Consider the following 288,358-nt stretch of genomic DNA (forward strand, 5'->3'; position numbering starts at 1 on the left):
TCACCTTCACAGTGGAAAGTGTTTTCTGATTTTCATAGAGAACCTCTTCTGCCTCAATTTGTGCTTCAGGTCCTGTCACTGTGCACCTCTGAAAAGAGCCTGGTTCCATCATCTTTGCACCTTCCCCTCAGGTTTGCACACATTTATGGGATCTTTCCTGAGCTTTCTCTTCTCCAGACATAACAGTCACAGCTCTCTCTGCCTTTCTTCATAGAAATTTCAGGCCCTTATCATCTTTGTGGCACTTCACAGGGCTCTTTCCAGTGGCTCCATGTCTCTCCTCTACTGGGGATTGCAGAATTAGACACGGGACTCCAGATGTGGCCTCAGTGGTCCTGAAGGAAAGGTTAACCTTTCTCAACCTGTTAGAAACATTTTTCCTTACGCAGCTCAGGATACCCTTAACCTTTGCTGTAAAGCTCAATGTGTTGTCCACCAGGTCCCTCAAGTTCTTTTTTGCCAAGGTGATTTATAGCAAACTGTCCCTCAAAGATACAGTTGCTAAAAATTATTTTTCCCTCCCACTTGAAAAATTCAGAAATGTAAAAAGTTTGTCATTGTCACATAAAAAATAGATAGCCTTTCCTTTTAGAAAATCTAAAAGGAATAAGTGTATGAGACTCCAGCTTTACGCCACAATCATTTAGAACTAATGGACAAATGAGAGTCATTGGAAGAATATGCCTAATTAGCTATTGCTGAATACACATTTGAATGATATCTCAAGGAATTACTTTAGCAATTTACCTTAAAACTCTCAGGGCAGCTTAATAATGGTGGCCAGAAGTCATTAATGTTTGTTATTTGGCTGGAATCAAAACAAATATTTTCATAAATCCACAAAGATTTTGCAGGGCAGCCAGATAGAGATGATTTAGTCCTTAGGTAGTGAAAACAGCAAAGGCAAGCCATCCAGGCAGACTGCAAGGCAATAGCTGGGAACTAAAAAATACAGAAAACCTTGCTCCTCACAAGAGCTCCTTTGTGCAGCTCAGCTTGGTCCACTTTGGGAAAGAGCCTGTTTAGGTTTGTCCTCATGGAGACTTCACATTGTTTTGTAACAGCTTCCCTTGGCAACAGTTCAGATTGATTCAGCCAGCCTTTATTGATATGACAGACAATGCAAGCACTGTCAAAAGGAAGAGAGGAAGAGATCCTGATTGGGACCTGTCTGAAATAGCAACAGTCCATTGCCTTTTAAAGAGTTTTCTTTTACCCACTTCAGTGGCCATAAGCTTACCACAAAAGAAATCCTTTTTGTCTCAGAAAGGTCAAAACAGATGTGCAGCAAATGAAGACAAAGTAAGGACAGACCTGACTCTAGTATCCTCACACAGCTGAACTGAAAAAGACTTGTGTAGCTTTTCAATCTATCTCCTCCCTTCTTTTCTCTTTGGGATTAGAAACTGAAGAGCCAGAGAAACAAAGACTCACTGTTTCAATCAAGAGTCTCAGGAGAATACCTGCAGTTGCAATATTACCATTGTGATTTCTCAAAATGAAGCACGCCAAGCAAGCTTCCATCAAACATGTAAGAATTTGGTACTTTATCTAAAATATTTTCCCTAACAATTTAAAGTCCCCCCTATCTCAAATGCATGATGGAATCTTAAATTCATACTGGAAATAGAGCAGAAGTACTGACTGAAGAATATATTACTGCTTTTCCCAGTGTTGGTCTATCTAGGGATCACGGCTAGCTAATTACAAATTGCCTGTGCTCATATGAATACTGTTCCATTTCTATTAAAATGCCCATAGTTTAGCAGTTAATTTCCCTTTAAAAACCTTGATTTTAATATTGAAATTGACTCAGCACAGTTGTGTTAACTTGAAAATTAGAAGGTGAAGAAAAAGTAAAAATATATTAACAAATAAAGACAAAACAAAAATATATAAACTGTCATAGACAAATGAGAATAGATCCTTCTTTCTGGTCCTGTATAAAGAACTTCACTGTTACTCTGCTTTCTATGGTGCAGAACTACAAGGAAATGTTCAACCTGAAAGAGTTTTTTTCAAGCTATGGAGAAAGAACTTCATTAGTATTAGATGTGATGTTGTACTTTGTGGAAGAGAGTCAGTTCTGGGAGCTAAGGTTTAGCTTCATATTTTTAGCATTTCCCCCCCTCTTTCTGGTCACTGATAGGTATGAAAACATTTTCCTAATGCAAATATTCTTTAATTGAGCCCTTGCTGCATGAGTGAGTGTGGTTTTCCTTAGGGAACTCATTACACAGCCTTGTTCCCTTTCCCAAATATTCTGTAGCTTTCATACAGTCCCTCACACTTTACAGTTGAATTATACAAGGAGACTACACATGTGAATTGCATATGAATTTTCAAACCCTGTTTTAAAAAGGGTCTTAGCTTTGAAAAAGTAAAGCCACTAAAAACTCATTGCAGTGTTGGGTGTGGAGTCAGTGAGAGATTCTGCAGGGAAGAGACACCATCTCTTGCATACTCGTGTCCATGCTGCATCTACACTCCCCACCTGAGTGCGGTGATTTATGCGACCTTGTTTTCTTCCACATTCCCAGTCATAGGAGGAGCTTTCAGCTGCAAAGCTCAGTTTCCTCTGACAATGCAGTATTATTCCTCTGACAGCAATTAATTTCTCCTACAAATTGAAATGCAAAGATGCATTAACTTTTAGCATACGCAAAATTTACTAAGGTCGGCTACCAGCTACACAATAGTAAACAGACTGAATGTTTCAAAGCATGAAGAATTAGTTTTATCACAGAATAGAAAACTTAGCTGTGGGTCAAAATCAAAATTATCTTTTATTAGTATCTTTCGAACATCCCCAAGCACAAATACCTATATGTTCAGAATTTTATCATAAATCTAAATTAACCTCACTAAACAAATGTGCATTCTCAAGGAAAAGGAATTGTAAAAAAAAAAAAAGAAAAAATCTTACTCTGAAATGAAAAATCTCTTTTTAAAATTATTAATTAAAATGCAACATCGTAACACTGAATTCAAGATAAGAAATTTTATACAAAAACACTGAGATTTCTGCCAAATGTAATAGACCAGCTTGCAGTTCTCAGTATTTCAAGTCTTTCTATATAAGCAGTAAACACTTGTTTTCAGCAGAACATTACATCTCCTTTAAAATTCCATCCAGAAAAATAAATACTAAAAAGATTCGCTATATCATGCAGAAGATTCTAAAAGGACAAGATTAACATAGAATATTTCCTCAGCTTCACTCAACTAGACTTACCTTTAGGATGTTTGGGCCATAACAGCCTAAAGAATTATGAATGAAGAAAAATATTTATAAAATATTTACAGTTAATGAATTCAACAAACATGAGGTCAGAAGATTACTGGAGGATCTTTAAGGTTCCTTCCAACCCAAATCATTCTATGATCACACACTCAAACAGGTTTTTTTACAACTTTTAAATGATTTCTGTGTTAGACAAAGTTGCATATCTTCTCAAGAAAACTGAACGTGCTCTAGGCTTGCCCTTAATGTAGAACCATGAAAATTAATCCTTTAAAGAGTTTTGGATAAATTTATCACATAATATAATTTTCATTACTCCAAGTAAAGTTGAAAACCAAATATTAAAGAATACAAATGAATAAATGAACTCAAAAAGACCATACCTATTTTAAGTACCAGCTGAAAGAAAAATTTATTTTCATGGAAGTAACACAAATCCATAGGCAAACAGTTAAATTTTTCTACTTAAACTTTTAAATAAAATAGAAATTAACAAGACCCCAAACACTTTCCAGCATTAAAGAGAGTGCTGTCTGCAGAAATGTACAGGTTCTTGAGATTTTAAAAATAGAATTTCATTGTTTTCAGTATGTTCTTACATATAACATAGTGTCAATGGGACTTTTTATTACATAGTATCGTTGTAAATTATAAAATAAAAAGAGAAGGTGTTAAAAAGTGTCTGTTCACCCTGCTACTTGGAAAAACTCACAAATGCCATTCTCAGAAGGTGTTTGCATGAACTGATCCTGCAAACGTCCAATACAATATTCCACAGTATTTCATTTGAAACTTCCTTTACTATAATCAAATTTCAGTTTATCTAGTCCCTGTGATTAAGAAGAATAAATTGATCGCAGTTCTTTTTGCAACCTTTTGTCTACTGGAAGTTGCTTATGTCCCTTCCATAAATGTTTAGTTTCCCATATTAAAGAAACTGAACTCTTTTGACCTTTTTTATCAGTTAATTATTTCAAAACCTCTTTTAATTCTTGTTTCTTCCCTCTCAATTCCTTCATGTTGATCTATATATTTCTAGCAGTATGGCAGGCAGCTGGGCACAGCCATCCAGCTGAACCCTTATATTTCCTGAGAAAAAAAACAACTCGCTAGTTAATTCCTGGATAAAGACACAGCCCTCATCCTGGAATGAGATTTATTCAGTTCTCTTTGTTGCCTTCTAATCTTATGTTCTGCTTAGTTTTTCATCAATAGGCCAATTTCTGCCATAAGAAATAACTTGTATGTATTGTGCTTTTACTTTACAAACACTTAACACATGTTTTAGTGTGTTTTACTTTGTTGATTTCAAACTGTCTCTTTAACTCTTAAGAACCATTTTGAATGGCCTTCAGGAATTACATTATGTTTAGGTCTCGTCAGTAGTTTGACTTTAGTGTTATCCTTCCATAAAGAAGATTAATTGGCCAATGAAAAGCCATTAGTGTCTCCTACAATAAATAATGCCTTTTATTTCTGCCCATGGGAGTTTAAAACAGCTACGTTCTCTTTGTTCTTCAAAGTAATAACTGACGACATGGTTGGGGTAATAAAGACAACAAATCCCAGCTACCTTACCTACACTGTTCAAATTACTTCAAAAAAGTTAATGGCCAGAGCAATTCAAATGGAATTTGGCCCCGATGAAATACTGGTCATGCTTATAACCATTAGGTAGAAATATGGTTTTGTGTGAATATTAAATGTTGTCAGTTCACTTACAATCAAATTATAGCAGAATCTCAAGAAACTCTGTTGTGTATACTACCATTATCTGGTGTATTCTAGGATACAGGCTCTATTCCTGTGGTAACAGGATTAATATTGAAACAACTTCTTACTTGTGAACACTAAGTGATGCCTTTTAGGTTTTTTCAAAATAATATTTCATGGCTATAGGTGGTTTTTTTCAGTTTTCTTTTTTTCTTTCTAATTCTGGAGCAAACACTGCCTTCCCCCAAAAAATTCTAGAAGAGATTTTTTTCCTTGACCAAGAAGGGTTAGGAGCTTCTCAACACTGCATTTCTAGGATAGCTATCCTGGGATCTCATCTCATTTAGCTGCCTTCTTTAAGGGGAGATAATCTCACAGGGCTTGGAGGGAGGAGGGCATTATCAAGTTATTACCACTGAACATTTTGTTTGTCTGGCCTCTTGATCAAATTCCCATAATTGCATTACACAATCCCATTGTGCCTTAAAGGCTACACATCTGGAAGAGAGCATAAATGGTTTATTGGATTGATGTCCCTTATTTCTTTAAAATAAAGTACTCTAGGAAATCTCATTTTTCATTTGAACTGGTCTGAAAAGAACTTAGAGCAGGCAGGGGTGAGGGAATTTGCTGTTACAAAAATGTTATGTGTAGTAATTAAAATGCTCCATTTGTTTCACTAAGTGACTGACAAGAATATAGCATCTCTTTGATTATTTACAGACCCACCATTTCATGATCATTTACTTAAGTGAAAAGTTTTGGCAGCCTTGTATCCCCTGGAAACCTACATGAGGAGATTTGGATCACAGTTTTATTAACAGTGAGAAATAGTTTAGAGGTATTCTCTTCTTGCCCTCCCAATGGGATCTGCAGATATGGCTAAGGGACCTAGGGAAATTCCTTATCTGATCATAGTATTCATAATACATAAAGTTCAGGTCTGCTTTTAACATGCAATAACATGAGACAAAGTCAATATTGTTATTCAGATATGCTCTGTTCTCTAAGTAGAATGAAAGAAATTCACTGTGCTTGTTTGTATTTTGACAATCAAGATCAATTATTTTTCTAGGTGTTGTATGAAGACATCCCATTGTATCTGCCATCTCATTTAGGGCAAGATACAATTGATGTATAAAATACAAAATAAGTGGTAAAATTCTAAATATTGTACAGAATAATCAAATTGAACTATTGTGTCAATTTTTTCTACTTTCTTTTTTCTATCAGCTGCATGCTGATCATTAATCTTAATGATGCATCTAACAGATGGATTTGTATTCAGGAAGATTTGATTCATCATCAGTGTCAAAGCAAGGCCTGATCTTTTTTTGCCATCTGTACCAATAATTATGTGCTGGTATCAATGACCTACAAGATAAGCATTTCAAAATTATAACAGATATATTTCTAATGATGACTATGTCCAATACTTCACATTAATATTAAAAGGAAACATATGAACAAACAGAAGTGAGTCTAGAAGTAGAAACTACCATAGCCACTGAAGCACAGTGCTTATTACTTACTCTGAAGATAATTTTCAAATCCAATCAATCTTTCCAATTCAAATATCCTGTTTTCTTTTCTCATCTTTTCCTTTCATTTCCTTTCCCTGTGAAGATGTTAAGGGCATCCTATGTCAAAAAAGCTGTGTAATGCACTATGTAGAAAAGGTTATTACCTTTCATGAATTTTAGATTCCTTAGACTTCGGTTTCTTTACATATTTCACATTTTTAAGAGCTAGGAGAACAGAAGCTGTGAAAACTAAGTTCTATTTAATTCCTTATATTATTTTATCTAGTGCCATAACGGGCTGTATTCTAGGATAAGCAAAAAAGTCTTTGAATTTCCCTTGATATAACTGCTTTATAGCCTTATGTTTGATAATTTCATCATGCAATTCTAGTTCTCTTTTTATTCAGCATTATTCTTTTCTCTTTTTAAGATGAGATGGCAAATTTCACATAAATTATCCCAGAAAAAACTATAAATTAATTATATAATGGCAATAATAAACATAGCAATGAATTATGTAATGGTAATAACATTTTTTATAAAGTTTCCCAGTTGTTACTGTCTCTAATGACTTAGGTTATCCTTCATCTGATTCCTGTCTAATGTCTTGAACAAAGGTCCTCACTCACATATTTGCAGTGACATCAGATTCTCTAAACATTCCTAGTGCTGTTCACTTTAGACTCTTCTAAAGTGCTTCAGTTTTTCCCTATAGTATTGCTATATATTTATCAGCATTGAAATCCAACTGCAATAGCATAGTGAAGCACTGACTTCATTTACTCCAGTACTTTATCAGTCTGCATTTTTTTACCCTCTTCCTCCTGACATACCAAAATCCTTCTCATCTACAGTTTTATTTCTTTCTACCAAATATTTTCTACTTTATCTCAGTGTCACTTCACCTTCCTCATAAAACCAATGACAGTAATACAGAAATTAGTGAACTTCTTTAATACTTCCTTTTTCAGAAGGAAAAGGCCTCATGAAATAAGATTTCCTTTGGGAATTGGTAGAAAAGAGAAAGCCATTGTAAGAAGCTTGGGGAAAAAAAATATTTTGTGAGGTTATAAATATTGGAGAATGCGTCTAGAAAAGGAAAGCTGTTGGCCAGAAAAGACAGACTTGACACCCACTTCAAGTCTTCAGAGCCTCACTTTGGCATTGTCTTATGTGGTAAACTCTTGTTCCCAGCCTTAACTTATTATTTTTCTATGTGGTTATAGAATTTTCCAACTCAAATCCTGTTCTGTTTGAATTATCAATTGTCAGCATGGCAGTCTTCAAGATCTTTGAACTCAGAAAGAAGACCTTAAACTCAAAGAAGAAGTCATTTACCATGATAGACTTCTGTAAAAAGATCTTTTTTTTTTTTCAGTGACCAGAACTTTTTCTTCAGTAAACCAGAAGAGAAGTAGAAAAGCAGATTTCATGTCCACTGGAACGTGCTTATGACAGTCACATTGAGTTTCTAACTACACAGTTAAAGCAGTCTTTAAGGGAACCAAGAAGAACTGCAGACTACCTCAGTAAAATTCTCATTAGAGAGAAAGGAATTAATTTTTCCAGCCAGCTGGAGAAGCAAAAAAAGACATTTTTGGAAACTGATGTTAACTGCTCATCCAGTGTCAATGAGGAGTCAGAGCTCAGAGTCTTTGCATTGTTTTTATGAATGGTAGCTGTATTTCTTTAGTAAAAGGTGGAAACAAATTTTTTTGACCAGATATTCAAGGATTTTTCCTTTTCTGGTCAGTATTATTTCACTATTTCCTAGGATCAGCTCACCAGTGGGAAATGACTTTTGGCATTCTGACAGTCCAAAAGCAAGGAAGCCAGAGTCCATCAGCTGACATAACCTGGTAATTTCCTTTCCTCTACTGATTACTAGTACAGGCAGCCAGCAATGTCAGTCATTATGTACTTTTCAGTTAGGTGCATTAATATAAATTGCCAGCTGGTGCCCAGTCTTCTTCACAAGGTTTTGACACGTCCCACTAACAGCAGACATGGCTTAGATGTTGCAAGTGGGGGACATGGAGATTTGAACCTATTACCTGTTAAAACAGGAAGATGAGATGGCTAGAATTGAAATCCACTCTCTGATCTAGTGCTGTCAGTTCAGGGTTGGACCTTTCCTTTAGGCAAGAAGAAACATCTTTTACGTGAAACACAGAAAGAAAAAGAAAGGAGATGTTCACAACAATATTTTTACAACTCCAACCTTCAAAGAAGGTAGCCATGGTAAATAACAAATCAATATAATGAAAATTGTACCTGACACAATTCTCTTATTGGAAGCCTCTCTATTTTTAGGAAAATATGACAAAATATCTCCAAATATAAAAAATAATTCCTTTCCAGTCTTTGGAAGATGTCAACTCTATTAGACATCTCTTGATTGGTTCATCACTATGAATTTGTTTTCAGATTTGAGGCTAAGTAACACTGACCTCCCACACTCACATCTCCTAGCAATTTGCCCTATGTCTGTTCTTAATCCTATGCTGTTTCCAAGTTATGCTTTATGTGTTGGGGTTTTTTTTATTCAAAATGCAGTGTTGAAGCCTACTACAATGGGTTTTTTTTCACAGCACAATAGTGGAAGTGTGTGTTACATGGCAAGGGGTAAGCTGGGAAGGTATATGAATGCATTTGAGATCAAAAAGCTTTGGAATAAACAAGGAAATATGGATAAAAGTTCAATATCTGCTGCAGACATGAAAATGCTGCCTGTTGGGGATGGTCTCGAGCTCATGCTTTATCCACAAATCATGCCAAGACTATGTCTCAGAGAAAATTAGTCACCATTAGTGACTAGACAGTATGTAGAAGCATGACAACAAGGAATACAGATAGCTGACAGTTTATTTTTCTGTCTCACTGTTTTCTATTTAGCAGCATAAATACAGGTTTTCTGAGGAATTTAGGACTTGGGAGGAATGCAGACACTCTGTCTGGGCATGTAGGAATGAGATGAACCAAAGCCCAAATGGAATTGAATTTGACTAGGATTGTCAAAGAGATCCAAAAGGGCTTCTAAAAGTATGTAGGTGACAAAAGGAAGACTAGAAAAAATATGAGTATTGCTGAAGAAAAAGCCAAGGTACTGAATGCTTGCTTCATTTCAGTCTTTACTAGTAAGACTAGTCTTTAGGAATCCCAGGTCCAAGAAACACAGGGGAAAGCCTGGAACAAGGAATATGTACCCATGGTAGGAGAGGATTGGGATAGGGAATACTTAAGCAAATGGACTCTGATGGAACACTCACAGGTCATGAAGCATATGTCATTGCAAGGCCACTCTCAATAATCTTCAAATAATCATGATTAGAAGTGCCTGAGGACTGGCAGAAAAGAAGCAGCACTCATATCATCAAGCAGTGCAAGAAAGGATCTGGGGAATTACAGGCTCATGAAGAACAATGGACAGGATGGGGAGAGGGTGAGGTGGACTGAAAACCAGCCAAGCTGAGATGATGAGGATCAGTAGCACAAAGTCCAGTTTACACTAGTAATTGGTGTAGCCCAGGGGTGAACACTGGGTCCAGTCCTGTTTAACACCTTCATTAATGGTCAGCATTCTGGGGCAGAGGGTATCCTCAGCAAGTTTGCTGATGACATAAAATTAGCAAGATTTGCTGGTATGCCAGAGGGGCCTGCTGCTGTCCAGAATGAGCTCAGCTGGAGGGATACATAGGCTGACAAGAATCTCATGAAGTTCAAAAAGGGCCACAAAGGTGATTAAGAGCCAGAAGCATCTCTTCTGTGAGAGCAGGCTGAGAGAGCCAGGACTGTTCAGCACAGACTCAAGGGGGATCTCATCCACATGTCTGAAAGGAGGGTACAGAGGACAGAATCAGGCTCTTTCCATCGCTGCCCATGGCAGGACCAGAGGCCGTGGACACACACTGAAGCACAAAAGGTTTCCCTTGAACACAGGAAACACTATTTTACTGTGACGGTGACTAGGCACTGGCACATGTCAGTCAGAGACCTGTGGAGTCTCGCTCCTTGGGATATTTAAAAGCTGTCTGGATTTAATCCTGGGCAACTGTGTCCTGTGCCTGAGCAGGTGTGTTGGACCAGATGACTTCCAGAGTTCTCTTCCTCAGTCTCAACCATTCTGTGAGTCTTTGACTCTACACCAGATCCCCCATTTATAGTACAAGACAGCTATCTCAATGTCAGCCTTGAAAGCAAGATAAATTTAAAAAGATCAAATAGTAAAGTTCACATATAGAAAAAAAAAACTCAATAATTTACGTTTGTTTAGTTTTTTTTAGCACACTGTTGAGTACTAAATGTAAGTAGAGCATAGGGTAGTAGTTCAACATTGGCATGAAAATTGTCAATTATAGCAATAAGTTTTGCCTCTGAAATAAACCAGCAGTGCCTGTTAGCCCTCTCTGACTGAAAAGAGTTAGATCTTCAAACACAGAAGGTTTAGACAACTATTTAGATAGGTCACAGGATGTCACAATGTTTTGATCCACTGCCCAGTACAAGGTAGTCCCTGATCAAGCTGAGGTCAGCTTCACAGTACTAGTGTAACACATTATAAGTAGTATGTGCATAGGTTTTGTCTATTCCTACGTATTACATATGACATTTTAAAGAGCATCTTTATTTATGGGGACCTAAACCTGACTCATTCACTAGGTTTCAATGAAGTCATATTACTATCCTCTAGTCACAGCTGATTTCTGTTGCATTATGTACAACTGCCTGGAGAATTGGCTGACTGCTGGGAAGAAAGTATGTTATACATTTCCCTGAAGTGTCACAATAATGAAGACTAGATATTCTTTTATGATTTCATTGCTCTTTCAACCTCTCATTAAATGTAATTTAGGAGTGAAACTTCTTTTTATAGGCAGTCATTCTCTCTAATTAAGTCACTCTCTCCTCCTCCAGATTTTCAGAGGCTGCCATTTATTTTCTCCTAAAAATGTCATGTTTTTGGAGACTGTCATCCTAGTCTAATCTTAAAGAACTTTCTTGTTTTGAAGAATCAGGGCACCAAGAAATCCGCAATATGAGGCTTTTGGTCAATTTATTTATTAGTTTTGTTTGCCATGCTGATAATTGGTAGTTTGTTATTTGCAAATGTAGTGATAAAGCCAGCAGTGCCTTTTGCCTACAAAGACTAGGCTTTTGGCTACATAGTAATACTGTCTTTTAAAAACATACTGATTTTTATAAGAGCTAGAAGCCACAATAGTTACCTTTAGAAATGGCTAATATTAACTCTTAAGAGTAACTGAAATGAAGCTAAGGATTTTGTTAATATTTATGTGATGATGGATTTTTCAGTTGACACCAAGAACCAAACATGATCTCCAGATTTATAATAGTGTATTCCTGACCTAAAGAACTGAACACTGAAAGTCAGAGCTGTAATTGATCTGCATCTGGAAGGAAACAGTTGAACTCACTGGAGTATAAGAGCAAGGTATGGTCTTTATATCAGAATTTTTTTCTTAGTGAGCACCACAGAGCTATTATGATTTCTGCAAGCCAAAAATTTAGACTAGGCCCCACAGCAAATATTCTAATTTTTTTACAGAAGAATGACAGTACGGTTTTACTCTAAGGAAAATAATTTGGAAACTTGTTTTAAAAAGGAATGCTTTTTTAAAAAAGTTTTAGAATCAGTCCTGCTGCGTGTGGGATAGCCAGTGGTGTGGACCTCAGTCTTAGTGATGGTCCACACTAATGAGCTGTAAACAGAGAGGCACATTAAATCATAGCATGAGCATGTAGAAGTTACAGGTGACCTTTAGACTACAGTGAATAGAGAAACAAGTTTGCTGTGTGCTACAGAGAGATTAGACAGCTACGTCCCTGTGAGACCTGGTTAGGAACACAATGTTTTCCCATGAAAAAATGCTGAATTGTTAGAAGAATGACATATGCTGTAGGAATGCATCCATGTCATTATCTTCCCCTTGGAAAGGAGAGAAACCCTGTTTTGTGACAGCTTATAGACCTCCTCTGCAATTGCCCCAGCTCCTGAAGCAGCTGGGTTGATTGACATTCAGGAATCATAAGCCACCTCCTTGGAAATCTGGGTGCCACAGAAATCCCAGCTCCCCAACACGGCTGGGCTTTCACGGTTCATAGCCCTTAATATACTTCACCCTGCTCCAGGAACAAGTTCCTCTGGGTCTCAATAGTTTCTAAATCACAGCCCTCATATATTTTATTTTTTTACATTTTAAAATGTATCTTGAAAAGTCTGAATCAAAGCTCTGGACAACATTTTAAATGCTCCATTTTAATTTCTACTTTGAAGTATCTCATCTGTTTTAATAAATTTTGACATCTTGAATCAATGTGCAAAACTGCTCTGTTTTAATATCAAATAAGAGAAGAAATGCTTGGAGCAAGAAAGTAAGGTGGTCATTCACTACAGGTACAGTAACAGCTGTTTCATTACTGCAGAAAATGCAACCAAGCCACCATAATAAAAACAGATGTCTCTGTAAAGTGTGATGAGGACTCATCTAATTTTCTAGTTCAAAGTTTTAAAGCTTTCTATGAAACCTCTAAAGAAAAGGCACTCTGAAGAGAGATAACATAAACTTTATGTTAGAGCTATTTTTCTGCAATAGGATTCAAAAACGTTTAAAAAATGAGAGTAATTAAGTAAATTAATTTAAAATAAAGTATAATATAAAATCAAAAAATGAATATAGAAGATTAATAAAATAAGAATAAAACCAGCTTTTAGGTATTAAATTATTTCTTAAATAAAAAAATTTGCATTTTCACAGGGATTCCAAATACAATTTACAATTTTTTGAAATAAATATTTTAGCTAGTCTGAAATTTAATTCATAATGAAATCATTTTGCCACAGAGACTTTTGTAATTTTTTTATTTCTTTTCAAATTCAAATAGAGGAAAATGTCAAATCCCCTAGCAATGGATTTTTCTGCCTTAGCCCATTTCTGTTTGCAAGCACCAAAATACTTTTTTTAACTGCACTGTGAGAATGTATTTTTTTTGGCAGTCTCAAGACCAAGGAGATAGTCTTTGCAGATATCAATTAAGATGGCTTCTATTTCAGTCTACAGTGTATTTCCAACATGTGTCTGCCACCAAGATGCCTGTCCAGTATGTCTCATTCCTTTGGGATTTAGTGTTACTATTTGTAAAGTACTTTTAGAAAGAAGCACATAGGAAGCAGATTGAATAAGAGTGGAATGAACTAGCTCAGAAAAACTAGATAGATCAGTGAATCATCAACAACTAACTGTAAAATAACAGTAACGTTTTATAAACTGAAGGTTTTTGCAGGAACATTATGCATGTTAATTTAAAACTTACCATGTATTTAATTAAGAAGATTTTTTTCCATATAAGCATTAAGCATCTGTCATGAAATTTCTGTACAGATGTACAGGTACAACTGTAGCCAGAAAATGTAAACTGCAAAGGTCTGACACCCCATCTGTCCTCAGCAATGTTCCCTACCTACCCTGATAGGGAAAGCATAAGTCCCATTCTTCAGCATATGAGAAAATTTAATTTTATATCTTTAAAACTCAGATAGCTGGAGATGCAGTTATGAATTTTAAGCACATAATGGTGTTTTTGTCCAGACTGGTATCCTGGGTTACTCAATTTGTTTGTTCAAAAAATGAAAATAAAATAGAGAGAAAATTCAGATTAGTGTGTGTTTTATTTTAAGAATAAAAAAATCTATATTTCATTTTAAACTGTACATTTTTAAAATAAAATCCTTGCATTACTGGGAAATCACATTTATATAAATTTTGGGGTTGTTAGCATTTTGATAACTATTCCAATATTTTTATAAAATACATAATAATAATGTGAAACCTTCAATGGAAATAATTATGGAAGTGACTTCTAAAGAAAAAGTAAAATAGTCTTTCATTTGAAACACTTTAAGAAGATTTGATTTTTACACATACTTGGAAAAATACTGTATCCCTTTTTCACCTGCAGACCTCTTGAGCCAAAGCTAAAATACAGTAAAGGTTCTGAGTTATCTGCTCTATTATTTTTTTTTTTTTAGCTATAAATTAAATGCTGGGATGTATAATTTTCCTTAGGGTGTGGGAATTTTTGGGAAAGGTATTTTCAGAGACTACTGCATGCTCAGCTGTAGCAGAAACACTGAACTCTGCTAGTTTTAAACCTGTGGCCACTAGAGTAATGATCATGACTTTGAAAGTCAGACTGTTCAGGTGCACCACCTCCCAACACCTATTTTGCCTTTAGGCCAATAAAGCTGGAGTGCTGTTAGGTCCCTCTTTTATTTCTTGTGCTCATAAAGATGCACATTTGTCATTTATTTACCACATCAAAGTTCCGAGAAGAATAATTTAAACCTGGTGTCCTGGTTTAAATGAAGTCTTCCATTCCTCCCTGGTGCCGTAAACCCGGCTGCAAATTGTGCCAATCCTGAATGCAGCACTTTCAATACAATATCCTGTTTTCCAGAGACCCTTACAAAGTCTGGGAAAGAATGATGACTCCTTTACAGGCTAGTGACACTCTCTTTCCCCTGAAGCCTTTATTCTCTCCTCAGAAGAAATTTTTTTCATGCTCTAAAGCATGCCTTGCCATAATTTCCTGGAAGCCAGCCACATCCAACAGGTTAAAACTTTTCAAAATTGTCCAGTCTGCAGGATTTGTTAAAGAATAGGAATAACTCAAGTATGATGTGGGTCTGAACGCAGAGTTTAAAACACTAAAAATATCTAAAAATAGTGCTTAAGAGCAGTGGAGAAATGTTTCCATGCCTCAATCTCCAGATTCACCATGGTATAGAGGCTGATACTATATCCTGTTGATTTGTATGTGCAACAATTGAAAAGATATTTGAGGTCTTCATGGAAGAAAATGCAGATTTGAGGAATACATTGAAAAACACAGTAAAACTTCAGCTATCAGACTGCAGCAAACCCTGATCCACAGGGAGAGAGATCAGTATACCCCACCTCACAAATCGGGGAGTGCAGAATTATTAAAATATCCTTGTGGCTTCTTTTAATGTGTTTGTAGAAGCTTTTCATGCCAGGACTCACTTATTATTTACAGCAACACAGAGGGTCCACTGCCATGACAGAACTGGGAAGTTTGGAGGTGCCATCATGTACTCTGTCATCTTCTATGCCTGCACCTTATTTGCTCACTAGGCAAAAAGCATCCCTTGTTGTTCGCAGTTGTCATCAAAGCTCCCCTTTTGTCCTCCTGCACGTACTGCCCTGCAGGCCTCCTCCCTTTATTGCAGCTCAGCAATTTGTTTCTGTAAAGCAGTCTACTTGGAAGGTTTTCGGTCTGCCATAACTTCTAAATCACAATAACATGGTCATAAAAATCTTTCTGTCACCAGTGTGGGTTAAAGAGGTTCTACTGCTCCAGTAAAAGAGGGAGAGAAGCAAGCTCCCAACTTTGGTGCATGAGTTATGTAGCCTCTGCTCATCCCCATCAAAATATTTGGCCACCTCAGTATTAATTTTATCTAAACATCAATCTGATTAGAAAATCATACCTCTCAAGACTTAATTTTCATTGGCTGTTGCTCATGACTTGATTTGATGGAGAGAAATGAGCCAGATTTTCACTATACCATCTCTTAGATAATAATGATGCGATGCCATGACATATAGCCATTTGACGAATATATTTCCAAAAGACAAGAAGGAAACCCTTGACATAAAAAAAGTTTTCTTTTAAAGAGGTCCTGGGAAACACTCTGGACACAGACAGATTCACAGATGGAGTGTCATGATCTATCATATATTTATTTCAGTAAGACAGTTAACTTTTGGAAATTAAATGCAACAACCATTTGAAATAACACTTGCTAAATTCCACTAATATTATTATTCTCCATCTAAAAACAGGTTAATCATGTCCATGCATTTCACCCAACCATTACCTATCTCTATTACAGGAGAGAAGCAGTAGATGGAAAAAATAAACACTGCTAATTGCAGGTTTAACTTTTGCCATATATTTTCTTCACTTCATGCCAGGTTCCAAGTCCCATTCATTCATACCTCCAAGTGTACACGCAGAAACACAAGCTTCAAGTAATATGTATCTCACAAAAAGAAAATGAATCCATATTTTTGTTCTTGTTCAAATATTACAAACACAGTAACATTAAAACTCATAGATCATTACGGTTTATTAGGTAAGAAGCACCTCAGCATTTAGCACTTAAATCTTCAGCTCTAAACATTTCTAAAGAAAAAATTTCTTTATGCATGTCATGTGCTTGTCAGATAACTAAAAATCTGTAAAGAGCACTATTGAATCCTTCAAAAGCTGTGCAATAATGTATAATTCATCTATGTTTGTAAAGCAAAAAACAATCAATCAGCCTCGCATTTCAGAGGATACTTCCCATATATTTTCATAGGGTCTTTAATAGCAACCAAAACTTATTTCTTACCCTACTGAGTACTGCTGAGGCAGCTGCAGAGAGACAGTGAAACGCTGTTTGTAGAAACAGCAGATTATTTTTCTTTCTCTGGGTAAGCTAACATTTTAATTCTTTTACTCCTCCAAGTTATTTTTGGCTGAGCCAACAGAATCAGCCATTGTGACGAAGTCTGATCCCACAGCCCTCTATTGTTGTAAATGATAGCCCCAGTTTTCATTTTCTGTGCAAGAAAGACTAACAAAAAATTCCCCTAGAAAGCCTCATCCCACTCAGCTAAGCCCATTGTTATCCAGATGTTGAATTTTCTACGCACCTCAAAGCCATTCTTTGCATCTTTAATAAGTAGGAAATTTTGATCACCATAAAATAATGAATGCAGGGCTCTGATTTCTCATCATTCACTGATTAATCACATGCATACATCTCTCCAGCTCATATCTGTACTTCTAGTGTGTAGGGGGAAGCATACCTCTAAGCTCATTGAAAATGAGAAAAAAGCCATTGGAGGGGACATACCATAATCACAGTAAATCAAAATAGATTATGTGCAGTTTGCTACCAGAACATTAGTCATCAGAAGTAAATTGCTGTATTTTGGGTGACAGACGGAGTCTGTAATTTTTTGGACTAATAATTGTGAAGTGCACAGCAACATTCCTGGTGTCTGACAAAACCTGCTCAGGCCAGCCCTCCAGAGATGCTCAGGGAGAGGCACACAGCCATGTCCACCTCCACCAGCTTCAGCACTAGCGAGATTACAAACTGCTTCTCTGGGAGAACATTTGTGACTTCATGTATGGAGACTCATGTGTGGTGATGAACTGGAAATGTTTAAACCAGGGCTTCTAAAACAGGCAGATGTGTGTGCTGCTTCCAGACAAGCACAGTTAGTAGTGATGGATCTCTTTAACACTGCCAAGATCCAGCTGGGACAGGTTCTCAAAAGTACAGAGGGAAGATAGATTATGTTTTCTTCTACTGAAATTGAGCCTCTCACTTACAATGCCACAAACCTCAGATCTCTGGCATTTCAAACTGTAATAAGACTTGATTTTAAGGTGGAATATATTTTGAAAGGTTTAAGAGAAGTGAAGAGCACCATACAGTCCCTCTTCTTAACTTAGTACACCTCTAGTGCTGAGAACCAGAGCCACAAACAAAATATTACAGAGCTTACACAAAATATTGAAGGTGTAAATTTAGTTTTACTAAATCTCTCTGAAAGATATTTTATATCAATATGTTTTTATTTGAGAAATATCTTTCTGTTTATTTAATATATTGCTTGCTAAATTTGATTGCAAGATAAAAGAAGTTTTCTCTGAACAAGTGGAGCTTGTAGTTGACAAGAGTACTATTGCCATAAAGAATCACTAATCACGCATTTAAAAACAGCAGTATAATCTCTGAGGTATGTTTTAACCTCTTCTCTTACTAATGTTAAGATATTGGTTTACATTTTACCTTAATAAATTATCGAGTCTCTTTTATTTTTCTTCTTTTTTTCTTCTTTTCCCCTTTAGGAATATGTCAGTTCTGTGCTGCATGCAACAGGAATGGGGTGTATGACCAGCCCTGATGTGACAAGAGTGTTAAACCACAGCATGCTAATGCAATACCAACAAGAGTAAAAGCAGGAGTGGAAAACAAAAATATAAAAAAAAACACAGTAAGAGAATATGCATTTCTGGGTGTCTGTAATATTACAAGAACTCTCCTGGAACATAGAGATAGGTATCCGAGTATTTATCACGTGTGAAATGTAGGCAAAACATAGACTTTTTTCGGCACTCAACCCAATGCCTTTGTTCAAGTGATTTCCATAACCTTAGCTTCAGCAGTATAATTATTCAGCTAAAATATTAGCAGGAGTAAAAAAGACAAAAATGATAAAATTTTCTTTTAACCAGTAGAATATCTGCATAAACCAGTGAAATATCTAATTTTTTAAGGAGAGTAATTTGGGAAGTATTTCACTTGTATCAAAGAAGATCCCAAAGGCTTGAAATCTTAGCACCAGGCAAAGTGCAGAGACCTAAGTGAGGGAAGCAAAGATGCTTTACCATTAAACACTCATTGTGTAATGAGCCATACAAAACTCTTACTCTCTCTAGAAAAATATTTGCACTTCAATGACTATTTGAAGTAAGCAAAATAATTTCATAGTAGTGTCAATACAAAGTGTAGACTTATTGGATGTACCTTCTGTGTTACAGTTCTGCAAAGTGTTCAGGCCAAAATACCATGAATACTGTAGTAGTAGTAGTAGTAGTTTGGCCAGTAGTGTGGCCAAACAGCTGCCAACACAGACAACAATTACATTGGCCTTTGCCACCACTGTGTGAAAATCTTAGGTTTTGGGATACAGAAATCAGCCATATCTTTTCCATAATCTGCTTTTGACAAAAAGCAGGATCCAATAATTTCAGTGAACTAGATGGGAACCACAGTAAAATGCAAGCTCTGCCTGTCACACTCTATCTACTAGCCCAGCTAAAAAAAATGCATTGCTGCTCTCTGAGGCTGTTATTGATGTAAATAAATTGGTATTATTACTTAAATACAATAATGATCTTTTGATTTTACATTTGTAATGCTCATTCTCCCCCTTAAGAGTCGCAAAGTACTTCATAAACACAATAAGAAAAAATGAAACCTCAGTCTAAATTGCTAATGAAAGGTGCAGGAAAAACACAGGGAGGTTTAGTATCTGGCCAAACACTCCATATCAACACTCTCACAGTGCCAAGAAAAGAACACCAAGCTCCCAGTTTTAAATTTTCAGTTTTAACATTTAACTACTTTCTGAGAAGTCCTCCTTCACCTACCTGTAGCTATATCACAACTCTGTTGGGTATAAAGTCAATATGATTCATTCTGCTTTAAGCAGTTTGTGGTCTTGCTAATGTGATTATATTCAGGTCATTGAGCGATACCTTCACGGAAAGTGAAACTACCATAACATACTGAATCAACATTTGTTGAATTGCTGTCAGATATATCTTGGAGGATAAGTTTTCAACTCTTACTCATATGAGACCACATGTTTAGGTGGGTCATACTGGTGGTTTGGATCAAATAGCAGTCTGTTACACACACACACACACACACACACACACACACGGTTTCTTCCAATGCAAATAAATTATCAAGTGTGCTTTGCTCCACAGAATTCAGAAAATTCTCCAGTTAAGAAACCAGGAAAGTCACATTAGGGATTCCCTTTGCAGAATCAGACATCAGCAAGTTATCAGCCTGACAGTGCATAAGTTTTTATAAAGCCATAGTAGCAGATAATTACACAAATTTTTTTTATTTCTGAAGAGTTTAAAGACTTTAGTAGTGACATTCCTGAAATGATGTTTCCATAAAGACTCAAGTGCTTTACTGCACTCAGACCCAAAAATAAAAATTTGTCCAAATGTTGAAAAAACCAGTAATTTTCATTTAAACTTTTTTCATTAAATGCAGGTATTTTTTAATCAAAACATTATTTTTTTGTACTTTTACAAAGACTGCCATCAGCTAGGGAGACAGTATAATCTTTGTGGAACTTTGTATTCTCTCAACAGCAATCTCTTGTAAATGGTCAAAACCCATCTGTTTACATATGTATCAGAAGGTGGTTTCTTTAAGGGTTTTTCTGCATTCTACAAAAAACAGAAACACACACACCCTGTGACACAGAGTGTAAAACATCAAATGACACTATTACATATCAGTCTAGAATATTTAATAACATTATTCTGTCTCAGAAGTGCCTATTTTGCTGCTGGTAAATAGAACAAGAAAAAAAATTAACTTCTTTTTACCTCTACTACTGTTTTCACAGTTTCTCTAGGTTAGGGGATCAGCCATTAGTCTGACCAGCTATCACAAGCAGCAGAAAGCAATTTTTTCTTTGGCTGGTCCAAATGATTATTATCAAACTAGTTTATTTCTGCAACAGTTCAACTGCCTCTTAGCCAAATACTAAAGGACCAAGAGAAAATTTTTCTGCACATGATTACCATACCACAGCTAGTTTGTTTTCATGAGGAACATAGGTTTTTAATTGTTAGACCTATCTGACCATATTTTAACTGTTTTTTAACATGTAATGTGAGAATTTTTATTCTATTTGCACAAAATTATTGTCGGGTTGGGATTAATTTTTGCAAATTAATAGCAAAACTTTACTTTTTGCATTAGATTTCTGGGGTGTGCATCTGCCTTAGTGACTAAACCTAATGTTTTGAAGTGAGGGGTGTTTAGTTGTTAATATTGTCTCCTATTGTTTCCAGATTATTTTTTATTTTGCTGCCAGTCAGGATTGAAGAAGAAGCAGCAAAGTTTTCAGTGCAGCTTGAGGTAGGCTCCTAAGAATAATTACTGGTTTTTTTGCCATAATTTTTTTTTTTTTAATTAAAAGAAGTTTAAAAAGCCCCACAACATCAAAGCTAGTACAAACCTTAACCCATTATTATAAGTCAAAACTTTTCTTATGTGTGTAAGCAGAGTGTTTGGTCCTGACATTAATTGTTACAAGGATAAACTATTCCCAGTTCTAACATTCAGGGGAACTGCACATCACAGTCAGCAAATCCATCCTAAGAGCTCTCAGTGACAAGGCTTTGGGAATGATGAGTTTGAGGAGCAGGAATGGCTTCTGGCCTGGGAAAACAAGGTGTTAGGGAGGCTGTTCTGCAACTATTTCAACCTATCGCAGTTTATTTCAACTGAAACAGGTACAAATTACAAATGTATGTGATTTGTCACCTCAATTCCCTTCTTTCTTCTTTCCATAAAATCTATTCACAAATTCAGAGAAACAGTTCACATTTAAGCCCTCTAAGAAACCTTGCAAAATAGGCTTCACAACAAAGCTATGTTTAGACTTGAAAGGACTCCAAACAAGAGCTCAGCAGCAGTGCACTGTTCATCCTAATGCTATTTATCTTAGTATTATTGAACCTGTCTTATACTTCTGTAAAGAAAAATTGAACTTTTCAGATATGGCACATTTTAGAGCACAAATTAAATTTTTGAGCATAAGTGAAAAAAACCCAAGAAAACACAAAACAAGCTGGAGCTGAATTAATTCTGTTTCTGGGAAAGAATGTCTACCCAGAAGCATTACTTTACATATAATAATTTGATAGGTAATGGCAAATGACCTAATGATTAGAAAGTTGTCATCGCCATCCATTTGCCAGAGATAGGAAACATCTGTATCCCTACATGGAAATAAGTACCACAAAACCAGATTTAAAAATCAAACGTGCAAACCATGTTTACCTCATTGCATAAATTCTTGTTGCACTTCTGGAACAATCACACATTTATGTTTTAGAAGATAGGGAAGTAATACAACTCAAGAGTTACCATCCTAAAAAATGACTGTACAACAGAGTGTTAGAACTTTAACAAGCAATGATAAGTCACTTATAGAAAGTTCTCTAAATAATATCACTCACAAGTGTATTGAAAAAAGTGGCAATAATACATGAAAGACAGGAATGTACTTTGTAATTTCAGAACAACTTTATATGTCAGACTGCCAGATAAATATTTACAACACACTCCAACTTAGCTGAACTTATATGACTTCAATCAAGGGAAACTGCTTCCAGACACGAAGGTCGTGAAACATGTTATCAACTTTCCAGAGCCTGCCTTCAAAATCACATTGAAAGTGGAGAGCCACACGGCTGTCTAGTGTTATACAGACTTAGAAACACTGATAGGAAGTTTATTAAATCCTCCCCTGAGGAAAAAAAAAAAAAAAAAAAGAAGCAGGATTGTGCTGCTATCATATTCTTTAATAAAAACTAGGGAAGGTTGTTCTTTGTGTATGATTCTTATAACCATGCCTGGGAACACCGACCTGTGACATGGGAGGCCGTGTAGATTGCAGAAGCTTTGAATGTGGATGGTAAAAATCACCCTGACAAGTGAGAACAAATGCAGAGAGGGTCTGTGCAGCAGGCCTCTAGCCAGATCTGCAGTGGCAAATTGTCTTCTTTTAAAAGAAATGTTACTACTGCTACACAAGAGTGGAAAGGGAAAGCACACCAGTTAGAAAAGGCTGAATGAAAGCAAAGACCAGCCAAAGTTGTCACATACAGCCACAGTCAGAACCAGCTACAAAAATATTATAATTATTTGAAATTAAAATCCTTCAAATGTTAATGAGGAAAAAAGTGAAGAATGAACAGTTTTTTAAGATATGTGACATTTGTTTTTGATATAATTATTCTACTCTTATTAATAGATTAAGTTAACATATTGTATGAAATTATCATGCAAGGGATCTTTTACCCTACTAAACCGAAGACAGAATAAGTAAACTATTCCAGGTATCACAGAACCTTGCAATTAAGTCATTAGGTCATGTACAATAAATTCTTCAAATTGCAGTTAAAAGTAGTGTTTTGGTGTTAATTACTATTTTGGAGAAGCCCTGGAAATGTTGAGAATTCAAAAAATTTCGGATTGGAAATCCATCCTCTAATTAAAATGTCTGGGTTATTTTTATTTGCTTTCAGTTCTCTGAACCTTAGGCATAACAGAAATACTAGTGATAGAAACTAGGAATTACATCTGCTTCATTGTTTTGAAATTTGGTTTCGTTAAAGAAAAGCTAAAAAATACTGAATTTCTAACCCTTCATCATCATGGGTTTATGCTCACCTGGAAAAATCAGAAAGGATTTTCCTTTCCTTTCCACACTGGTGGATTTATTACTTCTTTCATACCCAGTGTTAGCTATTACTACTCCTACTTTACACTACAGGTTACTGTTGGTTACTTCTGTTACTACTGGATAACAATGTTTCTACTGTAATAAAGACTATAAAACATCGTAAAAAAGTAGCAATTTGCACAGTAAATAAAAAATATCATTGTCCCCACTGTATGTATAAATGCATACACAAAGCAGTGAGTTTAGGATTACTGCCAAATGATCTGAAATTTGCTCATCGTGTCCCACAATGACAATGTGGTCTATTATTACCAGCACAGTGAATATGTCAATTCTCAGCACCTAAGTTGATGTACACAGTAAAAGTGATGGAAAAAAGCCAGAAAAGGCAGACCCATACAGTATTCCTCACTTAGTACTTTCTGTCATGAAATGCTTTTAAGTAAACCTGACGGGTAGTGTATGTTGTTCACAGCAGCCTTAAGAAACCATTGCCAATGTCAGCCTATTGTTCTGGGAAACACAATGTGACTGTAATTTAAATCCCCAGCCCAGACTCACTTGGAGCTCTGGAATACTGATTGTGATGCACAGCAAGAGACATAGGTAGAATCACATCCTTGACCTAATGAAAGGATGGGCAAGTTGTATTAGTTCTCCCAACCCCTAAGTTCTTTTTTGACATTCCTGCTTGGCTCTTAAGTAAATTAAAAAGTACAAAGGACTGAAAGAAGTACTTCTAACCCACAGCAAAAGAGTAGAGGTATTTTCCTTTTTCCAAAACTAGTCATGGGAATATAAAACAAACTCATGTGTAGCCCAAATCTCCCCCAAAACAATTCAGTGGCTTTCCTTACTATTCAAGTAGAAGCTCATCAACAAAGTTCATGCATTTGCCACGTCATTAACCAGTCATAAAAACAGTTCCTGTTTGAGTTTGCTATGGCCACATGTACGCCTCTGGTTTTATGTACAACAGCCACACAGATTTGACTATTTTTTTTTTACATTTGAACTTCTTTGTCTCTCAATCTGTTTTATTTTAACAGGAACTGTCAGAAGAACAAGATACTCTGAAACCCCACTGCTGTCTCTTGTGGGTGAGATAATCAATGTTACAGGTCTGTTGCTCTTATCTTTGGGGAGTGCTTAACAGCATGATGGGAGTTCCATTTTGATTTGTGACTGTTTCATCTGGGTGGCCCAAGCAGCCCATGAAAGGTGTGAACAGACAGCTGCTGCATTTATAAAGCAAAGAGTTTGCTCTGAATCTTAGGTTTTAATTTTTGAGGCAAGTATAATCTTGGGATTGCAGTAAATCAGATCTTGGGATCAAGCTTTTGTGTGTGCCTGCACATCACATATCTGATACTATTTGTTTAAAGGGGAATTCAGTCATCTGAAAACAATTCTGCCTGGAATAGCTCATCCAAGGAGTAGTATCGAAAAGGATGCACTAGAAGATGGACTTCCTCTTGTAGCATAAACAACAGAGCTTTGATAGAATCATGGGGATATTCTGATGGTAACTCACAATTAAACAACAAAAAAGACATTTTCAGTTGTTTGGTCTCTCTCACATCTCTTTTTTTTAAAAAGGTTTTCCTTTCAAGCATGGTATGTGCCACTGCTGCTTGTAAAGTGATGGGAAAAATGAAATAAAAATAGCATTTAACACAAGAGGCCTTAGGTTTCTGAAATATTTCAGGCACTGTGTTATATTTAAATCTGTTCAGACATATTGAAGAAATGGGCAAGAAAACTACTGTTAAAAAGTTCCTCTGGACCTCAGGAAGTATAATCTCTACTGGTCATTTCAAACAATATGTTCAACCCTGACATCATTTATTGTTTTCTACTGAAAAGAGAAACACATTAACAGATTGTGCCTGGTTTTGGTTGTTAGGGCCATTGTTCAATTAAGTGGATTTCAGCTGAAGGTTTAAGTTGCAAGATAGTTAGGAAAGTTGGTGACCTACAGGAATATGTAGAGTATGCATGGTGCTGAAAGGCAAGAGAGTGAAGTTTGACTCTATTAAGATGGATGTGGAGTGATTGATAACATGTGTGAGAATGTAGATAGGACTGTTGAACACGGAAGCAGAGGAGACAGGGAGTGTATTTTTACTCATTTCTAAATTCTAAAGGCAGGAGGGGCACTGTACAGGTTATTTGTACTCTCCTCTAGTTTGTTGTAGAAATATGATTTTTTAAAAATCTGTGTTATCACAACTAAACCCAGAACGCCCGAAAGACTAGAACAGGAAGAAATGCTGACTGAATCCACCACAAGGTATTATTTTTTAAGTGAATCCTGTTCCTATTGCACAGAACCACAAAAAAAGCTGTCATCATCCATTACAGGCACTTTGAAACAAAAAAACTCATGAATTATCTTTTGCCTTTTTATAGAGCTATCTTTTCAATTTCTCTGTAGAAGATCTACCTTGAGAACTGATAAAATAAGCTGAGAAGACCTTGACATAAGCACACAAAAAAAGACTGTCTGCCTTCTTAACCAGAAATAAGAAATTATTCTGCACCTACTCCTTAAGTGTGAGTTAAGCCATTTTAAAATGTTGTGTCTTTGTCTTCCACCCATAAATGAGGCATGCTATGTACTTTTTTCCTAAAACCATTGGATTTAATTTATTGAAATCAGTAGACTCTAAATCACTAAACAATGACAATCCATTTAACATTTTACAGCCTCAAGTGAACATTAGAAATCTAATAGGAAAAATATAATCTACACAATTCAAATCAGTCAAACGTTTGCAAACTTCTAGTTGTTACAACAACCCATATTTGAACCTAATCTTTCAATGCACTCCTAAAAGCTTTCATGTAAGTTACTTTCTCTGTTCTTAAGAATCACAGAATGGTTTGGGTTGGAAAGCACCTTACAGATCATTTAGGTCCAAATCCCCTGTCATAGGCAGTGACATCTTGCATTAGACCAGGTTGCACCAAGCTCCATCCAATCTGTCCTTGATCATTTCCAGGGATGGGGCATCCACAATTCCTCTGAGCAAGTTGTTCCTGTGCCTCACCACCCTCACAGTAAAGAATTTATCCTAATATCCAAACTTAATCTACCCCCTTTCAGTTTACAGTCAGTGCCCCTTTTCCCAGTTACTATTCTTCATTATCAGTATTTTGTCAGTAAAGTATCTTCCCCTTTGAGCTTTTCCAAAATTCTGCATTGTATCCTGAAGTAGCAGCCTGCTATCCAGGATAGCCTTAAGCAGTGGTGGCTCTACCATATTTCAGCACACAGCTGGGGTGCCTGTCTTTTCTTTTCCATCTGCACTGTGACAGCAGGCCCATGAGCTGGCTGCACTTAATACAAGGGGTAAAAAAGATGGAGAAAAATCCCTCTGTATCTTGTGGAGAGCTCAAGAGTGGATCTTGATATTCAAAAGGGAAGAGAAGGCACTGATTTAAAGACAGTCTTTCCTCCTTAAATACCATAATCTTCCACTCACTCTTGTCTCTGAACAAACTTACTGTTTTTTACTACTGTTAACATTTCCCTCCAAGTCATAAACTCTTCAATAAAACAAATAGTTTAATAAATAGATTTCAGCAATGTTTTGCATTTCACACCATAAGAAATAATTTCTGGAAGATGTTCTAGAACTATTTGCTCCTGCCTTTTTCAGATTATTTGTCATGAAATTTTCAGTGTTCCACACAGTGTTTTTCAGTCTTTTATGTCTACTGCTTCACTGAAAATGTATTTTAATCTGCTTTCCACTTATTAGAAACTTTTCTCTCAAAGTTGATGAAATTATCTGTTTAAAGCTGAACAAATGCAAAGAAGGAAAGAATAAGTTATGAACTTAACTATGAGCTATCTTTGCATGTCCAAATTCAAACATAGTATGCAAGTAATTTGACATTGAATAACCTGAGTTTTACATTCACTTTGAATGTAAGCATCCAGATGTTTTCTGTATTATCTTTGAGGAGTGTAAATGTAAGTTGAGCAGTAAAGACCTCCAGGTTCTTCCACTTGATTTATTGTCAGACTTGAGGAAATCAGTTCTTTAGACTTCTATTTTTTTATTTTTTTTTTCATTGAAGGTTTAAAGTACTTATTTATCATGGCCCCTGCTTTGAGGTGAATGTTTTTGGTAATGTAGGAAAGGGTGGCTTGTTATGCTCACACTTGTCACCCCCATGCTGCTGCTCTTCATCTGCCTCTGCTCACTGCAGACCCTTTACAAACCTTCCTTTTCCAGCTTCCTCCAGCCGACAGAAGCAAGCACTACACACCTCATGACAGAGTCCAGCAGACTGTGCATTACTTCATGCTTGTTTCTAGCCCACTGTGATTGCATTCACCATCCCTGAGTTGTTAATTATTTGCACTGTTTACTTCTTCCCCTTAATATCATAATTTAATGATGAAGCTATGCCATGTTTACATGTGCAAAATATTGTTTTCTTACACTTGAACAGACCTTTAATTTGTTGTCTTCATCTTAACACATGCAAGCAGATTTATGAAAGCACTTCTTGTTTGTTCCTCATGAATTCTCTCCCAGCTGAACATTCTTTTTATGCTTTTTCATGTTTGGCTTAAGTCACATCATATTGTGTTAAAAGCTTTTGGCTCCATTTCATAACAATGAAGCAGAAAAGCTCATAATAAGTTGATTTATGATCTGTACAAAGATCTTACAGAATTTAGGAGCCCTGGTCCTCATTGCAGTGTGCATATATATGAGAATATATGCATGCATATGCATATGTGTGAGTGTACACGTGTGTTGTACATATGTGTACATTTTGTTACTGCAATGTGTCAAGTGTTCAGGATCTGATTGTTTCCAGCTATGGCAGGTCACTAGCCAAAATACACCAACAGCAGTGTATCACTAGCACAATCAGTACAGAGCACGCCACAGTAACTGCCTCTCACTTCTGCTAATACAGAGATGCTTCTTCATAAAGCTTGTGTGCAGGACTACCTTTCTGAAAGAGAGCAGGAGAGGGAAAGTGGGGATGGGAGAAGAAAGTAACAGAACTGCGCAGTATTTAATCCAAGCAAGTTTCTACACACCTCTACTGATTCTAACTTAAAGATTTCACTAATCTTTTTAGAGGATAAAATTGTTGGCACATATTTGTCAGGGTGAAATAAACACTGTTATTTTAAGTAAAGAATATATACATGTTTTTAAAACCTCTTGGCATGTTGAAGAGTGAGACGCCAGGGAAATAGAAGTGTCTGTTTTTTGTAAAATTCCTCTGGTTTCTACAAAGATCCTCTCTGACCACAAAGGTTTACAAGGGAAAGAAAGTATAATGAATTCTCTCATAACTGCTTATGTCTCACAGACCTGAATTTTTTGCCAGTATGTCCTGATTATTAGTAGAAGGTATACTTCTTTCTTTGTGTGTCTAGAAAAAAATACTTACGTCACAAAAAACCCAGAAACCTTATTAAATATAAGTAGGAATCGTTAGTACTCAGATGTTTTACTTTTCCCCTTATGCAGTGACCAAGTTGATTGGTCGAGTACCTTAATGCTGCTTAATGTTTATATGAAATTTATGCTGCACTTTGGTTTTAAAATGCTGAAAAACTGATAACTTTGGTTTTTACTTTGCTTTTCTGATGTACATTTCTTTGTACCTTTTACTTTAGCTATTTCAGTCTTTATCCTTGCCTTCCCAGACCTTTTTCATCTTCAATTTTACTACTCTCCAAAACCTTTTAGCAGGTGAGTGACTCTATGCTTAGTTCTATATGTGAGAATGCAAAATGTTCAAGATGTTTTGGTACCTGCTCATTTCCTAGAACAAGCAGAGAATGGTCAGCTGGCTGCCCCAAGACACATTTTAAATTATATGAATGAGACAAACCTGATACACTCCCAACAGTTACCACAAATATACCTTAGTGATGGCTTTGGTCTCCAAATCTAAATATTTTTTATACAGTAATGTAGAGAACATAATGTAAAGAATAAAATATAAAAAGATAAAACATTCTTGGGTTTGTCAAAACAGCTTGAAGCTCTAGGATTGTGAGCCCAAATTTCAAAATGAACTGTTCATTTAGAAGTGCCATTGTGATTTAGATTAATTTAGTAGTTTATCATATGTTTTCTGAATTAGGCCTTTCCATATGCTTATTTTTAGCAGACAAAGGTCTATAGCCCTGGAGGTGTAGGTAATTGTAGTGCCAAACCTGTTAACAGATCTTCTGAATTTGATGCAGCTCTAAGGAAGTGTTGGCAATCTGAAATGCAGAACATGACGAAGTGGGGTAGGCAGAGCTTACTTTCATTATCAAAGCCAGGGCTGAACTTACAAGCCTGTCAATCAGCTAATTAGGGGTTCACTGTTCCCCTAAGAAAGTTGTATGTGGCCACTGAAATGGGAAACAGTGAGTGTGCAAATTTAATCTGCCATCTTTCATACAGATACACAAACAGCCTATATATGTGTCTGTCAGAGTGTGACCATCCATGACTAATGGATGAGTGCATGCCCACTTAAAAACATGTAAACCCAGAAAACATATTTTTAAATATTGTTATATTTTAAAATATTGTTTATTATAGTGCTCTGGCTCTTCACATTCATTTCATAGATAATGAGTGTTCTTTTCTCAAAGCTTAGTGTATATTTGTGTCAAGAAACTAAGGCCTGGTCTGATGATGAGGACAACTGTATAAACCGATCTAAAACACCAGTGAAATTGGGTCTGTCAGAGATAGATCTGCTGGGTATTAAATTTGAATAAGACTACACTCTGGCAACATAAATGTTCTAATAACAGCCTTGGCACAGCCACATACTCCCATCTTAATTTAACTTGTCAGGCTCATCATGAAGTGAACCGGGTGCATTTTATGGCAAGACAGTATATATATAGAAAACAAGACCAATTCCATACAAAAAGCTAACAAAAAATGGAGTCTCATCATCACTTGGATTGAACTTCAGCCTACACATTTTGCCATCCACTGCTTGTAACAATAGGCAATAAAAAATCCAACTTACGATGACAGAAAAAAAGCGGGTAGGATTCTCCTTAAGCAATTACATTCATTTAGGGGTAATGCTCAAGCAACTAAAATGAAATACTATTAAAATGTGGATGTTCTACAAAGTTCTTTGTGACTTCTGTGAGCCATATCTTTGGGCTCCACAGAGATTACTTCAGTGGGTATGTTCCACTAGGTTTTATTCACTACTCTTTTTCTGAAAGTAAAGTCATAATACTAACCTGTAGGAGACTTTCAACCATGAAAAGCAGTATTTATGTGCCATAACATTGGCATGTGTTTAATAAACATGGTAGTGTGACATCTACAGTCCATCACTCTAGTCCACGGAGAAAAACAAGCACATCTAGTACATCATTTCATTTTGAGACAGGTGTGCCCAAAACATGTTTCTCTGTCAGCCTACCCTTCAAGGTCTTCATTCCTCCAGTGCCTCAGAGAAGAATAGAAGTGCATTCATCAGTAGAACATAAATATGCTGGAGGCAATGTTCACAAAGGTATTTAGACAACTGCTCTTAATTAGGTACCTAATTTCTTGTGAAATTTGCAGACAGACTGTGTTTGCCTAAGGTTAAGCTGTAAACCCTAATCTCCTTGTAATACCTGGCTTCGGCAGTTTGCATGTGGTCACACAGGAAATCTTTGACAGAGCGGGAAAATGACTTTTTCAAATTTGTATCAACACTAAAGCTACCAGGTCATCTGTCCTCTATGTTATCTTTCAGTTTTGTCTAGCTAATGCTCCTTCCTTAGTATTTATTTGGCTAGTTCCTATGGCTCCATGTCTCAGTGGACCCACTGCTTATGAGAAAATGCCTTATATATTATCTTTAACAAAATCACTCTTACTGCAAACAAGTTATTTGAAAAGCAGCATGGATATCCCCAAAGAGGATTAGCAGAATCTCCTTCCAGCAGGCTGACAGGTTCTCCTTTGTTTCCTAGTCTTTTCTTCCCTGGCACCATAATTCTTCTTGCTGAATTCAGACAGCCTGTAAAAATCAACATTCATCAGCATGTTGGGATGTCAATTCCACAGCTAAAAACCCTGAGACAAGAGCCATAGAGCCATTCAGGTAAATTTCAAAGTGGGAAAAATTCACAAATTAAAAGCAAAAAAAAAAAAAGAAAAGAAAATGAAAATGTTTTAAAAAAGAAAAAATTAAAAAAAAAAATCTTGTTCAGTTTTTACAGAGATGCAATTGATAAATACACTGATTGTTTCCAAACCTCACACTCGTGTACTATTGCCAGCCTGTTATCTGCTCTGAGGAAAGAGCAGGGAGCTGAGGACTGACCATAGCCCTCAGCTCTCACCCTGTTTCAAGACTGATAAAAATGGTCCATCAGATGAGATGGCTCAGTTTAGAAGGTGAACAGGTCTGATAGTTCAACAAACAAATAAGTCCATCTTCTATGAGAGTTTGTTAGGTCCAAGGTAACGATGCGACGTTGGCATAGCTTCACACATCCTGAAACAGCCTGTTTGTGTATCATTTGGCATGACAGATAAAACTTTCCTGCATTTACCCATACCCACCAGTAACACCTTACTCAGTCCATGGGCTAGTCTTCCCTTTGTGGCAGTCCAGTCACCTGATGTCCTGCAGAACTGAAGGGATATGAGGGTTCAGGTCCAGCAGATACCAAAAATTCAGGAGAAGAGAAGGGTCTTTCTTCCTGGTGTTCACATTGCGATTCACAAAGCCAATAGCCCAAAAGAGAGTCAAAGGATCCATTAAACTCTCTCACACTCCTCTATGTGGACGAACAAAGTTTTAGTTTCTCAGGAAGGAACAATTACCAAGATCCAGAGATTCCATGTCAACCACAAAGTGTACAGATTTCAGACATGTCTACACAGCAAAGGTGAGAAAGGCTTAAACCTATTTGAAGGAGAAGCACTTATTTGGAGTCCAGGCACTGGTTTGGTAAGCATTTGTTCATACATTTCCTGTCCTAGACATTCAGAGACAGAGATTATATTTCTAAAATATGCCAAACAGCTGATTAACCTTTAAACCTGGATAGATGCCTTCCCCATTCTACAAGAATAACTCCTTGAAATTAGTTTTAATGACATTATAAAAGCATGGAGTTGTTTATAATTAACTGTTCATAGGTAGCTACATGATTTGGAAAAGTTTAATAGATTTAATCAAATTACTTAAACATTTACATTGCTCTAAACATGTGTTATGAAATTAGCATGATACTTGGTTTTATGATTAATTTAAAAAAAAATTTTATTAATATAAATACCCTTTTGGTTCAAAGTTATGTATACATTAGCAAGTGTAAAAGGTGAATGTGTGCACATCTTTTTCCTTAGGAAATGAATGTGGTTTCCTCAGCAGATGTTTATAATGAATGGATAAGTTCCTGCCTGGAAAGAATTTTACAGAAACTGCCATTGACAGAGTTAAGCCCTCTGATTTTTATCTTTGTTTGACCTGCTGCTTGTGTGTTAAAGATGAAGGGATGAGCCATGGCTGTTTATTTTCCTGCCTTCTGGCAGGTTGCTGCTTTACTATGGGCAAACAAATAATTTTTTAACCACAAGTGACAAATACACTGTTCCAAATACTACAGGTTTGGCTTAAAATTGATTGTTATGAATAAAATTGCTGACTTACATTTGCATTTCATCTGGCCACCATGGGAGGAGCAGCTTGGTGCCACCTGGAACTAGAGCAATGAAAAAATTAAGTGCCCCACTAGAAGAAAACCTCATGGCACAAAGCCCAAGGAATATGAGGGATGGGTGAGTTTGAAGGAATCATTGGATTTTCTTTTGTGAAGAACTGTATGTCTACAAAAGTAAGGCAAGCCCCCAGTGAGACCAGGAGAAAAAGGTATCAGACATCAATGTAATGACATCATGGTCCTAAGAAAGCTTGCAGGGATCTGCATCCTGATCTTGTGAGGTAAGCAAAACACCTTTTCCGTGTTCTTGGAATCCTGCTGTGCCCATAAGAAGTTATAAAAAGCACTCAGTATTTTCTCTTCCAGAGTGGCTGAATCAACACCATGATGCTGTGAGCCAGGAATTCAGGCAGATCTCAAGAAGGGTCTTTAACTAGCCATCAATGTGGCCAACATGACCAACATGGCCAACATGACCTCAAGAAGTGTCCAGCTGCTGGCTGCCTGAACATATTGACCTTATCCTCTAGCCCCTATACCTTAACCCATGTAAGCAACTATTAATAGGCACCTATTAAAAGTAAGAAAACGGGGAAGGTGACCTTCAGAGTTTTTTTCTGGAAGCGCGTCAGTTTTATCCACTTTCTCAGTTTATAAAAAAATACATAAAATAGCATGATAAGAAACTCAGCAGTATATTGGAGGAGGCATAGTTTGAAGTTGTGGTTAATGACTTCATTTCATAACATATTGTGAAGTATTTTTTGAACAATACAAAGGATTAAAATGGCAACAGTGACACACAGATTTTATTTCATGAGAGGAAAGTCATACACAAACTGGAGTTAAGTTGGATTTTGGCCTGTTAAACAATAAATAAGGTCTTCATAATTGTTTCTTTACTTTCATTTTTTTGTTAATTCCTATGAAATATACACACACAAAACTCCTCCTTGTATTTAAATTTCTGCATTGCCAAGTTCTACAGTGAGAGTCTCAAAGCTACATTTAAACTGTGCTATACTGCACTTGTAATTTTTTTTCTTTTTATGTACCACCATAACTCCTAAAAATAGGGTCAAATTATACCAGGTACCTTTATACAGATGAGCAATAAAACAAGATTCCCAGTTCCTAAATCTGAGGATTGCTTGGATACATACCAGGTCTTCAGTGACCAGCTGAAAAATAATTACGTTCAGAGCCTGGTCTGTGACAGAGTAAGACTTATGAAGAATTGATTGAAAAATATGAGGCAAAAATAAAGCTAAAATAATGACTGAATTTTCAGAATTAATCATGTTTCACTGCATTTGTCTTTAGGTAGAACTATGGAGTGTGTGTGGTCTTGGCAAGCTTCGAGGGGTTTACTAAAAGGGTTACTGTTAGAGTGAGCCTATGATGGAGAGAATTTAAAAACCTGCATGTCAAGTGAAGAGAAAGAAGTCTTTTAAATAAGATAATATAATAAAATATCTTAAATGGATGAACTAAGATGTCTATCTGCAAGCTGCTTTGGAACTATATTATTCTATATTAAAAACGCAAATGTATTTTGTACTGCAGTGCTAAATATAAACCAGGCATTACACACGCTGTTATGCAAGCACCTCCATTCAGCTTTGCCAGCAAATGTCAGCACTGACCCCACAACACCCCATTTCTAAGGCCTCTCTTACACAGAGAATGCCAATTGTACTGAACTGTGGGAGCACTTATACTGTAGAGAAGAGGCTAAAATGAGACTCACCAAACTTATTTTCACTTGAGATCAAAGGCAGAATGTGAGTTCCACTCTCCAGACATCAAAGACCAGTGCAGAGCCCACTGTGCCACTTCAACCTGAAATTATGTCCTTATTATGTACAGTGGGAAGTTTACAGCTTTTATCTCTAGGCACAATGCAAGAAATTCAGATAGCTTAAAATAACTAATAATAATAGTAGTAGTACTAGTAGTAATCATTATCACCATCACCTGGAGATGATCAGTAAGAACAATGCCAATTAAAATAAATTATTTTTTTCTTCCAAGGTTTCATGTTACATAGACTACGAAAATGACTGAGTAGAAAGACTATATTACAGACAATGAAATCAATATAAGTGTCTTTTAATATCACACTCAGACTTGTCACGTGGTTTTACTAAGTTTCATACAGAGAGACCTCAGAGCTGACTTCTAGTTAAGCCTATTTTACTAAATTGAAGTCTGTAAGCCACTGCAGTTCTCTTTCCACACCCTTTGAAATTATCAGAAAGGCTCCTCGTGGTCCCAGACAAGTGGGCAAGCGGAAGATCTTTCCACTGATGTGGCTAAGGTTTTTTCTTATTCAACATCCACATTTTCCTGCAAGTGGGTTCATTGATGCCAATGTGAAGACCAGTGTGACCAAGGTAGGCAAGTTAGACCTGCAATGTTTTGTTCTCCAGAGAAGAGATGGTTTAGACAGGTGGATTCATAAATTGGAGGAATGACAATAACATGCATGTAGTCAGACTTGCCCAAACTTGATACAATTTTGACAGCAACATGCTGGTGTTACTTTGTTATGTAGCAGTAAGAAAAGAGTGCAGAACACACATTTTTATCTAGTCCAAGGGTATTTAGCCTTTTTTTCATTTTATATGGGACACCATGTGAAAAATTTTCAGTCGAGATGCGTAGACTTAACTAGAGAATCATCCTACAATGAATTCACAGCAAACTCCTCAAAGTAATGAAACCCTAAAAGCCATATGACCTGAAAAGAAGTTAAGCAATGCATTGACCTAAAAAATTTTTCAGTTCCAAGCACATCCCATTAAATACAACCAAAGATCTGGGATTATCATATCATAGTCACTCATGCATACAGAATAGATATGCTGCATTGGACTGTTTTTTGCTGACGGACTCCTATACCATGAAAATGAGTTCTTGATGAAGGACTGTCTGAAATTTCTGGTGAATACATTGGAGAGGGGAGCACCATTGATGCTTCAGTAGGTAGTAAAAGTAGGCTGTTATCTGTATGTGGACTGTGACTAGTTAAAGTTACAAAAGGTATACCTAGACTAGACTACAGTCACACAAGGGTTGTGGATTTCTAAACATCTGTACCAAGGATCTGGACAGAGAAAAATGCATCTTTTTTCCAATAATCAACCTGAGTTTGCTGCTGCAGAAACAAGGGTGTATGAGGCAGACAAGGAGTACAGCACACACCTGGATACAACAAGGTTTGTAACTGAAAGTATTCCAATACCCTGAGGCTTAGGTTCAGTGATATATGATTGCCTCTCATCTGCAAGAGCTTTTCACTTGTTAACTGTACAAGAAAGTGTTGAGAAAGATCTGGCAAAATAAAACTTTACCAATCCATAGTTCAGAGCCAATACATAAAGTGAAATATTTTACTCTGGAAAAGCTACAAAACACAAGGCATAATAAGCACAAACAAACGTACTTAAAAGCTTTTGATCACTGTAATGTGTGCTACAGCATGCCAACTTCTCTTCTGACATTGTAAGCTGATGGTACAAGGGATTACTTTATGACTCACTTCCACTCTTGTTGCCTTGTGATCACCTGGCTGGTTGGTATGGATTTCCCAACACTGACCACTCACCCCTGTGTCTGCAGCCAGGTTTGACCCAAGGCCATAAATCAGTGCTGTTAGCTCAGCTTTTATTGAAAAAGTGAATGCACAATACACTGGTATAAACAGTTGTAGTTAATAAAAAATATAGGACAAAATAAGCATAAAAGCTGAATTGAGTTGATAGTAGTCCAACCTCCCAAGCTGAGAGCCAGGCACATTTTCAAGTAGCAGGCAATCAGTTAGTGATCACATTATGCCCACCTGGATCTGGGCCTTGAACATATACAAATAGAAAGAAAAAACTATTTGAGCATTTTAGTATATGAATATATTAATATAGAAAGAAACAGTACTTTTAATATATTTTAAAGATATATAAAGAATATTTTTATATAAATATTAATTTAAGAAATTATATTTATAATTAGATTATAAAAATAATATCTTTATATATATTTTATTATAATATATTAATATATTAATATATGTCCTAAACTACTAGAATTTCAGAAAGTAGTTATTCAAGCCCAGTTTTTGGCATTAGTCTGTTCCTATTATTGTATTTTATTAAATTTTTATATTGCAATATTCCTAGAATACTAAATATTTACAAGAAGGTGCCAGTGAATTAGAGACTACACACGGATTTTCATTAAATTCTTTTGGGTTTTTCCAGTCTTATAAAAATAAATAAGCTTTTCTTCAACTGAACAAAATGTGATCATTCTGAATAAGAGTGCAATGCATCAACCATCCAAGTCTGTCTTTAACAGTACCATTTGTCTCTCTGACATAAGGCTACAGTCATTGCTTTTTGAAAATTTCCACTCTTACATGCTTGTACTGAAAATCTACTGAAAATACTTTGTTTCTTTCAAAACACATCTTAAAGAATAATAAAACAATTTCAAAATTGATTTTTAATAACGACAGGGTTATGAATACTAAGGCTGAAACAGAAGTTTTTACAGGTAAGGGCATAACTTCAGCGCAACCACAACTGTGCAGCATGAGAAGCTCCAGGCCCAGCTTGGACCTCAGACTAGCTAAGCACTGTCACCATCAGTCACAGTTCTCAGGGCTACAGCCAGAGTAGCTTCCATGGACACTCAAGGCAAGATAGATGGAGTAAATGGGGAAAAGGATAGCCTGTCAGATCCCTGTTAACACTAGGGCTTGGGTTAAGGAGTAGAAACTGATTGTGCAAAAAGTTATTACATTGCACGGTGCCTTTTTACGTCACAATTCAAGGCAGACACCAGTAAAATATATGGCTTGAGCAAAAGAAGGTTTATATGTGTAGAAACAAGACCTGTATCCACAGCTGACAGCAGGCAAGGCAGGCTGAACTTAAGTTGTGCTAAAGTCAGCTGGACACAGCAGTTAGTAATTTCCCATCAGAAAACTGGTGACAGTAATACACAATAGAGACAAGAGTGCCAGAGCCTCAGCTAGAATAAACAAAGTGGCACAACAAATTAGCTGTGGTCATACCAGCTTAGCCAGTTTACAGCAATTCAAAATCCATGATGCTTTGTAGCTCTATGCCAAAAAGCTCTGGAATAGCTCATTTTAAATACAGTTTTAAAGGGGGTGGAAAAATTCTTGGTGGTCATAATGACTGCACCTTCAACAAATGAAAGCGAAAAGTTATTTTAATCTCTCATGTTAATCCCTCACTAAGTTTTGCTTTCTTTCTAAGTAATATTGTTTTAACACTTGTGCCAGTAGAAGCCTTGCCAATATTTTCACAAAATGTTGATAGGTTTTGCCAATATTATATTAAGAAGGACATCTAAGAAATGTAAACATTTAGTAGACTTTTATGAAAAATTATGTCTGTCCAGTATCTCATACCACTGGATAAAAAAAGAAAATAAACCAAGAACTAGACCTCTGGAGTACATTCAGATTTCATGTGACAAAGAGGCTCACTTTTTGTCCTGTGAAATAATGAATACAAAATATCATTATTTGCTCTCAGTCACCCAAATATGCTTACATAGTCTCTTCATTATGTCCTTATCATGAAGCCCTAGCAATTTACAAGACAGCACTAAAGAGACATGAACATACAGAAAAGTAGAAAAAGAATTAAAAAAAGGGTGATGCTACTGTACTGTAAGAGACTAGCAGGTCAGTAAACCTATCAAGTGAGTTGATCAGTTTTTCCTTCCCTTTACTGTCTTGTTTGTTGCATGACTGTGTACTAATTTAAAACTGGTATGGTCTTAAATGTTTTTCCAGAGAAACAGAGACTGTTACACATAAACAGTCACAATGTTCTCAGAAATATGCTGAGAGGCAATGCAAGTCAGCAAAGAACTAAAATGTAGCACAATTCTGATGCAGAGTGAATACCAGAATTTCAATTTCTCCATGAAGAAAAAAGGGGCTTGGTCTACAAGCCAAGCTGAATTGGCAGAGCTTGGAAGATACAGATCCCTTGGAACTGCAAAGGCTCAGCCTCAAAACCAAGGCAAAGGAATGGAGGAGTTTCATCCAACTCTTGCCCACCTTGCTAAGGACAGGGTACCTGGGTATAATGACTTGATTTTTATGAAGAAGCCAGTTATGATGAAAATTGATCATGCTTAGAAAAAAAATGGGAAAAAAACAAGGTTAAAACATGAAGTCAAAGGTTTAATACCTCCTCCAAGACTTTTATGAGCATCAATGATTCTAAGTGGATTCTAAGTTCACTTTTAATATTTAGAGCAAATGGCATAAAAAATCCTTTGCTTAAAAATATGTAGCAGTTAGTTGATGAGGGAAGACACTGGCAGAAAAGACATCAGCTCAGAAGCTCAGCATTGCTAAAGAGATAGTAAGGATGCAAAATGTTCCTTGCAGTTTGGAAGACAGGCAGTTTGTCTTTTGTTGCCGGGAAAAAAGGAAGTCGTGGAATGTATTAGGGAGCAAGTCCTGCACATCAACATCATCTTAAATGGATATAAATCAAATGTTTCAAAGCTTTGAGAGTTAAAAGTCAAGATTTATTTTCACATGGATGAAAACAGAATATTCTTCACTGAAATGGAACCTGAAGATCTAGAAAGAAGGTTGAGGTTAACACAATCTCCATCTTGCAGGCATCAGGCCGAGGAACAACAGTGATGACATCATGCAAATGTAACAAAGAAAACCAAAAGGGGATGATTAAGAATGGTTTTAGGCGTTCTGAGCTTGCTCTGGTATTGAGTAGCACTGAGAGCACTGGAAAAGAATTTGAATTTAACTTTCAGTAAGGACTAAGCCTGTGAGTCATTGGCTCATCTCCTAGCTGGAGTTTTTTTGCAAAGATCCACAGGAGGGAAAAATAGAAGTAGGATTACAGGATGTGTTGTGTGAGGAGCTTGGGAGAAAGGCATGCAGGGTCCCAAGGGAAACGAGCAGTAAATGTCTCTGCACATATTGTAACGTGTTTGAAAAATCAAAGCTTTCCTTAAGGAAATGCAACGGAACACAGCTGAAATAAGCTATAATATAGAGGTAAGAAGATGATTTCCAAGGTCTAAAGGATTCTCCTTAAATAAATTTACTGCAGTATTTGGATCAGGTTATGAGCAACAAGGCAACCAATGCTGTCAAGCACTCATGATACTTAATATTACATAGGCTATTTTCTCTTGGGCTCTTTTTTCATGTGTTCTGGTATCTCACTGTCTCTAAATTATGTTCTTACTTCTTCTACTTAGTTTAATCTAGCCTAATAACACTTTCAAGTTTAGACAAAAGTTGCACAAGTCCCTTAAACTGACTATGGTATTTCAAAAGATTTAATTAGAAAGAAATAGAGAAATTTAACTCGGGTCTGTTGAACTAAACATATTCATATTTATAAGTCAGTAAATTTTTACTAAAATCTATAATAGGTTTATAAATTAAAAAATATTACTATTATTGGTTTATTATTTTTTAACTTAAGAATACTTCAGTATGATTTTTTTCCTTTCCATGGTGGCATTTCCCCGTCTCTTTTACACAATTCTTCCACCTACCTGAAAAATTTATTCTGCAATTGACAGACTATGCTGAGCATGGTCATGAGTTATTGAGACCATATAGTCAGTTGATGTAGAATTAAATGTCAGTTTGCTTTGAAAAATATAACAAATTTGTCATATTTACAATCAATACTGAATACTGTTGTTATTTGACATGTATTTAACATACGATTTAGTAGTGACAACCTTTAAACCACTGTATTTCCAGCATCTTAAGCTGTAGGAAAAAAACAGTTGGAATAGTTATTCTCAGGTTGCCCTCTGCTGTTTAAGGTTAAAAAGACAAGTCATGTTTTACAAAGCTGTAAAAAGCAGTTTGGTGGAGGGAGGAAGATCTGGGACTAGAGCAGGAAAAAAACTTGCACAGATGATTTTTATCTTTATATAAAGTCCATCCATTTTTAGAAGGAATGGACACTCTGAAGGGTTCTTGAAGGAGAAAATGCAGAAAGTTAAGAAATATAACTTTATTTTTATGACTGCAAAATTTTTACAATCATCAGCTATAGGAACAAATCCTGCAGTTGTAAAACAATTTCCCATTAAAGTCAATGTCACAAATCTAATTCTTAGCAGCTTGAACACTCAGATAAAATTCCTGGCTTCAAGTATTTGAACTGTGTCAAAATGTGTGAGAATGTGTCAAAAACCACTAACTTCTCTTCTTTTACATGTACTTTGTAGGTGTACTATAATTTGGTACAGTATGTACCAATTTGTAAAATCCAAGGGCTACACTACCTAAATAATTGAACTAAAGTAAACCCAGGTGCTTCTTGAGCCTTAGAAAGATTCAGAAATTTATTCTGCAAGGTTTTACATTTGCCCAAAGAATCAGCTGATATTTAACACTACAACCAAGGGGATTTATTTGGTCCAGAATGAAGAAGAGAGGCTGGATGTGCTCTGTTTAACTGGAACAGAAGGAAGGTCCATTGGTTAGTAGTGGCTGCCAGATGTGGGATAGACCTGTTTGCTGGCCCAGCACAGTGACTGTGGACATTCAGAACACGCTACAGTGTCTTCCTTCTGGGCAGAAGGTCCCAAATGAAAGAGGTTTTGTATTCAGTAATGCTATAAGGAGAATGCAATGCTATTTTTTTCTAGTGCTTTGTCTGGACATGCTCATTTTCTGATTATGTTGTTTGTTTCTTTCATCAGTGAAAATATAAATCTGTCAAAGTTTGTTTTTTATTCCGCAAGAAAGTAACAAGAAAAAGCTTAGTGTTCATTGGCAATGGAGTACTAGTGGGAAAAGACTTTGGATGATTTTGGGTGATTCAGGTCTGCTGGATGAAATAACTAAAGGAAATATGTTTCTTTAAAAGAGTTTAATTATATTTGGGCTGCTATGAAAAAATCAAATTATTGCCACATGGCATCCCTACAAAAATAGGGGGGCAGGAGGAGGCTTGAATGTCTCTCTTGTGCATTTTCTTCATCAGACTCATTTAGGTTTCTTACACAACTCCTTTTTCTCTTATTTGCTCTGTGTGCCCTTTGGATATAGCTACATCTTGTGACCTTAACTTGAGCTTAGCATAGTTTTTGTCTAATACTGTGTATGTTTAAGGTCACTACCAATTAACTTCAATATAACATTGAATTCACATCATAAATTCAAGAGAATGTAGTATGTAAAAAGCTCTCATTGCCTCTAAAAAAACATTCTGAACTGACCCAGATGTGCAAGAACAATACTTGCTGACTACATAGAACAGGTTCTGGGGTCCTTTGATCTTAGCCTCCCCCTTCCTTTTCTAAATATCTTCAAAAGGCTGCCTTTCTGAAATGAGAAGTTCACCCATCCTTATTTGCTGACAGACTGAACAGGAAGGGCACATGGAAGCTCTTCTTATTTTATTGTGTGATTTATTTAAAACGCAAAGGCAAAAGGTCCGACGTGTAACACTGGGATCCAGGACTCTCCAACATGCAGCTCAGTTCTGTACCATGGCAAACCTAGAGGAGTAAATAGCTACAGCTATATACAATGATTATTTAAGCGAGTCATCGCGCAAGAGTGAATGTTTTTTTCATTTACACACTGGTAGTCTAACACAATAAAACTCCAGCGTGGTTAAATCTTGTCTGAATTGTCCCTGTCAGTTACAAAAACACTGTCTTGGAATATAGAGAAGTTCTTGATTACTGGAAGTGGCGATGTCTCCAGGTTTTATTCAGGGTATTGGAAAACCTGAAGGAAAAAGTGCAAATACTTGACTTCTTTAGTATTTTTCATAGCCTAGGTGATACAGACCGCTTGAGCAAAACTGCAAATATTCCTTAAGTCTATCAAGAAAATTAGAAAACAATTACTTTAGACAATTTCTGTTGAACTGAAAGAGTAGAAATAAGCAGCAAAACTAAAATATGATGTAGGATCTGACCCTTGACAACCACTCTATGTACTTCTTTATAACAGTTCAAAGTGGGTATGCTCATAGTTTTACACTGTAAGGAAGTTCAGAGACTCCTTCATTAATATTTTAAAGTGTATTTATTTCTGACACACCAGCATCCTTGAACTGTTAGTCATTATTTTAACCAATGTTCTATATTTTCAATCATTTTACAAATGAGAAGATAGACAATTATCCATCTTCCAAGATGAGGACAGAGGCAATCAGGAAGCTTCTAAGCATGCCTTAGAGATATTAAAAAACAAATTTAAGCCATTTAACAGTGTTACTCTTCTGATTTTCAGAGAATAAACCAGATATTGTAATAATGGTAGCTCTCAGATAAGTTTGTGGAAAATTACGTTTCATAGAAGAGAAAATCCATTGATTTATGAAATTTCAAAGTATTGGGACTTCTGAAATGGAACCTTTACACCTACACACAAAGTTCATGTCCTTACCAACTCCAAGAGTTGTAAGACTACATCTAGAGTCCTGTGTCTGGTGGGGGGGCTCATCAGCACACAAAGGATTCTCAGGAGCAAGGCCAGTGAGGGCACTGAGCCAACAAGCCAGGCAACAGGGGCCAGGAGCAGAGGCTGAGAAGCTGCATTGCCCAGCCTTAAAAGAAGGTGAAGGGAAGACCTTACTGCTGCCTACAGTTCCTGAGGAGAGGATAGGATTACTATGAAGACAAACTCTTGCAAATGCACAGTGAAAGTGAGTAAAGAGATACAAGTTAGGAACATAGAAAGATCTGCTTTGATGTTAGAAAACTTGTTTTTCTCTTGAATACTGGGAAAGGTCATCCAGAAAGATTGTAGAACCTCCATCTTGGAGTTGTTCTGAATATAGCCCTAAGAAATCTGGTCTAAATAGAAATGTTTTGAGCAAGGGATTAGACTGGGTGACCTCCAGAGGTCCCTAACACCATAAATTGTGATTCAGTGGGCAATGTTCTTTACCCACTATTGTTGTCATAGTCTGAGAACCTGGGTATATTTCTGCGCATTTGAATCCTAGCAGGTTGGAAAAGTATGTTGATTTTAACCATGCCACATTCCAGCAAGAGCTCCAACTGCTTTAGTATTACATCAGGAAACAACCTCCACTGATTAGTTTCTTCTGATGTACAGTCCCAGGAGACTCCTTTGCCTTATGGCAACTAAATGGGCAAAACACTTGTCCACAGCCTTATAAAAGTCTGTGCAAGTTCTAAAAATCTATGGTTACTCAAATCTCAAGATTTCTTGACTGTCCTTTAGATCTTTTAAATTCTCCAGTGCCTTATATGAAGATATAGGTTGGTTCTGGATTTCATTTACCATTCTTGGGATTGTCCTGAGCAGAGCCTGGATTTGGACTCGCTGGCCCTTTTGTGTCCATTCCAACACAGGACACTCCATGAATGAATTTACCTTCTTTGCTTGAGAGCTGTTATTATGCACCAAATATACAACTCTTCACACTGCTTATTTACTAGAAACTCTCCTGGCAGTTTTTTTCATGCAAAAAAGCTCTCTTAGACAACATCTGACAACGATTTGAGAATAGCAAAGGGCATAGGAAAAGGCACATTTAACTATTTGGATATAAATTGTGGCATGGCGTGTCCCCTAACGTCCTTTTTGAATTGGTTCTTACGCTCTGAGTTCCTTTCGTGGATATAGTTTATCACCATACAAACTATTTGCCCATACAAAAAGGAGGAAAACTTGATGAAGTACCTTTTAAGCTCTACTTATATTTTATCCATGCCTGTCCTTAGGACTTAAAAGAATCTGATCAAACACCCTGAGGATACTACACCAACAGAAAATGCCATGGCAGACCAGTTACACCATATGAATGTTAGAAAGGTGCCAGTGCAGTGCCCACTGCTGCCAACAGAAAGGTTCATACTGACATTGCCAGACACTCTGGATTAATTTTTTAAAAAGTGAAAGGTACAAACAAACTAAACATATAAATGGAAGTCAAGAAATAAAATGCAGGAATACATAAAAGAGAGATAATACTGAAACTGTGCAGCTAGTTAGGGAAGTCGTCAAAAGCACAGGAGTTGAAATTCGTCAACAAAACTTTAGTGCAGAGCCAAAGAATGTGTATTTATTTCACTCATGATGACAAGTTCAAGGCATCTACACCAAAATAAGATGAGTGTCGAAAGATGAACTGACACAAGCTGTACATTTCATCTGAGGAGTGTGGATGCTGCTCTTACAGGAGAGAATCATTCAGAGAACAAAGTTATTACAGATAGAAAAATCACTGCTGTAATGAAATTATGTTCAACCAGTCAGAGGCATACAAAAGCTGCTTCTTTTAGGAGGATAATTAAAGGCTTTTTCTGTTTTAGAGCTGATAATAAAATTGTCTGTACTGAGAAACGGCTGAGAATCCCCAAGCACATTATTGCTCTGGATTTTATCAGTTCCTTCCCTCTGAAAAGAGGGGAATGCTACAAATAGATACAAGTAGTTCCCATTGCACAAGTTTATTTTCAACATGACTTAACACTCAACATCATCTTCTTCACTGTATATAGCTGGTGACAATCTTTCTGTATTTACAAACTGTATTCATTAAGTTCACTAGGGGACTGGAGAGTTTGAATTGGAGGCATAGGAAATTCCAGGAATTCAAGATAAAAGTGAGCACTATTATACACTAAAAGTTCATTTATAAACTGCTGGATGGCCTCAGCATTCCATCTGGCCCTCCAAACCAGGGCCTGCTATGGGACATTTGGACACAGAGACCAGAAAAATCAATGTTTTGCTGGGAATAGGAAAGAGTTCTACTTGTCAACAACAACTTTGGCTTTCATCTTGCAGATAAAAATGTAACTGTATCTGTAAAAGTTCTAAGTATTTAAAACTACATAAGGAGTTATAAGGAATTATAATTATTAAAGAACCCTGTAAACTAAAACTACCAGGGAGTACATGGACTTAATGAAGACCTAGTTCTTACAAGCAAATTGTACTGGTTTACCGAAATGGGATGTTGAAAGACAGCTTTAGTGCTATCATTTTTATTGTGAGAATAATTCCTTTTGTTTTAAATTCAGATCGTTCTTAAACTCTAAATTAAACTCATTTCTCATTGAAGTAAGCTTTAGTGCTACAAACTCTTAAGAAATTTTTAAACTTACACTAGTTCTGTTTCTATGCAGTATTTCCACAAAGAATGACTTATTTTACAATTTCCACTCAGTTCTGTCTCCCAGCAACATCTACTTACAAACATTCACTAAAGCTTTTTATATCAAAACCACAGATACACACGGCAAAAAGGCAATATAAAAAGAAATATTCAACCAGTATCTTTCTTCTGGCATATTTGAATACTGAACTACAAAAAAAAAAGGTATCTTGTCATCTTGAAGAATATTCTAGGCCTTCACTGATGAGACTGGGGATGGATCAAGGGCAAAAGACTTCCAAAATTCTGCTCACCAATTGTATGAAATCTTATACTATGTCAGATCTTTAATGTTACTTTTTCTTTCATTTTTTTCGTCTCATTCACATACTATGGAAGAATATAAGAAAGACTTCAGATAGGTACACAGAAAAAAAAAGACAATATTCCAATGAAATTTATTTATCTATCTATCTTATGAACCATCTGAGAGCTTGTCTAGATTTCATCTCTAATCACTAAATTTAAACCCAAAGAGAGACAGTCACAAACTCAGCCTATGTTGAATACTATTCATAGGAGCCTATGTGTTAAAGGCCTTTTGTACATAGGATGTGAATCCAAGCCTAAGTTTAGAGATTTATTTATGATTTTATTATCTTTTCCCTTCATAATAAAATAAAGCCCATTTAGCTGAAAGAGCCATAACAGCATCGCACTTCAGGGAAGTGTATTCCTGTAATCAGTAGGAGGAAAATCTGGTACTTAGGGAAATTGGCAAGATTAAAGAAGTTCATGTGAAGGGAATCTCTCTCCCTTTGCTACTAACTGGATGGAATTACTCATTCTGTTGAGAGACAACAAAATTATTTTGGAATTTTATAGTAATGTAATAAGAAATACGTGGAAAACAAGCATCAGAAATGTTTTATTTCCTGATCAGGAACAAGTTATAAAACTAAGAAAAAAACACATGCTTTAAATTGACCTAGAAAAATGCCATTTCAAAAGTATTCAGTAAGTGCATTGGTATTGAGACACAAATAATGAAACCAGTAAAAATTATTGACTTAAATCTCATGTGCTCTACTACCTTAACAACAAAAACCCCAAACCTTCTCACTTGTTAACAAATGAAAGCTGGGGCTCTGAAATCATCCCATGCTGAGTAAAAGGAAGCTGAGGTTTTTAAAATATCATGCAACCTTCAAAAAGTTACGAAGACAGAAAGAAAAACTAGACAATATACGCTCATTAGCTACTTAAGCAGCTATTTGCAAAGCATGTTTAAATCTTTGGAGGAACTACTGGAAAAACATGCAAAGAATTAGTATTAGAAGATGTTAAAGCAGATGTTCCCCAACAATTTGTCACAAAAATTTAAAATATTTTATTAAGTTCATTTATTTTTTCAACAGTCTTTGAAGTACAGAGCAACATTTTTTAAGAGCTGTGATTAATAGGCATACTGTTTTATTTGGATTGTTTTGTAAATCATGTGGGGCTTTTTTCTGTTCCTGTAATGTGACAGTTTAACTCCTCTCTGATGTCAGAACAAGCTGGAAAAAAAATCCATAAATAAAGAAAACTCTCTTTGGGCTTGTAAATCACAAAGAATACATTGGCGTGATGCACATCAGGAAAAACTGTAGGTGGTTTCACACTGTTCCAAAGCCTGGTGACTGGAATTATATTACTTAATTGGAAATAAGGGTCTTACACCTAATTTACACAAAACTTATTTAAATATTGCAATGTGATTATGCTGGACATGTCTAACTGAACGTGATACATGTACAATACATTGTACTGTGTTGGCCATGGGCATTTCCTGAGCAATTAACCAACTTTTAGTGGTTTATTGAGTTTGGGGAGCCAGTCCTCCTGGAATGTCTGAGTCCAGAGGCAGTAGGAGAAGTTTTCTGAACCAACCAACCAATCGTGCTGCACCATCCACTCTGGGCATGTTTATAATTCCTGAAGCAGATTCCTTTTGATCATTTCCCCAGAGCATCGATATAGAATAGCCACTAGCACTAGAACTTGATGAGTTTTTATTTCATAGATTTCCTGATGCTGAGAAAAGCTATTTGTCTTATAGAGGAACTGAAGGGAATGTGTGTCAAAAAAGTAATTTATCATTAAGTTTTTTAATTTGGTTTTCTTTTTTTTTTTTACCATCCAAAATGGCTTTAACTATTGAAAACCCCACAATTATTTTCCAAAGTACTGAGTCTTCAAATTAAACTTGTCTGTCAATTTACAGTTGGAACTCAGTGTGTCTCAAAATTGCCATATATTGTCCCCAGACATGATATAAGCATGACATTTATTCACAGAGCTCTAGCTAACAAGGAGTTAAACAGATACAATGAATATATGTACCAATTACACTAATTATCATTATTACTAAAACCTGTGCTAAATCTAGTGACTATTCTATCCCTAGTTCCCTGAATTTGAAAAGGAGAATATATTTATTTTCATCAGTAACATAAAACAGCTTAGCCATATCTTGACAGAATTACTAGAGAGTTTTCTTATCCTTTTGTGAGTCCTCTTTACAATACTTTCCCTAAAGTGCCTGAAGCGTACTGACTCTTCTATTGAACAGGTCCCTGTGAGAGTGGAACAGCAGGCTGAAAAATTACCAAGTATTCTGCATTTGCATTCTTTTTGTCAGCAGAAATCCTGGGCCCTGAAAAGTTATGGTAAACTAAAATCTTTGTCTGCTGTTCTGCAAACAGAAGAAAGGGAACAATGCTTTTAATGATCTACTGGTAAGTCAGTTGAGGTCACAATATTAATTAAGAAAATAGCTAACACCTGTGAGTGGCTAATTCCATGGCCAGAAACACAGAAAAGCCTGAAAATCTTTATTTGAAGAAATATTCATATAGCTGTACAGAGCTAATTTATTTAGCCAGGCACCTATGAAACTGTTAATTATTCAAAAGCTGGAAAGTTGTGAGAGGGAAAAAGCCTCCAAGTGCATTTCACACTCATGCACTGCTAGGAATCCAGAATACACTAATTTGGAAAACATGTCTAAGACCCAAAGGGGTGGCTACCCTCATGTGTTCTGCCTCTCTGTGAAAGTTCATTGACATTATGGAGGAACATAAGAAGACCCAGAATGTGCTTAGATGCTGCATTGTCCAGCATCCAGTGTAAGTTTTAAGGGTGCACCGATACAGGCCCAAAAGGGTTGACTTTACTCTTTCAAGTACCTACTATAAAGTACCTCCACTGGGGATCCCAAGCCAACTGCTGACAGATTATACCCTGGAAACTGAGATGCTTAAACAGTGACATCATTTCAGTGATTTTATGAATAATCATATAATTGTTGCTGTGTTTTGCTTCTTTAATTCTACATTTATTTTTATTATTATTACATAAAGGATATTTAAAGGATATACTTAGATGAAAAGCTCCACTAACAGTGATTTCCCCTGTGTCAATGTAAAATGTATTCTAAGTTGTATTTTTTTCTTTTGGGGACTAGTTACCTTCTAAAATAAACTTTTCTAAAAATTCTGTAAGTGTTTAAATGAGTATTTGCATGTTCCAGTTTATTCTGTACATCTGGGATCTCTTTAATCAGTCATTTTTTTATGAGACCATATGGAGAAATGATAGTCTTGTTCACACAACACTGTATTAAAAAGAATGCATATGTTTTCTTTGTGAATTAAGAGAGCCTAGGGGTGCTGGAATTGACTGCATGGTCTGGTTACTTGAAGTTTAACAATTCCTGCTATTCACAGCTGTCAGTGTTGCATGCAAGTGTTATATTCCCCTTGTTTCCCATCTCTACTTTTTGTAAGATCAATACAGATTAAAGGATTTTGTAGGACATACAGCTGGTAATCAACTACCTGTGATTAAAGAAGTTTCATAAGGTACCAGATATTCTAATTTCTTTAATTCTTCATTTGCATAACAATTTTTTTTTATATTTTCCCTATGAAATTTAAAACTATAATATAAGTAAAGGAGAAAGTTTCATTTACAAAATAAAATTTTCTGTTTTTCACTTCCATAGTAAATTTAAGCCTGGAACAACAAGAATTAGCTATTGCTTAGGGAGCCCAAACAACTCCAGCAACTGTAGCTTCAAAATATGGTCCAATCTGGAAAAATTTTTGCTGCATCCTAACCCTGAAGATCAGCCTCACCACCCTGTTTCCAAAGATCCCAGGAAAGGGAAAAATAGAGAGAGACCTGCATGAGGAGAGACCAGAGCATAACAGAACCTTCAGCATTTCTTCTCTCAGTATCAGTCTGAGAGCAAAAGGAAAACAACAGAAATTTCAGCAGCATTCACCAGCAGCCTTCCTCTATTGTTAAATCTCATCCTGGGATGGATGAAAGGATAGATGAATGAGTGGATGGATGAATAGACAGATTTTTTTTTTTTTTCCCCAACAGAAATCTCTAATAGAAACATCAAAAATCTAGTTAAGTTCTAACTAATGGCAAGTTGAGAAGTGACAACAGCTTTATTTAATTTCCTCTGTTGCCTGGCACAAAATTCTGACAATGAGTTTGAATTGCAGGAAAACAAGTTTGGAACTATGGACTCCTTTCTAGTGTTCCATATTATGCTTAAGAAGAACAATGGTTTTGCTTTTAAAATAATAAGTTTTTGCTCTAGTAATGGGGAAGATCATTGCATTTTCACATCAGATTCATGTTTCAAGTGCTATAACTGCCAATGTTTGTGGAGCCTGAACCATGTGACTTTTCCCATTTGGGTATTAAGTCATTCACGGAACTCAGCAAAGAAACCCTTTGTAGCAAAATAATAGCATATTTTTATATTTTCTCCTAGAAGTAACAAGAAGAAGTAGGGGGGGAAATTGTGTAATTGTTCCTTTAACCAATATGTAGAACGTCAAATGCTTTCCATTTAACATGTAATATTTCCAGCTTTTTCCACTGTTGAACAAATACCTAAGGAAAAAAGGTTTCCTGTGAGTAACATATCATTAAAATGAGATGTCCTTGAAAAGTTCTGCTGGCTTTTACAAATGAGAAGGAAAAAGGAAAAAGGAAAAAGGAAAAAGGAAAAAGGAAAAAGGAAAAAGGAAAAAGGAAAAAGGAAAAAGGAAAAAGGAAAAAGGAAAAAGGAAAAAGGAAAGGAATTTAAAAAAAGAAAATTACCACAGCTGAAGAAAAATGAAAAAAGCCAAACCCAGCAGGCGAGCAAGAGATTTGAGTTCTGAAAGTCATGACACCAACAAGGACTCACAAATATCCTCATGTGGAGCAGTCAGAGTACACTGTTGGAAATGGATCTTATATCACCCATGCAAGGGCTATACTGAATCAACAGCATTTGCACTGAGACTGGAACATTATATATAAGTGTCACTTTATGCTTTTATTCATTTGGTGTCCACTCGACCATCACCAATTCTCCAGTTATATTGGAAGTACAATATTGTTTAGGTAAGAATCGGTTTCTCTAACATATCTTCTGATGTAGATTCACAGAACAGTCTGAGTTGGAAAGGACCCACAAGAATCATCAAATCCAACTCTTAAATTAATGACTCATGCAGGGAACAGCTCCTTGGTTTTACTAACACCATGATCTAAACAACTGAGCTAATCTCAGGATGTGAGTAGCACAAAACATCATGAAAGGCTATTGAAGATCATATTTTGTGGGTTTTCATTTACTCCTATAAACACAAAAATTAGAGCCAGCTGCCAGATTAGTTGAAATTAAAAGGATGCATATCACTTTTATGTTACAAATGAAAACAGGGGTTTTTTTTAAGGAAAGAAAGCAGCAAGTTATTCCTTGAAGACTCTGTAGAAGATTTATTGCAAATGCACAAACCAAATTCATTTAATGCAACCACAGATGAGATGCAGTATATATTGTTTCATTTCTCATACAGCTAATTCTGGCAGATACTAATTACCCACCCCAAACCTACACATGTCCTTAATTTTCTCTTTGTCTGTAAAGCTGATATGATTGCCAGTAATAAATCTCAAACACAAACATTTTAAATATATTTCATTATTATGATTAGGTACAACACAGTTTTTCATACCTTGTGTTTAAAATACAAATCTACTATTCTTCCAAGTTATTCTGAAATTTTCTTTCTTATCTTGATTTTTCTCTTAAGAAAGGCCCAGCTTGGTAATGTTTTGTGAAACCAGATGCACTTCTAACATGAAAACAATAACACACAAAGCTGAAATCACTGATGACAAAATTAAACAAAACGAGTGCAGATTGATTCAGCTGCCTTTGGCTGGGATGCTGTTACCTCTGCATGTAGCTGCCTCATTGGGAAAATATTTGCCAGCATAATCTGGTAACAGATTACACACCAGCACTAGCTGTATTCTAGCAATGAGGTGATTTTTACAAATCACTTATCTTCAAGCTGTCAACGAGGCAATGCCTGCAGCAGTGCCTTCCTTCCCTGGCTTTGTGAGGGATCTCTAGCCATTTGTGCAATGGAATTTTCTCACGTTTCTGCTGCAAAGACCTTAAACAATCCCACTCTGACCCCACCACTTGTCCTTCTCCTGGCACCTGCCTGCAGCGTGCTCTTCTGTCCCAGCAGAAGGTGTTTGTCCAAGCGGCAGCAGGACAGCACCCAGGGCAGTGGGGGAGCTCTGGCAAAGGAATGCAGCAGGAAAAGGCTTCCCTGCAGCAGGAAAAGTTTCCCTGCAGCAGGAAAAGTTTCCCTGCAGCAGGAAAAGCTTCCCTGCAGCAGGAAAATACTTCTCTGCAGCAGGAAAAGGCTTCTCTGCAGCAGGAAAAGGCTTCCCTGTCCTGCGGCACCTGCCCGGCTGCGCGGTGCCCGCTGCGGAGCCCTCGGGCTGTGCTGCTCCCTGGAGGAGCGTCGCGGGAAGATTCAGAGAAGCGTCTGTACAAGGGAGAGGAGCAAAATATGCAGAAAAGAGGCTTTCTGTCTTTCAGAATGCTTAACAAACGTGTTTTTATTTTACATCTTGGTGCTATCCATCCACCAGTTGTTTCTGGAAACAAACTGTATAGCTGAGAGGATTTCCAAGTTTGAACAGTATCTTCTCACTAGGTCATATCTAAGCTTTTCCCTGAAGTAGAAAGAGTATTTTGAATATTTTATTTATCCTGGCTTGAGTCATAACACTTGTCTTCCTTCTCTTGATGCCTGCTAAGGCTTTTCTCTTGCTTAGAACCAGGTTTTCTGTTCCTTCTCTCGTTGCTGCTGGACTGCTGCTTCCCATCTATTTTGTCCTTTCACACCTCTGTAGGAAATTTCTACAGCTCTGGAAACCTTGATTTTCTGTGGCTCTCTTAACAACTTCCTTGGCAAGCTGATCTCCTTGGGCTCTGGCTTTTGATTATTTCTGGCATGGGATGGAAGGAATGACATTCTCTCCTCAGTTTTGAATAGCATTTTTGAAAAGGAAAATACAAAAGAAGCATCCTTAAACAAAGATTTTTTTATTGCTTGATGCTAGATTTTTTTCCCGCTATTGACTTTCATATGTCCGTGACATTGAAAAAAGGACAGGAAAGAAAGGTATTTAACTTTTCTCTGTCTGTTTTCTATTTCCTCAAGTACATTTCTCCATGAAAACTCCATTTTTCCTGTTACCTACTGGCGTATCCTTAATGCACAATTATTATTAACTTAGAGCAGCCAATGTCCCTAGTCTTGTCTAAGCTCAGAAGAAAAGTTTTTGTGGCATATAAAATATGTGTCACCTGTGCACTCACCCTGTGCTACCAGAATGAACAAAGTTTGGGCAAAAGCTAAGAGGACAGAAAGCGAGGGAAAAGCATCAGCTTCAGCTTTCGGTAGACAGCTCTCAGTGCCAAGCTGCCAAAAAGACACTCATCACTTTAAGGAGGAAAGCAATATTTTTTGATTTACATCTGTATTTAGGCTTGAATTTGGAAATGGCATTGAGGTTTAAGAGGGATGTAAAGTTATATAAAAGGCTTTTACTTCACCCATTATTTTTTTTCTTAATTATAGGAGTACAGAAGTCTCATTAGCTAGTACTAAGGTAGTTGGATTGTAGATGAATCAAAGGACTTAAAACAAACAAATCTGACAAAAAAAAATTTAAAAAAGGAAATACTATTATTTTGATACCATGCAGTAAGAAGCACAAGATACATCTACACTCTGTTCCAAGTATTTTTGTTTCCACAGGAGAAAGATCAAGGTCAAGAGAGAGCAGGATTATGTGATGCAATATAGTATGATCACAACCCTTGACTTCAGGAGAGCAGACTTTGGCCTCTTCAGGGATCTGTTTGGAGAAGTATCATGTGATACTGCCCTGGAGAGAAGAGCAGTCCAGGAGAGCTGGCTGATTTTTGAGGATCATCTCTTCCAAGCTCAAGGATGGATCACCCTCATGTGCAGGACATCAAACAAAGGCAGTTTGCAGGAGTTCTGCATGGATCAACAAGAATATCTTGACAAAATGTAAGTATAAAAGGAAATTATAGAGGAGGTGGAAGCAAGAACAGGTGAAATAGAAGGAATATAAGAACAGTCTGAGCATGCAGAGATGGGCAAGACAAACACTCCTAAGAGTTAAATCTGGTGAGCTATGTAAAGAGCAGGGAGAAAGGCTTCCACCAATTTATCGGTAGCAAAATGAAGATACAATTAGGAGAAACATAGACCCACTTCTGAATGCAATAGTGACAAAGGTGGTGACAAAGGGCATGGGATCAAGGTGCCTAATACCTTATTTGCACTGCTAAGTCCAGCTTTCATGAATCCAGGCCCCTGGGGCATATGGGAATGTCTGGAGCAAGGAAAACTTACCCATGGAGAAGGACCAGGTCAACCAATGTTTGATCAAATGGCATATGCCAGTTCATGGGATGTGATGGGATGCACCAATAGATGAAAAACTGAGAAGTCTCCTGAGGACCAAAAGAAAATACATGTCACCCCTGGAAGAAAGTAAATGTCACTCCTCTCTTGAGAAGGTGTGTCTGAGGACTTGCAGCTTATCCAGACTTACCTCAGTTACTGAGAAGGTGGTGGAACAAATAAACCCTATAACTGCTGCAAAACATTTTAAGCACATAAAAGGAAAAAGTTAACATGGGTTTATGAAGTGAAAATCATGCTTGTCCAACCTCAAACCTTTCTACAATGAGTGGTTCTATGGGCAAGAGGATAGCAATGGATGTTGTTTGTCTTGACTCCATTTAGGGTGGTAAGCTTGTTGCACATGAGTGAGTAACGTGCCTTTGCACCGAAGGATGTCAACAGCATCATGTTCTACCTCAGGAAAAGAATCAACAACAGATTGCCAGAGGTGATTGTGCCTCTCTATCCAGCACTCATGGGGCACATCCTGAGCACTGGCCTAGCCTGCAAAGGAGTAAATGAGCACAGAGGTGTGAGTACAGTGAAAGGACATTTATAGGAATATAAATATGTGATTTTGGGGGTTGTACTGTGCAGGCCAGGGATTGGACTTGATATCCTTTTGTGTCCCCTCCAGCTCAGGATATTCTATGATTGTGGTTGTATTAGAGGATGTCCAGAGATTCCTTCCAACCTCAACTATTCCTTGGTTCTGTGATTCTGTTCATAAGTCTATCTCCCTGTTTTTGCAAATGAAAATTTCAAATCTTACAGTCCATTTGAATCTTGGAAATGTAAAAGATTTCTAATACTCTCACAAAAACTAAAAATCCATGGCCAGCTGAGAGTAACTACTGAGAAACAAAGGTAGAACTGTGAAGTAAATGTTCTCACCAGCACTTCTCACTGGGATATTATGTTTCTCTTCTTTAAATACATATCTGGCAAATATGAGATCCTGGATACCCTGGAAGTAGTATAAGTAATATTTCTTTAGGAACACATGATGACAACTTATGTTAATCTCTCATAGCTGAACTAAAAACAGTTAAATAAAGGAAACTGTGCTATATTTAATTTATATTTGATTTTTGCAAACATATTGGTTTTAGCAGTAGGGCTTTTTTCCCCACAATGTAGATCAAGCAATAAAATATTAATTGGTGAAAAAAAAAAAATCCAAGTTAGAATTTATTCAGGATCTCCTTAAATCTAATCTTAACTGAAATTTAAAAATAGCATATTAAGTATCATATCCATAACTTTAAACTAGATTGTCTTGCAAATAATATTCAGCTCAGCTGAGATAGAATAGAATAGAATAGAATAGAATAGAATAGAATAGAATAGAATAGAATAGAATAGAATAGAATAGAATAGAATAGAATAGAATAGAATAGAATAGAATAGAATAGAATAGAATAGAATAGAATAGAATATTTCAGCTGGAAGAGACCTATGACAATCTTCAAGTTTAAATGTCTATATTTTTTGAAAAATAATTAAAACTATGTTCTGATCTGACAATTTTTTCAATTAAAAGGATACACATTTTCCACAAAATAGGTATTATAATGCATATCCTCATATATGCCCCCATTCAGAAATAGAAAACAAAAAATGCTTCAATAGAGAAATACTGCTCAATGAAGATGTCTTAGTTTTTCCTGGAGGCGTACAAAAAATATTAATCACACATTGTATGAAAAATTTCCTCATGTGAAATATAACATCCTTTCAGGATTACATTCTTCCTTTGTAAAGAGCTACATGTAGATGCAACTTTTAGGGACCTGGCTTAGAGTGTAGATGTGGCACTTAGGGACGTGGTTTAATGATGGACTTGGCAGTGTTAGGTATATGGTTGGACTCTGATCTTAAAGGTATTTTACAGCTTCAATAGTTTTATGATTTATATTTTCTTGTAACTGTGTAGTGTCGGCTATTTGTCATCAATTTTGTAGAAATATTTGCACACACATTTTACATTATTCACCTAAGAAAGGAAATATAATTTGGAAACAAGGTTCAAGAGCTAACATATTAAATTTTGTTTAACTTAGGTGAGGTGCAGAGATACACTTGTATATGTGTGTTGTGAGGAACCTGCAGCAGATGTTTTGTCACTTTTCATGTTTCTATTGCACTGCTAAGTTTGGAAATCAAGAGTTTGAAAATCACAGAGACAAGGTTTCTGGAATAGAATTATTTTTCTTCTGATATGAAGTATTTCAGATTTAATAAAAAATTATGTACTTGCATATGTTGCCATAAACTGCTGTAAAGGCCCTTTTTCCCCAGCCTGCAGAAGCACAAGCTTGCAGGACTCTTTTCCTCTGTGCCTGATAAGAAGGAGAGATGTGAAAAGTTTAAAAGCCACAACCTTTTTGCATCACCCACATAAAGCAAACGCGGGGGTCCCAAGGGGCGGAAAGGCCTCCATAAATCTGTTCCACTCTTGGGAGAGAGACCCAGCAGGATAGCCCAGCGTACTGCGGGAATGCTCCTGCCCTGGGCTGGGAGGGCTGGGAACAGCAGCACGAGCAACTGCAGAACCAGGAGCAGCTGGAGCAGAACCAGGAGCAGCTGGAGCAGAACCAGGAACAGCTGCAGGAGCAGCAGCAGAACCAGGAGAAGAACCAGGAGCAGCAGCAGAACCAGCAGCAGGAACAGAACCTGGAGCAGCAGCAGAACCAGCAGCAGGAACAGAACCTGGAGCAGCAACAGAACCAGCAGCAGGAACAGAACCTGGAGCAGCAGCAGAACCAGCAGCAGGAACAGAACCTGGAGCAGCAACAGAACCAGCAGCAGGAACAGAACCTGGAGCAGCAGCAGCAGAACCAGGGGCAGAACCAGGAGCAGGAGCAGCAGCTTTAGAACCAGTAGCAGGAGCATCTTTAGAAGCAGCAGGAGCATCTTTAGAAGCAGCAGGAGCAGTTTTAGAAGCAACAGGAGCAGTTTTAGGAGCAGCAGCAGCAGTTTTAGGAGCAGCAGCAGCAGCAGGCACAGGGCTCTCCCGTGGCCTCGGGGCGGCACTCGCGCTCCGCCGCCGGCGCTCCCGAGATTTGTTTCTCCGTTATTCCCACCCTATAGGGCCATTTCCCATCAGAAACTAATCTCGTTTTCAAATCTGCATGTTTCTTAGAAATATCCCCGGAAAACGAACGGAAAACAAAAGAGCTGCGCAATATCTATGCAGTCACCCTTATGCTTGTTTCTGGCCGAGATGGAAGTGCCAAGAGAACAGCTTCCCATAGTAACTCAGAATTTCTAATTCTGCATAAGAATATTAAAATAAACATGCATGCACACACACGTATTACTGTTATGATTTTGTTCAGAGATAAATCAGAAGGGCCAGTCTCCTTTTTATTAAAAATGCTTACTCTAATCCATATGGGTGGGGATTGGGGTGGGGGGGAGGTGGGAATTAGCACATTATTATGCATTTTAGTTACTTGGAAAAAATTCCTTAAGTAAGGTTTCCCAGATTTTTTTTTTAAATTTTATATTTGTATATGTATGCATGTTTGTATGTATGTATGTGTGTGTATGTATGTATTCTATTCATGCAAAACCCCCAAATCTGGTAAGCTTTCTTTGAGAATTTTTCTGGATTTAACGGATCTGACTCTTTCTTCTGTGTCAGGGTGGTTTTGTAAACAAGATACTGTTTTTTTGCTAAACATTATGACAGCAAAATCACTCATTTCTATTTAAGATGCAGACAATTGTCCTTTAATCAAATAATAATTTATTTGCCAGGTAATGTTTCATATGAGGGAAGTAGAAATTGTGCTTTATTTTGTGCATAAACTGAACCTGAATTTAGGAAAATTCTGAAGTCCAAACCACCTTTAGCATGTGCAACTGCTGTCTTAACCATATTTTTATAATGTGATGAACAGGGGAAAAAAATGTTCTGTCATCATTATTACTTGCACAGAAATGGCTTTTTTAAAAATATGAATTTAGGCAGAGTGAAGTACTTCAAATTCTTTATTGATATATTTTCATTTAAAATGAACAATCTTCCTGCATCCAGAGGATGCCTTTTACCCACAATTTTTCATTTGATTACTCTCAAAGGAAGCAGTGGTCAATTTTGATCAGCTGCTTTATTTTCAAAAAATGTTTATTTTGATCTTGTTCCCTTGAGGAGATCTTTTGAAGATTTGTGCAATGTGGGTTCTCAGTGAAAATTAATCTATTAAACTTCTAATACAAAACTGTTAAGCTGCTAGCAAGAAGTCATACCTGAACATAGTACCTGTAAGATAATAATGTTCTATTATACCCCACTGAAGAGTGACAGGCTGTTTAGAGATTACAGATGGGATGAAGATGAAGACTCCTTTTGACTAAGCATGAAAGACTAGCAGAGACTAGCAGTAATCTTCCTCCAGAGTGCTGAGAGTCCTGATGTCTTCCTGTGGAAAATAACAGCAAATCAGTGTAGTGAAGCTGGAAGGCAGCTGATCCAGGAAAGTGGATGATGATGATGTATTTAGAAAAGCAGGTCTAGCAACTGAAAATTAACTGGACAGGACTGTATCTAATAGTGGGGCATCTCAAGAGCAACTCAGAGCTGACATTAGAGCCCAAAGGCTTCACAAACCACAGACCAGAAGCTTGAGGCAACCTTGATGGTATTCCAGGACAAGAGAGGTTGGTAAGATGTGTCCCTCAGCAAGCTCCCACAAGTGCATGAATCACAGTGTGCAGAAGAGAGTTAATCATTGTGTCTTCATTAGTGTGTAGATGATAACATTATTAAAATTTAATAAATTTCTAATTAAGATCCTTGTATGATAGATGAATGCAGCAGTAATTTTTCATAAGACTTGAGACAAAGGAAGAAGAAATCCCAGGCAACCAAAACTCTTATGATTTTCATTCCTACCTGGACAAAAATGGCTGAAAGTAAAGAACATACAGAATGGGAATCTCAAATGTTCAAACTAAAAAACAATAGTAAAATATTGATCTTTTCACACAACTCTTTGAGAAACAGAATTCTATTGCATTAAAACCTGGCATATTGCTGTTGAAACAAAAGAGTGACAATTAAACAAATGCTAAAAATTAAAATCAGGAGAACAGAGGCATGGTCAGACAAAGGGATATTCAGGAAGTCCTAGGAGGTGATGTGCTCAAAATAGTCCCTATCTCTGTCTCTTGAAGGCAATAAGAGAGAATGAGTTGTGGAAAAGACTGTTACTAAAGAGGAATAATTCCCACACTTCATCGAGGCAATATTTGACATCTGTAACAGAAGGGGCTCCAACACAGCTCTTTACTGCTGCTCTATCTGCATCATACCCCTCTCCAATAACATCTTCCATAGAACTCCCTAAACAGTCCATGGCCTTCTGCAGGGATGGAGATGAAGCCTGTGTTCCCTTCTCAGTTTTCTTTGAGGACTTGCCAAGCCTTCTCTGGGTAAGAGCTCTCTTCTTCATATGGGTTGTAGTTCTCTAGTTTCTCAGGGAAATGATGATAATAAGCTGAAGAACATGCCGGGCATAGTTTTCAAGTTAACAATGATGAAAATGTTTCTGCTCAGAGTTTTGGAATGTTGTTGCCCTCCTTCTCCTCTGGGGTGGCTTTTTTTTTCCACAAGTGTCTTATCCAGAAGGGTCTGAACAGACTAGAAAGAAATGAAGTGCTGCTATTCTCTTGGCAACACTTGTTACAGGCATGGAGGGCAAACAAGAGTCAGTCAAGACCTCTGAGTGCTGTGTTGACTTCCAGTTTACATAACAAAGCAAAACATCTTTTTTTATTTCTATTCAGTTTTATGATAAAGAGAAATCTGCATAAAGTTTAATGCAAATTTTACCATTCACATTGGAGAACTCTGTTCAACAAAACACTCCATACTTCCTCAAAGCTTTTATACAATTTGAGCCATCTCTGGCTTGATTTAAATATTTACCTCTGGAAGCTTCAGCTTTATTTAATACTACATATATTAATGCATCTTTGAGCTAATACATCTTTGCTATTGTTTTAGTTAAAGTCTTGGTATCTTCCACTATTATAAACATTTTTGTTGTGCAATGTCTGGATATTTCCACTTATTTTGTGCAGAGAGACTGAATTAAAGGACAGGGGTAGGAGAATTTATTCCAGATAGCAAGGAAAACACAGGAGAACAAGCACCATGAGCCATGACTGAGGATTTCATGCAGAAACTGAAGATTTTGAAAGTGTTAAATTCTTCAAATTTGACAGCTGCTTGAAATTGTGGCATTGATCTTAAGTAAGATCACAGCTTTTCTAAGTATTGCAGCAGACAGATGATATCCAGAAGAGCACAATTTTGTACAAAAGTGAACAGAGCACTTTCAGGGTGGCCAGACTCCTCCTTCAGAGTGTGCACAGCAGTGATGCTCAAACTGCAGTCTGCTTAAACGGGCCTGGTTGCTTTGGTAGGTCCTGACCTTCCCAGATCTCATGGATGAGAAAGTTAGAGGTTCAGTTATGAAATGTATACTGTCTGTGACACTTCAATGACCATCCCACATCCTCTTCACAGACATGGACAGAAGAGCTCCCATTTATTGCTGTCTGGGCAGATGGCAGTATGACCAGAGCTTTTGGCTTTTTCTCATGAAGGTACTTCTACAATTGACCCTTTCACTTGTTTTTGTCTTGGGGACAAATTCTTTTCTCTTTCTAAGTTCGTGACAAAAAAGTGTTTTGTAGATATGGCATTCTCTGTCAATTCTCCAGCTGGAGCTGAACATATGTCTCTCCCTCAAAGGCTCAGGATCTCCAGAGGGCTCCAAAAGAAGTAGCAAGAAAGCAGCAGAATGGCTGCACCACTAGTTGTGTGATCTTACTATTTCTTAACATCAAGAGAAAATCCTCTCTTATCACTATTTTTTATTAGAATAATCTCATCTAGTCAAAGTGGTTTATACACAGATGTCTAATGAACAAAAAGAGTACTAGAGAACAGTGCTTGGCACACAGATGCGTGAATCTTTAGGGCTTTTTTTTTTTTTTTTTTTTTTGCAAAATCTGACCTGCAGATCTGAGGAAGAAAGCTAAAGATGAAAATCTCCTTGAAGAGAAAACCACTTTCCCTCATACATTTCCCTCTACCAACACACCTCTCTCTGACTGTTTCCAACACAGACTGGTGGGCAGAACTCCTAGCCCTGTGTGCTAACACATTTCCTTGAGGAACACTGTGGACTCAACACTCACCTGAATTCTTGAGAAGAGGATTAACACTGCAATGCCACACAGCTGGGACAAGTTACAGTAATTCCTGCTTGTTGAGCCAGCAAACCTGCAGCATCACCTCATGTCTTCAAGCACTGTCGTGCGGACTGCGGGAGCTGTGGTTTGCACTGGCTCTGTTAGGGCTCAAGGACAGCATGTTCAGCCAAGGCACCCTTAAAAACAGGCTTACAGCTAAATGGATTTGAATGGAATCTTACCAAAGAGACAGAAGGGTATCATCAGAGATCCTGTAACAAGGGAGCATTTAAAAACTCCGGTTTTTGTGAAATGAAGCATCTGTTTCTGTTCTAGGTTGCCATTAAACTCTTTACAAATATTTACTAGCTACCAGTTGACACAAATTTTGAGACAGAGAAAAGGAAACACTAAATAAGTCCCTTATTAAAATTAGTTTCATTATTTTCTTTTTGAATGCTGTTTTTGCATTTCTAATTAAAGATTGGAACTCATTGGTTTCTGCAACATTCTTGACAAATGCATCCTTTTATACAATAAATGACCTGGAAATATTTGCATGCAACTTCAGATAAAATTTCAAGGAAGCAACCAAAATAAATGTTAAGCTGCCAACAAAGCCAGTTAATTTCCTTTTCCGCCTCCTTATAAAGGTATTTTTATGTTTTTCTTCAGATTGGGGGAAAAAAAAAAATTTTGTCTTCTCCAAAGTCCTAATCTGTTCAGGACCATTTTATTACTTCTCTAATCTGAGTGCTGTCAGCAGCTTGGCACTATTTGTCTTGTCAAGCATCTGAGGGTATGGAGATTGTGAAATTAAAACTGCAGCTGTGCTCATTTGATATATGACTAAAACAGTCTGCCACTACTCTCTACAGCATCATATGTTAGCTCAACATGCTTTTTTTACTACTGCTACAAACTTTTTGATATATTTTTGTTTCTTTGATGCTAAGTCACATCAGGACCAATTCTGAAAATTCTCCCAGGCTGGCACAACTCCACAAGTCAGAGGTTTATGAATCACTTTTCATCCGATGGGTGCTAATTTTTCTTTGTAGGCTGCCTTCAGCATTTCCCACAAGAACTCACCAAATTTTAAAAATAGTTTTCAGGAATATTGCAAAACATAAAAAATAATTTTTCTTGCAAAATTAGGATCTCAGGCCTATCAACTCTGTCAGTCAATTTCAACCTGCATGGTTGTGGGCATAGTACAGATTTGGGGACTTTTGCTGGAGTGCCAATGAACACAAATCCCTGCTAACCAAGTCTGGTGTTGAGAAAAAGAACACACACACAAACAAAATCCTTCATAAAAACCCCTACCCCACTCTGTTCCCAGTCTGTATTTTCCTTCCTTCTGCTCTGGATTATATCAAATCCATCAAGATCCATTCAGTGAGATGATGAGCCACAGTCCCTCACAGGTACCTGCACCAGTCTGAGCTGCTCACAGGATCCACAGCACAGAGGATCTCCTGCTCCAAGAGTGCATCTCTGGTCCCCAGGAGCTGCAGTTGTCCTTCTAAAATATTTTTGAATGGCAGAACCTGAGGGCTTCTGGGTTAAACTGAAGTTTTGATCATGGGTGGGTTTTACCACTGTTGACAACACTTCTTTCAGTCAGCTGGAAGAAGCTGTGAACATCACAGTCTAGTTCATTATCTCCTCACACAGGTCTACATCCCTCTGAGACCTAAAACCTGCAACTTATGTCCACTAACATGCAAACAATAAATTCAGATTAAATTAGTATGTGCTGAAAATTAAGATGGTAACGTGACAAAATATTGTGAAAATAGCCCTTAACTGTTACCAGTTTATGTCATACTCTTATGCTTCACACTGCCAAGTATTTCTCATCAAAAGAATCCTTTTAACTTTTTGTTTATATGTAATTTAGACATTTACATTTGGAGGGTTTATTTAAAAAGTACTTTTGCCAATTAACAGATATCAATCTTACCTCAATTCTGGTTAGCAATTTGCAATCATGTCTCTTTGAATTATTAACTGAAATAAAGAACTCAGGGTAGAAATAGTATTTTCTTTCTTTTTTTTTTGAACAAGAAAGTACAAAAATTGAAAACCTGGCATTTTCTTTAAAAAGCTAAGTAACAATTATGAAGCTCTCAGACTTCTAAGAAGCAATTTGCATAATTGGCATTGAAATATTTTTGAAAATGTAAGGCATTGAGTCCAAGCCGATGGCTTCCAGTGCTGTTGAGAAGTTCATGTTTGCACACATGGTTTCTATCTCTCCCATGATCCTGAGATCCAGGATTGGTTAAAATAATACTCTTGGAAAAAAATGTGGGGATTTCCAGAAAGTCAATGGTTTATTAAGCTTATACTAGTTTTTGAGTTGTTGTCACCCACTAATGAAAAACTGCCCCTACAATTATTCTTTGTCATGAAGTCAGAAAAAAAAACTTACTCCACAAGAAGGCAACAGGTTTACCTACACACACCAAATGGGAAGAAGTAAAGGTGAGCTCATCTATAACTCCAGCTTTTAAAAATAAAACACTATCTTTGTGTTATTATTTAAAAAGAAAATACTGCCCAGATTCATCCAGGTGTCTAATCTTCAACTAATTATCTAAATGTGCTTTATGCTTCCCTGTATGGCACATAACTTCAAACAGCACTACAGATACATCTGGGCATGGCCTGTGAGATCTCCTCCTTTCCTCTTAAGATCTGTGTCCTGTGCAACTTCCATTTTTAGTTCAATGCATGCACCATATCATGTCTTACTGCTGCTGTTAAACGGTTGTTAAAGATACGAGTAAAAGACACATTTTAGATGTGCTTTGGTCTGAGGGTCTAAAGTTAAATAGTATCTACCCATGGAGAGAATTCACTGACTAGCAGTGCTTGTGAGCCTGTGCTGCTGATTACATCTGTTAACTTCCAAGAGGGTTAAGGGTAGGATTCTTGCTACCTTAAGATCATACTGTTCTTCAGCTTGGTATGAAAATTTTGGAATGTGTCTGGTTTTATCTTTGCTCACATCTGACTGAATACCGGTATGGTTTTTCTCAAAAAAATGGGATAATATTTTAGAACACCAGATGAATCTGTATTTTTACAGATTTGTGCCTGCTCAGACTCAGGGTAATTCACTCGTTTCTATGTGCCTTCTGGGAGCTCACCAACAAGATGAACACAGTGGTGTCTGATAGCTTCACCTCAGCAAGATCTACAAATTCAGCTGCAAGGTCCAACAAAGCGCCTGCAGACACCGCAGACTGACTTAGACGTCAGTCTCAGTGCCACTCTGAAGATTAATAGCAGTACACTGCATGGTATGCTTTTGTTTCTGAGGTGCTGTCATTTGTGAATTGCTGAACACAGATGCATTTCCATCCATTTCAGCTTCAGTGGCTGCACATGGATCTCACTGAGCATAGCTGGGGACAAGGGCTGGTGACAATTGTTGGGGAGCGCACACAGGGTAGCTCGGTGTGCAGTCAGTGCCAGCTGCAGGCTGAGCTCTGTGTGGTGACAGCCCCAGGCAAGAGGCCATCAAATGCTGACCCTGTACACAGCAAATGTCATGGGGACTATGGCCTGGCCAGGGGACACTCAGAGACTCAGCAGGAGCCCAGGGGCCCCCAGGCTTTTGTGGACTTGGACTGTGAGGGTATAAAAGCCCAGGGGCTCCTTTTTTGTTGGTCCCTTCTGGGAGGCACCAGCTCAAGCTGTTACTTTGTTAATTGTTCCACCATTATTAAATTGTTTGAAGGATTCTCACGTCTTAGGTGACGTCTTAGGTGATGTCTCTGGAGAAGCCAGGGTCCAGCTGGTGAGGAAACCTGCTCTGACTGTGTGAGTGTGGGGTGTGCAGCCATGAAGGGGCCAGCTCAGGTGGTGTGGTGTGACAGTGACTGCCAAAGTGGGCAGTCTGGATGGTCTGAGATAGAAGTTTCCTTAATAATGATGATCCCTGGAATCTGTGGAGTAGATGAGTGGGAACTCCAAAGTATCTGGCTACCACAGTTAAGTCAAAGAAGGCTTGTGACTCAGTCCTCAGCCACACTTTCTCAACTGTAAAGACACATTTATTCAAGAATTAAAAATTACCAGCTGTGAACTGCCCTTTTTTCTGGCCATATGCACACCTAGTCCCTCAGGATGTTACAGAACAAGCTGTGTTTCTTTAAAAATGAAGCAGTGGGGGAAGACACTGGAAAATTTCATTAACCTTAACACAATCATCCCTTGCCATGATTAATGCTTAGTTTTGTACCATACAGTGCACAGTAAATTATATAACTTTCCTAATAACTTTTATAATTAATTGTTTTTAATTTTCTATTAATTGCTTTAAATAATCATAAACAGTGCAATTATCCACTCTGTCACATCCCACTGTAGCCAGCATTTAGTAAGGTTTGTGATAAGCTGCTATTGTGGGACCACAGTTTGGGATAATTAATCAAGCTCTTAAGTTTTACTAAAGCAGTTGTAATCAACCTTAATATGCTTCAATGTTCTCAGACCTAGAAGGAGGTTAACAAAGCCTTGGGAGAGAGCTATATTGCTGAAATTGGGCACAAGAAATGCAGAATTTATGGACCACAAGGACATTTTTCAGAGCCCTAAGATAAAAAAGAAACTAACTAGGACAATTCAGCAATTGTCCTGAAATCCAATCTGGGAGGACTAATTAGCATGAGAAGTGAGAGCTCAATAACCAATATATGACAGAAAATTAATTAATGAAGCAAATTACATAATTTATAGCAAATGAAAATTAATTTGTTTGCTAAAATGTATAAATAATGAAAAATTTTGAAAGTGTGTGTGTATGTTAGGTGGAGCTATCTAGATGATCTTTAAGGTTCCTTCCTACTCAAACCATTTTATGATTCCATGATAATGTACTAAATAAATAAATTAAAATTGTCTTGCTCTACGTTTCAAGTCCTATTCCAGATCTTAAAAAATCGATCCTAGGATTCAAGACTGGTCTAGAATACTGCCTTGGTGGTACAGTAGTCCAGGCTGAAATGCACACATGTTCTTCATTGTTAGCTAAGAGTCCATGTGCCTTAAATGAACTTTATTTGCTCAAGAAGCCTTCATTTATACTTTTATGTTATTTGCCATTTCAATAGAGCAAAGGTAATTTTATTATAAGGTTATTTGTGGCATCTGTTGCAGAGTTGAGTTATCTCCTCTGTCTATTCAGCACAACAACAGTAGCATTATGCTTAAAACCACACCAATATTTTTCAGTTCTAGTATGGTAAAAAATCTTTACTATGGTAAAAAATCTACTAAGTGGATTTGGAGGCTTCCCAGAAAATATATCTGTCCTTTCTTCTTGCATCACACCTAAAAGAATGAAGCTGACTAGGGAATTAATAAGAATTAATATACTTATCTAGATTGCATGTGCTACCTACTTTCTCTCTCATAATAAAATCTGGATTTTCTTCAGAGTGCCTGGCTGTGTAACTTGGAAATACATGCCAAAACATATCCAAGTCAACTGCATATTGCAAAGAATCTGCATCTTAAGGCTTGTGGGAATCCCTTGAATTATGGCAGACAGAGCACCAGGGAGCAGGAGGGGAGGGGAAGAAAGTATAGGCAAAACCCCCAAATCCTTGTGCTGTATTGTTAGCATGAAGTAAAATTAAAATAAAACCAAAATTAGAGTAAAAATTAAGATATATTGACTCATTCAGTTAATCAGCATCGCAGAACTGCAGTCACATTCAGAAGAAACATAATTTTGTTCATGTCATTATGGATCTTTAAAATACTTTCATTCGTCATTCACACGTATTTATCATTACTACATATAAAATTAACACTGAAAAATATTTTTTCCACATCTTTCTTCCTGTTGCCAAGTTTCTACAAGCTAACACCCTGTCATTAGCTGTCATGGGTTTAGTTCAAAATCAAGTATAAATTTAGGGGAGAAAGACCTTTTACCTTCCCTGCTAAGATCACTGACTGCCTTTGTCAACAATCCCAAAAGAACTGGTTGAAGACTTCAATTTTAAATAATCCCATTAAACTGGGATTAAACTGATTTGAATTTATAAATTCATTGTGAACCAAAAAAAAAAAAAAAAAAAAGGCAGAAAACACTTTTCTATACTATCCTAGCACAGCAACAAACACAGCATACTTTTCCACAAAAGCCTAAAAGAGAAGCTTTAACAAGTCAAACCAACAGTTGAATATTCTGTCTCCAACAGTGGCAATGGGCAATACTGTGTAATAACTGAGCCATTATCTACTGTTCTTTCATCTCATACTCCCTCAGCATCTGCAATCACTGGATCAGGCATGGTGATTATATTTACCTATACACTTACCTGTTCCTGGATTAGTTTGTAGGTGTGACAGGTTACATACTTGCCTATTCCTCTCATCATCTGTTTATAGACCTTTAGTCCTTGAATTTCTGTTTAACTCTCTCTAGAGAGAAAATATCTGACCACAAAATAGATTACTAGGATCAGCCTTAGAGTTAGAAATCATGCTCTAGCCAAGAGAATATGCAAACTAGAAGACATTTATGGTAGAAAAACTGTTCACTGCTCCTGCTGAAGCCAGCATAACAAGGAACATGGGGCCAGAAGGAGAGCACCAAACTGTGACAGAGAAATCCTGTGGCTGCACTCCATGTCCCTGAGACTTTTCATATACCTACCACAAGACAATTAAATAAAAGACTGAAACAGTTCCTGAGCAAATATCAAGAGCCCTCTTGCAGTTGTGGCCCTTAGCTTCTGTAGATGGCAAACAGAAAGCAGACATAAAGCGTCACTGCAGTTTCTCACCAAAATAACCTAAACTAAACCCCCAAAACTCTTATCTTTCTCATAAAGGCCCCTGAAAGTCTGAAGGGAAGAAAGAATTGCAAGCCAAGACATATCTTCTAACTGCTACTGTTGGCTTTCTTGAGCTGAACTTCTATTTTGAAAAGTCACAGGGGTAGAACAAAGCAGCCTCATTTTCAGTGTTAATTCATTTGTGGTCTATGAACTGTCAGTTAGCTTCATCGGTGTTGCCCAGTTAAAATCAAGTGTTACATGAGTGTCACTGGAGACACAATTTGAAAACAAGGAGGCTAGGAGCATTTTTGCAGCTGCCACCACCACAGATATATTACTGGCCCTTTAAGTAAGTTTACAGCTTCACTGGGGTTGAAGACTTAAGTTTATTAGACATAAACAGAATTAGTTTGCATTAAAAAAATCAGTTGACGTCTGGAAGAGTTTGGCAATGGACTAAAGGCTGGGCTCACTTTGAATACTCTAGTCACACTTTTCTTAATTTTTTTTCACTTCTGAGAGGAGCTGAACTTCAAATACTGGGCTGCTCTTCTCCCAGATGTCCTGCAGATCAGGCTGCTTCCTGAAGTTAATGTCCTTTCCTCAGTCCTGGACAGAGGCTTTTCATAAAAGAAACTATGCCAGGTTCAGCACAGAGCTTTCAGTAAAGAACCAAACAAAAAGCTGACAGTGGTTTCTGGGTTACACTTTCAGAAGGGTACATTTTGTTCTTCTTGGTTTCAGTCCAAAATAACTTCAGTCTAGAGCTTACTGGAATTCATGCTGGCTTACACCATTGGACGTGAAAGTGAACTGGTGTCAAAAGACAAATACATTTTGTTGGTGAAGAGAGAGAGTTTGAATTCAAAAAACTCTCATACCCTCTGGTAAGTGGTAGCATCAGCCTTCAGTAACATCACCCACTTAAAAAACACGGCACTTGTGCTGGAAATACCTGGTTATTTTTAGTCTATATGCTATTTCATCAGCATAACAAAGCTGAAGCACTGAATTTGATTTTAATCTGTCTGGAAAAGATCCGTCTTCTCATTTTATAAGGTTTCAATCAGGATTTTAGCAATATTTTTGTTTAAAAAAGTTAACATGGCACTTCATTAATTTTTGGTTTGTTTTTAGCTAACATGGATGAAAATCTACTTTTTTTTCTGCTCTGCAATTTTCTGTAACTAGTACTGATAAATGGAGACACGTCATGTGAGCTCTATAACTATTCACAGTTCTTTTGCTGACATCTTTATATCGAGCATACAGGTGTAAGAGAACTTACACTTACTTTCCTTATACTGATATTTGTAATACAGAAGGTTTGCATTACCATAATGTGGAATGCAACATAGGGATTTTTTCCCCAGGAATAAAAAAGGAGACATATAACAATAATTTCTCTCTAACAAGAGCATCTGAGATGCAATAAAGACCAATCAGCCACAAAAGAATTGCTTTAAAGATGCACCTGGGGTTGCTTTCCTTTTTTCTTTTTTTCTGCTTTTTCTGTTTGGTTTGATTTTTTTTGTTCTAATGTAGAGACAGATATTAACAGACCAGGATAAGCTACGACAAACAGGGAATAGAGAGATCCTAAATACACAGTGCAGTATGCAGTTGTCTTTTCTTGGACATGTGAATAAGATATAAAATAGTGTATGCTTTCGAAAAAGCACATTCTACTCATCATAGCAACATAACAGCTTTTTAAATTACTACAGCAATGACTACAGCATATAAAGTGTTTTGTCCTCCTAATCTGAATCTTTTGTAGTTTAAAATAAATTTCCAATAGTGAATCATTAAACTAGGGCATAAAAGCCTTGTGAACACAAAAATTCCACTGCTCTGAAACCTTCGGCTGTTTGAGAGAAACAGATTCAAAAAGCAGTAATAGTTATGAAAAGGGGGAAAAGGTAGTATTTGTACCTAGTCAGCTCTTACTAGAAAAGAACTAAGATCTTTATAAGTCCTCTTCTGACTAAATTTAAAGGAAATAAGAGACACAGTGGGCACATTTTATCAAGAAACGGTATCTGAAGACAGCTTCAAGGTAGGCCTGTTTCAAGCAAATGTTTGGACAGCAGATCTCTCAAGGTCATAGATTCATCAAATCATAAAATATCTCAAGTTGGAAAAGACCCATAAGGATCACTGAGTCCAGTCCCTGCTCCTCAGAGGAGTACCTAAAACTAAACCACATTACTGAGAGCATTGTCCAGACACTGCTTGAGCTCTGACAAATTTGGTGCCATCACCACCTTCCCTGAAAAGCCTGTGACCAAATGCTCTCTCAGTGCAAAGCCTTTTCCTAATGTCCAAGGAACTGTCGATTCCAACCTCCAAAGTATGGTCCTACAAAACCCCAGTGGTGTGAACACACTGACAGGGTCCACCATGCAAAGGCAGGATGTCTAGGACAAAGGAGGAAATACAGAGGGCTACTTTGGGATAACTTTTTTAATTCTACACTCACAACTCTAAATATGAAGGTGACTGGGACAGGAAAAATCAATGTACATGTAATATCTTCCCAATGTGAGAAGTGTCTCATATAATATGTCTTTTCAAATGAAACAGTTCTATGGGAAACCCTCACATTTTTTACACCAGTGGAAGAAAATCTGCATCTCCCCATCCTCTGCAATTTTTCTACATGCATGAAATTCCAAAAGAATATGCTATTTGAATTAAAAAGGACCAAAAATATTTTACTCAGGAGCTTGTGACATCATTTTATTGTATTTTGTAGCATTCTTTCCATGACATGCCTAATACAATATTTGTAACCACTACTGAGAGGTTTCTATGAGGGCATTATCTGCACTTACAGCCAAATTTGATAATCAATAAGCAAACAGACAGCTACAGCTCTTGTCTTTTTTTTGTTGTTTTTTTTGAAGTGAGCATTTTATGTCCAAAATAGCAACCCAGCATTAGAACAATCTTGCTGTCTGTAACATTATTATGTTCTAGGTGAATATGAACATACAGTGAAAACCTCACAGTTGAGTGGAAGTCCACAGGCAGTTTGATGGAACATTTATATGTGTCTAACTACTGCACATTTTGGTAGTAACACTTGTCATAGCTAAACACAGATATATTTGTGCTTATAGAAGCTTTATTTCCCTAGTTTATTTAAAAAGCATGTAACCCATAAAACTGGTATTTGTGGGATTTTTCTAAAGTATATGTCAAAAAGAGGCATGTGGATGTCTGGGATCTGTTTTGCTGTTTCATTTTTTTGTGTAGGTCGTATGCAATTTTCAGCTCTAAAAATGAAATAATTTTTCTTTTCTTAAGTGACAGCTTACACAACAGGCATTTTAGTGTATGCTTTTCCCTGTCAGGTATCCAAAAATCATCTTGAATGCTAGCCAAATAATTCTAGATTACCAAATTACATATCCTGAGTGATTTTAATGTCCTACACAGAAAACTGTCTCCACCTCTTCCCCTGAAAAAATGTCTCAAAGCAAATAACAGTTGCAGAATAAATTTGTTAAGCTTCTACAAATAATTGGCAATAGCGGGACATTGGTGTTTTCTATACTTTTGAATGGCTGACTTCACATGACTTTTATTTTGATTCGTCCTTATTCGGGTATTTTTTTTCTTATCTGACTGCATCAGGACTAACTGAAATAAAACACTGTGCATTACATTGGGAAAAAAAAGCAAAACAACAAAAAAAACCTACACATACAGTCTTAGATACCAAGAACTTTACAATTCATTTCTCTCCTGACACTCAAAACTTCTATCATCATCGTGCCTCATCTTAAAAAACATTAAACTTCTTTTTCTGTGACAAAATATATGGGGCTGAGACAGAAGTACTGAATAGCAGAAAGAATTTGTGGATGACTGCTCTGGCAAATATACTTCAGAGCTGACACTCCATTGTGAGTGCAAGGTAGTTTTGCAAATGAGGGTGCTTTGCAAATCCAGAAAAAAAAATCCAGTTTGTAGCTATTGAGGAACATGAGAAGATACTTAAAACATAGCAAAAAGTAAACATTTACTGGATTATTCAAAAGTATATTACTAGAACCATCAGGACATAACTTTAAACATGTATAAAGTATTATACATAAAAATGCATAGATGTACAGTAAATATGTTCATTTATATGTAGACAGAGTAGTATGTACACACAGAGTCTGTTGTGCTTCGGTGAGTCTGAGCAGTGAATCCTGCAGCACGTTGTCTTAAAGCAGTTTTATTATACAACTGTGTCAACGTAGCCGGTGGGAGGACAATGTACATTAACACTAAGTAGGTAAGTCATATCCATTTACTCTTGAAATGTACAAATATAGGAAACAAAGGCCATAAATGCAATTGTACCTACACCTCCAAGACTTCCTTTTTTTCTTATTTATTTAAATATGCACAAGTCCACCTACTGGTGCTGCGTAGGTTTCTTTCCTTGTCAGCATGTTGACCAGAACATTATCTCTGATGCACTTCAGGACCACTTCCACTGATCCAGCTTAGCGCCCTCCCGACCTTGAAGTCTTCAGGTCAAAAATGAGAGGAAAAAATAAAATAAAAAATATATAAATAAAACAAACAAGCTTGTGGGCTTTATTTTCACAAGTTATTTGCCACCAATACTGTCAAAGCAGCTGAATTGTAGTGCATCCATGGGCAGGAGCATATAGCAGCTTTTGTGCACTTTGCAAAAAATACATTAAAGAAAATCAAGTCTTTACTGGCTTGTTTTATCTGTTGCTAAAAAGATGCTGTGCTGCTTCTGAGCCCTTTCCATCAAATTCTTTTTCTTCTTTTTTTTGTCCTTCGTTTTTGCTGGCCTTCTCCCTAAAAAAAAAAAAAAAAAGGAAGAACAAATAACAGCAATTAGTCAAGTAAAGAATCCAGAAGTGATTAAAAAAACCAACAAAAACAACTCAGTGGTACAGAAATTATCAATAGGGACTGCAATGGTAATGCTGGCTAAAGAGCTTCAATGATCAGTGAAAACAGAATTTTTCAGTGTGTTATAAAAGGAAGAAGGATCCCCAACTGTCATCTCTAGTCCACAGGCACAATTTTTCTAGTATGAGTAACCATGTTGATGCAGGTTTCATTTCTGGCAGGGTGAGTTACACAAGCAACATTATGCAAGTGCCCAAGGCCCAGAGCCAAATGAGTATGCAGACTCCTTACTCACTGGAAGCTGGATATATGCCTTAGACCCCTGTGTAAATTTGCTTGAGTGAGTAATCCTATTTAAGTCATGTCCAATACATGTGTGATTTAAATGAGAAATGAGGCATCACAGCCCAAGAACTTGGTTGGATGCCACCCTACATGCTTTGGCAGAGACAGTACCACCTCTGCGAAGATGTGTTGTTATTGCTTATTAGTACATTGTGCCTAATTCTTACAGTACATAACTGTGCAGAAACAAAAATTTAATTACATGCTTCTACTATTGGAAGTTCACTGAAAAATAAACAAAATTGGGAAATCAGGGTCAATTCAGGAAAAAAAGTTTACAAGCTTTTTGAATGAGAAAGTTTTTCCTGTTTAGCTTTAATAATAAATCAGTGCCCTTTGGTTATCTCAGCAAAGATAGCATGGACAGAAGAAATGTCAGATACAAAGGCCCTCATTGAGCAGTGCATTACCTTTTAAGTATATGTTTAAATCCTATCAAGTCTAGTAGGATTTAAGGAGATGACCAAATGTTGTCAGATGTGAGAATGGTCTGGATTTTCTTGGCAGTATCATATACTAAAATATGTGATCAATGGTAAAAAAATAAGGTTATTAAACTCTAGAAGCACAAATTTTGTAAATTTTCAGGAGCACTTAATGAACTTAAGAAAGCAGTAAAAAGAAATTCAGTTAGCAGATTACATAAAAATGTGAAAATGCATTTTTCATCTACATTATCAGTGCATTATTAATTGGAAAAAATGTTTGCCAGTGTGTCTTTTTCTTTGTTTCTTAATTAAAAAGGCCCAAACCAGTGCAAAGAGTTTTTTCTCTATTTGATAATAATACTGAATAAATCTGATTATAAAATTATCAAAATTTACAATTAATTAAAAATATATACATACTTACATACTTGTAATACACTTTCTGGGCTACTGTTCTCTAGGAATTATTGAAGTATTTGTATATAAAACAGGGCAGGACATTAAGGTAACCAGCATATGAGTTTAGTCCATATTAAAAATCATAAGGGTCCTTGGAGTTTACTTCTGCTTCTCATTAAAGTCTGGCATTAAAGTTACTATGGCATTTTGCCATTTTTAAATCTAGGTAATCCTACACAATAAATCCTCAGTCCAACCAAGCATTAATCAAAGCAGCTTTTAAGTTAAAACTCCTTAGTAACAGTGTATCTAATGACAAGGCACACCTAATGAGGTCAGAGGGAAAGAACACTTGACACAAAGTGGCATTACAATAAGGTGGTTTGAATTATAGAAACTTCAATATATATTTATGGCATTCTACTAGTTGGTATAAATTAAGGCATCAGAACTTGCAGGAATGTATTGTTCAACACTGTACTTCTTCTAACTTGTACTTTCAATATTCTAATTTTTTTTTTTTACCCAAATATTTGAAATGCTTATTAAGGAGGAGTAGATGAGAGGAAATAATATGAGAAAAGTGACCAATTATGCTGGTCAATTGATTCTCACAAGACCAGAAGAATCAATAGGAGCTTTAGTGGAAATTTGCTACCCAGTTTGCTCAGTGATCTTACCTTCTGGGGTTTTTCACTAAATACACCAATCAGTAAAAGAAATATAAACTTCAGACAATGTCTCATCTAGTCTCTCTAAGACCTTCTCCAGACAACTAGATTAATTGCTTATTAAAAATTTAAGGTTATGAAAGATCCTATTATTTTTCCTCTAAAAAACATGAGTTGTGATGATAAAATGACACACAACACAGTTGGTATCTCTGTCTAAACCTTAGAAAGTAAGTCCTTTGACACAAACATCAAATCAAATTGCCAGCACACTCCCCAGATGATATGCTTAAAATAGAAATTAATGGAGCTCAATGATTTGACATCATTGTGTAACAAGCACATTATTGTGCTCTGCAGCAACTGTCTCAGTACCTGCCTTTTTATTCCAAGGGACACCAAAGGGTGAATTACCTTCTTCTGCATGTGCTGTGGACTAGCTCCCCATGCAGAGACAGCATCCCTGAGCCACCAATAGCTTCTGTTAGCAGCTCTTTGGCTGCTTGCTGTAACTCAAATTGCCCTGTTGTACAGATTATGTTTCATTATTTTCAGGACAATATTAAACCACACAGAAAATCCAGATGATTTGGTGATGCTAAGAGTCACAAATTCCACATGCCATTTTAACCAGAAAACTGAATATAAAAGGTATTTCTTGGGTAATCATCAGTTCCCATATTGTTAGTAGAGAGATTAGAAATTAGCAAGAAAAAACTGATTATAAATACTGGAGTTCAAACAATGTATGTTGTTGGAGTCCCCGTTCACGAGAACTTTTATTAAATGCGGACTTCAATTACAGTGTTTATCAGCAGAAGAACAGTGAACAGCAGTATCTTCTGAATATCTTGTTACAGACATCTTTTGAAGAACATTATGATATGCAAAGTAGGTCCTCTGAGAGGATCTGTGAGCCATTTCCCCAACTGGAGGGCAGTGGGATGAGGACAGGAGGGGACTGTCCCTTGGGACAAGGATGCCAGCAGTTACCTCTGCTCTGTGTCATGGGTTAGGTGTGCACAACTCCATGTGCAGGTTGTGTGCACAACCTTCCCCACACCTTGCCACACTCACTTCCTGCTCCTTACAGCAAGAGCCCTGACCCCAAGTTATCTCTCCATAGGAAGCAGCAGGGCTCTGCCGTGCTTGGCTCTTTTGTGCAGTTGAAAAGGAGTGGATTTTTTTAGCAGCACTGTATTACAGTGCAGAATCTGCTGTACAACAAGAAAGGTAATTCCTGACTGAAGCAAATGAGGAGGGTGAGTGAAATGACTCTGTCTCTTTATCACCATCAAAAACAGGCTATAATATTATTGTACAGAACGGAAAGTGATGATACAAGAGAACTGGAGAGGGATTTCTCACAAGGAAGGGCATATTGTGATAGGGCAGGAAGAAATAGCTTTAAACTGAAGGAGGGTTGGTTAACATTAGATACAAGAAGAAATTCTATCCTGTGAGGGTGCTGAGGCACTGGAACAGATTGCCCAGAGAAGTTGTGCCTGCTCCACCCCTGGAAGCATTCAAGGCCAAGGATGGATGAGGCTTTGAGCAACCCAGTCTAATGGAAGGTGTCCCTGCCCATGGCAAGGGGTTTGGAAGTAGATGATCTTTAACATCCTTTCCAACCCAAACCATTCTATGTTTACATGACTATCTGAAATATTAAGTCTGATCCAACTGCCTTATAAACCCCTCCTGATAGGAAGCAGTATCCAAGGAAGCAAACAATCCATTGCCACTGCCTAGTATCCACAGTCAACACTGATCTTTTAAGTGACATTACATCCTTCCTAGTGGAAGGATGCTCATCTGTCATCTGGCAAATAACAATGCCTGCACCTTGTTTCTGCTTTCTGGGTTATGGGTCTCCAGATCAGGCCTCATGTTCAATCTTTGTTTTATGACTGCTGTCTTCATTTTTTTTAAGACTTTGATGCTAGCAGCAAGGGGAGCAAACATAAGTAATTCATGCAAAGAGCAGGATATCTGAGCACTGTTCAGGTTCCTGCATTCTTATATTTACTTTGACTGTGTTTTCCCTTGCATACTAGCTAGCTAACTAGCAGTTCCTTGGAAAGCATTTTTTGTCTCTGACTGTCTAAAAAGAGGCTCCTCAATTTCTGTTATCAAAGTCAACCATGAACCTGATTTACATAACTTGCCTAATTCTCTGTGAAGTCATATGTATACACTGAAATGTATAGGGCCCAAGAAAGATGAGAAATGTAGCTGAGTTCACTGTTCAACTACATACCAAAAAAAGCCTTGAAAGCCCAATCTATCATTCTGTATCTCACATTTCTGCACAGGTTATTTTTGCAGAATCAATATTGCTAAAGCCATTAATTTAAACTCTTAATTCCAATTTTTAAAATTCAGTTTTGCAATTTGCTTTATAAATTACCTATGAGTAAGTCTTTATTTTTTTAGTAACTTATCCTAATGGATGGTGGGTCTTTACAGTGTTATTCATTAAACTTTTGTTAGAACCACTTAGTTCTGCTAGGTAGCTGGGCAACTAATATGCTATGCAATAAAATATTATCATTAGCTAACCATGTACCACGTATTTTAATGGCAAAATATGGGTAATTGTCCAATAAGGACATGCATATATGTTATCATGCAATTATAACATGAATTCCTAAAAAAACCATTTCTTCTACTAATAGACCCAGCAATTGTTTATACACCAAAGAATAACAGCTACAAAAAACAAACCAAAGAACCTTAAGGTGGATCTTGCTGGGCTATTTTTCTTCATTTTATGTTGCTTTTGTACCATTTTATCAGTGTTCCTTCTACAATTCATGCACTTATGCTCAGTTTTCTGGTTTGTTTCATACTCCAAACTGAAAAATGCTTGGAAATACTGCATATTTCTTCTGGATGGACCCACCTGGTCAACTGGGGATACACGTCACCTGGTTCAGAAGGAGCCTTTATCACCTTCTTACAGCTGCAAAGGCAGCTTTCTCAAGACAGAATTTGGGCAACAGTTTCCTAACACCTAGGGTAGTCCTGGCCCTCCAGAGTTAAAAGGCAGCAAATGTATTCACAGGGACTCCCAGCCACATTTCTTGAGATTTTTGACTCAGCCAAACAGCACCAGTTCAGGGTCTGAATTGTCCCTCATCTGGTCTACAGACACTGCTGCATGTACTGCTGCTAACAAATGCTGTCCATTGGGAGTTTCAGCAGAGAAAGTACAGTATACAGCCACAGGAGGGCAGCAACTTGAAAACATTTAATACAAGGCAAAACCAAAACAAAACAGCCATCTGCAGTTTTATTTCACAGTGTAATTTCAGCAGTCTTACATACAAATCATCATATTAGAGCTATCAGAATGCTTAATACTCCCTTCCTTATTTAAAACATTTTTCTCTTCTATTGATAATTACTCAATGATGGGATTTACATGTGTGTGCCTGTTTCGCTTCCGTGGATTTTCATACACAGAATTTTCACTGCTGACAGCAAAGGCACAGGGGCATCCTAAGATAACAGCAGACCCTGCTAAATACACCTTTTTGTCTTTTCTTCCCTTTCATTTGTCCTCTTAGGAGCTGCACATTTGTACATCATGATCCTACAGCCATGGTTCCACCACAGACCTCGTGTGGCAGCATTTCATCCATGTGGGAAGCTAGAAAGTTATTAAGTGAAATCACTGAAGGATGGCAACATCAGGGAACTAATGACAGCAGTGGAAAGATGATGGATACTCACTGATTCACCAGTCAACGAGATCAACTCACGAGAAAGATGGCAGGTCATAGAATCATAGACCAGAATCATTAAGCTTGAAAAGGTCACCTAATATCATCAAGTCCAACAACCAATAAAGGACCCCCACCATGTTTGCCACTAAACCATGTCACAATCATAGCATCACAGAATCATTTAGGCTGGAAAAGACCTCTAAGATTGAATCCAGTCATTCACCAGCTTGTCAACTAGACCACAGCACTAAGTGCTATGTCCAGTCTTTTCTTGAGCACTTCCAGGAGTGGTGACTCTACCACCACAATGAAAGATGTAACCAGAAATATGTATTCTATTACCAGCGGTTAAACCAGGTGTGGCAGTGTTCTTTATTTCTTCCATGACCCATCCCCCTCCAGGGGGATATCTCGTTTTAATGGACCATTGAGTCTCACTGCATGACTGATAAAATTACATCATCCCATTGGGAGATGCTCCACCCAGGGGGAGGAGCCAAGCATTCCTACCTGGATATAACCTGGGACTGGGAACACCACAGGCAGCCTTTCTCCACTGGGTTCCCAGAGGAAAACAGGACCCATCTACATCACCACTGGACCTCCAAAGGAAAACATCTTTCTACAGGATCATTGCTTCAACAGAACCACATCTGTCACTCCAGAAGAACTGCAGCCACCATTTAATCAGACTGACCAATAGGGTGTCAGGTTGTATTCTGACTCTGTCAATGGGTTGGGTTTTTTTTTTTACTACTGCATTTTTATTTTAATTTTCCTAGTAAAGAACTGTTACTCCTATTTCCATATCTTTGCCTGACAGCCCCTTGATTTCAAGATTATAATAATTCTGGGGGGTGGGCTTACATTTTTTCCATTTCAAGGGAGGTTTCTGCCTTCCTTAGCTGACACCTGTCTTTTCAAACCAAAACAGTTTAACAACTTTTTCTGTGAATAAATTCTTTCTGATGTCCAGGCTGAACACAGCCCTGGCACAGCTTGAGGCAATATCTTCTAATCCTGTCACTTGTTGCCTGGGAGAAGAGCCTGACCCCTACCTGGCTACAATCTCCTTTCAGGTAGCTGCAGAGAGCAGTAAGGACTCCTCTGATCCTCCCCTTCTCCAGGGAAACACCCCCAGCTGCCTCAGCCATTCCTCACGTCAGCTTCTGGAGGAGCCCCCTCTGGCAGGACACTGGTCATGCACAGACCCACAAATGCCTCATCACTTACTTTGCATTTGCACCACACATCAAGCTACACATAAACACCAACTGCAAAAATCCCAAAACCAAGCAAATAAAGAATTCAGTACAGAAATTATTCCCCAGAAATAATTTATTTTCCAGGGCTTTCAGTTAAAAATTCTGGATACCAAAACTGCCAGAGAAATGCACAAATTGTTAAGAAATCTTATAAACACACACTCAATGGAAAAAAAATAATAAAAATTCCGCAATATTACAGAGTCATCCTCTTCCTAAAGCATGAATTACAAATTGACACTGACAAGTGGCCCACCAGAAGGGGTCTCACAGAGTTTTAAAAACTTTGCAAACCACAACCCATGAGCTTCTCTACCAATTTTACCTGCTACTGAATTCATGACAATTTTCCTAAACTAGTTTTCAGTTGTGGATTTTTTTAATGCTATAACATTTAGGCAGAAATTGGCTGTGCTCAATAAGTGCTTTAGGAGGAGTATGATTGGGAAGAAATCAGCCAAAGTAAAATACCCTTTTGGACAAGGAGTGAAACACATTTGGTCTTGGATGGCGACACTGGGAAAAAAATAAGGATGAGGAGATGCAACAGAAAGGGTCAGATTTCAGAAGCCACTTCCTGGTTGAAAATGAGAAACCTCATTTTCCTGGGTGAATTTCTGATATCATTTGACAAAGTCTTGTGAACACATATTTGCCTCTGAAGACACCAGAAGGGATAGAATGATCACATAGAGTACATCAGCTGCACACAATACCATTTCAAGCCCCCAAAGACCAGAATGTGTAGAGGTGGGTTAATAAACATTTAGCAAAGCACTGAAAGATGGTAACAATGGATATCACAAAAAGTAAGGAATTCTTAAATCATTCTTTCTTCATTTGCAAGGGTTAAATAATATTCAGCAAATGAGGTCCTAGAACAATTATTGAATAAGAATACAAAAAACCCATGCCATAATTACAGCCATCATCACAACAGATAAAAATAAGAAACAAATGAAAGCACTTCTTCAGCTTTGAAATGCCTGAGTTTGCAAGCTTACTGGTTTTCTTTTATTCTTTTTGGTGTAATACTGGTAGCTAATGATATAAATATATATTCCCAGCCTAATTAAATTAATAATAGACTACAAAGTGGAATTCACTTATGCAAACACAGAGTTTTCTGTTCTCTGTGCATTCTTATCTATTTGATGTCAGCTTTCCTGATGAAAACAGGAATATTTCTGTCTTGAGTAAACCTTGCAATTTCTACACAAACCATTACAAAAGCACTCAGTGCAAAGCTGATCTGAGTGGTATCTTACTCAGTTCCTCACATCCAGAATCCTGATCATTTATTTTCAACTTAATAATGTCATAACTTTAGGTAAATTATTATATCTACCTCAAACACCACTTAGTGTTGCATATACTTGATGTTCGCAGGCACCAGACATCAGCTACTGAGATGAAAGCTAATTTACAAGATTCAAAAACTAATTCCTCAGCTAAAAGAAATATCAAAATGTCTCAAGTCCCTGCATTTAAATCCTGCTAGGTTTTTGTTTAGATATATCCATTAAGAAATTAAAGGTATTACTAGTTAGGACAAGAATAAGCAAAGTGTGAGGTATTCTTTTTTTCTCCCAAACTACCCATCTATTTTTCATCTGGCTTGAAGCAATACTATAACCTGATGTTCTTTCCTTCTGGACAATATAGTATCATCAGACACTGCCATCTGTTTAAGAAATACTGATTCCTACACAAAGAATGGAATTTACATGAATGTTCAGTAGTTTTTTTCCCTCAACTTTAGAGCAAATTAACTGGGAAAAGAGTCATCATACACAGCTGAAATGCAATGCATTTCCCACGGTGCAGTTTTCTAGCATATACAGTAGATGGCAGTGAGATATGAACTGAAAACTGGCTTGTATTCCAACATTTCCAGGAATATTATTTTTCATTTGTAGAAGTACATATTCATGAAAATATGGAAAGTGGAAGACTAGAAGCTCACAAACGTACTCAGAGCAGAAAGCAAGAGTAAGCACTCTTAGGAAAAACTAGTAAACTCAAAGGGACATGGAAACTCTATAAAACTCTCTTAGGAGACCCCATGTTAACTGACTATAAAGATGCTCAAATGTTGGGTCCCACTGTCCTCTCAATCACAGTTGCACAAAAACAGGTGAGTCTCCACTGCAGCCAAAATATTTGTCTAATGTAAATTCTGTAGCTCAGAATTCAAACAATATGAATATCAGTTGCAAGCAGGGTACTCATTATTCTTATCTTAACACCATGTCAGATCAGATACTCTGCAAGCAGAGCCAAGCAAAATATTTACAATGAAAGGTTTGGTCTTGTTTATTTTCCTTTCTTTTACAGAGAAATATAAAGCAAATTTAAAAATAATAAAAAAAAATACTTACATGCTGTTTAGAGTATACATACACATGTAAATATATTCTAACTCAACAGGCAACAGTTACAGCTAAAAACTAATTGGCTTGAACTTCTCTTGGTTTGACTGGATAGTAATCTGACTTTAAATTCCCTCTGTTCAGTATTTCAGAATGGATTCTTTATTTTTCTTTCTGTTTCCAAGTGAATTTAATTAATTTTATTTTTCTCTCATCATATTGGGAATAAAAATTAATTCTATTGAAACATTTATTTGTGGCACCCCCAAGGTTTAATTTCATACTGGAAATTTGATTCAGTGAAGGATTTCTTACAGAGAGGAAGATTATACCGAGAAGCTAATTTGTTTTAAAAGATATTTTCTTCTGTGGAATGCTATTTAGTCAAGAAGACTTAGTCCTTTTTTAATTCCCTTCAAGGATTTAGGTCAAGAACTGAGGAATAAATTTGTTCCAGGATATTTTCCTTCTATTTTATTCTTTTTTTATAACTGAAACAGCTCAGAAATTATTTTTATTATCTCTCATGCCTCTCTTTAAGTATTGCACAGTAAATCCTATAGACATTCAGGAAGAAAAGAGGCTAAATTAAACACCTGGCAACAAACTAAAGTACAGTCCAGCAGGAAGACTCCTGAATAATAACTGAAAGTGAATATGAGTGTGATATTTCTAATATGATGTAAAATTATTGCCTCATTCTTCTCGTGCAATGAAGAGTGTAGCAGGTGGAGTGCTGCACATGCACTGCTCACTGACACTCGCTGGATTTACATTGTCAGGGTGCTCAGGATATTCGCAGTGCCTGCCTGAATTTGGTCAGGTAGTCTCCGTTTATCCGTGGCTCCAGCGCTGAATACAGTGCACACATTTCCCTTCTCCACAGCCATTTGATCACACCAATGATCCAAATTTAGCTTTGAGGACTTCCCTTCCCATGTGCATCCCACACATTACGGCCACAGAGTTCTCTGTCATAGTGCCAGGCCTGCATTACTAAATTCAGCAGTGTTAGAGAACCTCTCCAGACCCTACCTCAGCTGTCGGTCTGGGGCAGCGCTGTCCTTCCCAGAGAGGCAGCACAGGCCAGGGCTGCTCCTGCAGGCATCTCCCTGGCTTGAGGACTCTGAGCCAAAAAATACGGATGTGGACAAGCTGTGCCCCTCGGTGCAGAGCCAGGCAACACCCCAGCAACTTTAGAGAACTACTGTAGAGATAGTGATCTACCAACTGTGGCCAGCTTCTGAGTTATGTGACTTTATCCCTAAATGCGTCACAGTAGCTTTCTTGCTGGCTTAATGAGAAGCACTTTCCCAAGACTATGAGGCCCTAATAATTCCATACTTTCATACCTTTTCAAAGTCTGTAGATTAAATAATAAATACATAAGCAAATTAGGTAATACATGTCTCTTTTCAAATGCCTACACTTTACATTAAAATAGGTGAAAACATGTTTTACTGCTTAAAACTTAAGGCAATGTAGTGATTAAAAATGAGAATTGGGTGAAAAGAACCTTTAGTGAGATCTCTTACATAAACAGAGAAATTAAACACTAGTTTCATATTCTGTTGAGGCTACTAACTTCTTGAAGAAATTTTTCCAATCTAAATACAAAGACAAGAGGAGATGGAGGGCCCAATACTTTGGTAATTGTTCCAGCTGTTAATTGTTCCACCACCAGCATTTCTGTCCAATTCCCAAATTGAATTTTATTATGCAGGTATTATTTCCCATTATTCCTTTCTGTCCTAGATCAGACTGTAGATAAATATTTGCTAATCGTCTGAGAAGTTAAACATATGGCAGATTTTGTTCATCTTTCTTTGAAGTTTATTTTGTAGTCCTCATATAATTCTTTTTTATTTGTACCTGCAGTTTCCAACTAAACTATCCACTTAGTTTTCCAATACCTTCTAAAATACAAGTCTTAGTCTGGATGTCAGAATTCTGAAATTGATTTATTTTGCTTCTTCCTTATTACCAAAGTGATACAGAAAGGAATTGCATTTGAAATGTTTCTCTATATATTGTAGTGGACTCAAATTATTTATTTTGAGAAACGCTGTTTTTTTGGATGCCATTGCTCATCCTGCACGTATGTTTTCCTAGTTCTAAAACTCTGATTCTCCAGAAAAACTTTACATTTAAATACATGGAAAGTAATTGTGATTGCTTTACCAAGTAACCTAAATTTTTCTTTTGGTCTACTCTATAGTATAGTTTACCATTATCCTCAGATTATTTCTTTTTCTAAAAAATGTTTATATAACTGACTAAAACAGTAAGTAATGCTTACAGATACATTTAGAGGCCATCACCACTTCTTCCTAGACATCCAGCCAGCAAATGCTTTAATTTTATTTTGTGGTAAAGATAAAGAAAATTCAATAGGTCTATAAACGTCACAAGTCTGAACACATTCAAATATGGTAGGTAGACTTGGACATGACTCCTGAGATGCTTCTGTTAGCTCCATTTCTATGGCTGCAAATGTTAATCCAAACGGAACAAACTTTGCAGAAGCTTTCATCTATAGGCTCAGTCTCACAAAAAGAAATTCTGCTTTTAAAGCAATTATGTTTGGTTAAACTCTTCTGATGGCATGAAAAAACCAAATAAAAAAAAACCAAAACAACCTGGGTTGGACTTAACCATAAACCCTTCACATCAGAAGCTGCAATAAGCAAAATGTGATCTCTCAAGGTGGTGCCACAGAGTCCAAGTCTTTATTTATCTTCACTATTGAAACGTAAGTCTAGGAAAAGCCATGAGAAACATAACTTGAGCTTTTTTTCAGAATGAAACCAGTATAACTACAATTAGAGGGAACGCCCCTTTTCTGAATCCAGCTGCAGCTGCTGGGTACATTTTTGTCCAAGCTCTTCCTCAGTGCCCACCAACCCAACTCACAGCTTTGCAGGCAGGAGAGGCCATATTAAAACTGTCAGCCCACAGAACCAAAGCGTCATCCCTGCATGAAGGATCAGCTCCACCTGTGCTGCTGGAGGCTGGATGGACAACTGTATATGTGTGAGTCCCTTCTCTGGACAGCTGTGCACTCCCCTGTCCCTTCATCTTGTTGTAATGCATTTAGAAAAAATGGTATAACCCAAGAGAATGTACCCCCGAAATACAGAATGTAAGTTTCTTTTCCTTATCTCTTTCTCCCCAGTTCCTCTTATTGGCTGTGTGAATGTAATCTACCCTCTTCCCCCTGCCTTCAAAAAGAGGCCCTTATCAATATTCTTTTCTTTCCCTCCTGCTCTCCTTCTCCACGGGATCCCAAGAACAATAAAGCTGCACTTCCATCTCAGCAAGGGAAAGGGCCTCAGTTTAGTTTCTCTGTTCTGGGCTATAATTACTCCCCTGCTTCCCTGGCTACTGCAGGGCGGACAGTGGCTATAGAGAGGCAGGGGATATAGAATTATAGCACATCTGGCACAGCTGTGCAATCCTGTGTTCCTTCTCCAGACAGCTGTGCAATCCTGTGTCCCTTCTCCAGACAGCTGTGCACTCCTGTGTCCCTTTTCCATACAGCTGTGCAATCCTGTGTTCCTTCTCCAGACAGCTGTGCAATCCTGTGTCCCTTCTCCAGACAGCTGTGCAATCCTGTGTTCCTTCTCCAGACAGCTGTGCAATCCTGTGTCCCTTCTCCGGACAGCTGTGCACTCCCGTGTCCCTTCTCCAGACAGCTGTGCACTCCCGTGTCCCTTCTCCATACAGCTGTGCAATCCCGTGTCCCTTCTCCAGACAGCTGTGCAATCCCGTGTCCCTTCTCCAGACAGCTGTGCACTCCCGTGTCCCTTCTCCAGACAGCTGTGCACTCCCGTGTCCCTTCTCCAGACAGCTGTGCACTCCCGTGTCCCTTCTCCAGACAGCTGTGCACTCCCGTGTCCCTTCCTCCATAGCTGCAGGAACACCTACAGCAGGGCAGTGCTGGCCTCATGTACAGCAAGCACCCAGAACTGAACAAAGGCTTACCTGAACATTTATTCACTAAACTGAAATAAGACCATGGCAATAAATTTATCCACAGGAGCTATTCACATGCTTAAATATGCTAAATAACGAGTATGTATTTCAACCCTAAGTGCATCAGTGTTGAAACACATTGTACTTCAAAGCATGTATATTTTACATTCAGCCATGACCTGAAGAACACAACTAATAAAATGCCTTTTTTCCCCTTCCAGAGGTAAGAGACTGATTTGCTAGGGGAATCAATGAATGAATGGCCTGTAGCATCTCGGTTATAGCAGCCTAGCACTGTAGATGCTCTCAGCATCACAGCAGACTGCCTTTCCCCTCAGATCCCCCTCATATACACAGCAGCTGGAGACACACTTGGCATCACCTGACATAAGAGGCAATATAACATGGTGTCCAATAATACATGTGGAGTGGAGAAATAGATTCTCTTCTTATTCTGAGACATATCTGCAAGAAAGACAGTGCTATAACCTCGACCATCAGTTTAAACAACATGTCAAAACTAAATTGAAAAACTGAAATTTTTCTTGCATGAAACATTTTAAGTATATATTCACTGAAAATTCAACTGAAAGTTGAAGGAAAATTTGTGGATACTTTCTTAAGAAGAAAAGGAAAAGGAATACATGAAATAAACACAGCATGTAGCTTAAAAGCTACTTGCCATAAAAGGCTTTTCCTGACTGGAAGTTACAGTACAGATGTGCCTAAAAAACAGATGTACATCAAAGACTGTTGATTAGAAGCACAGAAAGAAGTAATTATCAGTTTCAGTTTTTTTAGAAAAGAAATTCTTTATTCTAATACCAATAAAACCCTAGTATGTACAGAATGATTCTATGGGTTTAATTAACCATATGAAAAATATAAATGCATGTGCTATTCCAGCTCCACATCATCAGATTCTTATGGCTACTTTGCGCAAGCTTCTAATGTATGCGAGATCTTGTCTTTATTATTTTGTGACAGTATTATTAAAGATTGAAACTGTTCAAGATCTTTTTTTTTGTTTGTTTGTTTGTTTTTGTTTTTTTGCTTAGAAATGCTTGATGCTAATAATTCCTTGTGTACCAGAGGTACTTCCACAAGTAGATATTGAGGCTAGCAGTCAGAGACTGGAATACAGTACAGCAGCACAAACCACAATCCTTGCTAAACTGGTGGCCAGCTGCAAGCGCTACATCTTATGAATAAAATCAGTAACCTGCTGTGGTGGGTGGCATCCCTGGTCATGGCAGAGGGTTGGAACTAGAGGGTCATTAAGGTCCCTCCCAATCCAAACCATTCTAAGTTTATATGAAAATAAACAGAGCCAGAGCACAGGTTTGAACAGTCCTGAAACACTAACAGGTTCCTGGCATGTGCCAACTGTCTTCCAAGAATGCTACCTTCCTGTTTGTTTGTTCTTTGCAAAAGATTAAGAGATGATAAAACATTTACCTAAGCCCTTGAGACTTCACTAACTTCAACTTTACAGCTATTTTACAAGCTGAACAATTTTTACAGGTTAGATGCATGAGTGATAAATGCCTGGAATACATGGTCCTAAAAACCAGACATGCAAGTTGTGGTTTAACCTGGGCTAAACACTGCACAGCCATTTGCTCACTTCTCTTCAATGGGATGGGGGAGGAGAATTAGAAAAGAGGTAACGCTCATGGGCTGTGATAAAGACAGTTTCATAGGACAGAAAAGGAAGAGAAAATAACAATATATAACAATAACACCTATGATGATGATAGAATATAGAAAACAAGAGATGCACAGTGCAATTGCCCACCCAGTCTCTGAGAAGTAGCTGCTAGCCCCCAGCCAATTCCTCCCTGTTTTTTTCTTTGGCATGATGCTATATGGTCTGGAATATCCCTTTGTTCAGATTGGGTCAGCTGTCCTGGCTATGTTCCCTCCCAGCTTTTTATGCCACTTCCAACTCCTTGCTGTCAGGGCTGCATGAGAAGCTGAGAAGTCCTCGCCTTAATGTAAGCACTGTTCAGCAACAACCAACACCTAAGTGTGTTATCAACGTTATCATCTGAAATCTGAGCTCTGTACCAGCTACTACAAAGAAAATGAACAAACATGTATGACTTTGGCTACATACTTGAACTGGCTGATACCATTTTAAGTGCTGGAAGGGACTATTAATTTGGACCAAGTTCAGCTGAATGATTATCAGCTTCTCACATTGAGGTATGGCTGATCTCTACCAAACGCTAATTATTTCATCATGTTTGCAAATACTCATTTCTTGGCCAGCACATTCATCACAATCTATTCCATATGTTGATTTAAACTGTCTTGTAAGATTGATAGTGGATGACAACTGGATCATTTAGGGTGCGACATACTTATCAAATTAGTTTCAAGCATCCTTTAAATTGTTTATTTTCTCTACTGAGACAATTAAACCACTATTACAGCCTGTTTCCTTCTCTCCAGCTCAGACTGGAAGCATTTTCTTCTCATTTACTGACTTCACAAAAATCCTTTCAAAATTCTGTCTGAATTTATTCTCCTTCCACTTGTGGGTAATATCTTCCAGTTTCCTTCTGTGTAGCTAAATAACTACTTACTGCCCAACACCAACTAGTTATTCTTTAAACTTCCTTCCACATAGACGAGTTTTGACCACGTGATTTCTGTTGTTGCTCATTTCTGTGTAAATAAACTTCAGGTAATAGCTCTTTCCTCAAACCTGATTTCAACAGGAAATGTAAAGCACTAACACACAGTTGAAAAGAAATGTTTGTAGCACAGAATAAGCATTTCTCACTGGTTTGTCTGTCAATTACAGGCAATTTAAATCTGTACAATTATTTGGATTATTAGTTAGAAATTGCCAGTGTTAAAGCTTGTTTCTATCACAACTATGGAAACATCCTAGGTAAGAGCAACAACGCAGATTAACTCTCATATCCCCATGATGAACATTCACAATATGCATTAATTATTATTCATATGTAATTAACTAACCAAAAAATCCTGCCACCAGCAATATGAGCATGATATCTAGAAGAAAGTTTTAAAATACACACTAGGATGTAATATCAACATCATACCACAAGTTACAGTTATTTATATATTTAGATTTTCACTGATACAGAGTCAGCTTTTCAAAGGAAAATATCTCATATATTCAAATATTTCTAGAATACTGAAAAAATTTGACTATTTTAAACTATGGATCTGCCCAACAAAACACACAGGCACGTTTAAGAGTGATTAGTAAGGTAAGAGCAACAAATCAATTACTCATTGTCAGGAAATGTGTCTATTTAGATTAAGTGATCATAATATTATCTGTTTCCAACAAATACAATTCTCTGATCTTTCAACAATACATTATTTTGAAACACCTCTGATTTTATAAATTAGATGACTGATTTAGTTTTGAATATCTGGATAAACATACAAGTGAAATTTTTGTGAATCAAGACTTTCCAAGCCAAGTCTCAACTGTGAGGGATTTTTTATGATTAAGTATGAATTCCTGGAAAACATGGTTTATCATAGAAAAGTTGGCAAAACTTTCATAGTATTTGCCCTAACAGGCGCCACTGTAATGGGCTGTAGAGCTATGAATAGGCCAAGTACAGAAGCTAAAACTAAAGCTGAACAATACAATATGTTACTAAGTGGGAAGATAGGGTTTTCTTTTCTTAAATTATAGTAGATGGGATTGATTTCACCCATAATTTACATAATAAACAACTTAACTAGCCTGATCCCATCATTTCTCAAAACATTGTTTTGATAAATTATTCTCTTCTGAAATTTCCTCTGGCAATGAAATTTTGGTAATCTTTGAAGAATTGATTTATTCTCTTCTTATGCATAAGAATTACTACTTGGAAACATAACTGAGCTTTCAAACAACAGACCAGATATAAGTTACTATTGCTAGCAGAATTTTGCTCATTCCATGCTGGCCATAAGTCTTGAACAATCAGTGAAACTCAAATTTCACAAATCCTTAAAGCCTATGTGCATAATGTTATGGGCTGCAAGAGTCAGCTTGTGGCATCTGAATACAAAAACATGAAAGTGGCTGCTCTGGGTCAACCAAGGATCCACCAAAACCACTACTGCAGCAGTAGCCCAAAACTAACATGTCAGTAATAGCATAAAAGTAGGACAAGGACATGAACTCCCTTTCACAAGAAGCTTCCCTAACACACATAAGGCCTGGCATGTCCATGGTCACATGGAGGCACTTTCTGCAGAGGGGCTTGGAAACAGGTTTCTGCTCGAGAACATTTGTGCTGGTGGAACTCTTGTAAGTGAAAGCCTCAGCCTGACCTTCTGGCACTCAGGAACTTCTTCGCCACTTCATGACGCTAATCCTGCAAAGCTGGTTAGGACCATGCAACTACGACATTCTGACTTCTGATTTTTCAGCTGATAATAGATCAGGACAAACTTTTTTGCACAAAAAGGACAGCTGACTTTGCATGAAACTGAAAATTTATGAAATCAAGACTTTTTAAAAAAACCTTGAGACATGGATTGAACCTGCAAGTCTCCCATGTACTGCCAGAGACATGAGAGATCAGAAACAGTAAGAGAAAATGTGAACTACTGTACGAGATTACACTAATAGAGAGTAAAAGAAAGAGTGGAGATACAGCCCACCAGGACAGTGTTTTCACACAAAAATCAGGATATTCATTATCTTATGCCCTGAAAGCCAGGTCCATTCCTGACATGCTCGGTCGTGAATCTACTTCTCTTGCAATGCCAACCTATATCATCATGTAGCCATCAAGATGCTGCCACTTAAAACTTGTATCTCCATGGTGTCTCATACAAAAAAGTGTGCATGACTGCATCTCTAATTTAAACGCCTCCCAAATCAGGCACATAGTGCCTGCACTTCGTTATCTGAAGTTTACTACTATAAAAAATAATTGCATTTTTTGCATATGGCTTTCAAGTACCATAGTTTGGAAAGACTGTCCCAGGATGGCAGTTACAAAACACAAAAACAAGTAGAGACGTTAACTTCTGATAAAATTAAGGGTTAAGACTTCTGTTATAAGCTGATTACATCAGACAACGCACTGAAGTAAGATTTCTATCACCTTTGGGAAAGAAAAGAGAAAATTATTTTCACTGTGATTAAATGGGGTCAGAAAAGAGAAAGGCATCTGTTAATATTCTGTTGTGAGGCAAGCTTATTCAGCCAACTATTGTGTTAATGCAAATGGTAACAGCTTATTGCAGATGTGCAGTGGAATATAATGCAACCAAATCCTCTGGGCTTTTTGAAGTAGGAAACTATACACAGAAGATGTTGGTGTGTTTAATAGCCATTATAAAAGAGAATTTTAAGCACAGTGCCCCTTGCCTCAACCATCAACACTGCAAATGTTCATTTGTAAATGTTATTTTGAAGAGATTAAGATTTAAGTCAATTAAGAAATCAAAGTCCAAGTGGCTAAGGGATTTCAGGCTTCTGTACTGACATTTCAAGGCAGACAGAATCTTCTTAGGTTCTAGTCACTTACTATATTTATTTTAATTATTATTGTAGCAGAGAGAGATAGAGTGACTATAAAATTAGGGGAATTATTTTAGGACAGTAAGAAAGAGACATAAATGGTGCTAATGTCTCAGCCGTAAGAAAAGAACATCCACAGTATAATAAAGAACTACATTCTACTTTCAGCTACATCAAGTAAATATATTGCACATATTTTGCTGGCATTATATATCTCATGTAAGTTCCCACCATTTTTTTTTCCATAGTGCTCTGCAAGTTTCAGAAATTTTCTCTACAATCACCCTCAGTGTTCCAGTGAGCTTCCCATCAGCTTCACATCAGTCATCTAGTCATATAAATTGTCCTTCCCTGGTAAAGCAACAGACTAAAAATGTCAGGTGGAACAAAATGTCAGGTTCTCTAAATTACATAGCATGACAGAACGTTAAATCACATTTATTTTTTTTTACTAATAATGGAGAACCATGTAATTAATAAAAAAACATTAACTTTTTACCTCTGGCAATATGCTTGCTTTTTAAGATAGCTAGTATAACAATTTTGATTAATTTACCACCGCTTCAAATTTGAAATTGAACTATGCATAGCAGAGAACGGCTGAAGTTGGAAAGGACTTTGAGCTTAAAAAGAGAGGTCATCTACTACAACATCTCCTGCTTGAGCAGGACTTTGCAGAGCCATTTGCCCCAGGCTGTGTTCAAATGGCTTTGGATAGCTTCCACCATTCCACAACTTCTTTGAGCAACCTGTGCCAGCACTTGGTTGCCTGACAGTGAAAAAGTGTTTGCTGACATTCAGAAGGCACCTCCTGTGTTTCAATTGATGCCCATTGCCTTGTTTCCACTCTCTGTTCAGGTATTTAAACACATTAGTAAGATCCCCCTGAGCCTTCTCTCTAGGCTGAACAGCTTTGCTTCTCTCTCTCAGCTCTTCCTCACAGCAGAGAGACTCCAGCCTCTTCAATCTCTTAACCTTTCACTGAACTCTCCATGTCCATGTCTCTCTCATGCTGGGGAGCCCAGAGGTGGACACACTACTCCATCTGTGGCTTCAGCACTGATGAGTAGAGGAAAAGGATCTCCCTCATCCCACTGCAACACTTCTCCTAATACAGCAAAGGACAACATTAACCTTCTAGGCTGTAAAGGCTGTAATGGACATTGCTGGTTCAAATACATAAATATATTGAGATTTCTTGTTTAAAGGTTAGATAAATATATCCCATTCACTTAGATAACCTATTAAATACAAAGTGGTATTATCACCAAACATCAAAATTATTGGGCAGACTGATAAAAATTATCACTCTAGATTAATTACATCAATTAATTTATTTTACACAGCTCGAAAGAGCTTGCAAAATTGAAAGAGTGAATGACAGCATTAATGAGTAAAGAAAAAAAGACAAACAGAGTAGAAAACTCTGCTCATTGAAGAAAAACAAAGTACAAGCATAGGAAGCAAAATTAAACCAGGGAAGTGGGGAGGAATATATTTAAACAGGGAGAAATGTGTCAAAAACTGAAGGAAGAAGAAAGCACACAGGTGCCCAGAAATAACTTTGGAAAGTGCTAGAAGCCTGGTAGTCACTAGACACAACCAATGCCATGACAGAAGAAATGCTGTCATGTTGACATTTTGGTGAATGTATGTTAAGTGATGCCTTTTGTAATCATCCGCCAAATAAAGTAATTAATAATCTAATATAATGTTTTTAAAATTAAATATTTGTGGTGGATAGAAAACTCACGTCATTATGCATGTCTGCTAAGCTCAGAAACTTAAAAAATGGAGGTTTTGGTGAAGCTACAACAATTTCATGAATACTTGAAACTGTGATTTTCAATATGCACTGTGCCAGCAACTGTGTGAGACTGGATCTATCTTTGTACAAGCATCCCAAGTAGAGAGTCTCTCAATCAAACAGGAATATCAAATCTTGTCTCAGTACAGGACTGAAAAAATACACATGATTTGAATGGAATATTATGAAATACTATGAATTTTCTTTTTCTTCAAGCAACTTAAGAAAACATATCAAATTTTTTGTGGTTATGTTAGAGAGCTAAATAAAAAACCAAATACCCAGAAGTAGAAATGTCCCAATATGCACAGTGTGAGAAACAGCCATGTCTCCTCTCCAAACTGCATTATTCCACTGAAAATCACTTCTTTTAGTAACCAAGAATTGGAGTTCTAGGGTTATTTAGTAGACACATCTTGACATTTAGAAAAATATCTGTATATCAAGTATCACAGTTATACACAGTACAATAGCAATATAGTCATACAAAACAAAACACAATCCATTAACCACAATTTGAATATTTTCATACACTTCTTCAATTCCTACTATTAGCCAGTACTGGAAGCTCCAAAAAAAAGTTTGTTCTTATGGCAGGATTTTGAGAGATTTTACATTCCTTTTTAATGGTAAGACAAACTAAATAATGATCAAGACTTTTTGCAATGATATAGAAACCTAAATATTCTTGAGGTCATGATTAGGATTCTAGGGATGTGGGTTAATATCCAGACTGTATTCAAAGATTTACTGTGCTACCATTATTCCAAACTAATATGTAATTCACAGGTAGCTACAACACAAAACTCTCTCTCCTTCTATTCCATCCCTTGATATAAGCCTTGCAAAAATAGGGTATTTAACACTTGAGAATAAGTTGTAAGTATTTTCACTGATATCAAGCAATTCCAAGAATAGTGCAACAACATTTTTACTGCCAAACTGTTTCAAACTCCCATTTCTAAACCAGTCAGGGAGGGCTCCTTGTGGCGTGTTCAGCACATCTGACCACTAAGTTATTTGTCTCATTTGGGCTGATATGTGTAACTGTAACTTAGTCAGAAGCATTTTATAAATTAGGATACTGCTTCTGAGGAAAACAAGAGAATATGATTTTATGGGACTATTTGTAATCTACCATTTTATAATCTTGAAGTTTAGTGTGGAGAAGTATAAGACTACAAAAATCTCCCAGGATGCTCTGCAATACCATTACTCTGGGCAGAAAAGACTAACTTTACGATGAACATTCTCACAAGCCCCTGAGGGATTCAGAACAGCAAGTCCATCTAGAAGTCAGAAAAGCATTTTTTATAAAAGCTGAAGGAAACTTTGAACTCACTCATCCCTCTTAAAGAATTATTCTTCAGGAGCAAATGTTCAAAAGTGCTCAGCACTCCGTAGGGCATGATAATAATAAAACTGTTACGGAACAAAATTTTGAAAGCCTGAACAACAGCAGCTGTGTATTAAAAGAAACACCAATAGTGAAAGACAAAAATTATTCTAGCTGCAAGCATCTTCTGGAGTTAGGAAATACCAGCAAGCCTGGAATCTTGACTATTGTCCCAATCTCTCTAATGTTGGGGTTTTAGCTTTTTGGGATAACACAGTAAGCTTTAGGTATAAATGGAAAATACTATATACACCAAACTTAATCAGAAAAAATCTAAGCATACACAAAATCTAAGTTCCCATATATTAGCTAAATGTGTTGAGTGGTAGAAAAACAAATGCAGAATAATAAATGTTGGCCCTTGATGTACAGTCACTCAGACAAAAATGTTTCCACATTTTAACATTATATACACAATTAGATACTTAATTTCCTGGTATTTTTCCATAAAAATAAAGCTTAACTGTAATAAACACTGTATGAAGCCTAAAGCAAGGAAGACCTAGATCTGATTTTTGTTATCATTATTTTTATATATTTGGCAGAAAAACACTCCAAAACTTCCAAACTAGGCAAAGTACCTTTTGCATTTATCTTCAGAATGGTAAGATCGCCATAAGTACATTTTAGCTCCTTTTTAATGGAAAAATATGTTTGCTAGCAAAGATGAGATTATGGAGCTTGTTTAGTATTAACTTCTGCCAAGCATAAACAATGTTTCTCTGAGTTACTACTGACTCATATGGCTAATGGTAGTAACTATTATCACTTCATTTTCTGTAAAATGGCCTGGGTTTGAGACCTCCCACACTTGACCCTTGTGACAACTCATGACTGTTAAACAATCAGCAAGTGCTTCCTTTCCAAATATCATACCTGAGGTAGCGTGGTAACACCACCACCCTTCAACAGTCCTTTAAAATGGGCTATTTTGATTTTAACTTATTCTCAGCTGAACACCATATTCATGTGAACACTGCTGTAATAGGACAACCTCAATCAACTCAGCTTTGAAGACCACAAGTAGCACATTTTAAAAGGAAGCTATGTTTTACTAGAAGAATGCAAATATAACTGAAGACTGAAGTATTTTTATCTGAAGCAGGAAATTGCTGTGCTTAATACAGGATTTGGAAAGTCTGACTATATCACAACCGGGTTTAGTGCAGTCTCGTTTTGGACACACAATTATACCTATTCAAGACAAATGAAACTGCTGACAGGAACCAAGGAAGTAAATTACCAGCTATTCTTTTGCTCAGTCACAATGCATTGCATTAGCTCATTTTTTAGAGCTTAACAGAGAATATGAATTTCTAATCTTCTCAAATTAGCATACCAGATAGTACACTGAAATGTTCCTTCACTAATAACACTTGATTTTTTGCTGCTGACTAGGTTTTACATAAATAACATGAAAACCAAATGTTTTCACACAGAAATACATCTGAGTTTTCATGAGTATCTAAGTGAGACACAGTGTTTTAGCAAACACTGAAAACTCTAAACCAGCACCTTTATATATGTTCCCTTTGGTGTTGCATGTCAGGTAAACGTTTGACCACCACATTGAGTCAAAAATCACAAGCCAGTTGCAAGTAAAACTTAAAACCATTGGATTTTATTGGAATAATTAATTTCCAGTGCTTTTCATTTAATTTCTGGTGTTGAAACATTCTAAGTGTCCATTTTCTCCAGCTTTTGCCTGCAGCTATAAAGACTGGAAAAACAGCTAAAACACTGAAAATGTTATTATGTAGTTGTTCCAGCAGCTGAGCTTTAAGAAATCAGGAAACTGGTGACAAAAATTACACAAGAAAGTAATACAACTGTGTATTAATTAATGTCCTCATTATTACTTTATTCTCTAAATTGTTTTAGGAAGTAATAAGGTAAAATTTTTTTATAACAATTCCTGCAAGTGATACGTGGTAACTTTCACAGTTCAAAGAGTTCCGCTGAAGGAAGGACCTGAGCTTCCTCAAAGCATCCACAAGGAATAAATACTCTGAGAGTTCAGGGCATTTGGCAGCTGAAGCATTGCCACACTGACAGCATTGGTGCTCCACTCCCTAAAAGACGCGTCTTTCCAAGATCAGTCAATTTTGGTTGAGGGAGAAGAAGAAAGTTTGCACATGACACTGTTCTCAGAAGGCCTCCACTACTCTTTTGTCTGTTATTGTCTTAGAACAAGACAATTAGAAAAATTACTGTAAGTGGTACAAAAGGTAAATGCACCAATTCAACTGCAATTGAGCTGACATGAAGCCTCTACCAATTCTAGAGAATTTAAATAGCTAATTTTCCAACTAGATGAAATTTTGGTTCATATAGAAATATAAAACTCCTATCTATAGATCCACACCCATCTTTTCTAGCCCTGAAAGATAATACAGAGATGCTGACTTGAACAACTGTCTAAAGAATAATAATTTTTAAGTGGTTGTATTGAAATATGTTTCTCCCAGCTTTGAAGTGCACACACTGATGTAGTTATAACTCCAAATCCAGCAATGCTACTTATACTCATTTGAGGAAAGTGTATCACTTTTGAGGTTTTTTTTAATTATTTCTTCTAGGACAACCTTTGCTGAATTAGAGAGAAGTTCTAAAATTGCTCAATAAGCGAGAAGGACTTTAGTTATATTTTAGCTCCTATTTTACATTCACTTTTAGATTCTGAGATCCCATTACTTCATGGAACAAGTAATAATTACAAAATAGATAGATTTGCTTCTCATTTAAATCAACCAAGCAATTAAACTTTGCTGGCTTTGATGGGACTTCTGATTTTTGGCAATAACTATCAAGAAGTTCATAGTCAGCAATGAGAGAATAATATGAGAATAATGAAAGAATATGAAAGAATATGAGAGCTATGAGAGAATAATAGCAACTCATCTATAAAACACCACCAACACCACCAGACAAGCATTTCACACAAAGAACTAGGAGGTGAATGCTTTATAAGCTTGAGTCAGTCTGAGACTCTGTAAACCTATGACACTGTAATAAAAGGGGGAGAAAGTTGAAAGAAGAAATGGAATATATCTCTGAAAAAATAATTCAGATGTTTGGAAGAAAACTAAGAGAAAAGTAAAATATTATTATGTTACCACATACTCCACCAAAAAGGCATTATTCTGGAAAAGATGTATGAATCTTTTTTTTTTTTAGAGTTTGAAATTTGAAGAAAAATTACTTATTTTATTAAAAAACTCCAGTTGAAAGAACTGTTCAGCATGTTATAAAACTTCTCTCAAAACACTATGCCTTTCTTTAGGTCATCTCTCTTTCTGAGATCTGCAGAAATAATAAATCTTCTCTTTTACCTTCCCAGAGCTGCAAGAAAAAAATGAACTGTATCTCCCAGGATTTTTCCATTTATATGTCTAGGGCTCATGATCCACTGGTTTCCCCTGTTCTCAAAAGAGGAATTATTGCAGCCTATGTTCAAGCTGGCACTGGATTGTAGACATGAGTAACAAAGTCTGGTGGCAGAATAATCACATGCTAGGTGCTGGGAACTACAGCTGATAGCATCTATTCATCCTACAGAAAACATATATAGAATCACTTTCAGTGACTGTGAAAAACTCATCCTGACCTTACATCACAATGTCTGCAATTTGGATTATCACACTGACACAATCTGTAATGATCTTGAAACAACTTCCTTTTTCTTCAGACTCACCTCCCTTTATTTTGCCACAGTACTTTCTCTTAGCTAGAAACCTCCCACCAGTTATTCCAGTTGCCTAACCAGAGCAATGACCTGAAACCTGACACAGGACTTGCTCAGTGGATATTTTTCATCTGTTTTTATGGCCCAGAAATTTCTTCAGCCATCAGTTATCAAATACAAAATCCTTTTTCCTGTTGTAAATAACACTCAAGAGTCCTACTCATATATCACTCTCAGTGCTATATGGCAGAGTTGCAAACTGATTTTTAGTACATATCTCCTGCACAATGTTTTGCAATACTTAACATTGTCCTCTATATTTGACCAAATTGTGTTTTTTCTTTGCAAACCCTAATAGATGTTTTTTCTTCTTGTTTAGATGTTATAAGGAACAGATTGTAAAGGAGGAGGTAACAAAATAATCTAGTCCATAAATTCAGAGCAAAAATAAAAAGCTGGAATTTAACCATCTTTTTGTTACTTTATAACTAGCTTTATTTTAGAAACCCTTTAAACATTTGTCATGTCAAGTAGTAGATAAATGTAGCAACTTTGTCATTATTGAAGATACTACAGTATTATAGATGCAATCTAGCTTTAAGGCAGCTATGCTAGATGTGATCGAAGCTGCTAGGCACTTGCCTCCAGTCAACAGATAAGGTTTCATTGTGCAACATTAAGAGCAATGAATTAAAAGAGTTTGAGAGTTTTTAGAGTTTGAGAGTTTTTATAGTACTCTTTCTACTGTGCTGAACTTTTTTTGTACAAGTTCAGTTGGCAACTCATTCAAAATGTTCACATTTGTATCTGACAGAGAAGCAGAAAAATTTAAGAGCTGGCTTCCATTTTCACCAGGAGTTACTCTAACAAGCGCCATGGTGCTAACATGGGATATTGACATCATTGGAAATCCTTGTGATCTTCATGTTCCATGATAGCTCAAGCAGCTATGTTGGAATTGCAAGTCATGCCCCTTGTTTGAACTTCTTAAAGTTTTTAATAAATCTGACATGATGTAAAGCACCTGCTTTGGTGTCCTACTGCTGCTGCTCTTTGCAACCAGATACCTCTGACTTGGTACCAGGGTTGCGAAGGTCATTACACTTGTGTGTATGATGAGAATGCCAAGGAATGCTCACAGGAAACCAATAAAAGGCTTAAAATAGACAAATATATGAACAGCCAAGCTAATGCAGTTGTTTAAGAAGAATAGTCTTAAAACATGATCTAAAAGTTTGCTGTTGTGTCTGAAGTATTTCTACGCAGTAAATAGATGCATAATAAATAAAAACAACATACGACTGAAGAGTCAAACTTGAAGGCGCTGTGTAAGGTTGTGTAAACTCGGCCTCATTTGAACCCCAATAGCCTACCTGATTCACACTTTATAAAGAAACACAAACTGAGAAACTCTCACATTAAATGGCAAAGATGATGTAAGATACGAACTCAGAGGAGGACACTTTAAAACTGACTTTAGGGGTTCCTTCGAAATCTAAACAGCGTTAGTCTAGACACACAAAATAAATATATTTAAGATAGAGAATTTATTGCACAAAGGGGCCCTGCACTGTGTCTATCAGAAGTAATACTGCTTCTGTGTTTGATCATTTGGTGCAGAATGTTATACTGACACAGGGAAAGTACTGAGATATCTCTATGGTATTGCATTGCTCTTTATATTTATATTTATATTTATATTCATTTTAGGCTTATTTATTTTTAAGACTGTGCTCAGAAAATTATTTAAACCTACACATTTTAAAAGGGTACAATACGACATAACATCAATGCAGAGTGGGGATGCCCTGTTCATCATGAGCAATTCTTGCTTTCTCTCACTATTTTCCTATGCTCAGGTTCCCACTCCTTCACCAAACACTATGTGCAGTATTTTTATTGCTCTTCAAAATGAATCAGGAATTCAAAGTGTTCAAGAGAAAGTTCTTTGCATTCACTTCTGAGGTGTAAAGCAAAATGTACTACAGGAATCAGTGGTGCCCAAACTTTCCAATCTCAAATAAAATTATCTCAAACCATCTCAGAAAGCTCTAAAAAAATAAAAAAAAAAAAAAAAGGTAAAAAAAGGCAAAACCAAGCACCATTTAAAAAAAAAAGAATAGCAGTTCTTCCACTCCCCTTCTTCTATTGCCCTTCTTCTGCTGCGCATGAGAGGTAAAGATGCAGACATATATAGAAGCTTTCTGTGAAAGGCTTTCACTGCACAGCCTAAAAAATCAGTGCAGTTGACTCCAGCCTAGTTCTAGCACTGGTGGTCATGCAAGTGAGAGCAGCTGAGGAGATTGTTCCTTCACATATTTCCTCTTGGCACTCCCCTTTCATTCCTCTAGCCGTCTGCTGCAAGTTAATTAAATTAAATCTGGCCTGCAGCAGAGTACTGGAAGCTGCTGCATTTGTGCATTGAGCAGTGTGCCCTTCCAGAGTTATTGTGAGCCTCTCTGTAATCATTAGACAGGAATAAATCCCACAAGAGAATGAGTCCCCCAAGTTAGCATTCTTGATCTATGCACCCACAGAGCAAATCACAGTTCTTCATCCCAAACATAGCACCTCATGACCTGAAAACATTATATCTGCACAGCACCATGCCAGATCTAATAAATCGTATGTCTCAGCAGGGACCATTAACTCCTGCACAGCATTATGCTGACACTTTTAAACTCTCCCTTTCTCGAGCTACTTTATGCAGCATTGGCTTAGGAGTCTCTGAACTACACATCACTGTAGAATTGCACCCTCTTTGTCTGATTTTAAAAGGCATTGGAAACCATTCAGTGAATCAGCATGTGTGAATATGCTTTACCTTCTCCTGCTGGCTAACAAAGCCATTAATCAGAAACCATATGTCTGTATCTTCATGATTTTTTTCTGCCTAAAGAACCAAAGAAGGAAAGAAGCATTCACTCTATTTCTCAGATTCTTTCCTCTCTCCTTCTCTTTCCTGGATTCTTTGCCCTCCACATTTGCACTCTCTGGCTGTAGGATAAGAATAACTTCTGCTGAATTTTGCCTGAAGCTGTGAGGCTCCTGTGTTAGGCTACCTTAGGTTGCCACAAGCTGTCAAGCAAGCAGGCCACAGAGCATTCAAAATGATTCTTCAGAATAACAAAGTTATTATGAAGGGTCTGAGACAAAACATCACAATCATAATTACAGCAGTGTAATGAGCTTTTATCGTAACGGTCAAGCAGCAATTAGCTTGTGTACACTGCTGGCCTACTGCAAGTGGGAGGGTGATCTATACTTAGATAATTTGCCTTGGAATTGGACAGTAAACTGGTAAACTGGTGAGGAAACTGCCCTCAGGGACAAGGCAGTAGAACAGAACTGGTAGAACTTTAAGGATGCTTTCCATAGGGCACATAGAGCTCACGATTCCCACGTGTAAGAAATCAGGAAAGGAAGGCAAGAGAGCACCATGGCTCAGTTGAGATCTACTGATCAAACTAAAGAGCAAGAAGGAAATGCAGAAGCAATGGAAGCAGGACCAGGTATTCTGGGAAGAATATAGGCACTCTGGTTGTGTGGAGATGGAGTCAGGATGACCAAAGTACTTAAACTTGGCAAGGGACACAGAGAATAAGAGGAAGGGCTTCTAGAGGTGCATCAGCCAGAAAAGGAAGGTCAAAGAAAGTATACACCCCTGATGAGAAAAACTGACAAAACTGGTAACAACAGATGAGGAGAACACTGAGGTACTCAGCAACTTTTTTGCCTCAATCTTCACCAGCAATCTCTCTTGCCACACCCCTTGAGTGAATGGACTGGAAGACAAGAGGAGCAAAACCCATCTTACTGCAAGAGATCAGGCTCATGACTGCCCAAAGAACCTGAATGTACATAAGCCTGATGAGATGCAGCCCAGAATCCCGAGGGAATTGACTGATGTAGTCACCAAGTCCCTCTCCATGATATTTGAAAAATCATAGCAATTAAATGAAATACCAAGTGACTGAAAAAAAAGAAATACTATACCCACTTTTAAAAAGTGCAGGAGGCAGAACCCTGGGAAGTACAGACCTGGCACCTATACCTTTGTGCCTGAGGATACCATGGAACAGTCAGGATGTGGCCCTTGTACCAATGCTGTGAATAAAAATACTATCTGTATAGCCTAATAGGTTTATTACTTAAGAAGAGACTTCTGTTCAAAGAAAGCCTTATTGAACCTTTAAATCCTGAGAAAGGCAGATTGCCCTCTAGTCATGCCACACCTGAGGCAGATGGCTCTCCAGACCTGCCATACCCAGGTTTGTGGTTTGGCAGAGGATATGAATAGAACTGTGTCTAACTGATTGATCCTGAGGGAGGAAGATATAATCTCAGGCAGGTGAGTGTTTGCTGGTTTCTCTGCTGTGACTGAAATGGCTGACACAATAATGTACAAAAATAGCCCTTTGGTCAAGAATTAGAAATGAGTATGTATATGGCTTTTCCTCCTACAAGAGGATTGTGGTTTCAGAATGAGCAAGAGACAAAAACCCAACAGGAGTTACTTCACAAGGGTATGCACAATAAAATTCATCAAGTACCTTTTATGGACAAATTCAATCTGTGCACTTGGATCAGCCACAGCTCTTTTCAGTATTTGTATTTCCACGTGGATTAGCAGCTGGCTCTCCTTCAGTATTTTTAAACAACCCTGAATTGTACAATTGCCATGGGACCATTCTAACTCATACTCTGGTCATTTACAAGGATTTACACTGTGGTACACTCAGTTATTCATTAAAAACAGATAACTCCCATAGGAGACACTGCATCACTCAATACTCGTGCTACTTCTGAAATATGGTATACTTAAAAAAACACACATGTTAAAAGTACTTATCTAGTCTAAGATATAATAATGGCAATAAATAAATAAATTGCACATATTACCTTTCAATGATTGGGAAAACTACGTTAATGTCTTCCAAAGAAAATAGTTCCTATTACTTAAATTAAAAAGGAGGATTGAAGGATAATTTATATTCACAAGGAAGGGGAAAATGGACTTGAGCTGGATTTTCTGCACAGCCCATAATTCCCTCGAAAGCCTTTAAAAATAACTTGAAAATGTATCCTGCTAATATGACAAAACAATACATAAATTTACATAGGCTGAATCATTCTGATAAAGTACTTAGAGTTAAAAACTTACACTCAGTATATATAGTCCATTATAAGATTTTCTCTGTGAAGTGGTACTGAGGAGGAAAACTAAAACAGAAATCAAATTACAACAAGGCTTTTCTACAAAAGTGTTTTGTTAATGTCATGAAAGGTACCCTCTACAGGTCACTTTAAACAGATTTAATTTCTAGTTTATGCTTTTTTAAATTCTGCTTCATTCAAAGAGACTAAAGTCCCTTAAAAGCTTTAAAACTTAATCCATCAGTTAAAAAAGCAAGCCAAAACCACACTTCACTACAACAGCACTCCAAGGAAGTTTAGGTTAGTTATGTCTATCTAAGCTAAGTTAGTTTTCAGTGTAAGTAATGCATTATTGCACCACATTCACATAAACTCACAAATTTTAATCATTGTAATTGTAACACATAGTAATATTTATCCAGACAAAAACAGCAAAAAAGTTTTGTAGGAGCACAGTGACATAATAACAAGCTGCCTCAACTCCCATGCAAGAATCACCATCCCATTTTCAAGGAAAATACAAACCCAAACATTGAACAATTACTTAAATTACCTAAATCTGAGCAGGGTTATTTTCAATAAGTTGATATTTTTTCAGAGCACTTCATTGTTTAACTGCTTGCTCTAACTCACCCATTTCCAAACACATAGAAAAAGGAGGAGAATCAGTCAACAGCTATATCTTGTTCACAGAGCTTTAAGAGCCACCTCAACCTTCAAGCAATGTGATGTCATCTAGTAGCAGCAAAGAGGAGGGATTCCTGCAAAATCTGCCTGTTGGTCCTTGATGGACAGTGCTTGCTTTTGGAATTGAACATGACTGCTACTCAAACTGACGTTCAAGTTCATGTGGCTTATAAAAACTATTCCTAACTACTTTTCAAATATGAGTCAAATTGGATTGCACTTTCTCTTTGTAAAATAACTCAGGAATGGATTGTTCCCAACAATATAAAAGAAAAACAACAGCAATTGTTTAAACGTCACAGTAAGTTTTCACTTGAACTCATTTTAATGAACATGAATCAAATGCATGTATAAAAGAGTTATTTGCTCTCTTAGCCCAAAAAAAATTCACAAGAAATATCCATGTAATTTTTTGTTTCTAAGAAGAAAGATTATAGAAAACATGATGCTTTAATGCAGAAATCTTGAGGGTTTCTTGCTTCATTTGAGTTACTTGATAGTATGCTATCACCTGAGAGGTACACTGCCTAACTTTTACCTGCAAATCTAAGAAGCATCAGGTACAGAAGTGCTCCAGTACAGGCACAGAGATGCATGTACATCTAACTGTCAATGAATGCAAATGTCATGAAAATATAACTATAAATTTGCTGTGCATTTCTATATTTTCCACTTTGAAACAAATAAAAACAACAATTTGTAAATCATCATCTCTGAAATAAGCATATGAAGAGGAATGGAACTAAGACCAAAAAAGGGACACTGTCTAGTGTCTTAGGATTGTGAGAGTAGTGGCTAATCCTGGTTTTCTCACAATTGACCTGATTTAAGCAGGAGGCTGGACTAGATGATCTTCTGTGTTCCTTTCCAACATGAACCTACTAATGATTTTTCACTTTTTTTATTGTTACCAAACAGAGATGAAAATATTTATGCTCTTCTTAGAAGATGGTACAAACTTACTTGTCTATTGATGATATAACTATAGCTCCTGCCTATGTGCCTTAATTAAAATACATAGTATAGTTGCAGGCACTCCCACTGAAATGAGCAGTATTATGTGTTTCGTTTTCTTCAGGGTGTAGATTTCCTTTATAATTAGTTTTCACTAGCTGCAGTCCCTTTCGAATGTGATCAGCAAAAGGGTAGAAAAAGACACACATTTTAATACTTGCAGCACAACGTTCTGTGAACAAAGTAGATGCTGATGATCCAGACAAGCAGAATCTGCAGCTGACAAAAGCCTGTTTCCTGAACAAATGTACTAACAAGCATGCCAGGCTTTGAGGGTTAAGCCACACTGTAAAACAGTTCTTGTTTCCTGGAAAGCCTCCAAAGTACACTGGACTACTGTTTTGTCCTTTCTTGCTCCTACTTATGAGGTCCTTCACAAAATGTGCAGAATGGCCATCAACTAAAATACTCACAAAAATATTTCCTCATTACCATTGCTTTCCCACCCTGCACTGTGCAATTAAGTGGTTTTGGTGCAGTTCTTGTAAACTGATGCTGAAGCAGGTTTTCTTTTGCTCCTTCAAAACCTTTGAGCCATGATTTGTAAACTAAACTGATGGGTTATATTTTCAGACAAGCTAAGGACAAGTCTTCTTGGCCAGAGTGGCATGCAAAATACACATCAAGGAGGAAAACCCGCTTGGTGACACCAGGATTCTAGCAGAACCAGTACTCAGTGAAGCTACACTTAATGCAGCTTCTACCTGTCTGGTGACTGCAAACAAGGGCAGGTTTGGTCCAATGCAACTGCAAAATTAACAGAGAGCTGCAGTAGGCAATGAGAGTATAATTGTATATTCTATGTCTACAGTCTTGTTTAAAATACCAATAAGTCTTGTAAATCATAGTTTTAGTCTTACAGTGATATATAATATTCCGATGTCTTAAAGAACCTTGCAATACTAACAAAGTAGTACAATCTGTTTGTAAATCATGTCATCTTTCCCTAAACCCCAAAGGTGTCTGGCTGCTACCATCTCTGATGAGATCATGCCTCAACCTATAAGATAATCTTTTATAAATGGGACAATTTTCTTTTATGCCTAACTTGACACATACATTTATGTCATGGCAATGGAATGAAATCCTCATTTTACTAAAAATGTCAAAAAAATCAGATTTTTCTTTAAGATGTTAAAAGTCACAGCAACTCCAAAATACGGCCTTATAGCTGCATTTCTATAGTTCTGCTGGTCTTTCAATGTTTTCAATGCATAGTGCATTAACTTGAAATAGAGATACATTGTACTATGGATCTTTTATGCATGATTTTAAATTTAGAAGTGTGCAGCATTCAGCCAAAGACAACTAAGTGAACAGGTCAAATAATAAGAAATAAATCAAGAAATCAGCATTTTGAACTAAGCTTTTATTCTGGTTAAGGCTAAACTTGGAAATGCATGAAACAACACTTAGGACTGTATTCAAAACATGACACATACTTTGCATATAATTTCAACTAGAATAAAATAGGCCAAATGAAGATATTTCAGCACTTGGTTTTCTCCTATTCCCTACATCCAGTCATTCCAGTTTTTTTCTAATTCAGAACAGAAGTTATCAGAAATTTTGAAAAATGCAGTGTTTTTTCAGCATATACCCACAGCAGGTTCTGCCATTCAGGCAAAATCATTCAGACTGGTTCCCCAGTCCAAATGTCAGTAGGATTGAGATCCCCTGCCTGTAGTGGGTTTAGAGCTGGCTAAAATTGCCAGTGCACCTACTAGAATTCTTTACTCATTTCCTGCTGCAAGATATGAACTAGGAGGAGAACAAAGCAGGCTCAAAATCTAAAAGGTATAAAAACTTTTATTAACAGAACTAAAATAAAAATAAGAATCAGAATAAAGCCTTCAGAACTTCTCCCCTCCCCACAACCTCCTTTCTTTTCCACTGACAATGTAGAGCCAAAACCTGGGATTTTCAATCAGCTACCACCTCTACAATAATCTTTTATCAGTTCTTGGAGGGAGAGGAGTTTCTCTCACCAAGCCATGGAGACATCTCCACAAGAAACAGTTCTCTTGTGGTTTTCTAATTTCCACAAATAGCCGCTGCCTGAAAAATCTGCAATCGTGAAGCTCCTGCCATTTTTTCACAGCCTTCCCACAGCTGAGTTAATGGGCCATGTCAGCTTATGGAGGTACTGTCTTAAGGATGAGCTACTCAAAAGCAGCACTCCTCTGGGAACGGAGGTCTTCTTCGTTCCCTGGGAACAAAGAGTCTTCACCACTCTCATCTCTCTCTCTGTTCAAGCTTCTCATGGGATTACAGATACTTCAATATTTGCCTTGCTTCATTATTCATTTGCTTCATGAGCAGATGCCTCTGCTCATGTCTGCAGTTTGAAAACTCCATCCCCCCATACTTTCTCATGAATTAAAGGGGATATTCTACTGTATCACAGTCCCTCTCCACAGCCTTACCAGAAGAATTCCAGCCCAATACCAAGGCATCTCCTCATTCTCCTTCCATCTGGAACTTGACTCTTTTTATACTGACCTTGGTGTCCTCATGTTGTCCTCTACATGTCTTCACTCTGTCCTTTTCTCTCACGTCACAGAGGATCAATATTTTTCAAGTTCCATCTGTGCAGTGAGAGTCAGTATCTCACCCAGGCCTGCAGGCAGTCGTGTGATCTCCGCCAGGCTGCAGCCAAAGCTGCTTATGATGAAAGTTCTTTGGGGCTACGCTGGGGGCTGTGCCAAGATCTCAGGGGGTCCAGCCAGAACGGTGGCGGCTGCTGTGGCCACATGGCTGGTCTCTGGCCTTTGCTTCCTTCAATTTCAGCTGCGGGCCGATGGCTTCCCTTCCCTCTGCCCGGCAGTGGCTGGGGCTGCACGGGCCATGGTGGAGGGAGCCTGGCCTGGCACAAAGCTGCTCCCGGGGCCCAGCGGACCCCAGCTCAGCCCAGGCCAGTGGCAGGACAGGGCTTAGCGTCAGCAAGATGTTCACAGCTGCGGCCTGGCCCAGCCTCGGCCAGGGCCCCGCAGCCTCCTGTCCCTGCCCAGACACCGCTGGGGTCTGGCCCAGCCCCGCCAGGCCATGCAGGCTGCGTCAGAGCAGGGCTGGCCTGATCGGCCCCCAGTTACCTCCTCAAAGCAAGAGATTTCCCGGGCTTGCCAGGAAAATGTAATCTCACAGAGGTGGACCTCGCTTCTAAATGGTTTTCAATTAGGTTGTCAATTCTCAAAGCTAGCCAGCTATTGGTTTCTGCCAGGCACAGAGGAAGCTCTTAACAGCTTCTCAGAAAAATCATTTCCAAGGGTGGCTTCTTCCCTCCTCACCAAATATCAGTTAATGCAAAACCAGCACACCAGCCCAACATCCTCAGTAGGACAGTAGAGACCATTCAGATTAGATTGTTCAAGAGTTTGTCAAGTTAGGTCTTAGAAACTTCTAAGGATGGTGCCTACACAGTTTACTGTACCAATCCAGCCAAATGCTTGACAGTCCTCATGCAGGAGACAACAGTTCTTGCTGTTCCTGGGCCAGCATTTGCCACTTAAGCTCTCTGTTTATGTGGCAATATAGCATGACCAACAGAGACAGAAAATATGGTGGTTATGTTTCCTGTGACCCACCTAGAGAATGCCCTAGCCTTGACTCAAAGGGCAGATGGTGCTTTGGTATTTGGCACTGAGACAGACTACAGGTGCAATGTATAGATTAAGGTCTCAAAAGAGTCCCAGCCTACAAAATTTTCAACATTGGGTACTACAATGTAGATGTATCACAAAGCTCAAAAGAATGTGATCAACTTCCTGATCACAAAGATCATTCACTGAGTTCTGCTGTTATATTTATTTTGACTGTTTTTTTATTTCACATTTTTGAGGAAAAGATTCATTGTAGCTGAAAGAAACCTCATGAAATTCAACCAAGTGCAAAGTCCTGCATCTGGGAAGGAAGTACTCTCTGAAGAATATGGGCTGGATATGGACTGTCTGGGAAACAGCTCTCCTGGGAAGGTCCTGATGAAACTTGATTTAAATGCAAACCAACTTTGTGCCATAGCAGCAGCAGTCACTTCCTTCAATCTGCTGACCTGTTAATATAGTGTGACAGCAGGTTAAGGGAAGTGATCTTGACCCTTTATTATTCATCAGACCACATTTAGAATACCGTATGCAGCTTTGGGTCCCCCAGTTCAAGAAAAATATTGATAGAGTTTGTCACAAAACTCTAAAACAAAAACAAAACAAAACAAAAAAAAAATGTATGGTTGGGGACCTGAAGTGTTTACCCTGGGAAGAGAGACTAAAAGAACTGGGTTTGTTGAGCCTGGAAAACATAAAAGTTTTGGTGAGCTAGAAGGACTTGGGGATGCTGGAGGATGAGAGGCTGGACACAGGCCAGCAATGTGCATTTGCAGAAGTATTAGTTTGGCATAGAGTAACATTCAAGTTTCAGACAGCTTGAATGACTGCAGTTTGACAAACACTGAAATAGCAGTGAGCTGCTTTGCTTGCTTATGTAACACGTAATATGAAAAATCAACCTGCAGGTTCCAGGAGTGTACACAGGAGCGTAAAAGAGGAGCAGTTAATAAGGTAAACATGAGGAACTTACAAAGAGATACAAATAAAATATTTATAGTAAATAGATGGGAAAACATGAAAAGAGCAAGATTTATCAGTCTATTGTACATTCCTGTCTGATTTCCCCACTGTTTTTTTTTAAAAAAAAAAAATATATATATATATTTTTGAACTAAGGAGAAGAAAACTCCTTATCAGGAAGAGACCATCATGAAGAAGAAGGTGGCCTGAACAATCCAAGTCTCTTTTGTCTAAATCTAACCTCTCAAAGTAGAATTCACATTACAGTCAAGCCACAGGATAACTTACATAACATTAACAGATACACAAATGTGTATTAATGTCATTTCCATACAGTAATAACAGTTAAATAAATTATTGCTAACACTAAGAAAATATCTCTAAGTAACATATGAAATCAATGTTATTCTTGTGTTGCTGGCTTCAGTAGGAAAGAATTTAAATCATCTTTCACTTGTATTCCAGCTTCTATCTCTACAACTCTGCAGATACTGTGAAAGAGATAAATAATTCATCAAGAACTGGAGTTGTACCACAGCCATATGGACAGCTGGGTAGCACCTTAAATATATGAAACTGAAATAGTTATTAGAAAAACAGAATTAAGTCTCCTTCTCCTGCAAATGCGTAAAAATCTGTTTTGGAAGTTTCCCTGTAGTGTGGACCATAAATAGAAACTTTATACAGAAGTAGAAAGCACATGAAAAAAGCACTTTATTTGACCTATTCTACCAAAAATATCCTTACTTCCTGTGCTCAGCTTAATCCATCATAATCTTCAATCATCTTAGCTTTATAATCCAATACTTATTTTCCACATTTGTGTGAGTTTATGTACTGAGAATATTAGGATGAAAGGATTTATTAACAGCCTCTCAACTGACATTTACAGGGGATTATGGCTCTTAAGTCTCCCAGAAGTGCTAACCTTACAATTTTTTCTCTTATTTCCTCAGTTTAAAAGTTCAGTTACAAAATTCCTAACATTAGGAAAACATTGTATTTTTCAAGACACAGAATCTCCTCCTTAGCAGCCAGAACCTGTAACCCATGTCTGTGCCTCCCACTATGTCACAGTGATCAAATAGGCAATAAAACATTTTGAGTGTCTAATGGGAAAATCTGCTAACTAAAATATTATAAAAGAGCAGGGTCTTAGACCAGCCCTGTATATAGTATAAATTAAAACATACTACAAAGTTGTATACAAGGTAGCCTCTGTGGCTTCCTCACCTGCAGAGATAACCAGGTCTGGGGAAGACTTATCCTAGGCACTTAAAACACCACTAACACTCTCCCATGAGTTTCTTAGGAGAGAGAAAGGAGTTTATACTCTGGGAGGTGTTTTCTATGATGCACAGAAGCAGTATTAAACACTGTATTCAGTGCGGAGTTTAAACCTGCAGTTTTGTATACATTTATTTTTATCTCAGATGCAGGGAATTCCATACCATGGGAGTACTGTAATCTTTAGGATTTTCTGGAGCCCATGAAAGAGTACTACAAGTATTACACTAAATCTGTATTTGCAGCAACAATCTTCCTGATATGTAGTGAGAAAAAAAAAAAAAAAGCAAAGATTTTATCAGAGATGTTAATACAGAGATAATATGGACACTGGGCAATAAATATCCTCACTCTTAGGAAAGCCACTGTACCTTTGAAAAGATAAATTTGAGATGTAAATCTTTAAGCAGTGACCTGAATTTCTAGACAAGAAAATTTGAAACAACCTATATGACATAAAAAGGTATGAATGTTTGATAGCTCCAAATTAACATGAGCATGCTACAGAATTTTTGAATGTTTACTTAAGCACACTTCTCAACCTTTTTACAACAACTTGAATAATTAGTATCCTAACTAAATTATCAAGACTAAACCCCCATTTCTACTTGCTAGGAATTTTTATAGAAGCTGGACACTGCACCCATAATAAACCTCCCTTTACACACACTGAGTACATAAATTACTAAATCTGTACCACATGAAGTCGAATTGAAAAAATTCTGCAATTTTCTCAAATTTTCCACTACAAGCTAAACTGCCTGCATTTGAGCGCAAATGAAAAGAAAGAAAAAAAGAAAACACTGATTGGAGATTTAGTAGAACTTGGGCCCTTTTTATTTCCTTTTATTTCAGCAATAAAACATTTCCTCAGTTGATCAGATTATTAACCACATTTGGGCTTCAGAGTCTGTTAGAAGTAACTGGATCACTCAGCAGGCTGCTGAGTAAGTGTAGCTACCTTGATGAAGAGGCAGCAGACTAACATTCAAAGATACCATGACACACACCATGGCAGCCCAAATCAGCTTTCATTTTTACCTTTTTTTCCTCTTTCCTATAGAGATGTTCATTTTGTAGGGTCCATTCTTCAATGCCTTTGAGGAGTTTATTTAGGTTGCAGATGAACTGTGCTGTACGATATACCCTGTACCACTGTGCCCTACGTGTGCATCTGTGTGTGTATGAATACAGGGAAGCAAATTACATCATAGACTGCCAACCTGGATACCAGAGAATGAACTTTATATATTCTTCCATATATTCTATCCATAAGATAAAACTCTATGTGTAACATACTGCGTATACAGTATACAGTGTATACACTGGTAGGCAGAATGTTCAAACCAAGACAGACATCTTCAACAGTCCCAGAATATAAAGCAACTTATTTAAGTACCTTTTCTAAGACTGTTTCAGGTTTATTTTATTCATCATGTAATAGCTTTCCTCAGGATTCTTCAACCCCTTATTTATTTTTTTTATTTGTCTGATTTCAGAGTTGACCCAGCTAGCAGTAGGAGGTTGGACTAGAGATCTCTTGAAATCCATTCTTTAGTTAACCCTGTGATTCCAAAAGGAATGGCATCTTCATCACCTGCTGATCACCCACCTCTCCTACAAATTTTGAGACCTGTTTAAGTGGTCAGGATACATAACTGAGAAGTTAAACTTTTCAACTTCTACCGGTGATGTTATCTTCAGTTTGGGATCTAAAAAACCAAGCCCAAATTTGAAACTCGATTTCCTTTTTCATATCAGCATTGCCATTTAAGTCTTGCAACATCATGATAAAGAAATTTGATTTTATTTACTTGGGACAATTGCCATAGGAATTTCATGCTGAAAATCTTGATATCTATCACTATTCTACTTGTATCACGTCTAGGACAGTTTGGCCTCTCTCTACAATATTTGAAACAAATAACATGTTCCAGCCAATAGTTCCAGCTAATAATGCCATGTGTAATTAACTTGTTTTAATTTAAATACCCATCACACCAAGACTTTGTGTGCAATCTGCAGAAAGGTTTAGAACCATAATCTTTCCTGCCATGTGCAGAACAAGTTGTTCTTCCACCATCAGCATCATTTCCATGCTGAAGCTCAAACTGCAACCCGTTATGGTTCTTCTGTGAGGCACCTCTTTGAAAACCCCTCAGCATCACACCAGGAGAAACATAATATCACAGTCTGCTGAAGGACTGATTGCTCCCATGCTGAGCATTTCTCTGGAGTCTCGTTATACAGACTAGAAATGATGCAGTATTGCTGCTTTTCAGCCTTGGCTGACAGAACAGAGAATTTGGCTTTCAGCTCATAAAGATTTTTCTGGCATGGGCTACACTTACCTCCTGGACAATGCCTCATGGCCATTTTACACCGTCTGGATTCTGCAATGGTTGGACATGGTATTGTGTCTTTTGCTGGTTTTTTCACAATTTGTCTTGTTCTTGTTTCCAGGCCCCACTTAAATCCACATGTTTTGTTATTTCTGCTGCAAGTTCCCCACTCACTCCATTGACCCACTTCACAGCCTTCTGATAAAGCAAAAGAAAACACAAGTGAGCAATTCTTCTAGTTTTTTTGGGGGGGTTTTTTTCTTTTTTTTTATTATAATACACTGTATAGTGTTAGACAACAACACTTGACAGTTTTACTATTAGAAGGTAAAAGCTAGAAACAAAATTAAAATCTCTTACAGAACCTGAATCTTCTTAGCTAGAATTAACCCAACCAAAGAAAAATTAGAATATCAAACTCTATGTTCAATATACTATGACAGTCCCAGATATTCAAAAATTTTCCTAAAACAATGAGATTCACTTTTTTTCTCTGTCTAATATGTAAATCTTATTTGGTTGTCACCTGGGTTTGAAAACTTCAGAAGATCACATTTCCAAGTCCTCTCCATCATGAAATTCAAGCAATACTCTTGAAAGAGTTTGTTCTAACACAGTTCCTGAAATCTTACAAATTCTGAATTGTAAATTTTCAAACAATTCTGAGTTGTAAATCTTCATACAAAGTGATTTTACAGTTAAGAGGACAGAACTTTCTGATGCACAACAGAGTGGCATTCCCAATGAAGCAGTATTTTAAAGGTTGGAAAAATTTAGTAGTATTATCAGTAAAGAAATAAAAAATTATTAATTATTGAGTATTTCCTGGTAAGAAATACTAAGCATCATCATAACGTAGTGCCATATTTGAATGTGGGCACTAGCTGTGCTAGAGCTGCTGTGCTAGAAGACTCACCCACACATTCCATAAGCTCTTCCAAGGCTGCAAATCCAGCAGGACATCCTCGAAAGCAGCGACCTCTGTGCGAGTAAAAACCAGTTTTGCATTTGGTACAAAAGTCTCTGCTAAAGCAGGAGTCGCAGTTTTCTATTCTGCATCCTAAATCAAAAGGATCAGAAGAAACAATGAGACAGCAAAGTTAGGGTAAGACTAAAAATGAAGGGACTTATAAATCAATAAAACAGAAAAAACAGAAATGCTATAATATTGTCATCCTGAAATCCATCTGGTATATAGATAAAATTAGAGGTAACTGTGTTTACCACATTTTTATCTATGTCCTTCTAATCCTATTTTTTTAAATCAAACTGTAGATAAAACTTCTAGTTTAATTATATTTGAGTTAATGATATCTTTTTGGAGGAAAAATCTTCAGCATAAACTATTTTCATGTGTAAGTAATTTTGATGAAACTGAGATGCAACAAATTATTTTGGAAAATATGCATGTATTATATGAACTGTCTTGAGTTTAGAATTTATCACTGAAAGCGGGGCACTTTTTTTTTCTGTGAGTTTACCGTATAAATAGCTGAGTGGATGCTTTCATGTAGTATATCTGATGTCCATGTCTACACATATGCATGTGCAAAAAGCTTCAATTCTTCTGGATTTAACTTCTCTATTATTGAGACTCTTCATCCACAAAAAACCCCATTCTTAAATAAGGAGATATACACCAACAGATAAAAAAAAAGAAAACAAAACCCCAAACAAACCAAACAAGACGACTATTGCCATTATGAAATACTGTATTTCTCTGAAAATTTAAGAGGGATATGACCTGCAATAGATGACAGACTCAGGTATAGGCTTTTCAGAAATATCCTATTACATTACAACTTGGAAATGAACTAGCTATCAGTGGTTATATGTATACAATACACAACTACAAAAAATATCAAGGAAAAATATACCAAAGATTAAAAAGGATGTCATTATATTTGGAACAGTAATGATCATTTTATAATTAATTTTTAAAAAATTGAATCCTTCAGCTAATAGAATTAAATAAACTATATTAACCGTATCCTCTCTTCAAATATCTGAAGCCACAGCAAAAAGTATTTTTTGTTCATGTCGTGCAACAATATAATAATAATAATTTTGTTAATTCTGTTACTCATTCTTCATTCTTTCATAATGAAAAAAAAAAAAAAAACCAAAAAAACCCCAAACTATAAGGGTACTATTCTGAAATAACAATTAGTAAATATCTCAAATCAACACTTCCAATTCAGCCAATCTTTATGAAACAGATTTTAATATTTATTCCTGAACTTCAGCAGGCCAAAGCAGGGCATCCCACAATACTTAAACAGTGTGTGTGTGTGAATGTGTAAAATTTTTTGCTAGCAATTAGGGAAATATGAGGCTTTTTAGATCAGATTTCTTGTGGCATTGGAAAACAAATTAGTCAGATTGAATGCAAAGAAAAATGTATATTTCAAGCAGTGGTGACCTTTGCTTGATTAAAAGGAATGTGAGCATCAGTTTGAAGCCTTGCCCTGACAAAGATAACCTCTGCTGGCTCTATTTAGACACAACCACACATAACTGGAATGCTACCAACTCCTGTGTCCAGCATTTTTCAAAGGGGCTTTTAAAACTCGAGTTCATATAAGCAGCACAAGTTGGGCTTCTTGTCCACACTTCAGTTTATAGGAAGTTCCTTAGAATAATAATTTCTTTTTCACAAGAGTTGAACCAGTCCCTAAAGAACAGGTCAATGTCTACACAGTGACCCTGCAAAATCACTTTCCAAGATTAATGAATTGTTAGCCAAAACCAACTAGGTGAGCTGCTCTGGAGATGTACCACAATACTTAATTGCTAATCTGGTTTGTTACACTCAAGGTGTACTGCAAGTATTTTATTAAATGCAACACTTGAGTCAAACATCCTGTGTATTTAAATATTCAGAAAAAACATTAGACACTTGAAAAGACACCAAGGTTTTTACAAATCCTGTAGTCCCAATGATACGATGCAGAACAGAACATTAAAAGAAAAATCAGCATCTTGCAACCCTTCCTTACATCTCAGTGACACAACATTCTTAAAACAACATTTTAACTATTGCTTTCAAAAAACATGTTGGGAGTAACATGCTAAAAGCTTTCCTGTCTGTGTGGAAGAGGGGCCAAAGGAAAAACTTTCAACAGAAGTTACTGTTTGATATGATACAGACACACTTGGCGTGTGGAAGCCAGCCTCACTTTACACTGGGGATTCCCTCCATAAAACTATCACTATTTAACATAAGTACCTATGTGAATAACCCATATTTCAACATTAAATGAATGAATAAATCCTCTAAGTTTTGATCATACCTCAAAACTCCCATCTTGTTTGTATTTTCTGCTTTATTTGCAATGCCAGTTTCCTTTTGTGTCACAGCAGAGTCCTTGAGATAACTATCTTTTAAAAGCTGTAGTAGGTGAAGGTTGGGTGGTGTGAAGGTTGGTTGAAGGTTTGGGTGGAGATTTCCACCAAGACAGTTTATTTTCTTTTTTTTCTTATGAAAGTAAACTACTCCAAACATGAAAGACCTCTTATTTAATCTGTATCAGATGCAATTTAGGGGAAAATAGTGAAAGAGTATCAGGAATACCATAAGACTTCTGAAATTAAAATATTAATTCAGCAGAGCAATATTCATCATAATGCTTAGGGTTACTGCGTGCTAATCATAATGATAATTTAAGTGTAGCTGAAGATAAACTAGGAGTGACAACAACCTGACTCTTTTAAAATTTCACCAATCCCCAGACTGTCCCCATGACCATGACACTCCTTCCAACTCCTGCTCCCATCCCTCTGCTGCTCACTAGGACAGCATTGGTGCTACATATCTGACTTCACTGCCATCCCAAAGTGTCCACTGGCATTCTGCACCGATTTGCCATTGACCAGCAACACCTTCTGTGCTAATTTTCTCCAGAATTTTTTGGTAATTGAATACCCTGACTGCTACAATTGCAATTACAGCAGGCTCAAAGACTGCTCTACTATACTACATAAGTATAGTTCAAGCAACAGCATTAATAAATGAAGCTTTGCTATTTTGTAACTGTTAAAAAAATTCATTAGCTTTCTTAATGCATTGAATTAACTACACATGTTTAATAAATGCTCAATTTGTTCAAAAGTTTCTCTTTATCTTGTTTTTACTGAAGGTGAATAGAAGGGGAAATTACAATGTTGGGCCCACCTAGGAGAAAGACAAACAAATAAGTAGTCAACCGAATCTGAAGGGAGCTGTAATTATTAATCTCTGAGTGGTTTCTCCTCCTAAAATTATAAAGGTTACTAAGATCATGGACTAAATTGAAAGGATCAAGATAGGCTTGATCCATTAATCAGTCCAACCATCAAACTGACAGGTTTCATCTTACTCTTTAAATTCAGTTCTATTTTTTTTTTTTCTCATGAGATTATCTGTTGTTGGAGCAGTTCAGTTCAAAGTCATTAATTACTAAAAATTTACTGGAAAATTAACAAATCATAGCTCATCTCTTGGGCATTCTTCTACAGAGAATATTCAATACTTTCCAAGTTCATGTCCAAAAGGAGTGCATTCTCATGCTGCAGTGTTCAAGGTGGAAATCATATCCAACAGCATACTCCACATTGACTTCTAGAGACAAGCAGTCTCAAATTTCACAATGCACTGTTACTAGAAACACAGTCTAGAACCACTTAGAAGATTCTAGGCTTGCATACTGCTTACATGTAGAAAAGAAAATTTGTCTTAATCCAAAATTTCCATAATTTTAGAGCTGCTGCACTTGGCTGTGGTATTTATTGTGTTACATTTGGCACTGATCATGTTTGGCTTTTAAAATCAAGACAACATTTTCCATAAAAATATGTTCTCTAGCTTCTCTAAGAAAAACGGTGAAGTGTTCCAGTAAAAAAAATATTTAAAATATTTTGTGCCTATGAAGACATTATTAGGGCAGAAATTATATTCAGTTTATGCAATTCAAGACCTATAACTCCCATAAGGATTTTAACAGCCAAAATTTTTTATTATTTTTAGCTGAGATAATAAGATCTGAGCAATGGAATTCATAAGCATACCTAAGAAGAGCTAGTAGGAAGAAACCTATTCAATTTTTAAGGATGGTTATTTCAACTCAGCTTCAATCAACAAAATGTCTGTGTGTCCACAATGTTTCATATATGCAAACCAAGACTACCGAAGCAAGACAAAAAAAAAAAAAAAAAAGAGAAGCGATGTATAAATACACCAGTTACCAGTTACACTAACATAAAAATACACAATACAAAAATCATCATAGGTGAACCATGACTGATCCATAAATGCAACTGCATCATTATTTTCACAGAGGGAGAGTGTCAAAGGCATGAGTCTGAGATAAACATCAAGTGCTCAATACACACCAATATGGGTTAGACACAACATGCATTTATGCTTTTCAAAATCAGTCCTGTAATTCAGAAAAAGAGCCTCTTTCCATAAGTGGTAAAACCAGAAAAAAATATTACATTGAATTCACCCTCCACCTTTTGCAATTAACTTTTCTGTTTTTTTCTTTTCAAGAAAGTAAAGAATACTGCCAATACAGACTACTTTGCCTTTCGCACAAGCACAGTACAGGCTAATACTAATAAATTAATCTATTTCCTAACCTACGAATATATTCAAAAATATTTTTACATGGGGAGGTATTTACAGCCCAGTTTTGAAAGGTTTAAAGTACGGAAGTTGTTGGCTTTCACAAATGTGTTACAAAAATTAAGACCAAGATTCTAAATTACTTTACAGAATGGATGCATAAACCATATACTGTCTCATTTAATTTTTTATCAAAACTTAACCACCTGGTACAGATTAGGCAGCACTCTGCAACATTACACAGCAGTTTGGATATACTATATCCATGGAGCCCACGCAGGGAATGGGGAGAAAGAGGTGGGATAGCTTGGGAGAGGTCCAAGCATGGCCATAAGTGCTCGTCATCCAGCCCAGACTGCCACTGAGTGACCTCATGTGAGTTTTGAGATTATGTGTGATGTGAAAACCAGCACAGGCTTTCTCACAACTCAGTGTTCCCAATGACATGGCACAGTGTTAGGGGAAAGGTGCCACACATTTAACAGACACCTGATTATTGCAGGAAACAAAGAAAAGCTATTTCTCACTTCAGGTTCTTATGTCAGGTGACCTGATTCTGGTTAGACTATGACAAAAACATTCTCCCCCTAAACAGGAATTAGAGGTAAGTGCAATGATTAATAATCCATATGGGTAATACTCCACATATGAGCATATGGAAAAATCAATATGAATCGGCACAACTGCCAGACAGAGGTGAAATAATGTGAGATACCAGAGCACTCGTGGATTTTAACAGTTGTGCTTCTAGGCACAAACATGCAAACAGGGAATCTTGTTGCACATTAGCAGGTTGTAAATTTCCAAATAAAACATTTCACTAAAAGTGAAAGGTTGTTTGTTTGTTTTTAATAGTACATCTGTTTTATTAAATTAGCAACACTTACATATTAAAACATGTCTGGTGTGAGGTGTCTGGTCACCTGAAATTTGTGTGGGAACAAAAAATATCACAAGAAGCCCACCCATATATTAGTGTTTATACTGACGAGTACCTACATGTTAAATTCATTTTGAATCCTTTTTATTTTCTTTTAGAGGGAATTTGTTTCTTAAAACTAGGAGTATCTGCATGAATCATATATTTTTTCCCTAAATAACTCATCTTATTATACTAATAATAACAAAAAAATACAAGGTCAAATAATCAACTAGTTAACCTGCTGAATGTTCTATATCTCAGAATGAGCTGAGACCTTCTTTAGCAAAGAAGTTTTAAGATGATCTTGAGACATCTGTGAAAATACAACTCTGTTTCACAGCATATCTTCTTAAAAACTGAGCATGAATGATGGCCTTCCTACAAAAGTAAGTGTAAGGGTTCAAGAACTAACTCACTTGAACATCTGTTCATATCTGGCGTCCGAAGTCCGTAGTACCCCGACGGGCAGGAGTGCAAGCATTCACCGTACTGTCTCATCCCTTCTCTTCGCAGGAAGAAGAATAACTTGTGTTGGCATCTGATGCACCCATTATCCTTTGAACAAGATAAGCAACCTTTGCAAATTGGATTTGGTCCATAGTTAGCTGCAAAATAAGAAGATACATTACACTTTAAAACCATTTGAAAAGTATTTTGGCTGGAGGTCTTGTACACTTTAAAGTGCTACTCATCTTTTGCATGTCTACCAAAAGTTTTGAAAGGAGGGTTCTGAAAGTGCACTCGCTTTCAGACATCTGCACTGGCACTGAATAAAAAGAAACACAATCTCTAAATTTTTATTTGTATGTAGGGCAGTTTAATGATTTTACATACATTTAAAATACAGGCACAGGCAAGCAGAGACCAAGCTACATAAAGCTCAAAGTATAAAGTTAAATAAAGTTACAATGCTGGATTATAATTTGAAGCTGGGGACATAAGCACACAACAGCAACAAAAAACAAGAACTTCAGTAGCCTGATATATGCACATGGAATGATATGCCCATGGAAATTGAGCAACACCACTAATGAAATTTCTGATTTGGGAAACGAGCAATATTAAGAGTAGACAAGTCTCTGCAGAACAGGTACAGCACTAGAAATGGGGGCTGTCTCCTCACTCTCCTAAGAGCTGTCTTCTTGCAGACTCTTCTTGACTGGAGTATAAAAACAATTATTTTTTTTTTTTTTTAAAGAAGCAGTCATAAGTTTAAAGAGCCTTCTACAAATTTTTACTCAAAATGGGCTGAAAACCATATGCACAGACATTACCAAAGGAGCACATTTAGTGCAGGTTACCATTTTAGGTCACCATCTGCTGTGCTCATCATCAAGTCTATGCTCTGATTTTGTTGGATTATTTTCTTTTTTTCTTTTAAATTACTCGGCTGATAACTGCAACACAAACTTCAGCCACATCATTCTTTGTTCTTATGAGCTTTTATTATCCTGCCTTTCTGCAGAGTTGCAGAATACTCCGTTGTCCCCATGGGCTGTCAAGTCCTTCTCAGGTGCTGGGTCAGCACAGTAGGTTAGCAGAGGGAGGATGACTCAAGACATTCCTGAAGCCAGCATAACTTTGCAGGTCTGTTTTAAATATTGAATTGGCTACAGGACTGAAATTTGCCCGTTCAAACCTGGTTTACTGAAAACAAAAGAAAATTATTATGCAACAAAGGAAAGCATCTTTGGGGTCTCAAGGGGTTTATAACAGCAGCCACCCAGGGAGCAGCTCACCAAAAGTGCCTATGTTTAATTCTTATATTTTTAAATATTTAAAATTATTTACACCCGTATGTAATGATCTGATATTTTTACCTTGTATGGCTGTTTAATTGAGGTTGTTCAACTGATGACTTCACCAGCAGAGTCAGAAAAAAAAACAAGGAAAAACCCACCACCCTCTGGAACCAGTAGCTGATAAGCTTTACTCTCACCTTCACACATCTGCACACCACATTCCAATTCCCTCTCTGCTCCCATCCCCCACACGGGACTCACTAAGTTCAGCATGACAGCATTCAACTCCGATCTTGTACAAATAATCCTAGTGGGTGGCAGGCAGGACAAGAAGTGAAGCAATCTGGTATGAAACAGCTCAGTCAGTGGGACATTTTCTGAGTGTTGGAGTCCTCCAGTACAAGTCTCACTAGGTGAGATCCTCTTGACGGGAAAAGAATCCTTACCCTTTATGATATAATTCTTCAGCACTCTGTTAACCCTTTTGTAATGAGACTCCCTAACAGACCACAGCCTTACACTCCTAAAACAGTTCCCATCTCCGGTTGCCTAAAGACTTGAGATAAAACTTTTCCTACACTTCATCTTGTAACTATTTTCATTCCCAACCCACTTCTTCAAAGACACACAAGACAAACAAACAAATGATGAACTAGGCATGGATGTATCCCTCCTCTCACTGTCGGCAGGGATTGCCTTAACCACATCAAATAATATGTGACCATGTATGCCAAAGCAATTGTTGCTTAACACATGGTGGGCAATCCTGTAGACTTCTGACTTCTCTTCTAGTCTCCTTGGATATCACTCTCAGTAAATCTTTATCTCCAGCTTATTCAAGGCTCCTCAGAGTATTGTATTAAGAATTTTGTATATAACAAAAGAGTTAAAAGGAACAAAGCAAAAGCAAGGATGCAAGATGCCTGAATTTATTCACTACTCAGAGTGTTTTTTGGAGTTCAAAACAGCTGAAATCGTATATAATTTTGACTTAGGGCCAGGCCAATTGCTGAACAGCATGAATATAGCTAAAGGCTACTATATATGTGTGTGTCTGTGTCTGTATGTGTACATGGATATATATATATATATATGGATGCAGATAACTGCTATACATATGAATACAGCTAAAGGGAACAAAACAGCAGGCCTGCTGGCAACAGACAAGGTAAAACTGTCTCAAAGGGAGAAAAAGATCTTTCCCCAACACTTAGGAAAGCTCACTGAAGGAGCTTTAAAGAGATTTGAAGGGAGAAAAGGATAAAACAAGGCTCACTGAAGTCTGAGAGTAGTATGCCAACACCAGAGGGACAAGGTACTAGCAAGGTCTATCAGTCTGCTCTCTCATTCGAGGTAGGGTTGTTCTCTAAAGGTTAGTGATGGTAAGGATAGGGTTGAGTGTTTGTGAGTAAGAATTGGGGGAAGGCCAAGAAGGCAGGTATCATGGCAGGAGTCTGCAACAGACCCCCCCCAGCCAGGAGAAAGAAGCAGATAAAATATTCTCGAAGTAGCTGGGAGAACTTTAACAATCATTCACCCTTGTTTTCTTGGGGAGCTTCTATTTACCAGATGTCTGTTCAAATCACAGCACAGCAAAGAGGAAAGAGCCTAGGAGATTCCTGGAACATGGCGGCACATAACTTCCTGACAGGGCTGGTGAGGGAGAAAACTAGGGAAGGTAACTGCTGGACCTGCTGTTTGGGAATGGAGAAAGACTTGTGGGGGATGTGATGGTTGGAGGTCACTATGCCCATCTTGGGCATAGTGATCACCAAATGGCAAGTTTTTGGTTCTTGATGAAGTAAGGAAGGGGGTCACCAAAACCTCTACCTTGGCAACAGAGTCCAAGCAGGCTAGAAAGTCTTCAAGAGGGAAATCCTAAAGACACAGGAGCAGGCTGGTGCCACATGCCAAAAGATGATCCAGGGGGAAAGAAGACTAGCTTAATGGGGGGGGAGGTGGGGGGGGAAGCAGAGTTTATAACTTTTGGAGGAAGGGGGAAACAATTCAGGAGGACTCCAAGGATATCATGGTGTTATGCACAGAAAAAATTACAAGGGCAAAAGCCCAATAAGAACTTCATCTGCTACTTCCATAAACAACAGTAACAATATTTCTATAAATACATCAGCAACAGCAGGAGAGCTAAGGAGAATCTCTATTCCTTATTGAATGTGGGGGGAAACACAGTGACAAGGGATAAGGAAAAGGCTGAGGTACATAATGTCTTCTTTTCTTCACTCTGTAACAGTAATAAAACCATTTTTTTTCTGGTACCCAGCCCCCTGAGCTGAAAGGCAGGCACAGAGACCAGAATGAAGCTTTCCTAATCCACAGGGAGATGGTCAACAACACCACTTAGACCCATCCAATTTTATGTGGATGAAGTCCACACAAGGATACTGGAGGAGCTGGTGGAGGACCAGCCACAGAGATCCCAGCTGACTGGAAGATGGCCAATGTGACACCCACCTAGAAGATTAATCAGAAGGAGTATAAAGGAACTACAAGTCCATCAGTCTGACCTCAGTGCTGGGGAAAGTCATGGAGCAAATCATCTTAAGTACCTTCATGCAGCACACACAGGACAAGCATGTTATCAGGCCCAGCTGGCATGATATGAAAGGGAGGTCCTGCCTGGCTGATCTCATCTTCCTCTATGACAAGATGGTCCACAAAATAGATGAAGAAAAGGCTGTGGATGTTTCTACACAGACTTTCATAAAGCCTTAGACACCATTTCGCACTGGCTGCTCCTGGCTTGGATGGGTGTACCCTTCATTCAGCAAAAAACCAGGCTAGATGATGAGGCTTAGAGAGTGATGATAAACAGAGCTGGCAGCTGGCTGCCAGTGGTGCTCTGCAGGGCTGAGTACTGGGGCCAGCCCTCTTTAATGTCTCTATCAATGATCTGGACAAGGGGATTGAGGGTACCCTCTGTCAGTTTGTAAATGACATAAGTTGGGCAGGAGGGTTGATCTATTGAAAAGCAGGAAGGCTCTGTAGAGGGATCTAGACAGGCTGGATCTATGGACCAAGGCTGTGAGTATAAGTTTCGGTAAGGTCAAGCGCTGGGTCCTGCACTTGGGTCACAGCCCCATGCAATGCTAAAGGCTGGGGAAAGAGTGGCTGGAAAGCTGCCCAGTGGCTGAACATGAGCCAGCATGTGCCCAGGTGGCCAAGAAGGCCAGCAGCATCCTGGCCTGTGTCACAAATAGTGTGGCCAGCAGAACCAGGACAGTGACTGTACCTCTGTACTGGGCACTGGTGAGGCCGCACCTCAAAACCTGTGTTGGGTTTTAGGCTCCTTATAACAAGAAACTGAGGTGCTGGAGCATGTACAGAGAAGGGCTATGCTGCTGGTGAGGGGTCTGGAGAACAAGTCCTGTGAGTGGCTGCTGAGGGAGCTGAGGTTGTTTAGCCTGGAGAAAAGGAGGGTCTGAGAGCATATCATTCTCTACAAATACCTGAAAGAAATTTCTAGCAAGTTGGAGTTCAGTCTTTTCTCTCAAGTTACAAGCAATAGGATGAGAGAAAATGGCCTCAAGTTGTGCCAGGGAGGTTTAGATTGGATATTAGGAAAACTTTTTCCATGGAAAAGGTTGTCAAACCTTGGAAAGGGCTCCCCAGGGAAGCCGCTGAATCACCATCCCTGGAGTTATTAAAAAAATATGTAGATGTGGTGGACATGGTTTAGTGGTGGACTTGGCAGTGCTGGGTTAATCACTGTGTTCAATGATCTTAAAGGTCTTTTCCAACTTAAACGGTTCCATGATCTTGTGGAGCAAGAATTAGGCTCTGGAGCAGATATATATCAGGCCTCCATGTAGGTTTTTTTTGCCACCTTCTCTCATGGATCTCCATGAAAATCCTGGTTTCTTGGCCACAAAATGTGTCTGAGTTTGACTCTACTGTCCAATTTTCCTTTATTACTGCCACATGTTACTCTTCCCAAGCACTTTTTCTGTCTATTTCTGGTAAGATGTCCTTATTGATAACCCTTTCTTTCTGCAGGCAAATTTAATTATGCTGACTCATCTGGGCTTCAGCTCCATAGAAAAGGAACTAACGCCATAAAATGATTTTCCATTATCCTGTGCTATTATTTGTCCATGAAATGGATGGCACACCTTTCACAGCTTAAGATCAACTCAAGATATATTAAAGAGTTCAGTAATATATTAATATAGGTTTCCCAAATCATGACATCTGGACCTTCCTCCTCCTTCATCTCCTGAGCAGCCTTAAAAAATTAATTTTTTTACTTCTATAGCTGTATTTTTTTACCTTCTTATGCTGTGAACCTCAAAACTTATAAACTATTCTGAAATCCTCAGATATACTGTATTTATTGTTACTCAAATGAACAATTATTTAACTCACACATTGAATTTGGACAATGTTCAAAATCATCACTTAATTAATGGTCACATATTGATGAATTTCCCTGTTAGTCTCCTAGCTTTTTTTCTGTCTCTAGCACATTAAGAAATTAAAAATCACTGAAGAATTATAATGGTAAGGGAAGATAATATGATTTGTATGTTGCATTAGAAAGAGCAAACTTTGTGAAAGAATCTGAAAACTTCCCACTGTGCTCCATAGGCATTAAACTGAATAATTTCTGGGTAATTTGCATATAATTAGATTACTGTAAAGTGTGTACCATTTAATTGATCTTCTTTTACATTGTTGTTGCTTGTTTTCTTTTCAGATCTTCATGGGAAGCTCTGAATTCTGCAACCTTTCCATTATTTCAATTTCTCCCAGAGTCAGGGAAAACTGTGATATGATCTACTAACTAATTTCTTGGACAATGAACACATACATTAACAAATCAAATACCATAGTACTGGTTTTGGGGTCACGTAAGAATGCTATCTTGAAGATACCCACTTAACTGTGCCTCTTTTGGCCCTATATACATAAGCCATAATTAAATCTTACAAAATGCTCCCTGCCTCAAGTTCTTCCCTTCCCTTCCCATCTCGATTTCTTAACACAGCAAACTGGATGTATTGCTATCACATAAAGCTTTTCCATTTTGCATATAATTGCTCTTTGAAGAGGAAGCGAATGCCTCCACCTTCAACAGAAACATCTATACACTTCCTTTTTAATTTCTTCATAACTTACTTTGTTTTCCCCTCCATATTTGTTTGCAAGAAAAAATAACAAGCTAATAAAACATGGTCTGTCACATTCCAGATTACTGACTGCATCTCATGCAATGTAAAAACATCATGCTACTCATCCTTATTTCAACCCTGCCTGGAACACCCTCCTCATCTCTGTGCGCCAGGCAGGCAGATCTCCTCCAGCCAAATCCCTCATGGAGACTTGCTCCTTCCACAAGGCCCACAAATGTTAACCAGTGTCAGAGTGCTGCTGTCATCACATGATAAAACTGAAAACGCACACATGCTGTAAGTTAGCACCATCCTCTGGCTCTCAAAGCACATGATTGCTCTCTATTAAGACTGTAAGGTCCTGCAGCAGGAATAATGTTTCGTACATAAGGTGTGAACACTGCGTATAAACACAAGCACACACCTCAATACAGGTAACACATTTTCTATTCCTTCTGTAACAGCTATTGTCCAGAGCACCTCTACAATTAAAGCATTTGCAGACTTAATTCCCCAAGTAGTGCCTTTATTTTAAATCTGGTATTAAATTTGCCAAGTTTCAAAAGGTTACTTGAGAACACAGACTAGTACCCAAACACTGAATGAAACGCTTCTGAACCCTAAGGGTGTTCAAAGTTTCATGGTTTGGATCCATATCAAGTAAAATCAAATGTCAGCTAATTACTTTAACTCTTGTCTAGATCAAATGTATTTAAGCCACATTGCTGAAGCAGTTTTGACTTGTTATGACTATTTAAAATCACAAGAGAATCAAAATGAGTCTAGCCTGTTCCCCACAAGAACACAAGTTGTTCTGGAAGCAAAAGAACTTACAGCATTTGATTTTCTGTGATCTTACTGTCCTGCAGCCCATACTACAACTGCTTCTAATTTGTGTCTTTCTTGTTGTTGGGTGTCACAAAGCTCTTTTGAACCTGATGATCCAGCTCACCACAAGAACCTGATATTTTTATGCTTCTGTAAAAACCAGGCTAAAATAGACAAATGAATCCAAAGCCAGTTGGAGAAAGAGGAGATCCTGGCAAAGAAACAAGCAGTAAAGTCTAAATCCCTAAACATTTCTTTAGATAGCCAGGCTAACATGCTCACTATGTTCCTAGTATCACTTGCTATCTGGTTGCTGTGTATCTCTTGGCAGTTTTTGGTCTTTTAAAGTCTCTGAAGTCAGAAACTGAGCTTGGTGATACAATGGCCAGCTTAATGACACTCTCACCCTAACTGGGACTGCAGCCACAGGAATGCTGGTAACTGGATTTTAGTACAGATCTAGCAGAAATGTCTCCAAGACACTTACCACTGTAAACATGAGATGTGCAGATGGGACTCAAGAGGAGATGAGAACTACAAGCTGTGTTTACTGCAAAGTAGTAGATTTCATAATCCTGAATTCAATTATTGCTTTGAAGATATCCCATACGTATATCAATAAAATACACCTGTGCTTAGCTTATGTCTTCAGGAGCACCAAGGAATTAAACAATAAACCCAGCCTTATAGATAAACCAATACTACATAGTGTACCAAGGCACTAAGACTGTAACCCTGGAAGTTCACTACAGCTGAAAAACATCTGACTAGCTGATCTGGCCAAGACAAATACCTATTTTTCATTAGAACTTTGTAAAAGCAAAAGTAAGTTTTAGGCAGAAAATTTTTATTTTTTAAAAAGAAAAAAGACTAGTTTGTTTCTAGTAATTATCTTTAAGAAAATTTTAAAATTCAAGGTCAAAGGGGATTTTTATGAACAATTAGGCCAATTCCCTGTACAAAGAAGCCACAGAACTTTTGCTTTACTGAAACATATCATTTAAGAAACCATTCAATCTTAATTTTTAAATTGTCAGTGGTAAGGAAACCACCACAACCTTTGTTAAGATATCATAGGGGCTAATCACTCACACTGCTGAAAATGTGCAGTGGAATTTTGAACTTCAAGGACCAACCACTGGACCTTTTATATCTTTGCCTGCCAGTTTGTTAATAGTCTTTCAACGTTTTTTTTTCCCAGTGCAGACCCTCTGATCAGGTCAAGTCCTAGCTTTCACATGGGTAAGATAAACAAAGCAAGATTCCAGAATGTCTCACCACAAGGCAAAGTAACCAGTACTATGATCAATCCCTTACAATTTTATCAACAGGCTTACGGATACTCAAAAGAAGCTCAGCGTTGGAAAAGCAACTGTACTGATACCAAATAAAGAAGTGATATAACTTCTCTACTTTTCCTAGATTTTATTCTCCTGAAATATTCATGTGTTATGTAATTTTTTTGGACCACGAAGATACTATTTCCCAAGTACCGTGTTGCTCTGGGTAGGATGCAGCCATTTTTTTTGTTATACAGGAGATCACCCGGTGTTCTTTCTCAGGGCACCAGGCCTTCACCACTCAGGATCGTTTTCTCTAAAGTTTTCCACAGCTGAGAAAATGCATGTTTCACACTCTTCCTCTGAGGACAGATTAACTGTAGGGTGGCATTTCACTTAAATTAGTTTGGTATAAATGTCATCAAATTTTGCTTGTAAGTGAGCAATTTTGCCTGGTTATTATTCTTTCACTTCCTTTGGAGGTCTTCATTACATTTTCAATATCACAATTTCAAGCTTAAACTACTCTCACTTATCAGCTCATTTCATTATCTTGTTATTGATATAATGTCCTTCTGGTTATTCTAGTGTAGGCTTCCAAGAGACTTGTCTTCATTCCATCTACACTCAAAAGACAGTGGCATTTTATTCCACTTCCAAATCAAAACATTTTACTGCTGCTACACAGCTATCCAGCTGAATACTTTCAGAATTTTCTGTATGGTGTTCCTCACCACCATGACATGGAGAATCACTATGAGGATCAGTTTGATATTACACCCCTTCAGCACCCTGGCAAGTCTCATGAAATCACCTACATGTTGAGATATTTTGCAATATTTAGTGACTCTAGACAGTAGCACCATTGCATGCTGACTACCAAGTTCAGAAGTCTACCAGTAAAATAACATGTTGGTTTCAGGATGCTTGGTTACCTAGATGTTTTAAGAACATTACTGATTTTCTTTCCAGCTGGGATGAACTGCTACTAACAGAGGTATCTCAGCCATCTTTCTTCCTTTGACCATCTGCAGCTTTTAAAGGTATCTCTCATTGCTCACTTTCTGGATACCTACTGTCATCTGGAAACATTTAACTGTTCTTGTCCTCTTCTGCCCACTGTTCAGTCTACCAATCCTCATTTGCCTTAATGCTACTGAATGCTGCTTCCTTCTTCTACTTGGGATGTGAAATTTCTTCCACAATTTCTCTCTGTTTAGTTCCTAGACCTTTCCTCTTCCCCTGAAAATGGAGCAGCCTGGTTGCTCAGACTTCCTGCATTTCCCCAGTGTTCCCCACTAATGGTACTTTCCAGTAAGGAAATCCAGAGCTGTCATCAATTTACATTTTATCCATGGAAAGTCCATGGGTGGAAAAAAAAATATAGAACATCTGTTGCAGGTCACAAACACCACCCCATGACCTGCCTTCCTAAAAAACACAACTACAGAAATAGAGAAAGTGTTATACTCCCTGTTGCAATGTCCTAGGAAATGTTAGTTTTATTGATATTTTCTGTCCACAGAGTCACCAGTTTTATTCTAGGTCTTCCTGTTGTAACTGAGAGGAATTCAGCATACACTCTTGAAACACCAGTGATAAAAGATCCAAGTATCACAACCATAGAGTATACTCAGAGATTAAAAAAAAAAAAAGATAAAATTAAATTGGAAAAGCCCTACTCCATTGTGTTCATGCAAACAGGACAGCTAAATAGCCTGTCCAGAAAGAAATAAAAAACAACCACCAAGCCTTACCAACCAAATGGTTCACAAATACCACTCACAGCTCATTTCATTTGAAGCCTAGTTCCCCACCCATTCCCCACCAAGTACTCATTTTGGTATTTGAAAGTCTTACATGATACACATTCATGTGCATGCTGCCAATCCCATTTCTGAATTTTAATTTATGGGCCAATCCATTTCTGATACAGTAAGAAAATGCATTAATACAACAAATTAACCAGCTGCTTTTTCTAATCAACTTCAGTTGCTGATTTGTAAAGTGTCTGCTTCAGTTTTCATCACACTGAGAAGAGTCCTTCCAAGATGATCTCTGTTTCATCCATATATGGATGCTTTTTTAGAAACCCTATAGGTCTAACAGTACTTAAACATGGACAATACCTGCCAGTTGTGTACTATTTGCACAACTCTGGACAGTTTTGTCTACTCAAAATCTCAAGTCTTTTTTCTTTTCTGGCATCTTCAGTCTCTGTAAAAGTATTCATGATATAAGCTTTGCATAAACTCCCACTGGGTTTTACTTTATAAGTCCCAGATAATGTGATGAAATGTCAGTAGCTTCATGTATAGTAACCTCAAGAAATTCCAGTCATAAAACTCAAGAGAACTCTTAACATTTTGAAGGATAACTTGTTTCTTAAATGCTGTTATTTTGATTTTACATCAATTACATTTTCTCCCTTTTACATGTCTATAGAGTAAAATGTAAAAATCCCCCAAAACCACACATTAAAAAGATGCTGTTCTTCCTCAAACCCCAGCAATTCAGACAGGGAGGAAGAGCACCACAATCACTGACTTTTGGCCACAGCACAGATTATTTATATCTGATGAAGACTGCACAAATCAAGTGATGGGACACTTGAACAGACACAGCCAGTCTGTTCTACCCCTCAGATCTACCGCAATGTTCAGGCCTCTCTGAAATGCCCTTCATGCAATGATGGGTCTCTGTGTGAGGACACGAAGTAGGAAGTGAGGGTTCATATCACAGCAGCTGAGGTTTTATTTTCTCAGAAGGCAAAAGCCTTTATTTTGGGGTTTTCAACCCTTTTTATAAGGTGTTCCGATACAGGTTAACCTGACTGGTACAAGGAACAACACCTCTCTCATGCCATTGGTGGGACAAGAGGAAAAAAAAACCTCTCAGAACATCTGTGTCATTGTTTTGAGAACTAAAATGTTATTTACACAACAGTCCTTGAGAGAGATAAGTTTCCCAAAAGAGTTTCCCTTGAGAAGCAGATCAGCCACTGACAGGCTGAAACTCTCTCAGGTTCAGAAAACCACATCCACAGGGCTCTTCTGTCTCAGTGGAAAGAGGGCTGGGGATAAAATAAGCAGAAACTGAGAAGCTGTATTCACATCCTGACATAAGTTGTAACCCTATGGAAATTACAGGGTAAAATACAGCTGCTGCACCCTGGCTGGAATGCTCCACAATGACTCCCCGTACACATGATCTGCAACCAAGAGGGATGGAACAGAGGGTGGAGCAGAATGGGGACACCACAGCCAGGCTCTGTGAAATCCTTGCAGGGAGGGGAACTTGATGGTACTTTGAAGCTGATAAACTACACAGCACCTGTCAGCCAGGGGAGACAGGAGATGTCCAGCTGCTGAGTCAGCAAGTGTGGTGAAATTGTTCTCCTCTGATGAATTCTGTTCATTGTAACCTAACTATAATATTAATCTTCATCCAAAGTTACCTGACTCCAAGATACGACCACCCCTCACTGAACACGTGCTCTATATATTTTTTACTGTATTTTTAAGAGCAAAGCAATATAATTTTACACCACTCAGTAACAAAGGTATGTATGACTAGAGCCACTCAAGCTCCACCTAAATATAAAGGAATAGTAAATAAGTTGAGAATGGGGAAACGTTAGGGCAGACTCCATCATAACTGCTGTGATCAGTCAATGGACAGAACCTGTTTTCCCCCCACAGGGACACCTGGAGGGTAAGAACCACACTCTATGCATGCTAAATACTTTTACTGGAGACTAGCAATATTACTTGGAATACATTTTTGCAGTCAGATCACTGGCAATCCTCAAACCTTAATCTGTCACAATTTTATATTAATCAAGAGCGTTACTCTGTAAAGTGTTGGTGTTGAATTCTTCACGGGCACAAGCCATCACTGGCAGCAGGTAACACACTCAGAGTGGGAAGAGCCACTGAGGGGTCTCCTTTATGCTGTTGGTGTGTCCCTGCCTGATCAAACCCTCTGATCCAGGACTGCTCAGTGAAGGGTCCCAGTAATGGGACACTGACAGACTGGTTGGGCACGAGGGTCTCGGCTTTCCTGGGACTCTGACAGACAAAAGAAATACTAAGGGTTGAGGAAATCTCCTCACAGGACAGTGGCCCAGCAGGCTGGTTTCAATGAAGGGACAGGTAGGTACAGCTCAGTAACTCACCAGTGCCAGCTCTGCTGCAGACAGTGTGCATCTCACCAGGAGCATATCTACTGAAGAGCCTGGCTCTTCAGTACAGGGAGCCTGCATGGAGCTGACCTTAAGCCATCTACAGGAGAAATTGTGGGTTTTCAAAACCAACCGCTGCGTACTCCCAAACAGATTTTCAAAAGATCACATTCCTCCACTGCGGCTTTATCTCTTTTACACTTACATCTACTGTGTCTTACCCCTATATGAGGCACAGGAGCTCCTTCTGGGCTTTGTATATGGGAAGAGATATGCAGGGCAGACAGTACATGAAAACCACCATGTTCCCCAGCTTATTTCAAGTGTGTGTTTTATTTGCCTTCCACTGAAAATAAATTTCATTGGGAAGCATGAGCAGATGCTCAAACTGAGGCTGGTAGTTACATTTCTAATACAGAAAAAAGTCATGCTTCTTGTGGAAGCTAGAAGAAGTCTAGAAGATAGACTTACTATACCTTGGACCAACTCTTTTTGTCTAGTTCTGGTGTGAAAGATGCAAAGGGAAACAAAATTTAAAACGGCAAACACTCCTTTTACTCTTACCATGCCAGTGGGGAGGCCTGGCCAGTGCAGTCCACAAGGCAGGGTTTTCTCACCTCTCACATGGTTAAAAGGCACTTGGACACCATTCTCAGAGTTTTCCATTTCAGATTCCCATGCTATAGTCATTCAGAAATGCAGAGGCTGTCACAGCCTATTCCTTAACTAAAAAATTGCACAGAAATGCATTTTCCCCATGTATATATTCTGTGCCACTACCTGATAACATATTCAACACAAATTTCATCCAGAATATTGCTGGTGCAAATCAACATCTGGGACACAAATCCTATTGGAACAAAGTCCCAGGCATTTTAAAAAATTCACTTTTTTCCAAGTCTTTTAATATCTAGAATATTTCAGCTAGCTGCTATGAATAAGATTCATCTTAGTATGCAGGTGAATAAACAGAGATTTAATTTTTCCCCTTTGATGGTGGGTTTACTTTTTCTTCCATTGTAAGTTATAACTTTTCCAAGCACTGAAAACTGCAGGGATCCAATGTAGAGGCATTCCAACAAAAACACAGTTCCAAATCCAGATCCACCCAAACCACAGAAGACAAAACATTATTGGCAGCACTGAAGCTATAGACGTGAAGATCCAAAACACTCTGCTTAAGGCACAAAGTACAATGATATACAAGACGACTTTATGCATGATGGCTGATATTTCACTTCACCTTTTCATACTTTTACTGAAAATGTAATGGTAGAAAAGACTGAGGAACAGCAAAAAAAAAAAATGTAGTTAGAGAAGGAGTTTAAGTGAAGTCTTTCTTTTCTTTTCCTTTCCTGGAAGATGAAATGAAATATATTTTAAAAGTCATAGATACCAAATCTGGACTCATACAGAAATTCCAGCAGAAATAAACAGAAGCAAAGACTAGGTAGTTATTTGCATTGTTATATTAGGTACCAGTAAACTAATGACCACACCTTAGCTATTGATACTGTCATATTTTATTGTTCAACAGAACCCGCACATAAGGGAAACGACAAAGGAAACAAATAAATGCCTGACAGCAATTGTAAATCTGTAACAGTGAAGAACATGCCTCAGTTCTCCAGATTATACAGCAGTGAACACACTGCTTAGTGTTTCATAAATACCAAACATGTGAACTAGTGAACAGCATGTAAATGGAGGTTTTGCTTTTGTTTATTTTTAAAAACACTATTAAATGGAAAGGTACAGAAAGTGGTAGCCTCTAGGAATGAAGAAATTCAATGTTTAGACAGCTGTGAATAGTCTGGAAGATTTAATGTCCTTAGATATAGGTATCTAAGTAGGGAAATTTAAAATGCATGTAAAGTTACATTCACAGTATCAGAAGTTTTGCATAAAGAATGTTGCACAGCTCCTTACATTGAGCAAACCTAGCTCTGACCTAAGCTTCAGTGAGAGCCTGTACAGGTAGATTTTCCAGAGGTCCAAGCCTGATGGAGGGAACTGGAGTTTCAAGCTAGACATCATAGGTTGAGAATGATGCTTTGACCACACAGAAGGAAACTGCTCCTCAGAGTATTGTGAAGGACTAAGCCAGTAGTTTCCTGGTAGACAGGATTTGTCTGAAGAGAAACTGAGCTGGGTACTGTATAGATACAGCACTGCATTTCCTGAGTATGGCAGCTGGCAGAAAGTAAATAATGATTATGTTTGCATTAGAAAACTGAGAGCACTTAAGGTTCCATGTTGTCTTCTTGGGCTGAATCCATTACAACTCAAGTCAAATTTTTGTCAAAATTTTCCTGAAACACTAGGCAGAGAGGAAATACTATCTTATCCTTGCCCAAGAAGGAAATTCAAAGCTACATGGATGCTGTGATTACTCCAAGAGTTACTCAGTTTCATTAAGTTTCAAGATTCCAAGTGGTGTCACAACACTCCTAACAGTTGAACAAAGGCACAGACATTTCAAGCACCAAATAGACAACACCAAATTAACCAAGATATGAAGCAGGGTCAGGTCTGGCGTCATACCTGACCCTGCTTCAAGCAGGGGAGTCCTGCTAAGGAAAGTCCAAAATCTTGCCAGAGAGGTCACTTCCACAGGACTCACCCTGTGGTCCTACAACCTGCATGTGAAGTATCAGATTTCACTTCTTGCCTGAAGAAGGAGGCAGCTTGAGCTACTTGATGTGAAACACACTTTGATGGAGGAGGAATAGATAACAGCACATGAGGATATGCAAAGTTTTCTGAATGTCCAAGTGTATTTCTCTACACAGGAGTTCCCCATGGAGGGAGACAACAAGCATCAATGAATGAAATAGAAATAAAGCATTTTAGAAATGTTTTATAACTGCAAAAAAGGTAACAAAAAGGGTATCTTCACAGCTGGAAATACCCTTTCCCACACAAAGGGAGCCATCTTAAAAGACAAAAATTGCTTACCAGAGGAAAAGACCTACAGGCAGCAATGCAGCTCAGCTCAAATGACATGAAATTCAGGAAGTAACAAGACAATATCCACTACTAGCCAACAACCTGCTAACAATTCCCCACAGAAATAGCTCTTGAAAAGAGCAAAGACACATTAGTTTATAAATTACACATAGTCTCATACTTCAGGGCCCAGCCAATAACCTTGAAAGGTTATCAACATTAATATGCAGCCAGCAAATACATCTTCCCAAGAATGAAGGAAAATTCTTTTTCTTCCTCTGAATGATCAGAGACTGACCAAAATGAGGGGGGAAAAAATATGCTAAATCAAAACTCATGTCTAATTCATATATGTCTTCAACATACTCAGAGTTAAGCTAGTTATCAGATTACATACAGAAAGGAACTTTCTTCATTAAATCAGCTCAGACTTGCAGCATGTGGCATGGTTTACTAGCTGGGACTATCTGGGCAATTTTCATTTAGATAATTCTCACTTTTCCAAGGACCAGAAGTTGTGGCTGCTTGGTCACTGCTGTAGTCTGTGACACATAGTTTAGTAACCTTTGGAGTGCTTTGTGCCAGTTTGAATCTTTAGTCTGCATACATCTGAGTAAAAGGTAATAATACTCACCAACGTATTTTAGTAACAGTCCTTCCTGGTCGAAACAAAACAAATAACAATATGCTAAATAAATCACTGTTTTTTATCACCTATTATTACAAAGGCTGTACCTCTGAGAGGAGGAATGAACTAGCTCACTGAGCCCTCAGTTTAGGATAAAACACACCTAAGTTCAAGCAATATTTTGGGCATAGCTGTTTTTATGACTTGGATAGATAAGTTTAGCCTTTCTTACTCTTTCCTCTTTCCAAAAAGTGAGACAATAGAACTTCACTATCTCTAAATGGAAGGAGGGTCAGTGGCTTAAAGAAGTTACATGGGCTCATATTTTATTTTAAAGAGAGAGAAAAGAGTTCAATCTATTAAAAACAGAACAGTTTCATTTCTGGAGCATTTCATAAAAGAGAAATTATTCCTCCACAGTTCTCCTATCATTTCTCAAAACATTTCATTCTAGAGACCACCAGACAACAATTACATAAGCCACTGAAAAAAACACCAATTGAAAAATGCAGAAAAAATTTCCAATGAGGCACTGAAAATCTGGCAACTAAATAGATATTCAAACAGGTTTGTTTTCAAGATTGCTGTACATGAACAGACTCCAGTCATTTCAACTGAAATAGTAGCAGTCAGGAATGCTCCAGTTTTAAGTCTCCTGGTACAGTTTTCTGAATGATAAATGTTTGTTGGTAGTTTTCCAGAAAGAAAGGATGGTGTAGTACAGCCTTGGTGCAGCTATGGTCTTTAACTCAACCTGCTCATGATTACAACTTCCATTACAAGATATTTTGACTCAAAGTAACTAACTGGAAGAAAAATAAATTCCCAGTGAAAGCAGACGATATGTGTTTTCTCTTAAGATAGGCAAAAACTCTTTCTCAAGAAAGCCTGTGGAGAGCCCAAATAACAACACCTAAGAAAATCCTAGCCACACAAGAGAAGCCTAAAAATTAATAGTACTAAACATGCCTCCTATTTGTTTGTCTGAAGTCCCATATTAAGACCTAAAAAAAAAAAAAAATGTTTCTCCATTCACAAAACTGTGTGTAATAAAAAAGCCTTCATGTGGGTATGTCTGGGCTCTAAAACAAGATGTCAAAATGATTGAGAAAAAATTTATTTCATTGCATGTGAAATGAAAGCTCGTGTCCTGGGAAGGAGAGTATACTCCAATGACCCCTAATAAACCTGTTTTCTTCATAATTATTTCATGGGAAGAAAGCAATATATTTAAATTAATTTCTTGCTTTGTAGCTCAGATTTAGTTTTTAGTTTCTAAGATTTTTAGGGGTATTTGTAACACATAAAGCTGCAGCTGAGAATCATAAGGACATTTTCATCTCTACCACTAGAAGTGTATTTTTAGGAAGTCAGAACACATTTTTTGCCTCTGCAAAAACATCATTAAACACATTTATATTCAAATGTCTATTTGAACACTTAATTTAAAATGAAACCTCAATATACATAATCTCTATAGTATTGGGGTTTTGTTTGTTTGCTTTTATTATTTTTCTGACATTGTGAAGCATACAGAAAACAAGCTATCCCTAACATCAAGTATATTTTTTTAAAATGGAACTAATGATGAAGTTAGAATATCCTTCACAGTACAGTTCCTCTCCAAAACATGACTGCTAAACCAATCAAGTGGTGTTCCACAGCTGAATATCAAGGACTTGCCAGGGTAGTTTGCTCAAGTTATAAGCATGTGTGTGCATCTATGTACATGCACACATGTACATATGCATTTATACTGCTTGCCAAAACCAGCCCTACAAAATAACTAATTAAACAATGTCATAAAAAGGGCTTGTATTTCCCTCAAAGGTTTTGTACTCCCTATGCTTTCTTTTAAACTACTTTAAAAACATGGCCTTCATAATTAAAAGATGTAAGCAAAAGCAGAATATAGGTTGCAATTTTATTTCATTTTTCTTGAAATATACAAGAATTTTTTGTCACAATGCTGACTTTGCAAAGCCAACAAGACAAACAACCATCTTTAAAAACCATGGAGTTAAAATGACAGAGAATGAATTCAAGACAGTCCCACAGAAGATCTTATAAAAGATTTGTTTATATTTACAAGGTTATATTATCTATTTTTTTAAATTTTGAAATCATCATTTCTCAAATAGTACTATTCACTGTTACCTAAACACTCATCTTCCACAGATTACAATCATTAAGATACAGCATAACCCTAAATATGAAGCAACTCCTCATTTTCATATTCTCTTATAAGTAACATCACTATCTCCTTATAGTCAGGGTCACAGGACAAGACTTGATGGTCCAGCTCACTGAGATCAAGCATCTGCTCCACAAAGGGACAAGGGTGGAAGCATCAAGCTCTGTACAAACAGCAACTCCCAGTGGCTCCACAGGGAGCTGTGAACTCCCGAGTCTACACCACTGCCTCCACACGGGGCATTGCAGGCAGCAATTTCATGAGAAGTTTGTGATTACAGTCAGCCCTTTACCTGCTTCCAGCCACTACCTCTTTCCACCTGAGCAGGAGCATTGGCCCATGTGATTCTGACCCTGGGTTTGGGGCAAACCAAAATCCAAGTTAACTTTGGGACTGTTTTCCTTTTAAAAAAACTTATCTTACATTTGTCTGGAAAAAAAAAATTAAATAGGTAAGTATCTGATCAAGATAAAAGATAAAGTAGACGATTTAGAGTTTCCATGGCAAATGCAGGAAAGATAATAATGTGTGATTATCAGAGTCAAATATCTCATTGCAGCCAGAGGAGAAAACTGGATCTTGAAAGCAGCTTCCCCTCTCTGCAAGCTTTCTGTAGGGATCATTTGATGATGCAGTGTAGTCAGGTCAGACTAGGATTCTGGCCAAAATATATCAAATCTCCTGAAAAGAGGGAATGAGAGGGGAGAGGGAAGAGGGACATTAATATGTATAAATAATGGCACCTTACTATGCCCGTTCTCTCCTTCTCCGCTCCTCATATATACATATCACCATTCACCACAGAGCAATTAAACTCAGTGTACAGCCCCTTAAAATTACTGTAACCATCTGACTTTTATAACTTCCCACTCCAGGCTTTCATTAACCCCAGACTCACTTGATGCCAAGTCTTCCTTCCTGGAGCACCAAGGCTATGTGTGGAGCCCAGCTGGTGAATCAGGGAAATGTAAATTGGAGGAATGTGCTGCAGCTACTTAAAGCTGTGGTGAACCAAAGGAAAAGGACCAATTGCACAAAAGATTTAGGAAATGGATAGAAGGTGTTAAAATATCTATCAAGAACTTAATTTGTGAAATGACATCCAGAGCACAAGGAAAACCTAACACTAAAGACAAACCAAAATCATCCACCCAGATCAGATGCTGCACAGTGACCCATAAAAGCAGACACTGAACAGCCACCATACACCTATCGTCATACATTTCCTGACTCCTGGAAATTCAGCACCAACAGAAAACTGCAGATTTCCCCATCTTGTTGATGTGCCTCTTATTTCAAAGCTGCCAGACTTTAATTGCTTTTCAGCAACAACCTCATATGGCATGCCTTGGCTGGGAACATATTTTTATAGCCAGTTATAGCTCCCTATCTCCAAATGGAAACACTGACAGGTTTCTAATTCCAAAAATATTATCAGGAACCATAACAACATGAGTCTGCTTTAAAACATAACCTGTGACCTGGAAAGTCATTCTTAACACTTTGTGTTTCAACATCTTGTGTGCTTTTCCAGGGTTGGTTAAATGCAAAAACTGGAAAAGAATCCCAGGTGCCAAAAGAACAATTTTCCCTCACTCTCTACTATGGTCCTCATTGAACAGCTGCCTCCTTCATCTCCAGAGCTGGAGAGAAAAACATAATTGTGGCACATACCTATACAAAAACACGGTGCTATGCTTAGCTCTGCTTTGCCTCAAGCATTGTAAAATGTGCTCATTTTACATTAGCTTTTAAAAATTATTCATATATGAAAAAATCAAACAGAAGAATACATGAACAATTTCACAGAACCACAAACCCATCTGGGTTGGAAGGGACGTTCAAATGTCATGTAATTCCAACCCCCCTCAATAAGCAAGGACGTCTTCATCTAGAGCAGGTTCTTCAGAGCCCTGTTCAATCTGAATGTTTCCAGGGATGGGGCATCCACAACCTCTCTGGGAAACCTGTTCCAGTATTTCACCATCCTCATTGTAAAAAACTTTTCTTATAACTAGTCTGAATCTACCTTCTTTTAGTTTAAAACCATTATCCGTTGTCCTATCACAAACATCATTCTTATGTTGGGAGCCCCAGAGCCACACGCAGCACTCTAGGTGGGACCTCACCAGAGTGGAGTAGAGGGGCAGAAACCCCTTCCTTACTGGCCCCGCTGCTTTTGATGCAGCCCAGGACACATTTGGCTTTCTGGGCTGCAAATGCCCATGGCTGGGTCATGCCCAGCCTCTCATTTCCCAGCACCCCAAGGCCTTCTCATCAGAGCTGCTCTCAATCTCTTCATCCCCTAGCCTGGATTGATACTGGGGGTTGCCACAATCCAGATGCAGCACCAGCACTTGACCTTGCTGAACCTCATGCAGTTCCCATGGGTCCATGTCTCAAGCTTGTCCAGGTCCATCTGGACGGCACCCCTTCCCTCAGACACATCATCCACACTGCTCAGCTTGGTGTCCTCTGCAAACTTGCTGAAAGTGCACTCAATCCCACTGTGTCAATACTGAACTCTACTGGGCCCAGTGTGGGCCCTTGAGGGACACCACTTGCCACCACTGTCCACCAGGACGTTAAGTTGTGGACCACACATCCTCTTCACAGCACTGCAGCAGTTTATCTACAGACAGCTCTAACTAGATTCTGAAGAAGTTGCCTCAAAGCCAAACTATCTCACATGCAAAATTCTCTGTTTACACAAACTCACACAAGACGTTCTGGTTACTCTAACTCACTCACAAAATAAACTTTAATGCTAGAGACATGAACTCTACCCCATTAAAATTCAAATAAAATCACCACAAATGCTTGACTCTGCAACCAACAATTAATCTACCAATCCAACAACAATTGTTAAATACAGAAAAAGTAGAAGAAAATTTTATATGTCACACTATCCTTCTATACCACTAGTGTGATGACTTTCTAAACAAAGTTTTGTAAGGTATTCTGTTCCCTAACTACAAAACTCTTTAGCTGAATCTACCTAATAGTTCAAAATCCCGTGGTACAAAAACAGTCATTCTCATTTGCAGGAATGTTGAGAAAATATTATCACACTTTACAGACCTCCCTGTGTCAAAATCAGTCTTTCCAATGCAGAATAACATAGGAACAATTAATTCAAAGATAAGCCAAGTTCTGGTGCTGCCCATCTGACACGAATATCTCATTGCACCGAGAGCAGGACCACAGGCACTTGGGAACTGGCATCACAGGGCTGCCCAGGCACTCACACCCTTCCAGCATATTTAAGGCTAAGGGGAAGCCCACACATCTCAGCACCAGGACACACCAGTCTGCTCTCTCCACAGTGCCTGGGAAGCCAGGGGAGAAAGCAGCCAAAACCCTGACAGCCCTGGAACGCTGTGGTAAAGTGAGAGCTCCAGCACACAGGAGCTGCCGCAATTACCACTCCAAGCTCCAGCTCCACAGCATCTTTCCCGACTAAAAAATATTGCCCCAGGGAAGCCCATCAGACTAAGAGGGGATTTATATGCCAGTGGTTTCTGCAGTGATTCCAAGATGGTCTAGACTGAGTTGTATGTAATGACCTGCTGACTGACAATACTTAAGTACACCCACATTTATTTGTCGACTAACAATCTTCCAGTTATTGTGTTCAGTAGTAGCAGTGTCTCCCTGACTCTCTGGAAGCAGACAGGCTACAATAGAGTGCAGATACATACACAGTGCATATTTTAGAACCAGCCTATTTCTTAACCATATCCATTAAATTTTACTTTGTTCTACACCTCTTTTTCTCAGTCGACAAAAGATATAGAATTAAGGAATTCTGATTTACAATCAGATTAAATTATAACTATTACTAGATAAATCACCTTAGAGCTGACACAGCACGTTGGGAGACACAAATTAAGAAATTACTTAGGATACACTTCACTGCTGAACTCACTGGAGTAAGAGTAGAGAACATGAATTTATCAATACATAGTCTACATAGAAGTTCACTTAAAACTACCATCTCTTGGTACAAAACTGCCTGAACTCTCTGTTTTCCTTAAGAAAACAGGGCCTTAATTACAGCTTCCTCCAACTGTAACACTCTTAGCTCTTAAATCCTTAGTTTTACTGCCAGTAACTAAAAAGTGTATGGTTGTTGTCCAAACAATGGAATTGCATTAAAATTTAAGAACTTTGTTAAGAAAATTAAGTACTTTGGTATTGCCAAATTATCACTTCACTCTCCCCTTCACCTCTCCCCACTCTACGTCACTGAACTAATTTTGGAACATAACACCTATTGTGCTTGGCTTTGTCCCAAACAAATGAACTTTAAATCATAATTTACCATTTATGATGCCTTTTCAAAAAACTTTTGGCTTTTGAATCCCAGTCAGATTCCTTTTCACAAGAGTTTTCTTGAGCAAACATGGCTTTTGACACCACGAAAACAATTTATACCCAGAATCAGAGTAATATACCAAAATCCTCTGCATAAGTAAATGTACTTCCATTATGCAAGTGATAAAATATATGACTAGGACTTGTGGGCAGTGTTTTGATTGCAGGCTATAAGCATTATATAGATAAGAAACCTTTTTAAGTAGAGGAGTGGGCACGCATATCACAGGAAACACACCTTAGCAATCTTCTGTTTATGTTAGTCAATTAAATGACATATGCTTTGCACCCAAAAATGGTTAAAAAAAACACAAACAGTGCACAGCAAAGCAATACTGGATGTAGACTCTGCAATGTTATATCACTTATAAAACAAAATCCTTGAACTAGAAACTGCATTACAGCCACTGATACCTCAGGAAGCTGCGGTTTGCTGCTTGGAACGCTTCATTCATGTGTTATTTTTAGGAATGCAGACCTCTAAATAAAATTTTGCAGGGACACAAGGTTATCTAAGGGTGAAATTTAGTTTATCATACTCAAAAACACGAAAGTAATACAGAACAATAAGTGATACTGGGACAGACTTTTTGAAGAATCTGGTGATTAGGAGAGAAAAGCTTTTGATAACTCTCTCAGTCCAAGCTCTTCTCTTAGAAACCTGTACCACCACAAGGCTTAGAAGGAGTTTCAGATAAAGAAATGATCTTTTCAATGCCACTTTTCAAGAAGGGATTTCTTCCCCATAAATAGCTGGTTGGGAAGCAAGAAATGCCTTGGCTGTAATGAGAAAGCTGGAGAGTTTTCTGGGTTTATTTAGCTGATTGCTTTTCATTTCTATATAAAAAAGAGTATGACCTTTCTCATAGCTTTGTTCCTACTGATGGCACAGGTACTACTAGAGTCTGCTGCAGAGACAAACACTTCTAAAGCCTTCAACTGGCCCATCAGAAACCTCTCTGATGTACCAGCATGCACTTTTCCTTCCTCATAAAGGAAAGTCCAAACAAATGATGTCTTACCAGGTACTCCTGCAGCCCCTGTACAACCACCTAGCAATGCATGGATCTCTGTGAAACAACCTGCATTTTCTAATTAGGAGCATAGAGAATTAGGAATGTCTGAGTTAGGAAGCAAGACACTCAGGCATTTACATGTCCAAGTACCCGAATAAATGGTTTCTGTAGCAGAGAAGCAGGTCACATCAACTTTTTACCCCACAGGGCCATAAGCCTGCCTGGTCTGAGGGCACATGGGAGCATCAAGGGCATTCAGAAGGAGTTTCAACCAGTTTGTAGGGAGATGGGTCTGCAACAATTTTACAGGAGGAGAACATGGATAGGGAAGTATAGATAAAAAAAATCGAAAATGAAAATTACTCCATCACATTCACATGTTTTCCTGCTATTCCACCTTGAATATATCACAAGCAACCTTACTCCATGCCAGGATGCATTTGACTTGCATCTTTACTTCAGTTCTTTACTGTATGAGATACATATTAACAAGAGAGCAGAAATTCCATAACACAGAAGCCCAGGTTAAAGTTCAACAAAGAACAAAGAAGTTTTGTATGCTGCAGATAGGTTCCCTATCTACTTGACAATAAAATGGCAATTAAGTTTGTGTAGCAAGATACTTGAAACCATTCCTGCTACCTTCTATAATCCACCCCCATGGTCTTTATGCTTGGCCCACAGTCCAACTCTGGTTGATGGAGAGGCTGTGGGTTATGCATTTAAACTCTGCAGTGAACCAGTAGAACATTTACCAGCATTCAGCTGATTTAGTAATTTAAATTATAGGAATTTTATATACTTTAGGGATTGCCTTTCCACTGTTTGCATTTTAGAAACTGTGCCATTCCCACCCCCATCAATCCTGCTGTGTACAGGAAGTCACACTCCTTTTCTATCAGTGGGATTTTATGCCTGTGTGTGTCTGTGTGCCTGTGTCTGTATCCAATGTTAAACCACTTCCTCAGGCTCCAAGGAAAGGTTCTTGAAGAAAGTGGCGTGCAGAGGAGTGGATGTAGACCAAAATTCTCATGTAAAAAGGAAGAAAAAAGAAATGCTACAGTAAAGCCAATAAAGGAGTTTGTTAACAGTCTGTTTCACAGTGCTGGTTGACTTCAGGACCGACCTATCCCAGTTCAGATGCACAGCTGACAATGGATTATTGGATGAATTCTTCATAATATGAAAGTTCTCTCAATACTTCAAATTTTGTCAGGGTGTGTTCTCTAACTACCTGCAGTTCTATGCTAAGAATGTCAGCTGCCATTTCTGCATGATGTTGGGAAAGACTAGCTAGTAAGATCCAGCTGGAAGTTAACAAGCTGAATCTGGCTCAGTGCCTTCTCCCTGGAGGAGGCAAACCAGCCAGCTGCCTCTCGCACAGCTGGGCTGGGAGCATCTGCCACCCTGCAACATCACAGCCCTGGAGAAACCTGAGCACTGCAGTTTTCTCAACTGGAAGAAGGGAGTCAGCAGAACTACAAGTTGCTGTTTATCAGAGGGGCAATGAGGAGAGAAGCAGCACAGCTTGGCCTCCAACACAGCTCAAGGTTTCCTTGAGCTTCTGATGCTACTGTCTCCCAAGAAGAAACCCAAACCTAGTTCACCTGCCCGGTGGTTAATACCAGACCACCTTAGGCTAAAGAAAAACTTGACCGTGAGATCTCTCATGGTAGTATGTTACCTGTAAAGTCCTCAAAACAGAAGATCAAGAAAAAAGTTCATTGGAATCAGATCAAAAAGGCTGAAATTATTAACTGCTAATGCAAATCCTCAAACCTCTTGCTTTGCAGTCGCAAATGGATGGATGGATGGATGACACTTTGCACAGCTCAGAGATACCTTGAATGTTTTCCATCCCTTTGGAGAGGAGTCTCACAGGGGTACTCAGATGGAAATGCAGGGAGTTGTCAAGCTCTCTAAGACACAGAAAGTGTTAGTGGAGTCCTCCTGGGAACTGCAATATTTCTACCTATTCATCAGCTTTTCCTAAAAGGCTTCTGCAGCTCAAGAGATCTCACTCCAAATGCCCTTTCAGCATAAACCGTTCCACCAGCAGAAATTCACAGGTTATGGTGAAGTGGGATTTAGAACAGCAAAAATGAAGTTAGATATCCTGAACACATCTGAAAACATCACTTTTGATAAAGAGGATTGATCAACCAATTGATTTCTTTTTTTAATCGATCTCCACCTGCTGGTAGTAGGTATGTTTTGACACTGCAATACAAGAGAATGCAAGGAAAAGTACCTGACCTTAGGAACAGGAATTAATACAAATTTCAGAAAACAATGCCCAGAAAGGAAAGCTATACATACACACACACACTTAAGCTCTGTGGCTGAACAGGTCCACTACTGGTAGCAGAGACATGCTCTTCTAGGAAGAGGGGAGACCATGACTCAGTGTGACTAAAGAGAAAAAAAGGCAGACAACAGCCCACACTGACATGGACTCCTATGGCAAAACCCGAAATCACCTCACTCTCAAACAGAGATGATTAAATAAAATTGCATTTAGTAAAAGAGGGAGAGAGTTAAATATATTATTTTTGTTTCAAAGTAGTTGGGGGAGTCTAAAAGCAGTTACTATATCAGTTTAGTCTTTGAACTGTTTAAACAAAGGATTAGTCTCATCTCCTTTTGGCTGCTGCTCTTGCAGAGCAGCAATCTCAAAATATCATTTATCAAAATAAACAAATAAAATCTCATCCAAAAATGAAAAAGCTCATCTAAATGTATCTAAGTGTCTTTGGCAATATCAGGCACAAATACAAGAGAGAATAGATTGTTTTTTGATAAACTGATACATAAACTTCTGACTGTATCCAGAAAGTGCACAAATGGAAGATCCTGGCATACAGCTGGAGAAAAAAAAAAGTTAATGTTTCTAAACCACAAAATAACATCTGCTTACATATGTGGTGCAGTTTTAAGTATGTTCCTGTGAGAGCTCCCATCTTTACATACTTATTGAGCAGAGCTTTTTCACAGATTAAGAACAGCAACTTTCTGAAGAAAGCACCATGATGGAGAGACAAGGCTAAATTCTGCTCAGCTCCACTGGTAGTTGGAGGAATTCACTATAAACTTAATCCACCTCACCGAGCAATTTCATTAGACAGCTGCAACATGGTCAAAATGGAAACCATACTGACACTCCTTACTTCCAGTGGTCTTGAAACCAGCCTTGTTTGACTGGATATTTAAAATCAGTTATGTCTGTACACATCTGAATTTGTTTGGAAACATGAATATGGAAAGGAACTTTCAAAGTTATAGCAGAGTTTAGGCAATATATGGTACCAAACAAACAAGCTTGGGACAATAAATCAATCAATTGAGCCAGTCCAGAGATCTGTTCTTTCACTTGACATCAAACAGCAGGTACCTGTTCCCTCCTCGACAACTGAAGTGGCACAACTGAATACCCTAATCCTTCCCTAGCTGCATTAACACTTAATAACAAATAGCTGACAGAAATAATAGGTGTTTGAAGAAGAACTAATTAATCTTATGATGTGTAAGAAGTTGCAACACACGCCACTCTAAACATCTTACTTTAATGTACAGGTGAGTACAAGTCTAATATGTTCACCTGCATGTGACCAGTAACTTTACCATGAGCAAAACTGCAGACTCAGTTATATGGAATTGGATCATAAAATGTGAATTCTCAGTTTTCCACCCAAATGCCATTGGAAATCCCTATTTTTTGCAGTAGAGAGGGGAAAAAAAATCCCTAACACTCGAGAAACTAAATTAAAATTCCTCATAGAAATAAAAATTAATTTGCTTAACATATTTTCAATAAATCCTACAAATCCATGAAACACGAGTCACACCAACTCTCGAAGAACTTTTCAAAAGCACTTTAGAAACTCCCTTTGATCAACACTGGATCAAGACATAAAACCTACCTATGAGCTCAACTGTAGCGAACATCAAGAAATACAGGGGCCACACAGAAACACTTGCCTACACAGACAAAACAAATACAATAAATATAAGATTTCAACACATTTTCAAGTCTTCTTAGAGTTGGCAGACAAAAACGAGTTCCCTTGAGTCTCATTGACACTATAAACTTCACCCAGGTCTCAGCTTTGAGTCTGTTGAAATAACTGTTTTCCATAGTGTATTTTGTGTTGACTGCAAATGTTGGAAAAAAATACATATGCTCTTTCCTTTTTATTTTTTTCCTTTTTCCTCTTTGCTGTCCAAGTCAGTAGGTGAACATATGGGACTACGCAAAGAACAAACTATCGCACACTGCGGGAACTCTAAAACAAACACATCACAATGGAAGTACTAGAGATAAAGAACAGTGGCTACAATCAAAATAAAAAAACAGGAGTTAAACAGAAGGCAAAAGCCAGTCAGGCACCAGTGCCAAAAGCAAAACAATTTAAGAGCCAATCCATTGCCCCACCCATCTACCAAAAAGAAGCCCAGGGTAGTATCGATGTAGAGCCAGACAGGAATCAGAGAAAAACAATAACCTATTTACAGATACAGAATGCTATGGGAAAGTTAATTCTGCTGTGCAAGTGAACATACCAAGATAAAAAGTTTAGCAGAATGTTTTTCTAGGCAATCCAGAAATTTAACGTACTATGGCAAGATGTTCCACGAACAATACTGCTGAATAATTAGAAACTTTCATGTTGCTTTAAAGAATTGGAGACAAGCAGTTTTCTTCATTGGCTTAGACATTTTCATCATCTCATTGACAGTTGTGAGAAAAAGGAAGTCACTCACAGGAGTGTGCTAGCTTTGTGCATTTGAAGGCTTGCAGGACATATTGATTCCAACTTTTGTGAAGGTAGTGATTAGAAAATACAGGAAAGAAGAAAAAGAAACATGTAAAATACATGTTTAGGTTTAATCTTAAAAGTGGTTTTCTACCGTAATCCTTTATCATAATGGAATGATACTTCAAAAAAAATCACTGAAATTTCAGTTGTTAGACTCCATCAAAACTTCCCAGACAACAGCCCACTCGTGGGGATCCCAAGCCTTGACAGTTATTTCTTTTGATAAATTCACAATTAAAATTTTTGTGTTGCTCTATGATATTAAAACAAATGTTCTGCTTTACTAAAGTTTGTAAGGTGATTTAATTTTCAGCACAGAGATCCTGGATCATTCTCAAGTCATAAAAAAGTACACCCTAGTAAGAATATTTAGTGAGCTGGAGATGGAATTCACCTCACCTAGCTTCAGCAGCTAAAACCTTAAGGATTCATTCTTAGGTTAGCCTTTTGGGATAAAACTACCTTTGGAGACACTCATCATGTTCCACTGACTAGAGCGGAATCTAAAAGCTAAGGAGGATAAGCATCCCTACTAAGCTGCCCATATTGTTTCACTAATGGCTAAGTCAGACAGAGCCTAACCTTCAGATGGCTACAGTTAAATGAAATGGGTCCCTCTCTGTACTTTAATCTAAGCCAGTGTTGTACTTTGCTTGATGTAATGCAAGGATGCTACACCTCAGGGGTAGGTGGAGAGATACTTAGACAATAGTCCCTGTTTATTAGGCAGCATCTCCAAAAATACCTCATTTACATAAATATCTAACAGGAGAAGTTGAGAAGCTTCAGTAAAATGGGGATTATTATTATTATTATTATTATTATTATTATTATTATTATTATTATTATTTCTCAATAAGCTTTAAAATATCTTTTTGCTGTACATTTGGCTGGGAACTACAATCACTGATTAGCACATGAATTCATAAAATCTCCCTGAAGTTGCCTCTAAAGATCCCTTTTATTGCAGTTTATTAATCACATTTAAAACTCCTTAACCGTGTAAGAAAATTACTTTGGGCTTAAATTTCAGTACAATTACCTTTCAGTGGTTGAATTTCCAGCTTTGAGATTTAAGGGGATTTTCTGGAGTTTAATGCTTTTTTGTACATATGTGCCCTTAGCATTACTGTACTGTTTTGCTGTAGGAAATGAAGGACTTGTACTTAGAGAACACCAGCTTCTTGTTAAATTCAATCAGCAGACAAACAACCGTGCCTTTGTCACAGAAGCCCAAGTTCAAATGCATAAGGATCAGATAATGAAGAAAAAAATAATCTTGTATGACACAATATGCTTTCACTTTATTTAAGAAGTGAATGCACAAGTATCTAAATCAGATGCTCTGGAACCAAAGCAGTTTAAATGAGTGTATTTTATAGCCTAAAATATGCTTAAGCAGTTGCATGTTATAACAGGATATACCACATTAAAATTAAGTTAAAATCACATTCTTTCTGTAGTCTTAAATATAAAAGAGAAGGAAAAAAAACTAAACACAAATAAATGGCCTTAAGCTCCAGAAATAATTTTAAAATTTAAGGAAGAGGGGTTAAAATAATCAGAATTCATTTTCAGAAACAAATTACCATCTCAACATCTTTGTCTTTTATGTTCTGAATATGTAACAGGAAGTGGGAATTGTCAGAGGTATGTTCAACTATACCTAAATTATAGCTATAAAGCCAGCTAGCCTAGTTCTTAGAGAACTTCTAGTTAGAACCTACTCAGATTACATGTAGATAATAAAAAGAATCAAGCTAGGAAGCTGAAGGGGTTTTTTGCCCAAGTTATTTAAACATGAATCCAATTACTGAAGTTTCACAGAGTAGCTTTCTCACTCCATTCAGTTTTCCCTAAAACAAAGATGATATGGCTGTATTGCAGTACTGAACAATCCTGAATTAATGTGGGCAAAAGAAATCTCTTCTACAACATTCTGCTGTGATGTGGAAGAATCCCTTTTAACATAATAAAAATGATGATGATATAATGACTAATTATTATGGGATTTTATAGCTGGAAGGCATGGTAGTTATTTCAAAGCCATTTGTAACCAACAGCCTTATAAAAAGCTAGAATGTATTACATATGTGCAGAAGGTAATTGGGAGCAAGTATTCAATCCCAACATCTGAAATAATTAATGTATTGTGTTTGTTACAACAGTAACTACTGCTTGATGAAAAAAGCGAACTTATGAATAACTAAATTAATTAATTAAAATCAGCCCTTTTTGAAAGGAGAAATGATGACTTATAAATAAATTTGCATTAGAGGAGGACTCTCCTGAACCTCTCTCTTAGCTATGTATTTCCCTTCCAGCAGCAAACTGGTTTTTTGGTGAAATGCAGAACCTCCAAAGGAATTGTCAACACTTAAGAAATGGGAGAATGGGATCCTAAATATACAGGTCCTGGATTCCTGTGATAAATAGAAGAGCAAGCAATGGCATTTCTTTCTGCTTAAAAAAAACCCCAAAAGCTTGCAGTCAGTTTGTATAACAGCCTAAAAATGCATGGGATACACAGACCAAGAAGAACTGTTCAATTTTTTACTTTATTTCCCTTGCTTTATAGAAATATCAGCAATTCCAGTAAGTTTTGAGGAAACTGTTTTACTTCATTATCACAAGGCAACACTGTGATATCACTCAAGAAGCGACTCACATGCCTCTTCTGTCTCTCCAGGAGTTAAAAACAGATCCCCACTGCTGTTACTCCCACGTAGCAAAATAACATTTACTTTGGTAAGTGATCTCCCTGTCTTGATCTCTGCCTGTGAGCTTAATCATTTTATTTCCCCCACACTGTTTTGCTGACCAGGGGCGAGAGAGTGGCTGGGCAGGCACCTGACCTCCAGCCAAGGTCACCCCACCATGCTTAGACACATGCAGCCATCCTGAGATGAATTGTGAATGTGGATTATGGAAGTGGGAGATGCATCTGAACATGGGGCACCTGCTCTGAAAAGAACAAAGTGCTCTCAATATGACTTTGAGGGGGTCAACTACATGTAGTAAAACAGTTCCTTCCAAAGCCAGTCTACTTCTTTTTAAAAGAAGCTTAACATTTCATGGAATTAATAATTCAATATGAACGAGGTTTTGAATGAAAGTAAAAAAAATATTGATATTTATTAGTTTCTTGGAAAGGACAATTTTTACATGCCTGTTTTGTAAAATTATTAATTTTGACACCTCAACAGAACATATTAAGAACTTCAAAAGTAAGCAGTAACTCCTTTGTATGTCCTCAGATACTTACAAACACACATTTACATGCACTATTCTGAAAAGCGCAAATCATTTTAATTTAAAAACAGATTATTAGCTTCCTGTCTACAGCCTTTTAATAGATCCATGGCCTTTGTCTTCTACCAAAACATGCTTGTCTCATGAGCGTACACCTATGGGAATGTCCAGAATTCCTGCAGTCAACTTCCACCGACAGTTTCTGCCAGCCCCCTAGAAGATGTGTTGGTGCCACTGGGCAGTTTTGATCCACAGGGCAGCAGACCCAGATAGTGTGAATGGAGAAGCAGAATATCCTGATGTGATGTGGGGGCATACATTTCTCACCAGCCTGTGCCCCAGGGGTGCAAATGAAGGAGAGCAAATTGCTACAGTTTTTACTGTATTCCCCACAGGAATATTGATCAAGAATCCAGTGATCTGATTTTCAATATGAAAGAAGTGGCCAGGCCAGGCAGCACACATGTACAGTCACTGGGTTTGGAAATACTCCCAAGTGTAGGCACGATTTTGGCAGGGGAGGCGGGAAATGGTGGGGGGAAGGAGATGCAGGTCATCAAACCATTTAAATAATGTGGCCCTAGGCTAGCTACCCATTTGTACCTTAGCTATTTATAACTTAGAAGTTATAAATAGAGCCATTCTATTTAAATGCTTAACCGTGAAACATCTTTTAAGAAACAGTTATCAACATTTCCATATCACAAATTCTCACTGATACAGGAAGATTGCATTCTATGTTCCTGTGTTCCTAGATCCATCTATTATTCTAGTCTTTATTCTGAAAGAGCATAAACCAAAGTATAAATTGAAATGACTGGTTTAAAATGCAAGTGAAAAGCTGCTGCTTGTTCAAAATTAGTTCTTCCTCATGAGCAAGGATATTGCATTTCAGTTTCCAGGAAACTTTCCAGTTCCTTTAAATAAAGGGACAATGCAACCAACACTGATGCCTGTTCATTGTAGCAATATAAACTATATTCCTGTTAGTTTGAATCCATTAATGAATTAATCTTTGTCAGAAGAGTGTCTATAAAGGAGGTTCTTAAAAGACCCCAAGGACATTATAGCACTGATGGTTTACCATTATGTGGTATAACAAAGTTTTACTTAACCAGTTCTAAAAGCAGACATATGGAGTCCATTAAACCCCTCTCTTTTTTGTGGTGTAATTCTGAATGGCTGCATTATACTACTTATTTAAAATATGGATTGTAACTTCCACCACCAATTAATAAGAGTTCTACACAGTGCATGCAATTTATAAGATGCACAAACTTTGTCCATCAGCACCTAAAACTTAAACGCTCTTGAGAATTGTATTTCAGTTAACTGTTACAAACAGAAGGTCAATATGATGAGATCCAAGTAACTTTGACACTAATTCAGTAAGGGACACACAATTCAGATGCTGTTAAAGTCAATGAAGAGGTGCTTCTCCTGTAAATCCCCTGATATTTTGAGCAGTTTGGAGTTTTGGTTTTTTTTAATGTATACATTGTTATCTGTCACACATGCATAATGGTGCTCCACCACAATATTCCTAAGTAAGGAATTTCCATTTAGTTCTTAAACAAATATTTTAAGAAAGAATCTCACATATGAAACTAATCAACTCAACTGATTTCCCTTCCACAATAAAAACTCCCTTCTTCACTATTCTTTCCATTTGGTGCTACATTCTGCTCCCTTACACTAGCATCATCTTTTACCACTTTTGTTTCCCTATTTATACTCCTTAGGACTTCCTGATTAAAGTATTTAGACCTTGATCTTACATGGGGTTCCTGAATTCAGTGTAATTCATCAAAGACGTACAAAATACCTTGCATTATACTTTACTTCAAGATAAGGGCCACAATAGAAAAGCCCAAGAGGCAAGGAACAAAGTGCATGCTCAAGATTTAAGGAACCATGTTCTTGAAATGCATTCTACCCAAATAATGAACAGCATGGAAATAAAGTTTAAGCAGTGCTTAGAAAAATAGCTGCACTTGTATGTATGTATATATATATATATATATATATACATATGTATATATACACACACACACACACAGACTGTCAATCAAAATGCATGCCAGCCAAAATCACAGCAGAGGGTAACTAAAAAAGATAAGCACAGGAAAACTTCCTTTTATTCATCCCTTTATCACTGGGAAATGTAGTTAAAATGCTAAGATTTAGTAAATTGGTCAAGTAGTTAAGAAGGAATATTTTCAAAGTGATAAATGGAAGTAAAGGAACTAACTCCCCTCTGTTACTAACAATTACAAATTTTCAAGTCCATATGACCACCAAATTCAACTTAACATACTTTGAATACCAAGAAGTTTCAGCTCTTGCTACGAGTTCTAAGAGAATCTGAAAGTCCACAAATAAAAAAATCTTACAGAAATGCTGGCCATTAGAAGTAGATGCATTGAAGAAAATGGGAGGGAAGAGAAGACCATACTTTCCTAACACTGGAACAGGTTGCCCAGAGAAGTTATGGATGACCCATCCCTGGAAGAGCTCAAGGCCAGGGGGGATAGAGCTCTGAGTAACTTGGGCTATTGAAAGGTGTCTCTGCCACAGCAGGGGGTTATCTAGATGATCTTTGAGTTTCCTTCCAACCCAAGCCATTCTATGAGTCTACGATTTAAGATTGACTTCTGCTCACGTGCCAACCTGCAGCCTGTGAAGTGTTCCAAGGCCACAAAGAATGGGCAAGGTTCTTCACTGGGCAGATCCACATCTCACTCATCATCTGCTCAGCTCAGATCAGCAGGAGACCAAGAGCAGGTGATCATATCCTGGAAGATGTTGGTAGCTAATACACATCAGCACCTGTTAAACACTACAAACACAGCTAGACTTAGATGAATGTAAGGTTCCCAATTAAATGTGTAAATCATACCATGACCTGCAATTTCACAGTGACACTTTTGCAGCTTTTTCGTTCCTGTTCTGGCCTCATTGGCTTACCCTAAGTGTGAAATAGAAAGATCCTCTCCACATGAATCCAAGAAAATACTTTCCTTTGAAAACCAGCTCTTACACTTTATCTCCTTTCTCCAGTTATGAAACCTTAGATACTTCATACAGCAATCATATAACCAAGAATTAAAAATCAAATATAATACACAGCAAATATTCTCAGATGAGTCACTGTACTCTACATTCTTGATTTGTTGGTTTCTTTGCTGAGCAATCATCAGCTAATTACTGGGCTAACTATAGAACACCAAAATAGTTACATCTGCTCAGACACAGCCATGAAGGAACAAAAAGATTTCTCATTTCATACTTGAGTTAAAATTAAAGTGTGCATAATGATAGTTTTCAAGAGATCTCATTACAACTTTAGTTCAGCTATTTCCAATTTTTGACACAAGTATGTCCTTTATGTTTTTGAGAGGACTGTGCAGCTCTATCAACTAATGCCATAGTCCTGCCTTCAGGGTACTCTCCCAAGTCTTGTAAAACATTTGAGCAGATTTGGGCTCTTCAGTTCAATATCTGGAAAATTCCAATAGATCAGGTAACATTATAAAAACAGAAACAATGCTTCTACACAACATCGGGTATGACTTTTTTCATTGCTTTTGCATCCCACACAAAGAAAATGAGCAAGGAATAACATCAAATACTACCATGGCTGTTAACTGGATTTTTTAGACATGAGAGGCTACCGGGTGGATGGGACAGGGCTGACCACCATACAGCACCCTGGGATTCACAGCAAAGATCTCTGTATCCAGGAAAGTTTCTGGAGTGTCCTCCACAGTATCAGCAAGCTGTTAAAATCATCATTGTATCAACACAGAAATGTATCTCTCCCCACTGACAGTTGTTCAAATGGCAAACTTGGCAAGTGTGCTTGCCAAAAAGGCGACTGGATTTTGTTCAAGGAAAACAATGCAACATGGATGACAGGCAGGAAAGTCGTGCTACAACAGCAGCTTTTAAAATTAGCGGGGGGGGGGGGGGGGAAGCTTTTTCTGAGAGTTCTCATCTTTTTTTAATGAACTGTAAGGGGAATATCTGCTACTGTTACAGCTACAGGTAGGATATTCAGTTTCCAATTATTTGTTACAACACAGAGGAGAGCAATTAGACAGTTTACATAGGACTGGTACAAGCCCAGGGCACATTATGTGGACCATCAGGTCCTGCAGCCTAAACACAATTCTTGATTTAATGGATAAATTAATTTTGCTAAACCACTTGGATAAATTAATTTTGCTAAACCACTTCAAATAGAGGAATGTTTCTGAATCTGTGTGCAGGCTGTTCATATAGTCCTGTGAAGTCTCATTCCAAAGAGATCACAGCACACTTTGTCAGATCCAATAAAAACTGCACCCCAAAATACAACACTAATGAATTTAGCACTGTTTTCTGGGGCTGCTTGCTTCTAGACTGACATCTTGTTTGGCAATTATTTATTTTTTCACTGAATGATACTTTCTATGATAGTTGTATGCTTTTCATAACAAAAGGGTTTTTTTTTCATTTCCTATTTAATATATTTATTATATATTCCTGTGTTTTCCTATTTCTCTGACAAACCTTGACCACCAATAGACAGCACCTTTTCATTTCCTCCACAAAGTACACTGATTCCTTTACCCTTTCCGCATTCTGTGCTGTGGAAGCACAGTGTTCTTGGTCCTAAAGGAGAGATCCGAGGACTAAGAAAGGGACAAAGTAAGGGTACAGATTCACTGTATCTCTTACTGCTCAATTGTCAGTGCCATGGAACTTGTCTGATTCTTACAAAAGCCTTTAATGAAGACCTGAAATCTCTGCTTTGCTGTCTTGTAAGAGAAAGGAAATAATAAAGTAGCACACTAATGCACACTAATTTTGCTGCATTATTAAATCAATAATTAATTTATCATTAATTTGGTGATTTCAAAAGAATGTCTCCTCCATTTATAAAAGGACTGTCCTTTCACTTATGCAAATGTACTAGAAGTGTGTCTGGCTTGGAAGCCAACACACAGAATTATCTTCAGGACAAACTCTATGGAGTAGAAAGGGAAACTTTTTTAATAAAGCCATGATGGCTTTCAATATAAACAATACAAATCTCTGCAGCACACAGTGGGCTTGATGTACTTTGGGTGAAAGAACCTATTTCAGGTTCCAGTCCATTTGCAGACTTCAAAAACTTTTGAAACATCACAAATCAGCCCAGCAAGCAGTTGCATGAGGGGGCAGTCTGGTCCTGGGCACCTGGTACAGAGACACAGACGGGGCCCCGCAAGGAGCTCAGGGCTCTGCTGTGTTGGAGTGGAGGCTGTGGCTGAGCTGAGCCCTTTCTGCACCCTGTCCTGTGCCAGAGGAAGGGCGTGTCCAGCTGCACAGTGCTGAGGGACAGTTTGTCCCCTGGGGCATGTCCAGCTTTACAGAGTGGGATTTCTGGAGGAGTGAACATCTATTTCCTGAAAGCAGCTGAGGGGTGTGAGTCCAGCCCACACATTTTGTGCACCATGTGGGGCTTGTGTTGATTTAATCCAGCAAAGAGGATCTAAAAAGGGCAAGTTGTCCTTGGCACCGAGTGAAAAGCTTGTTAAGATTGGTCCGAGCTGGCCATGTTTCCAAGCTCTCCATGGTGAGACCATGCCAGATGAGATGGAAAAAGGCTGGGGAGCTGTTGGACAGTGGCTTACACAGGGAAATCCAAGCAAGTGCAGAATTGTATTGCTGAGTTATCAACAGAAATGGAAAACATGTATATTTCTTGCAGCTGTGGTAAGGAAGCATTGGTACTGGCTGCCTAGGGAAGTGTTTGAGTGTTTATAAAACATGCAGATGGGGTGTTTAGGGGCATGGCTTAATGATGGACATGGCAGTGCTGGGTTAACAGTTTGACTCACTAATCTTAGAGGTCTTTTCCAAGCTGAATGAATTTATGATTCCATTATATAATGAGGAGTCTTGATCAATATTCTGTCTTTTACAAATTTCAAGCAATCCAAGAGGAAAACAGTGCATGGGAAAATTAAAACTGTATTCAAAAGTCTTCCAAGCTTCCTTTCCATGTGCATGCTCCCCACAGGTAAGATACACAGATTCCAATGTGGAGACCAGTGTTTGGAGGCTGATTTTCCCACACTGAGCAACTCATTAATTGGCAACTGAGACCATTACCATCACTTCCAAAATACTCAAAGCAGATAGTATGGTATCATTAGGAATTCATTCTATCTCACCTTTTAAGTGATCTGTGCAACTCTCAGATTAAATTTGGGGAGAAAAACCAGTCTCATATTAAAAGGTCATGGTAAAATAGAACAGCTTGGATTTAGTGCTTCATGGACTCAAATTACTTTTTATTATTATTCCCAATGTAAAAAAGTAGCCACTCTCATAACTGAGCAGTCTTTTTCTTCTGTAAAATTTACTGATGAATCCTTCATATATTCCTTAGTTCACCCTGTTTCTTGCTTCAATGAAGAATACTGAGCTGAAGGTAATAAAGGTACTGGCCCAGCCTGTTTAAGCTGTGTCCTGCCAGATGCAACAGGCATCAACATATAATGTCAGACAGTTGAAATTTCTTAAGGTCTTTTGCTCCTAACCCCAACACAAACCAATAGCAGATGAGCCTTGTCAACAATTTGCTAGTTGTTTAGTACACTCCAACTATCATGTTCTAGACTGCACACTACATATCTGGTTGGCATTAAAGTGCATAATGAAGAACATATTTGCATCCTGTATTTTTCCAATTTTAATCACTATATTACAGGCTTAACAGGCTTACAGTTCATGTCAGGAGCCAAATTGCTCTAATAAAATATGAAGCATTTATCTACTGAGAGGCTGAAAAGAGCAAAGTTTCTTTATTGCCAAGTCTGAAACAATGCTAACTAGAGCATGTGTTACTTAATCTCATTCATGCCCATAAGATTTTACATGCTAAGACTAAGCTGAGTAAATAAAATTCAGAAACTTGAAGGAAATCCCATTCTCTTATTTTTATTGAGCATTAGTAACAAGCTTGGCTCTCTACTGGAAATAGCCTGTTTTCCAGCTCACTTCAGCTACATCTAAGGCACCTAAGGCTTCATTATAATCTACGTAAGATGTGGAAACTACTGGGAAAATAAGCGAAGGAGAACAGTCCTACCAGAACCCAAGAAAAGCACTGGATAAGCAAAGCTTCTCACAAATATATCCAACTGTTACATTTCATCTGACACTTCTAAATCAATAGTGATATTATCATTCGACCCAGGTCAGCATAAGATGAGCAATTCTTCTCACAGGGCCAGAATTCTCCCTGTGTCTTTGCCCGAAGGAACTTACAGAACAGTTGAAGCAAACTGAAATACTAAAGTCCAAGCATGAGATTCTGACCTTTCTGTTGCTTCTAGGAAGAAAGCTTCCAAAGAACATTCCAGATAAAGGTACTAAAAGAAGAAAATATATAATGCTAAGGAACAGGTCTTCCAAGTTATAAACATGAGAACAAAAAAAAGCATGCAGCAAAATGCAACTAAAACCAAAATACTAGACAAAAGAATTTAATTTATTTCTTAGATGTGCAGAATCTTCACCCTTGTAGATCTGCTACAAGACCATGCAAGGAGTAAATGTCCCATCTTCCAGAAGAAGAAAGGTGGACACAGGACATTTTCCAAACAACTTCACCAAGGTCACATATGCTGAGAATCAGGAAATGAAAATATATCTTCTGTGCACCTGAGAGAGTTCCTTATCTCTGCAGTTCTTCTGCTCTAAATATTAAGCAAAACTGAACATAACCATTGTGAAACCGTAATTCATAGAACTCTCTATAAAACTCAAATTACTAGATTTAAAAATGAGCCAATGAAAACACTTTTAATAAAGACAGGTTTTTTGGATGTTGGGAGACAAGAAGGTGCTATTTCAAATAAATATGGAATTTTCAGCTATATGCTCTGAGAAAATGCTGGATTTTCAGGCAAACTAAAGCATTTATAGACACTTGGACAAACAGTGAAAGAAGAATAAATGCTATTTATGCTGTCACAGCTGGACATGGCTGAGAAGAGGAGCAGCAAAACAATTTAATTAGAAAACGGAAGATAGAAGAACAGAATAGGTGTCTTTACACATAGTGAAGAAACACTAGATTGAAAAAACAGAACTCTGAAAATATCTAAGTATGTGATTTAGAAAAAGACATATTAAAAAGATAACCCAAACTAAATGTTTCCACACTACACAAACCTACACTTGGCTGCAGGACATCACTTTAATTCAATCCAATACCACTGAGCTTTACATCCTGCTTGTACATGCCACATTCAAAACATCCACCAAAACTTCTGTCATCCTCCCTGTTGTCAACCCCAGGCATCAGAGTCTGAGACTTCAAAGATGATGGACCAGACTTAGAAATCTTGAACTAGAACAGATGGAGCATATTTGCTTTTCAGATACATACAGTTATCTCCACATCTTGCAGGAATACTATTAAAAATGAAATTAAATGTACTGGCTTCTGTATTTCAGATCCACTTAAATAAGAGAAGGCTGGGTGTCATCCTGAAAAATGACACTTAATGACTACAGGGCTTTTTAAATTCAAGTGAGAATTCCCTCATAAAGAAAATAAAAATGTATTAAATATACCTGTGTACTCTGACTGCTTACCATTCAGTACATTTCAAACACAAATAGGAATTAGTATTTGGCAAGGGCCTATGGATTTATTTTTTTTTTTATATAATTCCATGGAAATGAAAATACAGTCTTAAAAACAGACAAATCATAAGTTTCTAAAAAACTAAAAGCTACTTGGCTGAAATCACACAGATTATGTTTGCAATGTGAATAATGAGAGACTGGAGAATGAAAGAAAAGATAGCGGAAGCTATCCTTTACTGAGGAGGCAAAGACAAAAATTGTCTTTCCTTTTCTTATAGTCTTAATACAAGAAATACACATTTCTTAATTTTGAGAATACCTTAAATTTTTAAAGCTATGTTTCCACTTTCAGATAAGGTAAATTTAGTAAGGCATTCAGCTTAGTAACTCTAACTGTAGGCCTCTTGGAGACATCTTAATTTTACAGTTCTGAGGTATCTAATAACACAGTTACCTCAGTTTGGAGGGAAATAAAACATAATTTGTGGAGGTTTTTGTGAATACATAAATTCTTCATATAACAATTAAGTCAGACTATTGGAAATACCTACCTGCAGTTGAAGAACTCCAGCCTTTGTATCTGAAAGTTTAAATGTCAGGATAAAACCCTATTTAAATACTTTCAGACACTTACCTAGTAATGCAAACAGGCAGTAGTAGTTCCTGCACACTGCAGAGCACTGATGTAGAGTCAAACAGATTTTGCTATCTCAGTTCTGATAGACATGACAGCACAAAAAACTTCACATCAGATAGAGCCAGCACTTTCTAAAGCTCCTAAATCATTGTCATGAATGCAACACTCTACACGCTGGTGTGTGCTCAGTCAATAAACTTGGAAGCAGGAAACTTATTTATGTGCTTATTATCCTTCAGAATAACTATGTAAATGCCTAGAGATTAACACTCTAGAACCTGTTAGCCATGCAGATCACTGATATAATTTAAACTGCACTGTGATAAAACACTACTACTACACCAGAGGTACTGAGGCACAGAAGGGAAAGACAGACTTGCTGTGCCTGCTTAAGCTGCTCAATACTTATTTAAGAAAAGCAGAGAGAAAAAAAAAGTCTTGTAGACACATGCAAAAATCTGTTATGGGGTGGTGGAGTAGAAGAATCTGGTTTTAAACATACTGACCAGCTCTGTTGGTAAGAGAACCAGGCACCTTGGATTCAAATTTCATACTCTCACCACTAAACCACAATCCCTGCAGAGCATTTAAGTAAAGCCGTAAAATGGAACATCAAACAGCAAATGCAAAGCTCTAGGACGTACTTGAATATTATCAAGAGCATTCAACTAATCAGATTTCTTCTTAGCTAAAAATAAATAAACAACAACAAAAAATTATTCCACACAAGACAATATCATGGGGATCTCTACATGATTACTGCAAGGACAGTGTTTCTGTTACAAACTAAGAATGAATGACAAAAACAAGAAACAAGAAGTGATAGCTATGTTTGTGGCTAAACAAAACGTTAAATCTTAGTTACAATTTCATAATTTAGTAGTAGGAGATGTAAATGCAAAAGAAGGTTAACTCTAAATAGTTCTGACATTAAATCATTGCAATATAAGTCTCTTGAGAGACATGCTATTCCTCCACAGCACTGCATTTCATTGTGTGCTTTTTCTCATTATGTATCCACCAAACTTAACTGTAACTTAAGGTATTTTTAAGATTAAGCCCAGAATGGCACATGCTATGCTGTGAAACCCAAAAATATAGATTCAATTACCATTTCATGTAGAAAAAGAAACTTTGCAACAAAAATTCTACATAGAAGTTTTTATACTGAGCAAAAGCACTGCTCACTCCAGCAGCAGTCAATGCTTTAGAGAAAGGTATCAGAAACCTCTTGTTGGTAAAGGCAAATTCATTTCCCAATTAAGAGTATTCCCAGTCTGTGATACTCAAGTCTATATCTAGAGGCATGAGGTCAAGTAATTTCTCTTTAAAAAAAACTCATAATCTTAATAAAAAAAATAATTATTGCTACATGAAAGTGTTACCTACTTTACCATTCAATAGTTAAACCTCAGATTTAGCAGAATTGGCTATAGAGGCCTGCTATGGTGAATATCTGTCTAATTGCATGATGTTGGCACAATCAGTCATTTAATTTTCTTCAACCTCTACCCCAATTCTGTAGCAGACTTGAGTAAAAAGAGAATATTACTTATGACTTGTTTATTCAGAGGTACTATGCATCCCCAATTGTCATTCTCTTTTACTTCATTTTGTAACCCCAGGACTCCATTTCCACACCTATAAGAGACACCCACCACTTCAGAGAGGTGCATGGGAAAGCATCCTGAGCACTCTAAAACACTACCATGAAACAGAAGAACACAGGATTTTCAAAGACACAATAACAGTAATCATGTTATTCAGAATAAGGTCACTGGGTTTGCTAACACCACACAATCAGAAAGCAAGTACCATGGTGGATGAAGTATCATTGCTATTTACTACTCCACTGGGTCTTCTGTTGGATTTTGAAGTGTCAGTGCATGATTTTTTTTAAGCTGTTCACATCTATGTATGTGAACTACACGTGTAGCTCCTTATCAGCTAGAGTGTATACACTGAGCTCCCAGCAAAGATAAAAGCAACAGAATGCAGATGAAAAAAATGTTGACTTTAGTAATTAGAAAAAGCCAGCTGCAGCTAATAAGGAGAAGGAATGTTAAACTGAGATGACTTTTTTTTTTCAAACTTACTTGCAGCTGAGACACAGAAGCCAAGTAAATCACTGGACTCTTTCAGTCTATGACTGCTGGTAGAGAGCTGTGCACAGAAAAACTACTGCAGTTGATCTGGTTGGAACACAAGCCCTAAATGGAGGTCTTCATTCAGGTCAAGCTTGGGCAAATTCTAATCCTTCTCAGGTGACATTACATGTATTCGACCACATCCAGTTGATCTCTTCAAATATTTTCCTTCCTCTCCTCCTTAAGCCTTCCAGAGTGTGTTTAAGTTGCACAGACTAATGTTATTTTACCCAATGAGCCTCATGTTACATCAGGCTCAATATGCAGTAGCTTCACTTAGCGCCTGCTTGAAAAGCTATTAGAAAAAAGCCCTCTTCCAAAGCTGAAATAAACCCCTACATATTGATGCCACTGCTAATTACAATAACTGAAATAAAAGTTGAAAGCACCAAGACTTTTTTCCTGGAGTCTGATGAAAGAGTTAAGGTAATTAAAGAGTTGTCAAATACAGCATCAACAAATTGACAACAATGTCCCAGAGCAAGATTGACACCTCCCCCAGATTTACAAGAAAATGAGGGAGACCAGTGTTAGGTCTAGTATCTTAATTATTACATTCACAGTGCATTCTTTGGTATCTGTAAATACTTGAAAGAAGAAAAATAAGGGAGCAAAGAACTAATGGGATGCAAAATAAGCATGACCAAAATCTTGTTTGTATGATAACCTGTGCTACTACTAAATACCAGGAAAAAAAAAGCTTCTCTGGGTTGATTTTAGTACTCCAACAGCATTAAGGGGATTGCAACCACTCACAAATCTGTAACTTATCCTAAGGATTCCTAAAGGGAATGGAATGTCTGTTTCCTCTCCACAGCTGGCTATTCCTAGAAAGAAAAAAGCAGGCTCAATCCAGGTACCCAATACATTTCCAAACCATCTTTCACAGAATGGCTGAAGTTGGAAGGAACTTCTGGAGGTGAAAGGAATTTAGTCCAATTATCCTGTTCAAGTAGGGCCAAACAAATGCAGCTGCCCAGGAGCACATGTGGATGACTTTTGAGTACCTCCAAGGACAGAGACTCCACAACTTCTCTGGACAACACATGCCAGTCCTCAGTCACCTGCACTGTAAAAAAGTCTTTCCTGATGTTCAGAGGGTACCTCCTGTGTTTCAGTTTGTGCTCATTGCTTCTTGTTCTGTCACTGAGCACCAGGCAAGAGCCTGGCCCTGACCTAATTGCACCCTCCCTTTCAGGTACACTGATGTGAACCCCTTTGCATTTTCTCTGGGCTGAACAGTCCCAGCTCTCTCAACCTTTCCTCACAGGAGAGATGCTCCAGTCCCTTAATCATCTTTGTGGTCCTTTGTTAAACTCTCTCTAGTACCAAGGAGCCCAGAGCAGGACACAGCATTCAGCTGTGCTTCACCATGGCTGACCAAAGGGGAATGATCACCTGTGCTGGCAATCCAGAACACCATGAGCCTTCCTTGCAGCGCAGGAACATCACTGGCTCACGTCCAGCAGAGCAGCCACCATGCCCCCCAGGGCCCTTTCTGCCAAGCTGCTTTCCTGCTGATTGTCCCTCAGCTTAGAGTGATGTGTGGGGTTGTTCTTTCCCAGCTGCAGGGCTTTGCACTTCTTGTTGAACTTCGTGAGGTTTCTTCTGATTTCTCCAGCTTGTTGATATCCCCTGGATTGGGGGTATTTTCCAGAATACTGCTGGCACAAGATGCAAATAACATTTTTAGCAGAAGAACAGATAGTGTCATCCTCTTGTACTCAAAGTTGAGCAAAAATAGATTTTCTTTGACTCAACACAAATCTCTGTCTTGGGTTGCAGAGAGCATGCAAAAGAGAGGGGTGGAGCATGTACAGTGTGAGTGCAGAATGATAATAAAAATGGTCTTTCTTGCTCAAAGAGATACAGATGAGGTTGAACACTAATCTGAAATGGAGGAAATACTTTTTTGTGCAAGTACATGCCCTCAGCACAGAGGGGCTACATAACCCAGTGAATATGGATGTATTTGAGAATCAAAACTACAGACCAAACACCCAACTTTGTCCACTAATAAAAAGGTTATTCTATGCTTCTTCTTCCTCTCCATGTGTCAGTTTTGTTTACCTGAATCCTTCAAAAGGAGTATATATATTTTTTCTACTCCACATCTGTACAGCACTAGACTAGGTGGTCTACAAGTCCTTTTCACCTAAATATAAAATTTTGCAGATTTGCTTCTCAGTTTCACACCACACATTGTACATCAAAGAAGGTCATAGTTTTCTACTTCTATAAGAGTCTATATTAAAAAAACAAAACCAACCACAAAAAAAAACAAAACAGAGTAATGTGAAGTCAAAGTAAGCTTTACAGAAAAAAAAAAAGTTACTTTAAAGACTTCAAAAAATATTGAAGATTTCTCTCATTTTAATTCCTAAGTACAGCCATACGCATTTCCTAAAACTGAATTCCAAAACAACTTTAAAGGCCACAGAAAAAATTCAGCAAACTCTGTGACTAATAAAAGAACTATGATAACTACTTGTAACTCTGCAGTTCCATTATAGCTAAAAAGAGAAACCATGACCCAGTGTCATCTCAGCATCAGCAAAGATGCTGCATTCCAGCATATTGCAATAGTGCTGTAAGAAATAGAGTTGGAAGCCAAAGCACCTGTCTAGAAGCATCACTTCAATTAGATGCTGACATTATTTACAACCCTACTGCCATAATATTAACATTTCACACTGGAAAGCTGCTTAACATTTACAGAAAAGAGGAATTTATTTTCTGTTACCATTTGCATTTAATGTATACATATATGAACCACAAGTCTTACAGGTAGAAAGACTAAGAGTGAAAGCAATCCCTCTGACATCCTGAAGGTACCCTCTCTTACCAGGGAGGCAGAATTCCCAACACTGAACTATGTCAGGTAAAACCTCACATATAATGTATAATAATGATCATATATCCATGTGCAATCAATAGTTGCTGAACAACTTTAAAAAGACCAAGACAGATACATGAAGACCAGGCATATTTTGCATGACCCAGGCAAAGAACTTAAGTTGAAGAACTGTCCTGCTGCCACAGGAGAAGATCACAACAGCATAGGCACACAACCACCCTACTCCAAAAGGTACTTCTCAGAGCTGTCCTTCAGAGTGTCAGCTTTCTTTGCACTCAACAAAGTAGGGGAGAGAACGCTGACCACTTTGGAAAAGATAGGAAACCAAATTTAGAGGTAAAACCACCTCCTGAAAATGCTCCTGGTGAAAGTAAAACATGTGACCTGATGTGGACAGAAATAAGCAGACCCTCTGTGAAATGCTCTTTGGATTTAGGTTTCTTGCAAGACTGAAGCATCTCAGGTCAGAGACTAGTTGTAAGCATTTCACAGTAAATGCTAAAAGCTTTAAGCAAACTAAAACCAGCAGCTGCTGTGTTGTGCTGTGAACACAACCTAATGCACCTCATGTGCATCACAGTGATTGTGCCAAGTTTCAGTTACTCTTGCCAAGTCAAAACCAAACCCATTCCCATCACATTATTAGTGATTAATTAATTATATAGTGTGCACTATGTAAACTGAGATGTAAACCAGGTCTGAACTAGTTCGCATGAAAGGCCAAAGAACATGTCTGCTATAGGAAGGGAATCCAGGACAGATTTCTGATTTCTACTCCAGTGGCCTTAGTTCAGAGGCTGTCCTCTCATCAGGGCCAGCTCTACGGGGCCTCACCTCAGCTGGGACCCTCAAGTACCATCTCAATACAGATAAAGCAAAAGATGATGGAACTTTAGTGCCCATTTAAAAGAGCCACAGCCACATGCTTGGCAGTAGAAGCATTGTGTAAGTTGGAAGGTTTATAATAAAAACATATGGTATCTACCAAAATTTTTGAGTAATTCCAGAAAGAAGAGCAAATCAATAACACCTATCTTTACTAAGCACAATTTCTGTTTCAGTTGTTTCCATCTTGCCCATAAAGTTTGAGTATGGACGTGATGGGTGTTGTCAGCACTGCTATACACGTGCAGATTAATCTGTGCATGCACAACAGCCATTTGTCTGATGTGGCTAGTTTGGGGTTTTTTGGTATTCCAAAGGTGGCAACCATACGGCAGAAAAGACCATTCATTACTGCACAGTATATATGTGTGTGTGCAACATATTTCAGCCAGCATTTCAACTCAAAAAAGAAAATAATGTGCTTGGATCAGGAAGTTTGTATTTTACGGCAGCACTGCAATTCTCTGACACAAATACACTTGTCCCTTTGCAGTGTAAAAGCAGTACAAGTATCTTCCAAGATAAAAAGGCACAAACATTGTCCTCATTGCTGCACATGGTCTACTTCGGAGTTAGTGCTCATGCAACTGTCCAGTGATTAAAAAAAACCACCAACCTAAAAGCCAACATCACAAACATTAGTTATCTTCCATGTCCCTTCCTCCATCTCACTACATTTTTCGGCCTGATTTTCATCAAGATGGAGAAAATCCTTTCAGTTCTCACAAAAATACAGACAAAAGTTTCTGTAAGGTAAATTTGAGACTGAGTCCCTAAACCATATTCTTTTGATTATTTTTAGATTTTAATCCTAGCAAGAAAAAATATTTTTACAAACAGAAAATCACAGTAGAAGTACTTGCATGATATCTTGGATCTATGTAAACTATACATGAGATTTACCCTTATCCTCATCAAATAACACACAATTGTACTGAAAGTATGCTGGGCAGTGATGTTTGAAACAAAATTACAGGACTGCACACCTCTTCTAAATATTTTGTGCGTAACCTGTAATTATTTACACTTCCCTAGTTACAGTCTTATGACCATCCCATAAAATCAACAAGAAAAGGAAGGAAAGGAGAAAACATTTCCTCATAAAAGGACAAAATCTTAGAAATATATCAAGTGCTTGGCTCTACCAAATCTGTATTTCAAAAATAAATACATTACAGATTAATTATAGAAACAAAGAACGTGAAGGTTTTTTGTACTTCTCACCAGATCTTAGCAGATGGGATCTTAAAAACCACCATTGATCACATAATCAAGTTACCTCATACTAACTGCTTCTCTGCTTTCCCATAAAAATTAATTTCTTCCCCACTCTATGGTTCTATTCCTTTTTTATATCCTTTTGCATTTCACAGTTTACACATTCAAGTCCACAAACAAGAGGAAATTTCAGAAAATTTAACTGCCAATCTTTTGCATGTCAGCCCCTAAAAATAAATTTTAAGCTTAAATTTGAATGTAATTAACAAGCACTTGTATCAAAATAGAATAAGATTAAAGCAGAGCTATATAAGTTCACTGGAGTGCTTCATTCAAGGGTATTTAGGTATAATCAGAAGGATGAGACTGTGTGATCTCTACACATTCAGAAGATGCTAGCAGCTCCTCCACGAACCACAGTTTGACAGACAAAGGTCAGAGATGCATGTAGCTGTTTGAAATTAAAGTGCTAAGACATAGAAATCCCAAAATAAAGACATACAACTAAAGTCTCAAATCCTTTTAGGCTCAGAGGAAGATATACAGAGGAAAAATATCATTATATTCCATCATTTCACAGGATTTACACTTGTCATTTCCATTCCATACTCATAACATGGGTTTCACACCAATTATTTTGAAGTAGTATTATGTATAAATACCAATTTCTTGCGCTTCCTCCATCCCACCCAGCCCTTCCAATGCAGAAACTTCATCAGCAAGGTGACATTAGAGTGCTGGAAAACTTATGCTTTCACTCTTACCTCTCCCATGCTTGACAGTGTTGCATCAACATCTGCCTTTTTGGGGTACACGCTGCAGAGAGCGCCACCCTGACCCCTTTCAACTTCACTTCTCCTCAGAGTTCTGAAAAGTATTAGCGAAAATGGACAGGAGCCAAATATCAAGAGAATAAAGTGACACAACTAGAATTCAAGTCAGACTTACAAGTGACCTTACTGCCCACAGATATGCAAAGCTCAGCAAGTGTAATGTCTGATCAGTAAGTGATCTTTGTGGATGGAGCTGCCTGGCCAAAGCCATTGTGTAGGCAGGAAAGAGAGCTCAGCATCGGCCTTATGGTGCTCACAAGCAAGATCCAAGTGACGCTTCGACACCTCGCCTCCCAAGATGTATTAGCTAGAATCCAAGTATCAAAAAGTGATACAAAGCCTATTCCATTCTCTACACCAAAAATTACTTGGGAATAGGTTTAAACCCATCGCTACTGTCCCAAAAAGTGAGATTTACTCATCTTGCACAAAATTATTTTGCAGCACCACACTGACACAAAAGCATGACATCGGCTAAACACATACTACAAATACAATGAGTACACAAACCATGGCTGCACATAATTTTAGTGTCTAAAGCAGTCCATGATGAAAGGATCAAGCTGTTACATTTGTGCATTATCAACAGCCAACACATATGAAGTCATGCTTTTCACTAAGAAAGGGATTAGCAAATACTTGGAGCCTAGACAAATACAGAAGGTTCTCCAACTGTGACTGAACAAAACTTTGAGGTGAAAAGAAAGGGCATGCTTGAAGAATTGACTTTATTTTAAAAATAACTGAAAGTAAATCAATCACTAATAAAGGAAAGATTAGAACTGTCAGGGACTGCATCTGTTAAGAGCTGCGCCAACATTTAATTTTAATATATGTTGTGGATCCTCTCTCATTGGGGGCTGATCTCAGTTCCATTCAGGGGCTGACACTGAAGACATGTATAGCTGAACTACACTTCAATTACAGATTGAGGTAATCAAGTAAACTTATTTATTTTGTATTATTTAGTATGCTTTATCTGATCAAAGGCAGGCACCCACCATCAGATGAGTTAAATTGTACCAACAGTTTGATGGACTGCACCAATTAGCACTACATCAACTATAAAAGAAAATGTTCCAGATGGTTACCTGAGGTCATGTGCATCTCACCCCAGAATTCAAAATCAAGGATGCATTTTTGGAAAGGATGTTATGATGAGCTATAAGCTTTCAAGTTGGAGGTACAGTAAGCTGGACAATATTTTCAACCTGTGATGATCTGCAGGTTTGACTAGATAGTCCCTCTAGTTAGCTAGAGTACCAAGCTTTTGGTATTAAAAAATAACTAGATGATCAGAAATGAAATGCAGACCTCCATGGGATAGTCAGTCTTGGCAGAAAGAGCAAGAGAAAGCAAAAAACTCAAAGAAACAGCCGATTGTTTATTTCTTTATTCTTTGAATTTTGATAGCAAGCACCTGTTCCACTTTGTACCTTTTAAATCATTTTGTATTTTCAAAGGCAGCTTATATAAACAACACCATGCTAACATAATAATTATACTGACCTATATATTGTAAATGACACATTGAATTGAGAAACTTCATTATTGTTGTTACCATCATAATGTCCCTATACTAGCGTAAAAACTCACTTTCTGCATCTGTCACACATGTTGAGCTGCTTTAGTGAGAGTCTTCAGCCAAGCCTTAGAAAATGTGCATCCCCACCCTCCTCCAAAGGGGGAAAATATACAGTTAAGACAACTTTGTCAAGCATACAAATCTAAGCTTTTCATCACAGTGTAAATCTTACAGCAGGTTTTAACACAAAAACATGTACACAGACTTCAAAGTCCGACCCAGCACACCCATCTAGCCCAGCACCCTAACTCCAAGGGACCTACAATGGAACCTAAAGGGATGGATATCCCAAGGAAAAGCATACACACACCAATGCTGTGCCAGAACATGCTCCCCATTTCTGCCTTCCCCAACAACAGGTCTTGGGACACCCAGAGGTGCCAAATGCATTGGACCTGCCCCAAGGTATCCTGCCCAGCCTCTGGTTGCTAAAGAAAGCCACGTACATACCAAGCCCAGAAAGCACATTTTTAAATATTATAGGCAGCACTGCAAACCAGCTTTGGGAGGCTGAATCAAACACCTAAACTTAAATGTCTCTTTTGATGGTGAATCCTGTGCTTGGTGTTTTGAGCATTCTTCTGCAAATCATCACAATCTGTTTGAGCATTGCTTATCCTCAGTAACACTATCATTAGCTAGTTCAGAATTCACTCATTCCCACAGAAATTTTGATTTCTGACAGTTTAAGAAATTTCCTCAGATGTACCCAATAATAAGTGTAAATAGCCAAAGGTTTAAAAGTTTTAACTTTCCAATGGTTACAGCGTTAGGATATGCTAACTGCTGCAGCAATGACATGTATAAAGAATGATTAGTAACGATCCTAAATACAGGTCTGAGGAACAGCAGCTATGTGCCAAAGCATTTCTCCTGATCATGAGTGCTTGGAAAATTATTTGTGTTAGCACATTTCAGTTCTTTTACAGGTTCTGTTACAACTGCTTAATGTCACACCTGAGGAAAGAAAGTATCTCAAAGTACAGCCTCCACATAGGATTTTAAGTCTTAAGCCACAGATAAAAAGTTAACTGTCCTTCAAACATAAAACATATTTCAACCTCAAAGAGAGGAAGATAGAATACCTAATAATAGCTAGAATATTTAGATAATGCTATACAATTATAAACCATGCAGTATGACTTTTTTTGAGATAAATTACTCTTTAGGAGCTAGTACACTCCTTGTAAAAGTAGATGTGGTATTTGTTTCAGTCAAGTATTTCCAACATAGTTTATTTTTCCCTAGTACTCAGATCATCTATCTTTCCCAAAGCCTGACCACACAATCCAACTGAGACAGGTTCCAAGATTATCCCAGGTAAGTACCTTGTTAGGAATGCTAAATCACAATCCCCAATATCCAAGCAGGTTTTCCTTCTAGTTGAAAATCCATGCACCAGCTTCCTATAATAATAACAGGTTTGTGGTCAAGATTCCCATCTTGCATTAAGAAGATAAAAATTTAATTGATGTAATTTTGAACCCGGTGACTGTGCCCCTCCACACATGCATATTCTTCAATAAATACTGTGCAGAAAGCTATACTGAGGTCTGAGGAACTCTTGGGGAATTTTCTGCCCTGGGTATTACTCCTGTTTCCACTTGTGGATATTTTGCCATCACCACTGTCACTCATTATTCATTCGTTGTCACAGGTATTCCACCTTTATGTGCCTCTAACACAGAGTAAGCATCTAGGAGATAAGTATTCACATTAGCCCTCTTTACACTCCATGAATAGGAGCTAAATGGAAAGACAGTATTTTACAGCCACAGTTTTTGAGTTCTTGGATATAAAAAACTTCTGGTTTAACTTTGTGAATGTGTCCCATTCACATTTTTTATTACTCCAATGTTGGTATTGCCAACTGTAGAGAGATTCTCTGTAGACTCTTGAGTCTTCCCATCAATGCAGGCACTGCTATCACATTGACTTTTTTTGCCTTGGGGAATTTCTTAGCATCTGTTTCTTGATGGGGTTTTATAACGACCCCGATATTCTCTTCTGTCAAAACTTTTAGAGAATATATCATGCCTCCCAGTAAGCCAGCTTGAGAGTCTTCATTTCTGTGTACCCCCATTTTGACTTCTGGTACTCTTTGGAAGAGTTGATTTCACTAGGTCCCAAAGGGAAAAATCACAGGTTTTTCATGTACCCTGCACTATTCAATGAAATGCTAAGAGATGAAGCTGCCCATCCTATACTGACTGCTAAAGAGAAATCTGAAAAAGAGATATGAATTTTCATTGAAGAAGGCTTACAAGAGAAACAAAAAAAAATCAAGTTATACAATCCAATAAGAAAAGGAAAGATTAGGCTAAGACAGCTGTGATATTACACCACTGAGCTTTAAGCTAGGTAACCCTTAAATAGGTTTTCAAGGATCTTCTGCAGGAAAGGCAAAAAGGCCATAATTACCTGCTCAGGGCAGTGATTTCCAGAGGGACAATTTGGTGGGGTGTTTTAAGGAAAGTAAGATTCTGTTCTGAGCAACTATGCAAAGCAATATTTTAACGAGTTGAAAAGTAACTAAGAGCAGCAGTGGAATAAGTAGAGCCTGTTGATTATTACATATTTATCAAAAAAAAATTTAGCAAAGTGACATTGACTAACAAAACACAAATCAATGCAAGGTAAGGACCACTTTCTAAATCCTATTTTATTATTCTGCAATTCTACTGCAATGTTGCAAGCCTTGATTTGGGAAAGGGTTGCAAGCAGATGGTGAATGAGGAATTCTGGGAACATCTCCCCAAATTTACTTAAGTCTTCTTTACTAGAGTATTCTACATCAGCAACAAACCCATGCAAATGCCAGTAAAGGCATATACATTTTTACTGTATATTTAGCTGCTTAAAAAAAATAACTGCTACACATGATATTTGCCCATAATTCCAGACTGAATGCAATTGATTCCTACTACACAGGAGACTTAATCTATGCCAAAAATTGTATTTCATTAAGAAAACGATATTATGGAGCATCTGAGATCATGTAACAGACAAAACAGAATGCCAGAGAAATTTTAACTGCCAGTACCCCACAGTGACTGCCTGATTATTTGCAGATGGGATATGGAAAAATTGTGAAATTATTGGAATTTTGGGTCCTGTACGAAAGCATTACTTCAGACTGGATGTGTCATGGCAAATATCTATTATAATTTGAATACGTTCTTAGATTGTGCTTTCCGTGCTTAGAACTGGCTATGCTTACTTCTTTAGACTTATTAACTGAAAAAGACTGCATTCTTCAAAGCCCAAAACAAAACCCTTAGGTGATAGCACAAAACAGTGCCAGTAAGTCAACTGTCAATACTGATCGTATTTATCCAATAATTAAACTAAAAACTAATTTAAATCAATCCCCTTTGGAAAAGCCAACTGTTCAACAAGCACAACAATTGCTCTAGGATCAATCAGTGAACATGAGATCAATTAAAACCAGCTTAAGTTTTTGTAGGAGGACAATTCACACAACTTGAGTTAGATGTCTATTCATTTCAGTACTCCCACAATGCAGCCCTTAAGCTCTGTTGTAAAGCAGAAATACCACTATCACCCTCCGCTGTCTAGCCAGCACTCTAAGTAGTTCCACATTTAATTAAAGACACAGTATACCCTTTGTTAGCACAGATAGTCTGGTCACTTTAAAGGACTGCTATCGTTTTAGCCACACACACATAAATTAAACTCTGGAAACCATCTGTTGAAAAACCATCAAAACCAAACTGCCTTACAATTTTATTTGCACCTATTCTGAAGGTGACATATGCATGAAAGTGCAAACTATTTTCTTCTCACAGTTTTATTACTATTTGTAGCAGCTTAACACTGGAGAGATAAAGTCCCCCCCCCCCCCCCTTCCAAATAATACCACTAAAAGTGCAATTCTTTCAGAACTGCAGATTTCTCAGCAGCTAGAGCCACCTGATTTTCAGCTTAGAAATGTGAAGGGGATGCATGGCCGAGAAAATAACAGGAAAAGGGATAGAAAAACAATTCAGAGTAAGTGGATAATAAAAACACTTTATAATAAGGTGAACTACCCTACATATCAAAAAAAAAAAAAAAAAATCACAAAACAAACAAGAAAGAACAGCCGAAGCCTCGGCCAGGCTGCCAGCCGGCTGCAGTAACCTCTCCGTCCACACGGGAGCTGTACTGGCACATTGCACCGCTCCAGCTCCCAAGCTCCGGCATCCCGACGCCAGCGTCTAGGGAAACCGATGAAGCCCCAACGCACCGTTTATGTCTTTTCCTCAAAGAGATCTACACGTTTTCAGGAAAGTTGGCGGCACAGAAATCCCCTGGGCGCTGGGCAAGGCTCCGCCGCCGCGGCTCTCCCGGCGGCCAGCCCCGCGGGAACGGCACGGCGATGCCGGAGCAGGGAAGGGGAGAAGCCGCCGCTCTGCCTCCGAAATGTCCATGGAAAGCAGCTTCAAAGTCCGTCCCATGGACACGCGACTCTTAACTGCGCGGGCTAACAGCGATCCCCCGGCAGCCGTGAGCCCTTGGACGAGGAGCGGCGGCGACATCAGAGACGTCCCCTGGCCGCTCCGGCCCCTCCCGCGGTGGGCAGCTCCCAGCGAGACCCCGGCTCCACCGGCCCCGCGGGGCAGGACCGTGGGGGCCGGGGCCGTGCGCCTAGGGCTCGACATTCTCATCTCCGGCAGCCCGGGGCTCCGGCCGGGCCCATCCCATCGGAGCTCACGTCCACGCCGCTCCTCCTGCTCCCGGCTCGACCTCCGCAGCAGGACGGCGGCGAGCAGCCCCGCGGAGCGGTCGCCACGCCGGCGCGGCCCCGCGCCCCGGGCTCGCCCCCGCTGCCGCCGCACGTGCCGGCCCGGTGCCCGCGGAGCCGGAGCGCGGCTCACCTGCCGGAGAGCAGCCCTTCCCTGCGGGCGCTCCCGCAGCCCTTCCCCGCCGGCGTCCCGGGCGAGCAGCCGGCGCCACTCACCTCTCTTGCTGCGTCTCCAGCGGCCGGGCTGGCAGTGGCCGTAATCCATGCAGTTCAGGATGATCAAGGCAAAGGAGAAGAGGCGAAACTGCATCCTGGGCCGCTGGGGTGGGCAGCCTCCTCCGGCGGCAGCGAGGGGCGGCGAGGCCGGCGGCGTGCGGGGCGAGGAGGGGCCGGCGGAGGGTCGCGGGGCAGCGGCTGCCGCTGGGGACCGCAGGAGTTTACACGCCTCTTGCCGCCCTTCTCCGGCGCTGCGAACTCACCGCCGCTTCCAGCATCTCCCCTGTGCTGCAGGGAGAGAAAGGTGAAAAGCTTGGACCCGGGGTCTCCCCTGCTCTGGCTCTCCCCAAAAACAAACAGATAGAGAAAAATCACAACGCGGGTCGCGGCAAGAGCGGGGCCGCGGAGCGGAGTCCCCGAGAGCCCCGAGCCTGTCCCAGCGCGGCGGGCGAGCGCTGCCGCCGGCCCCCGCGCACCCCGGGACGGGCTGTCAGCCGGGGGACAGCGCTATTTATCCCGGCGCGGGGCTCCCCGCCCACACGCGCTCAGGTCGCGGCACGGCGGGGCGAAGCCGTCCCCCCGTACCTCCCGCGGCGCGGCCCCGCGGCCGCCCCGTCCCGCCGCCGGCTCCCGAGCGCGGCTCCGCGCCGCGGGGCAGCCCCAGGCGGGCTCGGTGCCGGGGGCTCCCGGGCACATGCAGGCGGTGGCCGCGCCGGGCCCCCAGCCGCCCGCCTCCGCCCGCTCCTTTTATGCGGCGAGACGGGGGCGCGGGCGGCGGGGCCGTGCGGGCTCCGCGGGGATGCGCGGGGCCGCGGAACGTGGGTGGTGCCGCGGCCCCGGCCCTCCCGCCGCCCGGCCCTGGCGCCGCCCGCCCCGGCCCGCGCCCCCGCCTCCGCCGGGCCCTAACGCCAGCCCGGCCCGTCAGACGCTGATGCTTTCGCCTGGAGGCTCTTCCTCGGCGGGCTTCTCCCTCTCCCCGTCCTTTCTCTTTCTCTGCCCTTCTTACAGCCTGGGAAAACCTAGTTCTCCTCTCTTCTCGTCCTGTTCTTTCGCTCTTTTTTTTTTTTTCTTTTTTTTTTTTCCCCCTTTCCTTTTTCTCTTCTTCTTGATAATTATGTCTTTCAATCCTGGATTTAAGACCTTGATTGATTTATTCCGCCCACTCCTCCCCCCCCCCCCCTCTTTTTCTTGTGGCCTGCTAAAGTCTGATCTCACACGTTTCAAAGTCTATTCCTTGAAACACCACATTCATTGTCTTGGCAAGATGGCTCTAGAAGTCTTTAGTGTGACTTCAGTAAGTGATTTGTACTGGTTTTTAGCCACATCTCTACTTGGCAAAAGTATTATAAAACTACTAAAATGGGAATCCCAATAGTACAGATAAGGAAGGCTGAAACAAGGGGAAGCCAAAAGTTTCCAAGTGAATTTAGTTTTAGATACAAGAAGGTCTGTTAATTCATCATAACATCCACTACACTGACGCCACAGTGCCATTTATTTCTCTGCTCCTCCCTCACAGCCTGTGTCCCAGCACCACAGGTATGGACACTCTTTGCTTGTGCTGCTCACCCCGTTGTGCCTGACCTAATGAGCCCCGTAGGACCTGGAGCTCTATGGAGCAGGTGCAAAAGCTGGGAGGCAGCGTGGATCTGGTACAGCTGGTGTAAATCCAGGTCTAATAAACCCAGCTGGATCCAGAATCGAGGCTCGGTCTGTGCTGGGTGTTTCACCTCCTCCTTCTTGCTCCCTCCCCCCAGACCTCCGCCAATAATTCTGGTGCTGAAATACCTGAGCTGCCTCGGGATGGAGCCAGCTAAGTTCTCACAAAAGCAGATGTACTCTTTCCACGGCAGAGCTGGCCTTAGAAAGAGCATAACTGCATTCATGTGGCACTGTGCCTGAGCTAATATATCGTGTTAGACCCATGCTGGCTTTTCACCCATGGCCTGAACAATCTAACCACAGATAAGTGAAGTCTGACTGTACCGCGTTTGCCATACCATCCTGAGACCTCGGAATTTTTGACTGCTTTTATTGTATAGTATTCCTCTAGAGCAGAGAAGGATCACTATTGTCAGTTTCCATGCTGAACATTGACTTACAAAGAGGGTAAATAACTTGCCTGAAATCCAAAGTGATGTATGAGACTGTGTCCTGAGTTTCCCAAGCTCTCAGCTATTTCTGTAATCCTCATACTGCCATTCTTTATATTTTTCTGGTGTATAGTAGTAGCACTACACTTGTTTAATCACTAGTATAAAATACAAAGATTTTTTTAAAGTCACATTACAGTAGGGATTGAGTGCATCTTCAGCAAGTTTGTGGAAGACACCAAGCTGAGTGATGCAGCTGACAGATCTGAAGGATGGGATCCATCCAGAGGGACCCGGACAAGCTCAAGAAATGGGCACATGGGAATCTCATGAAGTTTAACAAGACCAAGTGCAAGGTGCTGCACCTGGATTGGGGCAACCCCCAGTACCAATACAAGAGCAGCCCTGCCAAGAAGAACTTGGGGGTGCTGGTGGATCAGAGGCTGGAAAAGATCCAGCAATGTGCACTTGCAGCCCAGAAAGCCAAACATGTCCTGGGCTGCATCAAAAGCATTGTGGGCAGCACGTCAACAGAGGCAATTCTGTCCCTCTTCTCTGCTCTGGTGAGAGCCCATCTCTCATGCTGTGGGGTCCCCAGCACAGGAAAGACATTGACTGGTTGGAGTGAGTCCAGATTAGAGGGATGGAGCACTTTTTCAGGAAAGCCTGAGAATTGGAATTTTTCAGTCTGGAAGAGAGAAGAATTTGGGGTGACCTAATTGTAGCCTTCCAGTACCTGAAGGGAACCTAAAAGAAAAGAGAAGAGAGAATTTTTACAGGGGGCTGTAGTGACACAAGGGGGGATGTCTTCAAACTGAGAGTAGTTCCATATTAGCTATTAGAAAGAAATTTTTTACTCTGAGGGTGGTGAGACACTGGTTGCCCAGAAAAGCTGTGGCTGTCCCATCCCTGGAAATGCTCAAGGCCAGGTTGGAAGGAGTTCTGAGCAACCTGGTCTAGTGGAAGATGTCCCTGCTCATGGCAGAAAGGTTGGAACTAAATGTTCTTTAAGGACCCTTCCAGTACAAGCTATTTTATGATTCCATGATATGAGTATTTTCTGATGCAAAATATTTATTTATTATAGCTGTCATTATGAGGTTATAGTGTGAGAGAGAGCACCAGTACCTTTCGGTGTTGTCATAATACAAGAATTACAAAGGTGTTACCTGTCAAGTGATTAACACAGATCTAAGAACTCAGTCAGTCAAGGTCAGTCCAGCTCAGTGTCAGCGTCCAAGTGGGTTTGGAGTGGATACTAAGGGAAAGAATGCCAAAAAAAAGGCATGTGGCGTGTGGTTTATGGTCTTTATTTTCCCCAATCTATTTACACAGTGAAACTTTTCTGTAAAACTTGTTGCAACTGAGGCCATAATTTATTTCAGTCAAGTGTGTTTATTATCAACTGGAGCTCTCCAAGAGGTGTAGTCCTTGTATCCACTCTAATTTTGTGAGACATGTTGTGAACCCTAGACAGCTAAAAGTGAGACTTTTTGCACTAGCACTATCTTTAGGGTATGTGCTTGTGATTTTCTGATGCAGAAACAGGACGTGTGCCAGCACCCTAAAGATCCTCCCAAGCTTTAATACCAGGGAGAGAGAGATCAAACTACAAGAAGGGGAAATCAGAGGTGTTAACTACACTTTTGTGAGGATTCCAGGAACTAACCTCCTTTGCTGATTCACATCTACAAACCCATAGCTGTGGCTTTGACTCTACAACAGTTATCGAAAGTCTTGGAGTCCTTTTTGCAAATGGTAATACCAGGACCTCCCTGCTATGAAAGGACTTTCTGACAGGTGTCCTGCTGGCACTGAAGATGACTGACATCTCTCAAAGTCTGGTGTCAGTGGCCTGGAAGCCAAACCAGAGTCTGCAGAGCCCAGAACATATTTTACAGTCAGAGGGAAAAAAGTTAGGGGCTCCAAGAGATTAAAAAGCAGAGGAAGGAGAAGTACTGGGATGAGTTCTGTAGGACATGGTAGACCTTCATCTCTGCAGCTTCACTTCAATTAACAGAGAGGAATTGACTGTAGGCACAGCACCTTGTGTGTGCTGCGGCTCTAAGGAACACTGCACTCATTCTGAGGCAGCCTTTGTCACAGTGAGGAACTGGGAAAATTATCTGAGCATGTTCAATTAACATAGTCATAGAAAGAATGCTTTAGTCAAGGCCCAAGTAGATGATGTGGCAATGATTGAAATACCAGATGATGACAGTCTGGGAAACAGCTTTAGCAATGGGGATAGCTAAGAATGGGTGTACTTTACATAGATTATTCAAAACTCTCAGCAGCCAAATTAATGCACTTGAATAGTGCTGACATGATTCATTACACACTGTTCAGAAATAATATTATTTTCTAGATATAAACTTTAGTTCATAGAAAATTAATTTTTATGTGTTGTGCTCCACAGAGGTTTCACTGACTGTAAAAGATCTTACCTTCTACATTTCAGCTGTATTAAAGCCAAAGCACTGCTGCTTTTGCAATATAAAGTAATTGTAATTGAATCTTTCCATCCTTTATTGGGCTCCATACAATTTGATCAGTAAGTATCCTAACTTCATCATCTTAAAATGAGCAATGCTAAGGTTGACTTTAAAAGAAATTTCTCCATACTCTTATAACTGGGCAACTCATTGCTACATGAAAATCATGATCTTTCCTAAGACCAGAATCTCAGCAATAACATGTAAGTCTTAGCAGCCATACATTGCAGTAGAAAAGATACATCTTTATTTTCAGTGAAAGAAATAAATGAATCTGACAAGCTTTACATCTAACCTTCAAAAATAAATATATTTATATAAAACCCAGCTTCAAACAAATTTCAAAATTTCTAAGTCAATTTTTACCTTCTTTAAATTCTTAAAACATATTTAATTCATTACTTCTTCAAAATGTCATCTGAAATAATAATAACAATAATGGAATATTTAGTTCAGTTTGGGGTGTCCCCAAACCAAAAGAAGACTACTGGAGAGCCACAATGTTTGGGGGCTGGAGCACTAGTCCTGTGAAAGAAAGCTGAAGAAGCTGGGTTTGTTCACCCTGAAGGAGAGGATTTACAGGAGACCAAATAGTTCCTTTCCACACACAGGAGGAGGTTACTGAGCAGGAAGTGCCAGGATCCTTATGGAGGTGCTGGACAGAAGAACAGGAGACAGTGGTCATGTACTGAAAACAGGGGAGATTTCTGCTGGGTATAATAGGAAATAATTTTCCCCCTGAGGATGAATAAGAGCTGGAAGCAGTTTGCCCAGAGAAGTTGTGGACTCTTCTTCCTACAACAAGGCCTTAAGCAGCCTGGTCTGGCCTCTGCTGATTGTACTTGCTTTTAGCAAGGGGTTGCACTCAGGACCCCCCAAGGTCCCTGCCAACCTTCATGATCTGTCAATCCTATAAAACCCATGAGCTCCCAAAACAGGCTGAGAGGACTGCCCTGCTTACCTCTGGACACCCACGTCTCTCCCATTCAAACCCTGGGGAGATCAAAAGATTCTTGTCCTTCTAACTCTTCTCCCTCTCTGAAACATGATCAAACTCCTCAATTTTCTACCTCCTTGTGCAGAGTTTGCTCTTATAGAGCTTCCAACAATGTCCATGAATATTTCGCCCAAAGAACAAATTCATCAATTCATCAAAGCTTCATGTTTTTAGTAAGGGCTCAGAGAAGAAAAGATTGGGGAAAAGGGATAATAACATCTCTAAAATAACTTCTGTAGCTCTCAAATGTAAATTTTCAGTTCTTTCTGGGGAAAAAAAAAAAAATGAAAGAGACACAGAAAATAGTAAGAAAAACATATTCTAAACAGTGTGTATCCTCCTTTCCCAGTTTGAACTGGCACCAGACTACCAGTTCCTGCCTGCCAGCTTTGGACACCATGTTTCTCTTTGAGTGTTCAAAGCCAGTGTCCTCCTGAGCCAGTATCCTGTGTGAATACTGCATTCTGAAGGTGAGAGTTCAAATTCCAGCCTGGCAGCTGCAGAAAGTCCACTACTTTTGGAGAATGGTTGTTTTAGTTTGCCAGCATATAGATCAGAAAATTACTGAAAAATTAATGTATACCAAAGTTCAGGCTTTCTGTTTTGCAATGCTTTTCATGGCACTACAGCTACAGAGGAGGTTTGCAACACATATATATGGGTTTAAATTTGCTCAGTTATGGCCTCAACAAAATGGCTTCACAAGGACCTGGAAGGCAAAGATGAAATGGTGAGCTGGTATTTGCTCAGTTTCTTTACAAAGATTTTACATCATGTGCCCTAAGCTTTATGCAATCACTGCTTTATCTCTCATACACTTAGAAACCCACTCCTCCCCCACAAAAAATCATAGAGTAACTGAGATTGGAAGGGACCATGGAAGATCATCTCTTGCTCAAAGCTGAGCTAACTTCAAAGTTAGGTCAGGTTACTGAAAGCCTTATCTCGTTGAGGTTTGAAAAAGTTCAAAGTGGAAGATTCCACAGGTTCTCTGGGTGACTTCTTCTGTGCTTGTCCATCCTCATACTGAAAAATTTTGCTGTATCTTGAGAAAAAACTTTCCTCATTGCAAGTTGTAATCATAGCTCTTTTGCTTGTCTCTATAAACCCCATCTTCTTATAAGCTGCCTTTCATACCTTAATATATATATATGTATGTGTGTGTTTGTCGATATATATTTATATATTGAATTATATATATAATAAATATGTATAAAATTAAATTTCTTTTTATTTTTTAATTTTTTTAAATGTATGTTTATTTTTTGTATGTTTTAAATGTATGTTTCTTTTTTATTTCTACTTTGCTTTTCTTCTGTTCCCTTATCACATATGTATGAAATGGAGAGAATATTTAAGATATTTCTTAAAAATTACATATCATCTTGAAATGCCTATTTTTTTCCCCCAGTGTTTCTGCTAGTTGCAGAAGGAAAGTGAGCAAAGATGGTTGTGTACCTGTAAATACAATTGTTACCACAATGAGACATGACAATCAGAAGTAGCTCTCAAAATGAGGAAAGTGATATGATAGAAACTTTTTTATTGAAATGTCAGAATTTGTGGATTATTTTCTTGTAACAGAAGCATTGTTCAGCATAGACATATGTTGTATTCAACATATTCTCTTATAACTTTCTAATTTAACCTTCTAACTGGCTTTGGAGCTGTGTTCCAAGTACAATTTAGAAATATTTACTATTTAATGTTAATAAATGCTAAGTGTTAAATGTTGTGATGTTAAGTGCATGTTTTCTCCAGCATATCTATTTAGCAATAAAGTGCTTGCAATAGTTGTTGGAATATACAAGAAGTATCTCTGCCAAATGATAATAAAGAAGGGAGTTTAAAAAGAATTCTGGACAGTTGAGAATTAGATAAAATCCTAAAATTTGTGCAGTTAATCTACACCGAGTTTCAAAAGTAAAATTGTCTCCATTAATAAAAAAACATATGTTCAAGACAGTTTTATAATCTGCAGAATATTATACTTTTCCACCGTCACATCATTGCTTACTCCTTGTCTTATATATTGAACAAACAGCTCAGGAAAACAAATTAAAAGAGAACTCATGAGCATTCTCTCTGAAACACTGTCACCTCCTTTAGCCCAGCTCAGGAGAGAGCCTGGAGCAGTAGGTGATCCAACACTGAAGGAGTAAATAGTGACAGGAATGGGAAAGGGGAGCCCGATCTCAGTGCACTGAGGATGCCAGCCCCCAACATGACCTTGTACAAATACCTAAGAAACTAAGCATCTTGGTGAAAGGGCAGCAAAAGAGCTTACATTCAGTTTTGTCAGAGGAATTGTGCAGATGTAACTGAAGACATATTTTTAAAATGTGGGAGCCACAAAATACAGCTTTTAATTTTAAAAAAGTGCAATAAACCACAGTAGAATATTGTTTTGTTCGAGCTTTATACCCTGCCAGTCATGACAGGAGCTGAATGTCAGCTTTTGCTTCATTGCAGTTTTGGAGAAGTATACCATATCTATCTTGTGGAACCAAAACTAGATTAATTTCTGTCCTTACAATAAAATAGAGATAAACCATAAGGGAAAAAAAGTGAAAATTTAAGGTCATTATTCTTCAGAACAATTCTTCAAAGTAAAATTAAATTAGAGAATAGGGCAGAGAAGCTGTGATGGCTGCCATTTCAACAGTACCCCAGGGGCTGGCTGAGAAGACTGCTGGAGCCAAAAGCATGAACCACAGTACGTAAGTAGTTGTAGCCTGTAACTATGCCTATCTTCTGATGATCAGCAGAAAGCCCATAAATCATGCTCCTTAGGGACTGAAAGGCTTAAATAAGTATTAAAGGACTCAGTCATGCACTGGCAGAATAATACATATGATAATCTAGAAGATTTAATTTCTACTTTGTTTTGGACATTTTTTTCTATCCACTGAGCCCTTTAAAGCAGAGGAGTATGTGAGGCCATGCCAAATGCAGATATTTCACTTTCCTTTCCCCTGAACTCAATACTGAAGTTTTTTATCATCACTTTGAGGGATATTTTCAGATCAGCTGGACCTCTGTGTTGATTTTCATTATTTAATGTCAACTTTTCTCTTTGGGGAAAATACTAAGTTTGGATTTTTTTAACTAGCATGAAAATTAACAGAGGGAGTATTACAAATCACATGGTTCAGTCTAAAAACAGCTACTGATCATCTTCAATGCCCTCATGACAGTCCCAAACCTTCCTTTACCCCAGTGCTGGTTTGGCACACAGCTGGCAGCCGAATATTTTCTGACTGATAGCTGGCTTGGTGAATACAACTAATAATATCTCTGGGCCCAAGTCCACTCCCTGCTGTTTAGTACTTCTGGGGAACAGCATCTTGCACAGTAAGCAATTACTGAAGTATCAAAATCCACATTTTATCTACCCCTCATAAGGGATGCAGAGGGATGTGGCTGGGACCATTTCAGGCAAGGGATTTTTAAAAGGGAATTCTTGTTGTGCTACTGCTGGCCCCTTACAAAGTGTCACCTTCAAAATTTAAGATTTTTTTTTAAATATTAGGGAAAGATAAGGTTTCTTGTCCCTTATACATATGGGATAGAAACTAGGGGCTAAATCCTTGAAAAATATATTTGAATGTCTGCAACTAAATTTTACCTGAATTTCTGCACCTAAATCCAAAATGTAAATAACCAATAATAAAAAGACCCCCTTATCTTGGCTTGCTTCTCAGCTGGAGGTTTTAAGCTCCGTAGCACCATTTAACTTGATTTCAAAGATCCTGGAGGTTTTACTTCTACCTCAAACTGGCAAATGTGAAAGGCAAACACATTCTCAAACCTTAAATGCAAAACAAACATGAAATGTGTATCACTATTTTCAGCCTATGCCTCTAGCCCTGCCAGTGGGGTTTGTCATATGCATTCTGAGAAAATATCCAGGAATGGTGTCCTTGCAAAACATGTCTGTGGTGACTTCCTTGTTAGACAGCAACAGTACTAGTGTACTACCCTAACAGTACTGGTGTTAGTACCCTACTAACCACACTGCACAACTGACTATTTCCTGGCTGCTTCATGATATCAAAACCTACATCACTGAATGTATCCTAAGTAATTAGTAATGGAATGCATGATGGGGAAAAAGTGATGTAAACAATCCCAGGAAATCAGGATTTGTTAGACTAGAAAGAAGTAGGAGAAAGAAGCCAACATTATAGGAAAGATCCATGCATGGCTTCCTGATTTTTGTCCACCAAAAGATTTATGTTTGCATTCATCAGTTCATGCCTAAAATACTATGTGTCCCACTACTGAAAACCACCTTGGAATGGGGGGCTGAGAGCCCTCAGCTATATATTGCCTTTGGGGCAATCAGCTCTGTCTGCAAACATTGTCTGTGAAGTTGCTGTAAGTGAAGGCAGGAATGCACCTTTTGATGATTCCAGCTAGGGAAACACACGGCTACCAGTGCTTGGGGAGCAGTGGATGTGGATCTGAGTGTACACTGAGGCTGAGGAGGTTCTTGAGTACCTATCACTCACCCCACAACTGAGTGGCTCAGGTTGTAAATTACTGCACAGAATCACAGAATCACAGAATCACAGAATCACAGAATAAGCTGAGTTGGAAGGGACTCACAAAGATCATTGAGCCCAGCTCCCAGCCCTGCACAGCACCATCCCCAGAAGTCACACCATGTGCCCAAGAGCATTGTCCAAATTGTCCATGAACTCTGTCAGGCTGGTGCTGTGACCACTTCCCTGGGGAGCTGTTCCAGTGCCCAAGCACCCTCTGGGTGAAGAGCATTTTTCTAAAATACAACTTAAACCTCCCCTGACACAGCTTCAGGCCATTCCCTTGAGTCCTGTGACTGGACACCAGAGATGAGATCAGTCTGCCCCTCCTCTTCCCCTCATGAGGAAGCTGTAACCACAGTGATGTCTCTCCTCAGTGCCCTCTTCTCCAGGCTGAGCAGACCAAGTGACCTCAGCCACTCCTCACAGAGCTTCCCCTCAAGGCCCTTCACCATCTTTGTTGCCCTCCCTTGGACACTCTCTAATAGTTTAATATCTTTCTCATTGTGGCAGCCAAAACTGCCCCCAGGACTGGAGGTGAGGCAAAAAGGTGGAGCAAAAAAAGCAGTGGGCACAGAAGATGTCTAAGACCAGGACAATAGGATCACAACATTGCGAGGGAACTATCCTGCTAGCCTTTTATCCAAAATGACCACTCTCTGCTTGGAGGAGGTCTGGAGAAAGATAAATGGCCTTATCCATGGAGGGGACAGGAGCAGGAGCTCTTGCCCAGCCAGCAGCAGGGCATCCAGCAGCTGTCAAAACAAAGGAAACCACAGCTCACCACTGTAAGATCAGCCATTATTAAAAGGGAATATGGAAAGAGGGGAGAAGTTTTGAAAAGCTTATATAAGCTTACGGGGAGGGAAGGTAGAAAATCATGCTTACCAGTGGCAGTAGCAGCAGCAGAGTAGAATCATGAAACTCTTGGCAAGACTTAGAGCAGATTTTTCCATTTCACTGCTGTTTTTCTCACTCTCTCTAGTCATATATCATTCTTACATTAAAGTTTGCTCTTGAAAAATGCTTTGCTCTGAAAAAACCCTTTGCTCCGGTAAAATGCAAAATGCAAACGACCTTTAAATGAAGATGATTCCTCCAGGACTCCTTCTATTCATGTTTATGCTCACGATATAACTCAGATGTTCACAACAGAAGCAAGATACTGCTCCATCTTCAGAGGACCCATCAAGCCAAGCTTTCTTTCAGACCTGCATCAGAACTCAGCCCTGTCCTGTCCTGTTCCAGATCCTGGCCACAATCAAATTGAAATAGCCGGGACAAATTTATTTTGGACATTTTCAATTATTGTTGTGTGTGTGGCTTGTAGTAGGGGAGACCTTGAACCCATATCATGCCAGTCTTGGAGAATACGCTCCTAGCAACTTCTGGGGCCTGACTTTAGCTCTGGAACAGCTGCATTGCCATGTTATAGTTTTGTATTAAATCTGGCTACATATTGCAGTGTTTAGTACTGGCACATTTCCATTCAGTGGTCTCATGTACGAAGAAATTATCACAGAATTGCAGGATGGCTGAGGTTGGAATGGACATCTGAAAGTCACCTGCTCCAACCTCCCTGCTCATGTAGCAACAGCTGCTTGCCTAGATGGCTTTCGAATATTTCCAAGGAGTGCTTTGGCCAGTCTGTGTTTGATCATACTCAGAGTAAAAAAGTGGAGGGTTTTGTGTTCAGGTTGAATTTAGTTTTTTAGCTTTGTGACCATTGCCTCTCAACTTGTCTCCAGACACCCCTGGGAAGATTGGCTTTCTTGTTTTCATCCCATCCTACCACGTATTTACTTAACCAGATTAATAAGATCCCTCTGAGCCTTCTCTTTTCCAGACTGGACAGTCAGAGCTTTCTCAGCCTCTTCTCCCAAGTGAGATATTCTAGTCCCCTTCTGCTCACTCCAGCATCTCCGTGCCTCTCTTGAACTGGGAAAATGAGTGGTGGGTTTTCTGATCTGCCACAGAAAGAAAAACGAACACTTGTTTTGAGGTGTCAGGTCTGAGACTGCTTAGCAAGTCTGAGGACAAAAGCTCTGAACCTGGTTGTGGACAGTCTAACAAGACTGATAAACTGTCACAACCACACAATCCCAGATCCAGCAGAACAGAGGCCATAAAAATTATATTATAAATATTATTTTAACATCGAACCTGGTAGCATTGTTTGCACTGGGTGAGAGATTTGGCTGAGGTAGCTGCAGCAGCTTTAATTAAATGCCAAATTGTCAACAACTGTTTTTCCATTTGGCTCTGCAACACATACAACATAATAATTTTCATTATTTGCTTTTTCAATCTTCCAGCAAGATATTCTGTAAGTGGAGAGTTTTTCTTAAAAGCAAGTGGTATGTTAATAGAGAAAACACACCAGAGTAGCTAATGAAAATAATTTAATATTTTTATTTAAAAAAAAAATGTTAAAAACCCAAACTATATCCATCATACATGTCCGGTGTGAGAATGCAGACAAAATGTCCTGCAATCCTTTGTAACTTGTTCGAACAGTAGAAGAAAGCCACCCTTTGAGTCAATCACCTGAAGTAAGCAGTTAGCATAGCTTTGCTAAGAACAATTCCTGTTGCAGATATCTCTTATCTCTCAGATATCACTAGCTGATACCTCAGCTAAAATAAATCCACTCAGTCACTTTGTTTACACTGCTGGAAAGTTTTCTTTATACCAAACCCTTTCCTTAAACTGCATCATATTGTATACAAGGTATAGAAAGCATTTGTCTTGGGGTTACTGGATTCCCAAACAATACATTGTTTCTTTTTCTTAGATATAGCTGGTTTGCTTTTAAAAAAGCACTTAAACTTTATTGTATTAATCACACTAATTACATTAATTACATGAATATAAGGGAGCGGTTATCAAACCTGCTGGAGCAGACCTGATCCAAAAATCATTTAGGAATTGCAAAACCAAAAAAGCATCCTAGTGCCCTGTGAGAGGTGAAATGTTGAGGTTGAAATCCTTGTTCTAAAATCAGGAAAAAGAGGGATGTAAGGCTGGTGCTAAATGTCCTGGGCATGCACTCAGGCTATACAGCTGATAAATCCTTCTTTATCTTCCTGAGGTTTGTTTTCCTGATAGGACAGGTCTCAGAGAATGCCCTTCAGGTAGGATGGACGCCAGGAAAAGGAACACAACTTCAGCTCCTGCAAATTTCAGCCTGCATGTATGAAATTGGGAATTTACCTATATGAGGAATACAGAAGTCTCAAGGGTTAGATTGCACCTGTAGAAGACATAGCAGGTTTAAATTTTGGATGTAGGCACCTGAAAATGAAATGATCTTCTATCACTAATTCTGCCTGTTGGGTGATGACAGTTGGGGTAATGTTTTTAAAGACATTCCCCACTAATTGTAATCCCACTATCTGGCTGAAGAAAGGTGGTTGAATACTGTGTTCTTACACATTTCTGCCCATGAAACTAACATAACCTTTTCTGCAAACTAACACATCTCTTCCTCTGGTTTCTTTATCAGTAACTATTGTGGAAACAAAAAACTATAAAACACCATTCTCTCAGTTTTAGAAGATCCAAGCAAAGACTGCAGGAAACTCGTCACAGACTCGATATCAGACATAAACCTATAGATAGCTATGCTGTTCACCTGAAGGCAAGACAATTTTGGAAACACACAGTGTGCCTAGGGCAATACTACTGCAGGAATACAGCACACCCTTATTTTCTGACACTTACAGGGTAATCCCAACATTGTTATAGTTTAGGGGGCTTTTAACACACAGATTGCAAGTGAAGCTCCGAGGCTAAGCCAGCAGACAGGTGCTAGCAGAGTGCCACTGGGATTCATCATGGGCTGTGCACACTTGCTGAGAACACCCAGGCCTTCCTGGGATTCCTCATCTGCACCAAGTCCTGCAACACAACACCCTCATTGCTACTAATATCTTTATGAGGCAGCCTGAGGCTATTTACTAAAACTTTTAGGGGCAGATCAGTAGAATGCAAATAGGCTTAAGGCCCTAATTTTTTAATGAACTTTATACCTTTTCCACTCCTAAGTTTGACAGATGCATCTGGAAGCACCATGTGGAAGATCTTGAAAGCAGGTCTGGGGTCAAAAGCTCCTGACTAACACAACAACTCCATTTCTAGTTCCATATTCCAGGCTATTTGACAGCATCAAGGCACACAAGCCACCTATAGCACTTGGAACAACTATGCTCTGGAAATTTTTATCCTCATTTAAGATCAGTCTAGCAATAATAAATTGATTCTTAAGGTTCCTGGCAGGTTGCTCCAACATGAGAAGCCCTCTATCCCTTGTTGAAACAAAGGTTTGTTCAGCCAGACTTCTCTAGCTCAGAGAGGTTTGGACTGCAGTGACTTCTTGCTCTCAGCCATCCCCACATTATGTTATTTATTTGTGGCATTTTGTATAAGAGCTCCTGTGCAAATTAGAGCTTGGAGACTTTGTCCAATGGATAGCAAGAGTTGCAGTGTGCCATTCCCCTAGTGGCAAATCTTCTTCCCTGTCACTTAATAAATCACCATTCCAAACACATGAGAAAAAATACAAATATGTTGGAAATTTAAAATTGGATCTTTTCTGTCATTCTTCTCTCATCACAAATAAACCAAAAAGAAAAGAAAGACACTTGTGGTACTAGAAGCCTTTGGATTGTCATAAATACTAACCAAAACCTCCAATAAGTTGCCAACCAGACTACTTCCCTCAAGTTTATTATTCCATTTCTGTTTCTGCCATGTAACTCTTCAACTGTAATATTTCCATGCAAGCAGCATGGTGTGTCCAAAATATCTTATCTTACAGTAGAGAGAAAACAATTTTTTTCAGGGAGAACACGGTTTCTTTTCCCCATATGGTTACAACTATGCAAACCCAAGATGGTTTCTCTCTTGGCAGGCAGGCAGGATACCTAATGAGCCAATACACAGAAAACAGATAAAATTAAGAGACAAACAGCAGAGCATGTTTCATCTTTTTTCTTCTCCCATCGTGTTTTATCCAGGTTTTATGCCCCAGTTATTACCACTAATACCAATAAATATTTAGAAATTACATTTCAATCAATGTCATTGGCCGATGTTCCCCATGCACTGATGCAAATTTAACACTTCTCCAGACTATATGTGGCTATCTGGAATTTTTATCTTGTCTGTATCTCTGTTGTAATTTCTTCCTAACTTTGCCTAGTACTTTTTGATTCCTCTCTGACACCTTCTTTTCTCTCTCTTTTTCATAGTATGCTCTATGTTGTTTCACACTGTCCTTGTACTTTCCCCAGGCTTCTCCTCCCTTTGCCTTTTCCTGTTTCTTTAGACATCTTTTTCAAACACTCTTCTGGAATAGAGGCTTCTCCCATGACTTCCCATCACATCTTTTATGTTTACTGCCTTATATGGGTCCATAATAATTCCTCAGCTTGAGAGCAATACAGATGGGAAAAACCACAGGGGGAAAATACTGCTTCTCAAATTCCCTGCTACTCCAGAACCAGAGATACTGAGTTGATGGTTCCTGCATCACAGATATTTAACTAGTGGATGGATGACACTTGCTACCTAGATGGAGCCTGCCAGCTGACAGATATCCCCTTATATCCTAATTACTTTTCTCACAAGTGTAGCACTAACCAGCAGAGGGAAGGGGAGGGCTGTGTTGTCCCTCTGTGGGACCAGCTCAGAAGCTGTAGGGGTAGTGAAGATAAAGAGAACATGGTGGGGTACTGGAATATGTGGCCTTAAACTAACACCACATATATCTCTTTGTGGCTCCCCCTCCTACATGTTCAGCGGTCCTGCTGAGTCTTCCTCTATTCAAGAGCAAAGCACATAGATGATAGCTCGTTAGTAATGTTTAATATCTAGTTTTTCCTTTTTTTTTTTTTTTTTTCGCAGCAAAACACTTACTATTTTATCAGCTTTCAGTTCTGTTGACTTCTAACAAGCGTTTTAGGGGGATTTTTTTTTTCCTTGAGCTGGTTTTGGTGGTGAGTACGAGTGAAGAAAGAAATTCAATAAGCCTGCAGGCAATTGCTGTATTGGCAGTGTGTATTGCTTTTCATTTTGGAATTGGCATGAAGGCACTCCAAGTAACATAAACTCTCCTTTTTGAGAGAATTGACAGATAAATTATATACACAAGATGCAGTCAGATCGTTTTTGGAGGAATGAGGATTGAGTGAAGTCAAAATGGAAAGCTCATTTCACATCAGGGGTATTCCTTCACTGTACTATTGACACAAGGCAACTTTGATCCAAAAGACTTCTCTACCACTCCAGTAAATGTAGCCAAAATTTGAAATGATGTGGCTGTCTAAATTAAGTTCCTCAATCTATAGCTGGCTATACCAGTAACAACTCAATAATCACAAGTGCTTGACCTCTCATAAATTCTGTTTACTTGGCGGGGACACTGCAAATTATTAGTACTTTTAAGATGTGCAATTATAGTTTAAACTCTGTATTTGTTGAAAACACTCATTGAATTTGTCCAGGAAACTAATATCTAACCTTGCTGAAAGCCAAAATAGATGAGTGATTTTGTTACTTTTAACCTAATTTGAACCTCCTGGAGGGAGACTCACAGAAATTATCTGACATTTCCCATTCTGGGTAACATTTGCTTTATATTCAAATCATACAAAATATTGGATTATATTTTTTCCTACTAACAATTTCCAATAAGTGTTTTCAAAGCTTTGGAACGTGACTGCCCTGAGTTTTAGATCCTTCAGGGAAATTTATAAGGCAATATGAAGTGTGGAACAGGGAAGAAAAGAAATTGAAATACACCTCTCCCTACATATGCAGTAAGGAAGGCACAGCTCTAAACAAATAGTACTGGTTAGGTCAAAAATAAACCTATGGAATAGAAACAAACAGATTGTTTGTTCTTTGTTCTGTACACTGATCAAACTTTAACATTTCCTGTATTGCAAACAAATTTTCTTTGTTTAAATTCATTAGGAAAAGGTTTTTTTACATCGAGGAAATCATACAACACAAGGTTTCTGTAACTGCAGCTTGATGTGGGTTAAACGATTACTATCTAAATGTCATCACCTTTTGTCTCTTCAAAAATACATCAATCTGCCATCATGGGAGGAAAAATGTATCTTAAAGCAGTAAAAATAGGGAAAAAACCCTCCTAAATTATGCATTATGTGAACAATTGTTATCAAATAACACTGCATTTCTGTGGGCCCTACTGTAAAATAGGAAAACATACAGAAATAATTAACACTCCAAAACCCCAAAGAGGTACTTTGACTTTTAATTCCTAAGAGGGAACATAAAGCATGCATTTCTTTGCCATGAGATTAAACAAGAATTCTATGTCCAAGCCATATGTAGAATCTTGATCCTTCTACAGGCATCCTCACTGTTCAGTCACAAGGTGAATAATTCCACATGTTCAGTGAATGGCTCTTTGGCACAGTATTTCCTTAGATACCATCACTTCTGATTTCTGTAGGAACACAATTCAGTCTTCTCAACATGGGCATAAACAGATAATTGTCTGAAACCATTGCTTCCACATGCCCTGCCCAGGTTCATTATTAGAAGAATATCATCTGCATGTTCCCAGCTCTTACAAACTCACACAGGGAAGTTTCCAGCCTGTGGCCACTTCAGCCGAGGCAGCTGGAGCTGAGCAGCATGGCCAGCACCTTTCCAAACTGCTACTGCATTGTGTGTGAGCTCTCACAAGCATCTCACTTCTAAAGGCAAATTCTTACATTTACAGTAGATGTTCACTGCAACAAGAAGTTCAACCTACTGAAACAAGTTTAAACCTTTATGTTCTTTGCATTAAAATTTGTCTTCGTGGCCAGCCTAGTATATTCAGGGTTGGTTAGCTCCAGGAAGATGAGATCCAACATGACAATAATCTAATTCATATGCCCTTTAAATGCCTTAAGCTGTGGAATATGTATACTGCATTATGATTTCACCTGTTGCTAAAATTCATCTTTGTCCAGTGGCCATAGTGCACATATGAACACAGACCCTCACACAGAAGATATTTTGGGACACAGTGGATGGAGAATTTTAGACTTTTCCATTAGCACAGAGCAGATGGTTGAGGCCTGCCGTGCCTGGTCTAGTCTGCTACCATGCAGGCTGTATTTTTACAGGGGGAGATATGGATTATTCATACCCTTAATTCAAAATATCCTCCTACCACTGAGGATGCACTAAACAAGAAACAAATAGACTACTTCTGAAGATGTGTGTGATGTGAAGTAAAAGATGTGGTTATGTGGCCTATTCCTTTGCCAAGTTGCTAAGAAACCATAGCCATCCTCTGTATAAACAATTAATGAAAAATTTTTGGTGAGCTGCATATCAGTGGTGGTTTTGCTCTTGGCAAAGCATTGCTCATTCTCACACAAAATGAAAGTATTCATTAGGAGGCTTGTAGTTTTGCATTTTCCCATCTTTAAATTACACTTAATCAGGGTTGCATGATACAAGAAGGAAGTTATTTTACAGCTGGTCAGCTGGCTACTCATACATGTCAATGAGCTTATTTCACAATTTGGCTTCTATTGCCAGTTACCATCCTTTCTAAGGACACTGCTGTTCATGAAGCCAGCTGCACCTCCCATAGTTCCTGGGTAGCCTATTCTTGGTACTAATCACCTTACCATGCTGTTATCCACAGGCCTGGGAAGTCTGGTTCTAGAGGAAGACATCTATACTTGTTGCCATCTTGTTTATTTACAGAGATAGTTTGTACACCAAATCCTCTGCTGAGTTACAAAATTATCAAGGAAAGCCAAGTCCACTTTTCAGCCCCTCTGCGCTCTCAGCGATTTCTGTTGATCTCCTACGTTTGCTTATTCCTCATTCTGACTCAGAACAATTCCAGCAGCCAGTGCTCTTTGTTGGCACAACAGAGTCTTAGCCTATAAAACCTAGTGACGACTTGGAGTACAAAATATGTCTGCCCTTCCAAGCTGCAGGTGGGATTTAAGCTTTTATTTTAATGCACAGCTTACAGTCACATGATTTTGCTTTCCTCCTGGATATTACAGGTTACATAAACAACTGCAGGGAAGATCATGCAGTTCTTACACTCACATACTATAAAAGGAGCCTTTTACCAGAAGCAGCACTGTTGCCTCACCACAACCTTCCTATTAAAGAACCTTGAATGGCTTTCGCAGGCTTAATTTCTGATGGCATTTCTACAATGGGAATTGAGAAGACATTTATGAAACTATTAAAATTTTATTAAAATAATTACAAACATGGCAAAACATCTCTAAAATAGGACAGATGAAATATTTTAACCCCCAGACAATCAACATGTTACAATTGCTTTAAGAGAAAACAATCTTTATTTTCTAAAAAAGGGGAAAAACTTGATAATATTGGATCTGGTGAACAAATTTACTGAAAAAATAAACAAATGTAATTTTAAAAGATCCTTGGAGCAGAAGTACAAGATTTCCCCATCTTTCACCCTTCATCCCTCCTCCCTTCCAAAAAAACTAAAGAGAGGGAAGTCTTAAAACAGTCTTCCTCTCCCCTTTCCAAGTCTTCTTTTAGCAGTTACTACAAATACTTTTTTTGTAAAAGCAAAGCCAAAACAAGAGGCATGAAGTAGACCTTATCTTCATGTAATCTGGATAACAACTATTCTTGGATGTTTATAAAATATTGCTACTAATGAGATTGCTAAAGCTTAGTCAATAGAAAGTTATGACAGAATTTGCAATTGTCGTACTTGAACGAAGTTTCATCTACTGCCAACTCACACTCTGGCCTTCACCCTTTGCTTGAGAATAAACTTTGCCTTCCCCCTTCTGCTCTCCCCTGCCTGTGCAATTCAATCAAAACTGTTATTTGTGAAGGTGTCCTGGATTCCCCAGGCAGGAAAGGCAGCACAGTGACAGTCCCAGCCCAGCACACGTTCAGCCACTCTGAAAAGCCCTTGTGTGACCGCTGTCAGAGCCGAGGGCTGTTGTGGCACCATCAGGGGAGCCCAGGACAGGGCTTGTTCTTGGAGATTTCGGCTCAGCCAAGCTTTCCTCTCTGAATAGCAGTGTTGGCACATACAGGAAAAAGCCGAGCAGACTGAATTCTTACTGGGCTGCTGAAAGCACAGGTTTACTTCACCAGGAGGTACCTGGAACTAAAGTCCCTCATAGCAACATTTTGAATGAGGCATTTCCCTTTCAACCATTGAAGCCTCAGCTTAGCTCTATCAACTTACAAGAATGATTTTTAGAAACATTACCCCAGTTGTCTAACAGCAGGTGGGCTTCAAAACACATGCACCACTCTCCAACTATATAACCACCCTTCTATTTTATCTTTTGTTTTAAAGAGTGACAATAACATTTTCTAAACTTCTCCTAAGCAGAGATGAGGGGTACCTGACAGAAGTAGAAAAATGAATCATTTGCTTAAAACTCCTTTTATCTAAAATTGCAATTTCAGAAAATGGGAAGCATCTCACATATAATTGCATTTAGCTGAGGTGTTACCAGTGAATATAGTTTGCTCTGAATCTTACATCCATTATATGATTTCTGTTTTAGTAAACTGACTAGCAAATGTCTTTTCTGGAAATCAGCATGAATTATTTTGAAATCCTGTCCTGAAACCCACCTGTGTATTAAATTATCAGTAATGACAGCACCAGGATTTAAAAGACAGACAAAACCAAGAAACTCCTAGCCTGACACCCTCCTTAAAAAATGAGAATCAACCCACAAAGCAATGGTTTTACATCCACAAGATGAATAAACTTCACTCTTTGAGCTTCCTAAGAAGGATCAAATAAAAGAGTAATGGTTGTTTCTTAATTGAATTTGAAGGTCATAGAACTGTTGGGGTTTGTGAGCTGGACTGAAATCTTTAATAGGAGACCCTTTGACACACATAGCATCTTGGTGGAGCAACAATTAAAGTGTGGAGATGAGAAAGATATTTTGTTGATCAATACTTTTAAAGAAGGTACTGTTATAATTTTGAACAGAACTTTTGCTTTAAGGCTTTCACATTTACACAACATTCTCAAGTCTAAAAACTTCATGGAACTGACATGACACAAAGCAACCAAGCATTTCAGTAGTGCTACAATCTGCACATACCTCTTCTGTGCCTACACAGCTGGTACATGAAAGGTCCAAACCACAGAGAAGAGGAAGTTATGATAACACACTATCATACTCCTGGGATGAAATTATTTTAAATCTGTACTGTTCAGTAAATTCTTCTAGTCCAAGGAAAAGCTGCATGTGGGCCCTTTCCCTGCTGTTTACAAAGAAACATTCCTATTCTATCTCATTTAAAAATTCTTCAATTATTACACAACTGCACTTCCCTGATTCTGTTAACAGGGAACATGGCTATTACACAATCTAGATTGTTCTAAAGTGACTGTTTTGGGACTGTAACAATATAGAGTGAATCTAAAGATTGCAATTTAGTCAATCCCTTGACAGAAAACTTGAGGAATAAGGAACTTGGCATAGAGCATGCTCAGCCTTAGGAAACTGCTCTCCAAAAGCAACTTGTTAACTTCAGCTGTGTTTCACTCTTCACCCCCATCCTAGGAACCAATACTATACATAAACTGAATCCTTGTGTTGTAGACCAGCTTTCTTACAACATGCATCCTCTAGGTAATAAAACTAAAAATATTGTTATTCCCACTTAGAGTAACTGGATTTTTCCCATGTTTTAATTTGTGTCCATTGCCACTGATCCTGTCTCCACACCACTTGAACGAAGACTTGTCTTGTGAAACTTCCCACTGAAGGGACTGAACACAACAGTAAAAACTGGTCTTAGCCTTAAGGCTGAACATCACTAACTGTTTCTCCTTACCCAGGCAGCATGTAATTCGACAGTAAGCAGGAGTGTTGGCAAGCTAAAACAACTTCACACACATAGATGAATCCCAGATCTCAATTAGTTAAGAGGGAAACAGGCACACAGTTGGAACAAGCTGAAGGTGAGTCATTGGTGTTTCCCTCAACCTTAAACATGAAACTGTATCCAGTGATAGTGCCTCTTCCTTTCCAACATCCACACTCACCTCAGTGATCAGTCACTATACTTAACAGAACTCATAAAAAAGATCTGTGATTTTCTCTTAGAGATACTAAAGCATATGCTTCAGTGCAGAAGTGCTAAGGAAATCCAGGTAAGTGTGAAACAGCAGTTGAAAACCCCAGAAACTTACAAACCCCCTCCAAATTCCAGCAGTTGAACTAGACTTTTGTTCCCTTATGTTTGCATCATTAATCTTAAGAACTTCAAATTTCAGAATGAAAGTTTTAAACCATATGCATCTCACTTGTCAGGCCTCCTCCCTCCCAACCAAAAATACTCCAGAAAGTTTACAGCATGGAGCAAGATTAAAAACGTGATTTCAAACATGAAAAATTCTGAAGCATGAACACAATTCATGTAGGCTGTGTTGTTTTTATAAAAGATACTGGCTACACATGCCTTCACTCTTACAAGACTCCCCTGTACCAAACAAAAACATGGAAGTGCGGAAAAAGATTCTGGCTTGACCGTATGTTCAAACATGGTCTGTTTGTATCACACACTTCTCGTTTTTTTAAAATGCTATGTTTGCTATAGGCAATAAAAATCTACAAATCCCTGCTTCCAAACTCAGACAGCCCTGAGAGCAAAAGCATCCTTTGGTACAAACACAACACAACTGACATCCTAAATTTTGCAAAATGTGATCAAAAATGCTGTAGAATACTATGATGTTAAAAAGTGCTTATATAACATAAAATTCTGTTTAAATCAAACACACACAGACTGATAAAAGTAGCCAATTTTATTCAAATAACATTAGCTCTAACACATAATTACTTTTCTCAAAACGGTTACATGTTTATGTGCTTTTTAGTCAAATAAACATTTGTCCCCACTGCAGACGTGTTTCAATAGAATCCAGAGTCCTGAGTAGCCCAGTTAGGTGCCTAAAAAATGAAAAAAATATTAGAAATTACTGTATTACCTAATACTTACTGAAATTTGTTAATACATTAAACAGTTCTAATACTGTATACAGATATTAAGTGGGAATGTTGTTGATAATGAAGGATATACCCTCTAATATTAAAGCAAGTATTAAAGCAAGTGCTGAAATACCAGTCAACATATACTGTAATTGAGTTGTACAGCTAGAGTCCATCAAGCTAGTAGTTTCAAAAAAGAGAAGTTCTAGAAGATCCCGATATAAATCTAAATAATTTTTCAGCTATATTTTTAAAAGAAAGTAGTGGCACACAAGTTTCACTCAACTTCCCATTAACAGAATAAACTAGTGCACCACTGCTTGTCCAACTTCCACCAGTATTTCAGCCAAGCACTGAGGAAGTGCAATAAAACTTCTAATGTTTAAACTCCTTTACTGTGTGGTTTGTTCTGATTTTTTTTTTTTTTTCGTTTTAAAGATGTATGGCTGGGCCTCAGAGCCATTCCTGTTACAGGGCTGTTCTCCCTCACAGTTTCCCATATTGCAATGTGGAGGGAAGCAAACCCAGATGATCTTGCCAACTTTCTCATTTTCACTGGTTCTACTTAAACTTTTCAATGACTTTATTACATTTTTTAGAATTTCACTAAACGAGTTTAACACATTAGGGTTTTGCAAAATTCTTTCTCCATGTTCCAATCTTAAGCACCATTCACTCTCCTTCCAATACAACATATGCACCTACAATACTTCTGAGTACAACTCACTTGGAAAAAGTATTATAACTACTTTCATAAGTGTCACACTTCATAATATGCCCTTTCCTGGTGGTGAAGGAGACTATTTAAAGGAAGCAGAGCAGCAAATGACTGAAACAGTTATGCAACAGAGTAAAATCTAATGATGAAGAGAAAGGCTAAAAGAAAGCAAGAACCACTAATTCTCACCATGACAAAGTATTTTCCTATGTAATTCCTGCTATTAGAACTAGGAGTAGATACATCTGGTGAATTAAGGCACAGGTTAAGAAGTATACTTAAATTTATCTCTCACAGAGAAAGACAGCAAGAATTCAGAAAAAGGTAACTTATACGAACCTCAGATCTACCACTCTGATTCAGTTTCTTCTCAATGTTCATAGCCAACATCTGACTACGAAAAGACAGGCTTTTGGTCTTTTCAATCACTTGTTGATAAGGTGAGACTGCATTGTTGCCCATGACTACATGGCCCTAAAACCCAGCAAAGATAGAACAAATTTAACAATTGCTCATCATGCAAGGACCTTTCATGTAATACACTGCTTTCAGAACTTTTACAGATCATCTTACAGACAAGAGCAAAACACAAGAAATGAAATCTATTATAGTTTATCCAGGAACAAAGTTTTGATTTCTATTGTTTTTCTTTGCCCATGAAGAAATTAAATAAAAAACTCAATAAATTCACTGGCTTTAAACTGAAAAAGAGCAGGTTTACATTAGATTACTGTGAGGCTGGAACAGGTTGCCCAGAAAAACTGTGGGTGCTGCATCCCTGGAAGTGCTCAAGGCCAGGCCGGATGAGGCTCTGAGCAATTTGGTATAGTGGGAGGTGTCCCTTGCAGGGGGGTTGTAACCAGACGGTCTTTAAGGTCTTTCAACAAAAACCATTCCATGATTCTATGTACAGTCTTACCAGCTTTGAATCCAATTTGGCATCTAATCGTGCATTTCGAATTAGATTGACAATCCATCTTTCTGCTTCTTCAGGAGTCATATTCAGTTTATCTGCCAACATACTAAAAAGTAACCAACTTATTAAACAGCAAAATAGAATCTCTCTGATGTTGGTAAACATAACAAGGGACTATGGAATACAAGTCAAACCAACACAAAATATGGCACAGTCCAAGATTCAATAAATACTGCACAGCTGGGAAGCTTACTTTCATTTAACTGAAATGACTTTAAAAATTACATACATGGCCTCCTGCACATCTCCCACCCCCACTGCAAATATAAAATTCATACCCTGAAGCATATACCTACTCATTCTGAACTACACCATACTGCTTTTAAATCTTGACCTGCACAATTTTCCTATATTCCTATAAACCCTTGTCTACACATACATTCTTGGAAAAATTGTCATTTATGTAATTTCACAGTTAATATAAAACCACCACCACTATTATAAAAAAAAACCAAGAAAACCTGAATTACTTTTATTCTTATTTAAATGCAATCAGCAGTCAAGAAAGTATACACTAACTAGTCCAAAAAAATATTTAGCAAGAAAACTTCACTCCAAAGTTCAGGAACAAGACCCATGAAACAGCTTGGTATAGAAGATATGACAGATACGTTTTGCTTAAACTTCTTGTAATTTCAAGGAAGGAAGGTGGGGGAGAACAGAGAAAGGAAAATTCTTAATCAAACAAGCACTCCTGTCCAGGAATAATTCCTCCTAATAGCATTTCCTGTGGTTTTCCAGCTAACTCCTTTAGCTTCCTGCTGGCAGTTGGCTCATACAGGGCATTTGTAACGCTCATTCTTCCATCAGCTTTCAGACTAAAGTAACAAACATGAGGTAAGGGCTATGAGCATGACTAAAAAGCCAGCTGGCTACACCGAGTTGCACAAGAGGTCAATTTCTCACCATTTTACAAAATCTTGCCTAAACATATTTTTCTCCACCTGAAAAAGTGATTTCCTTTTTGACAATCATTTGCATCAAGTAAATACATTATAAACTATCAATTATTAAGCTCGTCTACCTGGCTGGACTTCTACATACACTTCTTTATACAGCTGTCTCTCCTATATAGTCTTCATCTCTTACCTTTCTTCCAACTAAAAAAGGAAATTCTGTTTTTCTTTTCCATAGATAAATGTGAAATGAATAGAAAAACCCCAAAGTAACTTAAACTGGATTTACACTGACTCACTTAAGCGAAATAAGACAAGAAATGGGTAACAAGTCTTTGAACTTGGCAAAGTAAGGGGAAGTAAAATCCAACCCCAGCTGCTACCGTTCCAATAGACCTTTTAATCTGAGCTTGAATGAGCAACTATAAAGGCAGAAGAGAGCAGCAGACATCAGGGATGGAAATTTTTGTGGAATTATCAGTCCCCTGCACAGAACATGGAATATTTTAATTTAAAAAAAACCACAATCACTTTATTACCCCTAATCAGTGATGTTAGGCATTTGACTTGAAACTAAAGAAATTTTAAACTGAAAGTATATGGGGGTGGGTTTAATTGTCACATTTCCCTTTTAGAAACCTTAGTAATGGATTTAGACAACCTTCCAGATAACCACAAGGAAGTCTACTGCCACTACACTGGGGATTACAGTGTGGAACCTCCATTTGTGGATATAGGGCCTTTACTTGTGGATTCTTGGCTAAGCAGCATAACAGAATACTGCTGTGGGACCTGCTCAGAGCTGGAACTGGGTTCACAGCATTAAACCAGATGACCTCCAATCTACGGCACCTACACTTTCCTCTTTCCCTAAACTCCTCATGTAATGGGAGGGGAAGAGGGCACGGATTTCTAGAGAATCATTTCAAGCCAGAAACTATGGAGTATTTTCCATTTGTTACTAGCAAAGCATTTTACCTTTTTATATTATATCTACATTTTACTACTAGCTCAGCTGCTTCTGAAGTGGCTTTTTTTAAAATTAAAGTATTTTTTGAACAAACATACAGTATATATGTAGCAACATAACAGAAGTAGCACCACACAAGTATTATTTTCCTGCACATGTATCTGGAAAACTTAAAAATCATAGAATGAAAGTGACAAGAGTAAAAGGTATGTAAAAATCTGTTTTATCTCAACTTGCAGCTTTGAGACTTGCACATATTTTAAATTTTAGTATGAAACAACTGATGTTATCAGATAGAAACTATTTTTTCATTAATAAAAAATATATCTTTAAAAAACCTAGAATTTTATCACATCTTTGACACAAGAGATGGCATTCCTCCAGCACCTGTGGCAACAAAGTCTTCTTGCAGCCTATATTGAAGCAGCCAGGAACACCCAATGTGCGTGGATATATGACATAGAGGTATTCTCCTGGTAAAGTAACATACATGGCCAAAAAAGTATTCTCCATCCTTCCAGAGCAAATGCACACAAGATCTATCCTGATTACAATTCTGTAATGAACCACTATTCTCCTATCCCAGCTAGAACATGTATTTAAAATTCTCAAGATACAAAATACATCTTAGCCTCATACAAGTTTGACAGCTGAAGTAATGGCAACACATTCAGACTTACAAATACATATTAACACCACTAATATTAAGGAAAGGATGCAACAGAAGTTGTACTATAGATTACCACTGTTTATAAAGATTCCTCTGTAATTCAATAGAAATTAAGTCAATTATAATGAAATACTATTAAAATGTACAGAATGGTCTACAATTTCAAGTTGCCATTAATTTCAAATGGCAGTTTCGCCAAAACAGTCACAGAAATAATTTTTAAAATAATTTCTATCCCCCAGTTCTATAAGGAAATTCACTTACTTGGGTCATGCTAGGGCTACTGTTATTCAAGTCTTCATTTACTTAAAAGGGAAGCTTACTGAATTCTCAACATATTCATATAAGAACAAGCACATCTTATATAGTTTTCTTGTGTGTTCAGTACAAAAGAAGAATGAAGCATATTCAGGTCTCCAATTAAATACAGGCATATCAAACTAAAAGAGATTTAGCTTAATCTATTATTCCCTATTAAACATGGTATTTCAAACAGCAAATCAATCACAGGGTGATTTGGGATGTGTAAACTAAGTTGCAACTGATAAAGCAACTATGTCCTTTGGAAAAATGTCAGCTAACTAGCAGATCTAAGTAGTTAAAAAATAAAACAGGCATTTATTTTTATTTAATATAAGGAACAGCAAGTTTCCCACTGTTTTTAAATTCATTCTAAATAGCTAAGTAGTACCCATCAAGCACTGTGTTACAACCATCTAGTTTTTTGCTCCAGGATTAGCAGTGGAAATCACTTGCAAACCAAGAAATCCAAGAACTACGTCTCAGCCAAATATTCATTTCAACCAATCACTCATTTCAACTGGCTAATTTCTTCAAAAGCAAATCTGAAATACACTAAGAAATAATTATGTACCTAATTTAATCAACCAAAACATAATGGTTGTTACAGCTTCCAAAGAAATTTAAGGCTGATAATATCCATCATTAGAAACACAATGACCTACTGAGAACCACCTCATTACTGACTATTGACTCCCTGTGCAACTAACTTAGGGGCTATGCGGTAGGAATATCCATGTCATTCTGAGATAAATGTCTCAACCCCAAATCTATCATTTGCCTCATAACATGCTATAATGCTTATAAAGGAAGGACACTGTTACTTATATTCAAGAACCACTCACACATAAGGACAGCCAACTACATTTTTTATCACACCTGAAGTTGAAATATTAAACAGCACAAAAAATATGAACTATTATGATAAGTAATAAACCCTAAATAAATGGCAATCACCTACAACAAAATTTGATAAAGCTTGCTATTTTTGCCATAATATATCACTGGTATGTTGCCCACAGTTTACCAGTATCTTTTGATACAAAAAATTGATTGAAAAAAATGATTGAAAAATTCTTAACATACACACTGCAGAGTCTTTGCTCATTGCCTTGAATCATGTAAGAGATGACTTCTTCAAAAGACATCTAGTTTCTAGTTAAAAAAGCTTAAACATCTAGTTTCATTAAAAACTTGTGCTTGAATATGTGCAGTGTTCACACCACTAAACAGAATTTGTAAGAAAGAGCAAGACCCTATTGGGTTTTATACTCATCCTTAAGAGCACTCTACGTATGGGTTTGGTTTTTTTTCCAAATACTGGTTCAAACCCCCTTTATGCCTAAGCACACAGTACTCTGCTTAAAGTGACTTTAGTCGAAGCATTAGCCCTCTTATAAAAATGAATACTAAGTATGGAAAAGCTCTGCTCACAGCATGCAGTTCCATTTACTATTAGGACTATATGCTTAAACCCAATACACCACAGCTGACTAAAAAGCTCAAATGCACTGTTTCCCTTTTACATCAAAGCCATTGATAACACAAAGGACAAAAAATATTTTCCTAACACAGTGAAGACAAATATGTCACCCAGTGCCTAAAGATTAAAAGTAGTAAGAATGAGTCCTTTTTCCAACTATACTTATCCATAAAAAAAGCAATCCTTCCAGTAAGTCTGCAATATTAAGACAATTTTCTCTCAAATCCTTTCCTTTGAAATCAGGCAGTGTTAAATCCTTACCTCAGGGGACTAGATGCACATATTTGCTCTGGACACAAGCTAGCAACAAGACTTCACTCAACTTGATCAATTCAACAGCCTTCATTTCTGCTCTCTCAAGATCTCTGCACTGCTGTCTATCAGTGAGATTTTTACAGCAGAATTTTTCACTTCACTTTTTCATTTTCAATTTTAGGATGTGGAAATATGGGAAACGTGGGTAAAGGCCAATGGAAAGAGATGTCAAGCATACAGAGTATATTCCCATTTAGTTTTTTTTAATATACACACAAGAGGCATCAGAGCTGATCCATTTGAAAAGCCTGCATTTATAAAATAAATCAGAATAAACAACAGACGTATTTGCTAATAGCAGTACCTACAGCTGAATCACTTTGTGCCACAGGGAATAAACTCCATTGTTTTCTATTTCATTAATGAAAAAAAGCAACGTGATTTAATAAATTTCAAAGAACATACCTATAAGACAGACATGGGTATCTGTACCTACCAAATAAAAATTTAAGCAATTACTGTATTTGCAGCTTGTATTTACCCTCTACTTCAACATCTAAAATTGAGGTACAAATGAAGTCACCAGGACTTTGTTGACATTGGTATGAAAGTTCCCATTAAATCCAGTAGATCCCACTTAAAACCATAGCAGTTTTAGCCTGAAAGTACTGCTTGTCTGGGGGCACTATGGGTGGTAGAGAGAGGTTGTTTTGAAGTTAAACACAATAATTAAACTCTGAAATATAACTGTAATTCAAGTACACCACATCAGAGTTATAAAACCAGAAAGAACACTCTCCAAATGAAATTTCAGTTAGGATTTTACCTGACAACTGAATACTTCCTCAAGTTTGCACTGTTTGTAAAACTGCCCTCCACGATTGATTTTCTGAACTGAGGAATGAAGAGATCCTCTTACCCAATGCTGATGCACTGATGGATGCGACAGAAAGTCTCAAATATAAAGAGACGGGCGTTCTCAATGAAGTCCTCAAGGCACGCCACTAAGAAGAAATCATTCACAAGCACCTGTAAGTGTAAGCAGAAAGGGAACATGAGAGCAAACGTGAGTAGAAATTTACTGGAAGACATTGCCAATAACTAAGAGCAGCCCACAGTGTACCTAAAAACATTATTGCTATGTTCAAAGATGTGGCGAAAAATCTACAGATTAGCAATATTTTGCATTGTTTCATTGTTCAGCACTTTACTAAAATTTAAACTGCATACAACCATGATCACTGAAGTCTGACTCAAGAAGAGAGTAAGGACCTAACTTGATTGAAGGTCAAACTCTACTGCTGTCCTAAGTACTGAAGATCCTTTCAGTACAAAATTTGACTCCCCACTCATCTTTCATAACAGAAGACAAATCTGAGCTTTTCTTCAAGCATTTCTCAAACTTTAATGGACAACCTGAAGCTCAGCCAAATGCATGATTACCTATTTGCTTCCTCTTCCAGAACTTCTTAAATATAACATTATTATAACATTAAAGCTAGATCCTCAACAGTAAGTCACGTTTAAGTGTTACAAAATAAGTTGTCAAAAAGCCCAGCACCACCCAACCATGAACTAAAGTTTATCAGAAAGCACTGGTAATGGAATCAAACACCTTCAAATTCAATTGCTTCAAACAATTAAGCAGTCCACTGTGAATTTTAGAGGTCTTTACTTAAAGGAAAAGGAGTCTTATAAATATTTGAAGTCTTACTGTTTCACACTCTCTCAGCTTCTTCTGCGCTCCATCAAAATCAAAGTTAACATACAAGCATTCCACAAATTCTGTGATAGGGTCCCTGTACGTGTAGGATTCCTGTCAAAAAAAAAACCACAATTAGGAACAATATTAGAAATCAAGGCCATTTCCAATGGCCTTGTGATTGCTCAAGTATTCCTTATTGTCTTAAAAAAAATAATTAATACTGGACACATTATTTGGAAGCCCATATATCACCTTAAAAAAAAAAGCTACACTTCCCAATTCCTCTTATAAAAGCTACAGAAATATGCTTTTTCCCAACAGTCTGGTTAAACAACCAGAGGTGTAGTTTCACCTTCAGCATTTAATGCTGCAATCTTTGGGTTGGGAAAGTATCAAGAGACTAGAGCTGTCTCTGTATCAATCCTCCAAATTTCATAAAATATAATAGCATAGGCTTCCTAAATCCTGATTTCAAAGATGACTCCAACAACCAAATCTTTCATACTTTAAACTGAATGATTATTTTCATGGACAACATAGCTAGAAAAAAATACTATTTTCTATACATAAATTATTTCAACTTATTTCGGCATTACAGAAGTTACTCAACTTTCCCAGTTACCGGGCAGACAATGCTACATCTACATACAACTGTATAAATTCAGATGTAAAAAATATCCCCTTAAGTGTGTTTCTAATGCGTATTTTAGGACAGCTTAAATCAGTATGTATCAATATCTGCTTTAGCATACAGAAAGGTAGCAGATAAAGGGAATTCCTAAGAGAGATATTTTTCCTTATGGATCAAAGTTATTTTTTCCTTCCCCAAAGAACTGTATTTACAGTTGTATTATTTAGGTTTAAAATTCAGTTTTATATGCATTTTTCACATCAGATTCACACTTGTTAACCATTATTTGCAAAATGGTCTTAAAATGAGCATCTCTTAATTTCAATAAACAACAAACTACTTACCTATCAGTAAATTACCTATCAGTAAATGAGTAATTGCAAAGATGTTGCAAGTATAAACAACCTTTTGCTGCTACTAGAGCAGTACCACATAAATTTCAAATCTATAAAAACTCTACCACATCATTTAGCATTATGAATCATACAGAGTAGAACAATACTAAAAAATCTGATAGGTGATTTCAAAACCAAAGCCAAAATTGGTATTTTTGAAAAGAGTACTTGTACAAGATTAAACAAAAGCAAGAAACTGTAAAATGTTACTTATTTCAAGTATTAGAAATTCATATTATATTAGAAGCTCAATGTTACAATCAGATTTTAGATAAAGATAAAAGATGAGTCATAACACCACTGATTTATTGCTTCTTATGCTAGTTTTTGTGAACACTAATGCTTAAAAACAGATTAAGTTGACTAAAATTTGATCTTTGCATTGCCTGTGCTTTGCACAGGTAGTTTCCCAAATGCCTGCAGTGGTTTGCTAGCGATTTCTAGCCTGTAATAACTGTACTGTCACATTTATCTATATACACACACAGATACAATGTTTATTACACACAACATTATCAAGTGTTTGAAGTGTATTGATTTGTACACAAGTGAATTGCTGTTTTCAGATAAAATCTGGGCCATAACCCCATTGGTTGCTACCAAGTGACTATTTCATTGCTCTTCTCTGTATCTCCATCCTCATGTGATTGTGACAGTAGAATAATTTTCAAGAGAATGTACGTGAACTCAAATCAACACAAACAATTCAGTGGTTTTGAAATGTAAGAAAGGCTCTTATTCATACAACAATTTATTGCACAGATAGTTGAAAAAATCAGATCCAAAGCCATTTCCCATCTCATTGAATTTTCAGCATTTAATAATATAGAAAAGCAAGAACTGCATACGTACTCTACTGCAGGTATGTGTACATAAGCTGCTCATGTATATGAAAGGAGAAAAAAAATTATTCCATCCTCTCACTGACTGATATGCATTTTACTTCAGTAAAAACTCACAAAAGACAAGCATCAAAATACCTCAAATCCTAACACAAGTATACCACTAGAAGAAAGTTATCATGAATTCTCTTTAAAAAAGGGGAAAAAGTATCAGACACTGCAGTCCTTACCTGCTGAATAACCTTGACTAGATCTTTCAGCACTTGTCTACGCTTACGAACATCCTTATTTGTTATGACTGCAGTAGTCAAATATCTGAGGATATGTGGGCACATTGTCTGAATTGCATTGAGATACCTAGAAAGGAAAAACACAGATAAGATTCAGAACTCAAAGGTATACTTTAGTTTGCTGATGACACTAAAATGGGAGGAGCTGTTAACTCCTCAAAGGCAGAGACGCCCTGCAGAGAGATCCTGACAAAGAAATCAGAGGGCTGGAAGATCACCAGCTGTATTAAGTGTAACAAGGGCAAGTGTCAGATTCTACATTTGGAACAGAGCAACACTGGATCTATCTACAGACTGGGGAATGAGAGGCTGGAGGGCAGAAAGGGATCTGGGGGTCCTCATCAACAAGTTGAATATGAGTGTCCTGGCAGGCAGAAGGGCCAATTGTGTTTTGGTGGACATCAGACAGAATCAACAGCTGGGCAAGGGAGGGGATTGTCCTGCTCTGGAGCAGCTTCACTTTGGTACTGGGTGCAGTTCTGGGTGCCACAACATAAGAAAGGTACCAAGCTATAAGAGAGCATCCAAAGGAGGGCAACAAAAAATGTAAGTCAATCCTCTTACAAATAGATACAGTATTTCAATTCTCATTCTTAGTCTGGATTTCCCTCAAAAATATTTTAAAATATTTAATTATTATAAAAATACTTCTAATTATTATAAAATAAAAATATTCTCATAATAAATTTAATTATTGTAAAAAAAGTTTTTCACAAAATCAGAACAGAACAATACCGTCACCCTGCAGCCCTAAGCTCAGCAAGCTTGCATATTCATCATTTGCCTTCAATTTGATTTACAGACCGCCATGTAGTACAACACAACTTACTGTGGCTGATAGAGAAAAAGGTCAATGATGTTGTCTCTCCCTTTAGGATGATTAAAAAACACGAACAAAGACCAGTGGATGAGCCATGTTCTTTGCTGAAGAGACTGCAGTGGAGAGCTGACAGACTAAAGAGAGAACATAACATTGGTGCAAGTCAAGCACAACACAAAATTTGCTTGAATACTAATCCATGGAGTTGTAATTGCTCAAAATTGTTATTTTACATCAGCTCTTTGTAACTGTCATCATTCTCAGGCTGAGCTTGACCTCCAGCTTTTTTGTCATCTCAATGATAAATCTACTGGAAGCTACAAGCAAGATAAATTTTTCCAATACTATATTCCAAACTGTTTCCTGAAATTTGCTTTTTTTATGGCAAGAGCAGAGCTCTTTTAGCTTTCCAAGACACCATACTAACCCATGCTACTTCTCTTAATTCTGAATTTTTCTCCTTGTATCCACTCTTCAGATGTGATCTGAGTAACTACTTGGCTTTTTCACGTTATCTGTTTTACTTCCTTTTTAAATCCTAAGATTTTTTTTTTGCCATAGACCTTCAGACAATGATGAAGCTCTATAATCACTTTCAGCCAAAAAAAAAAAAAAGAAATTTAATTATCTTTATTTAAACCTGCTGATAATGGACAAACAAGGGTTCAGCTCCAAGTACCTGTATTAGCTCCAAATTTCAAATTTCAAAAGCACTTCAAACAGACTGCAAAACAACCCACTGAGGATGAACTGACATGGCAAGTAATCCTCACTCAGAAGAACATGATGACACACTGCTATGATTTTATCCTAAAAAAATCTTGGGAGCTTAATGAACAAGTCAAATGGTCTATTATAACTATCCAGAATCACAAAGACAACAAAATCACAGAAGAAAATTTGTTAACATTAATTATATGCAACATAGGCAAGAAATGATTGGGGGGACAGAAAAAAATCTGTTTTTTCAAGATTCCGGTTCAGGAGAGTAAAATTTTCACATCTCTGATACAGCCATACTTCACTTCATACTAGTGAAGTTCCACAAGCAAAGAGCAAGACCAAGAGGTCCCATCTCTCATCAATTGCTCTGCATCAGTACTGCAGCCCCACCCTCCTCCTCAAGTTCTTGATACTCATCTGAACTCAGGAGAGTTTTGTCAAGAAAGCTGAATTAGCTGGAAACTTTCCAAATACAAGCTGTCTTGCATTTTCTGTCAAAAGTGCTATCTTCATGAGATAACATGGTTTATTTACAAGCATTTTATCCTTTCCAGAAAATGAATAGTACAAGTATCTGAAATTTAAGCAGCAATTTCACAAAATACCTTGCCCTCAAACAAATCCTTAAGATTTTTTTGTTTATTGGAAATATATTTGAAAGAATAGACGAGAACCTAAGGTGTTAAGAGGCAAGCAATTTGGAAAAGAATGTTTCATTATTTCTTCAGGAGCATCCTTTGACTCTCCCACTGCCAATAAGAAAGTATCAAGTGAAAAGGTGATAACCTCTTCTTCATAACACAAGACTGCAAGTGATTTATAGTAAAACTTGAGTACTAGCATCTCTAACCTCTCACCTCACTAAGATGCCCAAGATTTTACTTACATTATTATCTATTGTCTCCTTTAGTCTTGTGAGATCTTCCATAGCTGCATCCCAATTCTGCATCAGGATTTCAGATGCCAGTTTTCCCCACAGAGAGCTCAAAGCATTTCTGTCTGTTGCTGGAACCTATGTTAAACAATAGCAACAAAGTCACGTGCTTAGTATTTTGTTAAAAATTATTACTTACTTTTAAAACTACAAAGGGTATTTCATGGCAGTACTTTTCATTTATCAGTTTTGCACAGTCCTAACTCTCCAAATTAAGTGGTTTTTTTTTTTTTTCAGATAAACAGTTTAGGCATGGAAAAAAAAACCAGTAGTAAAATTTCTTAAGTAAAAACTAGGAAATCATGTCAAAGAAAAAGATCCATGCTACTGCAGTTTTAAGTTAAAAAAAAAATAAAAATCGGAGCACCAGACGACACATTGTTTTAAATTTATTTTGGATTTTCTTTTTTTGTTCAACCATACAAAAATGCTTCTAAACTAGTAAAACAAGGTAATTACAAGGCAGGTTCCTAAAGAACTCGTAATAGTAGGTAACCACCTTCAAAAAGCTAGCATTCCAAACTCTTCCTGCTAATTCCTTGCCCAGAAGTTGACTTGTTACAGAAATGTCCAGTGGAACTACAATTTTGCAGCAGTAGAACTTCACGGAAGGGTAGCCCTAAGGTCAAGCTGTATTAGTTTTACACAAGAATGAGCTGCACTATGTCATTCACAATGTCAAATTCTCTTCTCAGACTGGTTACAATAGTTCTTTCACTGACTATGTTTCATCACACAGGGCTTTTAAACAAATCTTCTCTTATCAGAATTAGTAATAGAAGTCTTATACTATGCTATTATCAGTACAAAATCAGTACTTCATTTTTTGAGGTTACTTGACATACAAGAACATAATGCTATGCCCAGAAAAAAGGCATGAAGAATTAAGGACAGTTGCCCACAAACCCTACATACATAACTTTCTTTTCCCCTCCTGCCAGATAAAAGGAACCTATAACACTGAAACTCAGCTTTAGCATCAAAATTTAGACTAATAATTCAACTCATTCCTACTTTAAGCCCTATTCTTCTGATTAAAGATACATTTTCCAATTTTGCTTCCTTAATTACAGTCAATTATAGACATTTTTGTGGTTTACTCTAGCAGTATTTCAGAGAGTTAAGATTACTTTTAGATGGGAATAGAAACTAGCAAGGAAAAAGCATCAAGGTAAGAACCACTGCATGCTTTCAGCAATCACTGCACAAATCTATGAGATACTGACTTATAAGCTGTGTATCTTCCAGGCAACCCAGGTGCCAGTTTAATAGATACTGACTTGAGAAGGCTAACTAACATACTCTGGTTCCAAACCACTTAATTAGATGTAGCTACTAACAACAACTGCTTTCAGATACTGCAGCTGTTCCAGCTACATTATGTGGATTTTCAAGCAGTTACCTTAAATCTCCATTTGTTAGTAAAGCAGCACATTCACTGACCACCAACAATAAATTTACTGTGCTGAGATTCTTTCAAGACATCAAATCTTTATTCTCAAAATTCACTCCTAACAGTAACAGATGATATGAATTACAACAAGATGAAAAGAGTTGCTTCAGAGACGATGGATTTGGTTCTACATTTATCATCTGAGCTGTCTACATTTCATAGGGAGATGACTTATACTCTTAAATCCATCACAGAATTCAAGAGAGGACAGATGAGAGCTCAGATAAGAAGCTGGCATTTCACCATTACCACAAATTACATTCAGTCCACCTAAAAGCTTTTCACTGCTGTTGACTACATCTGTGCACAAAACCAAGTATTCTTAAAAACAGGTATTCATTTCATTGTATCCTATAATAAAATGTTACAAGACATACAAATTTAAAGAACAATTCTGAGTTCTACTTGAAAAGAATGGAATTGCTGGATAGTGATGATTATTAAGCATTACTGTAAACTTTAGCATACAGTAATTGCCTCAAAAAGCTATAAAGTATTAAATGATAAGAATGAATATTGACAATTTACTGGTTTAAGTAATTGAAAATAATACCAAATAAACAAACAAAAAATAAACCCCAAACCAACAACCGATCAAAACTTACCAGAACCCTAAAGAAGTAGAGATATTCTGCAGCTCCTGAGTAGTTACCACACTCATACTGGAATTTTGCATACCTGTACAGTGTATCTAGATACTCCTGCCTAAACTGAAAAGAAATATAATAAAAGCTTTTATTCACTAGGAAAAAAACCCAAAACAACCACACTGTTACAAGCTAATTTTAATAGTAGAGTAAGATTTGAAATCTGTAGGTTTTCAAAAGGCATTGTACATGGGAAAAAAAAACCAAGAAAACTATTACACTCTCAATCCATACCATGGAATCAAAGTTTATACCAATACTGGAAAACACTGAAATCTTGCATTACAAAGTAAAGCACACCTATGTCACACATGTGCAGCCAGCATTAAGTTTCAGTTTTTAATTTTATACAAACAAACAAAAAGTTCAAAGGCTTAAATATGTTAGTATTAGGAATTCTACCTGTTAGCTACACTAACAGGGGACAGAACAAAAATGCTGGGCCATACTTGGTCAAAACACTGTCAGCTGTGAAGGACATTGGGTGGACATACTTAGAACTGAATTCCAGCAGCTACAACACTTACCCCATGCTTCTCAGCTAAATAGTCAAACAGCATCCGACCATCTCTATAATAAAAGGACAGAAAGCATTGCTTTTACAAAATAAATTGTATTTTGTAAATTGATAGCCACCATGCAACACTACACAATGCAACACAATTTTAAAGGTAAAACACAAAAAACTGAGCATGAATTTAAAGTAACATTCCTCCACTTGTTCAAGAGCAGCTGCTGAGTCATCTATTACTGTCATATAGTTTCAAAATCTTAAAATTATTCTAAGTAATGATTGCCACCTGCAACAATAACTACAGTTAAGAAGAAGCAGAAGGCTGTTTTAAATTTGACAGCATTCTTAGCTGTCAGTAGGAAAATTAAATCCTGAATTAGAGCTCTTCCCACTCATATTCCAACATCACAGCACTTACACTAGGCAACTTTTTTAACAGAAGATGGGGGAAAAAATGGCAAAGACTAAAGTAAATAGAAGTAGTAAGGAAACTTATACTGTTAGCACTGAGACATAGTGGGTCACGAGAATCTCTACCACAGCAAATACGTGCAGAACACAGAACCATAAAAAAGAACCATACTAGTAAGTTCTAAACATCTATGATCATGTGATCACATCTCTGAAGACTGATTTTTATTTAACACTAATACTAAAAGAACAAGCCATATTACCTAGATCAAACAGAAGTTTAAGCATCCAGGAGGCAAGCCGTAAATTCCCTGAGACAAAGACTCTAAAATCTATATGTAAGGAGTATTTTCCCATTTACTCTGAAATCAACTGACTGTAAAGATGTCAATCTGTTTAATTTGAACTTATGATAAAAGATTCTACAGGGGAAATGGCAAATTGCCAAGTGAGCCAAGAATGACAATCCTCAGTCTTGCCTCTGAAAGCAATTGAATAATCTCATGGATTTGTTCCAGTAAAACATACTTTAAGGAGAAGGAACCGACTACTACTCTGTAATTTTAAAGTCAATGTCCTCCAACAGTTACTCAGAGAAGTGAAATATTTTGGCTTATTCTTGAAAGGACTTCTACTTACAAAATCTCCTTTACACATTATTTCCCAGAGCTGGATATTCCCAAAACGCATATTCCCATCATGGATCAAAAGTCATGATCTGAATTCCCAGTAACATGCAGCTATCTGAATTCAATACAGATTCAAAATCACAAGCAGAAATTCCCAAAAGAATCAAAACTTCTTTCTACTATACACTACTCAGACAGATAGAACTTATTTCAGCCCAATTCTACCCATTACTATCTAACCCAAATAATCTGGATTAGAACTACATCTGAGCCAATAACCAAAACTGGAACTTCTGAGCTGTGAAGTTTCCAGATATTTTACATACACAAATCACATACCAGTTCTAAAACAAAATTTGCTGCAGCTAAGAAGTAGGGCTAATACTCTATAGCTTTAGGCAAGTTATATGCCATGCATTTATTGACTCTTACTCTCAAACAAGGCATTTCCAATTTGAAGTACATTCTATTGACTGATTTCTGTGAATCAAAAGTCAAGTAACAGAACACATTTCCCATGAAATGCTAGTATTTCAGTAACATTTTTCTATGCCAATTATTATTAAAAAAAACTGACTTAAGGCAAAGCAAGAATGGGACAAGACCTCTATATGTTCAATTACAGTTGAATAGTTGTGGAGGAAGACTTCTTTAAGACACGCTCAATTGCCTGACTGGGACTTTCACTTTCAAAGGTATACCTCCAAAAGCAAGTGACTCCTGGCTTTCCACAATCACAAGTCATTAACGAATGTAATTTCTTTTCTTCATGTAATTAGCTGACATGAACATCCATTGTGACATCAGATACAAAGGCAGCTTACTTAGTTAACATTTTTACAGAAGCTTATGCTGTAGTGGTACCAGGAGAGAAAATAAACTTCTGATAGGGTGAAAAGCTAACAGATTTCATGATTCCTAATGACATCTTGTTTTGTGTGTGCATTGAGACATAATACACTGCACCTCACCATTTCTGCACTGACCAAAATCTAAACTGATCTATAACAAATTCTGAAAACAATGAGAAGAGCAGAAAAAAGAACAGAGGCAAGAAAAAAGTATTATATTGTGTACTTGAAACAGAGTAAATTCTAATCAAGCTCCTGCCCCTTGAGGGACCCATATTCCTCAGGGGTTTTGTTCGCAAACAAAGTTATCTGCAGCCTAGAAAGTAGAGTTTGTACATTAAATACTTTCCTATGAAATTCCAGAAGTAATGTTAAGCCTTCCATTTCAGTGGATGCATAAAACTTGCCAACAATAAACCCAAGTACAGGCTTCACCTTCAAATTCAAGTGATGCCATAGGTTCTCTGTCTGATACCATATACTCTAGTTAAAATTTTAGGGCAGGTAAGGCTGAAGAAGGGATCCAATCAATACTTCAATTTGTCAGACACATTTACAACAGCAGTAACAATGATTCCGATGTAAAGAAAACAAGGAGTAATTAACGTGAAACAAATACCTGCCTACCTCTCTGCTGAAGGTGCAGTTACTCCTCAGTGAGTGCAGCTGAACTCTTTCCTACAGAGCCCAATTCAAGCTTAACCATGGTGAAACTCTGACCTTAGATGCAATGCACAGACAAACCCATTCTATTTTAATTACACCCGTAACAAAATTTAAAAGAAATTGGATGCATCTTAAAAAGACTATTATGAGCACTACCTTACACAACCAGGTTGGAACAGTTTGGGGGTGGAGTGAGTAAGCAGGAAAAGGACAGAACACCCTAAAGAAATACGTGCTCTGAGGATGCTCATCCACCAGGCCTCCCAGACTAGTATGGCATTCCATAATCTTTTCTAGAAGGTAGAAAAGAAAATATGAACTGTTTCAGCCTGTATTTTCCCCCCAAAAAAACTAAACCCGATGAAAGCCAAACAAAAAAGTGCCAGTGATTGGACTGCACTGACTGGATGATGACTGTCACTTCTACCAAGTTGATTCACAAACATTAAAAACAACAGATGTCTTTTGCACAACAGGTAAAAGCACTGAGAAGAGCAAACCGTGTCCAGCAATTTCAATTACCTGACCACAAGCACTACTTAAATACTGCATGAAAATAAAAATGTCTTTCTTGCAGTTACTACACAGAAAGCATTCCTAGCGGCAACACTTGAGAGGTACCAAAAAGCCATCCCTACAAATTACATTAGAAATTACCTAGTGGACTGCATTTGCCTCGTAGTCTCTGGATCCTCAAACATCTTGACAATAGGTTCTGTTTCAGCTTGAAGCTGCTTCAGCTGCGCAACAACAGTTGTTCTTTTCTCACGCAAGGCTGAACACACAAACAAAAAGACTTTAATATAATGCTTTAAGTTTTCACATGAACCAACCTGTAATTACATGGTGCTGACACTTGAACACATCTTCCCAATTCCTACCTCACTTGTCCTCTCAGTCAAGTATCAAACCTAGCTGTATATAACAATTCTGTAACTTAATGAAAACTTCTAGTATATGGTTTTTTTCCTCCTGTGTGGAGGCCACCAGAGAGCAGGTACAGCTGGAGCAGAGTCTGTATTAGACAATGTATCTTCAGGCTTCCACTAAGGGAGAAACAATCTTTAACTAAGTTCACTTATTCCAAATAAACTTGCAAAGAAGTAAACAATCCAATGATACCATGAGATTGATTTTCTTCTGACTGATGATCAGGCTCTGAAAGAACACTTGGAGCATACTTAATGAAAAATTGACAGGAAAGAAATTCAAGTAGCTCCACCTGCAAAATTAAGATTTTGAACACTGTGTGCTTAATGGAAACACTAAGTCCTTTATGAAAAATTGTTAGGAAATTCAACTAAGAGTTTTAGGGTGATTATTTTACACAGACCCCAAATTTCTCACCAAGTGCTAGCAATGCAGTAAAATGAAGACTTAAACAAAATTCAGAAAAGTGTGTATGTTTAAAAAAAGCAGGGAAAAATCACCCTGACATTGGCTATGTGACCTAAGAAACATATGGGAGAAGAGAAGCCAAGACTAAATCCCAGGAGATAAATGCAGGAAACTGTGAAAGTGAGCCACACACCAGAACAGTCAATGCTACAGTTGACATTTCTTTCATTATTTGACTACACAGATACTTGAACAAGACATCCAAGGTGGCTAACACCATAATGGTGACTCAATCTAAATATAAGAACAACTTGCCTGACAGGAAGTGCTCCAATAAGGAGAAATTATCTCCACCTTCAGTTGACTCTTGAGATTATAAAAGAGGAAGAGGAAACAGATGAAAGAAAAAACATTCAGTTGACTTACTAAGAATACGAAAATGTTTTCCTGCGACATCTCCTGGGTGTGTAATTGTAAGTTGATCTCATGGAAGACAAGACAAAAGCAACTATAAATTGTGCAGGGACATTTCTAATTATAACTGTGTAAGTGAACTTAAGTTTTGAGTACTTTAAACAGTGAAGTCTTAAAAAAGGATAGTGTAAACTTCTAATGAAAGCAGTGATTCCACAAGTAAGAACCACCTGTCCATACACACATTCTGATAAGCGCTGGCACAAGAAGATGACAAATATTAGGAAGATGTCAGAAGTTAAGGCTTTTGCATAGGAAGCTGTGTGAGTAAGCACCTTGAATAATGGACTCCGTGTGAAAGAACTAGCTTTGCTGATGTTAATTGAATAAAAGCCAAAGACCAAACAGCAGTAAGTCATTATACAAAAAAAAAAAAAAAATCAACCCAAAACAAGAAAACCCAAACAACCACAACCCTGCCAAACCTATGATGTAAAATCTTAAGAGATGCAGTGTTTTCCTTATACTCTTTTCAAACTGTGGAAATTGCTGGTCTTTAAGGAACACAGAGCTCTCCAAGGGAGGAAATTCATTCAACTTTCTTGCAGCTGTGACCTTATGAAGTTATAATCTAAGGCAATCTGCTTAGGCAACTGGCTATAATCATCAGAATTCTGAAGACATTTTGAATAGTTGCTTCATGGAAGTCTGCTAGAATTGCTATTGCTTGTGTTGTTTACTCCTTTAGTATTTTAGTCCTTAATTACTACTGGTAACAGTAAAATTCAACACTTTTAAAACCCTGAAGCAGGGAAAGAAAGATGAATACCTATTCAGCTTTGAGATTTTTTTTTTTTATAGCCTTGATACAGCCTGACTTTTTTAATCACTAGAGCTGTAAGTAACCTAAAGGTGAAGCTATTACCACAACTGCTTCTTAGATTACAGAAGTGAAATCCTCTGGTTATCATTACATGATACAAGTCCCATGTGTCACAGCAGACATGACCACAACACCTAATGCTAGCACAGACTTGGTCAAAACATTGACTCCAATGTCCATAAGCCTATCAGTTCTCTTCTTCCAAAGAGCCAAGTAGCCATCTCTGCAGCTTCAAGAGCCTGAAAAGAGCAAGACCCAGAGGAAGAATGCAACAGCACCCAAGTCTCCTCCTCCTAAGATGCAGGCAAAATAGACTGTCATCCCAATAGCTAAGAAAAAGGTGAGGAATTGCCCAGCACAAAAAAAAAGATGGAGAAATAGGAAGACAGTGGATATTGAAAATCTAGGTCAGAAAGAAACAAACAAAATGAAACACCCAACCCATAAAAAAAAGAACTGGGAAAAACCCCTTAAAATCAAAATACCAATGAAGGATAGAAATTAGACAAAGCTAGGTAATCTAATTTTCTCTCCATTCCCAAATGCTCCTCAAGATGATAGAAATTTAAGTAGTGAACAGAGAAGTTATCAAAATCATAGATAAGATGGCAAGAGATCACATTCATTATAACCTTAAATTTATTTTCTTCTAGAGAAATAGTGATTCTTATACTGACAACACTGAGGAAAACACATTTTTCAAAAAAAATCTCTCCAAAGCCTAAATATCAGCCACAGACAGACAGATCAATGGAATTATTTACAATGCAACTCTAGTCTTAACATACGGGATGCTTTAAAGAAAAAGTCACGAAGTAACACCAAATCTTTATGAACGTGCTTGACAGATGAAAAGCTACAGCAACTCTGTTAGGTTACAGCTTTAAAGTGCTTGAAATTACCAAATCAGCACTGAAATACTTAAGAGGTAACTCAAAGGTTGAGTTCCTGACAGAACAACAACCCCCAACTTCCCAGGATTAGGGTATTCTACTTGTCTCAGTATTGCACATCCTTTTGGTAATGATGAAGTTAAACAGTACTCTAGTTTTTGGATGCAACCAGCAATTACTACTAGTTATTTATTATTTTAGACAGAAAGGTTTCAAAACAAGGTTTACATCTAAATGAGCAGCTTACCATGAGGAATTTCATCGGAATAAAGATTTTTGTACACATCCATAGCAAAATCCACCATGTTGGTATCACTAAGGAGATCCAGTTTTCCTTGGAGCAGTTCTTTTTCATTGTATATCTGAAACAGGAATTATTAACACATTCATTTGAATAGCGTTGAAGAGTTTCAATTCATATTACGTATTACTCCTATGGTACAGTTTACAGCCTTCTGTACAATTGAATTGTTTTAAATATCAAATCTCACAGCTCAATCATTAAGATAACTTACTATAAAGCCTCTCTGCATTTTCAGTCTTGACAAAACACCAAATATTTCTTGCTGTCTATGAAAGCTAATTAGAAGTAACATTACTAGGCTCTTAACAGGAAGAGTATTTTGCATTGCAAAATTGCATACATATTTAAAAAAATAACAAAACCTTAATCATACTTTTCTTCCAAAGTACTGAATACTTTCCACAAAAAAAATGGTGAACAGTGAAGACCAGTTAATTATTTTAAGTGGATTTCAAAAGAAATGCACAAGATTAAACTTACAATTTAATTGTAGTGCAGATTAATCTAAAATATGTTGCTAAGTTTACAGCATAACAACAAATTTATAGCAGCTATGTAATTGGATGGTGTACGTTTAAACTTTTCAAATTGTTTTTTAGAGTTTATACTCCATAATTTAGCAATGAGCTGCAAACTGCTGTTAAGTGTTGAAGATGGAGGCAGGGGCCAAATCCAGTATATTCCTCAAAAACGTATTTGCACAAGAGCCATTTTACATCTCACTGCATCACAATTGCGGATATCTCAGATACAGAATCTGTATAAGTTCCATTCAGCTCTGAACACTGTGTTGCTCAAAACTAACACCACAAAATTAAATGTTTAATTAACTTCAGCTGACATAAAAATACTAATGTAAAAAATGCCCCCTAGAAGACAGGCTTAATAAGCAAACTCCACATGCTAGACCTGACAGCTGGTTAGGTCAAGTTGTCTCACGGAAAGAAAGGTTCATCAGTTCCTTTCTGAAAGCTAAAATAAGACCTACTTTAAACGCAAAACTTCTTTAACTTTATGCATTTTTCTTTCATTTAAAATAGTTTAGACTGATGAGAGTTTAGTCTAAAGTACCCGAAGCACTCGCCTGAAGTACTTCCAGCATTAATAGGTTCTTTGTAGCAATACAACATAAAAATGTACATAAAAAGACCAACAAGGGGTAACTCCAGAAGAGACTTTTATCTGTTTCCAACACAAATTCGTGATGACGTGGGTTTCAAATTAAAATTAATCATTGGTATCATTGGCGTAACTTCACAGACCGCCCTGAGCTCCGGCTGCGGGAAGGCCCGAGCACCGAGAGCCGCGGGGCTATGGAGGGTGTCCCACAGGTGCGAATTGCGACTGCAAGGGAGAGCTTTGACTTCTCCTTTATGCGAATATACTTGAGGGAAAGACACTACACCAAAGCCGAGGACAGAGAAAGTGCCGGAATTCTGTGCTACCTCGCAAGCGAGCGGCCGACGAGCTGCGCGCCGTGATCAAGGAGCGGCTCCCTCAGGCCTCCTCTCGGCTCTGCTCCCGTCCCTCCCCGGGCAGCCCCACACGCTTCGCCCCTCGACTCACGCGGCACAGGAGCCTCCAGCTCCGCCCTACGGAGACTCCGAATCCCGCACGGGCCGCGCCCGGCCCGCGCAGCGCCCAGGCCCACGGGAGGAAGCTCCGGCCGCGGCGCACCCAGGCCCACGGGAAGCACCGGCAGCAGGGCCTGCCACTCTCCCGCAGCCGGCTTTCCCACCCTTAGGAGAGACACACACCTCCTTGACGGAGAGGAATTCCAGCAGCGGGAAGACCAAGTGCCGGTCCAAGAAGTGCGCGATCCTGGTGGTCAGGTCGTACTCCGCCATCTTGGCGCCGGGAGAGAGGAAAGGCAGTGGCGCGACGCAGCTCTTGTGTGCGCTGCGCCTGCGCGGTGCCACCCCCGGCGGCGGGGAGCCAGCGCCTGCGCACTGTGGGCGGGGGGCGGGGGCCAGCGCGGCTCGGAGCCGAGGATGGGGGCGGTGGCGGAGCTCTCCCCTACCCGCCCTGTCCGGGCCGGCTGTAGGGCCGACTGTAGGGCCGATTGTAGGGCCGATTGTAGAGCTGATTGTAGCGCCGGCTGTAGGGCCCGTCCGAGTGCGCGGCGTGGGCCTGGGGCCAGGCCCTGCTCGCGCCTTGCCTGGGGTGAAAGCGCCGCTGGAGCGCGTGAGCAAATGCTGGGCGATGGTTTGGGCATTCCAGCTTTACAGAATGGGATTTCTCCTGAAAGCAGCTGTGAGTCCAGCCACCACACTCTGTGCGTCGTGTCTGAGCTTGACTTGGTCTAGATCTAATCTGGTAATGAGAATCTGAAAAGGAGACTAAGTTGTCCTTGGCACCGAGTGAAAAGCTTGTTAAGGTTGGTCCAAGCTGGCCATGTTTCCAAGCTCTCCATGGTGAGACCATGCCAGATGAGATGGAAAAAGGCTGGGGAGCTGTTGGACAGTGGCTTACACAGGGAAATCCAAGCAAGTGCAGAATTGTGTTGTTGAGTTATCAACAGAAATGGAAGAATCAGTAATATTGATGATAACTTGCATATTTCTTGTAGCCATTGTAAGGCAGCATTGGTACTGGCTGTCCTGGGAAGGGTTTGAGTCCCCATCCCTGGAAGTACTTAGAAAATGTGTGGGTGTGGCACATAGGGACGTGGTTTAACGGTGACTAGATCTTAGGGGTATTTTCCAACATAAATGAATCTGTGATTCACCATGTTAACTCACCAGAAAGATAAAAGGTTTCTTTTCCTGTTACAGTTGGTAAGTTTTCTAGTGATTTTTGTCAGGACACATAATTGACCCAGTAAGTCAAGCCTCATCTCTTCTCATAAAGCATAACTAAAACCTTTGTCATGACTAAACTTTTCCTTTCATGAACAGAGGCATAATACTACAATTATACAATATACTATAGCTACGATTGCTGTCCATGTGGAATAACAACTTAATACAGTTGTAGTACAGGTTAATTTTAGACTTGGATGGTTTGTTTTAAATGTAAATTGGAGGTGAGGAATAAGAAGGTCATAGCATTTACTAAGTCATTATTCAGGCAGCTAGTGATGTTCTCCCCACCTTAACAGAAAGATGTAAAGGCTACAGAATTAAGGATGCGACAGGTTTTTAGAGGTAAAACTTCACTGCATCTTAATGATGCCCTGTAAAGGAAAAAAAGTATGCAGCATGAGTTAAGTAATTCTTCATGTGACACTGAATTGTTAACACTTTCCTATAAGTCTCTGGTATGTTTAATTTTGTATTGGTAACACTCTTTTCAGAACATCATCTGGGAAAGAATCCCTTTTATCTGCAAGACAACCTTGTATTTTTCATAGCAGTCGTAGATACTGTTTACTTTGATACCTACATATCACTGACGACATACATAATCTCTAATGGTGAAAACTATCCTCCTGTAGTATTTTTTCCATAATAACAATGTGGGTTTCACCAAGGTCTGTTCAAACTTGGCACTGGTTTCTCATCATGACAGTCAGATGACACAGCTGCCAGTGGAAGCCAGGCTGTGGAGTTGCCAGTGGAAGACCCTCGGCACTACAAAATGCTAAAGAATCCAAGGCCCCGTGCAGTGCTTGGTTTTAACTGATGAGTGACTGCAAGAAATAGGTACAGTAATGAGTGAAAAGGTACAAAGAACTAGCTGGGGAGAGGCTTTTAGAGAAGCTCATTAAAACAATACTGTGCCAAGGCAAAGTATCAGGAAAACTTAAATTCCCTAAGTGAAACATACTGTGCTATGTTTGCTACACACACCTGTGTGTAAAGGATTACTGTGTTAAGAAGAGGGTGTTTAACTGCTTTAGCTGTATCATCTAGTGAGATATATATTCAGCCTCTTGGTGGAAATTTTTCTAAAATACATGTAAGTTTTCATGGCAAAACTGTTAGCCAGTCTTTACTGAATTACAGGAAATGTGAGTTTATTTTGAGCTCTTGCACAGACACCTGACTGAGGAATTACACAAAGTGTAGTACCTCTAGGCCAAATTTCATTTTTGACATAGAACAGGCTTGAGGCTGAAATCCTCTAAGCTAGTGAAGTACTTCCCTTCTGGAAGTTCAGTCCACTGTACTTAAGATTCTTAACACCAGTGTACTTAAGATTGCTAGTTTGGTTAATGAAATAAAAGCCATTTGGCTAGAATTATCTAGAAGATTATCCTAAATAAATCAACAGGAATGTGTCTTGCTTGGGCTAAGTCTTGATTTCATAATTCCTAAATAGTGAGGAAATTTTATCTGAAGGATTCTGTTTACATAATTGGTTGTTGTTTTTCTTATTGTTAATGTGACAGTGAAATCCAACATTCTTTGAATTGCTAGAAGTAAATAATCACTAGGAAATCATAGTAAAGTATTTTTCTGTCTCACATTATCAAAGGGAAATTGAATCTATTAACTTCTTCCACATCCTTTGATATGATTCAAACCTTATGTAACTTGTTTTGGGCTTTTGCTTTTTATTTTCTTTTTTTTTTCTTTTTTGACATTTGTAATTCAGAAATTATATTTCTATCTTTTTTCTTTTGACTTTGTTTCTGAAAACAATTCTTAAATCTTGCATTCCATAGATATTTACACTGCTTAAAACAGAAATATTTCTAAAATCAAGAATGTATCATCTAGAGGAATTCAGTGCTGTCAACTCTTTCTGGATAGCATTCAAATTTGCAAAGAGGGTATCTCATAATTCAGTTGAATCATCATAAAAACTATGATTATGTTGATGTGCTATTTAAACTATTTGCAAAAAAAGAAAATGAGGAAACACAAGAGTCCAAAATGCAAGTAGTGGAATGTGGTCCAGTGGAAAAGGACCTGGGGATGCTGGTGGACAGCAGCTGAACATGAGCCAGTGTGTGCCCAGGTGGCCAAGAACACCAGTGACACCTGGCCTGTATCAGCAGCAGTGTGGCCAGCAGGACCAGGCAGGGATTGTCCCCAGGTACTCAGCACTGAGACCACACCTTGCTGCTGTGTGCAGCTCTGGGCCCCTCAGTTCAGGAAGGACATTGAGGTGCTGGAGTGGCTGCAGAGAAGGGCAGTGGAGATGGGGAAGGGTCTGCAATACAAGTGCTATGAGGAGAGGCTGAGAGAGCTGGCAGGACCTTATTCTCTACAACTCCCTGAAAGGAGGGTGTAGCCACAAGGGACAGGACAAGAGGATACAGTCTTAAGCTGTGTCTGGGGAGGTTTAGGTTGAACATTAGAAAGAATTTCCTCACAGGAGGGGTGGTTAGTCACTGGAATGGGCTGCCCAAAGAGGTGGTGATCACTGTCCCTGGAGGTGTTTAAGGAAAGACTGGATGTAGCACTCAGTGCCATGGTCTAGTTGACATTGTGGTGTTTAGTTATAGGTTGGACTCAATGATCTTGGAAGTCTTTTCAAAGCTGATTCATTCTGTGATTCTGTACAAAATTATAACTTTGTAATTATTTGATACATTTTTTCTGGCTTAAGATTGAAGAACTTGTCTAATGTAATTATAATTAAATTAGTGAAGTTACTCTGCATTTTCCTAGTGGAAATAGGATAAGCAGGTTTTCCTCACCTGAAACTGTGAACATATTAAAAAGCCAAGGGCAGAAATGCTTACCAGATGGTACTTTACCAATGGGCTCTAGACTGTGTTAGGCTCTATCCTCAACTTCCAATGCAATGTTTTCTGTCTTTTTTGAACTATTTCTCTTATAAAATACTACAAACAATTTATGAAGATAGTGTTTTGCAAGATTCACTGATGATTTGAATCTAGTGAATCCGGTCAATCAGTTCTAATATATTTTCTGTCAAGGTTCCAACCAAACTTAGGTTTTTGTAAAACAGGTAAATAAAATACTTTCCCTTTCCCATCACAAAGGGAAGAACAAGGGAAAAGGAAGGGAAGGGAAAGGGAAGAACAAGACAAAGTGAAAAGATAGTTATTTTGTAGGGAAAGGGGGTTTATGTTTACACTACACTTGTAAGGAAAAGTATTCCCTTTCTCATGGCTTATACTTCCAAGCTACCAGTTGGAACAAAAGTTTTAAGAGGTGAATCTCTTACAAATGCAGATGTCTCTGCTGACTAATATCTTCTTAAAGGTTACATCAGGCATTAATATACTGACATATGATAGGGTTAAAATGATAATTGTTAAGAAAACCATATAATATGGGCTTGCTCTTGGTCTATTACCCTGATTTTTTAAGAGTATAGTAATATGAAAGGAATGGAGAGGGGAACCGTTTACACAGGAATAGTCCCTTCCTTTCCACCCTTTGGTACAATTTTAATTGTGTTCATTGTGGTAACAAGAAAAGATAGAAGGAAGTATAATTTTATTTGAAAATAATACATGCATCTCAAGTGTTACCGGCTTGTCCAATTCTGTGCTTTCGACAGAGACTTTAAATATGTGTTTTAAGGCAGAACTATGCCTGGGAATTACAGAATACTTCAGTGAGCTTAGCTGGATTGCTCAGGAATAAATGAATTTGGCTCTGTAAGTATGACATAGTGTACTTTAAATATACAAAACAAGGCAAAGGAAATTGTAAGTAAAGCTTTTTAGCCCAGAGTATTGGAATCAATGAGGAAGGGCATAATTTAGTCTCAGATCTTTAATATTGGTGATGATGGATGAGCATGAAAGAAACCAGCTTTGCTTTCCAATCCCAAGTTGCTCACAGGAGAGAGATTTGAAGAAAAACCATTGGAGTTCAAGAATACTTGAGCTGGAGATCAGAGCAAAAAATGAGGCTTTTCAAAATAAGCATGTTCGAATATTTTTTCAAAATAGCTTTATACATTAGAGGTACAATAAGTCATGCAATAAGTACCTGGAAATTGTTCCCTCTTTTATTTTATTTTTTTAAAAAAAAGAAGGAAAGGAAAATAAAAAGGAGGGGAAAACGTGAAATTTCCCAGTGAGAAATATCTTTAAGTGTTGTATCCCCAAGGACATTTGGGAAAAATAATAGGCTATTATGAAACAGCTTCAATATAATGAATGTGCAACAACTTGAATAAGCTGAGTTGGAAGGGACCATCAAGGATCATCAAGTCCAAATCCTGACCCTGCACAGGAGCATACCCAAGAGTCACACCATGTGCCTGAGAGTATTGTCCAAATGCTGCTTGAACTCTGGCAGGCTGGTGCTGTGACCACTTTCCTGGGGAACCTGTGGGTGGTGGTGCCCAACCACCCTCTGGATGAAGAACTTTCTTCTAATATCCAGGCTAAACCTTTCTTGACACAACTTCGGTCCATTCCCTTGGGTCCTGATAACTTTGTATGTGAAAAGGACTCTACATGCTAATGAACAGTAAGCAGTGCTTACTGTATATTCTTTTTCTGTCCTTGACTGTTAGATCAGTTTAGATTCAACCATGAAATACTAAGCAGTCATGGAATGATTGTACATGAAAATCTGAGTTGAAGATCATATGTACATCAGCAGATTTTTGAATCATTTGAAAGCCATCTGAAGTTGATATAAATCTGGTTATAGACGTGAGTTTCGTGGCTTCTGTTTCAGATACGGTTTCTGCCTTTGGATTTAAGTATTTGCTTCCCTTTTCATTGTTCAAATGAAAATGGAGCTCAAAACTATCTTAGCTTAAAATATTTACCTCCAAGTTTCCATATTTTAAAATCTTCTAAAAAACTTTAATTCATAGAAAATTGAGAGGATTGATTTTTTTTTTTCACGAGGACTTTGGTAAAAGGGTTGTAAACTTTAAGCTTTATGTATCAAGTGGGTACATTTCATGAAATGTAAGATATTCTCTGAGCTTCCTCTGAGTAAGGGAGGGTAATTTTTTGTCACATTCCTGTATGTGAGGTAGGTCCTGCAGTACCAGTTTCTGTGGGATTAATTTTCATTATGTTTTCATCTTTTATTAAAATGTAAACTTTTTATTACTGCTTTATTTACTACTGCATTAGTTTTTATTTTATTACTGTGTTATTGGTCATCTTCCTTTCAGTAATTATCACACTTAAGGATACTGTATTGCTCTAATAAGGGCTGCAAATGTGTAACATTGGCAACCATAAATTTGGCTCCTAAGTACAGGATTCTAAAGTACCTGAGCAAAAGTAATACCCAAATTTAACCCCTGCTTGCCCTCTAGGTTCATTAGGATCTCATCAGCTCTGACCCAGATGTCCACGGCTCTTAACATAAGCACGACACAACTTTCTTAGAAGCCCTGCTAACTGGAACATAAATAGATAGATTTATTAGTAAATTAATGCTCAAGTAAGCCGTCTAAAGAGCTTAGCGGGAGGAACAGGGAAAGAGAGATGTATGATGCTTTCATACATGCTCCATCTTTTAACTTCAAAATCCCTAGCTCTGTAATCAGGTTGTGGACCTGGCCAAAAATTCACATCAGAAAAGAGTTCAGAATCAGAAAAAGGTGGAGGGGAGCTGTATGTCTATGGATGCTAGCTTTGGAGCAGGCTGTAGGCCCATGGCCTGCCAGCCCTGCCTGAGAAGCTAGCCTGGGAAATTCATGGGAGGATTCAAAACAATCCTCAAAGACACAAAACAGCCTGCAGGTGCTGTTTTCTGATTCCCATGTTTTCCTTGCAGGAAAAGGTCAGGGGGTGGTGAACCCCACTGACCAATGATGGTAATGTAGCACTTTACTAACCAATAAGAGTTTCCTTTCTGTACTCTTCACGAACTAGTCTATATAACATGGCTGTAACAATAAACTAGAGATTCTCTCCTGTTCTGACTTCTTTGAGAGTCCGTGTCGTTCTTTCCGCCGTTCCCAATTAGAACGACATATCTCTTCTACTTATTACTTTTCTAGGTACAATTTTTATTTTTTTTAAAAAAACAACTCACCCTACATCTCAGCTGAGGTTGTCAAATATGTAATTTCATCTGCATGGGGTAGAGTTCTCATGCAGCAGAGCTGAATTTTAAGAGAAGAGAGACTTAGAGTTGTTTTCCAGGCAAGTGGACAGGACAGATGTGGTACTGTGAGCATATGGTGTGGACATTCATTTCAGGTAACTTAGGAAGAGCTTACAATTAAAATCAGAGCCAATCTTTATGTTTCATGACAGCTGCATATTTACCTGCATTTACTGAAGGAATACTTTGTAATTTCTCAGGATTATTGTCTGCTTTCAGCCTTCTCAATTAGTTGGAGTCTAGGCTAGCTGGTAGCATGGAAGATGGGGTGTCAGAGATAGCAGCCCCGTGTCCATTCTCCAAATCTGCTGCAGGGCAGGATGGGGGCTGCCAAGCCACATCCTGCCTGCCTGTAGTAGTTTCACAGAAGTGAGTAGCTTGGAAAGGGGTGGTGGTGGTGAGTACTTGCAGGTAGTGCTAGGTGCCTTTGCTGTGGGAGCCTCTGGGCTATATAATATGGCTTACAGGGCAATCTGGAGATGTCAGATGAGCATGCTGTATAAATACAGGCAGTATATTTCACACGTGGATAACGGTTGTACCTTACTGTACCTGTCTTCATGATGTCATGATAATGATCATAGCCACCATGGCAAATCCTACAAAAAAGCTGTATTCACAGTAGTCTAATACATCCACAGCCTTGTGCATCAGTGTCAGACAGCATTTGTTCAGAAAAGATGGGACTCTGTTACAGGCTGCAGAATACTACCCTGTAATGGTCATGGGCAAGGCAAAGGAACCAACAGCCCATACAGGATCTGTTTACTTAGGTTCGTTCAAGAACCAGCAAGATTAGCAGTTTCACTCTATTAGATTTTCTCACATGGGCTTGCTCACCCCAGCATTATATTTAGTAGGTCTTGGCTTCCCTTCCCAGCAGGGAGGTAACGGCTGGCCCAGGAATGCTGAAGCCAAAGCCATGTTGGATCTTTGTGTGCCACTGCTGGTGGTTACTGGCCTCAACCATTACAGCCCAAAGTGCCTGAGCAGTTGTTTCTACACATACCCTCTGACCCCTGAGATCTTTCCTTCAGCTGAGATTTTCACTGCCTTCTTTCCAGGCCTCTTTTTTTTTTTTCTCCAAAGCCATGTCTTTTTTTTTTTTTTTTTTTTCCTCCAGGAAAACCTTATTTGAGGCCCCTAGTCTCCCATTTTCTCAAGTAGTCTGTGTAGAAACACAATGCATGATCAGCCTCCTAATTGGGGGTTCTGTCTCTGTATTAATTGGAGGAGTTGGGATGTGCTGCTATTCAGTCACAATGTTATCAAAATTTATATCCAGACCGTACAGGTTGCCAGTGGAAACTAGCAGTCTTCCTGAACGTATAAAATTCAGTTTCAGATATTCACACAGGTATAGACAGATTTATCACCTGCTTGCTATTGGTTAATTTTTTTTACTGCAACAGTAATGCATCAAAGATGCCTGAAAATACAAAAAGAAGCCCTGCCTGTTCTCGGGCTTTGTCCATGGGAAGTGGACTGCGTCACCATGCTAACCACAAGAAAAACATTCCAATCTTACAGTGTTCCCTGTACTCATCTCAAATTAACTTCTCCAGGAGGGATAACATTTTAGGCGCATTTGTTGAGGAGGAAAATTGAAGCAGGGAGATGATAAAGACTCACTGAGAGCTAGCACAATAGCTTGGTGGCAGGACCAGGAAAAGAGGAAGAGATCTGACCTCACTCTGGTCTCTTGGAGTACTTAATTGTTGTAGGGGCCTCCAGTCGGTAATGAGTCTAAGACAGTGGAAAGCACAATTTCTCACGGGGGCGGGGGTTGTGGTGAAGATGTTCATTTCTCTCCTTTTGTTTGAGGGCTGTCTTTGAAGGCATTGTTCTTCCACAGCTGCAGTAGCCTACATTCATTGTGATAATTGTGGGACAATACATAGAATGGATGATTGATACATGAGATAAAGTTGTGTAAGAATATTAGACGATCATATGGAGATAATAAATTACACAAAGACAACTCAAAGAAATATGCTAAGGACAATTTTAGTGGGGTACAGTGTGGGAGATGGCACAGCAGATCCAAATAGGGATAAAAATGAATAAGAGAAACAGCAACTAAAATATTTGCTGGAACAAGTCATATATCAAGACATGAGTTAAAGTATTAAAGATAGGTGAGTAGCTCATGGGCAGAAAAGAAAACAAATTCTCTGTGCTCATGAAGAGCTCTGTACTGCCTATGCATCCTGTCATCTTTTTTCCATATCAGAAGGATGTGTAAGTGTACTTCTTTGTTTTGGTAGGAAATCCAGGTTTATTTATGGGGTCTGGATATTTAGGAGGTTGGGACCAAGAATCACCACAAAGCTTGTAGACCAGTCTGGATGTATTCAAAGAGCCAAGAAGGTGCCATAGTAAAGATATTGCTGCCTTACAAAATGTGAGGTGAACTCAGTGCTTTCGAAGCAGAACACATATTGGTGTTCCTATCTGAAGGGTGTAAAATACAGAAAGCAAAGAGCAGGCAAAGTTTGGTTTGGACTTTATCTTATTTTATTTCAATTCTTTTTTAAGGCATCCTTTGTTAATTTCTTGCCAGCTCCATGTTAAGGTGTTTGAGAGACAGGCTTTCCTACATTTTCCAGCTTTTCTATTCTCACTATCAATCATACTTGACCTTGACAGTTTGAACTCTCAGTGAATATAGTTTTAAGAACACCTTGAAAATTTTTATAATGAAAGAGTAGATTAAAAAGGGAAGATGCAATTGTTACTACTAAAGGAGTATCTGAAATAAAGATACTAACTTATTATTAACATCCCTCTACTAAGTCCACCACTTAAGTTTTTTAGCAGATATGTGATAAACATGGCTGCTTCAGGAAAATGCAGTGGAAGGAGAAATTGTTTAGGGACTTCTGTCAACTGATCACCCTGTGGTTGTGGGCTTCTCTTCCATCTGACAATAGCTACTCCCTAGTGCTGTGATTGCCTCTGTGAGCTTGCTCAGAATCCCCACTCTGAATGCAGCCTCAGCCAGGATGGTGAAGGGGAAGCTGACTTGCTCACTGTTGAACTTCTAGTACAAATGTTGATCTCTACAATATGTATTACTGCTTTCAGTCAACAGACTATGATGTCCTAGATAATAATGCCTCCCTCCTTGCCTAAAAAGACTGGCATTTCTAAATGTCTGGTATGTCCCATAGACAGGTTATCTGTGGCATGAGATAAGTTATAGGAGTTTATAAGGAGTTGCATCCAAACTTGTTGAAGGCAGTGGGATTTGTCTGCTGACTTCAGTGGTTTTAAAGGATCTGAAACAGATACAAGGTTTGGACCAGAACATAAGTGTAACAGCTAATACTGCCAGCAGCAGCAGAGCATTTTCACCACTATGTTAAATCACCTTAAGACATTTAAAGAAGTCAAATTTTTCTTTCCCTCCCAAAGTACTGGAAACATTTCCGTTTTCTATGCTAATCTTTTGCAATATTCTTATTTCTGAAGTATCATGAGCATCATGAGCTACATACAGGCGCAGGATATTGTGAAACTTATGTGTTTTAAATTTTGAAGCAAGGTTCATTCATGACATCATGTGTTAAGTTTCATCCCCCAGGGTTAGTTTGTGTGTGGTTTTGTTTCGCTTTTTTTGGTTGGTTATTTTTTTCAAACTGAGTTATTAGGCCCTGAAAAATGGAAGTGCTGATATAATCTGAAACAGTATTTCCTGAAGGGCCCTGTTAGAGCAATATTCTAAAAGTCTAATAAGTCCCATTGTGAGAGTCATTTGTCATTTTATCCCTACAGGCAAATTTTTAAAGGTTAGTGAGGGCTATTTGTCAAAGTTAAATGCTGCTTTAAATTTTGTTTCCAAAAACCAGGCATTTTGTAAATATTCCTAGTTGTCCTCTTCAGATTATCTTGGTAAAAACAGTTTGGAATAGGATAAATAGGAAAGAAAGTGTCTAAAGCAAATTGTTTGTACACTTACTTAATTCTGAAGAACAAATTTGCTGTATAAAAAGTTTCAACTGAGCTTGCACAGTTTAGGTCTCTGTGTAAAAATTTCCTATGCCAATAGCCAATACTTGGAAAAATGCACGTATATTACATAGGATTGGTTTAAAAGGGGAAACTACTGCATTAGTAGCTAAAAATGTAGGAATCTTGCTGTTTGTTCTTCTCTAAATGTGAATGATATCTTGAAAATCCAAAATGTTGTCAGGATAGTTTCAAGTGTTTATACTTGTTGATGGAAGTTAAGCTTCCAGTCTAGTGGATTTCTGCTACTTAAGTCTGATAGGATTTAACAAAGATTTGATATACAAAGTATTTACAATAATAGGAAAATGGATACAAGAATGCTACCTTTACAGCAGCAAAATAATTAGTGGTTATTGCTGTTTAATGTGTTCTTTAAAGCATAATGGTATGAAAATGCTTACAAATGAAAATTCTATTCCACTTAACTATGACATTGGCATTTTACAGGGAGTTGGGTATGCTTCTTCTTTTAATTAGAGCAGTCTAGTGGGGATTTTGTATTTTTCATCAAGTTACTAGTTATTTTTTTCTGACAGTGCAAAGCTGGAGAGTTGAGGTAACTGAATTCATAGTAAACATGTTGTAGGCTTATAGGATCTGATTTGAAGTAGCCTATAGAGAAGTGATAGCTGTGCAGCTTGGTAACCAGACACCCCAGCTGATAAAACAAATACTGAAACAAAAAAAAAAGAGTATTATTTTCCTTATTATTTTAATCAGCAAACTCTTCCCTAAAGATGGCTCAAATCCTCTTATTTAATTTATTCAGCATAAATGAATTAAATTGAAACCTGATTAGCTCACAGTTGGGAGAATCTCTCTGCAATGACTTGAAACATTTGCTAGGGATTAACCCCAAATCCCAATTCTTCACTGCATGTTATAGTAGCATCTTGTTCATGGTAGAATACTTTAGAGTCCTTTTTTTTGTAGGTTACTCAGATACTTACAGGCCTTTAACTTTTCATCATATAAGCATTTTTAAATGCTTATAGGTTATAATTAGACTCAATTCATTAGCAAGAATTTTCTGAGGATCGGTCTGTGATTCAAAATTTATGAAGTTGAGTGTATTAATTGCACTGAAGTATTATTATTTAACTCTAAGCAGTAGAAGAATTGCTGTGATTGTAAAGTAGTAATTCCATTAACTTGCTGTCAAAGCTATGGATGCATCTTTTCTGCCAAAGACAAAAGCCCTTGTGAAAGTGCTTGCTCATTATCCTGAAATAATAGGATAATACTATGCAGTTCAGTATGAAAAGTTTTATTTTTACATCAACAGTATGTTAATGATAAGCATAACATTAGCCTGTTGACAGACTGATTTCTTCAGAACAATCATTATATGTCAACTGTTTTTAGATATTTTACAAAGAACTTGCATTTTTAAGGCCAGATCATAGCCAAAAGGTGGCAGTATTCTATTCAATATTCATTTACAAAACAGTATAAAAATGCATGTATTTATTGACACTTTGCTTCTAATATAATAATTCTATATAATTCTAATATAATAATTCTATAATAATTCTACAAACTGGATGATTGTATCCTAAAAATAGTGTATGAAAAGGACTTTTTAGAATGGAAGTAGAAATTAAATTTCTTGATTACACCTTTAAGTTTGCAAAGAAGAATCTAGTACATAAATTTTAATTATTAGGTGTTTAGAGTTTCATGTGATACCTACATTGTCACTAAAAGAGAACTTTGTGGCCTGGGGGTTTTTATGGAGTGCTTAAGAGCACTAGAACTTTTTCTGTAAGTGTTGTTAGAGTTAACTCATTTTACCTTAAAAAAAAAAAAAAAAGAAATTAATCTCCACATGCTTTTAATATGAGCCAAAACTGCTGCATTAAAACAAATTTGTTTTATACACCCTAGAGATTGGTAATATTTTTCAAAAAGTAAGTATGGAATTTTTTGTGCTGAGACAACAATAACTTGAAGAATTGTTGAAATATTGCTTTGCCTGCCTGCCAAGTTGTTTAGCAGTACATCAGTGGTTTGTCAGGATAGATTGAGATTAAAGTTTGGCTATTAGTGGGAGAGAATGCTTGCAAGTGCAATTATGTTCAAGCAAATATTTCCATGTAAATTTTGATCCATAGTTACATCAGATGTAAATATAAATTTACTGTAGTTACAGAATAAGTTTAAGTCAAATGAGTTAAATAAATATTCTATTTTAATGTATGAAATACTTTTAAAAGTCACTTATTGTCACAGTCTTTTAGAAATACTTAAGAATGAAGAATATATTCTCCAAATATTGGCCACTCCAGTTTCCTGTTAATATTTTTCATTCTTTTTTTTAGTGTCAAAAAGTTTTGATTAATGTTATATGTGAAATGGAAGAAAACTTGATTCAGTGGGTAGGACATGGGAAATCCAATTGAAATGGTACTGCTTTTTAGTATGCTTTGGTATTCACCTCCAGGAAAGTATAATTCACACCTATCAATCTTTTGCAATGTCAAGCTAAGCATGCCACAGTTCCCATGGGAACAGGAAATAATAAGTCTTTTGATAGATCACTGATTTCTCTGTTTTGCCACTTAATTTTCTCCAATAGCCCACTCACTGCATCCCTGAGGGCACTTTCTTTTTCCAGAAAAAAAGGATGTGACACAATTTTATTCAAGAATCATTTTGGTGTTCTCATGTGGACAGGAAGGTGATGTGAAATTAATTCTCCATATAATCAAATAAGGCACAGCATTGTATCAGTAGCACAAACTCTGGAAACATCATGAAGGTAAGAATGAAGGTGTTGGGCAAACATAGTTGGATACCACAGATATGCCTAAGAGACTGCTCAGAGGGCCAAAATGGATGATGTCATTATTTTACCAACAAGTCATTAATTTTAAACAAAAACTCCTAAGGAAGAACAAGTGTGCAAATGCTGACTTTGCTAATAATTTGTTTCCTGCTGGGCTCCAGTGTTCGTGACCCATCTGCTTCTAGAATTTATTCCCAAAGTGTATTTTAGAAAAGTTTACTTGTATAGAAAGGCCCAGAAATTTCTTGAAATTATTCTGGGAACAAATCCAGATAGTGAAAACTGTGGGATATATTCTTGTATATGGATATTGAGAAGAACCATTGCTTATGGCAGTGTGTTCCCAAGATACTGAATATATATCCCTAGAGGAGTGGAGGGAAATCTTGTCAGTGATGCGTCACAATTTAAGCAAATTTGGTCAGGAAGCAAAGCGCAACTACAGCAATAATATTTTTTTACATTACCCTTCACATGTTATGAGCACATCTCCATTTAAAAGCAACAGCATATGCTTTCAGTAAAGTGTAATTGTCCTAGCAGTCCTCATGTAGGAGAATATGCTTTATGCATGTGTAGTTACATAAGAGAGCAAATTATGCTCACTGTTTTCTTTTGGCAATTACACTGGGTGGGGGGGGGGGGTCTGGTATGCATTGAGGTATTAGTCCTAATGGTAAACTTGTGATTGTATGTAAATAGAGCTCTAGGTTTAAGTCCTGTCTGCTAAGAGAAGGATGAGCTTCCTGAACAAAACAGAACCAGTAGGGAAAGGATTTGGAGGGTTTTTGTGTTCATGCATGGGAAGAGGTTTTGCATCTGCTGAATGCAGGTGTGCTCTATACCGTCATATTTGCTGCTGTGGATGACCAGTGCTTTGTTTCTAGGGGCTGCTTGTTCTGCTCTCTAGAGAGGCTGTCGTTTCCTGTTGAACTTCTACCTTTGCCAACACCCTGTTTTGTCTTGATGCCAAATGCAGCAGTAGGTAGAATTGGAGAGACTGTGCACATGGATGGTCGTTCTTGAAGTACATGTGTTGCATTGCGTACTGCTCACTGGGTAAGGCTTATCCCTAAGGCTTGCTGATATTGGAGTAAAAATACAACTGACTTGAAAATTTTTGTCCTCTGTGTTCCTCCAAGAAAAACTTGTGAGGTGCAGTAAATTACCAATTATTACAAAACTGTGTTGGTGTTTCTGTACTAGACTTTTTAGGAGCTAGATTCCCAGCAGTGTTTCCAAGCTTCAGTTCTGATCAAACAGACATGTTTTACTTTAATAGATAAAATTTAATTGGTGGACAAAACTTGCCAAAATCTAGTTTATTACAGTTGTATACCTCTACTCAGGATTGCTTTTGGGGAATGAAGGCAAGACAGGACATAGGTTCTAGGAAATTTTGTGCCTGTTAGGAGTTTTGATATTATTTAACTTGGGCAATAAAATGCAAACCAGTCCATAAGGGAAATATAATTTATATGAAACAATGCCCAGCTCTCTTGGAAGTTATAGGGAGACTTCTCAGGGACTGAAATGGATTTGGATATGCTGCACCTCCTCTGAACATACTATTAACAATGTCATTGACAACGTACAGACTGTGCCACTCACCAATCCTGTGCTATTTGTGTACTCTCAAGTTGAAAAGCTCCAGTTTTTCCTAACATTTTGCTCAGGTCACACATTTTGGAGAAATAAATTTGGTGAAAGTCATCGTGCACCTAATATGTATTTTTCTCTAGAATATTTGGGGCTTTGTTTTAAGGGCTGCTTTTAGTTATGCTGTGTGCTTAATTACTGTGGTTTAAATTTTCATTTTTCTACCTAAAATTTAGAATGTGTTTTCAGGAAACTTCTATATTTGGAGAAATTCCCAGTTTTCCAATTTTATTTGCACTGTACAAAGGATAAACATCTTGTTTGTTAAACTCATTGCATTTTTCCTTCAGGTATGTATAGCAGAGGCTTGAAAGAAGATTATTTATTGTTTGAGCTTTAAACTGGCAGCCCGTTGTGGAACCTGTTGAGGTGGGCTTTACTGGTTTTAGGGTATTTAAAATAGTGGAAATAGAAGATACTAAGATAGGATTGTTAAATCTTAGAGCTACCTCTTTTGCCTCCTGTGAGTATGATCTGGTAAAACCTTAGTGAAAATGCCCAGATGGACGGCTTTTCTTGCATGCAACAGCCTTTATATCATACGTAGCAATTTCTGAGATCACGTGTGAGTCAGTTTTTAACCTGGCTCACTAAAGCAGCAAGACTTCTGCTGTCATGCCACAGGAACCCCTGTTCATCCCTTTGTAACCTGCAGGTCAAATCAGTTTAAAAGTGGGGTAGAGATACCAGAAGGGAAAATCTTCTGCAGTAATTGGAGGGACTAAAGACAACCCCTGAACTTATTTGTTCATCTGCCAGAAAACGAGTCTTGATTTTCAGCAGGATTTCCTGGCAGCCAGGTAGAGCTACACTTACATCAGATCATCAGGCATGTAACTAGTGGCAAAAATCAAGAGTCTCTTGTCCAACAGAAAACAAAGACAAGTAGATAGGGAAGACTTGCAGATATGATTACAAAATGTGTGTGTGTTAAAGGGCAGGAGGAGATGTTGATGTTCAGCCCTGAGACACAAAGACAAAATCAGCTTTTCCTTTTCAAGAAGTACTTGATTGCAGCTAATCAAGTGCAATAAACCTTAAACACTTATTAATAATTGCTATCTAATGTATCTACAGTTAACAATGTGCCCCTCTACTCAGCCCTAGTGAGGCTGCATCTGGAGTTTTGTGTCCAGTTCTGGGTTCCTCATTACAGGAGAGACATGGAAGTCCTGGAGCTGGTCCAGCTGAGGGCTTTAAAGGCAATTAAGATCTGGAGCTCTTGTGAGGAAAGGCTTAAATACAGGGGTCTATAAATCTCTACAAGTATCTAAAGGGAGGGTGTCCAGGCTCTTCTCAGTGGAGCCAAGCAATAGGACAAGAGACAATGGGCAGAAACTTCCCATGTGCAGGAAGTTCCACCTAAACATGAGGAAGAACTTTACTGTGCATGTGACCACATACTGAAACAGGTTGCCCTCTCTCCAATAGACATTGTGGAGTCTCCCTCAAGAGCCATCTGGACATAATCCTGTGCCATGTGCTCTTAGATAACCCTGCTTGAGTAGGGAGGTTGTACCAGATAACCCACTGGGTTTCCTTCCAACTTTACCCATTCTATAAATATATAGCCACACAAGGTAAAGAAATTTGACATCCAAGAATACAGCGCTGTTGGAAAATTGCTGTCAGTTTTGTGGACTTCCGTGATGAGTCTTAGTCATCCTAAATTTATCTGAAATTATTAAAAAATCTGAATAGTAGAACTTTAAAATATTGAAAATCCTCAGGGAAAAATATATCCTCTAAAGAGACAAGGCATATCCATGTGGTTGATGAAGCTTAAAATACCTTACTTGATCTTTCTGGCAACCAGCCTATAATCAGTCTGCAACAAGACCTTTCTATGTATCAGACTTTAGGAACTGCTGAACTCATGAGAAATATGAAAGTAGAAGTGAACTTGTTCATACTTCTTTTCCCATAGTGGTGAAGTAATGATCTAATACATGACTGAGGGGAAAGGTATGGGCAGTGCTGCTTGAAATCATGACCCCAAGGGCCTTGCTCTTTTGGGTTTAGGTCAAGACTGTAGCAAAGATGGTGTTTTCTATTCGCTTAAAAGGATGTCTGTGTTGCTAATGCAGGCCCTTGGAGGCATGATTAGTTACTCAGAGGAAAATGTCCTCCAACTGGCAAAATATGTGTAGAAATCACAGCTGTTAGTACAAATAAAATGAAAATGCACTCAATAGCTGTAAACTCTGTGCTTGGACAAAACTTGTCTGGCTTTAGCTATTGCTGTTCTGGAAATGAAAATTTCTTTTAATCTATGTGTTGTTTTGTCCTGCCTAAGGATAAAAGGGTATAGATTTTAAAATGTTGGACTGTTTATGTAATTGCAATATTTAATTATATCCCTTAATGAAATGTTTAAGCAGATTGACATAAATGTTGACATAAATGGAAGAAATATCTGATTTTCATAGAAAAACCAGTAGCTGGCTGCCTGCTTGAGAACAGAAACTCACGTGAAACCGCCCAAAGCAGAACACTTAGCAGATGGTGGGGTTCCAGAGTTTACAATACACCTTAGTTGGCAGACTATAAAACACCGATACGATGTCTTACAAGGTGTCTGCATGTTTGCATGTGTGTTACTAGCTATTCTGTCCCTCCATAAATCAGTTTGCTTCTAAGGCTTATGAACAGAACTCTTCAGGCAGCACCTAAAACTGCAGGCTTGAAAATAAGGGATGATTCAACAGGCTGCCTTATAAACAAGTCTTCTCAGTTCTCTAAAATAAAATTCACTTTTCAAGGTTTTAATCATCAAAGTAGCTTGGAATGCAATTCATTTGTATTTTGGTTTCACTGCTTGTAGCGCATATATCATCCTATTTACATTAGGTATGCTCAAATTAGAAGAGAATTGTAGGATCTGGATCAAGATATCTGCCTCACTAATTGTAATGGAACTACTCACTGAACTGGTGCGAACAAGACAGATTAGTGCATATTTAAATCCATGGGCTCAAGTGTAATAGTTTTCATTGACAAAATTATACAAAGGAAAGTTCTGTTGCAAGCAAGGAATTGCTAACTTCAGGATATGTTAATTAAGGGTTAAAATGATCTTGATGTATTTCAAGTCATGTAGAAGAAGGAATTGTCTCTCAAATTGAGAGAAGGGAATGCAAAAGGAAATTAATACTGGAAATATGTTTTTGCAGTGATCATGCTAGAAGTGTAATCCTGTGACCATACCTTTTTCATCATTTAAATGATTGATCAACTTTTCCTTTAATGTTCCTTAGATTTGATTTTACCACTGAAAGGAAACATATTAAATAGAAATGCAGTGTGACAAATACAGATAGATTGTAACAATCCAAACTGTTGATTTAGAAATTCACAGTTCTCCATGTAGAACAACCGAAATATTGTGCATAGAAGCACTTGCCAGTATTGCAGAAAGACTTTCAGAGCTCAGTAGATCTAGATTGTAGAAGCATCAGGGAAATCAGAATCTTGTCTTATAGAGAATTCCAGCTCCTAGCACAAGGTTTAGAGCAAGTATCTTATAGAACCATCCTGAAGCATAATAGTAGAAAGAAGCATCTTTTAATTTATTTTCCTCTGGTTTTAAAAGCCCTTTTTCTTTACTTGTCCCACATGTTCAGAGGTGGCATATTTCTTCTTTTCAGGCCAGTATATGTCGTGGTATAGGCTTATCTTTTCCAAAGTTAAATTCAAACCTGCCCTCTCCTCAGTGATCATAGGAATGTGACTTTGAACTTAGGGAAAATTGCAAAACATCTCTTGTGTGCTTCAAGTACAATGTAGGTACGACTTACCTGTGGAAATACGGAAGAGCGGTTGGATCAGGTTTCATCCATTCCTTCTGAGTTTTAAGTGTTCTAATCACCTTGGCCATTAGTAAGATTGTTGGCATGATCATCATGGTGGGTTTTAGCAACAAATGAACACCTAATAACTGAATTTCAATGAAACCTCAGGACATAAGCTTGGGAAGTAGTGGCCATCTCTGAAACCCTGTTTAATGTGTCACATATTCTGAATTTGACACCATAAGTCTAACTTCTCTCAAAAGAAAGAGATTTTTAGACATGTCTTTTCTGATAATACCATTGAGCAAGGAGGAGAAAAATTTCACGGCAGATGTAGTCATGTTAAAGCTGTAACTTTGGGAATTTTTTCAGGAGAACAAAAAGTCAAGTTACTGATTAGCTGCCCCTATTGACTAATCTGTCAGATCTTCTGGCATGCCAATCAGAATTTTGCCTTTAAAATGGAGGAAGTAGTTCTTAGGAGCTTAGTTTTAGAATTATTCATGTCACAGAATGGTAGCCAAATAATTAGTAGGTTGAGTAATTTTCATTCACTGATGTGCAGAGAATGAATGTAAAATTTGTTTTAATCATAACAGGGTTACTAAAGACGTGGAATATGTGGCTGGAGTGTCAGTTTATAATACTGTTTGCAAGTAAAATAATCTCGTTTTCTCCGTTGTTTTCATCTGGATTTCATTTTACATTGTATTGTTCAAAAGGAGGCATCAGTAATTATTCCAGTTTTTCTGCTATCATCATTGCGTCCCCTGTGGCTTGGTACTGCAAATCTTTATTATTGAATGTTCCTCATGTCAGTTCATCCATGGAGGACTGTAATTGGAAAGAGGAAAATCTGTGATGCTGCTGGGAGCTGTTCCTAAAGGAAGAGTAGCAAAACTTAGGAGTTCTCTGGGGTCTTAGACTGCAAGTCCTATAATACAGTCTGCCAAATGTGCATAGCAAAATTGCAAACTTAGGTGAATTTTCCTCATCTGCACTGAAAAAATAAATCTTTTTAGTAGGCAGTATGGATGGGAAGATTAATTACAATGTACTGTAACTAAGTCCCCATATTCCCTAAACTTTTCTTTAAGTGGGTAGTTAAACGTTGTCAGAAGTCTGGCACAGTTCATGAGCAGGATTTCTTCTGTCATCCATTGATCAGTTGATAGCTTTTATGAGGGACTGCCAGGAGAGAAGGAAATCACTTGCTGTCTGTACAAAAGCATGTTGGCCCTGGTGCCTGGCCCATGCAGGCAGGCACGGGGGAAGTGTGCCTGTACAGAGGGCTCAGGTGGAGCCTTTCTGTCATCTTCTCAGTGACAGTTTCTGTGTTTGCACACAGCTTTCTGTCAAGCCTTAAAATCAAACCAACTTTTTGGAATTCAGAGCTTGCTCAATCCAGAAAGATACAGTTCCAGTAACTCATGCAGCCTCTTTTAAACTTCTGGTGAAACCCTGACCATGTTTCCATCAATAGGAAGGTTTGAAGGCTGGAGGTTACTACTGCCTTGACCATAATTAGATTTTTGCCTTGTGGATCTGTGCTTGGCTTATAATTAAATTTCCAATTCTTTTTAAGGATACTGAAAATGTGTGCTGCCCATTGACTTTCTGTAGGACCTCAATAGGATGTTCACATTTCAAAAGACAAATTTTTTATCTGCTAACTTCTGATAATAATTTAAGGGCAATTTTAGACTTTTAAATTTGATCTTTTAGCTACTCCATTAATTTAAGGAAAGCAGTAGTACTTGTCCTACCTGTAGCAACTAGTAAGCTACATAATAGTATACATATACATACTACTGAGCACATAGGAATCCCACATCCTTGCACTGCAATCTAGCAGTTTGCTGGAAGTGCAAATGTTCTCGCTTACTGGTGAGCTGTTGGTTGGATTTCCTTAAATTTGCTGTATTATTCCCTGCTTTCTCTTTTTGATCTTGCCATTAATAAAAAGCTCAATATAAAAATAAAATGGTGAAAATCAGAACTGATGTGTGAATATGACTTTCAAGATGGTTTTTTGCCTTTCTTTTTAAAGAGAGGTAGTATTTGCTGAGTGTAAGCAGTATGTATGGCTCTGTGGGTATGCATACCAGTGCATTTTTCTGAGTCATTTTGCAATAAACTACATGATCATACTTTAGCTTTTTTGATCCCAGAATCTTAACACCACCTTCCAGCCAGTGACCCTGTAATGAATGTTGCATTTACATTACCAAATCTCATCACCATATGTCTGTGAGTGCTGTTGGGATCAGATCAGTTGAAGACTGCTGTAGTTAGGTCTGTGAAATAAAATACAAATCCTATTCATAGGTGAGGTATTTCTACGAAGATTATCTTTAACAATATGGATGCTAAGGAGAAACTAATTTGAACTGGGTTTTTCATAAGGAAAAAAGTTTGTTAAATACTGACAGAGAGACTAAGTAAACTGCCTGAGCTTTATTTTGTAAATGTACATACAAAAAACACAGGACAATAGCTGTACAAGTGAAGAGATTGTTACTAACTGCCAGGCTGCGTTTTTTTCAGTAAAGCTATCCATGTGCTTTGAGGAGATAGTTAAGATTGTTTTGCCTCAGAATGATTAATGACAAAGGACATAGAACCAGATACCCAGGCTGAATTTGAGGATAAGTCATTCAGACACAAATACCAAGTAAATCCAATTATTTTCATTGTTCATTGAAATGATGGTTTAGTATATAGCCCAGCTGTGACAGATTTTTGGACTACCATACATAGTGTCATTTTTAATGCCTTATGGATTTCCTTTCTGATTTAGTGATATTTTTTCATATCTTAAGAAGACTTAGTGAAGAAGATTTAAATCTAAAACAGCTTCATACCTTTATAAATTTCTGTATGTTACATATGGGTATATATTTGCTCACCTGAAGAGAGGTATGACAAAGAACCATTTTTGTATATAGTTTATCAATTTTACTGAAAACACTTAATTATTCACTGTAAAAAAAGCTTTTACTACAGGGTGATTTATTATTTATTCACCAAAATTTTGACACAAAGTTTGAAAGGTATCAGAGGATGACATTTCCACCATCATCTTTGGAAGACTCCTGATAATCAAAGAGGAACATCAATATGAGCTTTTTCCTTGATTCACAGCCTACTGTCAATGTGCCCCTTTTATTTTAAACTCTGTAAGGAAAGAAATTATTTGATTCTACTGGTCTTTTGTTCCTCTATCCATTCATGTGCTTGTTTAACAGTCTTCTAATAATTTCTGAACTGGCAGCCAATTTTAACCATATTTGACTGAGGATTAGAGGTCTCAAAACTATTAAGGTCTTACGCACTTCTTGAAAATTGATACTAAAGGAGAGAGACTCAAGTCAGTGCCCCAGTGAGCAAAGCTCACTCACAGCTTGCCACAAGGAATCTGCTTAACTGAGTGCAAGTTTATTCTGCTAAAGTTAAACAAATGTACATATACTAGCTACATCAAGCCTTAATTTTGTAGTGAAAAGCAATATTGGGTTTTAAAGATTTTATAACAAAAGTTTTTCTTGTGCTTTTTGCTTTTGGCCCTGCCTTGACTTTTCATCTTGGCAACTGAATTTTTGCTTCTTCAGCAGGAAGCTGTGAACAGCTTTTTAAAAGTGCACTTGAAACAATATCTACTGAATTTCAGATGCTTTCCAAGTAGCAGCTTGTATGTCAAGCTCACAGTTCACGTGTTACTATCAGCTCATATTCTGTGAATCGTTATGAGGAATCCTGAGACGTTATGGTTTGGTTCACTTCCATTTTAGATCGATCATTAAAACTTTTTTTGGATGACTGATATGATTTGATTCAGAGAGATTAATGAAATCCCTTCTGGTAATGTGATAGAGTAATTAAGGTTTGTTACTATGATAAAATGTATTGCTTTAGATATTTTCAACATAGTTTAATTTCTTTTCTTGCCAGAAAAACCTCTTATTTTCACAGCATCTGCCACTTTTAATCCATAAAAGTGCATGGCAGTGTAGCTTGGAGTACGTCCTTACTCAGGCTGAAGTTCCACTCATTTAGGATTAAAATTTTATTCTTAATTATAATGGTTTTAATCTAGATTAGTCCTCAGTGGGAACACAGACATAAATAATTTATTTAATCTCTTTACTAGACCACGTAGTCTATCAAAGCTGAAATAGCTAAGATATCTCACCAGTTGAACATGATGGGTGCAAGCTTCCTATGTGTCATGGGAATGCAGTATTTCTCACCCTGTATTCACAGGCTTCCAGGCTGGTACCCTGGTGAAAATTTATAGCCACCTGGCACCAGACTTACTGTCCTGCCATCTTGGCTCTAGCTTGGCTTGCTAGACTTTGACATATCACCTCTCCATTGGAGACCTATATAGGAGTTCCTCATTTCAGTCTTCCAGGTCATGGTGCTACAGAAATGGTCCATTGACAATTATCTCTCTTGCTTCTCTGAGAAGCTGTGCTACCATTTCAGGAAGTGACTCCTCTGTCTGTTTTTTGCATTGGGGCACTTGGTGATATAACCACCAAACACTTTTCATTTCTTTCCACTGACGTCCCAGATCCGAGAAGGGCGTAGTCTATCAAGCTCTCCTCAGTTAACTTCTCAGGTATCCAGGAGTTTCCTGTAAAGAAACTAAAATTCACCCAGTACATTCATGCTGTTAAATGTGTCCACCAAGGACTGTGATGCCTGGCCCACTGACCATCTTATCCTTACCATCTGGCGCAGGATGGTAACATCCATGTTTTACAAGGCTACTGTCCTCTGAAACAGACTGGTCACATACATTCATAGTGTATGAGTTTTCTGAGCTTCACAGGGTGGCCTTACAAGTTACAATTTTTTATGTGTTTTTCCAATCAAAGTGTAACACATAGGTTGTGTTTCAATCTTCTAGAGTGGACATTTCATTATATTATTCTTAAGGTATATGCTGCTGGCTGTGGGGTATGACAGAAAGGAATATGGGTTTATTTGCAATGGTTTTGGAGTACCACACTGAGCAGGACCCAGAGAGTGTAGGCTGGTCTGTATTATCTTTTGGGAAAAGTTGCTAGTGAGTTATCTCAGAGTTGCCCTCATGCTTTGATGTGAACAGAGCTAGCTCATTTCCTTCAAAGGAAAACTGGAGAGTAGGGTAGCCAGGTAACCTCTGCCTGGGAGATTGTCAAGGAGCTAAGCACAATGTGGACGTGTCCACTGAGGTCCTGGTGGGGTGGAGTTCATCTGCTGAAAGATTTGATGTCATACTAGGGTATTGCAGGATACAAACCAGAACACCCAGCTCCTAGAGCAGTTTTCTGGAGTTGCTAGTGCTTCCAATGTAAATCACCAGGTTTCACCAGGTCTGGAAATTATAACCTTTGCTGTTTTCATGGCCTTGATCATGAGCCTACCCACAAGGAAAATAAGACTTAGGGCAGCACAAGAAATAGGCTTTCATTTGGTATTTGGATGCTTCTGGATACTAAAATGTTTTCGGTCATCTCCAAGCACAGGACTCGTGACTAAGCATCATACCAGGGTCTGAGTCATAAAGGTCTATAAGTAACATCTGAATTCATACGTAGTACCTTGGAAACATTTCCAAAGTTTTGTCTGGAAGCTTTCTCAGCTGTAGGTGCATTAATATGTCCTCACCGTGGCACTAGTGAAAACTGGGTGCTTTTTCTAGGGCTTTCTTCTTTGAGAAGAATATAGAAGGCATAGTTTAGGAGTTTGTTATCTTTCCTCGCCTTCACAGTGTGTCCCAGTGTTGATATTTCAGTGCAAATAAGGATTGCACTTGAAAACAACACTCCCAATTGTTCCTACTGACTATTCTTTGCTTCTCGTTGTGGGATGGTTTTGGAACATATGTGCTAGATGCCTTTGGGTGAAACTAAATTGGAGTATAGACTCCCAGAGCTCATCTAATGGACTCCACCACAATAAGGCATTTAGTCTATGGGGCCAATTTAGAGTTAGTCTAGAAGTCTCTAAAACAACCCCCAAGATAAAAGCAAGAAAAAAATCCTTTCAATGTGAGTACTGTGGGTTTCAAGTATTCCACAGAGAGTGTTCTGCTCTACCAATGCTGTTCTCTTAGTCTTCTGTGGATGTGGTGGAAATCATGGCACACAATACAGATGTTATGTGCTTTTGAAGAAAGTAGTGTCTTGGAGTTATGAGAAGAGCTTTCTGATTCTTGCAGAACAAGAATTTATGGGCATTATACTATCTTGTGTTTAGTATCCATATAACCACTACAGCACTGAACCTTGTCTAGACAAATAGTTGCATGTTGCCCTTCATAACTAATTAAGTCCTCCTAATTGTAAGCCTCTTTGTGTAGGGGGAGGATGGGAAAAGCAGAGCAGTTTTCAGATGTATATTAGTTTGTTTTTGCATTTATTTTGCCTTTGTTTCAGAGGAGTTATTTTAGAGTTGCACTGTTTTAACAATGTAAAAATTAAGGGCCGTGACTTGCCATCCCTATTGTATTTATAATATAATAACATATTATAAAATACCTTGGAGGTTATTCAAATAAATGCACTCAATTCCATTTACTTGACTGTCTGATGGCTTAATCATGCAAATAAATGTGAGGATGATATTTATTTGACTGTCTATCATGGTGTTTCTTTGTACAGTAAAGTATACTTTCTTTTTCCCCAAAGAAAAAAATTAAATTAAATGCGTAAAAATCCACCCCATGTTGTAATGCAACAGTTCAGATTTTAAACACACATAAGTCAGGACATTCAGAGTTATGACTCCCTAGAGCTTGTAGTTCAGCCATGTTGTACATGTGGTGTAGATTAAAACAGTGATTTCCTCTTCTTTCTGTACTCCTTTCTTTTCTGTATCTTTTACTCTTTTTCTTTCAGCTCTTTTATGATGTCTTTGCTGGAGTTCCTTCATGGGATGAGTGATCCAGCAAAGGCCCTGGATAACAGGCATGGGAGCAAGTCCCATGCATGCAAGCAGTAGTGGAGCACAGCAAGGAAAAGAGGGAGCCCAAGGACCACTTCTGGGGAGGCCCTTCATCCCCTTCATGGGGATGGTCCTGCCTCCACTTCATACTCATCTGACACACACTATTCTGTGTTGTCCATATGGCAGCATTTTCCAAATATTTTTCTCTTCTCCCAGGCAACTAGCAACAAGACAAGAGGAAACAGCCTCAAGCAGTGCCAGCGAAGATTCAGACTGGACATAGGAAGTATTTTTTTCACAGAAAAGGCTGTCAAGCATTGGAATGGGCTGCACAAACATGTAATGGCGTCACCATCCCTGGAGGTGTTCAAGAAACAACTGGTCATGGCACTGAGTGCTATGATCTAGTTGACAAAGTGGTTAGTCAAAGATTGGAATCGTAGAATCACAGAATAAGCTGAGTTGGGAGGGAGCCACAAGGATCATCAAGTCCAATTTCCTGCACAGCACCATCCCCAAGAGTCACACCATGTGCCCAAGAGCATTGTCCAAACTTTCCTTGAACTTTGACAGGCTTGGTGCTGTGAACACTTTCCTGGGGGTGAGTTGTGCCAGTGCCCAACCACCCTCTAGGTGAAGAACCTTTTTCTAAAATCCAACCTAAACCTGCCCTGACACAGCTTCAGGCCATTCCCTCAGGTCCTATCTTGGATCACCACGAGAAGAGATCAGTGTCTGCCCCTCCACCTCACAAGGAAGTTGTAACTGCAATGAGGTATCACCTCCAGGCTGAACAGACCAAGTGACCTCAGCCACTCCTCATAGAGCTTCCCCTCAAGGCCCTTCACCATCTTTGTTGCCCTTCTTTGGACACTCTCTAACAGTTTTCTGTCTTTTCTCGTGGCACCCAAAGTTGCCCCCAGCACTTGAGATGAGGCTGCCCCAGTGCAGAGCAGAGCAGGACAATCCCCTCCCTTGCCCAGCTGGCCATGCTGGGCCTGATGTCCCACAGTACACACTTGGCCTTCCTGGCTGCCAGGGCACTGCTGGCTCGTGTTCAACTTTCCATCAACCAGAACCCCTGTCCCTTTCCATAGCACTGCTTTTCTGTCTCATTCCTCATTCTGTACATAGTCTTTAAGGTCTTTTTCAGCCTAAATGAATCTATGAAATAATAATTTTCTTTTCTTTTCTTTTTTTCCCCAACAAATGTGCACTTGTCTTGAATCTCTTCCTTAATGTGCTTTATTCATGCTGGTCTGCGTTACGGGGGGATAGCAGGGAGGGGGAGGTAGTAATTTAAGAACCTGTAGGTCTTCATTCAGTGAATGTCACAGATACTCTGTGAATAAGAGAACCAGACAATGTGATAACATTTCTCCAGAGCCATATGTAGTCTATCATGACAGACAATGAAGGATGGATGCTTCTCAGCATTCATATTGATAAAAATTATCTGAAAAGAGAATGTGAGTTCCCACAATACTTATTTTCTGGATCTTACTCTTTTTCTGTGTTACTTTTTGTATTCTGTATTTCTACATAACCTGAATAAAATACTATAAACTCTTTTATGTGGTTACTGTTTCTTTGCTGGTCTCATAAATAGCTTGCAGTGTTTTCTGTTTTCTGACTTGGCATAGTAAAACTCCCAAATTTCCTCAACAATATAAATTTCTGGAGACCAATAGGTGTAAATTGCCCTGAAGAGAATGCTGGTTTGTTTGCACTCCTTTAGGCCAAATCCTGTAATGGAAGAGCTCATTTGTCCAACTGCTTTCTTTTTCACAAATGCATATCATTATACCAGTCTCTGGATTTTCCAAAGAAAAAATACAAGTATCTGAAACTGTCATTATTAGTAGTTCCTGCTTTTTCAATTCTATAAACATTGAGATAATTAAAATATTATTCTAAATCCTTTTGAAATAATAGTTTTGGTTTAGTTATTGTGTGTTAAGCACTTACTGTAGTAAAAATAAACACATTTCTATTTCAACTTATACAAGCAGGATATTATTTCCAAGGTCCTCAGGGCAGGGATTGTACTTTTCCTTGTATCTGCAAATTATTTATTGGAAGAGGGGCCCTATCCTCCTTACGGCTTCAGCATTAATACTAAGTGATGATCTTCATATGGAAAATATAGAATCTGAATACACAGAATTTTGTAAATATCAGCAACCTATTGTACAATCATGACAGCACTTTTCTTTTTCAGCTGCTTGTATTTCTCTCCTTGGTTTTTCTACATTTCTTTGTTTAACTGACTGGAGGATAACAAAGCAGAAAAGCAAGAGCCTAAAGTTAATATCTGAAATGCAGTTGCTTGGAAAGATCTTTTTCTGGTTTTCTATGAGGTGGCTAAAGGATTTATGTCCTGGTATGTTGAGCGTGATGAGTACATGCACTGCTGACTTAAGGAGGAATTCTGTCTCAAGTCTAAATCCTCTCTCTGCTTCACAGCCCAGTCTCCACAATGTGCTTGCTGTGATCACCCATCTTCCCTTGGGAAGAATGTTCCAGTGCTGTGGGACTGCCGTGCTTGTGCCAGAGCTGTAATTCAGCTGCCCGTGTTCAGCTGAACAGGCTGCATGTACAGGGGCCAGACATGGTTAGCTCTGGAGCTGGTACACCTCCTTCTCGTGGCTTCAGCTTACTGGGTTCAGTTTTACCTCCTTTCCAAAGCTGGCTCTTTACTCAGGCATAAGAAAAGCTCATCCAGACACAAAGTCCGTAACATGCTGCTCCTCACTGTGATCGTGTGACAGTATCAGAAATAGACTGGCTATTCATTAGGAATACCGGTCAAACAATAAATGTGGAGGTAAAATTAAGGTGATTCGTGTGCTGTAGCTGTCTGTACACAGGGACTTTTCTGATGAGCTCTGCCTGTTCCTGCAGGTTGATAGCTTCATCCTTTGCAAAATTCTTGCTTACTTGGTACATAGAGCTGAAATCTGAGGAAGGTTGAAGAAGTCTAAAAAATAAAAGCAGATGCAAAGGAATTGGTTTGGATATGTGGTTTTAGTCAGTGTTGCCAGTTCAGTTTCTATTTTACAACAAGCTTTAACATAGGATAAATTCTGTATTTTTAGAAAACAAAAATACGTGCAAGTACAAAAGAAAGTATTCCAAGATTCAGTAGGAATTATACTACCTTTTCTTCCTTGGTCTGAAGAAATAAATAAACTAAACTGATCCAGGCCTGGTTTTGATAATATAAGAGAAGAAATTCAGGGCAATCAAAAAATGGGAGAAAGTAACAGACATTGTGAAAAAATATTGGATGGAACAGCAGTCATTGCCAGCACCATACTATAATTGAGTGCACTGGGTTATTTGGTTTGTTTTTAATGAAATGCTGTAAAAAAACAGTACCTTTTGTCCCAGGTTAAATATTTAAAGATTATATTTGGAAGCTGCTACCAGAGTTAAATTAAAAGATCCTACTATTTTGTATCTCATATGTTTGCATAAACCATATCAGTTCACATTTAATAAGATTTGCTATCAAGAGAACCACAAACCGTTTAAATTCTTAACATCTGCAGCTTTGTCAGGTTTTCAGGGGCTACATGTCTGAGGAGACTTGTTTAACTCAAATAAGGAATTATGGAAACAATTAAATTTCTTCCATATTTTAATTTCAGTGACAGGCTTCCATTTCAGCTTTACAACATGGTATTTCTTTGCATACAGCCAAAACAAGACATTCCATGGGAACAGAAAATTTGCCATTTTTCTTATCACCACAAGTCATATGATATCTGCCATCATCAGTTAGGAAAGTTTCCATTAAAATAAATATCAGAGAAATAAATATTTCAAAACACTTTTTTAAACTAAGTCCCAGTAAGTGTATATTGCATGAGCACACACCAGTGTAATTTAGGATTTTATTGATTTTCATTTTTTTCATTCACTGTGGTAAGCCTGCCTTAGATTGTTTGTTTAAATATGTTCACATATTTACACAAAACTGCTCCACTTATGTGCAACATGCCTGCCATTAAAAGTTACATGTTGGATTCGTACTGGCTTATGAAAGATAAAATAAAAGCAACACTTTTCAACCTGCAAATTCTTGTCAATGGTTCATTTTTTAAAGGGCTCCCATGCACTGTTGCTTTATTGAAAGAAAATTATATTCTCTGAACTATTATAAAATGTGAGGCTGTTATAAATGTGAGGCTGCTGTCCCACAGCAAAGATCTAGCTGGCAAACTAGGCTGTTTTCAAAAGCAGTAAAAGACATGCATGATAAGAAAAATTACTTAATAGTTCACCATGTTCTTCCAGCTTCTAATGAAAAATTGTCCAATACAGTGTATTTTCCATTACTTTGTCCACTTTTTAATAACCCATGGGATGTGGTCCTCTATGGTTTCCTGATGAAGTCTACTCTTATGAACACCTAGTTACTACAGTCTTTTCTAAGTCTGTAAATCCTCTTAAGAGAATCCCTCTTTTCTCTGTTATGTGCTCTTGTAATGCCCTTCACAACTTTTCCTAGTGGTAGAGATTCTGAGAGCTTGCCACTGTCATGACATAGGAAGAATTTACACTACTCTAATTTGCCTAAGAGGAACTAGTCCTTTGTAGGCTGTGTAGGATCCAGCTGGAACTAGTTAAACTTTCTTTGAGATTCATTTTTGCACCCAGATCAGATCAGCTAGGGAAAGGGGAATGTTTGTCCTCTTTTTCATCTCATTAGCACAGAGCATATGTGTTATATTTGAAATGTAGCATATTTGAAATGTATCAGACAAAGCAAGAATTTTTTAATTCTTTCATCTATTATAGCTTTATTCTAATCATCATCTTTCTATCTGTCAGCCTCTATGGAAAAAAACCGCACTGTCCATTGTCTTGATCCCCTTGAGAGAACTACACTGCCTGAGCAGTGAAAAGAGAAAACTGGAAAAGAAAACAAGATTTGATTTGGGGCAAGTTGTCAATATTTTTAATACTGGCATATTGTTACTGTGTGTTGTAAAAATTCACATTTCCAGAGTAATTCAGCTCTTGGATATGGGATTTCAGCAATGTGTGGAATGGCAGAAATCTATTTCTGTGCACACCTGTCTTGCACATTGAACAGCTGACTTGGATGTCCATTATAAAATTAATTCCTTCCAGAACATTTCTCCAGCTGTCCTTGTCCTACAGATCTACTCTAAAAGACAGAATATAGGACTACTGGTTATGAAGTAGCATCTATGACTAATCTGTAAGATAATGTAATTCAGAGGTTGTAAGTGATTTCCAGACTACCACATGAGCCACCATGCCTGGTCAGACTATAAACCTCTCCAATCTACTTTAACTTCAACACCACTGTCTTAGAGTTAATTTGAATGTCCATCTCAGCCTTTACAGAGTCATGGAATCACCTGGGATGGAAGGGATCTTAAAGACCATCTAGTTCCACCCCTGTCTGTGGGCATGGACATCTCTCACTAGACCAGGTTTCTCAGAGCTCCGTCCAGCCTGGTCTTGAATGATTCCAGGGATGGGTCATTCACAGCTGCTCTAAGCAAACTTCCAGTGCCTCATCACCATCACAATGGAGATTTTTTTCCTCATATCTAATCTAAACATGCTCTCAATTTGAAGCCATTCCCTTTGTCTGTCACAACATGCTCTTATAAAAGCTCTCTCTCCAACCTTCTTGTAGGCTCCCTTCATGTACTGGAAGGCTGCAAGTAGGTCACCCAAGGCCTTCTCTCTTCCAGACTGAACAAGCCCAATGCTCTCAGCCTTTCCTCATAGGAGAGATGCTCCATCCCTCTAATCAACTTGGTGGCCTCTTCTGGACTTGCTCTGACAGGTCCATGTCTTTCTTATGTTGAGGGACCAGAACTGCAGTTCTACAGGTGGGTTATCCATGTGGGAGGACAGAGTAGAGGAGCAGAATCCTCCCTTGCCCTACTGGCCATCCTACTTTTAATGCAGTCCAACAGCAGAGGCTATGTTTGGCTTTCTGGGCTGCAAGTCCGTCCATATGGCTGGGTCACGACCAGCCCTCACCCACCAGCACCCCCAGGTCCTTCTCAGCAGAGCTGCTCCTTGTTTGTTCATCCCTCACCCTGGGTTGACACCAGGTGTTGCCCCAACCTAGGTGAAGCACCAGCACCTGGTCTTGTTAAACCTCATGAGATTCCCATGGGCCACTTCTCGAACTTATCCAGGTCCCTCTGGATGGATCCCATCCTTCAAGTGTGTCACCTACACCACTCAGCTTGGTGTCTTCTGCAAATTTGCTGAGGGTGCACTCAATCCTTTATGTCATTAATAAAGATATTTAATAACACTCATTCTAATACTGAACCCTGAAGGAAACCATTTGTCATTGAGTCCATTGGGACTCCAACATATTGACCTCTGCCCTCCAGATATGACTGTCCAACAACTTATACATCTAAGAGTTCACTCATCAAATCCGTCTCTCTCCAATTTAGAGAGAAGAATGTCGAGGGGGTCTGGCTTTATCAAAGGCTTTACAGAAGTCAAGATAAATGCCTTGTGGATGGCATGAAAATTTAAGAACCATCAAAATAATAAGAGCAGCTGTCTATCCAGTTTTTCACTGGTTTGAAAACTACTGATAATCCTAAAATAAGTTAATGTCTCAGTAACCTCAGACAGTAGGAGGTTATTTTTCTGTATGCTTGAGAACATGCCAGTTTGAGCATTTTTTCAAAGGTGGAGAAACTCAAAAGGTCTCATCCCTTTGTCCCTGCTGTTGAACCTGACACACGTTATCCAGCACTAGGAAACAGATGGAGGACTGTAGGGTTGGGTCGCTCCTCTGCTTTGGTCTGAAAACCTGCAGAGGCACATCCTCCTTCAAGCTGTCAAGTGAGTTTTGCTCCAGAGGGAAACACTTCTGAATTAAAACATACTTGTTCCCACCTGTACAAAATATTTATTTTTTCTTTTTTCTTTCCAAGTGAAGCTTATTCTACCCCCCTTGATAATTCTGTGTCTCTCCTTCTTTGTGCCAAGTGGAGGGCAGAGTAGAAATACAGTCTGCTAGCAGCAGAGCCTGCATAGCTGGAACAAAGAACGATCTCAGCTCTGGAGACAGTGGTTCAAAACTGATATAATAACAATGACTGTCACATATCCTTGATGTGAAGGACTTTACCATCATCAAGAAAGGCTGCAGAGGAGCTGCTGCAGCCAATTGGAGGGACCCTCTGGGCAACCTCTGCAGCAGAAGGGCAACACTCTGTCAGGTCATTAAGGCTTCTCCCAGTCCTCAGCAAGTGAGCACTGGTCAAAAGAGCTTTATATCCCAGTTTTAGCCTAAAATATTTTTCTGCTTGTTTTTCTCAGAGTTTCTACTGAGATCCAGCAATTTTGGGTGTCTCCACGGTGCCTCCTGCCAGCCACAAAGCTGCCTTAGCTGCTCCTCCGGCTCCTTTGCTTCAGCAATTGAGAGCTGTTTTCTTCAGTGTGATGGAGTGGGGTTTTGTAATGAAACCAGCTCTGGTGGGTCAGAGGAACATTTGGCACATACTCCCTATTTCTAAGTTTTCAACTCCTTTTGTCCACAATTAAGTGGTGATCAAAATCAAAGCTAATTTAGTAATGTTTAAGATAAGTTACTCCAAACCCAATTACAATTAAGGATAGTTTTCTATTGATTTAGTTAATTTATATTGTTCTGGAGGAGTACTTTGCCAACAGCTCAGATCAAAGTGGCAGATAGGAGACTATAAATTTGATATTTTTTTGAAGTCTTACTGAAGGAGGAGACCAGTATGTCTGTGCAGAGTATTTGAGCCTCTCACAGCACACAGTCCTTCTCTGTCCCTTCAAATTAAATTTGCTTCCTGGCAGTCTTGCCTTAGGTTTCCAGGTTTAGGTGGGTTTGGGACTCAAAGCAACAGCAGAGGGGCCAAACCTTAACATGATTGCTATTTGCTCCACTAACAGAAAGCAGACGTTTTAACCTTTTTTAAAAACCCTTTATCAGGCCAAAATTCAGAGGAGCATTTATCAACATGAATAATGATTAATTAGGAGGAATAGAGTTCAACTGTGGTCCTTAATCAGATTATGTCTTATAGCAATACATTTCCCAGACTAATTACCAGATGTGGGAAGGAGTCATTCTCTTTCTACATGCAAATTTAACTTATAAAAACTTAATGGAGCTGAGAAGAAAGGTGCAGAAAAGCAGAGTTTCCATCATTCTGCAGTAACACTAAGAGTCAGAGAAATTTGTAGCAGTCTTTAAACTATTTAACTTCAAGAGGAATTAAATTTCCAGGAAGCTGGGTTTGGGGCCGGGGTGGGGGTGGTGGAGTAGAAGTTTTAGATGAGGAAAATTTCATAAGTAGTTGATTATATATCAAAAATTACTTTTATTATATAATAATGAGTAATAGGTTGGATTTTTTAGCACACATATACATATTTTATATATATATACATATATACCTATTATAGGTATATACTTGTGAGGCAAATTTCATTTTTTCAACTGAAAAAGCTGCCTTCACTTGGTTGTGTTTCAAATGTTTCTTCTCCTTCATCTATATTCCTGTCTGGCATGCCTTTTGCCTACAGAATTTTCAATTCTCTTCAGAGTTCTGCAATTATTGAGAGTTTATATCAGAAACAAATTGTTATTGCATTGGCATTACTTATGTGTTTTTTTCTAAAGAAATTAGAAAAAGCTCCTAACAAAATTGTTAAGGTTTTGTTGTTGTTGTTGTTATTTGTTTCTCCAACAAATATGACCCAAAGAAACAGAAGTGATGTATTTCTGTAAATGAAGATTTTGTATATGATAGACATTGAAACGAAGTAAGGCTTTCAGCTTGCCAACTGCTTTGAGTTATTCCTGTCAATCCACCTACCTAATCCATTACAATCTTTTCCTTGAATTTAAAACACTGGAAATTGAATTTAAGTTGCTGTGGCCAGACGCTTCTCGTTACAAAAGAAATGGTCTTGAAGCAAAACCTTACCTCTGTATATGACTCTCTAGGATCCAGATCAGGACAGCATGGTTCATCTCAGCTCAGGAGGGATTCAGAACTGTCTTTTTGATTTTTCTTCTTATCAGTGAAGTGGGGACTACAGTCAGAGGTGAACCTTTATTGCAGCTCTTTATGGCAGCACACACACATTATGGTCTTGTTTTGTTTTGATGGTTTGTTCTCAAGGCTTAATTGAGAGATGGCACCACAGAACATGTATTGCTCTGAAGAAAGCCTTAATTATACTACTATCAGGAACTGGGTGTTCTTTGAAATAACTCCCAACCCTGAAAAAACTAAGTTTTTATTTCTTTCTTTTTTTTTTTTTTTAAGGTGTTTCCCACCCCCCCATCCCCAATATCTGAAGAAAAAGTGATGATTATAATAAGAGAAATTTAAGAGGTTTTCCCTATCTAGTGTCAGTGGTGACATCCCCATAAATCATGGGTAAGACTAACAGAGTCTTAAAGGGGCTTAGTTGTCATACATAGGTACAACTATTCCCATCATATTTATCTTTCACTCCACAGCTTATAGAAACCAAATATCTGTCATCAGCAATTATTAATCATTTATTTGCCCTGCTGAGATATCTAATAAAGTATCAAACACAGAGTTTGAACACTAGAGAGGAGAGAAAATGTAATCCAAATTTTCTAAAGTAAAGGGAAGGAAAATCTCATGTAACATCTGTGCACCACATGTTCAAAAATTACAGTGGGCCTGTGAACACTTCTTCTCTCATCTATATGTCACACAGATTTAATAGTTCATCATTTCATGAAAACAACATTATTATGCACCATGCTTAAAAGAAGGTGTGATCAGCTCTCCAGCAGCTCTGCTGCAAGCTGCTCTCCATTGAGGTTGAGTTGCTGTTCTTCAGCATCTCGTGGTGCTCAGTCTTTGCATGCAAAGACCCTTCTTCCTGCCAAAACTGAGGGGGAGCACCTGAACTGCACCTCAGGAGGCTGGGCCCAAGTGTAACAACCTGTGACTCTCCAAGGAAATTAATCTTTTGTGCTTAGACCACAAAAAAATGCTGTTGGAATATGGGAGCTTGCTCAGAAATATGTCTCACCCAGAACACACCTTTCCACCAGCAGTGCATTATAGAAGAGGGCTTTCTTAGCTTGAATGAAAAAAAAAAAAAATTAGAGAATATTACACACTCAACATATTCTACAAGTTTTTTTACCCAATGCTATCTATAGGTATTAATCTAAATGTGTGTTCCCATCTACTGAACTGAGACAAGCCAATGGTGTATGAAGGTATACACAGATAACAAGATTTGCTCTTGCCTTTTATTTCTGGTGAAATGTATCCATCTCTGCATTAAATCGGTGTGCATCATTAAATCCCAGCTCTTGGGCTGACTCTCCACATCCACAAGAAAAAGCCAAGTATTGTGTCTTGTAAAAATTGATTCCAAGGTGTGGAGGTTTAGATGCAGGGCTAGAAACATGAGAGAGAGAGAAACAAGTCTGATGAAAGGAAATTGTGCTTTTATATTATCTCCCATTCTTAAAATAACCTTCTTCCCTACCAAAAACTTTGACATCTTAAAGAAGTGGTAGAACTTAAAATCTGTGTGTTTTCCTCACACAGATGTGTGTTTCCCCACCAGATATGGTTAAGTAGCAATAAAGAATTTGGAGACTACAAGCATTCCAAGAGGAGTGTGCTAAGCATACTGGTAAGTTTGACTCCTTACAGCCTAAAATGCCTAAACCTAATTTAGTAGTAATATACAACTTTAAAATCATGTTCAAGAAAAATCCAGTTTTGAAACACTTTTCAGGTTGAGAAATTTCCATTGTTTCTCTTTTTCTGCAGATTATTGTTGTGATTTAGGAAACGATAGAAAATATGTAATAGGCTGCAAACCCAATTTAAAGCCTTTCAGAGTGTTAGCCCAATGAGAGCACAAAGTCTTCCTCTCCTTAAGTCTTCATTTAACAAAGTGCTTAAGCAAAAGCTTATAGAAGGATCTAAGCAGAAGTTGTGTCAAATTTGCTAGGCATTTTTGTTGAAGTTATCAAATCCTAGCAGAGGATTGATTTCTATGTAATCAAATTACTTAATTAAATCACAGCCTCCTATTTCTCTTCTGAACTCTTGAGACAGCTGCTGAATTTAACAAAAGGCCATTAACTGCAGCCCAGGGCAGGCAGTGCCTTGCTGGCACAAAGATGACTTTCCTGGCTGACTTCTCCAAAGCTTCTGAACCTGCCAGGGAATTTAACTGGATATTGCATGCGATGAACTGTCAAAGGAAGCAAAACCTGTGATCTGCACAGGGGCCACCAGCCAATGGACTGACTGCCTCAAACCAGGTTGAACCAGGAGGCAGATGTTGGAACCAGCTTGTTGGAAATTTGGTTTATCTGTAGCTGCACAGTGGAATACTTGCAGTTGCTCCAAATGCACATGCAGAAAGCTTTTTTTTTTTCATAGGAATTTTAAAAGAAACTGTGAGGCCAGAAATCATTAAGAGGCCAAATTTCAGGTTTAAAGGTCACTGTAATTGTCAGAACAAATAATATTTTTTATTTGTCTTTTTGTTTTTCAAAGATGGAAAAGACAGTGGTCATGTTTCCATAACAGGCAAAGTGAGATTGCAGCATTTCTGTTTTCCCAGCAGGAGCTATTTTCCTGTCTCTCTTTCCACAGTACTGTTGACAGGTGAGCTGAGATACTGCTGTCTCCTCACCCTCCAAATGCTCAGTTCTGGGAGATGTCCTGTGAGTCTGCAAGAATAAACCAATTGGGTTTTTAGCCTGGGAAAATTCAGAGTAGAAGTCAGCTCTATGGTGAGCATGAAGAACTTCTGACTCATGCTTAATTTGAATTTATCAAAAGCTTACTGAAGTTAGGAGAAACCTAAGCATATGCATATGCCAGGAGATCTATAGGACAGGAACTGTGTGTTCAGGAAACTGATTTAAAATAGGAAACAGAAGCTCGCTGATAAAACTGCACTGGAGATAAAACAGGTGGGAAAATATACACATTCCTGGATATCGCTTCATTCCCAGTTTAACTCCAGGTGCACGAAGGAGTTTTGTAGTTGGAGACTGACTGCAGCCCAGACAATTCCTGCTGTTTCTGGGCAGCCCAGTCCTCCTGTCAGGATCATGAGAAGGATGTGGCAGAATGAATTTACCCTAGAGGAGATGAGTAAAACCCACAGCAATTCAGCTGTTCTGATTTTGTTGGTGGAGGACTGTGACAATGTATTTTGCTTGGATAAGGTACTTTACATGGAAAATCCTGAGCAGAGCTTGTGTGGAGCATGGACTCAATGAAATGGTGAGAGCTGCCTGTAAAAAGGAGCTCTGGATGTCCTTTCAAGTATTGCCCACAGTGTAACTCCAGAGAAGTTCATACCTCTTGCTGCTGATGTGTCACAAGGTGGCATTGACTCAACACCAGTTTGAAGTGCTTCATGTCCTGCAGCTGCAAGTCCAGCCAGGAGAACGTGCTGGCTCCTGGGATGTGCTGTGCTGGAAGGCTTAGTGTGAGACTGAGAGATTGCAATCACAAGTGGTCAGATCAAAAAGCAGGGTGAGAGAAGCATTTAGTCCACTCCTGATGCCTTGAGAAGGAACAGAGGCTGGACAGAGTTAAGAATAAAGTAGGTATTTATTAAAACCCTTAAAGGATACACCTTGGGCAGTACAAGAACAGGGCCAGGGCTACACCCAAGATGGACCCAAAATGGTCACAGAATTGTCATGAGGTCTCATATTTTTATAAGTTTTGGTCCATCTGCATATCAGAGTTAATGGCCCAATTACAGCTTCAGGTAATGAAGTCCCATCCTTGTTTTCTCTCTTCAGTCCACTGCTGTTTATGCTTTTGGAACTGAAACTTGTAATGATTGTCCTTGGCATCGAACTAGAAAAAGAATTGTTTTGTCTACCTACTCTGTGAGAAGCTCAAACGGCACACCTAGACAGCACAGAATCTGAAAAATATAAAAGATAAAATTTAAGGCATCACTCCTTAAAAAGATAAAATGTTTCTCTGCAGCTATGGAAAAGAAAAGAGGATCAGATTAGTACCTGAATACTTTTATACTAAGCTAAAATTCAGAAAAAAATTCAATGTTTCATCACGCCTCTGGAAGATGAGACATGGAGATGAGTAAAAGGCACTGAGGTCTCTGTAGCTAATTGGAGTGGAATCCAAATTTTCATCAAATGAAAGAGCTTTAATTTTCCAGCAGTGCAAAATTTTCCAGCATTTTGGAATCTCAGAATGGAATTTTGAGCTGTTATTGTACAGGTTAAAAGATTTTCCCGAGGAAAAAATATTTTAAAAAAAATCGTCAGTGTTTCTGTATTTCTCACAAGCCCCAGAAATTCTAGATTTTATCATTTAGGAAAAAGTTGCATGAAGTTGAAATATCTCCTTCAGTTTTATGCTACAATATTTTTAATTTTTATGTATTTTATAATTTTTTACTATTTTGCAGGAAGTAAAAGTGAATAATGTCAATCTATGATAATTCATGTTTTCAGACAAATAATAAAGGAGAAGTAGATGTTTCTATCTCCTAATTCTAGGACTAATAGCTAAGCTTATTTCATGGTACTACCCATGCAAGCAAGTAGAAATTTTTCAGAAAAATACTTTTTTATTAAAATGTTGCTTTGGATTATGCCAAAATACTCCCTTTAAATTTCATTGTGATAAGAGGGATATTGAAGGTATTGTAAAATTTAATGTAAATTATGAACATATTTCTTGTACTGGATTACATTAATTTTAATTTTTCTAAAATTTTTACTTTTGCTTTATTCACATATAGTAATTATAATATGCATTATGCAAATGCAATATACATGTGTCCAGCTGTTTCATTATCAAACACAAGGTCTTTTGGCTTAAGAAACAAGTAAAAGATGTTCCAGTGAAAATGTTGTGAACTTGATGATGATATCTTTAAATATTCTGAAAAGGTAAAGTAGCTCTCCTGCTTTTAATAATGCTTAATAAAATAATGCAAAATAAAATACCAAATAAAACATCACAAAATCCTATACTGAAACCTTCTAAATGACAGATTTCTAGCATGAAAGCAACTGATTTGTAAAATTCTGTGTTCTGGGGAGACACATTTCTCGCAGCACCACAGCCCCTTTAAATGATTCTCCTAAACCCCAAATTGTCACTCAACAGACAGTAATGTCAAATTTGGTAGTGGTCCATCCAAAAAGGTTTTGTGGATTTTTGACCAAGTGAGTTTTCCCAGATATGCTGGCGTCAGCAAAACAGCATTTACTTTTGTGTGAGTGTTCATAGACAATTTAATTTTTGAAATTCTAAATAGAGGTCAGGAAAAAAAGTGCTTTTTCCTCAGTCTTGTTAGGTGCTTTAGAAAAGGTTAACTTGCTTCTGTCTCTTGTGAATTAATGTGTTGATCTTCCCATCAAAGCAACTGCACCATTACCAAATTTGACATTACTGTCTGTTGAGTGATGATTTGGGGTTTATGAGAATCATTTAAAGGGGCTGTGGTGCTGGGAGAAATGTGTTTCCCCAGAACACAAAATTTTACTTGAGAAAGCTAAAATACCTGAAAAATATAATAAAACTCAAGAATTTGAAGATATCTGGGATTCCACTTGAATTTACTGTTCATCCTGCATTTCTGTTTTTTACTTTTTGTAGATATCCATGGGCACACACATCAGAGGAGTGAAAGGAATACCACAGAGAAGGCAAGATGGCAAGAGGTTCTCTTGAGCCCCCAGATGTCAGAAAAATTCCCAAACAGGCCAGGATTTCTCCAGGACAATATTTTATTCCATTAATTTTTGCAGAAAATAAGGGAGTTGAAGAACGTGGAAATACTTGGTAGAAGACACATGGCTATGTCATGGTAGGTACAGAAAGCAATCTGTAACTTTGTTATGACTTTTTCCTTATTTTTTAGGCTTGTCCAGAGAATTAGTTAGAAAGGAACAGAAAATTAGTGTCAGAGAAAGAAAAGCAGTAAGAGGCCACACATAACATCACAGAGTAAGACTTCTGTCTTACTGGTATTTCAGGCTGGATCCTCAAATCCTTGTTCCAGACATTGATTTTCTAGCAAAAATGCAACCATATCAGGGAAGAAAGATATATGTGACTATAATATGCAGGCAAAACTGTGCAGAGCTGAGGCATAAAAGGATATTTTGAGGTCTACCAAATCAGTTGAGTTTTATTGCAATATGGTTTTTGGTTTATTTGTTCAAGAGGAGAATATATATTAAATACGAAGAATAGATAGATGGATAGATAGATAGATAGATAGATAGATAGATAGATAGATAGATAGATAGATAGATAGATAGATAGACAGACAGATAGATAGGAAAATAAAGGGGTTTTCTTAGTTAAGAAAGCAATAATAATATGTAATGCCCTAGTATTCCTTTAATCTACTTATCCAGTGCTAGTGTAATACATCTTCCAGGTTTCTAAATGGATGAAAGTCCCAGTAAATTAGTAAGGCCCTTCCACTCACTTTATAAAGATTATGTCATGCAACAAAGATTAAAAATAATATGTAGTTCAAGGGAACTATGAAATTCTAAGTTTAAGGGAATTAAATTACTACCCTCACTCATGTAAATCATACTATAAATTTACTTATTACTCCTAAGACAAAAATTAATTCAGAAGAATTTTATAACACTTTCTCTGTAGAAAATTGCTGTCAGGGAAAAAGGTTGAGTTAATTGAATAATTACAATACCCATAAGCCTTAAAATAAAATACACTAATTAAAGATACCTTCAAATTGATCTGCTGCCAGTAATGCTGACCTACTTATTTTTGTCTAAAGTATAGGTTTTAAAGCCATCAGCTGACATTATTTTTCTTTATTGTAGGGTTGGGTTGGACTGTACTCACTCTCTATATATGAACATTAAATACTGAGTTTGAATAAACTGAAAAGAGCTGTAAAAACCTTCCAAATTACCCAGCTTTCAAAAATTCCCTTTTCTCTTATGGATGTAGCAAAGCACCACTTTAATTAATAGCCCTGAGTAATTTTTTTGGCATCTCATTATTTTAATGGACAAATGAATTAGTAGAACTTTGAATAAACCTTTCAGTAATTTAATTTTTTACATTTAATGTTTAAAACAAATTTGATGTTGAACAACAGTTCTGTCCCACACTGCCTCTGTGCCTGCTTCCCATTTCTGCAGCATGGCTACCAGTCACCAAACTATGGAGCTACCAGATTCTGTCTAACCTGTTCAGGAGAGGTGAGCTGATTCCTGTGATTTCACAAGTCCCTCAAAAAGGTATTTAAAAAGGCTTTCCATCCCTGGCACAAACAGAGGCAGGTGTCAACAGGGTCTTTCTCGTGGCTCCAGAAATGATCCAGAGATTCTCCCTTGCAGGAATTCTTGGCAGGAGCAGAGATGTGAGAGTTGTGTGGGAAGAAGTTTCCAGCCTGGCTGCTGAGCTTGGGTGCACTGCAAGCGGCAGGTGAGGCACAGATTGTTCCTTCCAGCAGCGCCGTGTGGTTGGCAGCACATCCTTGTGCCTGGGTGTGGAGGAAGAGTGGGAGGAAACACCTGCTCACCCCTCTGAGCCCTGCTTTGTGCCAAGCCACATGGAGCTGTCAGTGGCTTTGCAATGCATTTGGTTGATGCTGTGTACTCACAAATATTGCTGCTGTCTGGGCTGGATTTAATTTTGGGGGGATTGAAAGAAAGTACCTTGGGAAGGATTGTATGAGGAGAAGACACATAAACCTTTCTTCCTGACTCAACTTTGTTATTTTCACAAATGTGGAACACATTTGGTCTGGCACTCCATTGATTTGTTTACTGCTTTTGTGTCCCACATTTGCTGAGGCTTTCCAAACATAGATATTTCTCTCATCTGGCCTGGCTCTGACTATTGCACTGAGAACCCAGCATAGGAGGTGGATTACATGTCCAGGGCATTTAGGTGGGCATGAAAATGAACACAGTGAACTTTTGAAATAACCTGGGCTGCACTTTCAGGCTTGCCCATGTCTCAGGTGTAGAAGTCCATTAGGTTTGTTTGGGAAATGATGTTAAGAGTATCAGCTATAAGCCCTTACCTTGGGTGCACAGAGCTCTCTGTTTATGTGATCTGCCCCTGGATGTGGAATGTTACATCACTGTTACAAATTATTCCATCTTTGTGCTTTGGAAACTATGCAGCATGGCTTGCTTTCAAACATTAGTTTTGTTATAAAAATCAGTGGCTCCTACAGTGACCTGAAACTAGTCAGGTAGGATTTAAAGCAGCAAAGTATTTCACAGATGGCTGACTTGTTACTTCATTGTGGCATATGTGTATTGTTCTGTGTTTCAAAAAAACATTTCCCCCTTTTGTTTTAGATAAGAATATTAGTAGTTTTTCATACAACTGTGGTTCCTAGTTTATGTAGGATGTGTTTCAGTCAAATAAAACTGAAAGAAGGAAGAAAGCCATCTTCTCATCTCAGCCATTTTGCAGAGAGAGCCCCCTCCCCTGACCCTTCCTTTTAACCACCAGCTCAGCTGTACTAAACAGGGCAAGACATCCTCTTCAGACATGTTGAAGAGTTAAGCATGTATTAGCTCCACTGCCCTGACAGCTGACATAATCTGCCAGAATGGTTGGGAGATCTAGAAAGGGTATTTTTTTTCTTTGTATACTTTGTGGCCCAGTGTGTAGACCCTGTTACACTGCAGTCTTTTAGAAATGCATTGACTTCTTTGAGATGCCTTTGCAATGGCCCAGAAGAAGACACTTTTCCCAGAAGCAGTTGCCTAGCATGCATCATTCTTGGCAGTATCTGCAAATAAACTTCTTGTAATTGATTTAATAATTTTCAAATAAAAAATTATGATAGCTGTGGACAGCTATAAATAACAGAAATGAAACACATTATTTGCACTGCGCCTTCACATGCACTTGTTTAGCTCTTTTTGCTGTTAAGTTAAAACATCTGTTTCTATGGAAGTGGAGCATTCCATGCAACAAATACAGCACTGGAAGTGACCCACATATTAAATGACAACATTTGACAAATTCTAGCAGTTGATTACTGGGGAGGAGTAGACTGTGGTTAAAATCAGAGTAAACCAAAAAAATGTGTACCTTTATAAACCTAGAGTTTAAATGAAACATCTGTACTAAATCATGTTTGTAGAGCTGCACTGTAGCCAACTACCAGACCGTATGATAATGGGGTGTTTTTAACGATCCCTATTTCCATCACCGTCCTCCAAATCAGATCCAGACTGTGCCCACTGGCATGAATTCTGCTGGAAACCAACTGGGATAGTCTCAGGCTACAGTGAATGCAGTAAGTTTACATACAGATACCCAAAAAAGGTACTGATTCCAATGCCTTATGGAGATTATAAGCACAGGTAGACACTCAGGTGAATATTAGCTGTAGCTTGGTAGGCTACAGACTTTTCCAGTCATATGTTAACCCCTGGAAAAGAGGGATATGTTGAAATGACTGCAGAATCTTATTCATAAGGAAATATGAGTGTAGAGCAAGAAAGTGGGTATTAGAATTGCAGCAGCAGGTCAGCTGGTGATAAACTGGGGGTGCTTAGGCTGGCACCAAACAAGGTTTGGCAGCTCACTTAAACACAATTCTGTGGGTCTGTGAAACTGGTATACAACAGTCAAGTAAATACAATTGTCTTTGACTCTTTCCTGTTGCTGTTAAGAGGAGACAAAGCAAAAGAATCTCTTTATGTTGATACTTAAACTGGTATTCACTAGTAGCATCTGAACATACACATTTTCTTATTACTGCAGAATATTCCCTGAATTAATTAAAAACCACAGATGCCCAAACTTTGTATTAGCTCTACATAGTTGCCACAATCTTTCAAAAACAGAAAAAAAGGTGTACCCAGCCTGCAACTACATTGTTAGTTCTAGGTGACCTAGAATAAAAAGGTTTCTGTTTTTCAGGAAGACCTACTCATAATTCCTTGACTCACATGAGTTATGCTCAATAAAAATTGAAATATTGAAAGAGTGAAATATTACTGAAGTGATGGTAACAAATAGTAGTTAATTGGGACATGTAAGATCCTCATTTGGATCTTAACACCTAAATGAGTGATATTTAGCAGGAATAAAAGTACAGGCTACATTAACATGGAACAAATAATATAATGAGTTGTAGCATCTAAATTTCCTATTAGTAGGACACACCTAAAATACTGCAATAGTCAAATTATCTCATTGCTTAGAAATAACCTGGCAGGCATTATATCCATCAGGAGTTAATTGGGATTTTATTTCATAGAATCGTAGAATTGTAGGATGGTTTGGGTTGGAAGGGATATTAGAGATCATCTAGTTTCATCTCCTTTCCATAGGCAGAGACAACTTTAACCTCCGTGCTCGGAGACTCATCCAGCCTGACCTTGAGTGATTGCAGGGACAGGACAACCAAAACTTCTCTGGGCAACCTGTTCTGCCAGTAAGGAATTTCTTCCTACTATATAACCTAAATCTACTGTCTTTAAGCTTAAAGCCATTCCCTCTTGTCTTGTCACTACATGTCCTTGTAGAAGGTCCCTCTCTAGCTGTCTTGTATGCTCCCTTTGGGTACTGGAAGGTGCTATAAGGACATGGGACAAGTCTTTAAAATAACATGCATGTTCTATAATGAGGGGGTAGAGAAAAATCTATACAGTATTCATTTGAAATATAAACTTGAGGACTTAGAATGTCTGATACTTTATTTTAAACATTCTATTCAATTTTTCAAAGAGTGTATGAGAAGCTTAAATACTTAGACCACTGCCATAGTAGACAACCAGTGTGTGCTTAAATATACAAGAAGATCAGAAATAAAAGCTTTGATTGCTTTGAGATAAACACAAAAGGGGGGAAAGGGGGGAAGGGGGAGGGGGAGGCAGGGATGTTAAAGCTTGAAGACTAAGAAATACCACACCATCTTTGGGTTTATATTTTATTTAAAAATTTTCCAAGATACATAAATGTTATTGTCACAATGGAATATCAGATCATCTTGCCTGACTTGATCTTATGTAAAAGTAATGTCTAGAGAGTCCTCTGAGAGGGCTCTTCTTCATTTAATACTCTCTAACTAATAACATACAGTGCCTTTACACAAAATTAAATGCCGTGTCTTATAGATATTCAATTTAAAAAATTTCACAATTTATTTCTTGCATACCCATTTTTATGATGATGATTATTTCAAAATCCAACGCAGAAGTATTTACCTGAATTTCAGTTCAATGGGTTTGCTTCTGGTGACACAGCACTCAGCAAATAAAACTGCTTGAATAAGATCATCTAAATTTTCCTTATTCTTTGGTGTCTTTCAGTGTCAGGCCTTCAGCATGTATTTCAGTGTATTACTTTCTCAGTCATTTATAACATCACAAATGAACTGTTGTACGAAGTTGCAAAACTATCTTTGAACCTGCCAACTGCAGTGTCTTGTTTCTTAAGCCTAACCTTCTGGTTTGGAAGATGTTAACAATGGTTGTATGTCTGACTAATGAAAGTTGCCAGCTTGATCTGCCTTGTCAAATACTACTAACTGAAATCTACTTATACTGAGCAAGAGTGCTAGTAATTGATGAAATCATTCCAAATTCTATATAAATAAAGGCAGCTTCAGAGGGTTCTTCTACACCACAATGTGGAGGTTGTTACAAGTTACACACTGTATTTCATCACTCCTGAACAGAAGAGCTTTATATGCACAGTAAGTAACAGCTAAATTAAATGAAGGGGTATTTTGTCCAGATAAATTTTGGGACACCTTTCTTAAAAATACTTTCAGCAGGTAGAGTTACTCCTCTTCTCTCAACAAAGGCAACTAGATCTTGACCTCATGATTTTTAGAACTATCTGGTATTAAATTCACTCCAGAAGAGACATTTTGAATTTTGCAAAGCCAGTGAGCATGACTGCTACCATTTTCTAACTTGTGTTTTTCTTCTCGTATTATGTACCATTATTTAATTCTATTTTGCCATTTGTATGTTGTGTGGGATCCTGACCGTATGGCATGACATTTGAAAGTCTGGCACACACTTGACAGCTGTTTTGAAGTGAAGGCTGTGATGCGTGCTACATCTGGAGGTGCTGAGGTTTGACTGCAGACAGTGAAAAAGTTCAATTTCTCTTTAGGGATGACTGGGATAGATTTACAATATCTAAGCTCTCATTCAGGAAGGGGACTCCATAAGGATCTACTCAGGCAGCTGCTGTTGCAAAATCAAAGCCAAAGACTCTATGGCATATTTTGTGATCCTACAAAATAAGTTAAATAAAAACAAATTAAATATTGAGTTGGGGAACTCATGGCATTGCCTATACTATCCTGAAATGGCAGCCAAAAGGTATAGGTTTTCTGTCTCGTTTTCTTCTAGATATGCTTTAGTTTTACTTGTAAAGCTGAATCTAGACTTCATATGAAGCTTTGTGGATGACTGGAGAATTTCTAAAATGGTAATACTATCAATCTCAAGAAATTCAAGTCCAATTAAGATGCAGCGTGTCTTAAAGAAGTGGAGTGGGAAGTAAGGGGCTTGGCAAGTTATTTTCCTAAACTTGATCTGTTGCCATTTTTGTTCTGGGAAAAGGATGATCCTTTATGAAAGATTTCATGTCCTGTCCAGTCAAAACCTCTTAATTCATACATTTGTGTCAGTTAAAACAAGTATATTCTCATGGTTACAGGAAATCTTCAATTTTCAATGCCATTATAAAACCATAATCAATATTGCTTAATTCCAGAGCAAAGTAGAAATTCACTTTGCACACTTACATATTTAAAAACCAAGTTCTTGTACACCTGTATCATTCATTTTGGTAAATGCAGGCCTTCCACCTGCAACACTTAATCCTGGGAGCAGAATTTTCCAAATATTTCTGTCTTCTATTTATTAATCCAGAATGTCCCTCCTAAAATTAAAGTATTCAGGGTATTTTATAATGCATAAGGAGGTGACAAGATTGTCTGGGAAGGTGACAACTCTGGTTATTGGCATTTCCTTGTTTTTTCCAAAATTTTTCATCCTTCTGGCTTTTGGAGACACAGTGCTTCCAATTAATTGAGTGTCAGCCTTGAATACCGATATGTCTCTGGAGCAGAAGTGGGGTCAGTGTGGAGCTGGGGACCATTCCTGTCCACACCATGTCCTTCTGCACAGCTGTATTGTGCCACACAACAACAGTTTGACCTCACTGCACCACATTACTCAGGCCCAGATGGAGTGTTCCCCAACTCTGCCCAGTTCCACAAACCCTCTTTTCAGCAGACGAGCTGGCAAGGCATCGAGCTGGCCCTTTCTTCTTCAGTATTGGGGCATCAGTGCCCAGGAGAGTGAAGCTTCACTGGATCTGGAAGGAAGAAGAGATCAATTGATAAAGGCAGTTAGGGACGCACTAGGGATGTGCTTAGAACCTTTGCTGGTGGTTTTTACAGAAAATTCAGACTCATCTTCATGACTGTAGTTAAAGTGGTGATTCCTGTTGAATGTTTCATTTAGTGGCTGCACCAGAGCATATTCTTGTTCAAGCATAGCATCATGCTCATGCTTCACTTCCAGTTTCAAGGCTGTATTTTCATTTGAAGCCAGTGGGATTGTCTCATAGAAAGGCAGGAATTCTTGCCAGAATCAGCCAAGAACAAGTGGTCATCAAAATAAGCCTCTACTCATGTCATATTTTTAAAAATTCTGTAGAACCTAGGACAGCCTGAGAGCACTACAACTCATGTCAAAGGTCCTGTAGCACACAGTAGCACAAAATGTAAGGGTTCAGGTCATGGGGGTGAAATCCTATCCAAAATCAATGCAGTACACTGAAATATGCAACCTTGATAGAAACACTTTCTCCCTCTGGAATAAAATATTAGTATTGCTTTTGATAATGCTCATTTTCCCCAAGCAAGCTCCATCATGAGCTGGTCTTAGTTGAGCTCTACACTCAGTCTAATCAATCTTTATTAAGGAAATAACAAAACAACTTGACTGTAGTTTTGGGAAAATTACCTAGTCAAAAGATATGAAAATAAAAATGTGATTTTACAAAAAGCGAAAGCTACTGATAGGGAAAGAAAATTGAGAAAATATCTATTTAGTCAACTCCACTTATCTTGAAAGAAGACACTTGGTAGCATCTAAAACATTAGAGTGACACCAGCAAATCCCTTGATTATTCATTGCAGCTTCCAGGAGGCCAGCTGCTACTTTTGCCACTGAGTCATAGGTATGAGACTTCATTACACTTGAGTACACATGATGCCTTGCTTGGCATAGTCATAGCCATGTCATGAAAATTAATAAAAAAATATTTTTAGATCATTTATGGATTCACTGATATAACTTACTCATTTAAGCATCTCTCATCTTTCATGTTCTGTGTCAATTTTCGTAGTTAGAAAGAACAAACCAGCTTTGCAGAAATATTCAAATGAATCTTTGGTTCTGATTATAAAAGACTATCTCTGTGGGTAGGTCATTAAAGAGTTGCTTTACTGAATAAAGGACTTAGATATTGTAAACCCTTCCCAGCAGCTCTAAAAGAAGAATTGTGCTTTTCCACGGTATTTTTCCACTCCAACCTCACCAGATGTAGCATACATCATATTTGTAGTTTCAAAACAGCTGTGAACACTGTGTGCCAAAATCTCAGCTGCCCTGGCATTCAAATGATATTTCACAAGACATACAAGTGGCAACACCAAATTAAAGGAACAAACAGTACTGCAGAAATATCTAATGGATTGGTGGAAGAGTAAACCAGATCAGTGGCACTCCTTTCTGTTTACCAATTCAACTAAAGTACTTACATCAAGGACTGTCCTTCCCAAAAATATCTACCTCCTTTTTTATAATTTTGGCATTGCTGAATACTTCTTTTCTCTTGGTTCTGGTATCAGATTATGTTTATTTCTTCAAATCCTATTTCAAAAATATCATCCTAGGTAGAATTATTTCTTCAGTCATCTACTAAAGTCAGCTTCTTCCTGCCTTCCCAGAAACTTACCACATTGATCAAAACATGAACATTGTGATAGCCTAGCTTGTTTGTTACATATCTGAAGGAAGACATTTATCATTAACCATGTGAAGTTCAGCTTCTCAGTCTCTCAGCAGAAGTGGAAGCAAACAAGCCATCTACTGTAATGTAGCTTTTGCTACTGAGCAGGAGTTACTTCCAAGACAAAGAGTCAGGAGGTTTTTGGAAGGGTATTTGTTACTTTTCTGTGCTATTCCTACATGTATAGGAGCAAAATCAATCTCCATGGAAGAGTTTATTTCTTTTTGGCATCTGGGTATGGCCTAGCTCCTCCAGTGCAGAGCTGATTAGCCAAATTTACCAGCAAGAGATTGTTGAAGAGCTGCATTTATGTAATCTTTAGACAGATACTGTAGGATGAGTCCTGCTGCAGATCTTGCATTATGTAAATCAAAAATTGCTTGTTAGCTTGAGGTCATGGAAACATGAACCAAAAATCTGATGGTGATCATACCAGTATTTAAAGTCCTCCAGAGAGCAGGCAGTCACACAGCTCTCTCTCTCGTCCTCCGGCTTCATCTTTTGTGTTGGGTGTAGCCTGCATTCAGTCTGTTGTCCCTCTCCCTCTCATTGCTGTTTGGTGTCAACCAGAAGCCAGCTGGCTGGTCCACCCTTCTTGAACTCAAAGTCACTCTGGTGAGTACCAGAATAACACAGAACTCCCTCCAAGAGGCCCAATGGCTGCCTTTCTCCAGTCAGGTGCATAGGACCTGCCAATGAATCCAAATCATCTTGTTTTACAACCACAGAATGGAATACAAATGCCAGAGTTGATCTGTTGATAGTTTTTGTCTACAAAGTCTGTGAGACAAGGCACAGCCACCCCCCCTTTTCCTTCCCCCATTGTCTGTTGTGTGCATGCCATGCAGCGGGAAGATTCTGCAATACATCTTAATGTACTTGAGCTCATCCAAATGCTCCATAAGGCAGAAACTGAGGATGGGAATGAAGATTTGGCAAAGCAAGCTCTGGAATCACCCTTTGCAGAGCCAAACCCTAAGATGGAGGTGCACGAGCTGCCCATGAAGCTGAGCAGCTCATGATGGCTCTAGTGGGCAGCAGTGGGTTGAGTGAAGGTTTCCTAGTGAAACTCACAGGTGCAAGGAAAATGCTACTCTCAATGGAAAGATACAACCATTGACTTACCAGCAGTTCATATCAAGTCTAAGAGCAGATGAAAAAGCATATTTATAGACGAGGAATGAGAATGTCTTATATCATGGGTTCCAGTTCTTCTGCTAGATGTCCTTTTCTCCAGAATATTCTAGTGACTGCCACAGCAATAGGTTCAGAATAAATCACTGACCAGTTTCCAGTATGGCTCGATATGAACTTCAGAGTGGGCAGGCTGGTTTATGGCTCAGTACAGCCTACTGTGGCCACAGTGCCCAGGAAGGTCTGGTCCTTTCCCCTAAATACTTGGTTCCAGGATCCAATGTTCAGTTATAGCTGCAAATGGGAGTTGTTACTTTATGATTGCTGGTTGTATTTACTTAAAAAAAAAAGTGTTTTAAGAAGGTAAGTGTCTAAGATAGTTGTGCTGCAGCTAATGGTCTTATGATGTGGTTTGTGAGAAGAAAGAGAGAAGGCTGTTCTCAGCCAGAATCCATGGCCAGAAAAATCCTTATCCCAAAAATTCAGGACAGGGATGAACAACAAGCAGCACATGAAATTAGCATACACTCAGAAAAGTGCTTTAAAACATTCTCTTGCAATGAATTGTTTTCTCGGTTAGGCCTACTATGAAAAATTTAGACTTCTTTCACCCTTTTCCCCCCTATCAAAAGCTTTACATGGGTTTTAAGCAGTGATAAATACTACAGTTGCTATAATCTCTTAGTCTTGACTGATTTCTATGTGTATTGTATGGGGTACATTATATGCTGGCTTTCTGACGCTGGTTTGCTGTCATTAGTCAAACATCATTTCATCTGGAGGAATGGCTGAACTTCCAGATGAAAGGTAGGACTGATAAAAAGGACAAGTCAATCATGTTCTCACACTGGTGAAAATCAGGAGGAAATTCAATTCAATATAATTGATCGACATTTCCACCAGTGCCACTTAAAGCAGAATGTAAAGCTAAATGCAAATGCATTGTTTTACAGTGGTAATTTTGCACACTAATAAGAAAAAGTGAAATAATAAAATAGTCCTGTGTTACACAGGGATTACTCTGTAATCAGTATTTCTGTTTTTCTTTCAGATAGTTTTTCAAATTCTTAAAAAATAAATTCTCTTTCATCTTCTACATGATTTAGCAGAGAAAATGGCAAAAGATGACACCTGGGACCTCTCCTACTTTCTTGGTGCTAAGAATTTGGAAAAACCTTTGAACAGGAGGTCGTGAAAGATGCTGTCAGAAAAGTTTTTTTTAATGAATTATGGAATTCATAAATTCCATAGTAGAATTATGGAAAAAATGCATGATAGAATATTTACATTCATAAATCTAATACCTTTAGCCCTTTAATATAATGGTAAGAGTCAAGGGTCTAGTTAGAAATATTTACTTAAATACATTTCTTCTTGCCAGATACAGTGATTGTCAAATACACAGAAATGTGAGTGCTTTCTGGGAGGACACTGGGGTGGTCTGGAAGACACTTTTTACTTTCCCATCTGGCACAGAGCTTAAGAGGGTTAAATGCATAGCCCTGCTGAGCCCAGATCTGTGACTCCGTGACAGTAACAGCTTTGGTCTGATCAGACTGTCAGTGGTGTCACAGTCACATTCCAACACTGTCATTCTGCACTGAAGAGCAAACTGTTGACAAAAGTCATAGGAGAAAGGGCATATGAGAGGATTACATCTGATTTGACTGCAGGGACTTTTTATTTTGTTGATTTTTATACCACTTCAAAACTTTGTGTGTTAGAGAAAAGATGTTGAAAGGCAAATGAGTAAATCAGATTCTGTGTATGAACTACTTAGTGGAGAGACTGAAATCACTCCTACTGGGGTTACAGGAGATAGTGGCATTGATACTGCTATAAACCCTTCAAAGATTTCCCTAGCACAGGCTTCCCAGGGAGCACGGCAGTATCTGTGCTTAGGAAGGGTTAATAGAGCCTGGCACAGCTAGGGTGGAGGGTAACTGAAAAAGAAGACACTGCAGGCTATGGCTCCTGGTGAGAAACATCTTTCCTGCAGTGTGCTGGAAGTCATGAGGCCAAAGGCCAAATGACTTCATTCTTCTCAGAAGAGGCCATGACACACATCCTGGAATGGTGCATGGAAATTTCAAAAACATCTTACATGGGCAGAGGCCTCCTACAAACACCAGGGTGAGCTCCAGAACATTTTTCCCTTAGGTTTGTCAATTTAATAACCTGACACATCTCTCTGAACAATCAGGGGTTAGATATTCAGCTAATACTTGTAGGTTGCCCCAATACAACCACATAGTTTAATGTCTCTTTCTACACTCCCTATAGATCATCCAAGCAAGCTTTTTTACTCATTTAGTGAATTCTAAATGTCAACCTGTAGAATTTCAAGTCTGCTTCTTGATAACCTTGATAAACATGCACATCTCTTACACAAAGGAGGATCCCTTCTTAGAACTGATGTTTTAAGGATTAAGTTACAAAGACACTGTACTCCATATGGGCAACACAAAATAAAACCAAACACAACCCAAAGTGCAATAATGTCAGAAGAGAAATAATTCGAATGAGGTGGCTTGTTACAAACTGCAGACTATTTGGAACAGAAGTCCAGTCCAACTTCTTTCCCCCAAGTCCTGGAAAGTTTAAAGGCTCAGTTAGTTATGCTCTGTACAATACTGTGAGATCCTCATGCAGTGGTCTGTAAAACAGCAACTCTTTCATCTTCTACCACAAAATCATGTATTTATGTTTGTACGGAGCACAGAAACGAGGAGCCACTGGAAAAGGTGAGAGGGACATCTAGGATCTTGGGTATTGGTTAAGGTCAATAAGTAATGAGTATATTATACAATTATTTCTTTCATAACGTACCTCTACTTTTAATGAAAACAGGGTAGTGTAGCAAATCACTTCCTTCAGTGGAGTTATGCCATTTTGTACTAATAGAAGTTGATGGACATTCCACTTTCTTAACAAAAAGGCATACTTTTTTGGAATTCATAATCTGATAATTTCTAGGAAGAATAAATGGATTTGTTTTTTCAAAGTCTGTCAATATAACTACTGCAGTAAACCAAAACAATTATCTAAACTTTAAGCTCTTAGGATGTAATTCATATACATCTACATAAGCATTTAAAAAATAAAGAAAAAAAGAAAGTACAAGACTCCATCACGTCCATGAAGAACTTCAGTATAATAACTGATCTGCTTTGGAAAGCATAGAAGTCCATGCAAAGGAAAAAGCCTCTGCTGGGTAAACTCCTGGAGATTTTTACAAAACTTTACAACACAATGCAATCTAATTTTTTCTCCGTTTAATAGTCATCTAATGGCTAGTCCATATAAATCCATTTTCTGTTCTGTCAGTGCTAAGTGTGCTCATTTGGTGGTGAGAGCCCTGAAGCTGTAGTCCACAGTGTTTGAGGAGGCTCTCTTTTTGGAAGACAGACAGGTGGGAGACAGCTCTGTAAGGTTCACTGCAAATTCCAAAGCCCATCTGAGTCTTTTATGTGGGAAGAGTTTCGTCTGGAAACTTGGTATCTTGGTGTACAACAGCAGAGAGCCTGGCACCAGCCCTGGGGGACTGGCGACTCATTTCTCCAGCTCAAAGGCACAAGAAAGTCAAGCTCTTACTGGGAAAGTATTTCTTAGCTCTCAAAACCCCGGAGTTGTGGTTTTGGTTTGTTTGTTTTTTGGGTTTTTTTGTGTTTTTCTGGGGTTTTTTGTTTTGTTTTTGTTTTAAATTTATCTGTATATTATGGTACATTTTTCAGAAATGCAATCACATCTGAGCAGAATGAGCACAGTGTCTTCTTGTGTTATACAGATTTTGAAGCTGTGTGAGGTTTGTAATAAGGTCGGGAAACAGTGTGAGAAAATTACCTGCAAGTACTTGCTCACAAAAAAGTAATGTCAAGTTTGGCATAAAGCAATGTTGCAATGTTCCCAGAAATACAAAAAGCATTTGTTTTGCCTTGCTAGTGGAGCAGGAGCCTAGGAGTGAAAAACTAAGGGGAACCCCCAGCTACTGGTAGCTGTTACACTTTGATGACTTCAGTAACAATTTAAGGCAGCTGAGGGTTTCCCACATGCGTCCTTGCTCCCTGTTCTGCTACTGACTTGCAGTATTGACAGTCTCAATTTACTTATTTGTGAAGAAATGGCTGCAGTAGTGTTTTTTCATTATTAATCAGCAGTTCCCAAAATATTTGAATATCATAGTGGAATAAAGCACTAATAGTTTAGATCAGTTTTTGATGTGGTATGAAAATGAGGATGTTAATACTTCTGCTTCAGATCACTCTTAACAGTTAAAACCAAAACAATGTGCACTGCCATCCTTCCTCTTGAGATAGACAAATGTATTCACCTCTACTTAGAGAAAAAAACCCATGAAATAACCATAAATTGCTTCAGCAAATTACAGTCTAGACTTGCTGATTTGTTTTAACAACACAAGATATCAAACCCATATGCAAGTATTATTGTAAACTGCTGTTCCTAAATGCCTGTAAACGCATTGTCCTGTGGACTAAGTATCACTGCAGCCAAATAATTACTTAGATTTAATGTGGAATTTGTAACAGGAAAGGAGTATTCACTGTGTCATTTGTAGTAGTCTGGTTTTTCTCTCCCCTTGACATCTTTAGACAATGTGGCTGGGTCATCACTATCGTTTGACAGCAATGCAGCTTGCAGAAGATGAGGAGGCAATTTGTGGTTACATACACTGACACAGACAGTGAGCTGTGTACCTTCAAAAGGGAAAACGAAACAGGAGTCAGGCTGCCTTTCATCATCAATGCTTTTTTGTGGTTGCCAAGTTTATAACTCGTAGTACCCACAAAATATACTCATTTCCTGCAGAACAACCGCTGTGGAATGCACGGAGGATTTACCTTTGCGGTTTCCCAGTGACTGAGCTTTGTCTCTACCTGGAAGATGGTGAATGCTGCTCTGACTACTGTGGGTTTTTTTCCATTGACAAGCTGCTGTGTTTAGCCAAGCACATGTACATCAAGCACAGGGCAGTCACAAGTTCATAGTAATTTCCAATGAAAATAACATAAAATAACAGTGAAAATAACAGATGGAACCTTTGCTTTTCATGGGCCAAAGGTTTTTACAAACTCTTCATTATAAAATAGATTAGTAAAACTCTTCAAGATTTTCAAAGCTTTGGGTAAAGTCTTCCAATTGTATTGTACCAGTGACAGTGTCTTCTTTGGCTGGGACCTACCATTTGTGTCACTGTGTAGTTAATTTTGGGAACTAGAACTATTAAATGCACAGAGAAATTGTGATACTGGATTTTTGTAGTAAATTAGTGTCCTGTAGAGTTCAAAATGAAATGAAAAAATGTCACACACACACACAAAATCAAGTAAATTTTTTCCCTACAGGTGAAATGTTGCAAAAGTGCATTGCAAATGGAGCAACTTCACCTGCAAACAAGGCATGCCTATTCCCTGCCCTCTGCAGTGTAGATTTTGTGGCATGTGTTTGTCTCGTGTCCCCTGTACACTGCTTTCCCAGAGTGCACAGGCAGAATGAGGCCAAGGCGATATTCTAACCAGAATGCTTCTTCTGCATACTGACCTTTTAAATGCACTGAGCAGTGTAACATCTGACTAACTGCACTTAGCTCATACAGGAGTTTCCCCTCACCCCCTTGGGATAAGGCAACAGTTTTGGGGAGAACTTTGTTCTGAACATAGCAACAAGGCACTTGTAGTCTTCTTTATACAATCACTTTTTCAAAATCACTTGGCTTTATCAAACTCAGCAGATAAATAATGTATCCTTCCCATTTCCTATGTGAGATCATGAGTGAGGAGCTGCCTCTTGACAGATGTCCAGTGAATATTTTCAGAAGCGTTTTTTCAGTCAAATGTAACCATTATAGCCGTCCAGTCAATTTAGCAGTGGCATCTCAGTTTTCAAACTTCAGCCAAGTTTTCCCATAGCTGTGAGTAAAGAGGTTCAGTTAGAACTTCCTAACAGAACAAAAAGAGCCCTTTTCCTCTGCTTAAAATTACTTTAAAACAATATTTTTTCACCTACAGAAAAGTAAAATAGGATGCCTTTCAAGCAGGGAAGGAAAAAAATGAGGACATTTTGATATTCTGAAAGGAGGAAAGTAAAATGAAAGCATGTATGGCACAAATCCTAAGAACTTTTCTTAGAATTATTACAGACATTGAGGTACAACTTCTTTTGGCTTCCATGGGACATCAGGATTTTGGGTCCTTTCCTGCAGAAACAAAAGGCATTTGTGTCATTGAACAAAGATGGAAAATGAGAACAGTAAGAAGGCACTTGTAATACATCTATGCATATTAGGTTTGACCTAGATTATAAATTTCAGTTGTTTGCTAAGAATTTATATCACTAACTATATGTAAAACTACAAGTAGGAAATCCCCACAAATTACAAACAAAGAGTTACAAACCACCTCTAGTACCCTAAGCTGTAATTTCTAAGGAACTCAGACATTCCTTCATCTTTACAATTATGAAAATGTTAATTGTCTTGCCTAGTAGCAGGAAGAATCAGGACATTAAAACACACAATCTATCTAAACATTGCCCACTTCAATATAGGTTTGACCATTTCACTTGAACTTCCTGCAAATGCCTAAATATAAGATCCCATCATTTTATTAGTACGTGAACTGTGTTCTATGCATAACAATCTCAGCAGAACACAGGGTGACCCATAGGATCACCTAGGAAACTATTTGTGTTGGAAATAGACCATGTTCTCTCTTTATAACAAAAGTATGAGGCAAATTGAGACACAAAATTTGCACACTGTATAGACCCACAGGATATAACACTTGGGCAGTATTAGCATATTGGATATTGCTTCTGATGTATGGGAAAAATATACTGCAATGTGTAGCAAAATCTCGCAATTTATAGAAACACAAATTAAATTGTATTAAGTAGGATCAAGTCCAGTAATTGCAGGACCAAATAAATTCCATACATTACCTTTGGATCTCTTCAATACACTGAACATGAACTAATTTGTGAGATCTTACTTGCCAGTTGGTCACAAGACCACAAAACATCTTACTTAAACTGTAAGTAAATGTAAACCTAGTAAAATGAAAGATGATACTGAATCTAATGATAAAATTCCCTTTTATTAGGACTTTCTGTCTCACTCTGATTTTCAGAAACAAGATATATTTTGACCAATTGAACTACTTGTCTCAGAAGTGATCCAGTGACAACACTTAATATATGGTGATATTCACAGTTGCTATTTTTTTGTTAAAATTTGAATATTTTCAGCTCAGAAATAGCTTGTAGTTCATGTAGGGGAATAAGTCCTTGTTCCTTTCCACTTAATGTCCCTGGGGTTTTAAGTAGTGATACCTTTGAGAAGAATGTTGGGACTGAAACTTTTGTTTGCTCTACTAAGGTATCTCTGGTACTCACTGCAGAACTACTGTGCAGTTGAGGGGAAGACAGTAACAGCTTTTATTTTTAGCAGCCATCTATTTGACAAGAAAAGTGCTGATGACTAAATAATTTGTTACACATGCACTACTCCAGATTCTGCTTGTCTTTTGCAATCAAAGCTCTCCTTGATGTGTCTAGGAAAACTGAGAGTGCAAGCACAGCCAGTTCACTCCCCTAAATACTTAAGGACACATTTTTCTACTTTTCTTCCCATTCAGCAGGAGCATACTCTGGAAATAATACTTGTCGGATCAGTCATGTAGTGAAAAAACATTTAATGAAAGTGAAAATTTTTCCTTTAGATTTATAATAGGCTTGTGCAGGCAGAATAAAATAATGAAAACTCAAAAAAACAATGCAATGAAAATCCACATTATAATTTAAAAGCAAGGATGCCATAAATCCTCTGCCATTCACAGGTCAGTATCTGAGTTCCATTCCCTTGATCTCTGCCAAATCCCTCAATTCACATTTGTTGGTAGTCTTATTCACTCTTCTAAAGGATATTCAGTGACTACATCTAAGTTAATAAATAGAACATTTCCCAGGAAATTAAGTGCCTCCACTGTTAAAATTGCCAGGAGAGCCCCTGTGATGGTTATGCTGAGGGGAGGGTGGGGGGGGGGGGGTAGCTGCTAGAGGAGAACTAGAAAATTGCAGAGAAAAAGGTTTATCTGCATAATACAGTTGTGGTTTGAAAGTAACCACTGAGCATTCAACAGAAGGTTGTGCTATATCCAGTCACCTGATAGGCATCGAGGAAGAGAATATCCAGAAATATGTCTGGAGTCCATAATGAAGTCAAGAGAACCATGCAGTGGAAGAGTAGAGGAAAAATCAGGTTTGCAGATATGATCTGATGAGAAGACCCAAAAGATTGGTCTGTGGCTGGTAACAATAAGCCATTACATGACCAAGTGAAACAGAAGGTGGAAGAAAAAGGAGCTTCTGTATCAAGAAGTAGAGAAGAAATATACTGGGCATAGTCAATCTTGAGCAGAAATCATCAGGATATGTAGGAGATCATCAGAAAGAATAAAAGGCACAGTGATACTCAGAAAGCTGGGAGAAGAGGAAAAAGTGGAACTTCAGATCCAGGCTAAGAGAAGGCAGGTCTGCCCTACAAAGGAGTCCTTGCTAAAGATGAATATATGTGCAATGGTAGATGACAGAAAGATAGAACTGAAAGAGGAGCACTGTGTGAGTTTCAAGCCCCAGAAGAGTAGGCCAGCAGGCAAAAGGATCTCTGTAGTACCACAAAATGTCCCCAACCCATTCATCACTTTGGGAGCGCCATGACAATGTTCCTGTTACAATAGCTGTGAAATGATTGTATAAACTTAAGGAAAATATTCACAGAAATGCTGTAAAGAAAAGAAAAAAAAAACAAAACCAAAACCAACCAACCAAACAAAAAAACCTAATCATGTGTCATGAAGCAACCACCCCAGATCCATCAGAATAATTTCTTAGAACATGGACCAAATGTTTGCTAGGCAGACAGATGATCAGAGAGCTGGATGATTTTGGTGAATTTTCCAAGATGTTCAGGCCAGAAGATCTGCAGCACAATGACAAAATGGGAGACATTTGGAAAATCCATTGTCCAAAATGATCTCCTATCCCTTAGTCAACATGAAAAGTCCACCCATCACTCTGATATTGAAGCAAACAAATTAGAGGGCTTGTGCCAATAAAAGATCGTGATATAAAAGTCAATCAAGACTATCATGTGTTCTTGAAAACCTCTTGCATATTTTAGTACAGATTTGTGATGCTTGTTTAAAAGTTTTCAACCTCTGTGTAGTAAGTACTAGAGTCTGACTTTCAGAGAATGGCAGTAAGGCAATACATGGCATAAATGCACTCATTATTTGTCCTTTCACGAAAGAAGTCAGTGTGCAAGTGAGCCATAAGAGGTTCCTTAAGAGCCCTGAGAACTGTGGAGTATCAGCCTGGGAGGCATTGGCAAGACATTCAACATCTGTGTTTGGAGCAGATAAGACACACAGACCTTTGGACAAGCTGAGATCTTTATTCTCTCCCACTAATAACATTCTCAATAGGGTGCAGGTGCCTCCTGTTATTTTGAGGAATTCCATTTAGCTTCTACTGCCAGGACTTAAGAAGCCAAATATGCACAGAGCACATCCACCCAGTGCACACTATTACATCTTGTAACAGTTGCAGAAGGGTGGTGAATAATTCACTTGGAAAGCTGGAGGCAAGAAGGTATGGTTTCCAGAGTCACTCAAATGCCAATATTATAAATACTATACATATGATGATGATGATGATCTGCTTTACCTATATACAACATATGAGAAACTGGAGGTAATTTTGTTTATTATCAGAATAATATCTGAATACTGATGAACTTATTAGCTGATGTGAAAATCTGGAAAGGACTCCCAAAGGCAGTTGAGGTCCCAGTTCAAGAGACTAGGGAAATCAGGAAAGTCACACTGGAACTTTAGTGTAAAATAATTACAATTCTTTTGACCACTTTATGATCAATAGCATTTTTATAGCACCTTTTGTTATTGAAATTCTTCACATTTTTTTCCTGCTTACTTTTTCTCCCTTCACAGAAAAGCATGAGGAGGACAGAAAGTGTTTTACAAAAAGCAACACCACCTGTTTTATTATATGAAATGTAACACATATACTTCTTTCTCCTCTGCATATATACACCAAATAAATATAGCCCATATGGCACTCTGAGTACGCATGTGCTCACATTCATGCCACACATAGTTATCCTTTCAAGAAGTCACCTGCTAACTTGTGCTATTCTGCAAACTGGAAGTGCTCCTACTTCTGCAATACTGCACTGAAGAAGATGCTGATCTGTAGGACAGATGTTATCCCTGAAAAAATTCTAAATCTGGTAGTGAATAAAACATAGATTTTTCTGCTGAATTAAGTATTGATTTAATTGGAGCTTTTTCTGCCTCCAATTTTGAGATCATGGAACACTATTTCTAAGGCTTGTACATATTGCTTGGTGATTTGCAATATTTCAGTAATGCCTTGAGGCATTCTGTTTCATTGCAATTGCATTTACAGCAATAAACTGTTCAACAAACACTGAGTTTTATTAAACTGGCAAAATATGTGATAAAGAAAGCTAAACAAGTCAGCTGTGCCAAAAATAAACAAAAGCTTTCTTTTAAATGCTAAAATAATGTACAAATGAGGTTCAACAAAACTAAAATGCAGAATAATTCCAAAATTGCAGTGTGTATAAAATTAAAGTTCAAGAGAATAGTCACACTATCCAGCTGCAGTTCCACTACAGCAGGGATTCATCATTCCATGCGTAAGGAAATCCTTAGCCATTTTCTCCTATCCATGGCCACAGTGTATTGCTCCTTCAACTTAACTGAGAGACTGGAGCACCATTCCTGAGCAGGAGCAAATGATCCTCCTTTTTTAAAGCTTTTTTAGGGTTAATTTTCACCTGTCTGAATTGACTGGCTGAGAAGCAGAGAACAGTTGTACCAGCACAACTGAGGATACACTGTGTTCTCAGGATGACAGCTGGACAAGACAGGCAACTCTTCACACCAGCCTTGCTGCCTGATCTTCCATGTGGCATAAGTATGGTCTCCTTAGAAATTACATCCTCTGCAATATTTCCCCTTTGCTTTCTACTTTACCTTCCCATCTTTTCTCCCATGAACAAGTGTGTAAGAAGAGGAAGCAATAGCCTTGCAGGTGCTGAGCTTCTTCAGCACCCATGGAATGACCCTCAGGGTTCAGCCTCCAGCCATCTGCAGCAGCACTGCCATATTTGTACTGAGCAGCAGGCAACTCACCCCACAAGCCTCCATGTGGAGGCTTTCAGTGTGAAATAAAATAGTTCATTCACTGTTTTGCTTTCATCTGACTACATATAGTTTCTCCTCGTTTCCTCTTGTATCCTGTCTTGAGCATTATAAAGCTACAGTTTTCATTTTATGGTTTTATCAAGACTACATGGGTAATGCAGAGGTGAACAGTGAAAAGAAAAGCAACTGTTGTCATACCAGAAGGTACATTATTGTCTTTTTAATCAAGTATTATAGGCAGTCATAGAAACATGAGATCCATCCACTGATGTAATCACTCCTATTTTGTCTGTTCTTAATACCCTTCACTGACAAAGGCTCCATAATTTTCCCAAGCAGTCACTTACAACACTTAATTACCTTCACTGTCTTCTTTTAACTTGGTGGGTTGCAATTTTTCTGCAAATGGAACATAGTTACAACTGATACAAAAGATCTCTTTCACTAGTCAGGGCTCCACAGCTTTCTTTTATGCTGATCATCTTGTTCAGGACATAAATATTTCAGAGGTTCCTGACAAGAAAAGCATGGTGGCTTTTCGTGCCAGTGAAAAACTTTCTTCAAGGACACTCTTTTACAAGTCTGGTGACTGCAGAAGATACACGTAAACTAAGGGGCATGGTCATTTCTTTAATCCACCAATTAATAAAAACTGGCAAATGTCACTTCTTTGTAATAGCTTGAGAAAAGAACATCACCAGGGTGAAGAAAGAAGATGCTTAGGAGCTGTCGTGGTTTTGAACCAGTAATTAACAAAAAAGGGAAAAAAGAATTATTTATTTCTTGCTGTGAGATATGGATTAAAATAAGAGCAAACCAGGCATAAAACTTAAAAGGAGTAAAGAAAGTTTATTGACAAACTACAAGAATAAGAACACCAGAATAAACTTTTAGGAAAAACTTTTTCATTTCTCACTGCCCACCATTTTTTTGTTCACATGATAACAGAGACAACAACTTTATAATTTTGATGGTTTAAATAATCTCGATTCTTTCTACAGTCTTTCTATCAGTTTCTGTAAAGAAACAGAAGTTCCTTTCTGTTAATTTATGGAGTTTTTCACAAGAAAACTATCTTTGTTATAGTTTCTTGTTTTTCTGATATCAGCTGCCCAGAGCTGCTGTTATCAAAGCTCACTCCTCCTATTCCACATCACTCTGAAATGTGTTATAGGTCATTAGTTTGGGGATAGCATTTTAAGGATAAGTTATTCAAAGGCAAAAAGTATTCTTCGTCTGTTTTTGTGAGCTTCACTAGGAAACAGTTTTCTCATTGCCTCTCAAGGCTTCAAATCTCTCAGCACTTCACTATACCATAATTACTCTACTTTTTCTCAAATTTACACTTTGAACACTCTATTCCTCCCCATACTCTATTATGAATTATAGGAGTCCTTTTCAGGACTTCATTGTCCATCCCCATAGTTTTAACAGAAAGATATTTCAGCTTAA

The 288,358-nt window shown here is 38.1% G+C and overlaps 2 protein-coding genes across 2 annotated transcripts; both read right to left on the minus strand.

Annotated features, from left to right (window-relative positions):
- Nucleotides 1–72,026: 72,026 nt before the first annotated feature.
- On the minus strand, nt 72,027–178,291 carry RSPO2 (R-spondin 2). Its single transcript, XM_058832050.1, has 6 exons — nt 178,092–178,291; nt 177,507–177,794; nt 121,772–121,960; nt 115,745–115,888; nt 114,838–115,026; nt 72,027–74,130 (listed from the first exon to the last, which is right to left on the minus strand). The coding sequence occupies exons 2-6, from the start codon at nt 177,598–177,600 to the stop codon at nt 74,021–74,023; spliced, it is 726 nt and encodes a 241-aa protein (XP_058688033.1). The 5' UTR covers nt 177,601–177,794; nt 178,092–178,291; the 3' UTR covers nt 72,027–74,020.
- Nucleotides 178,292–200,452: 22,161 nt separating this feature from the next.
- On the minus strand, nt 200,453–224,181 carry EIF3E (eukaryotic translation initiation factor 3 subunit E). Its single transcript, XM_058831546.1, has 13 exons — nt 224,023–224,181; nt 222,209–222,323; nt 219,091–219,208; nt 215,890–215,932; nt 215,321–215,425; nt 213,215–213,340; nt 211,615–211,739; nt 210,726–210,852; nt 208,637–208,738; nt 207,842–207,951; nt 202,292–202,394; nt 201,712–201,846; nt 200,453–200,615 (listed from the first exon to the last, which is right to left on the minus strand). The coding sequence occupies exons 1-13, from the start codon at nt 224,110–224,112 to the stop codon at nt 200,577–200,579; spliced, it is 1,338 nt and encodes a 445-aa protein (XP_058687529.1). The 5' UTR covers nt 224,113–224,181; the 3' UTR covers nt 200,453–200,576.
- Between the last annotated feature and the right edge of the window lie 64,177 nt (nt 224,182–288,358).

Source organism: Poecile atricapillus, chromosome 2 (assembly GCF_030490865.1).
Source record: "Poecile atricapillus isolate bPoeAtr1 chromosome 2, bPoeAtr1.hap1, whole genome shotgun sequence".
Taxonomy (NCBI): Eukaryota; Metazoa; Chordata; class Aves; order Passeriformes; family Paridae; genus Poecile; species Poecile atricapillus.

What these genes read in the sequence shown, in the direction of transcription:
- RSPO2 (XM_058832050.1), bottom strand. Translation starts at nt 177,600, where the DNA reads ATGCAGTTTCGCCTCTTCTCCTTTGCCTTGATCATCCTGAACTGCATG. An exon ending in CTGGAGACGCAGCAAGAGAG is followed by an intron (nt 121,961 to 177,506) that starts GTGAGTGGCGCC and finishes CTTATTTTGCAG; the next exon opens with CTAACTATGGACCAAATCCA. An exon ending in AGATATGAACAGATGTTCAA is followed by an intron (nt 115,889 to 121,771) that starts GTGAGTTAGTTC and finishes CTTTTGATTTAG; the next exon opens with GATGCAGAATAGAAAACTGC.
- EIF3E (XM_058831546.1), bottom strand. Translation starts at nt 224,112, where the DNA reads ATGGCGGAGTACGACCTGACCACCAGGATCGCGCACTTCTTGGACCGG. An exon ending in AGGAGACAATAGATAATAAT is followed by an intron (nt 211,740 to 213,214) that starts GTAAGTAAAATC and finishes TTCTCTCTTTAG; the next exon opens with TCTGTCAGCTCTCCACTGCA. An exon ending in CTTTTTCTCTATCAGCCACA is followed by an intron (nt 210,853 to 211,614) that starts GTAAGTTGTGTT and finishes TTTCCTTTCTAG; the next exon opens with GTATCTCAATGCAATTCAGA.